Below are 288,358 nucleotides of genomic sequence, written 5' to 3' on the forward strand. Positions count from 1 at the left end.
GCTGTCATTTATAACTCTGCAGGTTTGTGAATTACAGTGCCCCTGAGCTCCTTTCTTCAACTCGCTTTCTTGTGAGCTGGCCGCAACACCGCAGGATTGCTTCAGGCCCTAATCTGGTTCTGGCATGGCACGCTGAGCCTTTGGTTAATTCCTCTTCCTGGTGGGAAATGAGAGTTAAATTTTCCCGTCCAGACACCTCCAGCTAGTCTCTCATTGGTTCTCCCTATTCCTGTTCATCTTCCGCGGAATTTGCAAACTGGGCCAAACAGGAGGTTAAAGGCACTGACTCTCCAAGTCGGGAGAGTGTTAGTAAAGCATCTGGAATGTTGCACCCGAGTACCAGGGGACGAGAACTGAGACATATTTCAACACGTCTCCCGATCACACGGTTGATCATACTCTGGGTTCCACATGCATGTTTTAGCTGAAGGAAGAATCCCTTAAACCTGGAGAGTTGAGACCCGTGGAATGGGTACCATGCAATATGACTTCAAAGGGTCTTCATTTGCTCACCAAAACTCTCCAATCCTATCACTGCTGCGTTTTTGCCCCTGTACTCACGATTGATTCACTTTCAGAGACATAGCAATCCATAGGTTTTAAGATACTTACTAGTCAGGTACATTATTAGGCGTTTAATATGGGGTTTTGAGTCCATTTCGTTGAGCAAGGAGTAGCTCTTGTCTATTACATATTTGGCTTAAGGAACTTTATCTGTGCTCATTTCAATCTCTGGTTTTATGCAGCACCCCAACTCACCTTTCCCCTTAAGCAAGCATAAGTTGGTTTTCTAAATTTGGGACCATGTTCTGTTTTGAAATTCAGCTCCTGTGTAGCCAAGTTTACATTCCGTGTATTAGTGATATCTTATGATGTTTCTTTTTCTGTGTGACTTATTTCAGTTAGAATCATCATACCTGAATCCACTCATTATGCTGGTATGGGCCTGATGACATAGATGTCATTGCTGAGTGATATTGCATTGTACGTAAGTACCACAACTTCTTTATCCATTTTTCGCTTTATGCGATATTGAACTTGTACCGTAAACGAGTTTCTTGTAAACAGAGCCATCCCAAACTTTGGGGTGGCTGTGTCTTTTTGATTTTAATTTCCCTAAGCTGCAGGACCATAAGTGGAAGTGCCCTAGGCTCTGTTGCTTTGTTTTTTAGATGTTTCAGGAAACACCATACACTTCTCCCGAGTGGCTGTTGGCAATTTACATCCCGCCCATCAGCATAACAAGGCTCCCAGTTCTCCATGGCCTGTCCTGCCTTTCTGGATTTTACACTTTTTTCAGATGGCCCTTTTGACGGGGGGGAAGTGAGACTTCATTGTGGTGCAGATTTCCTTTGCAAGCTTGCTTGGTTGGCCAAAAAGGGCGTATGCTTTTTTTCCTGAATATATTCAGGAAAAAACGCATACGCCCTTTTTGGCCAAGTGCATCATTGTCGACCTTCTGCCTCTTTTCCTATGCTTTAAATGCAATTCCAGTCTACCTCCTGAAATCGGTTTCCTGCAATTCTGCCCGGCTTTCAAGTCCTCTTGGCAGCCTTACTTCAGTATATTTTTGGATGATAGCTGTCATTTATAACTCTGCAGGTTTGTGAATTACAGTGCCCCTGAGCTCCTTTCTTCAACTCGCTTTCTTATGAGCTGGCCGCAACACCGCAGGATTGCTTCAGGCCCTAATCTGGTTCCGGCATGGCACGCTGAGCCTTTGGTTAATTCCTCTTCCTGGTGGGAAATGAGAGTTAAATTTTCCCGTCCAGACACCTCCAGCTAGTCTCTCATTGGTTCTCCCTATTCCTGTTCATCTTCCGCGGAATTTGCAAACTGGGCCAAACAGGAGGTTAAAGGCACTGACTCTCCAAGTCGGGAGAGTGTTAGTAAAGCATCTGGAATGTTGCACCCGAGTACCAGGGGACGAGAACTGAGACATATTTCAACACGTCTCCCGATCACACGGTTGATCATACTCTGGGTTCCACATGCATGTTTTAGCTGAAGGAAGAATCCCTTAAACCTGGAGAGTTGAGACCCGTGGAATGGGTACCATGCAATATGACTTCAAAGGGTCTTCATTTGCTCACCAAAACTCTCCAATCCTATCACTGCTGCGTTTTTGCCCCTGTACTCACGATTGATTCACTTTCAGAGACATAGCAATCCATAGGTTTTAAGATACTTACTAGTCAGGTACATTATTAGGCGTTTAATATGGGGTTTTGAGTCCATTTCGTTGAGCAAGGAGTAGCTCTTGTCTATTACATATTTGGCTTAAGGAACTTTATCTGTGCTCATTTCAATCTCTGGTTTTATGCAGCACCCCAACTCACCTTTCCCCTTAAGCAAGCATAAGTTGGTTTTCTAAATTTGGGACCATGTTCTGTTTTGAAATTCAGTTCCTGTGTAGCCAAGTTTACATTCCGTGTATTAGTGATATCTTATGATGTTTCTTTTTCTGTGTGACTTATTTCAGTTAGAATCATCATACCTGAATCCACTCATTATGCTGCTATGGGCCTGATGACATAGATGTCATTGCTGAGTGATATTGCATTGTACGTAAGTACCACAACTTCTTTATCCATTTTTCGCTTTATGCGATATTGAACTTGTACCGTAAACGAGTTTCTTGTAAACAGAGCCATCCCAAACTTTGGGGTGGCTGTGTCTTTTTGATTTTAATTTCCCTAAGCTGCAGGACCATAAGTGGAAGTGCCCTAGGCTCTGTTGCTTTGGTTTTTAGATGTTTCAGGAAACACCATACACTTCTCCCGAGTGGCTGTTGGCAATTTACATCCCGCCCATCAGCATAACAAGGCTCCCAGTTCTCCATGGCCTGTCCTGCCTTTCTGGATTTTACACTTTTTTCAGATGGCCCTTTTGATGGGGGGGAAGTGAGACTTCATTGTAGTGCAGATTTCCTTTGCAAGCTTGCTTGGTTGGCCAAAAAGGGCGTATGCGTTTTTTCCTGAATATATTCAGGAAAAAACGCATACGCCCTTTTTGGCCAAGTGCATCATTGTCGACCTTCTGCCTCTTTTCCTATGCTTTAAATGCAATTCCAGTCTACCTCCTGAAATCGGTTTCCTGCAATTCTGCCCGGCTTTCAAGTCCTCTTGGCAGCCTTACTTCAGTATATTTTTGGATGATAGCTGTCATTTATAACTCTGCAGGTTTGTGAATTACAGTGCCCCTGAGCTCCTTTCTTCAACTCGCTTTCTTGTGAGCTGGCCGCAACACCGCAGGATTGCTTCAGGCCCTAATCTTGTTCCGGCATGGCACGCTGAGCCTTTGGTTAATTCCTCTTCCTGGTGGGAAATGAGAGTTAAATTTTCCCGTCCAGACACCTCCAGCTAGTCTCTCATTGGTTCTCCCTATTCCTGTTCATCTTCCGCGGAATTTGCAAACTGGGCCAAACAGGAGGTTAAAGGCACTGACTCTCCAAGTCGGGAGAGTGTTAGTAAAGCATCTGGAATGTTGCACCCGAGTACCAGGGGACGAGAACTGAGACATATTTCAACACGTCTCCCGATCACACGGTTGATCATACTCTGGGTTCCACATGCATGTTTTAGCTGAAGGAAGAATCCCTTAAACCTGGAGAGTTGAGACCCGTGGAATGGGTACCATGCAATATGACTTCAAAGGGTCTTCATTTGCTCACCAAAACTCTCCAATCCTATCACTGCTGCGTTTTTGCCCCTGTACTCACGATTGATTCACTTTCAGAGACATAGCAATCCATAGGTTTTAAGATACTTACTAGTCAGGTACATTATTAGGCGTTTAATATGGGGTTTTGAGTCCATTTCGTTGAGCAAGGAGTAGCTCTTGTCTATTACATATTTGGCTTAAGGAACTTTATCTGTGCTCATTTCAATCTCTGGTTTTATGCAGCACCCCAACTCACCTTTCCCCTTAAGCAAGCATAAGTTGGTTTTCTAAATTTGGGACCATGTTCTGTTTTGAAATTCAGCTCCTGTGTAGCCAAGTTTACATTCCGTGTATTAGTGATATCTTATGATGTTTCTTTTTCTGTGTGACTTATTTCAGTTAGAATCATCATACCTGAATCCACTCATTATGCTGGTATGGGCCTGATGACATAGATGTCATTGCTGAGTGATATTGCATTGTACGTAAGTACCACAACTTCTTTATCCATTTTTCGCTTTATGCGATATTGAACTTGTACCGTAAACGAGTTTCTTGTAAACAGAGCCATCCCAAACTTTGGGGTGGCTGTGTCTTTTTGATTTTAATTTCCCTAAGCTGCAGGACCATAAGTGGAAGTGCCCTAGGCTCTGTTGCTTTGTTTTTTAGATGTTTCAGGAAACACCATACACTTCTCCCGAGTGGCTGTTGGCAATTTACATCCCGCCCATCAGCATAACAAGGCTCCCAGTTCTCCATGGCCTGTCCTGCCTTTCTGGATTTTACACTTTTTTCAGATGGCCCTTTTGACGGGGGGGAAGTGAGACTTCATTGTGGTGCAGATTACCTTTGCAAGCTTGCTTGGTTGGCCAAAAAGGGCGTATGCGTTTTTTCCTGAATATATTCAGGAAAAAACGCATACGCCCTTTTTGGCCAAGTGCATCATTGTCGACCTTCTGCCTCTTTTCGTATGCTTTAAATGCAATTCCAGTCTACCTCCTGAAATCGGTTTCCTGCAATTCTGCCCGGCTTTCAAGTCCTCTTGGCAGCCTTACTTCAGTATATTTTTGGATGATAGCTGTCATTTATAACTCTGCAGGTTTGTGAATTACAGTGCCCCTGAGCTCCTTTCTTCAACTCGCTTTCTTGTGAGCTGGCCGCAACACCGCAGGATTGCTTCAGGCCCTAAACTGGTTCCGGCATGGCATGCTGAGCCTTTGGTTAATTCCTCTTCCTGGTGGGAAATGAGAGTTAAATTTTCCCGTCCAGACACCTCCAGCTAGTCTCTCATTGGTTCTCCCTATTCCTGTTCATCTTCCGCGGAATTTGCAAACTGGGCCAAACAGGAGGTTAAAGGCACTGACTCTCCAAGTCGGGAGAGTGTTAGTAAAGCATCTGGAATGTTGCACCCGAGTACCAGGGGACGAGAACTGAGACATATTTCAACACGTCTCCCGATCACACGGTTGATCATACTCTGGGTTCCACATGCATGCTTTAGCTGAAGGAAGAATCCCTTAAACCTGGAGAGTTGAGACCCGTGGAATGGGTACCATGCAATATGACTTCAAAGGGTCTTCATTTGCTCACCAAAACTCTCCAATCCTATCACTGCTGCGTTTTTGCCCCTGTACTCACGATTGATTCACTTTCAGAGACATAGCAATCCATAGGTTTTAAGATACTTACTAGTCAGGTACATTATTAGGCGTTTAATATGGGGTTTTGAGTCCATTTCGTTGAGCAAGGAGTAGCTCTTGTCTATTACATATTTGGCTTAAGGAACTTTATCTGTGCTCATTTCAATCTCTGGTTTTATGCAGCACCCCAACTCACCTTTCCCCTTAAGCAAGCATAAGTTGATTTTCTAAATTTGGGACCATGTTCTGTTTTGAAATTCAGTTCCTGTGTAGCCAAGTTTACATTCCATGTATTAGTGATATCTTATGATGTTTCTTTTTCTGTGTGACTTATTTCAGTTAGAATCATCATACCTGAATCCACTCATTATGCTGCTATGGGCCTGATGACATAGATGTCATTGCTGAGTGATATTGCATTTTACGTAAGTACCACAACTTCTTTATCCATTTTTCGCTTTATGCGATATTGAACTTGTACTGTAAACGAGTTTCTTGTAAACAGAGCCATCCCAAACTTTGGGGTGGCTGTGTCTTTTTGATTTTAATTTCCCTAAGCTGCAGGACCATAAGTGGAAGTGCCCTAGGCTCTGTTGCTTTGTTTTTTAGATGTTTCAGGAAACACCATACACTTCTCCCGAGTGGCTGTTGGCAATTTACATCCCGCCCATCAGCATAACAAGGCTCCCAGTTCTCCATGGCCTGTCCTGCCTTTCTGGATTTTACACTTTTTTCAGATGGCCCTTTTGACGGGGGGGAAGTGAGACTTCATTGTGGTGCAGATTTCCTTTGCAAGCTTGCTTGGTTGGCCAAAAAGGGCGTATGCGTTTTTTCCTGAATATATTCAGGAAGAAACGCATACGCCCTTTTTGGCCAAGTGCATCATTGTCGACGTTCTGCCTCTTTTCCTATGCTTTAAATGCAATTCCAGTCTACCTCCTGAAATCGGTTTCCTGCAATTCTGCCCGGCTTTCAAGTCCTCTTGGCAGCCTTACTTCAGTATATTTTTGGATGATAGCTGTCATTTATAACTCTGCAGGTTTGTGAATTACAGTGTCCCTGAGCTCCTTTCTTCAACTCGCTTTCTTGTGAGCTGGGCGCAACACCGCAGGATTGCTTCAGGCCCTAATCTGGTTCCGGCATGGCACGCTGAGCCTTTGGTTAATTCCTCTTCCTGGTGGGAAATGAGAGTTAAATTTTCCCGTCCAGACACCTCCAGCTAGTCTCTCATTGGTTCTCCCTATTCCTGTTCATCTTCCGCGGAATTTGCAAACTGGGCCAAACAGGAGGTTAAAGGCACTGACTCTCCAAGTCGGGAGAGTGTTAGTAAAGCATCTGGAATGTTGCACCCGAGTACCAGGGGACGAGAACTGAGACATATTTCAACACGTCTCCCGATCACACGGTTGATCATACTCTGGGTTCCACATGCATGTTTTAGCTGAAGGAAGAATCCCTTAAACCTGGAGAGTTGAGACCCGTGGAATGGGTACCATGCAATATGACTTCAAAGGGTCTTCATTTGCTCACCAAAACTCTCCAATCCTATCACTGCTGCGTTTTTGCCCCTGTACTCACGATTGATTCACTTTCAGAGACATAGCAATCCATAGGTTTTAAGATACTTACTAGTCAGGTACATTATTAGGCGTTTAATATGGGGTTTTGAGTCCATTTCGTTGAGCAAGGAGTAGCTCTTGTCTATTACATATTTGGCTTAAGGAACTTTATCTGTGCTCATTTCAATCTCTGGTTTTATGCAGCACCCCAACTCACCTTTCCCCTTAAGCAAGCATAAGTTGGTTTTCTAAATTTGGGACCATGTTCTGTTTTGAAATTCAGTTCCTGTGTAGCCAAGTTTACATTCCGTGTATTAGTGATATCTTATGATGTTTCTTTTTCTGTGTGACTTATTTCAGTTAGAATCATCATACCTGAATCCACTCATTATGCTGCTATGGGCCTGATGACATAGATGTCATTGCTGAGTGATATTGCATTGTACGTAAGTACCACAACTTCTTTATCCATTTTTCGCTTTATGCGATATTGAACTTGTACCGTAAACGAGTTTCTTGTAAACAGAGCCATCCCAAACTTTGGGGTGGCTGTGTCTTTTTGATTTTAATTTCCCTAAGCTGCAGGACCATAAGTGGAAGTGCCCTAGGCTCTGTTGCTTTGGTTTTTAGATGTTTCAGGAAACACCATACACTTCTCCCGAGTGGCTGTTGGCAATTTACATCCCGCCCATCAGCATAACAAGGCTCCCAGTTCTCCATGGCCTGTCCTGCCTTTCTGGATTTTACACTTTTTTCAGATGGCCCTTTTGATGGGGGGGAAGTGAGACTTCATTGTAGTGCAGATTTCCTTTGCAAGCTTGCTTGGTTGGCCAAAAAGGGCGTATGCGTTTTTTCCTGAATATATTCAGGAAAAAACGCATACGCCCTTTTTGGCCAAGTGCATCATTGTCGACCTTCTGCCTCTTTTCCTATGCTTTAAATGCAATTCCAGTCTACCTCCTGAAATCGGTTTCCTGCAATTCTGCCCGGCTTTCAAGTCCTCTTGGCAGCCTTACTTCAGTATATTTTTGGATGATAGCTGTCATTTATAACTCTGCAGGTTTGTGAATTACAGTGCCCCTGAGCTCCTTTCTTCAACTCGCTTTCTTGTGAGCTGGCCGCAACACCGCAGGATTGCTTCAGGCCCTAATCTTGTTCCGGCATGGCACGCTGAGCCTTTGGTTAATTCCTCTTCCTGGTGGGAAATGAGAGTTAAATTTTCCCGTCCAGACACCTCCAGCTAGTCTCTCATTGGTTCTCCCTATTCCTGTTCATCTTCCGCGGAATTTGCAAACTGGGCCAAACAGGAGGTTAAAGGCACTGACTCTCCAAGTCGGGAGAGTGTTAGTAAAGCATCTGGAATGTTGCACCCGAGTACCAGGGGACGAGAACTGAGACATATTTCAACACGTCTCCCGATCACACGGTTGATCATACTCTGGGTTCCACATGCATGTTTTAGCTGAAGGAAGAATCCCTTAAACCTGGAGAGTTGAGACCCGTGGAATGGGTACCATGCAATATGACTTCAAAGGGTCTTCATTTGCTCACCAAAACTCTCCAATCCTATCACTGCTGCGTTTTTGCCCCTGTACTCACGATTGATTCACTTTCAGAGACATAGCAATCCATAGGTTTTAAGATACTTACTAGTCAGGTACATTATTAGGCGTTTAATATGGGGTTTTGAGTCCATTTCGTTGAGCAAGGAGTAGCTCTTGTCTATTACATATTTGGCTTAAGGAACTTTATCTGTGCTCATTTCAATCTCTGGTTTTATGCAGCACCCCAACTCACCTTTCCCCTTAAGCAAGCATAAGTTGGTTTTCTAAATTTGGGACCATGTTCTGTTTTGAAATTCAGCTCCTGTGTAGCCAAGTTTACATTCCGTGTATTAGTGATATCTTATGATGTTTCTTTTTCTGTGTGACTTATTTCAGTTAGAATCATCATACCTGAATCCACTCATTATGCTGGTATGGGCCTGATGACATAGATGTCATTGCTGAGTGATATTGCATTGTACGTAAGTACCACAACTTCTTTATCCATTTTTCGCTTTATGCGATATTGAACTTGTACCGTAAACGAGTTTCTTGTAAACAGAGCCATCCCAAACTTTGGGGTGGCTGTGTCTTTTTGATTTTAATTTCCCTAAGCTGCAGGACCATAAGTGGAAGTGCCCTAGGCTCTGTTGCTTTGTTTTTTAGATGTTTCAGGAAACACCATACACTTCTCCCGAGTGGCTGTTGGCAATTTACATCCCGCCCATCAGCATAACAAGGCTCCCAGTTCTCCATGGCCTGTCCTGCCTTTCTGGATTTTACACTTTTTTCAGATGGCCCTTTTGACGGGGGGGAAGTGAGACTTCATTGTGGTGCAGATTACCTTTGCAAGCTTGCTTGGTTGGCCAAAAAGGGCGTATGCGTTTTTTCCTGAATATATTCAGGAAAAAACGCATACGCCCTTTTTGGCCAAGTGCATCATTGTCGACCTTCTGCCTCTTTTCGTATGCTTTAAATGCAATTCCAGTCTACCTCCTGAAATCGGTTTCCTGCAATTCTGCCCGGCTTTCAAGTCCTCTTGGCAGCCTTACTTCAGTATATTTTTGGATGATAGCTGTCATTTATAACTCTGCAGGTTTGTGAATTACAGTGCCCCTGAGCTCCTTTCTTCAACTCGCTTTCTTGTGAGCTGGCCGCAACACCGCAGGATTGCTTCAGGCCCTAATCTGGTTCCGGCATGGCATGCTGAGCCTTTGGTTAATTCCTCTTCCTGGTGGGAAATGAGAGTTAAATTTTCCCGTCCAGACACCTCCAGCTAGTCTCTCATTGGTTCTCCCTATTCCTGTTCATCTTCCGCGGAATTTGCAAACTGGGCCAAACAGGAGGTTAAAGGCACTGACTCTCCAAGTCGGGAGAGTGTTAGTAAAGCATCTGGAATGTTGCACCCGAGTACCAGGGGACGAGAACTGAGACATATTTCAACACGTCTCCCGATCACACGGTTGATCATACTCTGGGTTCCACATGCATGCTTTAGCTGAAGGAAGAATCCCTTAAACCTGGAGAGTTGAGACCCGTGGAATGGGTACCATGCAATATGACTTCAAAGGGTCTTCATTTGCTCACCAAAACTCTCCAATCCTATCACTGCTGCGTTTTTGCCCCTGTACTCACGATTGATTCACTTTCAGAGACATAGCAATCCATAGGTTTTAAGATACTTACTAGTCAGGTACATTATTAGGCGTTTAATATGGGGTTTTGAGTCCATTTCGTTGAGCAAGGAGTAGCTCTTGTCTATTACATATTTGGCTTAAGGAACTTTATCTGTGCTCATTTCAATCTCTGGTTTTATGCAGCACCCCAACTCACCTTTCCCCTTAAGCAAGCATAAGTTGATTTTCTAAATTTGGGACCATGTTCTGTTTTGAAATTCAGTTCCTGTGTAGCCAAGTTTACATTCCGTGTATTAGTGATATCTTATGATGTTTCTTTTTCTGTGTGACTTATTTCAGTTAGAATCATCATACCTGAATCCACTCATTATGCTGCTATGGGCCTGATGACATAGATGTCATTGCTGAGTGATATTGCATTGTACGTAAGTACCACAACTTCTTTATCCATTTTTCGCTTTATGCGATATTGAACTTGTACCGTAAACGAGTTTCTTGTAAACAGAGCCATCCCAAACTTTGGGGTGGCTGTGTCTTTTTGATTTTAATTTCCCTAAGCTGCAGGACCATAAGTGGAAGTGCCCTAGGCTCTGTTGCTTTGTTTTTTAGATGTTTCAGGAAACACCATACACTTCTCCCGAGTGGCTGTTGGCAATTTACATCCCGCCCATCAGCATAACAAGGCTCCCAGTTCTCCATGGCCTGTCCTGCCTTTCTGGATTTTACACTTTTTTCAGATGGCCCTTTTGACGGGGGGGAAGTGAGACTTCATTGTGGTGCAGATTTCCTTTGCAAGCTTGCTTGGTTGGCCAAAAAGGGCGTATGCGTTTTTTCCTGAATATATTCAGGAAGAAACGCATACGCCCTTTTTGGCCAAGTGCATCATTGTCGACGTTCTGCCTCTTTTCCTATGCTTTAAATGCAATTCCAGTCTACCTCCTGAAATCGGTTTCCTGCAATTCTGCCCGGCTTTCAAGTCCTCTTGGCAGCCTTACTTCAGTATATTTTTGGATGATAGCTGTCATTTATAACTCTGCAGGTTTGTGAATTACAGTGTCCCTGAGCTCCTTTCTTCAACTCGCTTTCTTGTGAGCTGGGCGCAACACCGCAGGATTGCTTCAGGCCCTAATCTGGTTCCGGCATGGCACGCTGAGCCTTTGGTTAATTCCTCTTCCTGGTGGGAAATGAGAGTTAAATTTTCCCGTCCAGACACCTCCAGCTAGTCTCTCATTGGTTCTCCCTATTCCTGTTCATCTTCCGCGGAATTTGCAAACTGGGCCAAACAGGAGGTTAAAGGCACTGACTCTCCAAGTCGGGAGAGTGTTAGTAAAGCATCTGGAATGTTGCACCCGAGTACCAGGGGACGAGAACTGAGACATATTTCAACACGTCTCCCGATCACACGGTTGATCATACTCTGGGTTCCACATGCATGCTTTAGCTGAAGGAAGAATCCCTTAAACCTGGAGAGTTGAGACCCGTGGAATGGGTACCATGCAATATGACTTCAAAGGGTCTTCATTTGCTCACCAAAACTCTCCAATCCTATCACTGCTGCGTTTTTGCCCCTGTACTCACGATTGATTCACTTTCAGAGACATAGCAATCCATAGGTTTTAAGATACTTACTAGTCAGGTACATTATTAGGCGTTTAATATGGGGTTTTGAGTCCATTTCGTTGAGCAAGGAGTAGCTCTTGTCTATTACATATTTGGCTTAAGGAACTTTATCTGTGCTCATTTCAATCTCTGGTTTTATGCAGCACCCCAACTCACCTTTCCCCTTAAGCAAGCATAAGTTGATTTTCTAAATTTGGGACCATGTTCTGTTTTGAAATTCAGTTCCTGTGTAGCCAAGTTTACATTCCGTGTATTAGTGATATCTTATGATGTTTCTTTTTCTGTGTGACTTATTTCAGTTAGAATCATCATACCTGAATCCACTCATTATGCTGCTATGGGCCTGATGACATAGATGTCATTGCTGAGTGATATTGCATTGTACGTAAGTACCACAACTTCTTTATCCATTTTTCGCTTTATGCGATATTGAACTTGTACCGTAAACGAGTTTCTTGTAAACAGAGCCATCCCAAATTTTGGGGTGGCTGTGTCTTTTTGATTTTAATTTCCCTAAGCTGCAGGACCATAAGTGGAAGTGCCCTAGGCTCTGTTGCTTTGTTTTTTAGATGTTTCAGGAAACACCATACACTTCTCCCGAGTGGCTGTTGGCAATTTACATCCCGCCCATCAGCATAAAGGCTCCCAGTTCTCCATGGCCTGTCCTGCCTTTCTGGATTTTACACTTTTTTCAGATGGCCCTTTTGACGGGGGGAAGTGAGACTTCATTGTAGTGCAGATTTCCTTTGCAAGCTTGCTTGGTTGGCCAAAAAGGGCGTATGCGTTTTTTCCTGAATATATTCAGGAAAAAACGCATACCGCCCCTTTTTGCCAAGTGCATACATTGTCGACCTTCTGCCTCTTTTCCTATGCTTTAACTGCAATTCCAGTCTACCTCCTGAAATCGGTTTCCTGCAATTCTGCCCGGCTTTCAAGTCCTCTTGGCAGCCTTACTTCAGTATATTTTTGGATGATAGCTGTCATTTATAACTCTGCAGGTTTGTGAATTACAGTGCCCCTGAGCTCCTTTCTTCAACTCGCTTTCTTGTGAGCTGGCCGCAAACACCGCAGGATTGCTTCAGGCCCTAATCTGGTTCCGGCATGGCACGCTGGAGCCTTTGGTTAATTCCTCTTCCTGGTGGAAATGAGAGTTAAATTTTCCCGTCCAGACACCTCCAGCTAGTCTCTCATTGGTTCTCCCTATTCCTGTTCATCTTCCGCGGAATTTGCAAACTGGGCCAAACAGGAGGTTAAAGGCACTGACTCTCCAAGTCGGGAGAGTGTTAGTAAAGCATCTGGAATGTTGCACCCGAGTACCAGGGGACGAGAACTGAGACATATTTCACACGTCTCCCGATCACACGGTTGATCATACTCTGGGTTCCACATGCATTGTTTTAGCTGAAGGAAGAATCCCTTAAACCTGGAGAGTTGAGAACCTGTGGAATGGGTACCATGCAATATGACTTCAAAGGGGTCTTCATTTGCTCACCAAAACTCTCCAATCCTATCACTGCTGCGTTTTTGCCCCTGTACTCACGATTGATTCACTTTCAGAGACATAGCAATCCATAGGTTTTAAGATACTTACTAGTCAGGTACATTATTAGGCGTTTAATATGGGGTTTTGAGTCCATTGTCGTTGAGCAAGGAGTAGCTCTTGTCTATTACATATTTGGCTTAAGGAACTTTATCTGTGCTCATTTCAATCTCTGGTTTTATGCAGCACCCCAACTCACCTTTCCCCTTAAGCAAGCATAAGTTGGTTTTCTAAATTTGGGACCATGTTCTGTTTTGAAATTCAGTTCCTGTGTAGCCAAGTTTACATTCCGTGTATTAGTGATATCTTATGATGTTTCTTTTCTGTGTGACTTATTTCAGTTAGAATCATCATACCTGAATCCACTCATTATGCTGCTATGGGCCTGATGACATAGATGTCATTGCTGAGTGATATTGCATTGTACGTAAGATACCACAACTTCTTTATCCATTTTTCGCTTTATGCGATATTGAACTTGTACCGTAAACGATGGTTCTTGTAAACAGAGCCATCCCAAACTTTGGGGTGGCTGTGTCTTTTTGATTTTAATTTCCCTAAGCTGCAGGACCATAAGTGGAAGTGCCCTAGGCTCTGTTGCTTTGGTTTTTAGATGTTTCAGGAAACACCATACACTTCTCCCGAGTGGCTGTTGGCAATTTACATCCGCCCATCAGCATAACAAGGCTCCCAGTTCTCCATGGCCTGTCCTGCTTTCTGATTTTACACTTTTTTCAGATGGCCCTTTTGATGGGGGGGAAGTGAGACTTCATTGTAGTGCAGATTTCCTTTGCAAGCTTGCTTGGTTGGCCAAAAAGGGCGTATGCGTTTTTTCCTGAATATATTCAGGAAAAAACGCATACGCCCTTTTGGCCAAGTGCATCATTGTCGACCTTCTGCCTCTTTTCCTATGCTTTAAATGCAATTCCAGTCTACCTCCTGAAATCGGTTTCCTGCAATTCTGCCCGGCTTTCAAGTCCTCTTGGCAGCCTTACTTCAGTATATTTTTGGATGATAGCTGTCATTTATAACTCTGCAGGTTTGTGAATTACAGTGCCCCTGAGCTCCTTTCTTCAACTCGCTTTCTTGTGAGCTGGCCGCAACACCGCAGGATTGCTTCAGGCCCTAATCTGGTTCCGGCATGGCACGCTGAGCCTTTGGTTAATTCCTCTTCCTGGTGGGAAATGAGAGTTAAATTTTCCCGTCCAGACACCTCCAGCTAGTCTCTCATTGGTTCTCCCTATTCCTGTTCATCTTCCGCGGAATTTGCAAACTGGGCCAAACAGGAGGTTAAAGGCACTGACTCTCCAAGTCGGGAGAGTGTTAGTAAAGCATCTGGAATGTTGCACCCGAGTACCAGGGGACGAGAACTGAGACATATTTCAACACGTCTCCCGATCACACGGTTGATCATACTCTGGGTTCCACATGCATGTTTTAGCTGAAGGAAGAATCCCTTAAACCTGGAGAGTTGAGACCCGTGGAATGGGTACCATGCAATATGACTTCAAAGGGTCTTTATTTGCTCACCAAAACTCTCCAATCCTATCACTGCTGCGTTTTTGCCCCTGTACTCACGATTGATTCACTTTCAGAGACATAGCAATCCATAGGTTTTAAGATACTTACTAGTCAGGTACATTATTAGGCGTTTAATATGGGGTTTTGAGTCCATTTCGTTGAGCAAGGAGTAGCTCTTGTCTATTACATATTTGGCTTAAGGAACTTTATCTGTGCTCATTTCAATCTCTGGTTTTATGCAGCACCCCAACTCACCTTTCCCCTTAAGCAAGCATAAGTTGGTTTTCTAAATTTGGGACCATGTTCTGTTTTGAAATTCAGTTCCTGTGTAGCCAAGTTTACATTCCGTGTATTAGTGATATCTTATGATGTTTCTTTTTCTGTGTGACTTATTTCAGTTAGAATCATCATACCTGAATCCACTCATTATGCTGCTATGGGCCTGATGACATAGATGTCATTGCTGAGTGATATTGCATTGTACGTAAGTACCACAACTTCTTTATCCATTTTTCGCTTTATGCGATATTGAACTTGTACCGTAAACGAGTTTCTTGTAAACAGAGCCATCCCAAACTTTGGGGTGGCTGTGTCTTTTTGATTTTAATTTCCCTAAGCTGCAGGACCATAAGTGGAAGTGCCCTAGGCTCTGTTGCTTTGGTTTTTAGATGTTTCAGGAAACACCATACACTTCTCCCGAGTGGCTGTTGGCAATTTACATCCCGCCCATCAGCATAACAAGGCTCCCAGTTCTCCATGGCCTGTCCTGCCTTTCTGGATTTTACACTTTTTTCAGATGGCCCTTTTGATGGGGGGGAAGTGAGACTTCATTGTAGTGCAGATTTCCTTTGCAAGCTTGCTTGGTTGGCCAAAAAGGGCGTATGCGTTTTTTCCTGAATATATTCAGGAAAAAACGCATACGCCCTTTTTGGCCAAGTGCATCATTGTCGACGTTCTGCCTCTTTTCCTATGCTTTAAATGCAATTCCAGTCTACCTCCTGAAATCGGTTTCCTGCAATTCTGCCCGGCTTTCAAGTCCTCTTGGCAGCCTTACTTCAGTATATTTTTGGATGATAGCTGTCATTTATAACTCTGCAGGTTTGTGAATTACAGTGCCCCTGAGCTCCTTTCTTCAACTCGCTTTCTTATGAGCTGGCCGCAACACCGCAGGATTGCTTCAGGCCCTAATCTGGTTCCGGCATGGCACGCTGAGCCTTTGGTTAATTCCTCTTCCTGGTGGGAAATGAGAGTTAAATTTTCCCGTCCAGACACCTCCAGCTAGTCTCTCATTGGTTCTCCCTATTCCTGTTCATCTTCCGCGGAATTTGCAAACTGGGCCAAACAGGAGGTTAAAGGCACTGACTCTCCAAGTCGGGAGAGTGTTAGTAAAGCATCTGGAATGTTGCACCCGAGTACCAGGGGACGAGAAGTGAGACATATTTCAACACGTCTCCCGATCACACGGTTGATCATACTCTGGGTTCCACATGCATGTTTTAGCTGAAGGAAGAATCCCTTAAACCTGGAGAGTTGAGACCCGTGGAATGGGTACCATGCAATATGACTTCAAAGGGTCTTCATTTGCTCACCAAAACTCTCCAATCCTATCACTGCTGCGTTTTTGCCCCTGTACTCACGATTGATTCACTTTCAGAGACATAGCAATCCATAGGTTTTAAGATACTTACTAGTCAGGTACATTATTAGGCGTTTAATATGGGGTTTTGAGTCCATTTCGTTGAGCAAGGAGTAGCTCTTGTCTATTACATATTTGGCTTAAGGAACTTTATCTGTGCTCATTTCAATCTCTGGTTTTATGCAGCACCCCAACTCACCTTTCCCCTTAAGCAAGCATAAGTTGGTTTTCTAAATTTGGGACCATGTTCTGTTTTGAAATTCAGTTCCTGTGTAGCCAAGTTTACATTCCGTGTATTAGTGATATCTTATGATGTTTCTTTTTCTGTGTGACTTATTTCAGTTAGAATCATCATACCTGAATCCACTCATTATGCTGCTATGGGCCTGATGACATAGATGTCATTGCTGAGTGATATTGCATTGTACGTAAGTACCACAACTTCTTTATCCATTTTTCGCTTTATGCGATATTGAACTTGTACCGTAAACGAGTTTCTTGTAAACAGAGCCATCCCAAACTTTGGGGTGGCTGTGTCTTTTTGATTTTAATTTCCCTAAGCTGCAGGACCATAAGTGGAAGTGCCCTAGGCTCTGTTGCTTTGGTTTTTAGATGTTTCAGGAAACACCATACACTTCTCCCGAGTGGCTGTTGGCAATTTACATCCCGCCCATCAGCATAACAAGGCTCCCAGTTCTCCATGGCCTGTCCTGCCTTCCTGGATTTTACACTTTTTTCAGATGGCCCTTTTGATGGGGGGGAAGTGAGACTTCATTGTAGTGCAGATTTCCTTTGCAAGCTTGCTTGGTTGGCCAAAAAGGGCGTATGCGTTTTTTCCTGAATATATTCAGGAAAAAACGCATACGCCCTTTTTGGCCAAGTGCATCATTGTCGACCTTCTGCCTCTTTTCCTATGCTTTAAATGCAATTCCAGTCTACCTCCTGAAATCGGTTTCCTGCAATTCTGCCCGGCTTTCAAGTCCTCTTGGCAGCCTTACTTCAGTATATTTTTGGATGATAGCTGTCATTTATAACTCTGCAGGTTTGTGAATTACAGTGCCCCTGAGCTCCTTTCTTCAACTCGCTTTCTTGTGAGCTGGCCGCAACACCGCAGGATTGCTTCAGGCCCTAATCTGGTTCCGGCATGGCACGCTGAGCCTTTGGTTAATTCCTCTTCCTGGTGGGAAATGAGAGTTAAATTTTCCCGTCCAGACACCTCCAGCTAGTCTCTCATTGGTTCTCCCTATTCCTGTTCATCTTCCGCGGAATTTGCAAACTGGGCCAAACAGGAGGTTAAAGGCACTGACTCTCCAAGTCGGGAGAGTGTTAGTAAAGCATCTGGAATGTTGCACCCGAGTACCAGGGGACGAGAACTGAGACATATTTCAACACGTCTCCCGATCACACGGTTGATCATACTCTGGGTTCCACATGCATGTTTTAGCTGAAGGAAGAATCCCTTAAACCTGGAGAGTTGAGACCCGTGGAATGGGTACCATGCAATATGACTTCAAAGGGTCTTCATTTGCTCACCAAAACTCTCCAATCCTATCACTGCTGCGTTTTTGCCCCTGTACTCACGATTGATTCACTTTCAGAGACATAGCAATCCATAGGTTTTAAGATACTTACTAGTCAGGTACATTATTAGGCGTTTAATATGGGGTTTTGAGTCCATTTCATTGAGCAAGGAGTAGCTCTTGTCTATTACATATTTGGCTTAAGGAACTTTATCTGTGCTCATTTCAATCTCTGGTTTTATGCAGCACCCCAACTCACCTTTCCCCTTAAGCAAGCATAAGTTGATTTTCTAAATTTGGGACCATGTTCTGTTTTGAAATTCAGTTCCTGTGTAGCCAAGTTTACATTCCGTGTATTAGTGATATCTTATGATGTTTCTTTTTCTGTGTGACTTATTTCAGTTAGAATCATCATACCTGAATCCACTCATTATGCTGCTATGGGCCTGATGACATAGATGTCATTGCTGAGTGATATTGCATTGTACGTAAGTACCACAACTTCTTTATCCATTTTTCGCTTTATGCGATATTGAACTTGTACCGTAAACGAGTTTCTTGTAAACAGAGCCATCCCAAACTTTGGGGTGGCTGTGTCTTTTTGATTTTAATTTCCCTAAGCTGCAGGACCATAAGTGGAAGTGCCCTAGGCTCTGTTGCTTTGTTTTTTAGATGTTTCAGGAAACACCATACACTTCTCCCGAGTGGCTGTTGGCAATTTACATCCCGCCCATCAGCATAACAAGGCTCCCAGTTCTCCATGGCCTGTCCTGCCTTTCTGGATTTTACACTTTTTTCAGATGGCCCTTTTGACGGGGGGGAAGTGAGACTTCATTGTAGTGCAGATTTCCTTTGCAAGCTTGCTTGGTTGGCCAAAAAGGGCGTATGCGTTTTTTCCTGAATATATTCAGGAAAAAACGCATACGCCCTTTTTGGCCAAGTGCATCATTGTCGACCTTCTGCCTCTTTTCCTATGCTTTAAATGCAATTCCAGTCTACCTCCTGAAATCGGTTTCCTGCAATTCTGCCCGGCTTTCAAGTCCTCTTGGCAGCCTTACTTCAGTATATTTTTGGATGATAGCTGTCATTTATAACTCTGCAGGTTTGTGAATTACAGTGCCCCTGAGCTCCTTTCTTCAACTCGCTTTCTTGTGAGCTGGCCGCAACACCGCAGGATTGCTTCAGGCCCTAATCTGGTTCCGGCATGGCACGCTGAGCCTTTGGTTAATTCCTCTTCCTGGTGGGAAATGAGAGTTAAATTTTCCCGTCCAGACACCTCCAGCTAGTCTCTCATTGGTTCTCCCTATTCCTGTTCATCTTCCGTGGAATTTGCAAACTGGGCCAAAGAGGAGGTTAAAGGCACTGACTCTCCAAGTCGGGAGAGTGTTAGTAAAGCATCTGGAATGTTGCACCCGAGTACCAGGGGACGAGAACTGAGACATATTGGAACACGTCTCCCGATCACACGGTTGATCATACTCTGGGTTCCACATGCATGTTTTAGCTGAAGGAAGAATCCCTTAAACCTGGAGAGTTGAGACCCGTGGAATGGGTACCATGCAATATGACTTCAAAGGGTCTTCATTTGCTCACCAAAACTCTCCAATCCTATCACTGCTGCGTTTTTGCCCCTGTACTCACGATTGATTCACTTTCAGAGACATAGCAATCCATAGGTTTTAAGATACTTACTAGTCAGGTACATTATTAGGCGTTTAATATGGGGTTTTGAGTCCATTTCGTTGAGCAAGGAGTAGCTCTTGTCTATTACATATTTGGCTTAAGGAACTTTATCTGTGCTCATTTCAATCTCTGGTTTTATGCAGCACCCCAACTCACCTTTCCCCTTAAGCAAGCATAAGTTGATTTTCTAAATTTGGGACCATGTTCTGTTTTGAAATTCAGTTCCTGTGTAGCCAAGTTTACATTCCGTGTATTAGTGATATCTTATGATGTTTCTTTTTCTGTGTGACTTATTTCAGTTAGAATCATCATACCTGAATCCACTCATTATGCTGCTATGGGCCTGATGACATAGATGTCATTGCTGAGTGATATTGCATTGTACGTAAGTACCACAACTTCTTTATCCATTTTTCGCTTTATGCGATATTGAACTTGTACCGTAAACGAGTTTCTTGTAAACAGAGCCATCCCAAACTTTGGGGTGGCTGTGTCTTTTTGATTTTAATTTCCCTAAGCTGCAGGACCATAAGTGGAAGTGCCCTAGGCTCTGTTGCTTTGTTTTTTAGATGTTTCAGGAAACACCATACACTTCTCCCGAGTGGCTGTTGGCAATTTACATCCCGCCCATCAGCATAACAAGGCTCCCAGTTCTCCATGGCCTGTCCTGCCTTTCTGGATTTTACACTTTTTTCAGATGGCCCTTTTGATGGGGGGGAAGTGAGACTTCATTGTAGTGCAGATTTCCTTTGCAAGCTTGCTTGGTTGGCCAAAAAGGGCGTATGCGTTTTTTCCTGAATATATTCAGGAAAAAACGCATACGCCCTTTTTGGCCAAGTGCATCATTGTCGACCTTCTGCCTCTTTTCCTATGCTTTAAATGCAATTCCAGTCTACCTCCTGAAATCGGTTTCCTGCAATTCTGCCCGGCTTTCAAGTCCTCTTGGCAGCCTTACTTCAGTATATTTTTGGATGATAGCTGTCATTTATAACTCTGCAGGTTTGTGAATTACAGTGCCCCTGAGCTCCTTTCTTCAACTCGCTTTCTTGTGAGCTGGCCGCAACACCGCAGGATTGCTTCAGGCCCTAACCTGGGTCCGGCACGGCACACTGAGCCTTTGGCTAATCCTCTTCCTCGGGTGAAATATGAGTTAAATTTGCCCGTCCAGACACCTCCAGCTAGTCTCTCATTGGTTCTCCCTATTCCTGTTCATCTTCCGCAGAAATTGCAAACTGGGCCAAACAGGAGGTTAAAGGCACTGACTCTCCAAGTCGGCAGAGCGTTACTAAAGCGTCTGGAATTTTGCACCTGAGTACCAGGGGACGAGAACTGAGACATATTGGAACACGTCTCCCGATCACACGGTTGATCATACTCTGGGTTCCACAAGCATGTTTTAGCTGAAGGAAGAATCCCTTAAACCTGGAGAATTGAGAACCGTGGAATGGGTACCATGCAATATGACTTCAAAGGGTCTTCATTTGCTCACCAAACCTCTCCAATCCTATCACTGCTGCGTTTTTGCCCCTGTACTCACGATTGATTCACTTTCAGAGACATAGCAATCCATAGGTTTTAAGATACTTACTAGTCAGGTACATTATTAGGCGTTTAATATGGGGTTTTGAGTCCATTTCGTTGAGCAAGGAGTAGCTCTTGTCTATTACATATTTGGCTTAAGGAACTTTATCTGTGCTCATTTCAATCTCTGGTTTTATGCAGCACCCCAACTCACCTTTCCCCTTAAGCAAGCATAAGTTGGTTTTCTAAATTTGGGACCATGTTCTGTTTTGAAATTCAGTTCCTGTGTAGCCAAGTTTACATTCCGTGTATTAGTGATATCTTATGATGTTTCTTTTTCTGTGTGACTTATTTCAGTTAGAATCATCATACCTGAATCCACTCATCATGCTGCTATGGGCCTGATGACATAGATGTCATTGCTGAGTGATATTGCATTGTACGTAAGTACCACAACTTCTTTATCCATTTTTCGCTTTATGCGATATTGAACTTGTACCGTAAACGAGTTTCTTGTAAACAGAGCCATCCCAAACTTTGGGGTGGCTGTGTCTTTTTGATTTTAATTTCCCTAAGCTATAGGACCATAAGTGGAAGTGCCCTAGGCTCTGTTGCTTTGTTTTTTAGATGTTTCAGGAAACACCATACACTTCTCCCGAGTGGCTGTTGGCAATTTACATCCCGACCATCAGCATAACAAGGCTCCCAGTTCTCCATAGCCTGTCCTGCCTTTCTGGATTTTACACTTTTTTCAGATGGCCCTTTTGACGGGGGGGAAGTGAGACTTCATTGTAGTGCAGATTTCCTTTGCAAGCTTGCTTGGTTGGCCAAAAAGGGCGTATGCGTTTTTTCCTGAATATATTCAGGAAAAAATGCATACGCCCTTTTTGGCCAAGTGCATCATTGTCGACCTTCTGCCTCTTTTCCTATGCTTTAAATGCAATTCCAGTCTACCTCCTGAAATCGGTTTCCGGCAATTCTGCCCGGCTTTCAAGTCCTCTTGGCAGCCTTACTTCAGTATATTTTTGGATGATAGCTGTCATTTATAACTCTGCAGGTTTGTGAATTACAGTGCCCCTGAGCTCCTTTCTTCAACTCGCTTTCTTGTGAGCTGGCCGCAACACCGCAGGATTGCTTCAGGCCCTAATCTGGTTCCGGCATGGCACGCTGAGCCTTTGGTTAATTCCTCTTCCTGGTGGGAAATGAGAGTTAAATTTTCCCGTCCAGACACCTCCAGCTAGTCTCTCATTGGTTCTCCCTATTCCTGTTCATCTTCCGCGGAATTTGCAAACTGGGCCAAACAGGAGGTTAAAGGCACTGACTCTCCAAGTCGGGAGAGTGTTAGTAAAGCATCTGGAATGTTGCACCCGAGTACCAGGGGACGAGAACTGAGACATATTGGAACACGTCTCCCGATCACACGGTTGATCATACTCTGGGTTCCACATGCATGTTTTAGCTGAAGGAAGAATCCCTTAAACCTGGAGAGTTGAGACCCGTGGAATGGGTACCATGCAATATGACTTCAAAGGGTCTTCATTTGCTCACCAAAACTCTCCAATCCTATCACTGCTGCGTTTTTGCCCCTGTACTCACGATTGATTCACTTTCAGAGACATAGCAATCCATAGGTTTTAAGATACTTACTAGTCAGGTACATTATTAGGCGTTTAATATGGGGTTTTGAGTCCATTTCGTTGAGCAAGGAGTAGCTCTTGTCTATTACATATTTGGCTTAAGGAACTTTATCTGTGCTCATTTCAATCTCTGGTTTTATGCAGCACCCCAACTCACCTTTCCCCTTAAGCAAGCATAAGTTGATTTTCTAAATTTGGGACCATGTTCTGTTTTGAAATTCAGTTCCTGTGTAGCCAAGTTTACATTCCGTGTATTAGTGATATCTTATGATGTTTCTTTTTCTGTGTGACTTATTTCAGTTAGAATCATCATACCTGAATCCACTCATTATGCTGCTATGGGCCTGATGACATAGATGTCATTGCTGAGTGATATTGCATTGTACGTAAGTACCACAACTTCTTTATCCATTTTTCGCTTTATGCGATATTGAACTTGTACCGTAAACGAGTTTCTTGTAAACAGAGCCATCCCAAACTTTGGGGTGGCTGTGTCTTTTTGATTTTAATTTCCCTAAGCTGCAGGACCATAAGTGGAAGTGCCCTAGGCTCTGTTGCTTTGTTTTTTAGATGTTTCAGGAAACACCATACACTTCTCCCGAGTGGCTGTTGGCAATTTACATCCCGCCCATCAGCATAACAAGGCTCCCAGTTCTCCATGGCCTGTCCTGCCTTTCTGGATTTTACACTTTTTTCAGATGGCCCTTTTGATGGGGGGGAAGTGAGACTTCATTGTAGTGCAGATTTCCTTTGCAAGCTTGCTTGGTTGGCCAAAAAGGGTGTATGCGTTTTTTCCTGAATATATTCAGGAAAAAACGCATACGCCCTTTTTGGCCAAGTGCATCATTGTCGACCTTCTGCCTCTTTTCCTATGCTTTAAATGCAATTCCAGTCTACCTCCTGAAATCGGTTTCCTGCAATTCTGCCCGGCTTTCAAGTCCTCTTGGCAGCCTTACTTCAGTATATTTTTGGATGATAGCTGTCATTTATAACTCTGCAGGTTTGTGAATTACAGTGCCCCTGAGCTCCTTTCTTCAACTCGCTTTCTTGTGAGCTGGCCGCAACACCGCAGGATTGCTTCAGGCCCTAATCTGGGTCCGGCACGGCACGCTGAGCCTTTGGCTAATCCTCTTCCTCGTGTGAAATATGAGTTAAATTTGCCCGTCCAGACACCTCCAGCTAGTCTCTCATTGGTTCTCCCTATTCCTGTTCATCTTCCGCAGAAATTGCAAACTGGGCCAAACAGGAGGTTAAAGGCACTGACTCTCCAAGTCGGCAGAGCGTTACTAAAGCGTCTGGAATTTTGCACCTGAGTACCAGGGGACGAGAACTGAGACATATTGGAACACGTCTCCCGATCACACGGTTGATCATACTCTGGGTTCCACAAGCATGTTTTAGCTGAAGGAAGAATCCCTTAAACCTGGAGAATTGAGAACCGTGGAATGGGTACCATGCAATATGACTTCAAAGGGTCTTCATTTGCTCACCAAACCTCTCCAATCCTATCACTGCTGCGTTTTTGCCCCTGTACTCACGATTGATTCACTTTCAGAGACATAGCAATCCATAGGTTTTAAGATACTTACTAGTCAGGTACATTATTAGGCGTTTAATATGGGGTTTTGAGTCCATTTCGTTGAGCAAGGAGTAGCTCTTGTCTATTACATATTTGGCTTAAGGAACTTTATCTGTGCTCATTTCAATCTCTGGTTTTATGCAGCACCCCAACTCACCTTTCCCCTTAAGCAAGCATAAGTTGGTTTTCTAAATTTGGGACCATGTTCTGTTTTGAAATTCAGTTCCTGTGTAGCCAAGTTTACATTCCGTGTATTAGTGATATCCTATGATGTTTCTTTTTCTGTGTGACTTATTTCAGTTAGAATCATCATACCTGAATCCACTCATCATGCTGCTATGGGCCTGATGACATAGATGTCATTGCTGAGTGATATTGCATTGTACGTAAGTACCACAACTTCTTTATCCATTTTTCGCTTTATGCGATATTGAACTTGTACTGTAAACGAGTTTCTTGTAAACAGACCCATCCCAAACATTGGGGTGGCTGTGTCTTTTTGATTTTAATTTCCCTAAGCTATAGGACCATAAGTGGAAGTGCCCTAGGCTCTGTTGCTTTGTTTTTTAGATGTTTCAGGAAACACCATACACTTCTCCCGAGTGGCTGTTGGCAATTTACATCCCGACCATCAGCATAACAAGGCTCCCAGTTCTCCATAGCCTGTCCTGCCTTTCTGGATTTTACACTTTTTTCAGATGGCCCTTTTGACGGGGGGGAAGTGAGACTTCATTGTAGTGCAGATTTCCTTTGCAAGCTTGCTTGGTTGGCCAAAAAGGGCGTATGCGTTTTTTCCTGAATATATTCAGGAAAAAATGCATACGCCCTTTTTGGCCAAGTGCATCATTGTCGACCTTCTGCCTCTTTTCCTATGCTTTAAATGCAATTCCAGTCTACCTCCTGAAATCGGTTTCCGGCAATTCTGCCCGGCTTTCAAGTCCTCTTGGCAGCCTTACTTCAGTATATTTTTGGATGATAGCTGTCATTTATAACTCTGCAGGTTTGTGAATTACAGTGCCCCTGAGCTCCTTTCTTCAACTCGCTTTCTTGTGAGCTGCCCGCAACACCGCAGGATTGCTTCAGGCCCTAATCTGGGTCCGGCACGGCACGCTGAGCCTTTGGCTAATCCTCTTCCTCGTGTGAAATATGAGTTAAATTTGCCCGTCCAGACACCTCCAGCTAGTCTCTCATTGGTTCTCCCTATTCCTGTTCATCTTCCGCAGAAATTGCAAACTGGGCCAAACAGGAGGTTAAAGGCACTGACTCTCCAAGTCGGCAGAGCGTTACTAAAGCGTCTGGAATTTTGCACCTGAGTACCAGGGGACGAGAACTGAGACATATTGGAACACGTCTCCCGATCACACGGTTGATCATACTCTGGGTTCCACAAGCATGTTTTAGCTGAAGGAAGAATCCCTTAAACCTGGAGAATTGAGAACCGTGGAATGGGTACCATGCAATATGACTTCAAAGGGTCTTCATTTGCTCACCAAACCTCTCCAATCCTATCACTGCTGCATTTACGCCCCTGCACACATGCCTGATTCTCTTTCGGAGACATAGCAATCCATAGGTTTTAAGATATTTACTAGTCAGGTACATTCTTAGGCGTTTAATATGGGGTGTTGAGTCCATTTCGTTGAGCAAGGAGTGGCTCTTGTCTATTACATATTTGGCTTAAGGAACTTTATCTGTGATCATTTCAAACTCTGGTTTTATGCAGCACCCCAACTCACCTTTCCCCTTAAGCAAGCATAAGTTGGTTTTCTAAATTTGAGACCCTGTTCTGTTTTGTAATCCAGTTCCTGTGTCGCCAAGTTTACATTCCGTGGATTAGTGATATCTTATGATGTTTCTTTTTCTGTGTGACTTATTTCAGTTAGAATCATCATGCCTGAATCCACTCATTATGCTGCTACGGTGCTGATGACATAGATGTTATTGCTGAGTGATATTGCATTGTACGTAAGTACCACAACTTCTTTATCCATTTTTCGCTTTCTGCGATATTGAACTTGTACCGTAAATGAGGTTCTTGTAAACAGAGCCGTCCCAAACTTTGGGGTGGCTGTGTCTTTTTGATTTTAATTTCCCTAAGCTACAGGACCATAAGTGGAAGTACCCTAGGCTCTGTTGCTTTCTTTCTTAGATGTTTCAGGAAACACCATACACTTCTCTCGAGTGGCTGTTGGCAATTTACATCCCGCCCATCAGCATAACAAGGCTCCCAGTTCTCCATGGCCTGTCCTGCCTTTCTGGATTTTACAATTATTTCAGAAGGCCCTTTTCACCAGGGGGAAGTGAGACTTCATTGTAGTTCAGATTTCCTTTGCAAGCTTGCTTGGTTGGCCAAAAAGTGCATATGCGTTTTTTCCTGATTATATTCAGGAAAATACGCATACGCCCTTTTTGGCCAAGTGCATCATTGTCCACGTTCTGCCTCTTTTCCTATGCTTTAAATGCAATTCCAGTCTACCTTCTGAAATCGGTTTCCTGCAATTCTGCCCCGCTTTCAAGTCCTCTTGGCAGCCTTACTTCAGTATATTTTTGGACGATAGCTGTCATTTATAACTCTGCAGGTTTGCGAATTACCGTGCCCCTGAGCTCCTTTCTTCAACTCGCTTTCTTGTGAGCTGGCCGCAACACCGCAGGATTGCTTCAGGCCCTAATCAGGTTCCAGCAGGCCACGCTGAGCCTTCGGTTAATTCCTCTTCCTGGTGGGAAATGAGAGTTAAATTTGCCCGTCCAGACACCCCCAGCTAGTCTCTCATTGGTTCTCCCTATTCCTGTTCATCTTCCGCAGAAATTGCAAACTGGGCCAAACAGGAGGTTAAAGGCACTGACTCTCCAAGTCGGGAGAGTGTTAGTAAAGCATCTGTAATGTTGCACCCTAGTACCACGGGATGAGAACTGAGATATATTTGAACACGTCTCCCGATCACACGGTTGATCATACTCTGGGTTCCACATGCATGTTTTAGCTGAAGGAAGAATCCCTTAAACCTGGAGAGTTGAGACCCGTGGAATGGGTACCATGCAATATGACTTCAAAGGGTCTTCATTTGCTCACCGAACCTCTGCAATCCTATCACTGCTGTGTTTATGCCCCTGTACACACGCTTGATTCTCTTTCGGAGACATAGCAATACATAGGTTTTAAGATACTTACTAGTCAGGTACATTCTTAGGCGTTTAATATGGGGTGTTGAGTCCATTTCGTTGAGCAAGGAGTAGCTCTTGTCTGTTACATATTTGGCTTAAGGAAATTTATCTGTGCTCATTTCAATCTCTGGTTTTATGCAGCACCCCAACTCCCCTTTCCCCTTAAGCAAGCATAAGTTGGTTTTCTAAATTTGAGACCCTCTTCTGTTTTGTAATCAGGTTCCTGTGTAGCCAAGTTTACATTCCGTGTATTACTGATATCTTATGATGTTTCTTTTTCTGTGTGACTTATTTCAGTTAGAATCATCATACCTGAATCCACTCATTATGCTGCTACGGGCCTGATGACATAGATTTCATTGCTGAGTGATATTGCTTTGTACGTAAGTACCACAACTTCTTTATCCATTTTTCGCTTTCTGCGATATTGAACTTGTACCATAAACGAGGTTCTTGTAAACAGAGCCATCCCAAATTTTGGGGTGGCTGTGTCTTTTTTATTTTAATTTCCCTAAGCTATAGGACCATAATTGGAAGTGCCCTAGGCTCTGTTGCTTTGTTTTTTAGATGTTTCAGGAAACACCATACACATCTCCCGATTGGCTGTTGGCAATTTACATCCCGCCGATCAGCATAACAACGCTCCCAGTTCTCCGTGGCCTGTCCTGCCTTTCTGGATTTTACAATTTTTTCAGATGGCCCTTTTGACCGGGGGGAAGTGAGACTTCATTATAGTGTAGATTTCCTTTTCAAGCTTCCTTGGTTGGCCTAAAAGGGCGTATGTGTTTTTTCCTGAATATATTCAGGAAAAAACACATACGCCCTTTTTTGCCAAGGGTATCATTGTCGACGTTCTGCCTCTTTTCCTATGCTTTAAATGCAATTGCAGTCTACCTCCTGAAATCGGTTTCCTGCAATTCTGCCCCGCTTTGAAATCCTCTTGGCAGCCATTCTTCAGTATATTTTTGGATGATTGCTGTCATTTATAACTCTGCAGGTTTGTGAATTACAGTGCCCCTGAGCTCCTTTCTTCAACTCACTTGCTTGTAAGCTGGCCGCAACACCACAGGATTGCTTCAGGCCCTAATCTTGTTCTGGCACGGCAAGCTGAGCCTTTGGTTAATTCCTCTTCCTGGTGGGAAATGAGAGTTAAATTTGCCCATCCAGACACCTCCAGCTAGTCTCTCATTGGTTCTCCCTATTCCCGTTCATCTTCCGCTGAAATTGCAAACTGCGCAAAACAAGAGGTTAAAGGCACTGACTCTCCAAGTCGGGAGAGTGTTAGTAAAGCGTCTGGAATGTTGCACCCGAGTACCAGGGGACGAGAACTGAGACATATTGGAACACGTCTCCCGATCACACGGTTGATCATACTCTGGGCTCCACATGCATGTTTTAGCTGAAGGAAGAATCCCTTAAACCTTGAGAGTTGAGACTTGTGGAATGGGTACAATGCAATATGACCTCCAAGGGTCTTCATTTGCTCAGCGAACCTCTCCAATCCTATCACTGCTGCGTTTATGTCCCTGTACACACACTTGATTCTCTTTCGGAGACATAGAAATCCATAGGTTTTCAGATACTTACTAGTCAATTACATTCTTAGGCGTTTAATATGGGGTGTTGAGTCCATTTCGTTGAGCAAGGAGTAGCTCTTGTCTATTCCATATTTGGCTTAAGGAATTTTATCTGTGCTCATTTCAATCTCTGGTTTTATGCAGCACCCCAACTCACCTTTCCCCTTAAGCAAGCATAAGTTGGTTTTCTAAATTTGAGACCCTCTTCTGTTTTGTAATCCAGTTCCTCTGTAGCCAAGTTTACATTCCGTGTATTAGTGATATCTTATGTTTCTTTTTCTGTGTGACTTATTTCAGTTAGAATCATCATACCTGAATCCACTCATTATGCTGCTACGGGCCTGATGACATAGATTTCATTGCTGAGTGATATTGCATTGTACGTAAGTACCACAACTTCTTTATCCATTTTTCGCTTTCTGCGATATTGAAGTTGTACCGTAAACGAGGTTCTTGTAAACAGAGCCGTCCCAAACATTGGGGTGGCTGTGTCTTTTTGATTTTAATTTCCCTAAGCTATAGGACCATAAGTGGAAGTGCCCTTGGCTCTGTTGCTTTGTTTTTTACATGTTTCAGGAAACACCATACAATTCTCCAGAGTGGCTGTTGGCAATTTACATCCCGCCCATCAGCATAACAAGGCTCCCAGTTCTCCATGGCCTGTCCTGCCTTTCTGCATGTTACACTTTTTTCAGATGGCCCTTTTGACCAGGGGGAAGTGAGACTTCATTGTAGTGCAGATTTCCTTTGCAAGCTTGCTTGGTTGGCCAAAAAGGTCGTATGCGTCTTTTCCTGAATATATTCAGGAGAAAATGCATACGCCCATTTTGGCCAAGTGCATCATTGTCGACGTTCTGCCTCTTTTCCTATGCTTTAAATGCAATTCCAGTCTACCTCCTGAAATCGGATTCCTGCAATTATGGCCCGCTTTCAACTCCTCTTGGCAGCCTTACTTCAGTATATTTTTGGACGATAGCTGTCATTTATAACTCTGCAGGTTTGTGATTACAGTGCCCCTGAGCTCCTTTCCTCAACTCGCTTTCTTGTTAGCTGGCCGCAACACCGCAGGATTTCTTCAGGCCCTAATCTGGCTCCGGCATGGCACGCTGAGCCTTTGGTTAATTCTTCCTCCTGGGGGGAAATGAGAGTTAAATTTGCCCGTCCAGACACCTCCAGCTAGTCTCTCATTGATTCTCCCTATTCCTGTTCATCTTTCGCAGAAATTGCAAACTGGGCCAAACAGGAGGTTAAAGGCACTGACTCTCCAAGTCGGGAGAGTGTTAGTAAAGCATCTGGAATGTTGCACCCAAGTACCAGGGGACGAGAACTGAGACATATTTCAACACGTCTCCCGATCACACGGTTGATCATACTCTGGGTTCCACATGCATGTTTTAGCTGAAGGAAGAATCCCTTAAACCTGGAGAGTTGAGAACCATGGAATGGGTACCATGCAACATGACTTCAAAGGGTCTTCATTTGCTCACCGAACCTCTGCAATCCTATCACTGCTGAGTTTATGCCCCTGTACACACTCTTGATTCTCTTTCGGAGACATAGCAATACATAGGTTTTAAGATACTTACTAGTCAGGTACATTCTTAGGTGTTTAATATGGGGTGTTGAGTCCATTTCGTTGAGCAAGGAGTAGCTCTTGTCTGTTACATATTTGGCTTAAGGAAATTTATCTGTGCTCATTTCAATCTCTGGTTTTATGCAGTACCCCAACTCACCTTTCCCCTTAAGCAAGCATAAGTTGGTTTTCTAAATTTGAGACATTCTTCTGTTTTGTAATCAGGTTCCTGTGTAGCCAAGTTTACATTCCGTGTATTACTGATATCTTATGATGTTTCTTTTTCTGTGTGACTTATTTCAGTTAGAATCATCATACCTGAATCCACTCATTATGCTGCTACGGGCCTGATGACATAGATTTCATTGCTGAGTGATATTGCTTTGTACATAAGTACCACAACTTCTTTATCCATTTTTCGCTTTCTGCGATATTGAACTTGTACCATAAACGAGGTTCTTGTAAACAGAGCCGTCCCAAACTTTGGGGTGGCTGTGTCTTTTTGATTTTAATTTCCCTAAGCTATAGGACCATAATTGGAAGTGCCCTAGGCTCTGTTGCTTTGTTTTTTAGATGTTTCAGGAAATACCATACACTTCTCCCCAGTGGCTGTTGGCAATTTACATCCCGCCCATCAGCATAACAAGGCTCCCAGTTCTCCATGTCCTGTCCTGCCTTTCTGGATTTTACACTTTTATCAGATGGCCCTTTTGACCAGGGGGAACTGAGACTTCATTGTAGTGCAGATTTCCTTTGCAAGCTTGCTTGGTTGGCCAAAAAGGGCGTATGCGTCTTTTCCTGAATATATTCAGGAGAAAATGCATACGCCCATTTTGGCAAAGTGCATCATTGTCGACGTTCTGCCTTTTTTCCTATGCTTTAAATGCAATTCCAGTCTACCTCCTGAAATCGGATTCCTGCAATTATGCGCCGCGTTCAACTGCTCTTGGCAGCCTTACTTCAGTATATTTTTGGACGATAGCTGTCATTTATAACTCTGCAGGTTTGTGAATTACAGTGCCCCTGAGCTCCTTTCTTCAACTCGCTTTCTTGTGAGCTTGCCGCAACACCGCAGGATTTCTTCAGGCCCTAATCTGGCTCCGGCATGGCACGCTGAGCCTTTGGTTAATTCCTCCTCCTGGGGGGAAATGAGAGTTAAATTTGCCCGTCCAGACACCTCCAGCAAGTCTCTCATTGATTCTCCCTATTCCTGTTCATCTTTCGCAGAAATTGCAAACTGGGCCAAACAGGAGGTTAAAGGCACTGACTCTCCAAGTCGGGAGAGTGTTAGTAAAGCATCTGGAATGTTGCACCTGAGTACCAGCGGTCGAAAACTGAGACATATTTGAACACGTCTCCCACTCACATGGTTGATCATACTCTGGGTTCCACATGCATGTTTCAGCTGAAGGAAGAATCCCTTAAAGCTGGAGAGTTGAGACCCGTGGAATGAATACCATGCAATATGACTTAAAAGGGTCTTCATTTGCTCACCGAACCTCTCCAATCCTATCACTGCTGCGTTTATGCCCCTGTACACACGCTTGATTCTCTTTTGGAGACATAGCAATCCATAGGTTTTAAGATACTTACTAGTCAGGTACATTCTTAGGCGTTTAATATGGGGTGTTGAGTCCATTTCATTGAGCAGGAGTAGCTCTTGTCTATTCCATATTTGGCTTAAGGAAATTTATCTGTGCTCATTTCAATCTCTGGTTTTATGTAGCACCCCAACTCACCTTTCCCCTTAAGCAAGCATAAGTTGGTTTTCTAAATTTGAGACCCTGTTCTGTTTTGTAATCCAGTTCCTGTGTAGCCAAGTTTACATTCCGTGTATTAGTGATATCTTATGATGTTTCTTTTTCTGTGTGACTTATTTCAGTGAGAATCATCATACCTGAATCCAGTCTATGCTGCTACGGGCCTGATGACATACATTTCATTGCTGAGTGATATTGCATTGTACGTAACTACCACAACTTCTTTATCCATTTTTCACTTTCTGCGATATTGAACTTCTACCGTAAATGAGGTTCTTGTAAACAGAGAGGTCCCAAACTTTGGGGTGGCTGTGTCTTTTTGATTTTAATTTCCCTAAGCTATAGGACTATAACTGGAAGTGCCCTAGGCTCTGTTGCTTTGTTTTTTAGATGTTTCATGAAACACCATACACTTCTCCCGAGTGGCTGTTGGCAATTTACATCCCGCCCATCAGCATAACAAGGCTCCCAGTTCTCCATGGCCTGTCCTGCCTTTCTGGATTTTACACTTTTTTCAGATGGCCCTTTTGACCGGGGGGAAGAGAGACTTCATTGTAGTGCAGATTTCCTTTGCAAGCTTGCTTGGTTGGCCAAAAAGGGCGTATGCGTTTTTTCCTGAATATATTCAGGAAAAAACGCATACGCCCTTTTTGGCCAAGTGCATCATTGTCTACGTTCTGCCTCTTTTCCTATGCTTTAAATGCAATTCCAGTCTACCTCCTAAAATCGGTTTCCTGCAATTCTGCCCCGCTTTCAAGTCCTCTTGGCAGCCTTACTTCAGTATATTTTTGGACGATAGCTGTCATTTATAACTCTGCAGGTTTGTGAATTACAGTGCCCCTGAGCTCCTTTCTTCAACTCGCTTTCTTGTGAGCTGGCCGCAACACTGCAGGATTGCTTCAGGCCCTAATCTGGTTCCGGCACGGCACGCTGAGCCTTTGGTTAATTCTTCTTCCTGGTGGGAAATGAGAGTTAAATTTGCCCGTCCAGACACCTCCAGCTAGTCTCTCATTGGTTCTCCCTATTCCTGTTCATCTTCCGCAGAAATTGCAAACTGGGCCAAACAGGAGGTTAAAGGCACTGACTCTCCAAGTCGGGAGAGTGTTAGTAAAGCGTCTGGAATGTTGCACCCGAGTACCAGGGGACGAGAACTGAGACATATTGGAACACGTCTCCCGATCACACGGTTGATCATACTCTGGGTTCCACATGCATGCTTTAGCTGAAGGAAGAATCCCTTAAACGTGGAGAGTTGAGACCCGTGTAATGGGTACCATGCAATATGACTTCAAAGGGTCTTCATTTGCTCACCGAACCTCTCCAATCCTATCACTGCTGCGTTTATGCCCTTGTACACACGCTTGCTTCTCTTTTGGAGACATAGCAATCCATAGGTTTTAAAATACTAACTAGTGAGGTACATTCTTAGGCGTTTCATATGGGGTGTTGAGTCCATTTCGTTGAGCAGGGAGTAGCTCTTGTCTATTATATGTTTGGCTTAAGGAACTTTATCTGTGCTCATTTCAATCTCTGGTTTTATGCAGCACCCCAACTCACCTTTCCCCTTAAGCAAGCATAAGTTGGTTTTCTAAATTTGAGACCCTCTTCTGTTTTGTAATCCAGTTCCTGTGTAGCCAAGTTTACATTCCGTGTATTAGTGATACCTTATGATGTTTGTTTTTCTGTGTGACTTATTTCAGTTAGAATCATCCTACCTGTATCCACTCATTATGCTGTTACGGGCCTGATGACATAGATTTCATTGCTGAGTGATATTGAATTGTACGTAAGTACCACAACTTCTTTATCCATTTTTCACTCTTTGCTATATTGAACTTGTACTGTAAAGGAGGTTCTTGTAAACAGAGCCGTCCCAAACTTTGGGGTGGCTGTGTCTTTTTGATTTTAATTTCCCTAAGCTATAGGACCATAAGTGGAAGTGCCCTAGGCTCTGTTGCTTTGTTTTTTAGATGTTTCAGGAAACACCATACATTTCTCCAGAGTGGCTGTTGGCAATTTACATCCCACCCATCAGCATAACAAGGCTCCCAGTTCTCCATGGCCTGTCCTGCCTTTCTGGATTTTACACTTTTTTCAGATGGCCCTTTTGACCGGGGGGAAGTGAGACTTCATTGTAGTGCAGATTTCCTTTCCAAGCTTGCTTGGTTGGCCAAAAAGGGCGTATGCGTTTTTTCCTGAATATATTCAGGAAAAAACGCATACGCCCTTTTTGGCCAAGTGCATCATTGTGGACGTTCTGCCACTTTTCCTATGCTTTAAATGCAATTCCAGTCTACCTCCTGAAATCGGGTTCCTGCCATTCTGCCCCGCATTCTAGTCCTCTTGGCAGCCTTACTTCAGTATATTTTTGGAGGATAGCTGTCATTTATAACTCTGCAGGTTTGTGAATTACAGTGCCCCTGAGCTCCTTTCTTCAATTCGCTTTCTTGTGAGCTGTCCGCAACACCGCAGGATTGCTTCAGGCCCTAATCTGGTTCCAGCACGGCACGCTGAGCCTTTGGTTAATTCCTCTTCCTGGTGGGAAATGAGAGTTAAATTTGCCCGTCCAGACACCTCCAGCTTGTCTCTCATCGGTTCTCCCTATTCCTGTTCATCTTTTGCAGAAATTTCAAACTGGGCCAAACAGGAGGTTAAAGGCAATGACTCTCCAAGTTGGCAGAGTGTTAGTAAAGCGTCTGGAATGTTGCACCCGAGTACCAGGGGACGAGAACTGAGACATATTTGAACACGTCTCCCCATCACATGGTTGATCATATTCTGGGATCCACATGCATGTTTTAGCTGAAGGAAGAATCCCTTAAACCTGGAGAGTTGAGACCCGTGGAATGGGTACCATGCAATATGCCTTCAAAGGGTCTTCATTTGCTTACCAAACCTCTCCAATCCTATCACTGCTGCGTTTATGCCCCTGTACACACGCTTGTTTCTCTTTTGGAGACATAGCAATCCATAGGTTTTAAGATACTTACTAGTCAGATACATTCTTAGGCGTTTAATATGGGTTGTTGAGTCCATTTCGTTGAGCAAGGAGTAGCTCTTGTCTATTACATATTTGGCTTAAGGAAATTTATATATGCTCATTTCAATCTCTGGTTTTATGCAGCACCCCAACTCACCTTTCCACTTAAGCAAGCATAAGTTGGTTTTCTAAATTTGAGACCATGTTCTGTTTTGTAATTCAGTTCCTCTGTAGCCAAGTTTACATTCTGTGTATTGGTGATATCTTAAGACGTTTCTTTTTCTGTTTTACATATTGTAGTTAGAATCATCATACCTGAATCCACTCATTATGCTGCTATGGGCCTGATGACATAGATTTCATTGCTGAGTGATATTGCATTGTACGTAAGTACCACAACTTCTTTATCCATTTTTCACTTTCTGCGATATTGAACTTCTATCGTAAACGACGTTCTTGTAAACAGAGCCATCAAAAACTTTTGGGTGGTTCTGCTTTTTGATTTTAATTTCCCTAAGCTATAGGACCATAATTGGAAGTGCCCTAGGCTCTGTTCCTCTGTTTTTTAGATGTTTCAGGAAACACCATACACTTCTAACCAGTGGCTGTTGGCAATTTACATCCCGCCCATCAGCATAACAAGGCTCCCAGTTCTCCATGGCCTGTCCTGCCTTTCTGGATTTTACACTTTTTTCACATGGCCCTTTTGACCGGGGGGAAGTGAGACTTCATTGTAGTGCAGATTTCCTTTGCAAGCTTGCTTGGTTGGCCAAAAAGGGCGTATGCGTTTTTTCCTGAATATATTCAGGAAAAAACGCATACGCCCTTTTTGGCCAAGTGCATCATTGTCGACGTTCTGCCTCTTTTCCTATGCTTTAAATGCAATTCCAGTCTACCTCCTGAAATCGGTTTCCTGCAATTCTGCCCAGCTTTCAAGTCCTCTTGGCAGCCTTACTTCAGTATATTTTTGGACGATAGCTGTCATTTATAACTCTGCAGGTATGTGAATTACAGTGCCCCTGAGCTCCTTTCTTCAACTCGCTTTCTTGTGAGCTGGCCGCAACACCGCAGGATTGCTTCAGGCCCTAATCTGGTTCCGGCACGGCACGCTGAGCCTTTGTTTAATTCCTCTTCCTGGTGGGAAATGAGAGTTAAATTTGCCCGTCCAGACACCTCCAGCTAGTGTCTCATTGGTCCTCCCTATCCCTGTTCATCTTCCGTAGAAATTGCAAACTGAGCCAAACAGGAGGTTAAAGGCACTGACTCTCCAAGTCGGGAGAGACTTAGTAAAGCGTGTGGAATGTTGCACCCGAGTACCAGGGGACAAGAACTGAGACATATTTGAACCCATCTCCCGATCACATGGTTGATCATACTCTGGGTTCCACATGCATGTTTTAGCTGAAGGAAGAATCCCTTAAACCTGGAGAGTTGAGACCCGTGGAATGGGTACCATGCAATATGACTTCAAAGGGTCTTCATTTGCTCACCGAACCTCTCCAATCCTATCACTGCTGCGTTTATGCCCCGGTACTCACGCTTGATTCTCTTTCAGAGACATAGCAATCCATAGGTTTTAAGATACTTACTAGTCAGGTACATTATTAGGCGTTTCATATGGGGTTTTGAGTCCATTTCGTTGAGCAAGGAGTAGCTCTTGTCTATTCCATATTTGGCTTAAGGAACTTTATCTGTGCTCATTTCAATCTCTGGTTTTATGCAGCACCCCAACTCACCTTTCCCCTTAAACAAGCATAAGTTTGTTTTTTAAATTTGAGACCCTCTTCTGTTTTGTAATCCAGTTCCTGTGTAGCCAAGTTTACATTCCGTGTATTAGTGATATCTTATGATGTTTCTTTTTCTGTGTGACTTATTTCAGTTAGAATCATCATACCTGAATCCACTCATTATTCTGCTATGGGCCAGATGACATAGATTTCATTGCTGAGTGATATTGCATTGTACGTAAGTACCACAACTTCTTTATCCATTTTTCACTTTCTGTGATATTGAACTTGTACCATAAACAGGGTTCTTGTAAACAGAGCCACCCCAAACTTTGGGGTGGCTGTGCGTTTTTGATTTTAATTTCCCTAAGCTATAGGACCATAAGTGTAAGTGCCCTAGGCTCTGTTGCTTTGTTTTTTAGATATTTCAGGAAACACCATACACTTCTCCCTAGTGGCTGTTGGCAATTTACATCCCGCCAATCAGCATAGCAAGGCTCCCAGTTCTCCATTGCCTTTCCTGCCTTTCTGGATTTTACACTTTTTTCAGATGGTCCTTTTGACCGGGGGGATGTGAGACTTCAATGTAGTGCAGATTTCCTTTGCAAGCTTGCTTGGTTGGCCAAAAAGGGCGTATGCGTTTTTTCCTGAATATATTCAGGAAAAAACGCATACGCCCTTTTTGGCCATGTGCATCATTGTCGACCTTCTGCCTCTTTTCCTATGCCTTAAATGCAATTCCAGTCTACCTCCTGAAATCGGTTTCCTGCAATTCTGCCCGGCTTTCAAGTCCTCTTGGCAGCCTTACTTCAGTATATTTTTGGATGATAGCTGTCATTTATAACTCTGCAGGTTTGTGAATTACAGTGCCACTGAGCTCCTATCTTCAACTCGCTTTCTTGTGAGCTGGCCGCAACACCGCAGGATTGCTTCGGGCCCTAATCTGGTTCTGGCACGGCATGCTGAGCCTTTGGTTAATTCCTCTTCCTGGTGGGAAATGAGAGTTAAATTTGCCCGTCCAGACACCTCCAGCTAGTCTCTCATTGGTTCTCCCTATTCCTGTTAATCTTCCGCAGAAATTGCAAACTGGGCCAAACAGGAGATTAAAGGCACTGACTTTCCAATTCGGGAGAGTGTTAATAAAGCGTTTGGAATGTTGCACCCGAGTAACAGGGTACGAGAACTGAGACATATTTGAACACGTCTCCCGATCACATGGTTGATCATACTCTGGGTTCCACATGCATGTTTTAGTTGAAGGAAGAATCCCTTAAACCTGGAGAGTTGAGACCCGTGGAATGGGTACCATGCAATGTGACTTCAAAGGGTCTTCATTTGCTCACCGAACCTCTGCAATCCTATCACTGCTGCGTTTATGCCCCTGTACACATGCTTGGTTCTCTTTTGGAGACATAGCAATCCATAGGTTTTAAGATACTTACTAGTCAGGTACATTCTTAGGCGTTTAATATGGGGTGTTGAGTCCATTTCGTTGAGCAAGGAGTAGCTCTTGTATATTACATATTTGGCTTAAGGAACTTTATCTGTGCTCATTTCAATCTCTGGTTTTATGCAGCACCCCAACTCACCTTTCCCCTTAAGCAAGCATAAGTTGGTTTTCTAAATTTGAGACCCTGTTCTGTTTTGTAATTCAGTGCCTGTGTAGCCAAGTTTACATTCCGTGTATTAGTGATATCTTATGACGTTTCTTTTTCTGTGTGACTTATTTCAGTTAGAATCATCATACCTGAATCCACTCATTATGCTGCTACGGGAATGATGACATAGATTTCATTGCTGAGTGATATTGTATTGTACGTAAGTACCACAACTTCTTTATCCATTTTTCGCTTTCTGCGATATTGAACTTGTACCGTAAACGAGGTTCTTGTAAACAGAGCCGTCCCAAACTTTGGGGTGGCTGTGTCTTTTTGATTTTAATTTCCCTAAGCTATATGACAATAAGTGGAAGTGCCCTAGGCTCTGTTGCTTTGTTTTTTAGATGTTTCAGGAAACACCACACACTTCTCCCCAGTGACTGTTGGCAATTTACATCCCGCCCATCAGCATAACAAGGCTCCCAGTTCTCCATGGCCTGTCCTGCCTTTCTGTATTTTACACTTTTTTCAGATGGCCCTTTTGACCGGGAGGGAAGTGAGACTTCAATGTAGTGCAGATTTCCTTTGCAAGCTTGCTTGGTTGGCCAAAAAGGGCGTATGCGTTTTTTCCTGAATATATTCAGGAAAAAACGCATACGCCCTTTTTGGCCAAGTGCATCATTGTCGACGTTCTGCCTGTTTTCCTATGCTTTAAATGCAATTCCAGTCTACCTCCTGAAATCGGTTTCCTGCAATTCTGCCCCGCTTTCAAGTCCTCTTGGCAGGCTTACTTCAGTATATTTTTGGACGATAGCTGTCATTTATAACTCTGCAGGTTTGTGAATTACAGTGCCCCTGAGCTCCTTTCTTCAACTCGCTTTCTTGTGAGCTGGCCGCAACACCGCAGGATTGCTTCAGGCCCTAATCTGGTTCCGGCACGGCACGCTGATCCTTTGGTTAATTCCTCTTCTTGGTGGGAAATGAGAGTTAAAATTGCCCATCCAGACACCTCCAGCTAGTCTCTCATTGGTTCTCCCTATTCCTGTTCATCTTCCGCAGAAATTGCAAACTGGGCCAAACAGGAGGTTAAAGGCACTATCTCTCCAAGTCGGGAGAGTGTTAGTAAAGCATCTGCAATGTTGCACCCGAGTACCAGGGGACGAGAACTGAGACATATTGGAACACGTCTCCCGATCACATGATTGATCATACTCTGGGTTCCAATGCATGCTTTAGCTGAAGGAAGAATCCCTTAAACCTGGAGAGTTGAGACCCGTGGAATGGGTACCATGCAATATGACTTCCAAGGGTCTTCATTTGCTCACCGAACCTCTCCAATCCTATCACTGCTGCGTTTATGCCCCTGTACACACGCTTGATTCTCTTTTGGAGACATAGCAATCCATAGGTTTTAAGATACTAGTCAGCTACATTCTTAGGCGTTTAATATGGGGTGTTGAGTCCATTTCGTTGAGCAAGGAGTAGCTCTTGTCTATTACATGTTTGGCTTAAGGAACTTTATCTGTGCTCATTTCAATCTCTGGTTTTATGCAGCACCCCAACTCACCTTTCCCCTTAAGCAAGCATAAGTTGGTTTTCTAAATTTGAGACCCTGTTCTGTTTTGTAATCCAGTTCGTGTGTAGCCAAGTTTACATTCCATGTATTAGTGATATCTTATGATGTTTCTTTTTCTGTGTGACTTATTTCAGTTAGAATCATCATACCTGAATCCACTCATTATGCTGCTACGGGCCTGATGACATAGATTTCATTGCTGAGTGATATTGCATTGTACGTAAGCACCACAACTGCTTTATCCATTTTTCACTTTCTGCGATATTGAACTTGTACCGTAAACGAGGTTCTTGTAAACAGAGCCATACCAAACTTTGGGGTAGCTGTGTCTTTTTGATTTTAATTTCCCTAAGCTATAGGACCATAAGTGGAAGTGCCCTAGGCTCTGTTGCTTTGTTTTTTAGATGTTTCAGGAAACACCATACACTTCTCCCGAGTGGCTGTTGGCAATTTACATCCCGCCCATCAGCATAACAAGGCTCCCAGTTCTCCATGGCCTGTCCTGCCTTTCTGCATTTTACATTTTTTTCAGATGGCCCTTTTGACCGGGGGGAAGTGAGACTTCATTGTAGTGCAGATTTCCATTGCAAGCTTGCTTGGTTGGCCAAAAAGGGCGTATGCGTTTTTTCCTGAATATATTCAGGAAAAAACGCATACGCCCTTTTTGGCCAAGTGCATCATTGTGGACGTTCTGCCTCTTTTCCTATGCTTTAAATGCAATTCCAGTCTACCTCCTGAAATTGGTTTCCTGCAATTCTTCCCCGCTTTCAAGTCCTCTTGGCAGCCTTACTTCAGTATATTTTTGGACGATAGCTGTCATTTATAACTCTGCAGGTTTGTGAATTACAGTGCCCCTGAGCTCCTTTCTTCAACTCGCTTTCTTGTGAGCTGGCCGCAACACCGCACGATTGCTTCAGGCCCTAATCTGGTTCCGGCACGGCACGCTGAGCCTTTGCTTAATTGCTATTCCTGGTGGGAAATGAGAGTTAAATTTGCCCGTCCAGACACCTCCAGCTAGTCTCTCATTGGTCCTCCCTATCCCTGTTCATATTCCGCAGAAATTGCAAACTGGGCCAAGCAGGAGGTTAAATGCACTGACTCTCCAAGTCGGGAGAGTGTTAGTAAAGCGTCTGGAATGTTGCACCTGAGTACCAGCGGACGAAAACTGAGACATATTTGAACACGTCTCCCAATCACACGGTTGATCATACTCTGGGTTCCACATGCATGTTTCAGCTGAAGGAAGAATCCCTTAAAGCTGGAGAGTTGAGACCCGTAGAATGGGTACCATGCAATATGACTTCAAAGGGTGTTCATTTGCTCACCGAACCTCTCCAATCCTATCACTGCTGCGTTTATGCCCCTGTACACACGCTTGATTCTCTTTTGGAGACATAGCAATCCATAGGTTTTAAGATACTTACTAGTCAGGTACATTCTTAGGCGTTTAATATGGGGTGTTGAGTCCATTTCGTTGAGCAAGGAGTAGCTCTTGTCTATTCAATATTTGGCTTAAGGAAATTTATCTGTGCTCATTTCAATCTCTCGTTTTATGTAGCACCCAAACTCACCTTTCCCCTTAAGCAAGCATAAGTTGGTTTTCTAAATTTGAGACCCTGTTCTGTTTTGTAATTCAGTGCCTGTGTAGCCAAGTTTACATTCCGTGTATTAGTGATATCTTATGACGTTTCTTTTTCTGTGTGACTTATTTCAGATAGAATCATCATACCAGAATGCACTCATTATGCTGCTACGGGCCTGATGACATAGATTTCATTGCTCAGTGATATTGCATTGTACGTAAGTACCACAACTGCTTTATCCATTTTTCACTTTCTGCGATATTGAACTTGTACCGTAAACGAGATTCTTGTAAACAGAGCCGTTCCAAACTTAGGGGTGGCTGTGTCTTTTTGATTTTAATTTCCCTAAGCTATAGGACCATATGTGGAAGTGCCCTAGGCTCTGTTGCTTTGTTTTTTAGATGTTTCAGGAAACACCATACACTTCTCCTGAGTGGCTGTTGGCAATTTTCATCCCGCCCATCAGCATAACAAGGCTCCCAGTTCTCCATGGCCTGTCCTGCCTTTCTGCATTTTACACTTTTTTCAGATGGCCCTTTGACCGGGGGAAAGTGAGACTTCATTGTAGTGCAGATTTCCTTTGCAAGCTTGCTTGGTTGGCAAAAAAGTGCGTATGCGTTTTTTCCTGAATATATTCAGGAAACAACGCATACACCCTATTTGGCCAAGTGCATCATTGTGGACGTTCTGCCTCTTTTCCTATGCTTTAAATGCAATTCCAGTCTACCTCCTGAAATCGGTTTCCTGCAATTCTGCCCCGCTTTCAAGTCCTCTTGGCAGCGTTACTTCAGTATATTTTTGGACGATAGCTGTCATTTATAACTCTGCAGGTTTGTGAATTACAGTGCCCCTGAGCTCCTTTCTTCAACTCACTTTCTTGTGAGCTGGCCGCAACACCACACGATTGCTTCAGGCCCTAATCTGGTTCCGGCACGGTATGCTGAGCCTTTGGTTAATTCCTCTTCCTGGTGGGAAATGAGAGTTAAATTTGTCCGTCCAGTAACCTCCAGCTAGTCTCTCATTGGTTCTCCCTATTCCTGTTCATCTTCCGCAGAAATTGCAAACTGGGGCAAACAGGAGTTTAAAGGCATTGACTCTCCAAGTCGGGAGAGTGTTAGTAAAGCGTCTGGAATGTTGCACCCGAGTACCAGGGGATGAAAACTGAGACATATTTGAACGCGTCTCCCGATCACATGGTTGATCATACCCTGGTTTCCACATGTATGTTTTAGCTGAAGGAAGAATCCCTTAAACCTGGAGAGTTGAGACCCGTGGAATGGGTACCATGCAATATGACTTCAAAGGTTCTTTATTTGCTCACCGAAACTCTCCAATCCTATCACAGCTGCATTTATGCCCCTGTACACACGCTTGATTCTCTTTTGGAGACATAGCAATCCATAGGTTTTAAGATACTTACTAGTCGGGTACATTTTTAGGCATTTAATATGGGGTGTTGAGTCCATTTCGTTGAGCAAGGAGTAGCTCTTGTCTATTACATATTTGGCTTAAGGAACTTTATCTGTGCTCATTTCAATCTCTGGTTTTATGCAGCTCCGCAACTCACCTTTCCCCTTAAGCAAGCATAAGTTGGTTTTCTAAATTTGAGACCCTGTTCTGTTTTGTAATCCAGTTCCTGTGTAGCCAAGTTTACATTCCGTGTATTAGTGATATCTTATGATATTTCTTTTTCTGTGTGACTTATTTCAGTTAGAATCATCATACCTGAACCCAGTCATTTCCTGCTACAGGCCTGATGACATAGATTTCATTGCTGAGTGATATTGCATTGTATGTAAGTACCACAACTTCTTTATCCATTTTTCACTTTCTGTGATATTGAACTTGTACCATAAACGAGGTTCTTGTAAACAGAGCCGTCCCAAACTTTGGGGTGGCTGTGTGTTTTTGATTTTAATTTCCCTAAGCTATAGGACCATAAGTGTAAGTGCCCTAGGCTCTGTTGCTTTGTTTTTTAGATGTTTCAGGAAACACCATACACTTCTCCCTAGTGGCTGTTGGCAATTTACATCCCGCCCATCAGCATAGCAAGGCTCCCAGTTCTCCATGGCCGGTCCTGCCTTTCTGGATTTTACACTTTTTTCACATGGTCCTTTTGACCAGGGGGGAAGTGAGACTTCAATGTAGTGCAGATTTCCTTTGCAAGCTTGCTTGGTTGGCCAAAAAGGGCGTATGCGTTTTTTCCTGAATATATTCAGGAAACAACGCATACGCACTTTTTGGCCAAGTGCATCATTGTCGACGTTCTCCCTCTTTTCCTATGCTTTAAATGCAATTCCAGTCTACCTTCTGAAATCGGTTTCCTGCAATTCTGCCCCGCTTTCAAGTCCTCTTGGCAGCGTTACTTCAGTATATTTTTGGACGATTGCTGTCATTTATAACTCTGCAGGTTTGTGAATTACAGTGCCACTGAGCTCCTATCTTCAACTCGCTTTCTTGTGAGCTGGCCGCAACACCGCAGGATTGCTTCGGGCCCTAATCTGGTTCCGGCACGACATGCTGAGCCTTTGGTTAATTCCTCTTCCTGGTGGGAAATGAGAGTTAAATTTTCCCGTCCAGACACCTCCAGCTAGTCTCTCATTGGTTCTCCCTATTCCTGTTCATCTTCCGCAGAAATTGCAAACTGGGCCAAACAGGAGATTAAAGGCACTGACTTTCCAATTCGGGAGAGTGTTAATAAAGCGTTTGGAATGTTGCACCCGAATAACAGGGTACGAGAACTGAGACATATTTGAACACGTCTCCCGATCACACGGTTGATCATACTCTGGGTTCCACATGCGTGTTTCAGCTGAAGGAAGAATCCCTTAAAGCTGGAGAGTTGAGACCCGTGGAATGAGTACCATGCAATATGACTTCAAAGGGTCTTCATTTGCTCACCGAACCTCTCCAATCCTATCACTGCTGCGTTTATGCCCCTGTACACACGCTTGATTCTCTTTTGGAGACATAGCAATCCATAGGTTTTAAGATACTTACTAGTCAGGTACATTCTTAGGCGTTTAATATGGGGTGTTGAGTCCATTTCATTGAGCAAGGAGTAGCTCTTGTCTATTCCATATTTGGCTTAAGGAAATTTATCTGTGCTCTTTTCAATCTCTGGTTTTATGTAGCACCCCAACTCACCTTTCCCCTTAAGCAAGCATAAGTTGGTTTTCTAAATTTGAGACCCTGTTCTGTTTTGTAATCCAGTTCCTGTGTAGCCAAGTTTACATTCCGTGTATTAGTGATATCTTATGATGTTTCTTTTTCTGTGTGACTTATTTCAGTGAGAATCATCATACCTGAATCCAGTCTATGCTGCTACGGGCCTGATGACATAGATTTCATTGCTGAGTGATATTGCATTGTACGTAACTACCACAACTTCTTTATCCATTTTTCACTTTCTGCAATATTGAACTTCTACCGTAAATGAGGTTCTTGTAAACAGAGAGGTCCCAAACTTTGGGGTGGCTGTGTCTTTTTGATTTTAATTTCCCTAAGCTATAGGACTATAAGTGGAAGTGCCCTAGGCTCTGTTGCTTTGTTTTTTAGATGTTTCATGAAACACCATACACTTCTCCTGAGTGGCTGTTTGCAATTTTCATCCCGCCCATCAGCATAACAAGGCTCTCAGTTCTCCATGGCCTGTCCTGCCTTTCTGGATTTTACACTTTTTTCACATGGCCCTTTTGACTGGGGGGAAGTGAGACTTCATTGTAGTGCAGATTTCCTTTGCAAGCTTGCTTGGTTGGCCAAAAAGGGCGTATGCGTTTTTTCCTGAATATATTCAGGAAAAAACGCATACGCCCTTTTTGGTCAAGTGCATCATTGTGGACTTTCTGCCTCTTTTCCTATGCTTTAAATGCAATTCCAGTCTACCTCCTGAAATCGGTTTCCTGCAATTCTGCCCGGCTTTCAAGTCCTCTTGGCAGCCTACTTCAGTATACTTTTGGACGATAGCTGTCATTTATAACTCTGCAGGTTTGTGAATTACAGTGCCCCTGAGCTCCTTTCTTCAACTCGATTTCTTGTGAGCTGGCCACAACACCGCAGGATTGCTTCAGACCCTAATCTGTTTCCGGCACGGCACACTGAGCCTTTGGTTAATTCCTCTTCCTGGTGGGAAATGAGAGTTAAATTTGCCCGTCCAGACACCTCCAGCTAGTCTCTCATTGGTTCTCCCTATTCCTGTTCATCTTCCGCGGAAATTGCAAACTGGGCCAAACAGGAGGTTAAAGGCACTGACTCTCCAAATCGGGAGGGTGTTACTAAAGCGTGTGGAATGTTGCACCCGAGTACCAGGGGAGGAGAACTGAGACATATTTGAACACGTCTTCCGATCACACGGTTCATCATACTCTGGTTTTCACATGCATGTTTTAGCTGAAGGAAGAATCCCTTAAACCTGGAGAGTTGAGACCCGTGGAATGGGTACCATGCAATATGACTTCAAAGGGTCTTCGTTTGCTCACCGAACCTCTCCAATCCTATCACTGCTGCGTTTATGCCCCTGTACACACGCTTGATTCTCTTTCAGAGACATAGCAATCCATAGGTTTTAAGATACTTACTAGTCAGGTACATTCTTAGGCGTTTAATATGGGGTGTTGAGTCCATTTCGTTGAGCAAGGAGTAGGTCTTGTCTATTACATATTTGGCTTAAGGAACTTTATCTGTGCTCATTTCAATCTCTGGATTTATGCAGCACCCCAACTCACCTTTCCCCTTAAGCAAGCATAAGTTGGTTTTCTAAATTTGAGACCCTGTTCTGTTTTGTAATCCAGTTCCTGTGTAGCCAAGTTTACATTCCGTGTATTAGTGATACCTTATGATGTTTCTTTTTCTGTGTGACTTATTTCAGTTAGAATCATCCTACCTGTATCCACTCATTATGCTGTTACGGGCCTGATGACATAGATTTCATTGCTGAGTGATATTGAATTGTACGTAAGTACCACAACTTCTTTATCCATTTTTCACTCTTTGCGATATTGAACTTGTAGTGTAAAGGAGGTTCTTGTAAACAGAGCCGTCCCAAACTTTTGGGTGGTTCTGCTTTTTGATTTTAATTTCCCTAAGCTATAGGACCATAAGTGGAAGTGCCCTAGGCTCTGTTCCTCTGTTTTTTAGATGTTTCAGGAAACACCATACACTTCTAACCAGTGGCTGTTGGCAATTTACATCCCGCCCATCAGCATAACAAGGCTCCCAGTTCTCCATGGCCTGTCCTGCCTTTCTGGATTTTACACTTTTTTCACATGGCCCTTTTGACTGGGGGGAAGTGAGACTTCATTGTAGTGCAGATTTCCTTTGCAAGCTTGCTTGGTTGGCCAAAAAGGGCGTATGCGTTTTTTCCTGAATATATTCAGGAAAAAACGCATACGCCCTTTTTGGCCAAGTGCATCATTGTGGACGTTCTGCCTCTTCTCCTATGCTTTAAATGCAATTCCAGTCTACCTCCTGAAATCGGTTTACTGCATTTCTGGCCCGCTTTCAAGTCCTCTTGGCAGCCTTACTTCAGTATACTTTTGGATGATAGCTGCCATTTATAACTCTGCATGTTTGTGAATTACAGTGCCCCTGAGCTCCTTTCTTCAACTCGCTTTCTTGTGAGCTGGCCACAACACCGCAGGATTGCTTCAGACCCTAATCTGTTTCCGGCGCGGCACACTGAGCCTTTGGTTAATTCCTCTTCCTGGTGGGAAATGAGAGTTAAATTTGCCCGTCCAGACACCTCCAGCTAGTCTCTCATTGGTTCTCCCTATTCCTGTTCATCTTCCGCGGAAATTGCAAACTGGGCCAAACAGGAGGTTAAAGGCACTGACTCTCCAAATCGGGAGGGTGTTACTAAAGCGTGTGGAATGTTGCACCCGAGTACCAGGGGAGGAGAACTGAGACATATTTGAACACGTCTTCCGATCACACGGTTGATCATACTCTGGTTTTCACATGCATGTTTTAGCTGAAGGAAGAATCCCTTAAACCTGGAGAGTTGAGACCCGTGGAATGGGTACCATGCAATATGACTTCAAAGGGTCTTCGTTTGCTCACCGAACCTCTCCAATCCTATCACTGCTGCGTTTATGCCCCTGTACACATGCTTGATTCTCTTTCAGAGACATAGCAATCCATAGGTTTTAAGATACTTACTAGTCAGGTACATTCTTAGGCGTTTAATATGGGGTGTTGAGTCCATTTCGTTGAGCAAGGAGTAGGTCTTGTCTATTACATATTTGGCTTAAGGAACTTTATCTGTGCTCATTTCAATCTCTGGTTTTATGCAGCACCCCAACTCACCTTTCCCCTTAAGCAAGCATAAGTTGGTTTTCTAAATTTGAGACCCTCTTCTGTTTTGTAATCCAGTTCCTGTGTAGCCAAGTTTACATTCCGTGTATTAGTGATACCTTATGATGTTTCTTTTTCTGTGTGACTTATTTCAGTTAGAATCATCCTACCTGTATCCACTCATTATGCTGTTACGGGCCTGATGACATAGATTTCATTGCTGAGTGATATTGAATTGTACGTAAGTACCACAACTTCTTTATCCATTTTTCACTCTTTGCGATATTGAACTTGTACTGTAAAGGAGGTTCTTGTAAACAGAGCCGTCCCAAACTTTGGGGTGGCTGTGTCTTTTTGATTTTAATTTCCCTAAGCTATAGGACCATAAGTGGAAGTGCCCTAGGCTCTGTTGCTTTGTTTTTTAGATGTTTCAGGAAACACCATACATTTCTCCAGAGTGGCTGTTGGCAATTTACATCCCGCCCATCAGCATAACAAGGCTCCCAGTTCTCCATGGCCTGTCCTGCCTTTCTGGATTTTACACTTTTTTCAGATGGCCCTTTTGACCGGGGGGAAGTGAGACTTCATTGTAGTGCAGATTTCCTTTGCAAGCTTGCTTGGTTGGCCAAAAAGGGCGTATGCGTTTTTTCCTGAATATATTCAGGAAAAAACGCATACGCCCTTTTTGACCAAGTGCATCATTGTGGACGTTCTGCCTCTTTTCCTATGCTTTAAATGCAATTCCAGTCTACCTCCTGAAATCGGGTTCCTGCCATTCTGCCCCGCATTCTAGTCCTCTTGGCAGCCTTACTTCAGTATATTTTTGGAGGATAGCTGTCATTTATAACTCTGCAGGTTTGTGAATTACAGTGCCCCTGAGCTCCTTTCTTCAATTCGCTTTTTTGTGAGCTGTCCGCAACACCGCAGGATTGCTTCAGGCCCTAATCTGGTTCCAGCACGGCACGCTGAGCCTTTGGTTAATTCCTCTTCCTGGTGGGAAATGAGAGTTAAATTTGCCCGTCCAGACACCTCCAGCTTGTCTCTCATCGGTTCTCCCTATTCCTGTTCATCTTTTGCAGAAATTTCAAACTGGGCCAAACAGGAGGTTAAAGGCAATGACTCTCCAAGTTGGCAGAGTGTTAGTAAAGCGTCTGGAATGTTGCACCCGAGTACCAGGGGATGAGAACTGAGACATATTTGAACACGTCTCCCCATCACATGGTTGATCATACTCTGGGATCCACATGCATGTTTTAGCTGAAGGAAGAATCCCTTAAACCTGGAGAGTTGAGACCCGTGGAATGGGTACCATGCAATATGCCTTCAAATGGTCTTCATTTGCTTACCAAACTTCTCCAATCCTATCACTGCTGCGTTTATGCCCCTGTACACACGCTTGTTTCTCTTTTGGAGACATAGCAATCCATAGGTTTTAAGATACTTACTAGTCAGATACATTCTTAGGCGTTTAATATGGGTTGTTGAGTCCATTTCGTTGAGCAAGGAGTAGCTCTTGTCTATTACATATTTGGCTTAAGGAACTTTATATATGCTCATTTCAATCTCTGGTTTTATGCAGCACCCCAACTCACCTTTCCACTTAAGCAAGCATAAGTTGGTTTTCTAAATTTGAGACCATGTTCTGTTTTGTAATTCAGTTCCTGTGTAGCCAAGTTTACATTCTGTGTATTGGTGATATCTTAAGACGTTTCTTTTTCTGTTTTACATATTGTAGTTAGAATCATGATACCTGAATCCACTCATTATGCTGCTATGGGCCTGATGACATAGATTTCATTGCTGAGTGATATTGCATTGTACGTAAGTACCACAACTTCTTTATCCATTTTTCACTTTCTGCGATATTGAACTTCTACCGTAAACGAGGTTCTTGTAAACAGAGCCATCAAAAACTTTTGGGTGGTTCTGCTTTTTGATTTTAATTTCCCTAAGCTATAGGACCATAATTGGAAGTGCCCTAGGCTCTGTTCCTCTGTTTTTTAGATGTTTCAGGAAACACCATACACTTCTAACCAGTGGCTGTTGGCAATTTACATCCCGCCCATCAGCATAACAAGGCTCCCAGTTCTCCATGGCCTGTCCTGCCTTTCTGGATTTTACACTTTTTTCACATGGCCCTTTTGACCAGGGGGAAGTGAGACTTCATTGTAGTGCAGATTTCCTTTGCAAGCTTGCTTGGTTGGCCAAAATGGGCGTATGCTTTTTTTCCTGAATATATTCAGGAAAAAACGCATACGCCCTTTTTGGCCAAGTGCATCATTGTCGACGTTCTGCCTCTTTTCCTATGCTTTAAATGCAATTCCAGTCTACCTCCTGAAATCGGTTTCCTCCAATTCTGCCCCGCTTTCAAGTCCTCTTGGCAGCCTTACTTCAGTATATTTTTGGACGATAGCTGTCATTTATAACTCTATAGGTATGTGAATTACAGTGCCCCTGAGCTCCTTTCTTCAACTCGCTTTCTTGTGAGCTGGCCGCAACACCGCAGGATTGCTTCAGGCCCTAATCTGGTTCCGGCACGGCACGCTGAGCCTTTGCTTAATTCCTCTTCCTGGTGGGAAATGAGAGTTAAATTTGCCCGTCCAGACACCTCCAGCTAGTCTCTCATTTGTCCTCCCTATCCCTGTTCATCTTCCGCAGAAATTGCAAACTGAGCCAAACAGGAGGTTAAAGGCACTGACTCTCCAAGTCGGGAGAGACTTAGTAAAGCGTGTGGAATGTTGCACCCGAGTACCAGGGGACAAGAACTCAGACATATTTGAACCCATCTCCCGATCACATGGTTGATCATACTCTGGGTTCCACATGCATGTTTTAGCTGAAGGAAGAATCCCTTAAACCTGGAGAGTTGAGACCCGTGGAATGGGTACCATGAAATATGACTTCAAAGGGTCTTCATTTGCTCACCGAACCTCTCCAATCCTATCACTGCTGCGTTTATGCCCCGGTACTCACGCTTGATTCTCTTTCAGAGACATAGCAATCCATAGGTTTTAAGATACTTACTAGTCAGGTACATTATTAGGCGTTTCATATGGGGTTTTGAGTCCATTTCGTTGAGCAAGGAGTAGCTCTTGTCTATTCCATATTTGGCTTAAGGAACTTTATCTGTGCTCATTTCAATCTCTGGTTTTATGCAGCACCCCAACTCACCTTTCCCCTTAAACAAGCATAAGTTTGTTTTCTAAATTTGAGACCCTCTTCTGTTTTGTAATCCAGTTCCTGTGTAGCCAAGTTTACATTCCGTGTATTAGTGATATCTTATGATGTTTCTTTTTCTGTGTGACTTATTTCAGTTAGAATCATCATACTTGAATCCACTCATTATTCTGCTATGGGCCAGATGACATAGATTTAATTGCTGAGTGATATTGCATTGTACGTAAGTACCACAACTTCTTTATCCATTTTTCACTTTCTGCGATATTGAACATGTACCGTAAACGAGGTTCTTTTAAACAGAGCCATCCAAAACTTTGGGGTGGCTGTGTCTTTTTTATTTTAATTTCCCTAAGCTATAGGACCATAAGTGGAAGTGCCCTAGGCTCTGTTGCTTTGTTTTTTAGATGTTTCAGGAAACACCATACACTTCTACCGAGTGGCTGTTGGCAATTTACATCCCGCCCATCAGCATAACAAGGCTCCCAGTTCTCCATGGCCTGTCCTGCCTTTCTGGATTTTACACTTTTTACAGATGGCCCTTTTGACCCGGGGGAAGTGAGACTTCATTGTAGTGCAGATTTCCTTTGCAAGCTTGCTTGGTTGGCCAAAAAGAGCGTATGCGTTTTTTCCTGTATATACTCAGGAAAAAACGCATACGCCCTTTTTGGCCAAGTGCATCATTTTGGACGTTCTGCCTCTTTTCCTATGCTTTAAATGCAATTCCTGTCTAACTCCTGAAATCGGTTTCCTGCAATTCTGCCCCGCTTTCAAGTCCTCTTGGCAGCCTTACTTCAGTATATTTTTGGACGATAGCTGTCATTTATAACTCTGCAGGTTTGTGAATTACAGTGCCCCTGAGCTCCTTTCTTCAACTCGCTTTCTTGTGAGCTGTCCGCAACACCGCAGGATTGCTTCGGGCCCTAATCTGGTTCCGGCACGGCACGCTGAGCCTTTGCTTAATTGCTCTTCCTGGTGGGAAATGAGAGTTAAATTTGCCCGTCCAGACACCTCCAGCTAGTCTCTCATTGGTTCTCCCTATTCCTGTTCATCATCCGCGGAATTTGCAAACTAGGCCAAACAGGAGGATAAAGGCACTGACTCTCCAAGTCGGGAGATTGTTAGTAAAGTGTCAAGAATGTTGCACCCGAGTACCAGGCGATGAGAACTGAGACATATTTGAACATGACTCACGATCACACGGTTGATCATAGTCTGGGTTCCAAATGCATGTTTAGCTGAAGGAAGAATCCCTTAAACCTGGAGAGTTGAGACCCGTGGAATGGGTACCATGCAATATGACTTCAAAGGGGCTTCATTTGCTCACCGAACCTCTCCAATCCTATCACTGCTGCGTTTATGCCCCTGTTCTCACGCTTGATTCTCTTTCAGAGACATAGCAATCCATAGTTTTTAAGATACTTACTAGTCAGCTACATTATTAGGCGTTTAATATGGGGTTTTGAGTCCATTTCGTTGAGCAACGAGTAGCTCTTCTCTGTTACATATTTGGCTTAAGGAACTTTATCTGTGCTCATTTCAATCTCTGGTTTTTTGCAGCACCCCAACTAACCTTTCCCCTTAAGCAAGCATAAGTTGGTTTTCTACATTTGAGACACTGTTCTGTTTTGTAATCCAGTTCCTGTGTAGCCAAGTTTACATTCCGTGTATTAGTGATATCTTATGATGTTTCTTTTTCTGTGTGACTTATTTCAGTTAGAATCATCATACCTGAATCCACTCATTATGCTGCTACGGGCCTGATGACATAGATTTCATTGCTGAGTGATATTGCATTGTAGGTAAGTACCACAACTTCTTTATCCATTTTTCACTTTCTGCGATATTGAACTTGTACTGTAAACGAGGTTCTTATAAACAGAGCCTTCCCTAACTTTTGGGTGGCTGTGTCTTTTTGATTTTAATTTCCCTACACTGTAGGACCATAAGTGGAAGTGCCCTAGGCTCTGTTGCTTTGTTTTTTAGATGTTTCAGGAAACACCATACAATTATCCCGAGTGGCTGTTGGAAATTTACATCCTGAACATCAGCATAACAAGGCTCCCAGTTCTCCATGGCCTGTCCTGCCTTTCTGGATTTTACACATTTTACAGGTGGCCCTTTTGACCCGGGGGAATTGAGACTTCATTGTAGTGCAGATTTCCTTTGCAAGCTTGCTTGGTTGGCCAAAAAGGGCGTATGCGTTTTTTCCTGAATATATGCAGGAAAAAAAGCATACGCCCTTTTTGGCCAAGTGTATCATTGTCGACGTTCTGCCTCTTTTCCTATGCTTAAATGCAATTCCAGTCTACCTCCTGAAATCGGATTCCTGCAATTCTGCTCCGCTTTCAAGTCCTCTTGACAGCCTTACTTCAGTATATTTTTGGACGATAGCTGTCATTCATAACTCTGCAGGTTTGTGATAACAGTGCCCCTGAGCTCCTTTCTTCAACTCGCTTTCTTGTGAGCTGGCCGCAACACCGCAGGATTACTTCAGGCCCTAATCTGGTTCCGGCACGGCACGCTGAGCCTTTGCTTAATTCCTCTTCCTGGTGGGAAATGAGAGTTAAATTTGCCCGTCCAGACACCTCCAGCTAGTCTCTCATTGGTTCTCCCTATTCCTGTTCATCTTCTGCGGAATTTGCAAACTTGGCCAAACAGGAGGTTAAAGGCACTGACTCTCCAAGTCGGGAGAGTGTTAGTAAAGCATCTGGAATGTTGCACCCGAGTACCAGGGGATGAGAACTGAGACATATTTGAACACGTCTCCCGATCTCATGGTTGATCATACTCTGGGTTCCACATGCATGTTTTAGCTGAAGGAAGAATCCCTTAAACCTGGAGAGTTGAGACCCGTGGAATGGGTACCATGCAATATGACTTCAAAGGGTCTTCATTTGCTCACCGAACCTCTCCAATCCTATCACTGCTGCGTTTATGTCCCTGTACTCACGCTTGATTCTCTTTCAGAGACATAGCAATCCATAGGTTTTAAGATACTTACTAGTCAGGTACATTATTAGGCATTTAATTTGGAGTTTTGAGTCCATTTCGTTGAGCAAGGAGTAGCTCTTGTCTATTCCATATTTGGCTTAAGGAACTTTATCTGTGCTCATTTCAATCTCTGGTTTTATGCAGCACCCCAACTCACCTTTCCCCTTAAGCAAGCATACGTTGCTTTTCTACATTTGAGACCCTGTTCTGTTTTGTAATCCAGTTCCTGGGTAGCCAAGTTTACATTCCGTGTATTAGTGATATCTTATGATGTTTCTTTTTCTGTGTGACTTATTTCAGTTAGAATCATCATACCTGAATCCACTCTATGCTGCTACGGGCCTGATGACATAGATTTCATTGCTGAGTGATATTGCATTGTACGTAAGTACCACAACTTCTTTATCCATTTTTCACTTTCTGCGATATTGAACTTGTACCGTAAATGAGGTTCTTGTAAACAGAGCCATCCCATACTTTGGGGTGGCTGTGTCTTTTTGATTTTAATTTCCCTAAGCTATAGGACTATAAGTGGAAGTGCCCTAGGCTCTGTTGCTTTGTTTTTTAGATGTTTCAGGAAACACCATACACTTCTCCCCAGTCGCTGTAAGCAATTTACATCCCGCCCATCAGCATAACAAGGCTCCCAGTTCTCCATGGCCTGTCCTGCCTTTCTGGATTTTACACTTTTTTCAGATGGCCCTTTTGACCGGGGGGAAGTGAGACTTCATTGTAGTGCAGATTTCCTTTGCAAGCTTGCTTGTTTGGCCAAAAAGGGCGTATGCGTTTTTTCCTGAATATATTCAGGAATAAACGCATACGCCCTTTTTGGCCAAGTGCATCATTTTGGACGTTCTGCCTCTTTTCCTATGCTTTAAATGCAATTCCAGTCTACCTCCTGAAATCGGTTTACTGCATTTCTGGCCCGCTTTCAAGTCCTCTTGGCAGCCTTACTTCAGTATACTTTTGGACGATAGCTGTCATTTATAACTCTGCATGTTTGTGAATTACAGTGCCCCTGAGCTCCTTTCTTCAACTCGCTTTCTTGTGAGCTGGCCACAACACCGCAGGATTGCTTCAGGCCCTAATCTGGTTCCGGCACGGCACGCTGAGCCTTTGGTTAATTCCTCTTCCTGGTGGGAAATGAGAGTTAAATTTGCCCGTCCAGACACCTCCAGCTAGTCTCTCATTGGTTCTCCCTATTCCTGTTCATCTTCCGCGGAAATTGCAAACTGGGCCAAACAGGAGGTTAAAGGCACTGACTCTCCAAATCGGGAGTGTGTTACTAAAGCGTGTGGAATGTTGCACCCGAGTACCAGGGGAGGAGAACTGAGACATATTTGAACACGTCTTCCGATCACATGGTTGATCATACTCTGGGTTTCACATGCATGTTTCAGCTGAAGGAAGAATCCCTTAAACCTGGAGAATTCAGACCCATGGAATGGGTACCATGCAATATGACTTCAAATGGTCTTCGCTTGCTCACCGAACCTCTCCAATCCTATCACTGCTGCGTTTATGCCCCTGTACACACGCTTGATTCTCTTTCGGAGACATAGCAATCCATAGGTTTTAAGATACTTACTAGTCAGGTACATTCTTAGGCGTTTAATATGGGGTGTTGAGTCCATTTCGTTGAGCAAGGAGTAGCTCTTGTCTATTACATATTTGGCTTAAGGAACTTTATCTGTGCTCATTTCAATCTCTGGTTTTATGCAGCACCCCAACTCACCTTTCCCCTTAAGCAAGCATAAGTTGGTTTTCTAAATTTGAGACCCTGTTCTCTTTTGTAATCCAGTTCCTGTGTAGCCAAGTTTACATTCCGTGTATTAGTGATATCTTATGATGTTTCTTTTTCTGTGTGACTTATTTCAGTTAGAATCATCATACCTGAATCCACTCATTATGCTGTTACGGGCCTGATGACATAGATTTCATTGCTGAGTGATATTGAATTTTACGTAAGTACCACAACATCTTTATCCATTTTTCGCTTTCTGCAATATTAAACTTGCACTGTAAAGGAGGTTCTTGTAAACACAGCCGTCCCAAACTTTAGGTTGGCTGTGTCTTTTTGATTTTAATTTCCCTAAGCTATAGGACCATAAGTGGAAGTGCCCTAGGCTCTGTTGCTTTGTTTTTTAGATGTTTCAGGAAACACCATACACTTCTCCAGAGTGGCTGTTGGCAATTTACATCCCGTCCATCAGCATAACAAGGCTCCCAGTTCTCCATGGCCTGTCCTGCCTTTCTGGATTTTACACTTTTTTCAGATGGCCCTTTTGACCGGGGGGTAGTGAGACTTCATTGTAGTGCAGATTTCCTTTGCAAGCTTGCTTGGTTGGCCAAAAAGGGCGTATGCGTTTTTTCCTGAATATATTCAGGAAACAACGCATAGGCCCTTTTTGGCCAAGTGCATGATTGTGGACGTTCTGCCTCTTTTCCTATGCTTTAAATGCAATTCCAGTCTACCTCCTGAAATCGGTTTCCTGCAATTCTGCCCCGCTTTCAAGTCCTCTTGGCAGCCTACTTCAGTATATTTTTGGACGATAGCTGTCATTTATAACTCTGCAGGTTTGTGAATTACAGTGCCCCTGAGCTCCTTTCTTCAACTCGCTTTCTTGTGAGCTGGCCGCAACACCGCAGGATTACTTCAGGCCCTAATCTGGTTCCGGCACGGCACGCTGAGCCTTTGCTTAATTCCTCTTCCTGGTGGGAAATGAGAGTTAAATTTGCCCGTCCAGACACCTCCAGCTAGTCTCTCATTGGTTCTCCCTATTCCTGTTCATCTTCTGCGGAATTTGCAAACTTGGCCAAACAGGAGGTTAAAGGCACTGACTCTCCAAGTCGGGAGAGTGTTAGTAAAGCGTCTGGAATGTTGCACCCGAGTACCAGGGGACGAGAACTGAGACATATTGGAACCCATCTCCCGATCACATGGTTGATCATACTCTGGGTTCCACATGCATGTTTTAGCTGAAGGAAGAATCCCTTAAACCTGGAGAGTTGAGACCCGTGGAATGGGTACCATGAAATATGACTTCAAAGGGTCTTCATTTGCTCACCGAACCTCTCCAATCCTATCACTGCTGCGTTTATGCCCCGGTACTCACGCTTGATTCTCTTTCAGAGACATAGCAATCCATAGGTTTTAAGATACTTACTAGTCAGGTACATTATTAGGCGTTTCATATGGGGTTTTGAGTCCATTTCGTTGAGCAAGGAGTAGCTCTTGTCTATTCCATATTTGGCTTAAGGAACTTTATCTGTGCTCATTTCAATCTCTGGTTTTATGCAGCACCCCAACTCACCTTTCCCCTTAAACAAGCATAAGTTTGTTTTCTAAATTTGAGACCCTCTTCTGTTTTGTAATCCAGTTCCTGTGTAGCCAAGTTTACATTCCGTGTATTAGTGATATCTTATGATGTTTCTTTTTCTGTGTGACTTATTTCAGTTAGAATCATCATACTTGAATCCACTCATTATTCTGCTATGGGCCAGATGACATAGATTTAATTGCTGAGTGATATTGCATTGTACGTAAGTACCACAACTTCTTTATCCATTTTTCACTTTCTGCGATATTGAACATGTACCGTAAACGAGGTTCTTTTAAACAGAGCCATCCAAAACTTTGGGGTGGCTGTGTCTTTTTTATTTTAATTTCCCTAAGCTATAGGACCATAAGTGGAAGTGCCCTAGGCTCTGTTGCTTTGTTTTTTAGATGTTTCAGGAAACACCATACACTTCTACCGAGTGGCTGTTGGCAATTTACATCCCGCCCATCAGCATAACAAGGCTCCCAGTTCTCCATGGCCTGTCCTGCCTTTCTGGATTTTACACTTTTTACAGATGGCCCTTTTGACCCGGGGGAAGTGAGACTTCATTGTAGTGCAGATTTCCTTTGCAAGCTTGCTTCGTTGGCCAAAAAGAGCGTATGCGTTTTTTCCTGTATATACTCAGGAAAAAACGCATACGCCCTTTTTGGCCAAGTGCATCATTTTGGACGTTCTGCCTCTTTTCCTATGCTTTAAATGCAATTCCAGTCTAACTCCTGAAATCGGTTTCCTGCAATTCTGCCCCGCTTTCAAGTCCTCTTGGCAGCCTTACTTCAGTATATTTTTGGACGATAGCTGTCATTTATAACTCTGCAGGTTTGTGAATTACAGTGCCCCTGAGCTCCTTTCTTCAACTCGCTTTCTTGTGAGCTGTCCGCAACACCGCAGGATTGCTTCGGGCCCTAATCTGGTTCCGGCACGGCACGCTGAGCCTTTGCTTAATTGCTCTTCCTGGTGGGAAATGAGAGTTAAATTTGCCCGTCCAGACACCTCCAGCTAGTCTCTCATTGGTTCTCCCTATTCCTGTTCATCATCCGCGGAATTTGCAAACTAGGCCAAACAGGAGGATAAAGGCACTGACTCTCCAAGTCGGGAGATTGTTAGTAAAGTGTCAAGAATGTTGCACCCGAGTACCAGGCGATGAGAACTGAGACATATTTGAACATGACTCACGATCACACGGTTGATCATAGTCTGGGTTCCAAATGCATGTTTAGCTGAAGGAAGAATCCCTTAAACCTGGAGAGTTGAGACCCGTGGAATGGGTACCATGCAATATGACTTCAAAGGGGCTTCATTTGCTCACCGAACCTCTCCAATCCTATCACTGCTGCGTTTATGCCCCTGTTCTCACGCTTGATTCTCTTTCAGAGACATAGCAATCCATAGTTTTTAAGATACTTACTAGTCAGCTACATTATTAGGCGTTTAATATGGGGTTTTGAGTCCATTTCGTTGAGCAACGAGTAGCTCTTCTCTGTTACATATTTGGCTTAAGGAACTTTATCTGTGCTCATTTCAATCTCTGGTTTTTTGCAGCACCCCAACTAACCTTTCCCCTTAAGCAAGCATAAGTTGGTTTTCTACATTTGAGACACTGTTCTGTTTTGTAATCCAGTTCCTGTGTAGCCAAGTTTACATTCCGTGTATTAGTGATATCTTATGATGTTTCTTTTTCTGTGTGACTTATTTCAGTTAGAATCATCATACCTGAATCCACTCATTATGCTGCTACGGGCCTGATGACATAGATTTCATTGCTGAGTGATATTGCATTGTAGGTAAGTACCACAACTTCTTTATCCATTTTTCACTTTCTGCGATATTGAACTTGTACTGTAAACGAGGTTCTTATAAACAGAGCCTTCCCTAACTTTTGGGTGGCTGTGTCTTTTTGATTTTAATTTCCCTACACTGTAGGACCATAAGTGGAAGTGCCCTAGGCTCTGTTGCTTTGTTTTTTAGATGTTTCAGGAAACACCATACAATTATCCCGAGTGGCTGTTGGAAATTTACATCCTGAACATCAGCATAACAAGGCTCCCAGTTCTCCATGGCCTGTCCTGCCTTTCTGGATTTTACACATTTTACAGGTGGCCCTTTTGACCCGGGGGAATTGAGACTTCATTGTAGTGCAGATTTCCTTTGCAAGCTTGCTTGGTTGGCCAAAAAGGGCGTATGCGTTTTTTCCTGAATATATGCAGGAAAAAAAGCATACGCCCTTTTTGGCCAAGTGCATCATTGTCGACGTTCTGCCTCTTTTCCTATGCTTAAATGCAATTCCAGTCTACCTCCTGAAATCGGATTCCTGCAATTCTGCTCCGCTTTCAAGTCCTCTTGACAGCCTTACATCAGTATATTTTTGGACGATAGCTGTCATTCATAACTCTGCAGGTTTGTGATAACAGTGCCCCTGAGCTCCTTTCTTCAACTCGCTTTCTTGTGAGCTGGCCGCAACACCGCAGGATTACTTCAGGCCCTAATCTGGTTCCGGCACGGCACGCTGAGCCTTTGCTTAATTCCTCTTCCTGGTGGGAAATGAGAGTTAAATTTGCCCGTCCAGACACCTCCAGCTAGTCTCTCATTGGTTCTCCCTATTCCTGTTCATCTTCTGCGGAATTTGCAAACTTGGCCAAACAGGAGGTTAAAGGCACTGACTCTCCAAGTCGGGAGAGTGTTAGTAAAGCATCTGGAATGTTGCACCTGAGTACCAGGGGATGAGAACTGAGACATATTTGAACACGTCTCCCGATCTCATGGTTGATCATACTCTGGGTTCCACATGCATGTTTTAGCTGAAGGAAGAATCCCTTAAACCTGGAGAGTTGAGACCCGTGGAATGGGTACCATGCAATATGACTTCAAAGGGTCTTCATTTGCTCACCGAACCTCTCCAATCCTATCACTGCTGCGTTTATGTCCCTGTACTCACGCTTGATTCTCTTTCAGAGACATAGCAATCCATAGGTTTTAAGATACTTACTAGTCAGGTACATTATTAGGCATTTAATTTGGAGTTTTGAGTCCATTTCGTTGAGCAAGGAGTAGCTCTTGTCTATTCCATATTTGGCTTAAGGAACTTTATCTGTGCTCATTTCAATCTCTGGTTTTATGCAGCACCCCAACTCACCTTTCCCCTTAAGCAAGCATACGTTGCTTTTCTACATTTGAGACCCTGTTCTGTTTTGTAATCCAGTTCCTGGGTAGCCAAGTTTACATTCCGTGTATTAGTGATATCTTATGATGTTTCTTTTTCTGTGTGACTTATTTCAGTTAGAATCATCATACCTGAATCCACTCTATGCTGCTACGGGCCTGATGACATAGATTTCATTGCTGAGTGATATTGCATTGTACGTAAGTACCACAACTTCTTTATCCATTTTTCACTTTCTGCGATATTGAACTTGTACCGTAAATGAGGTTCTTGTAAACAGAGCCATCCCATACTTTGGGGTGGCTGTGTCTTTTTGATTTTAATTTCCCTAAGCTATAGGACTATAAGTGGAAGTGCCCTAGGCTCTGTTGCTTTGTTTTTTAGATGTTTCAGGAAACACCATACACTTCTCCCCAGTCGCTGTAAGCAATTTACATCCCGCCCATCAGCATAACAAGGCTCCCAGTTCTCCATGGCCTGTCCTGCCTTTCTGGATTTTACACTTTTTTCAGATGGCCCTTTTGACCGGGGGGAAGTGAGACTTCATTGTAGTGCAGATTTCCTTTGCAAGCTTGCTTGTTTGGCCAAAAAGGGCGTATGCGTTTTTTCCTGAATATATTCAGGAATAAACGCATACGCCCTTTTTGGCCAAGTGCATCATTTTGGACATTCTGCCTCTTTTCCTATGCTTTAAATGCAATTCCAGTCTACCTCCTGAAATCGGTTTACTGCATTTCTGGCCCGCTTTCAAGTCCTCTTGGCAGCCTTACTTCAGTATACTTTTGGACGATAGCTGTCATTTATAACTCTGCATGTTTGTGAATTACAGTGCCCCTGAGCTCCTTTCTTCAACTCGCTTTCTTGTGAGCTGGCCACAACACCGCAGGATTGCTTCAGGCCCTAATCTGGTTCCGGCACGGCACGCTGAGCCTTTGGTTAATTCCTCTTCCTGGTGGGAAATGAGAGTTAAATTTGCCCGTCCAGACACCTCCAGCTAGTCTCTCATTGGTTCTCCCTATTCCTGTTCATCTTCCGCGGAAATTGCAAACTGGGCCAAACAGGAGGTTAAAGGCACTGACTCTCCAAATCGGGAGTGTGTTACTAAAGCGTGTGGAATGTTGCACCCGAGTACCAGGGGAGGAGAACTGAGACATATTTGAACACGTCTTCCGATCACATGGTTGATCATACTCTGGGTTTCACATGCATGTTTCAGCTGAAGGAAGAATCCCTTAAACCTGGAGAGTTCAGACCCATGGAATGGGTACCATGCAATATGACTTCAAATGGTCTTCGCTTGCTCACCGAACCTCTCCAATCCTATCACTGCTGCGTTTATGCCCCTGTACACACGCTTGATTCTCTTTCGGAGACATAGCAATCCATAGGTTTTAAGATACTTACTAGTCAGGTACATTCTTAGGCGTTTAATATGGGGTGTTGAGTCCATTTCGTTGAGCAAGGAGTAGCTCTTGTCTATTACATATTTGGCTTAAGGAACTTTATCTGTGCTCATTTCAATCTCTGGTTTTATGCAGCACCCCAACTCACCTTTCCCCTTAAGCAAGCATAAGTTGGTTTTCTAAATTTGAGACCCTGTTCTCTTTTGTAATCCAGTTCCTGTGTAGCCAAGTTTACATTCCGTGTATTAGTGATATCTTATGATGTTTCTTTTTCTGTGTGACTTATTTCAGTTAGAATCATCATACCTGAATCCACTCATTATGCTGTTACGGGCCTGATGACATAGATTTCATTGCTGAGTGATATTGAATTGTACGTAAGTACCACAACATCTTTATCCATTTTTCGCTTTCTGCAATATTAAACTTGCACTGTAAAGGAGGTTCTTGTAAACACAGCCGTTCCAAACTTTAGGTTGGCTGTGTCTTTTTGATTTTAATTTCCCTAAGCTATAGGACCATAAGTGGAAGTGCCCTAGGCTCTGTTGCTTTGTTTTTTAGATGTTTCAGGAAACACCATACACTTCTCCAGAGTGGCTGTTGGCAATTTACATCCCGTCCATCAGCATAACAAGGCTCCCAGTTCTCCATGGCCTGTCCTGCCTTTCTGGATTTTACACTTTTTTCAGATGGCCCTTTTGACCGGGGGGTAGTGAGACTTCATTGTAGTGCAGATTTCCTTTGCAAGCTTGCTTGGTTGGCCAAAAAGGGCGTATGCGTTTTTTCCTGAATATATTCAGGAAACAACGCATACGCCCTTTTTGGCCAAGTGCATGATTGTGGACGTTCTGCCTCTTTTCCTATGCTTTAAATGCAATTCCAGTCTACCTCCTGAAATCGGTTTCCTGCAATTCTGCCCCGCTTTCAAGTCCTCTTGGCAGCCTCACTTCAGTATATTTTTGGACGATAGCTGTCATTTATAACTCTGCAGGTTTGTGAATTACAGTGCCCCTGAGCTCCTTTCTTCAACTCGCTTTCTTGTGAGCTGGCCGCAACACCGCAGGATTGCTTCGGGCCCTAATCTGGTTCCGGCACGGCACGCTGAGCCTTTGGTTAATTCCTCTTCCTGGTGGGAAATGAGAGTTAAATTTGCCCGTCCAGACACCTCCAGCTAGTCTCTCATTGGTTCTCCCTATTCCTGTTCATCTTCCGCAGAAATTGCAAACTGGGCCAAACAGGAGGTTAAAGGCACTGACTCTCCAAGTCGGGAGAGTGTTAGTAAAGCGTCTGGAATGTTGCACCCGAGTACCAGGGGACGAGAACTGAGACATATTGGAACACGTCTCCCGATCACACGGTTGATCATACTCTGGGTTCCACATGCATGCTTTAGCTGAAGGAAGAATCCCTTAAACGTGGAGAGTTGAGACCCGTGGAATGGGTACCATGCAATATGACTTCCAAGGGTCTTCATTTGCTCACCGAACCTCTCCAATCCTATCACTGCTGCGTTTATGCCCTTGTACACACACTTGCTTCTCTTTTGGAGACATAGCAATCCATAGGTTTTAAGATACTAACTAGTTAGGTACATTCTTAAGCGTTTCATATGGGGTGTTGAGTCCATTTCGTTGAGCAAGGAATAGCTCTTGTCTATTACATGTTTGGCTTAAGGAACTTTATCTGTGCTCATTTTAATCTCTGGTTTTATGCAGCACCCCAACTCACCTTTCCCCTTAAGCAAGCATAAGTTGGTTTTCTAAATTTGAGACCCTGTTCTCTTTTGTAATCCTGTTCCTGTGTAGCCAAGTTTACATTCCGTGTATTAGTGATATCTTATGATGTTTCTTTTTCTGTGTGACTTATTTCAGACAGAATCATCATACCTGAATCCACTCATTATGCTGCTACGGGCCTGATGACATAGATTTCATTGCTGAGTGATATTGCATTGTACGTAAGTACCACAACTGCTTTATCCATTTTTCACTTTCTGCGATATTGAACTTGTCCCGTAAACGAGATTCTTGTAAACAGAGCCGTTCCAAACTTAGGGGTGGCTGTGTCTTTTTGATTTTAATTTCCCTAAGCTATAGGACCATATGTGGAAGTGCCCTAGGCTCTGTTGCTTTGTTTTTTAGATGTTTCAGGAAACACCATACACTTCTCCCCAGTGGCTGTTGGCAATTTACATTCCGCCCATCAGCATAACAATGCTCCCAGTTCTCCATGGCCTGTCCTGCCTTTCTGGATTTTACACTTTTTTCAGATGGCCCTTTTGACCGGGGGGAAGTGAGACTTCATTGTAGTGCAGATTTCCTTTGCAAGCTTGCTTGGTTGGCCAAAAAGGGCGTATGCGTTTTTTCCTGAATATATTCAGGAAACAACGCATACGCCCTTTTTGGCCAAGTGCATCATTGTCGATGTTCTGCCTCTTTTCCTATGCTTTAAATGCAATTCCAGTCTACCTCTTGAAATTGGTTTCCTGCAATTCTGCCCCGCTTTCAAGTCCTCTTGGCAGCCTTACTTCAGTATATTTTTGGACGATAGCTGTCATTTATAACTCTGCATGTCTGTGAATTACAGTGCCCCTGAGATCCTTTCTTCAACTCGCTTTCTTGTGAGCTGGCCGCAACACCGCAGGATTGCTTCAGGCCCTAATCTGTTTCCGGCACGGCACACTGAGCCTTTGGTTAATTCCTCTTCCTGGTGGGAAATGAGAGTTAAATTTGCACGTCCAGACACCTCCAGCTAGTCTCTCATTGGTTCTCCCTATTCCTGTTCATCTTCCGCAGAAATTGCAAACTGGGTCAAACAGGAGGTTAAAGGCATTGACTCTCCAAGTCGGGAGAGTGTTAGTAAAGCGTCTGGAATGTTGCACCCGAGTACCAGGGGATGAAAACTGAGACATATTTGAACACGTCCCCCGATCACATGGTTGATCATACCCTGGTTTCCACATGCATGTTTTAGCTGAAGGAAGAATCCTTTAAACCTGGAGAGTTGAGACCCGTGGAATGGGTACCATGCAATATGACTTCAAAGGGTCTTTATTTGCTCACTGAACCTCTCCAATCCTATCACAGCTGCGTTTATGCCCCTGTACACACGCTTGATTCTATTTCGGAGACATAGCAATCCATAGGTTTTAAGATACTTACTAGTCAGGTACATTTTTAGGCGTTTAATATGGGGTGTTGAGTCCATTTCGTTGAGCAAGGAGTAGCTCTTCTCTGTAACATATTTGGCTTAAGGAACTTTATCTGTGCTCATTTCAATCTCTGGTTTTATGCAGCTCCCCAACTCACCTTTCCCCTTAAGCAAGCATAAGTTGGTTTTCTGAATTTGAGACCCTGTTCTGTTTTGTAATCCAGTTCCTGTGTAGCCAAGTTTACATTCCGTGTATTAGTGATATCTTATGATGTTTCTTTTTCTGTGTGACTTATTTCAGTTAGAATCATCATACCTGAACCCAGTCATTTTCTGCTACAGGCCTGATGACATAGATTTCATTGCTGAGTGATATTACATTGTATGTAAGTACCACAACTTCTTTATCCATTTTTCACTTTCTGTGATATTGAACTTGTACCATAAACGAGGTTCTTGTAAACAGAGCCGTCCCAAACTTTGGGGTGGCTGTGTGTTTTTGATTTTAATTTCCCTAAGCTATAGGACCATAAGTGTAAGTGCCCTAGGCTCTGTTGCTTTGTTTTTTAGATGTTTCAGGAAACACCATACACTTCTCCCAAGTGGCTGTTGGCAATTTACATCCCGCCCATCAGCATAGCAAGGCTCCCAGTTCTCCATTCCTTTCCTGCCTTTCTGGATTTTACACTTTTTTCAGATGGTCCTTTTGACCAGGGGGGAAGTGAGACTTCAGTGTAGTGCAGATTTCCTTTGCAAGCTTGCTTGTTTGGCCAAAACGGGCGTATGCGTTTTTTCCTGAATATATTCAGGAAAAAACGCATACGCCCTTTTTGGCCAAGTGCATCATTTTCGACGTTTTGCCTCTTTTCCTATGCTTTAAATGCAATTCCAGTCTACCTTCTGAAATCGGTTTCCTGCAATTCTGCCCCGCTTTCAAGTCCTCTTGGCAGCGTTACTTCAGTATATTTTTGGATGATAGCTGTCATTTATAACTCTGCAGGTTTGTGAATTACAGTGCCACTGAGCTCCTATCTTCAACTCGCTTTCTTGTGAGCTGGCCGCAACACCGCCGGATTGCTTCGGGCCCTAATCTGGTTCCGGCACGGCATGCTGAGCCTTTGGTTAATTCCTCTTCCTGGTGGGAAATGAGAGTTAAATTTGCCCGTCCAGACACCTCCAGCTAGTCTCTCATTGGTTCTCCCTATTCCTGTTCATCTTCCACAGAAATTGCAAACTGGGCCAAACAGGAGATTAAAGGCACTGACTTTCCAATTCGGGAGAGTGTTAATAAAGCGTTTGGAATGTTGCACCCGAGTAACAGGGTACGAGAACTGAGACATATTTGAACACGTCTCCCGATCACATGGTTGATCATACTCTGGGTTCCACATGCATGTTTTAGCTGAAGGAAGAATCCCTTAAACCTGGAGAGTTGAGACCCGTGGAATGGGTACCATGCAGTGTGACTTCAAAGGGTCTTCATTTGCTCACCGAACCTCTGCAATCCTATCACTGCTGCGTTTATGCCCCTGTACACACACTTGGTTCTCTTTCGGAGACATAGCAATCCATAGGTTTTAAGATACTTACTAGTCAGCTACATTTTTAGGCGTTTAATATGGGGTGTTGAGTCCATTTCGTTGAGCAAGGAGTAGCTCTTGTCTATTACATATTTGGCTTAAGGAACTTTATCTGTGCTCATTTCAATCTCTGGTTTTATGCAGCACCCCAACTCACCTTTCCCCTTAAGCAAGCATAAGTTGGTTTTCTAAATTTGAGACCCTGTTCTGTTTTGTAATTCAGTGCCTGTGTAGCCAAGTTTACATTCCGTGTATTAGTGATATCTTATGACGTTTCTTTTTCTGTGTGACTTATTTCAGTTAGAATCATCATACCTGAATCCACTCATTATGCTGCTACGGGAATGATGACATAGATTTCATTGCTGAGTGATATTGCATTGTACGTAAGTACCACAACTTCTTTATCCATTTTTCACTTTCTGCGATATTGAACTTGTCCCGTAAACGAGGTTCTTGTAAACAGAGCCGTCCCAAACTTTGGGGTGGCTGTGTCTTTTTGATTTTAATTTCCCTAAGCTATATGACAATAAGTGGAAGTGCCCTAGGCTCTGTTGCTTTGTTTTTTAGATGTTTCAGGAAACACCATACACTTCTCCCCAGTGACTGTTGGCAATTTACATCCCGCCCATCAGCATAACAAGACTCCCAGTTCTCCATGGCCTGTCCTGCCTTTCTGGATTTTACACTTTTTTCAGATGGTCCTTTTGACCCAGAGGGAAGTGAGACTTCAATGTAGTGCAGATTTCCTTTGCAAGCTTGCTTGGTTGGCCAAAAAGGGCGTATGCGTTTTTTCCTGAATATATTCAGGAAAAAACGCATACGCCCTTTTTGTCCAAGTGCATCATTGTGGACGTTCTGCCTCTTTTCCTATGCTTTAAATGCAATTCCAGTCTACCTCCTGAAATCGGTTTACTGCATTTCTGGCCCGCTTTCAAGTCCTCTTGGCAGCCTTACTTCAGTATACTTTTGGACGATAGCTGTCATTTATAACTCTGCATGTTTGTGAATTACAGTGCCCCTGAGCTCCTTTCTTCAACTCGCTTTCTTGTGAGCTGGCCACAACACCGCAGGATTGTTTCAGGCCCTAATCTTGTTCCGGCACGGCACGCTGAGCCTTTGGTTAATCCTCTTCCTGGTGGGAAATGAGAGTTAAATTTGCCCGTCCAGACTCCTCCAGCTAGTCTCTCATTGGTTCTCCCTATTCCTGTTCATCTTCCGCGGAAATTGCAAACTGGGCCAAACAGGAGGTTAAAGGCACTGACTCTCCAAATCGGGAGTGTGTTAATAAAGCGTGTGGAATGTTACTCCCGAGTACCAGGGGAGGAGAACTCAGACATATTTGAACACGTCTTCCGATCACACGGTTGATCATACTCTGGGTTTCACATGCATGTTTCAGCTGAAGGAAGAATCCCTTAAACCTGGAGAGTTGAGACCCTTGGAATGGGTACCATGCAATATGACTTCAAAGGGTCTTCATTTGTTCACCGAACCTCTCCAATCCTACCACTGCTGCGTTTATGTCCCTGTACTCACGCTTGATTCTCTTTCAGAGACATAGCAATCCATAGGTTTTAAGATACTTACTAGTCAGGTACATTATTAGGCATTTAATATGGTGTTTTGAGTCCATTTCGTTGAGCAAGGAGTAGCTCTTCTCTATTCCATATTTGGCTTAAGGAACTTTATCTGTGCTCATTTCAATCTCTGGTTTTATGCAGCACCCCAACTCACCTTTCCCCTTAAGCAAGCATAAGTTGGCTTTCTAAATTTGAGACCCTGTTCTGTTTTGTAATCCAGTTCCTGTGTAGCCAAGTTTACATCCCGTGTATTAATGATATCTTATGATGTTTCTTTTTCTTGTGACTTATTTCAGTTAGAATCATCATACTTGAATTCACTCATTATGCTGCTACGGGCCTGATGACATTGATTTCATTGCTGAGTGATATTGCATTGTACGTAAGTACCAAAACTTTTTTATCCATTTTTCACTTTCTGCGATATTGAACTTGTCCCGTAAACGAGGTTCTTGTAAACAGAGCCGTCCCAATCTTTGGGGTGGCTGTGTCTTTTTGATTTTAATTTCCCTAAGCTATAGGACCATAAGTGGAAGTGCCCTAGGCTCTGTTGCTTTGTTTTTTAGATGTTTCAGGAAACACCATACACTTCTCCCCAGTGTCTGTTGGCAATTTACATCCCGCCCATCAGCATAACAAGTCTCCCAGTTCTCCATGGCCTGTCCTGCCTTTCTGGATTTTACACTTTTTTCAGATGGCCCTTTTGACCGGGGGGAAGTGAGACTTCATTGTAGTGCAGATTTCCTTTGCAAGCTTGCTTGGTTGGCCAAAAAGGGCGTATGCGTTTTTTCCTGAATATATTCAGGAAAAAACGCATACGCCCTTTTTGGCCAAGTGCATCATTGTTGACGTTCTGCCTCTTTTCCTATGCTTTAAATGCAATTCCAGTCTACCTCCTGAAATCGGTTTCCTGCAATTCTGCCCCGCTTTCAAGTCCTCTTGGCAGGCTTACTTCAGTATATTTTTGGACGATAGCTGTCATTTATAACTCTGCAGGTTTGTGAATTACAGTGCCCCTGAGCTCCTTTCTTCAACTCGCTTTCTTGTGTGCTGGCTGCAACACCGCAGGATTGCTTCAGGCCCTAATCTGGTTCCGGCACGGACCGCTGAGCCTTTGGTTAATTCCTCTAACTGGTGGGAAATGAGAGTTAAATTTGCCCGTCCAGACACCTCCAGCTAGTCTCTCATTGGTTCTCCCTATTCCTGTTCATCTTCCGCAGAAATTGCAAACTGGGCCAAACAGGAGGTTAAAGGCACTGACTCTCCAAGTCGGGAGAGTGTTAATAAAGCATCTGGAATGTTGCACCCGAGTACCAGGGGACGAGAACTGAGACATATTGGAACACGTCTCCTGATCACATGGTTGATCATACTCTGGGTTCCACATGCATGCTTTAGCTGAAGTAAGAATCCCTTAAACCTGGAGTGTTGAGACCCGTGGAATGGGTACCATGCAACATGATTTCTAAGGGTCTTCATTTGCTCACCGCACCTCTACAATCCTATCACTGCTGCGTTTATGCCCCTGTACACACACTTGATTCTCTTTCGGAGACATAGCAATCCATATCTTTTAAGATACTTACTAGTCAGGTACATACTTCGGCGTTTAATATGGGGTGTTGAGTCCATTTCGTTGAGCAAGGAGTACCTCTTGTCTAATACATAAGTGGCTTAAGGAACTTTATCTGTGCTCATTTCAATCTCTGGTTTTATGCAGCACCCCAACTCACCTTTCCCCTTAAGCAAGCATAAGTTGGTTTTCTAAATTTGAGACCCTGTTTTGTTTTGTAATTCAGTTCCTGTGTAGCAAGTTTACATTCCGTGTATTAGTGATATCTTATGATGTTTCTTTTTCTGTGTGACTTATTACAGTTAGAATCCTCATACCTGAATCCACTCATTATGCTGCTATGGGCCTGATGATGTAGATTTCATTGCTGAGTGATATTGCATTGTACGTAAGTACCAAAACTTCTTTATCCATTTTTTGCTTTCTGCGATATTGAACTTGTACCGTTAACGAGGTTCTTGTAAACAGAGCCGTATCAAACTTTGGGGTGGCTGTGCCTTTTTGATTTTAATTTCCCTAAGCTATAGGACCATAAGTGGAAGTGCCCTAGTCTCTGTTCCTCTGTTTTTTAGATGTTTCAGGAAGCACCATACACTTCTCCCCAGTGGCTGTTGGCAAATTACATCCCGCCCATCAGCATAACACGGCTCCCAGTTCTCCATGGCCTGTCCTGCCTTTCTGGATTTTACACTTTTTTCAGATGGCCCTTTTGACCTGGGGGAAGTGAGACTTCATTGTAGTGCAGATTTCCTTTGCAAGCTTGCTTGGTTGGCCAAAAAGGGCGTATGCGTTTTTTCCTGAATATATTCAGGAAGAAACGCATATGCCCTTTTTGGCCAAGTGCATCGTTGTGGACGTTCTGCCTCTTTTCCTATGCTTTAAATGCAATTCCAGTCTACCTCCTGAAATCGGTTACCTGCAATTCTGCCCCGCTTTCAAGTCCTCTTGGCAGCCTTACTTCAGTATATTTTTGGATGATAGCTGTCATTTATAACTCTGTAGGTTTGTTAATTACAGTGCCCCTGAGCTCCTTTCTTCAACTCGATTTCTTGTGAGCTGGCCACAACACTGCAGGATTGCTTCAGGCCCTAATCTGGTTCTGGCACGGCACGCTGAGCCTGTGGTTAATTCCTCTTCCTGGTGGGAAATGAGAGTTAAATTTGCCCGTCCAGACACCTCCAGCTAGTCTCTCATTGGTTCTCCCTATTCTTGTTCATCTTCCGCAGAAATTGCAAACTGGTCCTAACAGGAGTTTAAAGGCACTGACTCTCCACGTCGGGAGAGTGTTAATAAAGCGTCTGGAATGTTGCACCCGAGTACCAGGGGACGAGAACTGAGACATATTGGAACACGTCTCCCGATCAGAAGGTTGATCATACTCTGGGTTCCACATGCATGCTTTAGCTGAAGGAAGAATCCCTTAAACCTGGAGAGTTGAAACCCATGGAATGGGTACCATGCAATATGATTTCAAAGGGTCTTCATTTGCTCACCAAACCTCTCCAATCCTATCACTGCTGCGTTTATGCCCCTGTACACACGCTTGATTCTCTTTTGGAGACGTAGCAATCCATAGGTTTTAAGATACTTACTAGTCAGCTACATTCTTAGGCGTTTAATATGGGGTGTTGAGTCCATTTCGTTGAGCATGGAGTAGCTCTTGTGTATTACATATTTGGCTTAAGGAACTTTATCTGTGCTCATTTCAATCTCTGGTTTTATGCAGCACCCCAACTCACCTTTCCCCTTAAGCAAGCATAAGTTGGCTTTCTAAATTTGAGACCCTGTTCTGTTTTGTAATCCAGTTCCTGTGTAGCCAAGTTTACATTCCGTGTATTAATGATATCTTATGATGTTTCTTTTTCTTGTGACTTATTTCAGTTAGAATCATCATACTTGAATTCACTAATTATGCTGCTACGGGACTGATGACATAGATTTCATTGCTGAGTGATATTGCATTGTACGTAAGTACCAAAACTTCTTTATCCATTTTTCACTATCTGCGATATTGAACTTGTCCCAAAAACGAGGTTCTTGTAAACAGAGCCGTCCCAATCTTTGGGGTGGCTGTGTCTTTTTGATGTTAATTTCCCTAAGCTATAGGACCATAAGTGGAATTGCCCTAAGCTCTGTTGCTTTGTTTCTCAGATATTTCAGGAAACACCATACACTTCTCCCAAGTGGCTCTTGGCAATTTACATCCTGCCCATCAGCATAACAAGGCTCCCAGTTCTCCATGGCCTGTCCTGCCTTTCTGGATTTTACACTTTTTTCAGATGGCACTTTTGACCGGGGGGGAGTGAGACTTCATTGCAGTGCAGATTTCCTTTGCAAGCTTGCTTGGTTGGCCAAAAAGGGCGTATGCGTTTTTTCCTGAATATATTCAGGAAAAAACGCATACGCCCTTTTTGGCCAAGTGCATCATTGTCGACGTTCTGCCTCTTTTCCTATGCTTTAAATGCAATTCCAGTCTACCTCCTGAAATCGGTTTCCTGCAATTATGCCCCGCTTTCAAGTCTGCTTGGCAGCCTTACTTCAGTATATTTTTGGACGATAGCTGTCATTTATAACTCTGCATGTTTATGAATTACAGTGCCCCTGAGCTCTTTTCTTCAACTCGCTTTCTTGTGAGCTGCCCGCAACACCGCAGGATTGCTTCAGGCCCTAATCTTGTTCTGGCATGGCCCGCTGAGCCTTTGGTTAATTCCTCTAACTGGTGGGAAATGAGAGTTAAATTTGCCCGTCCAGACACCTCCAGCTAGTCTCTCATCGGTTCTCCCTATTCCTGTTCATCTTCCGCAGAAATTGCAAACTGGGCCAAACACTAGGTTAAAGTCACTGACTCTCCAAGTCGGGAGAGTGTTAGTAAAGCGTCTGGAATGTTGCACCCGAGTACTAGGGGACGAGAACTGAGACATATTGGAACACGTCTCCCGATCACACGGTTGATCATACTGTGGGTTCCACATGCATGCTTTAGCTGAAGGAAGTATCCCTTAAACCTGGAGAGTTTAGACCCGTGGAATGGGTACCATGCAATATGACTTCAAAGGGTCTTCATTTGCTCACCGAACCTCTCCAATCCTATCACTGCTGCGTTTATGCCCCTGTACACACGCTTGATTCTCTTTCGGAGACATAGCAATCCATAGGTTTTAAGATACTTACTAGTCAGGCACATTCTTAGGCGTTTAATATGGGGTGTTGTGTCCATTTCGTTGAGCAAGGAGTAGCTCTTGTCTATTACATATTTGGCTTAAGGAACTTTATCTGTGCTTATTTCAATCTCTGGTTTTATGCAGCACCCCAACTCACCTTTCCCCTTAAGCAAGCATAAGTTGGCTTTCTAAATTTGAGATCCTGTTCTGTTTTGTAATCCACTTCCTGTGTAGCCAAGTTTACATTCCGTGTATTAGTGATATCTTATGATGTTTCTTTTTCTGTGTGCCTTATTTCAGTTAGAATCATCATACCTGAATTCACTCATTATGCTGCTACAGGCCTGATGACATAGATTTCATTGCTGAGTGATATTTCATTGTTCGTAAATACCACAAATTCTTTATCAATTTTTCACTTTCTGTGATATTGAACTTGTACCGAAAATGAGGTTCTTGTAAACAGAGCCGTCCCAAATTTTGGGGTGGCTGTGTCTTTTTGATTTTAATTTCCCTAAGCTATAGGACCATAAGTGGAAGTGCCCTAGGCTCTGTTGCTTTGTTTTTTAGATGTTTCAGGAAACAACATACACTTCTCCCGAGTGGCTGTTGGCAATTTACATCCCGCCCATCAGCATAACAAGGCTCCCAGTTCTCCATGGCCTGTCCTGCCTTTCTGGATTTTACACTTTTTTCAGATGGCCCTTTTGATGGGGGGGAAGTGAGACTTCATTGTAGTGCAGATTTCCTTTGCAAGCTTGCTTGGTTGGCCAAAAAGGGCGTATGCGTTTTTTCCTGAATATATTCAGGAAAAAACGCATACGCCCTTTTTGGCCAAGTGCATCATTGTCGACGTTCTGCCTCTTTTCCTATGCTTTAAATGCAATTCCAGTCTACCTCCTGAAATCGGTTTCCTGCAATTCTGCCCCGCTTTCAAGTCCTCTTGGCAGCCTTACTTCAGTAGATTTTTGGACGATAGCTGTCATTTATAACTCTGCATGTTTGTGAATTACAGTGCCCCTGAGCTCCTTTCTTCAACTCGCTTTCTTTTGAGCTGGCCGCAACACCGCAGGATTGCTTCAGGCCCTAAACTGGTTCCGGCATGGCATGCTGAGCCTTGGGTTAATTCCTCTCCCTGGTGGGAAATGAGAGTTAAATTTGCCCGTCCAGACACCTCCAGCTAGTCTCTCATTGGTTCTCCCTATTCCTGTTCATCTTCCGCAGAAATTGCAAACTGGGCCAAACAGGAGGTTAAAGGCACTGACTCTCCAAGTCGGGAGAGTGTTAGTAAAGCTTCTGGAATGTTGCACCCGAGTACCAGGGGAGGAGAACTGAGACATATTTGAACACGTCTCCCGATCACACGGTTGATCATACTCTGGGTTCCACATGCATGATTTAGCTGAAGGAAGAATCTCTTAAACCTGGAGTTTTGAGACCCGTGGAATGGGTACCATGCAATATGACTTCAAAGGGTCTTCATTTGCTCACCGAACCTCTCCAATCCTATCACTGCTGCGTTTATTCCCCTGTACACACGCTTGATTCTCTTTCGGAGACATAGCGATCCATAGGTTTTAAGATACTTACTAGTCAGGTACATTCTTAGGCGTTTAATATGGGGTGTTGAGTCCATTTCGTTGAGCAAGGAGTAGCTCTTGTCTATTACATATTTGGCTTAAGGAACTTTATCTGTGCTCATTTCAATCTCTGGTTTTATGCAGCACCCCAACTCACCTTTCCCCTTAAGCAAGCATAACTTGGTTTTCTACATTTGAGAACCTGTTGTGTTTTGTAATCCAGTTCCTGTGTAGCCAAGTTTACATTCCATGTATTAGTGATATCTTATGATGTTTCTTTTTCTGTGTGACTTATTTCAGTTAGAATCATCATACCTGAATCCACTCATTATGCTGCTACGGGCCTGATGACATAGATTTCATTGCTGAGTGATATTGCATTGTACGTAAGTACCACACCTTCTTTATCCATTTTTCACTTTCTGCGATATTGAACTTGTCCCGTAAACGAGTTTTTTGTAAACAGAGCCGTCCCAAACTTAGGGGTGGCTGTGTCTTTTTGATTTTAATTTCCCTAAGCTATAGAACCATAAGTGGAAGTGCCCTAGGCTCTGTTGGTTTGTTTTTTAGATGTTTCAGGAAACAACATACACTTCTCCCGAGTGCCTGTTGGCAATTTACATCACGCCCATCAGCATAACAAGGCTCCCAGTCCTCCATGGCCTGTCTTGCCTTTCTGGATTTTACACTTTTTTCAGATGGCTCTTTTGACCAGGGGTAAGTGAGACTTCATTGTAGTGCAGATTCCCTTTTCAAGCTTGCTTGGTTGGCCAAAAAGTTCGTATGCGCTTTTTCCTGAATATATTCAGGAAAAAACGCATGCCCCCTTTTTGGCCAAGTGCATCATTGTCAACGTTCTGCCTCTTTTCCTATGTTTTAAATGCAATTCCAGTCTACCTCCTGAATTCGGTTTCCTGCAATTCTGCCCCGCTTTCAAGTCCTCTTGGCAGCCTTACTTCAGTATATTTTTGGACGATAGCTGTCATTTATAACTCTGCAGGTTTGTGAATTACAGTGCCCCTGAGCTCCTTTCTTCAACTCGCTTTCTTGTGAGCTGGCCGCAACACCGCAGGATTGCTTCAGGCCCTAATCTGGTTCCGGCACGGCACGCTGAGCCTTTGGTTAATTCCTCTTCCTGGTGGGAAATGAGAGTTAAATTTGCCCGTCCAGACACCTCCAGCTACTCTCTCATTGGTTCTCCCTATTCCTGTTCATCTTCCGCAGAAATTGCAAACTGGGCCAAACAGGAGGTTAAAGGCACTGACTGTCCAGGTCGGGAGAGTGTTAGTAAAGCATCTGGAATGTTGCACCCGAGTACCAGGGGAGGAAAACTGAGATATATTTGAACAAGTCTCCCGATCACACGGTTGATCATACTCTGGGTTCCACATGCATGTTTTAGCTGAAGGAAGAATCCCTTAAACCTGGAGAGTTGAGACCCGTGGAATGGGTACCATGCAATATGATTTCAAAGGGTCTTCATTTGCTCACCGAACCTCTCCAATCCTATCACTGCTGCGTTTATGCCCCTCTACACACGCTTGATTCTCTTTCGGAGACATAGCAATCCATAGATTTTAAGATATTACTAGTCAGGTACATTCTTAGGCGTTTAATATGGGGTTTTGAGTCCATTTCGTTGAGCAAGGAGTAGCTCTTGTCTATTACGTATTTGGCTTAAGGAACTTTATCTGTGTTCATTTCAATCTCTGGTTTTATGCAGCACCCCAACTCACCTTTCCCCTTAAGCAAGCATAACTTGGTTTTCTACATTTGAGAACCTGTTGTGTTTTGTAATCCAGTTCCTGTGTAGCCAAGTTTACATTCCATGTATTAGTGATATCTTATGATGTTTCTTTTTCTGTGTGACTTATTTCAGTTAGAATCATCATACCTGAATCCACTCATTATGCTGCTACGGGCCTGATGACATAGATGTCATTGCTGAGTGATATTGCATTGTACGTAAGTACCACACCTTGTTTATCCATTTTTCACTTTCTGCGATATTGAACTTGTCCCGTAAACGAGTTTCTTGTAAACAGAGCCGTCCCAAACTTAGGGGTGGCTGTGTCTTTTTGATTTTAATTTCCCTAAGCTATAGAACCATAAGTGGAAGTGCCCTAGGCTCTGTTGGTTTGTTTTTTAGATGTTTCAGGAAACAACATACACTTCTCCCGAGTGCCTGTTGGCAATTTACATCACGCCCATCAGCATAACAAGGCTCCCAGTCCTCCATGGCCTGTCTTGCCTTTCTGGATTTTACACTTTTTTCAGATGGCTCTTTTGACCAGGGGTAAGTGAGACTTCATTGTAGTGCAGATTTCCTTTGCAAGCTTGCTTGGTTGGCCAAAAAGTTCATATGCGCTTTTTCCTGAATATATTCAGGAAAAAACGCATGCCCCCTTTTTGGCCAAGTGCATCATTGTCAACGTTCTGCCTCTTTTCCTATGTTTTAAATGCAATTCCAGTCTACCTCCTGAAATCGGTTTCCTGCAATTCTGCCCCGCTTTCAAGTCCTCTTGGCAGCCTTACTTCAGTATATTTTTGGACGATAGCTGTCATTTATAACTCTGCAGGTTTGTGAATTACAGTGCCCCTGAGCTCCTTTCTTCAACTCGCTTTCTTGTGAGCTGGCCGCAACACCGCAGGATTGCTTCAGGCCCTAATCTGGTTCCGGCACGGCACGCTGAGCCTTTGGTTAATTCCTCTTCCTGGTGGGAAATGAGAGTTAAATTTGCCCGTCCAGACACCTCCAGCTACTCTCTCATTGGTTCTCCCTATTCCTGTTCATCTTCCGCAGAAATTGCAAACTGGGCCAAACAGGAGGTTAAAGGCACTGACTGTCCAGGTCGGGAGAGTGTTAGTAAAGCATCTGGAATGTTGCACCCGAGTACCAGGGGAGGAAAACTGAGATATATTTGAACAAGTCTCCCGATCACACGGTTGATCATACTCTGGGTTCCACATGCATGTTTTAGCTGAAGGAAGAATCCCTTAAACCTGGAGAGTTGAGACCCGTGGAATGGGTACCATGCAATATGATTTCAAAGGGTCTTCATTTGCTCACCGAACCTCTCCAATCCTATCACTGCTGCGTTTATGCCCCTCTACACACGCTTGATTCTCTTTCGGAGACATAGCAATCCATAGATTTTAAGATATTACTAGTCAGGTACATTCTTAGGCGTTTAATATGGGGTTTTGAGTCCATTTCGTTGAGCAAGGAGTAGCTCTTGTCTATTACGTATTTGGCTTAAGGAACTTTATCTGTGTTCATTTCAATCTCTGGTTTTATGCAGCACCCCAACTCACCTTTCCCCTTAAGCAAGCATAACTTGGTTTTCTACATTTGAGAACCTGTTGTGTTTTGTAATCCAGTTCCTGTGTAGCCAAGTTTACATTCCATGTATTAGTGATATCTTATGATGTTTCTTTTTCTGTGTGACTTATTTCAGTTAGAATCATCATACCTGAATCCACTCATTATGCTGCTACGGGCCTGATGACATAGATGTCATTGCTGAGTGATATTGCATTGTACGTAAGTACCACACCTTGTTTATCCATTTTTCACTTTCTGCGATATTGAACTTGTCCCGTAAACGAGTTTCTTGTAAACAGAGCCGTCCCAAACTTAGGGGTGGCTGTGTCTTTTTGATTTTAATTTCCCTAAGCTATAGAACCATAAGTGGAAGTGCCCTAGGCTCTGTTGGTTTGTTTTTTAGATGTTTCAGGAAACAACATACACTTCTCCCGAGTGCCTGTTGGCAATTTACATCACGCCCATCAGCATAACAAGGCTCCCAGTCCTCCATGGCCTGTCTTGCCTTTCTGGATTTTACACTTTTTTCAGATGGCTCTTTTGACCAGGGGTAAGTGAGACTTCATTGTAGTGCAGATTTCCTTTGCAAGCTTGCTTGGTTGGCCAAAAAGTTCGTATGCGCTTTTTCCTGAATATATTCAGGAAAAAACGCATGCCCCCTTTTTGGCCAAGTGCATCATTGTCAACGTTCTGCCTCTTTTCCTATGTTTTAAATGCAATTCCAGTCTACCTCCTGAAATCGGTTTCCTGCAATTCTGCCCCGCTTTCAAGTCCTCTTGGCAGCCTTACTTCAGTATATTTTTGGACGATAGCTGTCATTTATAACTCTGCAGGTTTGTGAATTACAGTGCCCCTGAGCTCCTTTCTTCAACTCGCTTTCTTGTGAGCTGGCCGCAACACCGCAGGATTGCTTCAGGCCCTAATCTGGTTCCGGCACGGCACGCTGAGCCTTTGGTTAATTCCTCTTCCTGGTGGGAAATGAGAGTTAAATTTGCCCGTCCAGACACCTCCAGCTACTCTCTCATTGGTTCTCCCTATTCCTGTTCATCTTCCGCAGAAATTGCAAACTGGGCCAAACAGGAGGTTAAAGGCACTGACTGTCCAGGTCGGGAGAGTGTTAGTAAAGCATCTGGAATGTTGCACCCGAGTACCAGGGGAGGAAAACTGAGATATATTTGAACAAGTCTCCCGATCACACGGTTGATCATACTCTGGGTTCCACATGCATGTTTTAGCTGAAGGAAGAATCCCTTAAACCTGGAGAGTTGAGACCCGTGGAATGGGTACCATGCAATATGATTTCAAAGGGTCTTCATTTGCTCACCGAACCTCTCCAATCCTATCACTGCTGCGTTTATGCCCCTCTACACACGCTTGATTCTCTTTCGGAGACATAGCAATCCATAGATTTTAAGATATTACTAGTCAGGTACATTCTTAGGCGTTTAATATGGGGTTTTGAGTCCATTTCGTTGAGCAAGGAGTAGCTCTTGTCTATTACGTATTTGGCTTAAGGAACTTTATCTGTGTTCATTTCAATCTCTGGTTTTATGCAGCACCCCAACTCACCTTTCCCCTTAAGCAAGCATAACTTGGTTTTCTACATTTGAGAACCTGTTGTGTTTTGTAATCCAGTTCCTGTGTAGCCAAGTTTACATTCCATGTATTAGTGATATCTTATGATGTTTCTTTTTCTGTGTGACTTATTTCAGTTAGAATCATCATACCTGAATCCACTCATTATGCTGCTACGGGCCTGATGACATAGATGTCATTGCTGAGTGATATTGCATTGTACGTAAGTACCACACCTTGTTTATCCATTTTTCACTTTCTGCGATATTGAACTTGTCCCGTAAACGAGTTTCTTGTAAACAGAGCCGTCCCAAACTTAGGGGTGGCTGTGTCTTTTTGATTTTAATTTCCCTAAGCTATAGAACCATAAGTGGAAGTGCCCTAGGCTCTGTTGGTTTGTTTTTTAGATGTTTCAGGAAACAACATACACTTCTCCCGAGTGCCTGTTGGCAATTTACATCACGCCCATCAGCATAACAAGGCTCCCAGTCCTCCATGGCCTGTCTTGCCTTTCTGGATTTTACACTTTTTTCAGATGGCTCTTTTGACCAGGGGTAAGTGAGACTTCATTGTAGTGCAGATTTCCTTTGCAAGCTTGCTTGGTTGGCCAAAAAGTTCGTATGCGCTTTTTCCTGAATATATTCAGGAAAAAACGCATGCCCCCTTTTTGGCCAAGTGCATCATTGTCAACGTTCTGCCTCTTTTCCTATGTTTTAAATGCAATTCCAGTCTACCTCCTGAAATCGGTTTCCTGCAATTCTGCCCCGCTTTCAAGTCCTCTTGGCAGCCTTACTTCAGTATATTTTTGGACGATAGCTGTCATTTATAACTCTGCAGGTTTGTGAATTACAGTGCCCCTGAGCTCCTTTCTTCAACTCGCTTTCTTGTGAGCTGGCCGCAACACCGCAGGATTGCTTCAGGCCCTAATCTGGTTCCGGCACGGCACGCTGAGCCTTTGGTTAATTCCTCTTCCTGGTGGGAAATGAGAGTTAAATTTGCCCGTCCAGACACCTCCAGCTACTCTCTCATTGGTTCTCCCTATTCCTGTTCATCTTCCGCAGAAATTGCAAACTGGGCCAAACAGGAGGTTAAAGGCACTGACTGTCCAGGTCGGGAGAGTGTTAGTAAAGCATCTGGAATGTTGCACCCGAGTACCAGGGGAGGAAAACTGAGATATATTTGAACAAGTCTCCCGATCACACGGTTGATCATACTCTGGGTTCCACATGCATGTTTTAGCTGAAGGAAGAATCCCTTAAACCTGGAGAGTTGAGACCCGTGGAATGGGTACCATGCAATATGATTTCAAAGGGTCTTCATTTGCTCACCGAACCTCTCCAATCCTATCACTGCTGCGTTTATGCCCCTCTACACACGCTTGATTCTCTTTCGGAGACATACCAATCCATAGATTTTAAGATATTACTAGTCAGGTACATTCTTAGGCGTTTAATATGGGGTTTTGAGTCCATTTCGTTGAGCAAGGAGTAGCTCTTGTCTATTACGTATTTGGCTTAAGGAACTTTATCTGTGTTCATTTCAATCTCTGGTTTTATGCAGCACCCCAACTCACCTTTCCCCTTAAGCAAGCCTAACTTGGTTTTCTACATTTGAGAACCTGTTGTGTTTTGTAATCCAGTTCCTGTGTAGCCAAGTTTACATTCCATGTATTAGTGATATCTTATGATGTTTCTTTTTCTGTGTGACTTATTTCAGTTAGAATCATCATACCTGAATCCACTCATTATGCTGCTACGGGCCTGATGACATAGATGTCATTGCTGAGTGATATTGCATTGTACGTAAGTACCACACCTTGTTTATCCATTTTTCACTTTCTGCGATATTGAACTTGTCCCGTAAACGAGTTTCTTGTAAACAGAGCCGTCCCAAACTTAGGGGTGGCTGTGTCTTTTTGATTTTAATTTCCCTAAGCTATAGAACCATAAGTGGAAGTGCCCTAGGCTCTGTTGGTTTGTTTTTTAGATGTTTCAGGAAACAACATACACTTCTCCCGAGTGCCTGTTGGCAATTTACATCACGCCCATCAGCATAACAAGGCTCCCAGTCCTCCATGGCCTGTCTTGCCTTTCTGGATTTTACACTTTTTTCAGATGGCTCTTTTGACCAGGGGTAAGTGAGACTTCATTGTAGTGCAGATTTCCTTTGCAAGCTTGCTTGGTTGGCCAAAAAGTTCGTATGCGCTTTTTCCTGAATATATTCAGGAAAAAACGCATGCCCCCTTTTTGGCCAAGTGCATCATTGTCAACGTTCTGCCTCTTTTCCTATGTTTTAAATGCAATTCCAGTCTACCTCCTGAAATCGGTTTCCTGCAATTCTGCCCCGCTTTCAAGTCCTCTTGGCAGCCTTACTTCAGTATATTTTTGGACGATAGCTGTCATTTATAACTCTGCAGGTTTGTGAATTACAGTGCCCCTGAGCTCCTTTCTTCAACTCGCTTTCTTGTGAGCTGGCCGCAACACCGCAGGATTGCTTCAGGCCCTAATCTGGTTCCGGCATGGCACGCTGAGCCTTTGGTTAATTCCTCTTCCTGGTGGGAAATGAGAGTTAAATTTGCCCGTCCAGACACCTCCAGCTACTCTCTCATTGGTTCTCCCTATTCCTGTTCATCTTCCGCAGAAATTGCAAACTGGGCCAAACAGGAGGTTAAAGGCACTGACTGTCCAGGTCGGGAGAGTGTTAGTAAAGCATCTGGAATGTTGCACCCGAGTACCAGGGGAGGAAAACTGAGATATATTTGAACAAGTCTCCCGATCACACGGTTGATCATACTCTGGGTTCCACATGCATGTTTTAGCTGAAGGAAGAATCCCTTAAACCTGGAGAGTTGAGACCCGTGGAATGGGTACCATGCAATATGATTTCAAAGGGTCTTCATTTGCTCACCGAACCTCTCCAATCCTATCACTGCTGCGTTTATGCCCCTCTACACACGCTTGATTCTCTTTCGGAGACATAGCAATCCATAGATTTTAAGATATTACTAGTCAGGTACATTCTTAGGCGTTTAATATGGGGTTTTGAGTCCATTTCGTTGAGCAAGGAGTAGCTCTTGTCTATTACGTATTTGGCTTAAGGAACTTTATCTGTGTTCATTTCAATCTCTGGTTTTATGCAGCACCCCAACTCACCTTTCCCCTTAAGCAAGCATAACTTGGTTTTCTACATTTGAGAACCTGTTGTGTTTTGTAATCCAGTTCCTGTGTAGCCAAGTTTACATTCCATGTATTAGTGATATCTTATGATGTTTCTTTTTCTGTGTGACTTATTTCAGTTAGAATCATCATACCTGAATCCACTCATTATGCTGCTACGGGCCTGATGACATAGATGTCATTGCTGAGTGATATTGCATTGTACGTAAGTACCACACCTTGTTTATCCATTTTTCACTTTCTGCGATATTGAACTTGTCCCGTAAACGAGTTTCTTGTAAACAGAGCCGTCCCAAACTTAGGGGTGGCTGTGTCTTTTTGATTTTAATTTCCCTAAGCTATAGAACCATAAGTGGAAGTGCCCTAGGCTCTGTTGGTTTCTTTTTTAGATGTTTCAGGAAACAACATACACTTCTCCCGAGTGGCTGTTGGCAATTTACATCCCGCCCATCAGCATAACAAGGCTCCCAGTTCTCCATGGCCTGTCCTGCCTTTCTGGATTTTACACTTTTTTCAGATGGCCCTTTTGATGGGGGGGAAGTGAGACTTCATTGTAGTGCAGATTTCCTTTGCAAGCTTGCTTGGTTGGCCAAAAAGTGCGTATGCGTTTTTTCCTTAATATATTCAGGAGGAAACGCATACGCCCTTTTTGGCCAAGTGCATCATTGTCGACGTTCTGCCTCTTTTCCTATGCTTTAAATGCAATTCCAGTCTACCTCCTGAAATCGGTTTCCTGCAATTCTGCCCCGCTTTCAAGTCCTCTTGGCAGCCTTACTTCAGTATATTTTTTGACGATAGTTGTCATTTATAACTCTGCAGGTTTGTGAATTACAGTGCCCCTGAGCTCCTTTCTTCAACTCGCTTTCTTTTGAGCTGGCCGCAACACCGCAGGATTGCTTCAGGCCCTAAACTGGTTCCGGCATGGCACGCTGAGCCTTGGGTTAATTCCTCTCCCTGGTGGGAAATGAGAGTTAAATTTGCCCGTCCAGACACCTCCAGCTAGTCTCTCATTGGTTCTCCCTATTCCTGTTCATCTTCCGCAGAAATTGCAAACTGGGCCAAACAGGAGGTTAAAGGCACTGACTCTCCAAGTCGGGAGAGTGTTAGTAAAGCTTCTGGAATGTTGCACCCGAGTACCAGGGGAGGAGAACTGAGACATATTTGAACACGTCTCCCGATCACACGGTTGATCATACTCTGGGTTCCACATGCATGATTTAGCTGAAGGAAGAATCTCTTAAACCTGGAGTGTTGAGACCCGTGGAATGGGTACCATGCAATATGACTTCAAAGGGTCTTCATTTGCTCACCGAACCTCTCCAATCCTATCACTGCTGCGTTTATTCCCCTGTACACACGCTTGATTCTCTTTCGGAGACATAGCGATCCATAGGTTTTAAGATACTTACTAGTCAGGTACATTCTTAGGCGTTTAATATGGGGTGTTGAGTCCATTTCGTTGAGCAAGGAGTAGCTCTTGTCTATTACATATTTGGCTTAAGGAACTTTATCTGTGCTCATTTCAATCTCTGGTTTTATGCAGCACCCCAACTCACCTTTCCCCTTAAGCAAGCATAACTTGGTTTTCTACATTTGAGAACCTGTTGTGTTTTGTAATCCAGTTCCTGTGTAGCCAAGTTTACATTCCATGTATTAGTGATATCTTATGATGTTTCTTTTTCTGTGTGACTTATTTCAGTTAGAATCATCATACCTGAATCCACTCATTATGCTGCTACGGGCCTGATGACATAGATTTCATTGCTGAGTGATATTGCATTGTACGTAAGTACCACACCTTCTTTATCCATTTTTCACTTTCTGCGATATTGAACTTGTCCCGTAAACGAGTTTTTTGTAAACAGAGCCGTCCCAAACTTAGGGGTGGCTGTGTCTTTTTGATTTTAATTTCCCTAAGCTATAGAACCATAAGTGGAAGTGGCCTAGGCTCTGTTGGTTTGTTTTTTAGATGTTTCAGGAAACAACATACACTTCTCCCGAGTGCCTGTTGGCAATTTACATCACGCCCATCAGCATAACAAGGCTCCCAGTCCTCCATGGCCTGTCTTGCCTTTCTGGATTTTACACTTTTTTCAGATGGCTCTTTTGACCAGGGGTAAGTGAGACTTCATTGTAGTGCAGATTTCCTTTGCAAGCTTGCTTGGTTGGCCAAAAAGGGCGTATGCGCTTTTTCCTGAATATATTCAGGAAAAAACGCATGCCCCCTTTTTGGCCAAGTGCATCATTGTCAACGTTCTGCCTCTTTTCCTATGTTTTAAATGCAATTCCAGTCTACCTCCTGAAATCGGTTTCCTGCAATTCTGCCCCGCTTTCAAGTCCTCTTGGCAGCCTTACTTCAGTATATTTTTGGACGATAGCTGTCATTTATAACTCTGCAGGTTTGTGAATTACAGTGCCCCTGAGCTCCTTTCTTCAACTCGCTTTCTTGTGAGCTGGCCGCAACACCGCAGGATTGCTTCAGGCCCTAATCTGGTTCCGGCACGGCACGCTGAGCCTTTGGTTAATTCCTCTTCCTGGTGGGAAATGAGAGTTAAATTTGCCCGTCCAGACACCTCCAGCTAGTCTCTCATTGGTTCTCCATATTCCTGTTCATCTTCCGCAGAAATTGCAAACTGGGCCAAACAGGAGGTTAAAGGCACTGACTGTCCAGGTCGGGAGAGTGTTAGTAAAGCATCTGGAATGTTGCACCCGAGTACCAGGGGAGGAAAACTGAGATATATTTGAACAAGTCTCCCGATCACACGGTTGATCATACTCTGGGTTCCACATGCATGTTTTAGCTGAAGGAAGAATCCCTTAAACCTGGAGAGTTGAGACCCGTGGAATGGGTACCATGCAATATGATTTCAAAGGGTCTTCATTTGCTCACCGAACCTCTCCAATCCTATCACTGCTGCGTTTATGCCCCTCTACACACGCTTGATTCTCTTTCGGAGACATACCAATCCATAGATTTTAAGATATTACTAGTCAGGTACATTCTTAGGCGTTTAATATGGGGTTTTGAGTCCATTTCGTTGAGCAAGGAGTAGCTCTTGTCTATTACGTATTTGGCTTAAGGAACTTTATCTGTGTTCATTTCAATCTCTGGTTTTATGCAGCACCCCAACTCACCTTTCCCCTTAAGCAAGCCTAACTTGGTTTTCTACATTTGAGACCCTGTTCTGTTTTGTAATTCAGTGCCTGTGTAGCCAAGTTTACATTCCGTGTATTAGTGATATCTTATGACGTTTCTTTTTCTGTGTGACTTATTTCAGTTAGAATCATCATACCTGAATCCACTCATTATGCTGCTACGGGAATGATGACATAGATTTCATTGCTGAGTGATATTGTATTGTACGTAAGTACCACAACTTCTTTATCCATTTTTCGCTTTCTGCGATATTGAACTTGTACCGTAAACGAGGTTCTTGTAAACAGAGCCGTCCCAAACTTTGGGGTGGCTGTGTCTTTTTGATTTTAATTTCCCTAAGCTATATGACAATAAGTGGAAGTGCCCTAGGCTCTGTTGCTTTGTTTTTTAGATGTTTCAGGAAACACCATACACTTCTCCCCAGTGACTGTTGGCAATTTACAAACCGCCCATCAGCATAACAAGGCTCCCAGTTCTCCATGGCCTGTCCTGCCTTTCTGGATTTTACACTTTTTTCAGATGGCCCTTTTGACCGGGAGGGAAGTGAGACTTCAATGTAGTGCAGATTTCCTTTGCAAGCTTGCTTGGTTGGCCAAAAAGTGCGTATGCGTTTTTTCCTGAATATATTCAGGAAAAAACGCATACGCCCTTTTTGGCCAAGTGCATCATTGTCGACGTTCTGCCTGTTTTCCTATGCTTTAAATGCAATTCCAGTCTACCTCCTGAAATCGGTTTCCTGCAATTCTGCCCCGCTTTCAAGTCCTCTTGGCAGGCTTACTTCAGTATATTTTTGGACGATAGCTGTCATTTATAACTCTGCAGGTTTGTGAATTACAGTGCCCCTGAGCTCCTTTCTTCAACTCGCTTTCTTGTGAGCTGGCCGCAACACCGCAGGATTGCTTCAGGCCCTAATCTGGTTCCGGCACGGCACGCTGATCCTTTGGTTAATTCCTCTTCTTGGTGGGAAATGAGAGTTAAATTTGCCCATCCAGACACCTCCAGCTAGTCTCTCATTGGTTCTCCCTATTCCTGTTCATCTTCCGCAGAAATTGCAAACTGGGCCAAACAGGAGGTTAAAGGCACTATCTCTCCAAGTCGGGAGAGTGTTAGTAAAGCATCTGCAATGTTGCACCCGAGTACCAGGGGACGAGAACTGAGACATATTGGAACACGTCTCCCGATCACATGATTGATCATACTCTGGGTTCCAATGCATGCTTTAGCTGAAGGAAGAATCCCTTAAACCTGGAGAGTTGAGACCCGTGGAATGGGTACCATGCAATATGACTTCCAAGAGTCTTCATTTGCTCACCGAACCTCTCCAATCCTATCACTGCTGCGTTTATGCCCCTGTACACACGCTTGATTCTCTTTTGGAGACATAGCAATCCATAGGTTTTAAGATACTAGTCAGCTACATTCTTAGGCGTTTAATATGGGGTGTTGAGTCCATTTCGTTGAGCAAGGAGTAGCTCTTGTCTATTACATGTTTGGCTTAAGGAACTTTATCTGTGCTCATTTCAATCTCTGGTTTTATGCAGCACCCCAACTCACCTTTCCCCTTAAGCAAGCATAAGTTGGTTTTCTAAATTTGAGACCCTGTTCTGTTTTGTAATCCAGTTCGTGTGTAGCCAAGTTTACATTCCATGTATTAGTGATATCTTATGATGTTTCTTTTTCTGTGTGACTTATTTCAGTTAGAATCATCATACCTGAATCCACTCATTATGCTGCTACGGGCCTGATGACATAGATTTCATTGCTGAGTGATATTGCATTGTACGTAAGCACCACAACTGCTTTATCCATTTTTCACTTTCTGCGATATTGAACTTGTACCGTAAACGAGGTTCTTGTAAACAGAGCCATACCAAACTTTGGGGTAGCTGTGTCTTTTTGATTTTAATTTCCCTAAGCTATAGGACCATAAGTGGAAGTGCCCTAGGCTCTGTTGCTTTGTTTTTTAGATGTTTCAGGAAACACCATACACTTCTCCCGAGTGGCTGTTGGCAATTTACATCCCGCCCATCAGCATAACAAGGCTCCCAGTTCTCCATGGCCTGTCCTGCCTTTCTGCATTTTACATTTTTTTCAGATGGCCCTTTTGACCGGGGGGAAGTGAGACTTCATTGTAGTGCAGATTTCCATTGCAAGCTTGCTTGGTTGGCCAAAAAGGGCGTATGCGTTTTTTCCTGAATATATTCAGGAAAAAACGCATACGCCCTTTTTGGCCAAGTGCATCATTGTGGACGTTCTGCCTCTTTTCCTATGCTTTAAATGCAATTCCAGTCTACCTCCTGAAATTGGTTTCCTGCAATTCTGCCCCGCTTTCAAGTCCTCTTGGCAGCCTTACTTCAGTATATTTTTGGACGATAGCTGTCATTTATAACTCTGCAGGTTTGTGAATTACAGTGCCCCTGAGCTCCTTTCTTCAACTCGCTTTCTTGTGAGCTGGCCGCAACACCGCACGATTGCTTCAGGCCCTAATCTGGTTCCGGCACGGCACGCTGAGCCTTTGCTTAATTGCTATTCCTGGTGGGAAATGAGAGTTAAATTTGCCCGTCCAGACACCTCCAGCTAGTCTCTCATTGGTCCTCCCTATCCCTGTTCATATTCCGCAGAAATTGCAAACTGGGCCAAGCAGGAGGTTAAATGCACTGACTCTCCAAGTCGGGAGAGTGTTAGTAAAGCGTCTGGAATGTTGCACCTGAGTACCAGCGGACGAAAACTGAGACATATTTGAACACGTCTCCCAATCACACGGTTGATCATACTCTGGGTTCCACATGCATGTTTCAGCTGAAGGAAGAATCCCTTAAAGCTGGAGAGTTGAGACCCGTAGAATGGGTACCATGCAATATGACTTCAAAGGGTGTTCATTTGCTCACCGAACCTCTCCAATCCTATCACTGCTGCGTTTATGCCCCTGTACACACGCTTGATTCTCTTTTGGAGACATAGCAATCCATAGGTTTTAAGATACTTACTAGTCAGGTACATTCTTAGGCGTTTAATATGGGGTGTTGAGTCCATTTCGTTGAGCAAGGAGTAGCTCTTGTCTATTCAATATTTGGCTTAAGGAAATTTATCTGTGCTCATTTCAATCTCTCGTTTTATGTAGCACCCAAACTCACCTTTCCCCTTAAGCAAGCATAAGTTGGTTTTCTAAATTTGAGACCCTGTTCTGTTTTGTAATTCAGTGCCTGTGTAGCCAAGTTTACATTCCGTGTATTAGTGATATCTTATGACGTTTCTTTTTCTGTGTGACTTATTTCAGTTAGAATCATCATACCTGAATCCACTCATTATGCTGCTACGGGAATGATGACATAGATTTCATTGCTGAGTGATATTGTATTGTACGTAAGTACCACAACTTCTTTATCCATTTTTCGCTTTCTGCGATATTGAACTTGTACCGTAAACGAGGTTCTTGTAAACAGAGCCATCCCAAACTTTGGGGTGGCTGTGTCTTTTTGATTTTAATTTCCCTAAGCTATATGACAATAAGTGGAAGTGCCCTAGGCTCTGTTGCTTTGTTTTTTAGATGTTTCAGGAAACACCATACACTTCTCCCCAGTGACTGTTGGCAATTTACATCCCGCCCATCAGCATAACAAGGCTCCCAGTTCTCCATGGCCTGTCCTGCCTTTCTGGATTTTACACTTTTTTCAGATGGCCCTTTTGACCGGGAGGGAAGTGAGACTTCAATGTAGTGCAGATTTCCTTTGCAAGCTTGCTTGGTTGGCCAAAAAGTGCGTATGCGTTTTTTCCTGAATATATTCAGGAAAAAACGCATACGCCCTTTTTGGCCAAGTGCATCATTGTGGACGTTCTGCCTGTTTTCCTATGCTTTAAATGCAATTCCAGTCTACCTCCTGAAATCGGTTTCCTGCAATTCTGCCCCGCTTTCAAGTCCTCTTGGCAGGCTTACTTCAGTATATTTTTGGACGATAGCTGTCATTTATAACTCTGCAGGTTTGTGAATTACAGTGCCCCTGAGCTCCTTTCTTCAACTCGCTTTCTTGTGAGCTGGCCGCAACACCGCAGGATTGCTTCAGGCCCTAATCTGGTTCCGGCACGGCACGCTGATCCTTTGGTTAATTCCTCTTCTTGGTGGGAAATGAGAGTTAAATTTGCCCATCCAGACACCTCCAGCTAGTCTCTCATTGGTTCTCCCTATTCCTGTTCATCTTCCGCAGAAATTGCAAACTGGGCCAAACAGGAGGTTAAAGGCACTATCTCTCCAAGTCGGGAGAGTGTTAGTAAAGCATCTGCAATGTTACACCCGAGTACCAGGGGACGAGAACTGAGACATATTGGAACACGTCTCCCGATCACATGATTGATCATACTCTGGGTTCCAATGCATGCTTTAGCTGAAGGAAGAATCCCTTAAACCTGGAGAGTTGAGACCCGTGGAATGGGTACCATGCAATATGACTTCCAAGGGTCTTCATTTGCTCACCGAACCTCTCCAATCCTATCACTGCTGCGTTTATGCCCCTGTACACACGCTTGATTCTCTTTTGGAGACATAGCAATCCATAGGTTTTAAGTTACTAGTCAGCTACATTCTTAGGCGTTTAATATGGGGTGTTGAGTCCATTTCGTTGAGCAAGGAGTAGCTCTTGTCTATTACATGTTTGGCTTAAGGAACTTTATCTGTGCTCATTTCAATCTCTCGTTTTATGCAGCACCCCAACTCACCTTTCCCCTTAAGCAAGCATAAGTTGGTTTTCTAAATTTGAGACCCTGTTCTGTTTTGTAATCCAGTTCGTGTGTAGCCAAGTTTACATTCCATGTATTAGTGATATCTTATGATGTTTCTTTTTCTGTGTGACTTATTTCAGTTAGAATCATCATACCTGAATCCACTCATTATGCTGCTACGGGCCTGATGACATAGATTTCATTGCTGAGTGATATTGCATTGTACGTAAGCACCACAACTGCTTTATCCATTTTTCACTTTCTGCGATATTGAACTTGTACCGTAAACGAGGTTCTTGTAAACAGAGCCATACCAAACTTTGGGGTAGCTGTGTCTTTTTGATTTTAATTTCCCTAAGCTATAGGACCATAAGTGGAAGTGCCCTAGGCTCTGTTGCTTTGTTTTTTAGATGTTTCAGGAAACACCATACACTTCTCCCGAGTGGCTGTTGGCAATTTACATCCCGCCCATCAGCATAACAAGGCTCCCAGTTCTCCATGGCCTGTCCTGCCTTTCTGCATTTTACATTTTTTTCAGATGGCCCTTTTGACCGGGGGGAAGTGAGACTTCATTGTAGTGCAGATTTCCATTGCAAGCTTGCTTGGTTGGCCAAAAAGGGCGTATGCGTTTTTTCCTGAATATATTCAGGAAAAAACGCATACGCCCTTTTTGGCCAAGTGCATCATTGTGGACGTTCTGCCTCTTTTCCTATGCTTTAAATGCAATTCCAGTCTACCTCCTGAAATTGGTTTCCTGCAATTCTGCCCCGCTTTCAAGTCCTCTTGGCAGCCTTACTTCAGTATATTTTTGGACGATAGCTGTCATTTATAACTCTGCAGGTTTGTGAATTACAGTGCCCCTGAGCTCCTTTCTTCAACTCGCTTTCTTGTGAGCTGGCCGCAACACCGCACGATTGCTTCAGGCCCTAATCTGGTTCCGGCACGGCACGCTGAGCCTTTGCTTAATTGCTATTCCTGGTGGGAAATGAGAGTTAAATTTGCCCGTCCAGACACCTCCAGCTAGTCTCTCATTGGTCCTCCCTATCCCTGTTCATATTCCGCAGAAATTGCAAACTGGGCCAAGCAGGAGGTTAAATGCACTGACTCTCCAAGTCGGGAGAGTGTTAGTAAAGCGTCTGGAATGTTGCACCTGAGTACCAGCGGACGAAAACTGAGACATATTTGAACACGTCTCCCAATCACACGGTTGATCATACTCTGGGTTCCACATGCATGTTTCAGCTGAAGGAAGAATCCCTTAAAGCTGGAGAGTTGAGACCCGTAGAATGGGTACCATGCAATATGACTTCAAAGGGTGTTCATTTGCTCACCGAACCTCTCCAATCCTATCACTGCTGCGTTTATGCCCCTGTACACACGCTTGATTCTCTTTTGGAGACATAGCAATCCATAGGTTTTAAGATACTTACTAGTCAGGTACATTCTTAGGCGTTTAATATGGGGTGTTGAGTCCATTTCGTTGAGCAAGGAGTAGCTCTTGTCTATTCCATATTTGGCTTAAGGAAATTTATCTGTGCTCATTTCAATCTCTCGTTTTATGTAGCACCCAAACTCACCTTTCCCCTTAAGCAAGCATAAGTTGGTTTTCTAAATTTGAGACCCTGTTCTCTTTTGTAATCCAGTTCCTCTGTAGCCAAGTTTACATTCCGTGTATTAGTGATATCTTATGATGTTTGTTTTTCTGTGTGACTTATTTCAGTGAGAATCATCATACCTGAATCCACTCATTATGCTGCTATGGGCCAGATGACATAGATTTCATTGCTGAGTGATATTGCATTGTACGTGAGTACCACAACTTCTTTATCCATTTTTCACTTTCTGCGATATTGAACATGTACCGTAAAAGAGATTCTTGTAAACAGAGCCGTCCCAAACTTTGGGGTGGCTGTGTCTTTTTGATTTTAATTTCCCTAAGCTATAGGACCATAAGTGGAAGTGCCCTAGGCTCTGTTGCTTTGTTTTTTAGATGTTTCAGGAAACACCATACACTTCTCCTGAGTGGCTGTTGGCAATTTACATCCCGCCCATCAGCATAACAAGGCTCCCAGTTCTCCATGGCCGGTCCTGCCTTTCTGGATTTTACACTTTTTTCAGATGGCCCTTTTGACCGGGGGGAAGTGAGACTTGATTGTAGTGCAGATTTCCTTTGCAAGCTTGCTTGGTTGGCCAAAAAGGGCGTATGCGTTTTTTCCTGAATATATTCAGGAAAAAACGCATACGCCCTTTTTGGCCAAGTGCATCATTGTCGACGTTCTGCCTCTTTTCCTATGCTTTAAATGCAATTCCAGTGTACCTCCTGAAATCGGTTTCCTGCAATTCTGCCCCGCTTTCAAGTCCTCTTGGCAGCCTTACTTCAGTATATTTTTGGACGAGAACTGTCATTTATAACTCTGCAGGTTTGTGAATTACAGTGCCCCTGAGCTCCTTTCTTCAACTCGCTTTCTTGTGAGCTGGCCGCAACACCGCACGATTGCTTCAGGCCCTAATCTGGTTCCGGCACGGCACGCTGAGCCTTTGCTTAATTCCTCTTCCTGGTGGGAAATGAGAGTTAAATTTGCCCGTCCAGACACCTCCAGCTAGTCTCTCATTGGTTCTGCCTATTCCTGTTCATCTTCCGCAGAAATTGCAAACTGGGCCAAACAGGAGGTTAAAGGCACTGACTCTCCAAGTCGGGAGAGTGTTAGTAAAGCGTCTGGAATGTTGCACCCGAGTACCAGGGGACGAGAACTGAGACATATTGTAACACGTCTCCCGATCACATGGTTGATCATACTCTGGGTTCCACATGCATGCTTTAGCTGAAGTAAGAATCCCTTAAACCTGGAGTGTTGAGACCCGTGGAATGGGTACCATGCAACATGATTTCTAAGGGTCTTCATTTGCTCACCGCACCTCTCCAATCCTATCACTGCTGCGTTTATGCCCCTGTACACACACTTGATTCTCTTTCGGAGACATAGCAATCCATATCTTTTAAGATACTTACTAGTCAGGTACATACTTCGGCGTTTAATATGGGGTGTTGAGTCCATTTCGTTGAGCAAGGAGTACCTCTTGTCTAATACATAAGTGGCTTAAGGAACTTTATCTGTGCTCATTTCAATCTCTGGTTTTATGCAGCACCCCAACTCACCTTTCCCCTTAAGCAAGCATAAGTTGGTTTTCTAAATTTGAGACCCTGTTTTGTTTTGTAATTCAGTTCCTGTGTAGCAAGTTTACATTCCGTGTATTAGTGATATCTTATGATGTTTCTTTTTCTGTGTGACTTATTACAGTTAGAATCCTCATACCTGAATCCACTCATTATGCTGCTATGGGCCTGATGATGTAGATTTCATTGCTGAGTGATATTGCATTGTACGTAAGTACCAAAACTTCTTTATCCATTTTTTGCTTTCTGCGATATTGAACTTGTACCGTTAACGAGGTTCTTGTAAACAGAGCCGTATCAAACTTTGGGGTGGCTGTGCCTTTTTGATTTTAATTTCCCTAAGCTATAGGACCATAAGTGGAAGTGCCCTAGTCTCTGTTCCTCTGTTTTTTAGATGTTTCAGGAAGCACCATACACTTCTCCCCAGTGGCTGTTGGCAAATTACATCCCGCCCATCAGCATAACACGGCTCCCAGTTCTCCATGGCCTGTCCTGCCTTTCTGGATTTTACACTTTTTTCAGATGGCCCTTTTGACCTGGTGGAAGTGAGACTTCATTGTAGTGCAGATTTCCTTTGCAAGCTTGCTTGGTTGGCCAAAAAGTGCGTATGCGTTTTTTCCTGAATATATTCAGGAAGAAACGCATATGCCCTTTTTGGCCAAGTGCATCGTTGTGGACGTTCTGCCTCTTTTCCTATGCTTTAAATGCAATTCCAGTCTACCTCCTGAAATCGGTTACCTGCAATTCTGCCCCGCTTTCAAGTCCTCTTGGCAGCCTTACTTCAGTATATTTTTGGATGATAGCTGTCATTTATAACTCTGTAGGTTTGTTAATTACAGTGCCCCTGAGCTCCTTTCTTCAACTCGATTTCTTGTGAGCTGGCCACAACACTGCAGGATTGCTTCAGGCCCTAATCTGGTTCTGGCACGGCACGCTGAGCCTGTGGTTAATTCCTCTTCCTGGTGGGAAATGAGAGTTAAATTTGCCCGTCCAGACACCTCCAGCTAGTCTCTCATTGGTTCTCCCTATTCTTGTTCATCTTCCGCAGAAATTGCAAACTGGTCCTAACAGGAGTTTAAAGGCACTGACTCTCCACGTCGGGAGAGTGTTAGTAAAGCGTCTGGAATGTTGCACCCGAGTACCAGGGGACGAGAACTGAGACATATTGTAACACGTCTCCCGATCACATGGTTGATCATACTCTGGGTTCCACATGCATGCTTTAGCTGAAGTAAGAATCCCTTAAACCTGGAGTGTTGAGACCCGTGGAATGGGTACCATGCAACATGATTTCTAAGGGTCTTCATTTGCTCACCGCACCTCTCCAATCCTATCACTGCTGCGTTTATGCCCCTGTACACACACTTGATTCTCTTTCGGAGACATAGCAATCCATATCTTTTAAGATACTTACTAGTCAGGTACATACTTCGGCGTTTAATATGGGGTGTTGAGTCCATTTCGTTGAGCAAGGAGTACCTCTTGTCTAATACATAAGTGGCTTAAGGAACTTTATCTGTGCTCATTTCAATCTCTGGTTTTATGCAGCACCCCAACTCACCTTTCCCCTTAAGCAAGCATAAGTTGGTTTTCTAAATTTGAGACCCTGTTTTGTTTTGTAATTCAGTTCCTGTGTAGCAAGTTTACATTCCGTGTATTAGTGATATCTTATGATGTTTCTTTTTCTGTGTGACTTATTACAGTTAGAATCCTCATACCTGAATCCACTCATTATGCTGCTATGGGCCTGATGATGTAGATTTCATTGCTGAGTGATATTGCATTGTACGTAAGTACCAAAACTTCTTTATCCATTTTTTGCTTTCTGCGATATTGAACTTGTACCGTTAACGAGGTTCTTGTAAACAGAGCCGTATCAAACTTTGGGGTGGCTGTGCCTTTTTGATTTTAATTTCCCTAAGCTATAGGACCATAAGTGGAAGTGCCCTAGTCTCTGTTCCTCTGTTTTTTAGATGTTTCAGGAAGCACCATACACTTCTCCCCAGTGGCTGTTGGCAAATTACATCCCGCCCATCAGCATAACACGGCTCCCAGTTCTCCATGGCCTGTCCTGCCTTTCTGGATTTTACACTTTTTTCAGATGGCCCTTTTGACCTGGTGGAAGTGAGACTTCATTGTAGTGCAGATTTCCTTTGCAAGCTTGCTTGGTTGGCCAAAAAGTGCGTATGCGTTTTTTCCTGAATATATTCAGGAAGAAACGCATATGCCCTTTTTGGCCAAGTGCATCGTTGTGGACGTTCTGCCTCTTTTCCTATGCTTTAAATGCAATTCCAGTCTACCTCCTGAAATCGGTTACCTGCAATTCTGCCCCGCTTTCAAGTCCTCTTGGCAGCCTTACTTCAGTATATTTTTGGATGATAGCTGTCATTTATAACTCTGTAGGTTTGTTAATTACAGTGCCCCTGAGCTCCTTTCTTCAACTCGATTTCTTGTGAGCTGGCCACAACACTGCAGGATTGCTTCAGGCCCTAATCTGGTTCTGGCACGGCACGCTGAGCCTGTGGTTAATTCCTCTTCCTGGTGGGAAATGAGAGTTAAATTTGCCCGTCCAGACACCTCCAGCTAGTCTCTCATTGGTTCTCCCTATTCTTGTTCATCTTCCGCAGAAATTGCAAACTGGTCCTAACAGGAGTTTAAAGGCACTGACTCTCCACGTCGGGAGAGTGTTAATAAAGCGTCTGGAATGTTGCACCCGAGTACCAGGGGACGAGAACTGAGACATATTGGAACACGTCTCCCGATCAGAAGGTTGATCATACTCTGGGTTCCACATGCATGCTTTAGCTGAAGGAAGAATCCCTTAAACCTGGAGAGTTGAAACCCATGGAATGGGTACCATGCAATATGATTTCAAAGGGTCTTCATTTGCTCACCAAACCTCTCCAATCCTATCACTGCTGCGTTTATGCCCCTGTACACACGCTTGATTCTCTTTTGGAGACGTAGCAATCCATAGGTTTTAAGATACTTACTAGTCAGCTACATTCTTAGGCGTTTAATATGGGGTGTTGAGTCCATTTCGTTGAGCATGGAGTAGCTCTTGTGTATTACATATTTGGCTTAAGGAACTTTATCTGTGCTCATTTCAATCTCTGGTTTTATGCAGCACCCCAACTCACCTTTCCCTTTAAGCAAGCATAAGTTGGCTTTCTAAATTTGAGACCCTGTTCTGTTTTGTAATCCAGTTCCTGTGTAGCCAAGTTTACATTCCGTGTATTAATGATATCTTATGATGTTTCTTTTTCTTGTGACTTATTTCAGTTAGAATCATCATACTTGAATTCTCTAATTATGCTGCTACGGGCCTGATGACATAGATTTCATTGCTGAGTGATATTGCATTGTACGTAAGTACCAAAACTTCTTTATCCATTTTTCACTATCTGCGATATTGAACTTGTCCCAAAAACGAGGTTCTTGTAAACAGAGCCGTCCCAATCTTTGGGGTGGCTGTGTCTTTTTGATGTTAATTTCCCTAAGCTATAGGACCATAAGTGGAATTGCCCTAAGCTCTGTTGCTTTGTTTCTCAGATATTTCAGGAAACACCATACACTTCTCCCAAGTGGCTCTTGGCAATTTACATCCTGCCCATCAGCATAACAAGGCTCCCAGTTCTCCATGGCCTGTCCTGCCTTTCTGGATTTTACACTTTTTTCAGATGGCACTTTTGACCGGGGGGGAGTGAGACTTCATTGCAGTGCAGATTTCCTTTGCAAGCTTGCTTGGTTGGCCAAAAAGGGCGTATGCGTTTTTTCCTGAATATATTCAGGAAAAAACGCATACGCCCTTTTTGGCCAAGTGCATCATTGTCGACGTTCTGCCTCTTTTCCTATGCTTTAAATGCAATTCCAGTCTACCTCCTGAAATCGGTTTCCTGCAATTATGCCCCGCTTTCAAGTCCGCTTGGCAGCCTTACTTCAGTATATTTTTGGATGATAGCTGTCATTTATAACTCTGCATGTTTATGAATTACAGTGCCCCTGAGCTCTTTTCTTCAACTCGCTTTCTTGTGAGCTGCCCGCAACACCGCAGGATTGCTTCAGGCCCTAATCTTGTTCTGGCATGGCCCGCTGAGCCTTTGGTTAATTCCTCTAACTGGTGGGAAATGAGAGTTAAATTTGCCCGTCCAGACACCTCCAGCTAGTCTCTCATCGGTTCTCCCTATTCCTGTTCATCTTCCGCAGAAATTGCAAACTGGGCCAAACAGGAGGTTAAAGTCACTGACTCTCCAAGTCGGGAGAGTGTTAGTAAAGCGTCTGGAATGTTGCACCCGAGTACTAGGGGACGAGAACTGAGACATATTGGAACACGTCTCCCGATCACACGGTTGATCATACTGTGGGTTCCACATGCATGCTTTAGCTGAAGGAAGTATCCCTTAAACCTGGAGAGTTTAGACCCGTGGAATGGGTACCATGCAATATGACTTCAAAGGGTCTTCATTTGCTCACCGAACCTCTCCAATCCTATCACTGCTGCGTTTATGCCCCTGTACACACGCTTGATTCTCTTTCGGAGACATAGCAATCCATAGGTTTTAAGATACTTACTAGTCAGGCACATTCTTAGGCGTTTAATATGGGGTGTTGTGTCCATTTCGTTGAGCAAGGAGTAGCTCTTGTCTATTACATATTTGGCTTAAGGAACTTTATCTGTGCTTATTTCAATCTCTGGTTTTATGCAGCACCCCAACTCACCTTTCCCCTTAAGCAAGCATAAGTTGGCTTTCTAAATTTGAGATCCTGTTCTGTTTTGTAATCCACTTCCTGTGTAGCCAAGTTTACATTCCGTGTATTAGTGATATCTTATGATGTTTCTTTTTCTGTGTGCCTTATTTCAGTTAGAATCATCATACCTGAATTCACTCATTATGCTGCTACAGGCCTGATGACATAGATTTCATTGCTGAGTGATATTTCATTGTTCGTAAATACCACAAATTCTTTATCAATTTTTCACTTTCTGTGATATTGAACTTGTACCGAAAATGAGGTTCTTGTAAACAGAGCCGTCCCAAATTTTGGGGTGGCTGTGTCTTTTTGATTTTAATTTCCCTAAGCTATAGGACCATAAGTGGAAGTGCCCTAGGCTCTGTTGCTTTGTTTTTTAGATGTTTCAGGAAACAACATACACTTCTCCCGAGTGGCTGTTGGCAATTTACATCCCGCCCATCAGCATAACAAGGCTCCCAGTTCTCCATGGCCTGTCCTGCCTTTCTGGATTTTACACTTTTTTCAGATGGCCCTTTTGATGGGGGGGAAGTGAGACTTCATTGTAGTGCAGATTTCCTTTGCAAGCTTGCTTGGTTGGCCAAAAAGGGCGTATGCGTTTTTTCCTGAATATATTCAGGAAAAAACGCATACGCCCTTTTTGGCCAAGTGCATCATTGTGGACGTTCTGCCTCTTTTCCTATGCTTTAAATGCAATTCCAGTCTACCTCCTGAAATCGGTTTCCTGCAATTCTGCCCCGCTTTCAAGTCCTCTTGGCAGCCTTACTTCAGTAGATTTTTGGACGATAGCTGTCATTTATAACTCTGCATGTTTGTGAATTACAGTGCCCCTGAGCTCCTTTCTTCAACTCGCTTTCTTGTGAGCTGGCCGCAACACCGCAGGATTGCTTCAGGCCCTAAACTGGTTCCGGCATGGCACGCTGAGCCTTGGGTTAATTCCTCTCCCTGGTGGGAAATGAGAGTTAAATTTGCCCGTCCAGACACCTCCAGCTAGTCTCTCATTGGTTCTCCCTATTCCTGTTCATCTTCCGCAGAAATTGCAAACTGGGCCAAACAGGAGGTTAAAGGCACTGACTCTCCAAGTCGGGAGAGTGTTAGTAAAGCTTCTGGAATGTTGCACCCGAGTACCAGGGGAGGAGAACTGAGACATATTTGAACACGTCTCCCGATCACACGGTTGATCATACTCTGGGTTCCACATGCATGATTTAGCTGAAGGAAGAATCTCTTAAACCTGGAGTGTTGAGACCCGTGGAATGGGTACCATGCAATATGACTTCAAAGGGTCTTCATTTGCTCACCGAACCTCTCCAATCCTATCACTGCTGCGTTTATTCCCCTGTACACACGCTTGATTCTCTTTCGGAGACATAGCGATCCATAGGTTTTAAGATACTTACTAGTCAGGTACATTCTTAGGCGTTTAATATGGGGTGTTGAGTCCATTTCGTTGAGCAAGGAGTAGCTCTTGTCTATTACATATTTGGCTTAAGGAACTTTATCTGTGCTCATTTCAATCTCTGGTTTTATGCAGCACCCCAACTCACCTTTCCCCTTAAGCAAGCATAACTTGGTTTTCTACATTTGAGAACCTGTTGTGTTTTGTAATCCAGTTCCTGTGTAGCCAAGTTTACATTCCATGTATTAGTGATATCTTATGATGTTTCTTTTTCTGTGTGACTTATTTCAGTTAGAATCATCATACCTGAATCCACTCATTATGCTGCTACGGGCCTGATGACATAGATTTCATTGCTGAGTGATATTGCATTGTACGTAAGTACCAAAACTTCTTTATCCATTTTTCACTATCTGCGATATTGAACTTGTCCCAAAAACGAGGTTCTTGTAAACAGAGCCGTCCCAATCTTTGGGGTGGCTGTGTCTTTTTGATGTTAATTTCCCTAAGCTATAGGACCATAAGTGGAATTGCCCTAAGCTCTGTTGCTTTGTTTCTCAGATATTTCAGGAAACACCATACACTTCTCCCAAGTGGCTCTTGGCAATTTACATCCTGCCCATCAGCATAACAAGGCTCCCAGTTCTCCATGGCCTGTCCTGCCTTTCTGGATTTTACACTTTTTTCAGTTGGCACTTTTGACCGGGGGGGAGTGAGACTTCATTGCAGTGCAGATTTCCTTTGCAAGCTTGCTTGGTTGGCCAAAAAGGGCGTATGCGTTTTTTCCTGAATATATTCAGGAAAAAACGCATACGCCCTTTTTGGCCAAGTGCATCATTGTCGACGTTCTGCCTCTTTTCCTATGCTTTAAATGCAATTCCAGTCTACCTCCTGAAATCGGTTTCCTGCAATTATGCCCCGCTTTCAAGTCCGCTTGGCAGCCTTACTTCAGTATATTTTTGGACGATAGCTGTCATTTATAACTCTGCATGTTTATGAATTACAGTGCCCCTGAGCTCTTTTCTTCAACTCGCTTTCTTGTGAGCTGCCCGCAACACCGCAGGATTGCTTCAGGCCCTAATCTTGTTCTGGCATGGCCCGCTGAGCCTTTGGTTAATTCCTCTAACTGGTGGGAAATGAGAGTTAAATTTGCCCGTCCAGACACCTCCAGCTAGTCTCTCATCGGTTCTCCCTATTCCTGTTCATCTTCCGCAGAAATTGCAAACTGGGCCAAACAGGAGGTTAAAGTCACTGACTCTCCAAGTCGGGAGAGTGTTAGTAAAGCGTCTGGAATGTTGCACCCGAGTACTAGGGGACGAGAACTGAGACATATTTGAACACGTCTCCCGATCACACGGTTGATCATACTGTGGGTTCCACATGCATGCTTTAGCTGAAGGAAGTATCCCTTAAACCTGGAGAGTTTAGACCCGTGGAATGGGTACCATGCAATATGACTTCAAAGGGTCTTCATTTGCTCACCGAACCTCTCCAATCCTATCACTGCTGCGTTTATGCCCCTGTACACACGCTTGATTCTCTTTCGGAGACATAGCAATCCATAGGTTTTAAGATACTTACTAGTCAGGCACATTCTTAGGCGTTTAATATGGGGTGTTGTGTCCATTTCGTTGAGCAAGGAGTAGCTCTTGTCTATTACATATTTGGCTTAAGGAACTTTATCTGTGCTTATTTCAATCTCTGGTTTTATGCAGCACCCCAACTCACCTTTCCCCTTAAGCAAGCATAAGTTGGCTTTCTAAATTTGAGATCCTGTTCTGTTTTGTAATCCACTTCCTGTGTAGCCAAGTTTACATTCCGTGTATTAGTGATATCTTATGATGTTTCTTTTTCTGTGTGCCTTATTTCAGTTAGAATCATCATACCTGAATTCACTCATTATGCTGCTACAGGCCTGATGACATAGATTTCATTGCTGAGTGATATTTCATTGTTCGTAAATACCACAAATTCTTTATCAATTTTTCACTTTCTGTGATATTGAACTTGTACCGAAAATGAGGTTCTTGTAAACAGTGCCGTCCCAAATTTTGGGGTGGCTGTGTCTTTTTGATTTTAATTTCCCTAAGCTATAGGACCATAAGTGGAAGTGCCCTAGGCTCTGTTGCTTTGTTTTTTAGATGTTTCAGGAAACAACATACACTTCTCCCGAGTGGCTGTTGGCAATTTACATCCCGCCCATCAGCATAACAAGGCTCCCAGTTCTCCATGGCCTGTCCTGCCTTTCTGGATTTTACACTTTTTTCAGATGGCCCTTTTGATGGGGGGGAAGTGAGACTTCATTGTAGTGCAGATTTCCTTTGCAAGCTTGCTTGGTTGGCCAAAAAGGGCGTATGCGTTTTTTCCTGAATATATTCAGGAAAAAACGCATACGCCCTTTTTGGCCAAGTGCATCATTGTCGACGTTCTGCCTCTTTTCCTATGCTTTAAATGCAATTCCAGTCTACCTCCTGAAATCGGTTTCCTGCAATTCTGCCCCGCTTTCAAGTCCTCTTGGCAGCCTTACTTCAGTAGATTTTTGGACGATAGCTGTCATTTATAACTCTGCAGGTTTGTGAATTACAGTGCCCCTGAGCTCCTTTCTTCAACTCGCTTTCTTGTGAGCTGGCCGCAACACCGCAGGATTGCTTCAGGCCCTAATCTGGTTCCGGCACGGCACGCTGAGCCTTTGGTTAATTCCTCTTCCTGGTGGGAAATGAGAGTTAAATTTGCCCGTCCAGACACCTCCAGCTACTCTCTCATTGGTTCTCCCTATTCCTGTTCATCTTCCGCAGAAATTGCAAACTGGGCCAAACAGGAGGTTAAAGGCACTGACTGTCCAGGTCGGGAGAGTGTTAGTAAAGCATCTGGAATGTTGCACCCGAGTACCAGGGGAGGAAAACTGAGATATATTTGAACAAGTCTCCCGATCACACGGTTGATCATACTCTGGGTTCCACATGCATGTTTTAGCTGAAGGAAGAATCCCTTAAACCTGGAGAGTTGAGACCCGTGGAATGGGTACCATGCAATATGATTTCAAAGGGTCTTCATTTGCTCACCGAACCTCTCCAATCCTATCACTGCTGCGTTTATGCCCCTCTACACACGCTTGATTCTCTTTCGGAGACATAGCAATCCATAGATTTTAAGATATTACTAGTCAGGTACATTCTTAGGCGTTTAATATGGGGTTTTGAGTCCATTTCGTTGAGCAAGGAGTAGCTCTTGTCTATTACGTATTTGGCTTAAGGAACTTTATCTGTGTTCATTTCAATCTCTGGTTTTATGCAGCACCCCAACTCACCTTTCCCCTTAAGCAAGCATAACTTGGTTTTCTACATTTGAGAACCTGTTGTGTTTTGTAATCCAGTTCCTGTGTAGCCAAGTTTACATTCCATGTATTAGTGATATCTTATGATGTTTCTTTTTCTGTGTGACTTATTTCAGTTAGAATCATCATACCTGAATCCACTCATTATGCTGCTACGGGCCTGATGACATAGATGTCATTGCTGAGTGATATTGCATTGTACGTAAGTACCACACCTTGTTTATCCATTTTTCACTTTCTGCGATATTGAACTTGTCCCGTAAACGAGTTTCTTGTAAACAGAGCCGTCCCAAACTTAGGGGTGGCTGTGTCTTTTTGATTTTAATTTCCCTAAGCTATAGAACCATAAGTGGAAGTGCCCTAGGCTCTGTTGGTTTGTTTTTTAGATGTTTCAGGAAACAACATACACTTCTCCCGAGTGCCTGTTGGCAATTTACATCACGCCCATCAGCATAACAAGGCTCCCAGTCCTCCATGGCCTGTCTTGCCTTTCTGGATTTTACACTTTTTTCAGATGGCTCTTTTGACCAGGGGTAAGTGAGACTTCATTGTAGTGCAGATTTCCTTTGCAAGCTTGCTTGGTTGGCCAAAAAGTTCGTATGCGCTTTTTCCTGAATATATTCAGGAAAAAACGCATGCCCCCTTTTTGGCCAAGTGCATCATTGTCAACGTTCTGCCTCTTTTCCTATGTTTTAAATGCAATTCCAGTCTACCTCCTGAAATCGGTTTCCTGCAATTCTGCCCCGCTTTCAAGTCCTCTTGGCAGCCTTACTTCAGTATATTTTTGGACGATAGCTGTCATTTATAACTCTGCAGGTTTGTGAATTACAGTGCCCCTGAGCTCCTTTCTTCAACTCGCTTTCTTGTGAGCTGGCCGCAACACCGCAGGATTGCTTCAGGCCCTAATCTGGTTCCGGCACGGCACGCTGAGCCTTTGGTTAATTCCTCTTCCTGGTGGGAAATGAGAGTTAAATTTGCCCGTCCAGACACCTCCAGCTACTCTCTCATTGGTTCTCCCTATTCCTGTTCATCTTCCGCAGAAATTGCAAACTGGGCCAAACAGGAGGTTAAAGGCACTGACTGTCCAGGTCGGGAGAGTGTTAGTAAAGCATCTGGAATGTTGCACCCGAGTACCAGGGGAGGAAAACTGAGATATATTTGAACAAGTCTCCCGATCACACGGTTGATCATACTCTGGGTTCCACATGCATGTTTTAGCTGAAGGAAGAATCCCTTAAACCTGGAGAGTTGAGACCCGTGGAATGGGTACCATGCAATATGATTTCAAAGGGTCTTCATTTGCTCACCGAACCTCTCCAATCCTATCACTGCTGCGTTTATGCCCCTCTACACACGCTTGATTCTCTTTCGGAGACATAGCAATCCATAGATTTTAAGATATTACTAGTCAGGTACATTCTTAGGCGTTTAATATGGGGTTTTGAGTCCATTTCGTTGAGCAAGGAGTAGCTCTTGTCTATTACGTATTTGGCTTAAGGAACTTTATCTGTGTTCATTTCAATCTCTGGTTTTATGCAGCACCCCAACTCACCTTTCCCCTTAAGCAAGCATAACTTGGTTTTCTACATTTGAGAACCTGTTGTGTTTTGTAATCCAGTTCCTGTGTAGCCAAGTTTACATTCCATGTATTAGTGATATCTTATGATGTTTCTTTTTCTGTGTGACTTATTTCAGTTAGAATCATCATACCTGAATCCACTCATTATGCTGCTACGGGCCTGATGACATAGATGTCATTGCTGAGTGATATTGCATTGTACGTAAGTACCACACCTTGTTTATCCATTTTTCACTTTCTGCGATATTGAACTTGTCCCGTAAACGAGTTTCTTGTAAACAGAGCCGTCCCAAACTTAGGGGTGGCTGTGTCTTTTTGATTTTAATTTCCCTAAGCTATAGAACCATAAGTGGAAGTGCCCTAGGCTCTGTTGGTTTGTTTTTTAGATGTTTCAGGAAACAACATACACTTCTCCCGAGTGCCTGTTGGCAATTTACATCACGCCCATCAGCATAACAAGGCTCCCAGTCCTCCATGGCCTGTCTTGCCTTTCTGGATTTTACACTTTTTTCAGATGGCTCTTTTGACCAGGGGTAAGTGAGACTTCATTGTAGTGCAGATTTCCTTTGCAAGCTTGCTTGGTTGGCCAAAAAGTTCGTATGCGCTTTTTCCTGAATATATTCAGGAAAAAACGCATGCCCCCTTTTTGGCCAAGTGCATCATTGTCAACGTTCTGCCTCTTTTCCTATGTTTTAAATGCAATTCCAGTCTACCTCCTGAAATCGGTTTCCTGCAATTCTGCCCCGCTTTCAAGTCCTCTTGGCAGCCTTACTTCAGTATATTTTTGGACGATAGCTGTCATTTATAACTCTGCAGGTTTGTGAATTACAGTGCCCCTGAGCTCCTTTCTTCAACTCGCTTTCTTGTGAGCTGGCCGCAACACCGCAGGATTGCTTCAGGCCCTAATCTGGTTCCGGCACGGCACGCTGAGCCTTTGGTTAATTCCTCTTCCTGGTGGGAAATGAGAGTTAAATTTGCCCGTCCAGACACCTCCAGCTACTCTCTCATTGGTTCTCCCTATTCCTGTTCATCTTCCGCAGAAATTGCAAACTGGGCCAAACAGGAGGTTAAAGGCACTGACTGTCCAGGTCGGGAGAGTGTTAGTAAAGCATCTGGAATGTTGCACCCGAGTACCAGGGGAGGAAAACTGAGATATATTTGAACAAGTCTCCCGATCACACGGTTGATCATACTCTGGGTTCCACATGCATGTTTTAGCTGAAGGAAGAATCCCTTAAACCTGGAGAGTTGAGACCCGTGGAATGGGTACCATGCAATATGATTTCAAAGGGTCTTCATTTGCTCACCGAACCTCTCCAATCCTATCACTGCTGCGTTTATGCCCCTCTACACACGCTTGATTCTCTTTCGGAGACATAGCAATCCATAGATTTTAAGATATTACTAGTCAGGTACATTCTTAGGCGTTTAATATGGGGTTTTGAGTCCATTTCGTTGAGCAAGGAGTAGCTCTTGTCTATTACGTATTTGGCTTAAGGAACTTTATCTGTGTTCATTTCAATCTCTGGTTTTATGCAGCACCCCAACTCACCTTTCCCCTTAAGCAAGCATAACTTGGTTTTCTACATTTGAGAACCTGTTGTGTTTTGTAATCCAGTTCCTGTGTAGCCAAGTTTACATTCCATGTATTAGTGATATCTTATGATGTTTCTTTTTCTGTGTGACTTATTTCAGTTAGAATCATCATACCTGAATCCACTCATTATGCTGCTACGGGCCTGATGACATAGATGTCATTGCTGAGTGATATTGCATTGTACGTAAGTACCACACCTTGTTTATCCATTTTTCACTTTCTGCGATATTGAACTTGTCCCGTAAACGAGTTTCTTGTAAACAGAGCCGTCCCAAACTTAGGGGTGGCTGTGTCTTTTTGATTTTAATTTCCCTAAGCTATAGAACCATAAGTGGAAGTGCCCTAGGCTCTGTTGGTTTGTTTTTTAGATGTTTCAGGAAACAACATACACTTCTCCCGAGTGGCTGTTGGCAATTTACATCCCGCCCATCAGCATAACAAGGCTCCCAGTTCTCCATGGCCTGTCCTGCCTTTCTGGATTTTACACTTTTTTCAGATGGCCCTTTTGATGGGGGGGAAGTGAGACTTCATTGTAGTGCAGATTTCCTTTGCAAGCTTGCTTGGTTGGCCAAAAAGTGCGTATGCGTTTTTTCCTTAATATATTCAGGAAGAAACGCATACGCCCTTTTTGGCCAAGTGCATCATTGTCGACGTTCTGCCTCTTTTCCTATGCTTTAAATGCAATTCCAGTCTACCTCCTGAAATCGGTTTCCTGCAATTCTGCCCCGCTTTCAAGTCCTCTTGGCAGCCTTACTTCAGTATATTTTTTGACGATAGTTGTCATTTATAACTCTGCAGGTTTGTGAATTACAGTGCCCCTGAGCTCCTTTCTTCAACTCGCTTTCTTTTGAGCTGGCCGCAACACCGCAGGATTGCTTCAGGCCCTAAACTGGTTCCGGCATGGCACGCTGAGCCTTGGGTTAATTCCTCTCCCTGGTGGGAAATGAGAGTTAAATTTGCCCGTCCAGACACCTCCAGCTAGTCTCTCATTGGTTCTCCCTATTCCTGTTCATCTTCCGCAGAAATTGCAAACTGGGCCAAACAGGAGGTTAAAGGCACTGACTCTCCAAGTCGGGAGAGTGTTAGTAAAGCTTCTGGAATGTTGCACCCGAGTACCAGGGGAGGAGAACTGAGACATATTTGAACACGTCTCCCGATCACACGGTTGATCATACTCTGGGTTCCACATGCATGATTTAGCTGAAGGAAGAATCTCTTAAACCTGCAGTGTTGAGACCCGTGGAATGGGTACCATGCAATATGACTTCAAAGGGTCTTCATTTGCTCACCGAACCTCTCCAATCCTATCACTGCTGCGTTTATTCCCCTGTACACACGCTTGATTCTCTTTCGGAGACATAGCGATCCATAGGTTTTAAGATACTTACTAGTCAGGTACATTCTTAGGCGTTTAATATGGGGTGTTGAGTCCATTTCGTTGAGCAAGGAGTAGCTCTTGTCTATTACATATTTGGCTTAAGGAACTTTATCTGTGCTCATTTCAATCTCTGGTTTTATGCAGCACCCCAACTCACCTTTCCCCTTAAGCAAGCATAACTTGGTTTTCTACATTTGAGAACCTGTTGTGTTTTGTAATCCAGTTCCTGTGTAGCCAAGTTTACATTCCATGTATTAGTGATATCTTATGATGTTTCTTTTTCTGTGTGACTTATTTCAGTTAGAATCATCATACCTGAATCCACTCATTATGCTGCTACGGGCCTGATGACATAGATTTCATTGCTGAGTGATATTGCATTGTACGTAAGTACCACACCTTCTTTATCCATTTTTCACTTTCTGCGATATTGAACTTGTCCCGTAAACGAGTTTTTTGTAAACAGAGCCGTCCCAAACTTAGGGGTGGCTGTGTCTTTTTGATTTTAATTTCCCTAAGCTATAGAACCATAAGTGGAAGTGGCCTAGGCTCTGTTGGTTTGTTTTTTAGATGTTTCAGGAAACAACATACACTTCTCCCGAGTGCCTGTTGGCAATTTACATCACGCCCATCAGCATAACAAGGCTCCCAGTCCTCCATGGCCTGTCTTGCCTTTCTGGATTTTACACTTTTTTCAGATGGCTCTTTTGACCAGGGGTAAGTGAGACTTCATTGTAGTGCAGATTTCCTTTGCAAGCTTGCTTGGTTGGCCAAAAAGGGCGTATGCGCTTTTTCCTGAATATATTCAGGAAAAAACGCATGCCCCCTTTTTGGCCAAGTGCATCATTGTCAACGTTCTGCCTCTTTTCCTATGTTTTAAATGCAATTCCAGTCTACCTCCTGAAATCGGTTTCCTGCAATTCTGCCCCGCTTTCAAGTCCTCTTGGCAGCCTTACTTCAGTATATTTTTGGACGATAGCTGTCATTTATAACTCTGCAGGTTTGTGAATTACAGTGCCCCTGAGCTCCTTTCTTCAACTCGCTTTCTTGTGAGCTGGCCGCAACACCACAGGATTGCTTCAGGCCCTAATCTGGTTCCGGCACGGCACGCTGAGCCTTTGGTTAATTCCTCTTCCTGGTGGGAAATGAGAGTTAAATTTGCCCGTCCAGACACCTCCAGCTAGTCTCTCATTGGTTCTCCATATTCCTGTTCATCTTCCGCAGAAATTGCAAACTGGGCCAAACAGGAGGTTAAAGGCACTGACTGTCCAGGTCGGGAGAGTGTTAGTAAAGCATCTGGAATGTTGCACCCGAGTACCAGGGGAGGAAAACTGAGATATATTTGAACAAGTCTCCCGATCACACGGTTGATCATACTCTGGGTTCCACATGCATGTTTTAGCTGAAGGAAGAATCCCTTAAACCTGGAGAGTTGAGACCCGTGGAATGGGTACCATGCAATATGATTTCAAAGGGTCTTCATTTGCTCACCGAACCTCTCCAATCCTATCACTGCTGCGTTTATGCCCCTCTACACACGCTTGATTCTCTTTTGGAGACATAGCAATCCATAGGTTTTAAGATACTTACTAGTCAGGTACATTCTTAGGCGTTTAATATGGGGTGTTGAGTCCATTTCGTTGAGCAAGGAGTAGCTCTTGTCTATTCAATATTTGGCTTAAGGAAATTTATCTGTGCTCATTTCAATCTCTCGTTTTATGTAGCACCCAAACTCACCTTTCCCCTTAAGCAAGCATAAGTTGGTTTTCTAAATTTGAGACTCTGTTCTGTTTTGTAATTCAGTGCCTGTGTAGCCAAGTTTACATTCCGTGTATTAGTGATATCTTATGACGTTTCTTTTTCTGTGTGACTTATTTCAGTTAGAATCATCATACCTGAATCCACTCATTATGCTGCTACGGGAATGATGACATAGATTTCATTGCTGAGTGATATTGTATTGTACGTAAGTACCACAACTTCTTTATCCATTTTTCGCTTTCTGCGATATTGAACTTGTACCGTAAACGAGGTTCTTGTAAACAGAGCCGTCCCAAACTTTGGGGTGGCTGTGTCTTTTTGATTTTAATTTCCCTAAGCTATATGACAATAAGTGGAAGTGCCCTAGGCTCTGTTGCTTTGTTTTTTAGATGTTTCAGGAAACACCATACACTTCTCCCCAGTGACTGTTGGCAATTTACAAACCGCCCATCAGCATAACAAGGCTCCCAGTTCTCCATGGCCTGTCCTGCCTTTCTGGATTTTACACTTTTTTCAGATGGCCCTTTTGACCGGGAGGGAAGTGAGACTTCAATGTAGTGCAGATTTCCTTTGCAAGCTTGCTTGGTTGGCCAAAAAGTGCGTATGCGTTTTTTCCTGAATATATTCAGGAAAAAACGCATACGCCCTTTTTGGCCAAGTGCATCATTGTCGACGTTCTGCCTGTTTTCCTATGCTTTAAATGCAATTCCAGTCTACCTCCTGAAATCGGTTTCCTGCAATTCTGCCCCGCTTTCAAGTCCTCTTGGCAGGCTTACTTCAGTATATTTTTGGACGATAGCTGTCATTTATAACTCTGCAGGTTTGTGAATTACAGTGCCCCTGAGCTCCTTTCTTCAACTCGCTTTCTTGTGAGCTGGCCGCAACACCGCAGGATTGCTTCAGGCCCTAATCTGGTTCCGGCACGGCACGCTGATCCTTTGGTTAATTCCTCTTCTTGGTGGGAAATGAGAGTTAAATTTGCCCATCCAGACACCTCCAGCTAGTCTCTCATTGGTTCTCCCTATTCCTGTTCATCTTCCGCAGAAATTGCAAACTGGGCCAAACAGGAGGTTAAAGGCACTATCTCTCCAAGTCGGGAGAGTGTTAGTAAAGCATCTGCAATGTTGCACCCGAGTACCAGGGGACGAGAACTGAGACATATTGGAACACGTCTCCCGATCACATGATTGATCATACTCTGGGTTCCAATGCATGCTTTAGCTGAAGGAAGAATCCCTTAAACCTGGAGAGTTGAGACCCGTGGAATGGGTACCATGCAATATGACTTCCAAGGGTCTTCATTTGCTCACCGAACCTCTCCAATCCTATCACTGCTGCGTTTATGCCCCTGTACACACGCTTGATTCTCTTTTGGAGACATAGCAATCCATAGGTTTTAAGATACTAGTCAGCTACATTCTTAGGCGTTTAATATGGGGTGTTGAGTCCATTTCGTTGAGCAAGGAGTAGCTCTTGTCTATTACATGTTTGGCTTAAGGAACTTTATCTGTGCTCATTTCAATCTCTGGTTTTATGCAGCACCCCAACTCACCTTTCCCCTTAAGCAAGCATAAGTTGGTTTTCTAAATTTGAGACCCTGTTCTGTTTTGTAATCCAGTTCGTGTGTAGCCAAGTTTACATTCCATGTATTAGTGATATCTTATGATGTTTCTTTTTCTGTGTGACTTATTTCAGTTAGAATCATCATACCTGAATCCACTCATTATGCTGCTACGGGCCTGATGACATAGATTTCATTGCTGAGTGATATTGCATTGTACGTAAGCACCACAACTGCTTTATCCATTTTTCACTTTCTGCGATATTGAACTTGTACCGTAAACGAGGTTCTTGTAAACAGAGCCATACCAAACTTTGGGGTAGCTGTGTCTTTTTGATTTTAATTTCCCTAAGCTATAGGACCATAAGTGGAAGTGCCCTAGGCTCTGTTGCTTTGTTTTTTAGATGTTTCAGGAAACACCATACACTTCTCCCGAGTGGCTGTTGGCAATTTACATCCCGCCCATCAGCATAACAAGGCTCCCAGTTCTCCATGGCCTGTCCTGCCTTTCTGCATTTTACATTTTTTTCAGATGGCCCTTTTGACCGGGGGGAAGTGAGACTTCATTGTAGTGCAGATTTCCATTGCAAGCTTGCTTGGTTGGCCAAAAAGGGCGTATGCGTTTTTTCCTGAATATATTCAGGAAAAAACGCATACGCCCTTTTTGGCCAAGTGCATCATTGTGGACGTTCTGCCTCTTTTCCTATGCTTTAAATGCAATTCCAGTCTACCTCCTGAAATTGGTTTCCTGCAATTCTGCCCCGCTTTCAAGTCCTCTTGGCAGCCTTACTTCAGTATATTTTTGGACGATAGCTGTCATTTATAACTCTGCAGGTTTGTGAATTACAGTGCCCCTGAGCTCCTTTCTTCAACTCGCTTTCTTGTGAGCTGGCCGCAACACCGCACGATTGCTTCAGGCCCTAATCTGGTTCCGGCACGGCACGCTGAGCCTTTGCTTAATTGCTATTCCTGGTGGGAAATGAGAGTTAAATTTGCCCGTCCAGACACCTCCAGCTAGTCTCTCATTGGTCCTCCCTATCCCTGTTCATATTCCGCAGAAATTGCAAACTGGGCCAAGCAGGAGGTTAAATGCACTGACTCTCCAAGTCGGGAGAGTGTTAGTAAAGCGTCTGGAATGTTGCACCTGAGTACCAGCGGACGAAAACTGAGACATATTTGAACACGTCTCCCAATCACACGGTTGATCATACTCTGGGTTCCACATGCATGTTTCAGCTGAAGGAAGAATCCCTTAAAGCTGGAGAGTTGAGACCCGTAGAATGGGTACCATGCAATATGACTTCAAAGGGTGTTCATTTGCTCACCGAACCTCTCCAATCCTATCACTGCTGCGTTTATGCCCCTGTACACACGCTTGATTCTCTTTTGGAGACATAGCAATCCATAGGTTTTAAGATACTTACTAGTCAGGTACATTCTTAGGCGTTTAATATGGGGTGTTGAGTCCATTTCGTTGAGCAAGGAGTAGCTCTTGTCTATTCAATATTTGGCTTAAGGAAATTTATCTGTGCTCATTTCAATCTCTCGTTTTATGTAGCACCCAAACTCACCTTTCCCCTTAAGCAAGCATAAGTTGGTTTTCTAAATTTGAGACCCTGTTCTGTTTTGTAATTCAGTGCCTGTGTAGCCAAGTTTACATTCCGTGTATTAGTGATATCTTATGACGTTTCTTTTTCTGTGTGACTTATTTCAGTTAGAATCATCATACCTGAATCCACTCATTATGCTGCTACGGGAATGATGACATAGATTTCATTGCTGAGTGATATTGTATTGTACGTAAGTACCACAACTTCTTTATCCATTTTTCGCTTTCTGCGATATTGAACTTGTACCGTAAACGAGGTTCTTGTAAACAGAGCCGTCCCAAACTTTGGGGTGGCTGTGTCTTTTTGATTTTAATTTCCCTAAGCTATATGACAATAAGTGGAAGTGCCCTAGGCTCTGTTGCTTTGTTTTTTAGATGTTTCAGGAAACACCATACACTTCTCCCCAGTGACTGTTGGCAATTTACATCCCGCCCATCAGCATAACAAGGCTCCCAGTTCTCCATGGCCTGTCCTGCCTTTCTGGATTTTACACTTTTTTCAGATGGCCCTTTTGACCGGGAGGGAAGTGAGACTTCAATGTAGTGCAGATTTCCTTTGCAAGCTTGCTTGGTTGGCCAAAAAGTGCGTATGCGTTTTTTCCTGAATATATTCAGGAAAAAACGCATACGCCCTTTTTGGCCAAGTGCATCATTGTGGACGTTCTGCCTCTTTTCCTATGCTTTAAATGCAATTCCAGTCTACCTCCTGAAATCGGTTTCCTGCAATTCTGCCCCGCTTTCAAGTCCTCTTGGCAGGCTTACTTCAGTATATTTTTGGACGATAGCTGTCATTTATAACTCTGCAGGTTTGTGAATTACAGTGCCCCTGAGCTCCTTTCTTCAAGTCGCTTTCTTGTGAGCTGGCCGCAACACCGCAGGATTGCTTCAGGCCCTAATCTGGTTCCGGCACGGCACGCTGATCCTTTGGTTAATTCCTCTTCTTGGTGGGAAATGAGAGTTAAATTTGCCCATCCAGACACCTCCAGCTAGTCTCTCATTGGTTCTCCCTATTCCTGTTCATCTTCCGCAGAAATTGCAAACTGGGCCAAACAGGAGGTTAAAGGCACTATCTCTCCAAGTCGGGAGAGTGTTAGTAAAGCATCTGCAATGTTGCACCCGAGTACCAGGGGACGAGAACTGAGACATATTGGAACACGTCTCCCGATCACATGATTGATCATACTCTGGGTTCCAATGCATGCTTTAGCTGAAGGAAGAATCCCTTAAACCTGGAGAGTTGAGACCCGTGGAATGGGTACCATGCAATATGACTTCCAAGGGTCTTCATTTGCTCACCGAACCTCTCCAATCCTATCACTGCTGCGTTTATGCCCCTGTACACACGCTTGATTCTCTTTTGGAGACATAGCAATCCATAGGTTTTAAGATACTAGTCAGCTACATTCTTAGGCGTTTAATATGGGGTGTTGAGTCCATTTCGTTGAGCAAGGAGTAGCTCTTGTCTATTACATGTTTGGCTTAAGGAACTTTATCTGTGCTCATTTCAATCTCTCGTTTTATGCAGCACCCCAACTCACCTTTCCCCTTAAGCAAGCATAAGTTGGTTTTCTAAATTTGAGACCCTGTTCTGTTTTGTAATCCAGTTCGTGTGTAGCCAAGTTTACATTCCATGTATTAGTGATATCTTATGATGTTTCTTTTTCTGTGTGACTTATTTCAGTTAGAATCATCATACCTGAATCCACTCATTATGCTGCTACGGGCCTGATGACATAGATTTCATTGCTGAGTGATATTGCATTGTACGTAAGCACCACAACTGCTTTATCCATTTTTCACTTTCTGCGATATTGAACTTGTACCGTAAACGAGGTTCTTGTAAACAGAGCCATACCAAACTTTGGGGTAGCTGTGTCTTTTTGATTTTAATTTCCCTAAGCTATAGGACCATAAGTGGAAGTGCCCTAGGCTCTGTTGCTTTGTTTTTTAGATGTTTCAGGAAACACCATACACTTCTCCCGAGTGGCTGTTGGCAATTTACATCCCGCCCATCAGCATAACAAGGCTCCCAGTTCTCCATGGCCTGTCCTGCCTTTCTGCATTTTACATTTTTTTCAGATGGCCCTTTTGACCGGGGGGAAGTGAGACTTCATTGTAGTGCAGATTTCCATTGCAAGCTTGCTTGGTTGGCCAAAAAGGGCGTATGCGTTTTTTCCTGAATATATTCAGGAAAAAACGCATACGCCCTTTTTGGCCAAGTGCATCATTGTGGACGTTCTGCCTCTTTTCCTATGCTTTAAATGCAATTCCAGTCTACCTCCTGAAATTGGTTTCCTGCAATTCTGCCCCGCTTTCAAGTCCTCTTGGCAGCCTTACTTCAGTATATTTTTGGACGATAGCTGTCATTTATAACTCTGCAGGTTTGTGAATTACAGTGCCCCTGAGCTCCTTTCTTCAACTCGCTTTCTTGTGAGCTGGCCGCAACACCGCACGATTGCTTCAGGCCCTAATCTGGTTCCGGCACGGCACGCTGAGCCTTTGCTTAATTGCTATTCCTGGTGGGAAATGAGAGTTAAATTTGCCCGTCCAGACACCTCCAGCTAGTCTCTCATTGGTCCTCCCTATCCCTGTTCATATTCCGCAGAAATTGCAAACTGGGCCAAGCAGGAGGTTAAATGCACTGACTCTCCAAGTCGGGAGAGTGTTAGTAAAGCGTCTGGAATGTTGCACCTGAGTACCAGCGGACGAAAACTGAGACATATTTGAACACGTCTCCCAATCACACGGTTGATCATACTCTGGGTTCCACATGCATGTTTCAGCTGAAGGAAGAATCCCTTAAAGCTGGAGAGTTGAGACCCGTAGAATGGGTACCATGCAATATGACTTCAAAGGGTGTTCATTTGCTCACCGAACCTCTCCAATCCTATCACTGCTGCGTTTATGCCCCTGTACACACGCTTGATTCTCTTTTGGAGACATAGCAATCCATAGGTTTTAAGATACTTACTAGTCAGGTACATTCTTAGGCGTTTAATATGGGGTGTTGAGTCCATTTCGTTGAGCAAGGAGTAGCTCTTGTCTATTCCATATTTGGCTTAAGGAAATTTATCTGTGCTCATTTCAATCTCTCGTTTTATGTAGCACCCAAACTCACCTTTCCCCTTAAGCAAGCATAAGTTGGTTTTCTAAATTTGAGACCCTGTTCTCTTTTGTAATCCAGTTCCTCTGTAGCCAAGTTTACATTCCGTGTATTAGTGATATCTTATGATGTTTGTTTTTCTGTGTGACTTATTTCAGTGAGAATCATCATACCTGAATCCACTCATTATGCTGCTATGGGCCAGATGACATAGATTTCATTGCTGAGTGATATTGCATTGTACGTGAGTACCACAACTTCTTTATCCATTTTTCACTTTCTGCGATATTGAACATGTACCGTAAAAGAGATTCTTGTAAACAGAGCCGTCCCAAACTTTGGGGTGGCTGTGTCTTTTTGATTTTAATTTCCCTAAGCTATAGGACCATAAGTGGAAGTGCCCTAGGCTCTGTTGCTTTGTTTTTTAGATGTTTCAGGAAACACCATACACTTCTCCTGAGTGGCTGTTGGCAATTTACATCCCGCCCATCAGCATAACAAGGCTCCCAGTTCTCCATGGCCGGTCCTGCCTTTCTGGATTTTACACTTTTTTCAGATGGCCCTTTTGACCGGGGGGAAGTGAGACTTGATTGTAGTGCAGATTTCCTTTGCAAGCTTGCTTGGTTGGCCAAAAAGGGCGTATGCGTTTTTTCCTGAATATATTCAGGAAAAAACGCATACGCCCTTTTTGGCCAAGTGCATCATTGTCGACGTTCTGCCTCTTTTCCTATGCTTTAAATGCAATTCCAGTGTACCTCCAGAAATCGGTTTCCTGCAATTCTGCCCCGCTTTCAAGTCCTCTTGGCAGCCTTACTTCAGTATATTTTTGGACGAGAACTGTCATTTATAACTCTGCAGGTTTGTGAATTACAGTGCCCCTGAGCTCCTTTCTTCAACTCGCTTTCTTGTGAGCTGGCCGCAACACCGCACGATTGCTTCAGGCCCTAATCTGGTTCCGGCACGGCACGCTGAGCCTTTGCTTAATTCCTCTTCCTGGTGGGAAATGAGAGTTAAATTTGCCCGTCCAGACACCTCCAGCTAGTCTCTCATTGGTTCTGCCTATTCCTGTTCATCTTCCGCAGAAATTGCAAACTGGGCCAAACAGGAGGTTAAAGGCACTGACTCTCCAAGTCGGGAGAGTGTTAGTAAAGCGTCTGGAATGTTGCACCCGAGTACCAGGGGATGAGAACTGAGACATATTGGAACACGTCTCCCGATCACACGGTTGATCATACTCTGGGTTCCACATGCATGCTTTAGCTGAAGGAAGAATCCCTTAAACGTGGAGAGTTGAGACCCGTGGAATGGGTACCATGCAATATGACTTCAAAGGGTCTTCATTTGCTCACCGAACCTCTCCAATCCTATCACTGCTGCGTTTATGCCCTTGTACACACGCTTGCTTCTCTTTTGGAGACATAGCAATCCATAGGTTTTAAGATACTAACTAGTGAGGTACATTCTTAGGCGTTTCATATGGGGTGTTGAGTCCATTTCGTTGAGCAGGGAGTAGCTCTTGTCTATTACATGTTTGGCTTAAGGAACTTTATCTGTGCTCATTTCAATCTCTGGTTTTATGCAGCACCCCAACTCACCTTTCCCCTTAAGAAAGCATAAGTTGGTTTTCTAAATTTGAGACCCTGTTCTCTTTTGTAATCCTGTTCCTGTGTAGCCAAGTTTACATTCCGTGTATTAGTGATATCTTATGATGTTTCTTTTTCTGTGTGACTTATTTCAGATAGAATCATCATACCAGAATGCACTCATTGTGCTGCTACGGGCCTGATGACATAGATTTCATTGCTCAGTGATATTGCATTGTACGTAAGTACCACAACTGCTTTATCCATTTTTCACTTTCTGCGATATTGAACTTGTACCGTAAACGAGATTCTTGTAAACAGAGCCGTTCCAAACTTAGGGGTGGCTGTGTCTTTTTGATTTTAATTTCCCTAAGCTATAGGACCATATGTGGAAGTGCCCTAGGCTCTGTTGCTTTGTTTTTTAGATGTTTCAGGAAACACCATACACTTCTCCTGAGTGGCTGTTGGCAATTTTCATCCCGCCCATCAGCATAACAAGGCTCCCAGTTCTCCATGGCCTGTCCTGCCTTTCTGCATTTTACACTTTTTTCAGATGGCCCTTTGACCGGGGGAAAGTGAGACTTCATTGTAGTGCAGATTTCCTTTGCAAGCTTGCTTGGTTGGCAAAAAAGTGCGTATGCGTTTTTTCCTGAATATATTCAGGAAACAACGCATACACCCTATTTGGCCAAGTGCATCATTGTGGACGTTCTGCCTCTTTTCCTATGCTTTAAATGCAATTCCAGTCTACCTCCTGAAATCGGTTTCCTGCAATTCTGCCCCGCTTTCAAGTCCTCTTGGCAGCGTTACTTCAGTATATTTTTGGACGATTGCTGTCATTTATAACTCTGCAGGTTTGTGAATTACAGTGCCCCTGAGCTCCTTTCTTCAACTCACTTTCTTGTGAGCTGGCCGCAACACCACACGATTGCTTCAGGCCCTAATCTGGTTCCGGCACGGTATGCTGAGCCTTTGGTTAATTCCTCTTCCTGGTGGGAAATGAGAGTTAAATTTGTCCGTCCAGAAACCTCCAGCTAGTCTCTCATTGGTTCTCCCTATTCCTGTTCATCTTCCGCAGAAATTGCAAACTGGGGCAAACAGGAGTTTAAAGGCATTGACTCTCCAAGTCGGGAGAGTGTTAGTAAAGCGTCTGGAATGTTGCACCCGAGTACCAGGGGATGAAAACTGAGACATATTTGAACGCGTCTCCCGATCACATGGTTGATCATACCCTGGTTTCCACATGTATGTTTTAGCTGAAGGAAGAATCCCTTAAACCTGGAGAGTTGAGACCCGTGGAATGGGTACCATGCAATATGACTTCAAAGGGTCTTTATTTGCTCACCGAAACTCTCCAATCCTATCACAGCTGCATTTATGCCCCTGTACACACGCTTGATTCTCTTTTGGAGACATAGCAATCCATAGGTTTTAAGATACTTACTAGTCGGGTACATTTTTAGGCATTTAATATGGGGTGTTGAGTCCATTTCGTTGAGCAAGGAGTAGCTCTTCTCTGTTACATATTTGGCTTAAGGAACTTTATCTGTGCTCATTTCAATCTCTGGTTTTATGCAGCTCCGCAACTCACCTTTCCCCTTAAGCAAGCATAAGTTGGTTTTCTAAATTTGAGACCCTGTTCTGTTTTGTAATCCAGTTCCTGTGTAGCCAAGTTTACATTCCGTGTATTAGTGATATCTTATGATATTTCTTTTTCTGTGTGACTTATTTCAGTTAGAATCATCATACCTGAACCCAGTCATTTCCTGCTACAGGCCTGATGACATAGATTTCATTGCTGAGTGATATTGCATTGTATGTAAGTACCACAACTTCTTTATCCATTTTTCACTTTCTGTGATATTGAACTTGTACCATAAACGAGGTTCTTGTAAACAGAGCCGTCCCAAACTTTGGGGTGGCTGTGTGTTTTTGATTTTAATTTCCCTAAGCTATAGGACCATAAGTGTAAGTGCCCTAGGCTCTGTTGCTTTGTTTTTTAGATGTTTCAGGAAACACCATACACTTCTCCCTAGTGGCTGTTGGCAATTTACATCCCGCCCATCAGCATAGCAAGGCTCCCAGTTCTCCATGGCCGGTCCTGCCTTTCTGGATTTTACACTTTTTTCACATGGTCCTTTTGACCAGGGGGGAAGTGAGACTTCAATGTAGTGCAGATTTCCTTTGCAAGCTTGCTTGGTTGGCCAAAAAGGGCGTATGCGTTTTTTCCTGAATATATTCAGGAAACAACGCATACGCACTTTTTGGCCAAGTGCATCATTGTCGACGTTCTCCCTCTTTTCCTATGCTTTAAATGCAATTCCAGTCTACCTTCTGAAATCGGTTTCCTGCAATTCTGCCCCGCTTTCAAGTCCTCTTGGCAGCGTTACTTCAGTATATTTTTGGACGATTGCTGTCATTTATAACTCTGCAGGTTTGTGAATTACAGTGCCACTGAGCTCCTATCTTCAACTCGCTTTCTTGTGAGCTGGCCGCAACACCGCAGGATTGCTTCGGGCCCTAATCTGGTTCCGGCACGACATGCTGAGCCTTTGGTTAATTCCTCTTCCTGGTGGGAAATGAGAGTTAAATTTTCCCGTCCAGACACCTCCAGCTAGTCTCTCATTGGTTCTCCCTATTCCTGTTCATCTTCCGCAGAAATTGCAAACTGGGCCAAACAGGAGATTAAAGGCACTGACTTTCCAATTCGGGAGAGTGTTAATAAAGCGTTTGGAATGTTGCACCCGAATAACAGGGTACGAGAACTGAGACATATTTGAACACGTCTCCCGATCACACGGTTGATCATACTCTGGGTTCCACATGCGTGTTTCAGCTGAAGGAAGAATCCCTTAAAGCTGGAGAGTTGAGACCCGTGGAATGAGTACCATGCAATATGACTTCAAAGGGTCTTCATTTGCTCACCGAACCTCTCCAATCCTATCACTGCTGCGTTTATGCCCCTGTACACACGCTTGATTCTCTTTTGGAGACATAGCAATCCATAGGTTTTAAGATACTTACTAGTCAGGTACATTCTTAGGCGTTTAATATGGGGTGTTGAGTCCATTTCATTGAGCAAGGAGTAGCTCTTGTCTATTCCATATTTGGCTTAAGGAAATTTATCTGTGCTCTTTTCAATCTCTGGTTTTATGTAGCACCCCAACTCACCTTTCCCCTTAAGCAAGCATAAGTTGGTTTTCTAAATTTGAGACCCTGTTCTGTTTTGTAATCCAGTTCCTGTGTAGCCAAGTTTACATTCCGTGTATTAGTGATATCTTATGATGTTTCTTTTTCTGTGTGACTTATTTCAGTGAGAATCATCATACCTGAATCCAGTCTATGCTGCTACGGGCCTGATGACATAGATTTCATTGCTGAGTGATATTGCATTGTACGTAACTACCACAACTTCTTTATCCATTTTTCACTTTCTGCGATATTGAACTTCTACCGTAAATGAGGTTCTTGTAAACAGAGAGGTCCCAAACTTTGGGGTGGCTGTGTCTTTTTGATTTTAATTTCCCTAAGCTATAGGACTATAAGTGGAAGTGCCCTAGGCTCTGTTGCTTTGTTTTTTAGATGTTTCATGAAACACCATACACTTCTCCTGAGTGGCTGTTGGCAATTTTCATCCCGCCCATCAGCATAAGAAGGCTCTCAGTTCTCCATGGCCTGTCCTGCCTTTCTGGATTTTACACTTTTTTCACATGGTCCTTTTGACTGGGGGGAAGTGAGACTTCATTGTAGTGCAGATTTCCTTTGCAAGCTTGCTTGGTTGGCCAAAAAGGGCGTATGCGTTTTTTCCTGAATATATTCAGGAAAAAACGCATACGCCCTTTTTGGTCAAGTGCATCATTGTGGACTTTCTGCCTCTTTTCCTATGCTTTAAATGCAATTCCAGTCTACCTCCTGAAATCGGTTTCCTGCAATTCTGCCCGGCTTTCAAGTCCTCTTGGCAGCCTACTTCAGTATACTTTTGGACGATAGCTGTCATTTATAACTCTGCAGGTTTGTGAATTACAGTGCCCCTGAGCTCCTTTCTTCAACTCGCTTTCTTGTGAGCTGGCCACAACACCGCAGGATTTCTTCAGACCCTAATCTGTTTCCGGCACGGCACACTGAGCCTTTGGTTAATTCCTCTTCCTGGTGGGAAATGAGAGTTAAATTTGCCCGTCCAGACACCTCCAGCTAGTCTCTCATTGGTTCTCCCTATTCCTGTTCATCTTCCGCGGAAATTGCAAACTGGGCCAAACAGGAGGTTAAAGGCAATGACTCTCCAAGTTGGCAGAGTGTTAGTAAAGCGTCTGGAATGTTGCACCCGAGTACCAGGGGACGAGAACTGAGACATATTTGAACACGTCTCCCCATCACATGGTTGATCATACTCTGGGATCCACATGCATGTTTTAGCTGAAGGAAGAATCCCTTAAACCTGGAGAGTTGAGACCCGTGGAATGGGTACCATGCAATATGCCTTCAAAGGGTCTTCATTTGCTTACCAAACTTCTCCAATCCTATCACTGCTGCGTTTATGCCCCTGTACAGACGCTTGTTTCTCTTTTGTAGACATAGCAATCCATAGGTTTTAAGATACTTACTAGTCAGATACATTCTTAGGCGTTTAATATGGGTTGTTGAGTCCATTTCGTTGAGCAAGGAGTAGCTCTTGTCTATTACATATTTGGCTTAAGGAACTTTATCTATGCTCATTTCAATCTCTGGTTTTATGCAGCACCCCAACTCACCTTTCCACTTAAGCAAGCATAAGTTGGTTTTCTAAATTTGAGACCATGTTCTGTTTTGTAATTCAGTTCCTGTGTAGCCAAGTTTACATTCCGTGTATTGGTGATATCTTAAGACGTTTCTTTTTCTGTTTTACATATTGTAGTTAGAATCATCATACCTGAATCCACTCATTATGCTGCTATGGGCCTGATGACATAGATTTCATTGCTGAGTGATATTGCATTGTACGTAAGTACCACAACTTCTTTATCCATTTTTCACTTTCTGCGATATTGAACATATACCGTAAACGAGATTCTTGTAAACAGAGCCGTCCCAAACTTTTGGGTGGTTCTGCTTTTTGATTTTAATTTCCCTAAGCTATAGGACCATAAGTGGAAGTGCCCTAGGCTCTGTTCCTCTGTTTTTTAGATGTTTCAGGAAACACCATACACTTCTAACCAGTGGTTGTTGGCAATTTACATCCCGCCCATCAGCATAACAAGGCTCCCAGTTCTCCATGGCCTGTCCTGCCTTTCTGGATTTTACACTTTTTTCACATGGCCCTTTTGACTGGGGGGAAGTGAGACTTCATTGTAGTGCAGATTTCCTTTGCAAGCTTGCTTGGTTGGCCAAAAAGGGCGTATGCGTTTTTTCCTGAATATATTCAGGAAAAAACGCATACGCCCTTTTTGGCCAAGTGCATCATTGTGGACGTTCTGCCTCTTCTCCTATGCTTTAAATGCAATTCCAGTCTACCTCCTGAAATCGGTTTACTGCATTTCTGGCCCGCTTTCAAGTCCTCTTGGCAGCCTTACTTCAGTATACTTTTGGATGATAGCTGCCATTTATAACTCTGCATGTTTGTGAATTACAGTGCCCCTGAGCTCCTTTCTTCAACTCGCTTTCTTGTGAGCTGGCCACAACACCGCAGGATTGCTTCAGACCCTAATCTGTTTCCGGCACGGCACACTGAGCCTTTGGTTAATTCCTCTTCCTGGTGGGAAATGAGAGTTAAATTTGCCCGTCCAGACACCTCCAGCTAGTCTCTCATTGGTTCTCCCTATTCCTGTTCATCTTCCGCGGAAATTGCAAACTGGGCCAAACAGGAGGTTAAAGGCACTGACTCTCCAAATCGGGAGGGTGTTACTGAAGCGTGTGGAATGTTGCACCCGAGTACCAGGGGAGGAGAACTGAGACATATTTGAACACGTCTTCCGATCACACGGTTGATCATACTCTGGTTTTCACATGCATGTTTTAGCTGAAGGAAGAATCCCTTAAACCTGGAGAGTTGAGACCCGTGGAATGGGTACCATGCAATATGACTTCAAAGGGTCTTCGTTTGCTCACCGAACCTCTCCAATCCTATCACTGCTGCGTTTATGCCCCTGTACACATGCTTGATTCTCTTTCAGAGACATAGCAATCCATAGGTTTTAAGATACTTACTAGTCAGGTACATTCTTAGGCGTTTAATATGGGGTGTTGAGTCCATTTCGTTGAGCAAGGAGTAGGTCTTGTCTATTACATATTTGGCTTAAGGAACTTTATCTGTGCTCATTTCAATCTCTGGTTTTATGCAGCACCCCAACTCACCTTTCCCCTTAAGCAAGCATAAGTTGGTTTTCTAAATTTGAGACCCTCTTCTGTTTTGTAATCCAGTTCCTGTGTAGCCAAGTTTACATTCCGTGTATTAGTGATACCTTATGATGTTTCTTTTTCTGTGTGACTTATTTCAGTTAGAATCATCCTACCTGTACCCACTCATTATGCTGTTACGGGCCTGATGACATAGATTTCATTGCTGAGTGATATTGAATTGTACGTAAGTACCACAACTTCTTTATCCATTTTTCACTCTTTGCGATATTGAACTTGTACTGTAAAGGAGGTTCTTGTAAACAGAGCCGTCCCAAAATTTGGGGTGGCTGTGTCTTTTTGATTTTAATTTCCCTAAGCTATAGGACCATAAGTGGAAGTGCCCTAGGCTCTGTTGCTTTGTTTTTTAGATGTTTCAGGAAACACCATACACTTCTCCTGAGTGGCTGTTGGCAATTTACATCCCGCCCATCAGCATAACAAGGCTCCCAGTTCTCCATGGCCTGTCCTGCCTTTCTGGATTTTACACTTTTTTCAGATGGCCCTTTTGACCGGGGGGAAGTGAGACTTCATTGTAGTGCAGATTTCCTTTCCAAGCTTGCTTGGTTGGCCAAAAAGGGCGTATGCGTTTTTTCCTGAATATATTCAGGAAAAAACACATACGCCCTTTTTGACCAAGTGCATCATTGTGGACGTTCTGCCTCTTTTCCTATGCTTTAAATGCAATTCCAGTCTACCTCCTGAAATCGGGTTCCTGCCATTCTGCCCCGCATTCTAGTCCTCTTGGCAGCCTTACTTCAGTATATTTTTGGAGGATAGCTGTCATTTATAACTCTGCAGGTTTGTGAATTACAGTGCCCCTGAGCTCCTTTCTTCAATTCGCTTTCTTGTGAGCTGTCCGCAACACCGCAGGATTGCTTCAGGCCCTAATCTGGTTCCAGCACGGCACGCTGAGCCTTTGGTTAATTCCTCTTCCTGGTGGGAAATGAGAGTTAAATTTGCCCGTCCAGACACCTCCAGCTTGTCTCTCATCGGTTCTCCCTATTCCTGTTCATCTTTTGCAGAAATTTCAAACTGGGCCAAACAGGAGGTTAAAGGCAATGACTCTCCAAGTTGGCAGAGTGTTAGTAAAGCGTCTGGAATGTTGCACCTGAGTACCAGGGGACGAGAACTGAGACATATTTGAACACGTCTCCCCATCACATGGTTGATCATACTCTGGGATCCACATGCATGTTTTAGCTGAAGGAAGAATCCCTTAAACCTGGAGAGTTGAGACCCGTGGAATGGGTACCATGCAATATGCCTTCAAATGGTCTTCATTTGCTTACCAAACTTCTCCAATCCTATCACTGCTGCGTTTATGCCCCTGTACACACGCTTGATTCTCTTTCAGAGACATAGCAATCCATAGGTTTTAATATACTTACTAGTCAGATAAATTCTTAGGCGTTTAATATGGGTTGTTGAGTCCATTTCGTTGAGCAAGGAGTAGCTCTTGTCTATTACATATTTGGCTTAAGGAACTTTATATATGCTCATTTCAATCTCTGGTTTTATGCAGCACCCCAACTCACCTTTCCAGTTAAGCAAGCATAAGTTGATTTTCTAAATTTGAGACCATGTTCTGTTTTGTAATTCAGTTCCTGTGTAGCCAAGTTTACATTCTGTGTATTGGTGATATCTTAAGACGTTTCTTTTTCTGTTTTACATATTGTAGTTAGAATCATGATACCTGAATCCACTCATTATGCTGCTATGGGCCTGATGACATAGATTTCATTGCTGAGTGATATTGCATTGTACGTAAGTACCACAACTTCTTTATCCATTTTTCACTTTCTGCGATATTGAACTTCTACCGTAAACGAGGTTCTTGTAAACAGAGCCATCAAAAACTTTTGGGTGGTTCTGCTTTTTGATTTTAATTTCCCTAAGCTATAGGACCATAATTGGAAGTGCCCTAGGCTCTGTTCCTCTGTTTTTTAGATGTTTCAGGAAACACCATACACTTCTAAACAGTGGCTGTTGGCAATTTACATCCCGCCCATCAGCATAACAAGGCTCCCAGTTCTCCATGGCCTGGCCTGCCTTTCTGGATTTTACACTTTTTTCACATGGCCCTTTTGACCGGGGGGAAGTGAGACTTCATTGTAGTGCAGATTTCCTTTGCAAGCTTGCTTGGTTGGCCAAAATGGGCGTATGCGTTTTTTCCTGAATATATTCAGGAAAAAACGCATACGCCCTTTTTGGCCAAGTGCATCATTGTCGACGTTCTGCCTCTTTTCCTATGCTTTAAATGCAATTCCAGTCTACCTCCTGAAATCGGTTTCCTCCAATTCTGCCCCGCTTTCAAGTCCTCTTGGCAGCCTTACTTCAGTATATTTTTGGACGATAGCTGTCATTTATAACTCTATAGGTATGTGAATTACAGTGCCCCTGAGCTCCTTTCTTCAACTCGCTTTCTTGTGAGCTGGCCGCAACACCGCAGGATTGCTTCAGGCCCTAATCTGGTTCCGGCACGGCACGCTGAGCCTTTGCTTAATTCCTCTTCCTTGTGGGAAATGAGAGTTAAATTTGCCCGTCCAGACACCTCCAGCTAGTGTCTCATTGGTCCTCCCTATCCCTGTTCATCTTCCACAGAAATTGCAAACTGAGCCAAACAGGAGGTTAAAGGCACTGACTCTCCAAGTCGGGAGAGACTTAGTAAAGCGTGTGGAATGTTGCACCCGAGTACCAGGGGACAAGAACTGAGACATATTTGAACCCATCTCCCGATCACATGGTTGATCATACTCTGGGTTCCACATGCATGTTTTAGCTGAAGGAAGAATCCCTTAAACCTGGAGAGTTGAGACCCGTGGAATGGGTACCATGCAATATGACTTCAAAGGGTCTTCATTTGCTCACCGAACCTCTCCAATCCTATCACTGCTGCGTTTATGCCCCGGTACTCACGCTTGATTCTCTTTCAGAGACATAGCAATCCATAGGTTTTAAGATACTTACTAGTCAGGTACATTATTAGGCGTTTCATATGGGGTTTTGAGTCCATTTCGTTGAGCAAGGAGTAGCTCTTGTCTATTCCATATTTGGCTTAAGGAACTTTATCTGTGCTCATTTCAATCTCTGGTTTTATGCAGCACCCCAACTCACCTTTCCCCTTAAACAAGCATAAGTTTGTTTTCTAAATTTGAGACCCTCTTCTGTTTTGTAATCCAGTTCCTGTGTAGCCAAGTTTACATTCCGTGTATTAGTGATATCTTATGATGTTTCTTTTTCTGTGTGACTTATTTCAGTTAGAATCATCATACCTGAATCCACTCATTATTCTGCTATGGGCCAGATGACATAGATTTAATTGCTGAGTGATATTGCATTGTACGTAAGTACCACAACTTCTTTATCCATTTTTCACTTTCTGCGATATTGAACATGTACCGTAAACGAGGTTCTTGTAAACAGAGCCATCCAAAACTTTGGGGTGGCTGTGTCTTTTTTATTTTAATTTCCCTAAGCTATAGGACCATAAGTGGAAGTGCCCTAGGCTCTGTTGCTTTGTTTTTTAGATGTTTCAGGAAACACCATACACTTCTCCTGAGTGGCTGTTGGCAATTTACATCCCATCCATCAGCATAACAAGGCTCCCAGTTCTCCATGGCCTGTCCTGCCTTTCTGGATTTTACACTTTTTTCAGATGGCCCTTTTGACCGGGGGGAAGTGAGACTTCATTGTAGTGCAGATTTCCTTTGCAAGCTTGCTTGGTTGGCCAAAAAGGGCGTATGCGTTTTTTCCTGAATATATTCAGGAAACAACGCATACGCCCTTTTTGGCCAAGTGCATGATTGTGGACGTTCTGCCTCTTTTCCTATGCTTTAAATGCAATTCCAGTCTACCTCCTGAAATCGGTTTCCTGCAATTCTGCCCAGCTTTCAAGTCCTCTTGGCAGCCTCACTTCAGTATATTTTTGGACGATAGCTGTCATTTATAACTCTGCAGGTTTGTGAATTACAGTGCCCCTGAGCTCCTTTCTTCAACTCGCTTTCTTGTGAGCTGGCCGCAACACCGCAGGATTGCTTCGGGCCCTAATCTGGTTCCGGCACGGCACGCTGAGCCTTTGGTTAATTCCTCTTCCTGGTGGGAAATGAGAGTTAAATTTGCCCGTCCAGACACCTCCAGCTAGTCTCTCATTGGTTCTCCCTATTCCTGTTCATCTTCCGCAGAAATTGCAAACTGGGCCAAACAGGAGGTTAAAGGCACTGACTCTCCAAGTCGGGAGAGTGTTAGTAAAGCGTCTGGAATGTTGCACCCGAGTACCAGGGGACGAGAACTGAGACATATTGGAACACGTCTCCCGATCACATGGTTGATCATACTCTGGGTTCCACATGCATGCTTTAGCTGAAGGAAGAATCCCTTAAACGTGGACAGTTGAGACCCGTGGAATGGGTACCATGCAATATGACTTCCAAGGGTCTTCATTTGCTCACCGAACCTCTCCAATCCTATCACTGCTGCGTTTATGCCCTTGTACACACACTTGCTTCTCTTTTGGAGACATAGCAATCCATAGGTTTTAAGATACTAACTAGTTAGGTACATTCTTAAGCGTTTCATATGGGGTGTTGAGTCCATTTCGTTGAGCAAGGAATAGCTCTTGTCTATTACATGTTTGGCTTAAGGAACTTTATCTGTGCTCATTTTAATCTCTGGTTTTATGCAGCACCCCAACTCACCTTTCCCTTTAAGCAAGCATAAGTTGGTTTTCTAAATTTGAGACCCTGTTCTCTTTTGTAATCCTGTTCCTGTGTAGCCAAGTTTACATTCCGTGTATTAGTGATATCTTATGATGTTTCTTTTTCTGTGTGACTTATTTCAGACAGAATCATCATACCTGAATCCACTCATTATGCTGCTACGGGCCTGATGACATAGATTTCATTGCTGAGTGATATTGCATTGTACGTAAGTACCACAACTGCTTTATCCATTTTTCACTTTCTGCGATATTGAACTTGTCCCGTAAACGAGATTCTTGTAAACAGAGCCGTTCCAAACTTAGGGGTGGCTGTGTCTTTTTGATTTTAATTTCCCTAAGCTATAGGACCATATGTGGAAGTTCCCTAGGCTCTGTTGCTTTGTTTTTTAGATGTTTCAGGAAACACCATACACTTCTCCCCAGTGGCTGTTGGCAATTTACATTCCGCCCATCAGCATAACAATGCTCCCAGTTCTCCATGGCCTGTCCTGCCTTTCTGGATTTTACACTTTTTTCAGATGGCCCTTTTGACCGGGGGGAAGTGAGACTTCATTGTAGTGCAGATTTCCTTTGCAAGCTTGCTTGGTTGGCCAAAAAGGGCGTATGCGTTTTTTCCTGAATATATTCAGGAAACAACGCATACGCCCTTTTTGGCCAAGTGCATCATTGTCGATGTTCTGCCTCTTTTCCTATGCTTTAAATGCAATTCCAGTCTACCTCTTGAAATCGGTTTCCTGCAATTCTGCCCCGCTTTCAAGTCCTCTTGGCAGCCTTACTTCAGTATATTTTTGGAGGATAGCTGTCATTTATAACTCTGCATGTCTGTGAATTACAGTGCCCCTGAGATCCTTTCTTCAACTCGCTTTCTTGTGAGCTGGCCGCAACACCGCAGGATTTCTTCAGGCCCTAATCTGTTTCCGGCACGGCACACTGAGCCTTTGGTTAATTCCTCTTCCTGGTGGGAAATGAGAGTTAAATTTGCACGTCCAGACACCTCCAGCTAGTCTCTCATTGGTTCTCCCTATTCCTGTTCATCTTCCGCAGAAATTGCAAACTGGGCCAAACAGGAGGTTAAAGGCACTGACTGTCCAGGTCGGGAGAGTGTTAGTAAAGCGTCTGGAATGTTGCACCCGAGTACCAGGGGATGAAAACTGAGACATATTTGAACACGTCCCCCGATCACATGGTTGATCATACCCTGGTTTCCACATGCATGTTTTAGCTGAAGGAAGAATCCCTTAAACCTGGAGAGTTGAGACCCGTGGAATGGGTACCATGCAATATGACTTCAAAGGGTCTTTATTTGCTCACCGAACCTCTCCAATCCTATCACAGCTGCGTTTATGCCCCTGTACACACGCTTGATTCTATTTCTGAGACATAGCAATCCATAGGTTTTAAGATACTTACTAGTCAGGTACATTTTTAGGCGTTTAATATGGGGTGTTGAGTCCATTTCTTTGAGCAAGGAGTAGCTCTTCTCTGTAACATATTTGGCTTAAGGAACTTTATCTGTGCTCATTTCAATCTCTGGTTTTATGCAGCTCCCCAACTCACCTTTCCCCTTAAGCAAGCATAAGTTGGTTTTCTGAATTTGAGACCCTGTTCTGTTTTGTAATCCAGTTCCTGTGTAGCCAAGTTTACATTCCGTGTATTAGTGATATCTTATGATGTTTCTTTTTCTGTGTGACTTATTTCAGTTAGAATCATCATACCTGAACCCAGTCATTTTCTGCTACAGGCCTGATGACATAGATTTCATTGCTGAGTGATATTACATTGTATGTAAGTACCACAACTTCTTTATCCATTTTTCACTTTCTGTGATATTGAACTTGTACCATAAACGAGGTTCTTGTAAACAGAGCCGTCCCAAACTTTGGGGTGGCTGTGTGTTTTTGATTTTAATTTCCCTAAGCTATAGGACCATAAGTGTAAGTGCCCTAGGCTCTGTTGCTTTGTTTTTTAGATGTTTCAGGAAACACCATACACTTCTCCCAAGTGGCTGTTGGCAATTTACATCCCGCCCATCAGCATAGCAAGGCTCCCAGTTCTCCATTGCCTTTCCTGCCTTTCTGGATTTTACACTTTTTTCAGATGGTCCTTTTGACCAGGGGGGAAGTGAGACTTCAGTGTAGTGCAGATTTCCTTTGCAAGCTTGCTTGTTTGGCCAAAAAGGGCGTATGCGTTTTTTCCTGAATATATTCAGGAAAAAACGCATACGCCCTTTTTGGCCAAGTGCATCATTTTCGACGTTTTGCCTCTTTTCCTATGCTTTAAATGCAATTCCAGTCTACCTTCTGAAATCGGTTTCCTGCAATTCTGCCCCGCTTTCAAGTCCTCTTGGCAGCGTTACTTCAGTATATTTTTGGATGATAGCTGTCATTTATAACTCTGCAGGTTTGTGAATTACAGTGCCACTGAGCTCCTATCTTCAACTCGCTTTCTTGTGAGCTGGCCGCAACACCGCCGGATTGCTTCGGGCCCTAATCTGGTTCCGGCACGGCATGCTGAGCCTTTGGTTAATTCCTCTTCCTGGTGGGAAATGAGAGTTAAATTTGCCCGTCCAGACACCTCCAGCTAGTCTCTCATTGGTTCTCCCTATTCCTGTTCATCTTCCACAGAAATTGCAAACTGGGCCAAACAGGAGATTAAAGGCACTGACTTTCCAATTCGGGAGAGTGTTAATAAAGCGTTTGGAATGTTGCACCCGAGTAACAGGGTACGAGAACTGAGACATATTTGAACACGTCTCCCGATCACACGGTTGATCATACTCTGGGTTCCACATGCATGTTTTAGCTGAAGGAAGAATCCCTTAAACCTGGAGAGTTGAGACCCGTGGAATGGGTACCATGCAGTGTGACTTCAAAGGGTCTTCATTTGCTCACCGAACCTCTGCAATCCTATCACTGCTGCGTTTATGCCCCTGTACACACGCTTGGTTCTCTTTCGGAGACATAGCAATCCATAGGTTTTAAGATACTTACTAGTCAGGTACATTCTTAGGCGTTTAATATGGGGTGTTGAGTCCATTTCGTTGAGCAAGGAGTAGCTCTTGTCTATTCCATATTTGGCTTAAGTCACTTTATCTGTGCTCATTTCAATCTCTGGTTTTATGCAGCACCCCAACTCACCTTTCCCCTTAAGCAAGCATAAGTTGGTTTTCTAAATTTGAGACCCTGTTCTGTTTTGTAATTCAGTTCCTGTGTAGCCAAGTTTACATTCCGTGTATTAGTGATATCTTATGACGTTTCTTTTTCTGTGTGACTTATTTCAGTTAGAATCATCATACCTGAATCCACTCATTATGCTGCTACGGGAATGATGACATAGATTTCATTGCTGAGTGATATTGCATTGTACGTAAGTACCACAACTTCTTTATCCATTTTTCACTTTCTGCGATATTGAACTTGTCCCGTAAACGAGGTTCTTGTAAACAGAGCCGTCCCAAACTTTGGGGTGGCTGTGTCTTTTTGATTTTAATTTCCCTAAGCTATATGACAATAAGTGGAAGTGCCCTAGGCTCTGTTGCTTTGTTTTTTAGATGTTTCAGGAAACACCATACAGTTCTCCCCAGTGACTGTTGGCAATTTACATCCCGCCCATCAGCATAACAAGACTCCCAGTTCTCCATGGCCTGTCCTGCCTTTCTGGATTTTACACTTTTTTCAGATGGTCCTTTTGACCGGGAGGGAAGTGAGACTTCAATGTAGTGCAGATTTCCTTTGCAAGCTTGCTTGGTTGGCCAAAAAGGGCGTATGCGTTTTTTCCTGAATATATTCAGGAAAAAACGCATACGCCCTTTTTGTCCAAGTGCATCATTGTGGACGTTCTGCCTCTTTTCCTATGCTTTAAATGCAATTCCAGTCTACCTCCTGAAATCGGTTTACTGCATTTCTGGCCCGCTTTCAAGTCCTCTTGGCAGCCTTACTTCAGTATACTTTTGGACGATAGCTGTCATTTATAACTCTGCATGTTTGTGAATTACAGTGCCCCTGAGCTCCTTTCTTCAACTCGCTTTCTTGTGAGCTGGCCACAACACCGCAGGATTGTTTCAGGCCCTAATCTTGTTCCGGCACGGCACGCTGAGCCTTTGGTTAATCCTCTTCCTGGTGGGAAATGAGAGTTAAATTTGCCCGTCCAGACACCTCCAGCTAGTCTCTCATTGGTTCTCCCTATTCCTGTTCATCTTCCGCGGAAATTGCAAACTGGGCCAAACAGGAGGTTAAAGGCACTGACTCTCCAAATCGGGAGTGTGTTACTAAAGCGTGTGGAATGTTACTCCCGAGTACCAGGGGAGGAGAACTCAGACATATTTGAACACGTCTTCCGATCACACGGTTGATCATACTCTGGGTTTCACATGCATGTTTCAGCTGAAGGAAGAATCCCTTAAACCTGGAGAGTTGAGACCCTTGGAATGGGTACCATGCAATATGACTTCAAAGGGTCTTCATTTGCTCACCGAACCTCTCCAATCCTACCACTGCTGCGTTTATGTCCCTGTACTCACGCTTGATTCTCTTTCAGAGACATAGCAATCCATAGGTTTTAAGATACTTACTAGTCAGGTACATTATTAGGCATTTAATATGGTGTTTTGAGTCCATTTCGTTGAGCAAGGAGTAGCTCTTCTCTATTCCATATTTGGCTTAAGGAACTTTATCTGTGCTCATTTCAATCTCTGGTTTTATGCAGCACCCCAACTCACCTTTCCCCTTAAGCAAGCATACGTTGCTTTTCTACATTTGAGACCCTGTTCTGTTTTGTAATCCAGTTCCTGGGTAGCCAAGTTTACATTCCGTGTATTAGTGATATCTTATGATGTTTCTTTTTCTGTGTGACTTATTTCAGTTAGAATCATCATACCTGAACCCAGTCATTTTCTGCTACAGGCCTGATGACATAGATTTCATTGCTGAGTGATATTGCATTGTATGTAAGTACCACAACTTCTTTATCCATTTTTCACTTTCTGTGATATTGAACTTGTACCATAAACGAGGTTCTTGTAAACAGAGCCGTCCCAAACTTTGGGGTGGCTGTGTGTTTTTGATTTTAATTTCCCTGAGCTATAGGACCATAAGTGTAAGTGCCCTAGGCTCTGTTGCATTGTTTTTTAGATGTTTCAGGAAACACCATACACTTCTCCTGAGTGGCTGTTGGCAATTTACATCCCGCCCATCAGCATAACAAGGCTCCCAGTTCTCCATGGCCTGTCCTGCCTTTCTGGATTTTACACTTTCTTCAGATGGCCCTTTTGACCTAGGGGAAGTGAGACTTCATTGTGGTGCAGATTTCCATTGCAAGCTTGCTTGGTTGGTCAAAAAGTGCGTATGCGTTTTTTCCTGAATATATTCAGGAAAAAACGCATACGCCCTTTTTGGCCAAGTGCATCATTGTCGACGTTCTGCCTCTTTTCCTATGCTTTAAATGCAATTCCAGTCTACCTCCTGAAATCGGTTTCCTGCAATTCTGCCCCGCTTTCAAGTCCGCTTGGCAGCCTTACTTCAGTATATTTTTAGACGATAGCTGTCATTTATAACTCTGCAGGTTTGTGAATTACAGTGCCCCTGAGCTCCTTTCTTCAACTTGCTTTCTTGTGAGCTGGCCGCAACACCGCATGATTGCTTCAGGCCCTAATCTTGTTCTGGTGCGGCCCGCTGAACCTTTGGTTAATTCCTCTTCCTGGTGGGAGATGAGAGTTAAATTTGCCCGTCCAGACACCTCCAGCTAGTCTCTCATCGGTTCTCCCTCTTCCTGTTCATCTTCCGCAGAAATTGCAAACTGGGCCAAACAGGAGGTTAAAGGCACTGACTCTCCAAGTCGGGAGAGTGTTAGTAAAGCGTCTGGAATGTTGCACCTGAGTACCAGGGGACGAGAACTGAGACATATTGGAACACGTCTCCCGATCACACGGTTGATCATACTCTGGGTTCCACGTGCATGCTTTAGCTGAAGGAAGAATCCTTTAAACCTTGAGAATTGAGACCCGTGGAATGGGTACCATGCAATATGACTTCAAAGGGTCTTCATTTGCTCACCGAACCTCTCCAATCCTATCACAACTGCATTTACGCCCCTGTACACATGCTTGATTCTCTTTTGGAGACATAGCAATCCATAGGTTTTAAGATACTTACTAGTCAGGTACATACTTAGGCGTTTAATATGGGGTGTTGAGTCCATTTCGTTGAGCAAGGAGTAGCTCTTGTCTATTATATATTTGGCTTAAGGAACTTTATCTGTGCTCATTTCAATCTCTGGTTTTATGCAGCACCCCAACTCACCTTTCCCCTTAAGCAAGCATAAGTTGGTTTTCTAAATTTGAGACCCTCTTTTTTTTGTAATCCAGTTCCTGTGTAGCCAAGTTTACATTCCGTGTATTAGTGATATCTTATGATGTTTCTTTTTCTGTGTGACTTATTTCAGTTAGAATCATCATACCTGAATCCACTCATTATGCTGCTACGGGCCTGATGACATAGATTTCATTGCGGAGTGATATTGTATTGTACGTAAGTACCAAAACTTTTTTATCCATTTTTCACTTTCTGCGGTATTGAACTTGTCCCGTAAACGAGGTTCTTGTAAACAGAACCGTCCCAAAGTTTGGGGTGGCTGTGTGTTTTTGACTTTAATTTCCCTAAGCTATAGGACCATAAGTGGAAGTGCCCTAGGCTCTGTTGCTTTGTTTTTTAGATGTTTCAGGAAGCACTGTACACTTCTCCCCAGTGGCTGTTGGCAATTTACATCCTGCCCATCAGCATAACAAGTCTCCCAGTTCTCCATGGCCTGTCCTGCCTTTCTGGATTTTACACTTTTTTCAGATGGCCCTTTTGACCGGGGGGAAGTGAGACTTGATTGTAGTGCAGATTTCCTTTGCAAGCTTGCTTGGTTGGCCAAAAAGGGCGTATGTGTTTTTTCCTGAATATATTCAGGAAAAAACGCATACGCCCTTTTTGGCCAAGTGCATCATTGTGGACGTTCTGCCTCTTTTCCTATGCTTTAAATGCAATTCCAGTCTACCTCCTGAAATCGGTTTCCTGCAATTCTGCCCCGCTTTCAAGTCCTCTTGGCAGGCTTACTTCAGTATATTTTTGGACGATAGCTGTCATTTATAACTCTGCAGGTTTGTGAATTACAGTGCCCCTGAGCTCCATTCTTCAACTCGTTTTCTTGTAAGCTGGCCGCAACACCGCAGGATTGCTTCAGGCCCTAATCTGGTTCCGGCATGGCATGCTGAGCCTTTGGTTAATTCCTCTTCCTGGTGGGAAATGAGAGTTAAATTTGCCCGTCCAGACACCTCCAGCTAGTCTCTCATTGATTCTCCCTATTCCTGTTCATCTTCCACAGAAATTGCAAACTGGGCCAAACAGGAGGTTAAAGGCACTGACTCTCCAAGTTGGGAGAGAGTTAGTAAAGCGTCTGGAATGTTGCACCCGAGTACCAGGGGAGGAGAACTGAGACATATTGAAACACGTCTCCCGATCACACGGTTGATCATACTCTGGGTTCCACATGCATGTTTTAGCTGAAGGAAGAATCCCTTAAACCTGGAGAGTTGAGACCCGTGGAATGGGTACCATGCAATATGACTTCAAAGGGTCTTCATTTGCTCACCGAACCTCTCCAATCCTATGACTGCTGCATTTACGCCCCTGTACACATGCCTGATTCTCTTTCGGAGACATAGCAATCCATAGGTTTTAAGATACTTACTAGTCAGGTACATACTTCGGCATTTAATATGGGGTGTTGAGTCCATTTCGTTGAGCAAGGAGTAGCTCTTGTGTATTACATATTTGGCTTAAGGAACTTTATCTGTGCTCATTTCAATCTCTGGTTTTATGCTGCACCCTAAGTCACCTTTCCCCTTAAGCAAGCATAAGTTGGTTTTCTAAATTTGAGACCCTGTTTTGTTTTGTAATTCAGTTCCTGTGTAGCAAGTTTACATTCCGTGTATTAGTGATATCTTATGATGTTTCTTTTTCTGTGTGACTTATTTCAGTTAGAATCATCATACCTGAATCCACTCATTATGCTGCTACGTGCCAGATGACATAGATTTCATTGCTGAGTGATATTGCATTGTACGTAAGTACCACAACTTCTTTATCCATTTTTCACTTTCTGCGATATTGAACTTGTACCGTAAACGAGTTTGTTGTAAACACAGCCGTCCCAAACTTTGGGGTGGCTGTGCCTTTTTGATTTTAATTTCCCTAAGCTATAGGACCATAACTGGAAGTGCCCTAGGCTGTGTTGCTTTGTTTTTTAGATGTTTCAGGAAACTCCATACACTTCTCCGGAGTGGCTGTTGGCAATTTACATCCCGCCCATCAGCATAACAAGGCTCCCATTTCTCCATGGCCTGTCCTGCCTTTCTGGATTTTACACTTTTTTCAGATGGCACTTTTGACCGGGGGGAAGTGAGACTTCATTGTAGTGCAGATTTCCTTTGCAAGCTTGCTTGGTTGGCCAAAAAGTGCGTATGCGTTTTTTCCTGAATATATTCAGGAAAAAACGCATACGCCCTTTTTGGCCAAGTGCATCATTGTTGACGTTCTGCCTCTTTTCCTATGCTTTAAATGCAATTCCAGTCTACCTCCTGAAATCGGTTACCTCCAATTCTGCCCCGCTTTCAAGTCCTCTTGGCAGGCTTACTTCAGTATATTTTTGGACGATAGCTGTCATTTATAACTCTGCAGGTTTGTGAATTACAGTGCCCCTGAGCTCCTTTCTTCAACTCGCTTTCTTGTGTGCTGGCTGCAACACCGCAGGATTGCTTCAGGCCCTAATCTGGTTCCGGCACGGCCCGCTGAGCCTTTGGTTAATTCCTCTAACTGGTGGGAAATGAGAGTTAAATTTGCCGGTCCAGACACCTCCAGCTAGTCTCTCATTGGTTCTCCCTATTCCTGTTCATCTTCCGCAGAAATTGCAAACTGGGCCAAACAGGAGGTTAAAGACACTGACTCTCCAAGTCGGCAGAGCGTTAGTAAAGCGTCTGGAATGTTGCACCCGAGTACCAGGGGACGAGAACTGAGACATATTGGAACACGTCTCCCGATCACACAGTTGATCATACTCTGGGTTCCACAAGCATGTTTTAGCTGAAGGAAGAATCCCTTAAACCTGGAGAATTGAGACCCGTGGAATGGGTACCATGCAATATGACTTCAAAGGGTCTTCATTTGCTCACCGAAACTCTCCAATCCTATCACTGCTGCATTTACGCCCCTGTACACATGCCTGATTCTCTTTCGGAGACATAGCAATCCATAGGTTTTAAGATACTTACTAGTCAGGTACATACTTCGGCATTTAATATGGGGTGTTGAGTCCATTTCGTTGAGCAAGGAGTACCTCTTGTCTAATACATAAGTGGCTTAAGGAACTTTATCTGTGCTCATTTCAATCTCTGGTTTTATGCAGCACCCCAACTCACCTTTCCCCTTAAGCAAGCATAAGTTGGTTTTCTAAATTTGAGACCCTGTTTTGTTTTGTAATTCAGTTCCTGTGTAGCAAGTTTACATTCCGTGTATTAGTGATATCTTATGATGTTTCTTTTTCTGTGTGACTTATTTCAGTTAGAATCATCATACCTGAATCCACTCATTATGCTGCTATGGGCCTGATGACGTAGATTTCATTGCTGAGGGATATTGCATTGTACGTAAGTACCAAAACTTCTTTATCCATTTTTTGCTTTCTGCGATATTGAACTTGTACCGTTAACGAGGTTCTTGTAAACAGAGCCGTCTCAAACTTTGGGGTGGCTGTGCCTTTTTGATTTTAATTTCCCTAAGCTATAGGACCATAAGTGGAAGTGCCCTAGTCTCTGTTCCTCTGTTTTTTAGATGTTTCAGGAAGCACCATACACTTCTCCCCAGTGGCTGTTGGCAATTTACATCCCGCCCATCAGCATAACAAGGCTCCCAGTTCTCCATGGCCTGTCCTGCCTTTCTGGATTTTACACTTTTTTCAGATGGCCCTTTTGACCGGGAGGAAGTGAGACTTCATTGCAGTGCAGATTTCGTTTGCAAGCTTGCTTGGTTGGCCAAAAAGCGCGTATGCGTTTTTTCCTGAATATATTCAGGAAGAAACGCATATGCCCTTTTTGGCCAAGTGCATCGTTGTGGACGTTCTGCCTCTTTTCCTATGCTTTAAATGCAATTCCAGTCTACCTCCTGAAATCGGTTACCTGCAATTCTGCCCCGCTTTCAAGTCCTCTTGGCAGCCTTACTTCAGTATATTTTTGGATGATAGCTGTCATTTATAACTCTGTAGGTTTGTGAATTACAGTGCCCCTGAGCTCCTTTCTTCAACTCGATTTCTTGTGAGCTGGCCGCAACACTGCAGGATTGTTTCATTCCCTAATCTGGTTCTGGCACGGCACGCTGAGCCTTTGGTTAATTCCTCTTCCTGGTGGGAAATGAGAGTTAAATTTGCCCGTCCAGACACCTCCAGCTAGTCTCTCATTGGTTCTCCCTATTCTTGTTCATCTTCCGGAGAAATTGCAAACTGGTCCTAACAGGAGTTTAAAGGCACTGACTCTCCACGTCGGGAGAGTGTTAATAAAGCGTCTGGAATGTTGCACCCGAGTACCAGGGGACGAGAACTGAGACATATTGGAACACGTCTCCCGATCAGACGGTTGATCATACTCTGGGTTCCACATGCATGCTTTAGCTGAAGGAAGAATCCCTTAAACCTGGAGAGTTGAAACCCATGGAATGGGTACCATGCAATATGATTTCAAAGGGTCTTCATTTGCTCACCAAACCTCTCCAATCCTATCACTGCTGCGTTTATGCCCCTGTACACACGCTTGATTCTCTTTTGGAGACGTAGCAATCCATAGGTTTTAAGATACTTACTAGTCAGCTACATTCTTAGGCGTTTAATATGGGGTGTTGAGTCCATTTCATTGAGCAAGGAGTAGTTCTTGTGTATTACATATTTGGCTTAAGGAACTTTATCTGTGCTCATTTCAATCTCTGGTTTTATGCAGCACCCCAACTCACCTTTCCCCTTAAGCAAGCATAAGTTGGCTTTCTAAATTTGAGACCCTGTTCTGTTTTGTAATCCAGTTCCTGTGTAGCCAAGTTTACATCCCGTGTATTAATGATATCTTATGATGTTTCTTTTTCTTGTGACTTATTTCAGTTAGAATCATCATACTTGAATTCACTCATTATGCTGCTACGGGCCTGATGACATTGATTTCATTGCTGAGTGATATTGCATTGTACGTAAGTACCAAAACTTTTTTATCCATTTTTCACTTTCTGCGATATTGAACTTGTCCCGTAAACGAGGTTCTTGTAAAAAGAGCCGTCCCAATCTTTGGGGTGGCTGTGTCTTTTTGATTTTAATTTCCCTAAGCTATAGGACCATAAGTGGAAGTGCCCTAGGCTCTGTTGCTTTGTTTTTTAGATGTTTCAGGAAGCACCATACACTTCTCCCCAGTGTCTGTTGGCAATTTACATCCCGCCCATCAGCATAACAAGTCTCCCAGTTCTCCATGGCCTGTCCTGCCTTTCTGGATTTTACACTTTTTTCAGATGGCCCTTTTGACCGGGGGGAAGTGAGACTTCATTGTAGTGCAGATTTCCTTTGCAAGCTTGCTTGGTTGGCCAAAAAGGGCGTATGCGTTTTTTCCTGAATATATTCAGGAAAAAACGCATACGCCCTTTTTGGCCAAGTGCATCATTGTTGACGTTCTGCCTCTTTTCCTATGCTTTAAATGCAATTCCAGTCTACCTCCTGAAATCGGTTTCCTGCAATTCTGCCCCGCTTTCAAGTCCTCTTGGCAGGCTTACTTCAGTATATTTTTGGACGATAGCTGTCATTTATAACTCTGCAGGTTTGTGAATTACAGTGCCCCTGAGCTCCTTTCTTCAACTCGCTTTCTTGTGTGCTGGCTGCAACACCGCAGGATTGCTTCAGGCCCTAATCTGGTTCCGGCATGGACCGCTGAGCCTTTGGTTAATTCCTCTAACTGGTGGGAAATGAGAGTTAAATTTGCCCGTCCAGACACCTCCAGCTAGTCTCTCATTGGTTCTCCCTATTCCTGTTCATCTTCCGCAGAAATTGCAAACTGGGCCAAACAGGAGGTTAAAGGCACTGACTCTCCAAGTCGGGAGAGTGTTAGTAAAGCATCTGGAATGTTGCACCCGAGTACCAGGGGACGAGAACTGAGACATATTGGAACACGTCTCCCGATCACATGGTTGATCATACTCTGGGTTCCACATGCATGCTTTAGCTGAAGTAAGAATCCCTTAAACCTGGAGAGTTGAGACCCGTGGAATGGGTACCATGCAACATGATTTCTAAGGGTCTTCATTTGCTCACCGCACCTCTCCAATCCTATCACTGCTGCGTTTATGCCCCTGTACACACACTTGATTCTCTTTCGGAGACATAGCAATCCATATCTTTTAAGATACTTACTAGTCAGGTACATACTTCGGCGTTTAATATGGGGTGTTGAGTCCATTTCGTTGAGCAAGGAGGACCTCTTGTCTAATACATAAGTGGCTTAAGGAACTTTATCTGTGCTCATTTCAATCTCTGGTTTTATGCAGCACCCCAACTCACCTTTCCCCTTAAGCAAGCATAAGTTGGTTTTCTAAATTTGAGACCCTGTTTTGTTTTGTAATTCAGTTCCTGTGTAGCAAGTTTACATTCCGTGTATTAGTGATATCTTATGATGTTTCTTTTTCTGTGTGACTTATTTCAGTTAGAATCATCATACCTGAATCCACTCATTATGCTGCTATGGGCCTTATGATGTAGATTTCATTGCTGAGTGATATTGCATTGTACGTAAGTACCAAAACTTCTTTATCCATTTTTTGCTTTCTGCGATATTGAACTTGTACCGTTAACGAGGTTCTTGTAAACAGAGCCGTATCAAACTTTGGGGTGCCTGTGCCTTTTTGATTTTAATTTCCCTAAGCTATAGGACCATAAGTGGAAGTGCCCTAGTCTCTGTTCCTCTGTTTTTTAGATGTTTCAGGAAGCACCATACACTTCTCCCCAGTGGCTGTTGGCAATTTACATCCCGCCCATCAGCATAACACGGCTCCCAGTTCTCCATGGCCTGTCCTGCCTTTCTGGATTTTACACTTTTTTCAGATGGCCCTTTTGACCTGGGGGAAGTGAGACTTCATTGTAGTGCAGATTTCCTTTGCAAGCTTGCTTGGTTGGCCAAAAAGGGCGTATGCGTTTTTTCCTGAATATATTCAGGAAGAAACGCATATGCCCTTTTTGGCCAAGTGCATCGTTGTGGACGTTCTGCCTCTTTTCCTATGCTTTAAATGCAATTCCAGTCTACCTCCTGAAATCGGTTACCTGCAATTCTGCCCCGCTTTCAAGTCCTCTTGGCAGCCTTACTTCAGTATATTTTTGGATGATAGCTGTCATTTATAACTCTGTAGGTTTGTTAATTACAGTGCCCCTGAGCTCCTTTCTTCAACTCGATTTCTTGTGAGCTGGCCACAACACTGCAGGATTGCTTCAGGCCCTAATCTGGTTCTGGCACGGCACGCTGAGCCTGTGGTTAATTCCTCTTCCTGGTGGGAAATGAGAGTTAAATTTGCCCGTCCAGACACCTCCAGCTAGTCTCTCATTGGTTCTCCCTATTCTTGTTCATCTTCCGCAGAAATTGCAAACTGGTCCTAACAGGAGTTTAAAGGCACTGACTCTCCACGTCGGGAGAGTGTTAATAAAGCGTCTGGAATGTTGCACCCGAGTACCAGGGGACGAGAACTGAGACATATTGGAACACGTCTCCCGATCAGAAGTTTGATCATACTCTGGGTTCCACATGCATGCTTTAGCTGAAGGAAGAATCCCTTAAACCTGGAGAGTTGAAACCCATGGAATGGGTACCATGCAATATGATTTCAAAGGGTCTTCATTTGCTCACCAAACCTCTCCAATCCTATCACTGCTGCGTTTATGCCCCTGTACACACGCTTGATTCTCTTTTGGAGACGTAGCAATCCATAGGTTTTAAAATACGTACTAGTCAGCTACATTCTTAGGCGTTTAATATGGGGTGTTGAGTCCATTTCGTTGAGCATGGAGTAGCTCTTGTGTATTACATATTTGGCTTAAGGAACTTTATCTGTGCTCATTTCAATCTCTGGTTTTATGCAGCACCCCAACTCACCTTTCCCCTTAAGCAAGCATAAGTTGGCTTTCTAAATTTGAGACCCTGTTCTGTTTTGTAATCCAGTTCCTGTGTAGCCAAGTTTACATTCCGTGTATTAATGATATCTTATGATGTTTCTTTTTCTTGTGACTTATTTCAGTTAGAATCATCATACTTGAATTCACTAATTATGCTGCTACGGGCCTGATGACATAGATTTCATTGCTGAGTGATATTGCATTGTACGTAAGTACCAAAACTTCTTTATCCATTTTTCACTATCTGCGATATTGAACTTGTCCCATAAACGAGGTTCTTGTAAACAGAGCCGTCCCAATCTTTGGGGTGGCTGTGTCTTTTTGATGTTAATTTCCCTAAGCTATAGGACCATAAGTGGAATTGCCCTAAGCTCTGTTGCTTTGTTTCTCAGATATTTCAGGAAACACCATACACTTCTCCCAAGTGGCTCTTGGCAATTTACATCCTGCCCATCAGCATAACAAGGCTCCCAGTTCTCCATGGCCTGTCCTGCCTTTCTGGATTTTACACTTTTTTCAGATGGCACTTTTGACCGGGGGGGAGTGAGACTTCATTGCAGTGCAGATTTCCTTTGCAAGCTTGCTTGGTTGGCCAAAAAGGGCGTATGCGTTTTTTCCTGAATATATTCAGGAAAAAACGCATACGCCCTTTTTGGCCAAGTGCATCATTGTCGACGTTCTGCCTCTTTTCCTATGCTTTAAATGCAATTCCAGTCTACCTCCTGAAATCGGTTTCCTGCAATTCTGCCCCGCTTTCAAGTCCGCTTGGCAGCCTTACTTCAGTATATTTTTGGACGATAGCTGTCATTTATAACTCTGCATGTTTATGAATTACAGTGCCCCTGAGCTCTTTTCTTCAACTCGCTTTCTTGTGAGCTGCCCGCAACACCGCAGGATTGCTTCAGGCCCTAATCTTGTTCTGGCATGGCCCGCTGAGCCTTTGGTTAATTCCTCTAACTGGTGGGAAATGAGAGTTAAATTTGCCCGTCCAGACACCTCCAGCTAGTCTCTCATCGGTTCTCCCTATTCCTGTTCATCTTCCGCAGAAATTGCAAACTGGGCCAAACAGGAGGTTAAAGTCACTGACTCTCCAAGTCGGGAGAGTGTTAGTAAAGCGTCTGGAATGTTGCACCCGCGTACTAGGGGACGAGAACTGAGACATATTGGAACACGTCTCCCGATCACACGGTTGATCATACTCTGGGTTCCACATGCATGCTTTAGCTGAAGGAAGTATCCCTTAAACCTGGAGAGTTTAGACCCGTGGAATGGGTACCATGCAATATGATTTCAAAGGGTCTTCATTTGCTCACCGAACCTCTCCAATCCTATCACTGCTGCGTTTATGCCCCTCTACACACGCTTGATTCTCTTTCGGAGACATAGCAATCCATAGGTTTTAAGATACTTACTAGTCAGGCACATTCTTAGGCGTTTAATATGGGGTGTTGAGTCCATTTCGTTGAGCAAGGAGTAGCTCTTGTCTATTACATATTTGGCTTAAGGAACTTTATCTGTGCTTATTTCAATCTCTGGTTTTATGCAGCACCCCAACTCACCTTTCCCCTTAAGCAAGCATAAGTTGGCTTTCTAAATTTGAGATCCTGTTCTGTTTTGTAATCCACTTCCTGTGTAGCCAAGTTTACATTCCGTGTATTAGTGATATCTTATGATGTTTCTTTTTCTGTGTGCCTTATTTCAGTTAGAATCATCATACCTGAATTCACTCATTATGCTGCTACAGGCCTGATGACATAGATTTCATTGCTGAGTGATATTTCATTGTTCGTAAATACCACAAATTCTTTATCAATTTTTCACTTTCTGTGATATTGAACTTGTACCGAAAATGAGGTTCTTGTAAACAGAGCCGTCCCAAATTTTGGGGTGGCTGTGTCTTTTTGATTTTAATTTCCCTAAGCTATAGGACCATAAGTGGAAGTGCCCTAGGCTCTGTTGCTTTGTTTTTTAGATGTTTCAGGAAGCACCATACACTTCTCCCCAGTGGCTGTTGGAAACTTACATCCCGCCCATCAGCATAACAAGTCTCCCAGTTCTCCATGGCCTGTCCTGCCTTTCTGGATTTTACACTTTTTTCAGATGGCCCTTTTGACCGGGGGGAAGTGAGACTTCATTGTAGTGCAGATTTCCTTTGCAAGCTTGCTTGGTTGGCCAAAAAGGGCGTATGCGTTTTTCCCTGAATATATTCAGGAAAAAATGCATACGCCCTTTTTGACAAGTGCATCATTGTCGACGTTCTGCCTCTTTTCCTATGCTTTAAATGCAATTCCAGTCTACCTCCTGAAATCGGTTTCCTGCAATTCTGCCCCGCTTTCAAGTCCGCTTGGCAGCCTTACTTCAGTATATTTCTGGACGATAGCTGTCATTTATAACTCTGCATGTTTGTGAATTACAGTGCCCCTGAGCTCTTTTCTTCAACTCGCTTTCTTGTGAGCTGGCCGCAACACCGCAGGATTGCTTCAGGCCCTAATCTTGTTCTGGCATGGCCCGCTGAGCCTTTGGTTAATTCCTCTTCCTGGTGGGAAATGAGAGTTAAATTTGCCCGTCCAGACACCTCCAGCACATGGTTGATCATACTCTGGGTTCCACATGCATGCTTTAGCTGAAGGAAGAATCCCTTAAACCTGGAGAGTTGAGACCCGTGGAATGGGTACCATGCAATATGACTTCAAAGGGTCTTCATTTGCTCACCGATCCTCTCCAATCCTATCACTGCTGCGTTTATGCCCCTGTACACATGCTTGATTCTCTTTTGGAGACATAACAATCCATAGGTTTTAAGATACTTACTAGTCAGGTACATTCTTAGGCGTTTAATATGGGGTGTTGAGTCCATTTCGTTGAGCAAGGAGTAGGTCTTGTCTATTACATATTTGGCTTAAGGAACTTTATCTGTGCTCATTTCAATCTCTGGTTTTATGCAGCACCCCAACTCACCTTTCCCCTTAAGCAAGCATAACTTGGTTTTCTACATTTGAGAACCTGTTGTGTTTTGTAATCCAGTTCCTGTGTAGCCAAGTTTACATTCCATGTATTAGTGATATCTTATGATGTTTCTTTTTCTGTGTGACTTATTTCAGTTAGAATCATCATACCTGAATCCACTCATTATGCTGCTACGGGCCTGATGACATAGATGTCATTGCTGAGTGATATTGCATTGTACGTAAGTACCACACCTTGTTTATCCATTTTTCACTTTCTGCGATATTGAACTTGTCCCGTAAACGAGTTTCTTGTAAACAGAGCCGTCCCAAACTTAGGGGTGGCTGTGTCTTTTTGATTTTAATTTCCCTAAGCTATAGAACCATAAGTGGAAGTGCCCTAGGCTCTGTTGCTTTGTTTTTTAGATGTTTCAGGAAACAACATACACTTCTCCCGAGTGGCTGTTGGCAATTTACATCCCGCCCATCAGCATAACAAGGCTCCCAGTTCTCCATGGCCTGTCCTGCCTTTCTGGATTTTACACTTTTTTCAGATGGCCCTTTTGATGGGGGGGAAGTGAGACTTCATTGTAGTGCAGATTTCCTTTGCAAGCTTGCTTGGTTGGCCAAAAAGGGCGTATGCGTTTTTTCCTGAATATATTCAGGAAGAAACGCATACGCCCTTTTTGGCCAAGTGCATCATTGTCGACGTTCTGCCTCTTTTCCTATGCTTTAAATGCAATTCCAGTCTACCTCCTGAAATCGGTTTCCTGCAATTCTGCCCCGCTTTCAAGTCCTCTTGGCAGCCTTACTTCAGTATATTTTTTGACGATAGCTGTCATTTATAACTCTGCAGGTTTGTGAATTACAGTGCCCCTGAGCTCCTTTCTTCAACTCGCTTTCTTTTGAGCTGGCCGCAACACCGCAGGATTGCTTCAGGCCCTAAACTGGTTCCGGCATGGCACGCTGAGCCTTGGGTTAATTCCTCTCCCTGGTGGGAAATGAGAGTTAAATTTGCCCGTCCAGACACCTCCAGCTAGTCTCTCATTGGTTCTCCCTATTCCTGTTCATCTTCCGCAGAAATTGCAAACTGGGCCAAACAGGAGGTTAAAGGCACTGACTCTCCAAGTCGGGAGAGTGTTAGTAAAGCTTCTGGAATGTTGCACCCGAGTACCAGGGGAGGAGAACTGAGACATATTTGAACACGTCTCCCGATCACACGGTTGATCATACTCTGGGTTCCACATGCATGATTTAGCTGAAGGAAGAATCTCTTAAACCTGGAGTGTTGAGACCCGTGGAATGGGTACCATGCAATATGACTTCAAAGGGTCTTCATTTGCTCACCGAACCTCTCCAATCCTATCACTGCTGCGTTTATTCCCCTGTACACACGCTTGATTCTCTTTCGGAGACATAGCGATCCATAGGTTTTAAGATACTTACTAGTCAGGTACATTCTTAGGCGTTTAATATGGGGTGTTGAGTCCATTTCGTTGAGCAAGGAGTAGCTCTTGTCTATTACATATTTGGCTTAAGGAACTTTATCTGTGCTCATTTCAATCTCTGGTTTTATGCAGCACCCCAACTCACCTTTCCCCTTAAGCAAGCATAACTTGGTTTTCTACATTTGAGAACCTGTTGTGTTTTGTAATCCAGTTCCTGTGTAGCCAAGTTTACATTCCATGTATTAGTGATATCTTATGATGTTTCTTTTTCTGTGTGCCTTATTTCAGTTAGAATCATCATACCTGAATCCACTCATTATGCTGCTACGGGCCTGATGACATAGATTTCATTGCTGAGTGATATTGCATTGTACGTAAGTACCACACCTTCTTTATCCATTTTTCACTTTCTGCGATATTGAACTTGTCCCGTAAACGAGTTTTTTGTAAACAGAGCCGTCCCAAACTTAGGGGTGGCTGTGTCTTTTTGATTTTAATTTCCCTAAGCTATAGAACCATAAGTGGAAGTGCCCTAGGCTCTGTTGGTTTGTTTTTTAGATGTTTCAGGAAACAACATACACTTCTCCCGAGTGCCTGTTGGCAATTTACATCACGCCCATCAGCATAACAAGGCTCCCAGTCCTCCATGGCCTGTCTTGCCTTTCTGGATTTTACACTTTTTTCAGATGGCTCTTTTGACCAGGGGTAAGTGAGACTTCATTGTAGTGCAGATTTCCTTTGCAAGCTTGCTTGGTTGGCCAAAAAGTTCGTATGCGCTTTTTCCTGAATATATTCAGGAAAAAACGCATGCCCCCTTTTTGGCCAAGTGCATCATTGTCAACGTTCTGCCTCTTTTCCTATGTTTTAAATGCAATTCCAGTCTACCTCCTGAAATCGGTTTCCTGCAATTCTGCCCCGCTTTCAAGTCCTCTTGGCAGCCTTACTTCAGTATATTTTTGGACGATAGCTGTCATTTATAACTCTGCAGGTTTGTGAATTACAGTGCCCCTGAGCTCCTTTCTTCAACTCGCTTTCTTGTGAGCTGGCCGCAACACCGCAGGATTGCTTCAGGCCCTAATCTGGTTCCAGCACGGCACGCTGAGCCTTTGGTTAATTCCTCTTCCTGGTGGGAAATGAGAGTTAAATTTGCCCGTCCAGACACCTCCAGCTACTCTCTCATTGGTTCTCCCTATTCCTGTTCATCTTCCGCAGAAATTGCAAACTGGGCCAAACAGGAGGTTAAAGGCACTGACTGTCCAGGTCGGGAGAGTGTTAGTAAAGCATCTGGAATGTTGCACCCGAGTACCAGGGGAGGAAAACTGAGATATATTTGAACAAGTCTCCCGATCACACGGTTGATCATACTCTGGGTTCCACATGCATGTTTTAGCTGAAGGAAGAATCCCTTAAACCTGGAGAGTTGAGACCCGTGGAATGGGTACCATGCAATATGATTTCAAAGGGTCTTCATTTGCTCACCGAACCTCTCCAATCCTATCACTGCTGCGTTTATGCCCCTCTACACACGCTTGATTCTCTTTCGGAGACATAGCAATCCATAGATTTTAAGATATTACTAGTCAGGTACATTCTTAGGCGTTTAATATGGGGTTTTGAGTCCATTTCGTTGAGCAAGGAGTAGCTCTTGTCTATTACGTATTTGGCTTAAGGAACTTTATCTGTGTTCATTTCAATCTCTGGTTTTATGCAGCACCCCAACTCACCTTTCCCCTTAAGCAAGCATAACTTGGTTTTCTACATTTGAGAACCTGTTGTGTTTTGTAATCCAGTTCCTGTGTAGCCAAGTTTACATTCCATGTATTAGTGATATCTTATGATGTTTCTTTTTCTGTGTGACTTATTTCAGTTAGAATCATCATACCTGAATCCACTCATTATGCTGCTACGGGCCTGATGACATAGATGTCATTGCTGAGTGATATTGCATTGTACGTAAGTACCACACCTTGTTTATCCATTTTTCACTTTCTGCGATATTGAACTTGTCCCGTAAACGAGTTTCTTGTAAACAGAGCCGTCCCAAACTTAGGGGTGGCTGTGTCTTTTTGATTTTAATTTCCCTAAGCTATAGAACCATAAGTGGAAGTGCCCTAGGCTCTGTTGCTTTGTTTTTTAGATGTTTCAGGAAACAACATACACTTCTCCCGAGTGGCTGTTGGCAATTTACATCCCGCCCATCAGCATAACAAGGCTCCCAGTTCTCCATGGCCTGTCCTGCCTTTCTGGATTTTACACTTTTTTCAGATGGCCCTTTTGATGGGGGGGAAGTGAGACTTCATTGTAGTGCAGATTTCCTTTGCAAGCTTGCTTGGTTGGCCAAAAAGGGCGTATGCGTTTTTTCCTGAATATATTCAGGAAGAAACGCATACGCCCTTTTTGGCCAAGTGCATCATTGTCGACGTTCTGCCTCTTTTCCTATGCTTTAAATGCAATTCCAGTCTACCTCCTGAAATCGGTTTCCTGCAATTCTGCCCCGCTTTCAAGTCCTCTTGGCAGCCTTACTTCAGTATATTTTTTGACGATAGCTGTCATTTATAACTCTGCAGGTTTGTGAATTACAGTGCCCCTGAGCTCCTTTCTTCAACTCGCTTTCTTTTGAGCTGGCCGCAACACCGCAGGATTGCTTCAGGCCCTAAACTGGTTCCGGCATGGCACGCTGAGCCTTGGGTTAATTCCTCTCCCTGGTGGGAAATGAGAGTTAAATTTGCCCGTCCAGACACCTCCAGCTAGTCTCTCATTGGTTCTCCCTATTCCTGTTCATCTTCCGCAGAAATTGCAAACTGGGCCAAACAGGAGGTTAAAGGCACTGACTCTCCAAGTCGGGAGAGTGTTAGTAAAGCTTCTGGAATGTTGCACCCGAGTACCAGGGGAGGAGAACTGAGACATATTTGAACACGTCTCCCGATCACACGGTTGATCATACTCTGGGTTCCACATGCATGATTTAGCTGAAGGAAGAATCTCTTAAACCTGGAGTGTTGAGACCCGTGGAATGGGTACCATGCAATATGACTTCAAAGGGTCTTCAATTGCTCACCGAACCTCTCCAATCCTATCACTGCTGCGTTTATTCCCCTGTACACACGCTTGATTCTCTTTCGGAGACATAGCGATCCATAGGTTTTAAGATACTTACTAGTCAGGTACATTCTTAGGCGTTTAATATGGGGTGTTGAGTCCATTTCGTTGAGCAAGGAGTAGCTCTTGTCTATTACATATTTGGCTTAAGGAACTTTATCTGTGCTCATTTCAATCTCTGGTTTTATGCAGCACCCCAACTCACCTTTCCCCTTAAGCAAGCATAACTTGGTTTTCTACATTTGAGAACCTGTTGTGTTTTGTAATCCAGTTCCTGTGTAGCCAAGTTTACATTCCATGTATTAGTGATATCTTATGATGTTTCTTTTTCTGTGTGACTTATTTCAGTTAGAATCATCATACCTGAATCCACTCATTATGCTGCTACGGGCCTGATGACATAGATTTCATTGCTGAGTGATATTGCATTGTACGTAAGTACCACACCTTCTTTATCCATTTTTCACTTTCTGCGATATTGAACTTGTCCCGTAAACGAGTTTTTTGTAAACAGAGCCGTCCCAAACTTAGGGGTGGCTGTGTCTTTTTGATTTTAATTTCCCTAAGCTATAGAACCATAAGTGGAAGTGCCCTAGGCTCTGTTGGTTTGTTTTTTAGATGTTTCAGGAAACAACATACACTTCTCCCGAGTGCCTGTTGGCAATTTACATCACGCCCATCAGCATAACAAGGCTCCCAGTCCTCCATGGCCTGTCTTGCCTTTCTGGATTTTACACTTTTTTCAGATGGCTCTTTTGACCAGGGGTAAGTGAGACTTCATTGTAGTGCAGATTTCCTTTGCAAGCTTGCTTGGTTGGCCAAAAAGTTCGTATGCGCTTTTTCCTGAATATATTCAGGAAAAAACGCATGCCCCCTTTTTGGCCAAGTGCATCATTGTCAACGTTCTGCCTCTTTTCCTATGTTTTAAATGCAATTCCAGTCTACCTCCTGAAATCGGTTTCCTGCAATTCTGCCCCGCTTTCAAGTCCTCTTGGCAGCCTTACTTCAGTATATTTTTGGACGATAGCTGTCATTTATAACTCTGCAGGTTTGTGAATTACAGTGCCCCTGAGCTCCTTTCTTCAACTCGCTTTCTTGTGAGCTGGCCGCAACACCGCAGGATTGCTTCAGGCCCTAATCTGGTTCCGGCACGGCACGCTGAGCCTTTGGTTAATTCCTCTTCCTGGTGGGAAATGAGAGTTAAATTTGCCCGTCCAGACACCTCCAGCTACTCTCTCATTGGTTCTCCCTATTCCTGTTCATCTTCCGCAGAAATTGCAAACTGGTCCTAACAGGAGGTTAAAGGCACTGACTGTCCAGGTCGGGAGAGTGTTAGTAAAGCATCTGGAATGTTGCACCCGAGTACCAGGGGAGGAAAACTGAGATATATTTGAACAAGTCTCCCGATCACACGGTTGATCATACTCTGGGTTCCACATGCATGTTTTAGCTGAAGGAAGAATCCCTTAAACCTGGAGAGTTGAGACCCGTGGAATGGGTACCATGCAATATGATTTCAAAGGGTCTTCATTTGCTCACCGAACCTCTCCAATCCTATCACTGCTGCGTTTATGCCCCTCTACACACGCTTGATTCTCTTTCGGAGACATAGCAATCCATAGATTTTAAGATATTACTAGTCAGGTACATTCTTAGGCGTTTAATATGGGGTTTTGAGTCCATTTCGTTGAGCAAGGAGTAGCTCTTGTCTATTACGTATTTGGCTTAAGGAACTTTATCTGTGTTCATTTCAATCTCTGGTTTTATGCAGCACCCCAACTCACCTTTCCCCTTAAGCAAGCATAACTTGGTTTTCTACATTTGAGAACCTGTTGTGTTTTGTAATCCAGTTCCTGTGTAGCCAAGTTTACATTCCATGTATTAGTGATATCTTATGATGTTTCTTTTTCTGTGTGACTTATTTCAGTTAGAATCATCATACCTGAATCCACTCATTATGCTGCTACGGGCCTGATGACATAGATGTCATTGCTGAGTGATATTGCATTGTACGTAAGTACCACACCTTGTTTATCCATTTTTCACTTTCTGCGATATTGAACTTGTCCCGTAAACGAGTTTCTTGTAAACAGAGCCGTCCCAAACTTAGGGGTGGCTGTGTCTTTTTGATTTTAATTTCCCTAAGCTATAGAACCATAAGTGGAAGTGCCCTAGGCTCTGTTGCTTTGTTTTTTAGATGTTTCAGGAAACAACATACACTTCTCCCGAGTGGCTGTTGGCAATTTACATCCCGCCCATCAGCATAACAGGGCTCCCAGTTCTCCATGGCCTGTCCTGCCTTTCTGGATTTTACACTTTTTTCAGATGGCCCTTTTGATGGGGGGGAAGTGAGACTTCATTGTAGTGCAGATTTCCTTTGCAAGCTTGCTTGGTTGGCCAAAAAGGGCGTATGCGTTTTTTCCTTAATATATTCAGGAAGAAACGCATACGCCCTTTTTGGCCAAGTGCATCATTGTCGACGTTCTGCCTCTTTTCCTATGCTTTAAATGCAATTCCAGTCTACCTCCTGAAATCGTTTTCCTGCAATTCTGCCCCGCTTTCAAGTCCTCTTGGCAGCCTTACTTCAGTATATTTTTTGACGATAGCTGTCATTTATAACTCTGCAGGTTTGTGAATTACAGTGCCCCTGAGCTCCTTTCTTCAACTCGCTTTCTTTTGAGCTGGCCGCAACACCGCAGGATTGCTTCAGGCCCTAAACTGGTTCCGGCATGGCACGCTGAGCCTTGGGTTAATTCCTCTCCCTGGTGGGAAATGAGAGTTAAATTTGCCCGTCCAGACACCTCCAGCTAGTCTCTCATTGGTTCTCCCTATTCCTGTTCATCTTCCGCAGAAATTGCAAACTGGGCCAAACAGGAGGTTAAAGGCACTGACTCTCCAAGTCGGGAGAGTGTTAGTAAAGCTTCTGGAATGTTGCACCCGAGTACCAGGGGAGGAGAACTGAGACATATTTGAACACGTCTCCCGATCACACGGTTGATCATACTCTGGGTTCCACATGCATGATTTAGCTGAAGGAAGAATCTCTTAAACCTGGAGTGTTGAGACCCGTGGAATGGGTACCATGCAATATGACTTCAAAGGGTCTTCAATTGCTCACCGAACCTCTCCAATCCTATCACTGCTGCGTTTATTCCCCTGTACACACGCTTGATTCTCTTTCGGAGACATAGCGATCCATAGGTTTTAAGATACTTACTAGTCAGGTACATTCTTAGGCGTTTAATATGGGGTGTTGAGTCCATTTCGTTGAGCAAGGAGTAGCTCTTGTCTATTACATATTTGGCTTAAGGAACTTTATCTGTGCTCATTTCAATCTCTGGTTTTATGCAGCACCCCAACTCACCTTTCCCCTTAAGCAAGCATAACTTGGTTTTCTACATTTGAGAACCTGTTGTGTTTTGTAATCCAGTTCCTGTGTAGCCAAGTTTACATTCCATGTATTAGTGATATCTTATGATGTTTCTTTTTCTGTGTGACTTATTTCAGTTAGAATCATCATACCTGAATCCACTCATTATGCTGCTACGGGCCTGATGACATAGATTTCATTGCTGAGTGATATTGCATTGTACGTAAGTACCACACCTTCTTTATCCATTTTTCACTTTCTGCGATATTGAACTTGTCCCGTAAACGAGTTTTTTGTAAACAGAGCCGTCCCAAACTTAGGGGTGGCTGTGTCTTTTTGATTTTAATTTCCCTAAGCTATAGAACCATAAGTGGAAGTGCCCTAGGCTCTGTTGGTTTGTTTTTTAGATGTTTCAGGAAACAACATACACTTCTCCCGAGTGCCTGTTGGCAATTTACATCACGCCCATCAGCATAACAAGGCTCCCAGTCCTCCATGGCCTGTCTTGCCTTTCTGGATTTTACACTTTTTTCAGATGGCTCTTTTGACCAGGGGTAAGTGAGACTTCATTGTAGTGCAGATTTCCTTTGCAAGCTTGCTTGGTTGGCCAAAAAGTTCGTATGCGCTTTTTCCTGAATATATTCAGGAAAAAACGCATGCCCCCTTTTTGGCCAAGTGCATCATTGTCAACGTTCTGCCTCTTTTCCTATGTTTTAAATGCAATTCCAGTCTACCTCCTGAAATCGGTTTCCTGCAATTCTGCCCCGCTTTCAAGTCCTCTTGGCAGCCTTACTTCAGTATATTTTTGGACGATAGCTGTCATTTATAACTCTGCAGGTTTGTGAATTACAGTGCCCCTGAGCTCCTTTCTTCAACTCGCTTTCTTGTGAGCTGGCCGCAACACCGCAGGATTGCTTCAGGCCCTAATCTGGTTCCGGCACGGCACGCTGAGCCTTTGGTTAATTCCTCTTCCTGGTGGGAAATGAGAGTTAAATTTGCCCGTCCAGACACCTCCAGCTACTCTCTCATTGGTTCTCCCTATTCCTGTTCATCTTCCGCAGAAATTGCAAACTGGTCCTAACAGGAGGTTAAAGGCACTGACTGTCCAGGTCGGGAGAGTGTTAGTAAAGCATCTGGAATGTTGCACCCGAGTACCAGGGGAGGAAAACTGAGATATATTTGAACAAGTCTCCCGATCACACGGTTGATCATACTCTGGGTTCCACATGCATGTTTTAGCTGAAGGAAGAATCCCTTAAACCTGGAGAGTTGAGACCCGTGGAATGGGTACCATGCAATATGATTTCAAAGGGTCTTCATTTGCTCACCGAACCTCTCCAATCCTATCACTGCTGCGTTTATGCCCCTCTACACACGCTTGATTCTCTTTCGGAGACATAGCAATCCATAGATTTTAAGATATTACTAGTCAGGTACATTCTTAGGCGTTTAATATGGGGTTTTGAGTCCATTTCGTTGAGCAAGGAGTAGCTCTTGTCTATTACGTATTTGGCTTAAGGAACTTTATCTGTGTTCATTTCAATCTCTGGTTTTATGCAGCACCCCAACTCACCTTTCCCCTTAAGCAAGCATAACTTGGTTTTCTACATTTGAGAACCTGTTGTGTTTTGTAATCCAGTTCCTGTGTAGCCAAGTTTACATTCCATGTATTAGTGATATCTTATGATGTTTCTTTTTCTGTGTGACTTATTTCAGTTAGAATCATCATACCTGAATCCACTCATTATGCTGCTACGGGCCTGATGACATAGATGTCATTGCTGAGTGATATTGCATTGTACGTAAGTACCACACCTTGTTTATCCATTTTTCACTTTCTGCGATATTGAACTTGTCCCGTAAACGAGTTTCTTGTAAACAGAGCCGTCCCAAACTTAGGGGTGGCTGTGTCTTTTTGATTTTAATTTCCCTAAGCTATAGAACCATAAGTGGAAGTGCCCTAGGCTCTGTTGCTTTGTTTTTTAGATGTTTCAGGAAACAACATACACTTCTCCCGAGTGCCTGTTGGCAATTTACATCCCGCCCATCAGCATAACAAGGCTCCCAGTTCTCCATGGCCTGTCCTGCCTTTCTGGATTTTACACTTTTTTCAGATGGCCCTTTTGATGGGGGGGAAGTGAGACTTCATTGTAGTGCAGATTTCCTTTGCAAGCTTGCTTGGTTGGCCAAAAAGGGCGTATGCGTTTTTTCCTGAATATATTCAGGAAGAAACGCATACGCCCTTTTTGGCCAAGTGCATCATTGTCGACGTTCTGCCTCTTTTCCTATGCTTTAAATGCAATTCCAGTCTACCTCCTGAAATCGGTTTCCTGCAATTCTGCCCCGCTTTCAAGTCCTCTTGGCAGCCTTACTTCAGTATATTTTTTGACGATAGCTGTCATTTATAACTCTGCAGGTTTGTGAATTACAGTGCCCCTGAGCTCCTTTCTTCAACTCGCTTTCTTTTGAGCTGGCCGCAACACCGCAGGATTGCTTCAGGCCCTAAACTGGTTCCGGCATGGCACGCTGAGCCTTGGGTTAATTCCTCTCCCTGGTGGGAAATGAGAGTTAAATTTGCCCGTCCAGACACCTCCAGCTAGTCTCTCATTGGTTCTCCCTATTCCTGTTCATCTTCCGCAGAAATTGCAAACTGGGCCAAACAGGAGGTTAAAGGCACTGACTCTCCAAGTCGGGAGAGTGTTAGTAAAGCTTCTGGAATGTTGCACCCGAGTACCAGGGGAGGAGAACTGAGACATATTTGAACACGTCTCCCGATCACACGGTTGATCATACTCTGGGTTCCACATGCATGATTTAGCTGAAGGAAGAATCTCTTAAACCTGGAGTGTTGAGACCCGTGGAATGGGTACCATGCAATATGACTTCAAAGGGTCTTCATTTGCTCACCGAACCTCTCCAATCCTATCACTGCTGCGTTTATTCCCCTGTACACACGCTTGATTCTCTTTCGGAGACATAGCGATCCATAGGTTTTAAGATACTTACTAGTCAGGTACATTCTTAGGCGTTTAATATGGGGTGTTGAGTCCATTTCGTTGAGCAAGGAGTAGCTCTTGTCTATTACATATTTGGCTTAAGGAACTTTATCTGTGCTCATTTCAATCTCTGGTTTTATGCAGCACCCCAACTCACCTTTCCCCTTAAGCAAGCATAACTTGGTTTTCTACATTTGAGAACCTGTTGTGTTTTGTAATCCAGTTCCTGTGTAGCCAAGTTTACATTCCATGTATTAGTGATATCTTATGATGTTTCTTTTTCTGTGTGACTTATTTCAGTTAGAATCATCATACCTGAATCCACTCATTATGCTGCTACGGGCCTGATGACATAGATTTCATTGCTGAGTGATATTGCATTGTACGTAAGTACCACACCTTCTTTATCCATTTTTCACTTTCTGCGATATTGAACTTGTCCCGTAAACGAGTTTTTTGTAAACAGAGCCGTCCCAAACTTAGGGGTGGCTGTGTCTTTTTGATTTTAATTTCCCTAAGCTATAGAACCATAAGTGGAAGTGCCCTAGGCTCTGTTGGTTTGTTTTTTAGATGTTTCAGGAAACAACATACACTTCTCCCGAGTGCCTGTTGGCAATTTACATCACGCCCATCAGCATAACAAGGCTCCCAGTCCTCCATGGCCTGTCTTGCCTTTCTGGATTTTACACTTTTTTCAGATGGCTCTTTTGACCAGGGGTAAGTGAGACTTCATTGTAGTGCAGATTTCCTTTGCAAGCTTGCTTGGTTGGCCAAAAAGTTCGTATGCGCTTTTTCCTGAATATATTCAGGAAAAAACGCATGCCCCCTTTTTGGCCAAGTGCATCATTGTCAACGTTCTGCCTCTTTTCCTATGTTTTAAATGCAATTCCAGTCTACCTCCTGAAATCGGTTTCCTGCAATTCTGCCCCGCTTTCAAGTCCTCTTGGCAGCCTTACTTCAGTATATTTTTGGACGATAGCTGTCATTTATAACTCTGCAGGTTTGTGAATTACAGTGCCCCTGAGCTCCTTTCTTCAACTCGCTTTCTTGTGAGCTGGCCGCAACACCGCAGGATTGCTTCAGGCCCTAATCTGGTTCCGGCACGGCACGCTGAGCCTTTGGTTAATTCCTCTTCCTGGTGGGAAATGAGAGTTAAATTTGCCCGTCCAGACACCTCCAGCTTCTCTCTCATTGGTTCTCCCTATTCCTGTTCATCTTCCGCAGAAATTGCAAACTGGGCCAAACAGGAGGTTAAAGGCACTGACTGTCCAGGTCGGGAGAGTGTTAGTAAAGCATCTGGAATGTTGCACCCGAGTACCAGGGGAGGAAAACTGAGATATATTTGAACAAGTCTCCCGATCACACGGTTGATCATACTCTGGGTTCCACATGCATGTTTTAGCTGAAGGAAGAATCCCTTAAACCTGGAGAGTTGAGACCCGTGGAATGGGTACCATGCAATATGATTTCAAAGGGTCTTCATTTGCTCACCGAACCTCTCCAATCCTATCACTGCTGCGTTTATGCCCCTCTACACACGCTTGATTCTCTTTCGGAGACATAGCAATCCATAGATTTTAAGATATTACTAGTCAGGTACATTCTTAGGCGTTTAATATGGGGTTTTGAGTCCATTTCGTTGAGCAAGGAGTAGCTCTTGTCTATTACGTATTTGGCTTAAGGAACTTTATCTGTGTTCATTTCAATCTCTGGTTTTATGCAGCACCCCAACTCACCTTTCCCCTTAAGCAAGCATAACTTGGTTTTCTACATTTGAGAACCTGTTGTGTTTTGTAATCCAGTTCCTGTGTAGCCAAGTTTACATTCCATGTATTAGTGATATCTTATGATGTTTCTTTTTCTGTGTGACTTATTTCAGTTAGAATCATCATACCTGAATCCACTCATTATGCTGCTACGGGCCTGATGACATAGATGTCATTGCTGAGTGATATTGCATTGTACGTAAGTACCACACCTTGTTTATCCATTTTTCACTTTCTGCGATATTGAACTTGTCCCGTAAACGAGTTTCTTGTAAACAGAGCCGTCCCAAACTTAGGGGTGGCTGTGTCTTTTTGATTTTAATTTCCCTAAGCTATAGAACCATAAGTGGAAGTGCCCTAGGCTCTGTTGCTTTGTTTTTTAGATGTTTCAGGAAACAACATACACTTCTCCCGAGTGGCTGTTGGCAATTTACATCCCGCCCATCAGCATAACAAGGCTCCCAGTTCTCCATGGCCTGTCCTGCCTTTCTGGATTTTACACTTTTTTCAGATGGCCCTTTTGATGGGGGGGAAGTGAGACTTCATTGTAGTGCAGATTTCCTTTGCAAGCTTGCTTGGTTGGCCAAAAAGGGCGTATGCGTTTTTTCCTGAATATATTCAGGAAGAAACGCATACGCCCTTTTTGGCCAAGTGCATCATTGTCGACGTTCTGCCTCTTTTCCTATGCTTTAAATGCAATTCCAGTCTACCTCCTGAAATCGGTTTCCTGCAATTCTGCCCCGCTTTCAAGTCCTCTTGGCAGCCTTACTTCAGTATATTTTTTGACGATAGCTGTCATTTATAACTCTGCAGGTTTGTGAATTACAGTGCCCCTGAGCTCCTTTCTTCAACTCGCTTTCTTTTGAGCTGGCCGCAACACCGCAGGATTGCTTCAGGCCCTAAACTGGTTCCAGCATGGCACGCTGAGCCTTGGGTTAATTCCTCTCCCTGGTGGGAAATGAGAGTTAAATTGGCCCGTCCAGACACCTCCAGCTAGTCTCTCATTGGTTCTCCCTATTCCTGTTCATCTTCCGCAGAAATTGCAAACTGGGCCAAACAGGAGGTTAAAGGCACTGACTCTCCAAGTCGGGAGAGTGTTAGTAAAGCTTCTGGAATGTTGCACCCGAGTACCAGGGGAGGAGAACTGAGACATATTTGAACACGTCTCCCGATCACACGGTTGATCATACTCTGGGTTCCACATGCATGATTTAGCTGAAGGAAGAATCTCTTAAACCTGGAGTGTTGAGACCCGTGGAATGGGTACCATGCAATATGACTTCAAAGGGTCTTCATTTGCTCACCGAACCTCTCCAATCCTATCACTGCTGCGTTTATTCCCCTGTACACACGCTTGATTCTCTTTCGGAGACATAGCGATCCATAGGTTTTAAGATACTTACTAGTCAGGTACATTCTTAGGCGTTTAATATGGGGTGTTGAGTCCATTTCGTTGAGCAAGGAGTAGCTCTTGTCTATTACATATTTGGCTTAAGGAACTTTATCTGTGCTCATTTCAATCTCTGGTTTTATGCAGCACCCCAACTCACCTTTCCCCTTAAGCAAGCATAACTTGGTTTTCTACATTTGAGAACCTGTTGTGTTTTGTAATCCAGTTCCTGTGTAGCCAAGTTTACATTCCATGTATTAGTGATATCTTATGATGTTTCTTTTTCTGTGTGACTTATTTCAGTTAGAATCATCATACCTGAATCCACTCATTATGCTGCTACGGGCCTGATGACATAGATTTCATTGCTGAGTGATATTGCATTGTACGTAAGTACCACACCTTCTTTATCCATTTTTCACTTTCTGCGATATTGAACTTGTCCCGTAAACGAGTTTTTTGTAAACAGAGCCGTCCCAAACTTAGGGGTGGCTGTGTCTTTTTGATTTTAATTTCCCTAAGCTATAGAACCATAAGTGGAAGTGCCCTAGGCTCTGTTGGTTTGTTTTTTAGATGTTTCAGGAAACAACATACACTTCTCCCGAGTGCCTGTTGGCAATTTACATCACGCCCATCAGCATAACAAGGCTCCCAGTCCTCCATGGCCTGTCTTGCCTTTCTGGATTTTACACTTTTTTCAGATGGCTCTTTTGACCAGGGGTAAGTGAGACTTCATTGTAGTGCAGATTTCCTTTGCAAGCTTGCTTGGTTGGCCAAAAAGTTCGTATGCGCTTTTTCCTAAATATATTCAGGAAAAAACACATGCCCCCTTTTTGGCCAAGTGCATCATTGTCAACGTTCTGCCTCTTTTCCTATGTTTTAAATGCAATTCCAGTCTACCTCCTGAAATCGGTTTCCTGCAATTCTGCCCCGCTTTCAAGTCCTCTTGGCAGCCTTACTTCAGTATATTTTTGGACGATAGCTGTCATTTATAACTCTGCAGGTTTGTGAATTACAGTGCCCCTGAGCTCCTTTCTTCAACTCGCTTTCTTGTGAGCTGGCCGCAACACCGCAGGATTGCTTCAGGCCCTAATCTGGTTCCGGCACGGCACGCTGAGCCTTTGGTTAATTCCTCTTCCTGGTGGGGAATGAGAGTTAAATTTGCCCGTCCAGACACCTCTAGCTAGTCTCTCATTGGTTCTCCCTATTCCTGTTCATCTTCCGCAGAAATTGCAAACTGGGCCAAACAGGAGGTTAAAGGCACTGACTGTCCAGGTCGGGAGAGTGTTAGTAAAGCATCTGGAATGTTGCACCCGAGTACCAGGGGAGGAAAACTGAGATATATTTGAACAAGTCTCCCGATCACATGGTTGATCATACTCTGGGTTCCACATGCATGTTTTAGCTGAAGGAAGAATCCCTTAAACCTGGAGAGTTGAGACCCGTGGAATGGGTACCATGCAATATGATTTCAAAGGGTCTTCATTTGCTCACCGAACCTCTCCTATCCTATCACTGCTGCGTTTATGCCCCTCTACACACGCTTGATTCTCTTTCGGAGACATAGCAATCCATAGATTTTAAGATATTACTAGTCAGGTACATTCTTAGGCGTTTAATATGGGGTTTTGAGTCCATTTCGTTGAGCAAGGAGTAGCTCTTGTCTATTACGTATTTGGCTTAAGGAACTTTATCTGTGTTCATTTAAATCTCTGGTTTTATGCAGCACCCCAACTCACCTTTCCCCTTAAGCAAGCATAAGTTGATTTTCTAAATTTCAGACCCTGTTCTGTTTTGTAATCCAGTTCCCGTGTAGCCAGGTTTACATTCCGTGTATTAGTGATATCTTATGATGTTTCTTTTTCTGTGTGACTTATTTCAGTTAGAATCATCATACCTGAATCCACTCAATATGCTGCTATGGGCCTGATGACATAGATTTCATTGCTGAGTGATATTGCATTGTACGTAAGTACCACAACTTCTTTATCAAGTTTTCACTTTCTGCAATATTGAACTTGCACCGTAAACGAGGTTCTTGTAAACAGAGCCGTCCCAAACTTTGGGGTCGCTGTGTCTTTTTGATTTTAATTTCCCTAAGCTATAGGACCATAAGTGGAAGTGCCCTAGGCTCTGTTGCTTTGTTTTTTAGATATTTCAGGAAACACCATACACTTCTCCCGAGTGCCTGTTGGCAATTTACATCACGCCCATCAGCATAACAAGGCTCCCAGTTCTCCATGGCCTGTCTTGCCTTTCTGGATTTTACACTTTTTTCAGATGGCCCTTTTGACCACGGGTAAGTGAGACTTCATTGTAGTGCAGATTTCCTTTGCAAGCTTGCTTGGTTGGCCAAAAAGGTTGTATGCGTTTTTTCCTGAATATATTCAGGAAAAAACGCATATGCCCTTTTTGGCCAAGTGCATCATTGTCAACGTTCTGCCTCTTTTCCTATGTTTTAAATGCAATTCCAGTCTACCTCCTGAAATCGGTTTCCTGCAATTCTGCCCCGCTTTCAAGTCCTCTTGGCAGCCTTACTTCAGTATATTTTTGGACGATAGCTGTCATTTATAACTCTGAAGGTTTGTGAATTACAGTGCCCCTGAGCTCCTTTCTTCAACTCGCTTTCTTGTGAGCTGGCCGCAACACCGCAGGATTGCTTCAGGCCCTAATCTGGGTCCGGCACGGCACGCTGAGCCTTTGGCTAATCCTCTTCGTCGTGTGAAATATGAGTTAAATTTGCCCGTCCAGACACCTCTAGCTAGTCTCTCATTGGTTCTCCCTATTCCTGTTCATCTTCCGTGGAATTTGCAAACTGGGCCAAACAGGAGGTTAAAGGCACTGACTCTCCAAGTCGGGAGAGTGTTAGTAAAGCATCTGGAATGTTGCACCCGAGTACCAGGGGACGAGAACTGAGACATATTTCAACACGTCTCCCGATCACACGGTTGATCATACTCTGGGTTCCACATGCATGTTTTAGCTGAAGGAAGAATCCCTTAAACCTGGAGAGTTGAGACCCGTGGAATGGGTACCATGCAATATGACTTCAAAGGGTCTTCATTTGCTCACCAAAACTCTCCAATCCTATCACTGCTGTGTTTTTGCCCCTGTACTCACGATTGATTCACTTTCAAAAACATAGCAATCCATAGGTTTTAAGATACTTACTAGTCAGGTACATTATTAGGCGTTTAATATGGGGTTTTGAGTCCATTTCGTTGAGCAAGGAGTAGGTCTTGTCTATTACATATTTGGCTTAAGGAACTTTATCTGTGCTCATTTCAATCTGTGGTTTTATGCAGCACCCCAACTCACCTTTCCCCTTAAGCAAGCATAAGTTGGTTTTCTAAATTTGAGACCCTGTTCTGTTTTGTAATCCAGTTCCTGTGTAGCCAAGTTTACATTCCGTGTATTAGTGATATCTTATGATGTTTCTTTTTCTGTGTGACTTATTTCAGTTAGAATCATCATACCTGAATCCACTCATTATGCTGCTATGGGCCTGATGACATAGATGTCATTGCTGAGTGATATTGCATTGTACGTAAGTACCACAACTTCTTTATCCATTTTTCGCTTTATGCGATATTGAACTTGTACCGTAAACGAGGTTCTTGTAAACAGAGCCATCCCAAACTTTGGGGTGGCTGTGTCTTTTTGATTTTAATTTCCCTAAGCTATAGGACCATAAGTGGAAGTGCCCTAGGCTCTGTTGCTTTGTTTTTTAGATGTTTCAGGAAACACCATACACTTCTCCCGAGTGGCTGTTGGCAATTTACATCCCGCCCATCATCATAACAAGGCTCCCAGTTCTCCATGGCCTGTCCTGCCTTTCTGGATTTTACACTTTTTTCAGATGGCCCTTTTGACGGGGGGGGGGCAGTGAGACTTCATTGTAGTGCAGATTTCCTTTGCAAGCTTGCTTGGTTGGCCAAAAAGGGCGTATGCGTTTTTTCCTGAATATATTCAGGAAAAAACGCATACGCCCTTTTTGGCCAAGTGCATCATTGTCGACCTTCTGCCTCTTTTCCTATGCTTTAAATGCAATTCCAGTCTACCTCCTGAAATCGGTTTCCTGCAATTCTGCCCGGCTTTCAAGTCCTCTTGGCAGCCTTACTGCAGTATATTTTTGGATGATAGCTGTCATTTATAACTCTGCAGGTTTGTGAATTACAGTGCCCCTGAGCTCCTTTCTTCAACTCGCTTTCTTGAGAGCTGGCCGCAACACCGCAGGATTGCTTCAGGCCCTAATCTGGTTCCGGCATGGCACGCTGAGCCTTTGGTTAATTCCTCTTCCTGGTGGGAAATGAGAGTTAAATTTTCCCGTCCAGACACCTCCAGCTAGTCTCTCATTGGTTCTCCCTATTCCTGTTCATCTTCCGCAGAAATTGCAAACTGGGTCAAACAGAAGGTTAAAGGCACTGACTCTCTAAGTCGGCAGAGTGTTAGTAAAGCGTCTGGAATGTTGCACCTGAGTACCAGGGGACAAGAACTGAGACATATTTGAACCTGTCTCCCGATCACATGGTTGATCATACTCTGGGTTCCACATGCATGCTTTAGCTGAAGGAAGAATCCCTTAAACCTGGAGAATTGAGACCCGTGGAATGGGTACCATGCAATATTATTTCAAAGGGTCTTCATTTGCTCACCGAACCTCTCCAATCCTATCACTGCTGCGTTTATGCCCCTCTACACACGCTTGATTCTCTTTCGGAGACATAGCAATCCATAGGTTTTAAGATACTTACTAGTCAGGTACATTATTAGGCGTTTAATATGGGGTGTTGAGTCCATTTCGTTGAGCAAGGAGTAGCTCTTTTCTATTACATATTTGGCTTAAGGAACTTTATCTGTGCTCATTTCAATCTCTGGTTTTATGCAGCACGCTAACTCACCTTTCCCCTTAAGCAAGCATAAGTTGGTTTTCTAAATTTGAGACCCTCTTCTGTTTTGTAATCCAGTTCCTGTGTAGCCAAGTTTACATTCCGTGTATTAGTGATATCTTATGATGTTTCTTTTTCTGTGTGACTTATTTCAGTTAGAATCATCATACCTGAATCCACTCATTATGCTGCTACGGGCCTGATGACATAGATTTCATTGCTGAGTGATATTGCATTGTACGTAAGTACCACAACTTCTTTATCCATTTTTCGCTTTCTGCGATATTGAACTTGTACCGTAAACGAGGTTCTTGTAAACAGAGCCGTCCCAAACTTTGGGGTGGCTGTGTCTTTTTGATTTTAATTTCCCTAAGCTATAAGACCATAAGTGGAAGTGCCCTAGGCTCTGTTGCTTTATTTTTTAGATGTTTCAGGAAACACCATACATTTCTCCGTAGTGGCTGTTGGCAATTTACATCCGGCCCATCAGCATAACAAGGCTTCCAGTTCTCCATGGCCTGTCCTGCCTTTCTGGATTTTACACTTTTTTCAGATGGCCCTTTTGACCGGGGGGAAGTGAGACTTCATTGTAGTGCAGATTTCCTTTGCAAGCTTGCTTGGTTGGCCAAAAAGGGCGTATGCGTTTTTTTCTGAATATATTCAGGAAAAAACGCATACGCCCTTTTTGGCCAAGTGCATCATTGTTGACCTTCTGCCTCTTTTCCTATGCTTTAAATGCAATTCCAGTCTACCTCCTGAAATCGGTTTCCTGCAATTGTGCCTTGCTTTCAATGCCTCTTCATAGCCTTATCTCAATATGTTTTTTGAAAATAGTTGGCCTTTATAACTCTGCAGGTTTTTGAATTGCAGTGGCCCTTAGCTCCATTTTTCAGCTCTTATTTTTGTTATCTTGCCTCATAACCACAGGATTCCTTCAGGCCCTATTCTTCTTCTGGGGCACCTTGCTGTGCCTTTGGTTTATTCTTCTTACTGATGTGAAATTAGAGTGACATGTGCCCATTGACACTGTTACAGCTAGTTTCTCACTGGTTCCCCCTATTCCCATTCATCCTCCGCACTAACTGCAGACTGTGCGATACCAGAACTTAAAGGCATTGACTCTCCATGTGGGGATATTTTTAGTAAAGCGGCTGGAATGTCGATCTGGAGCCCCAGGAGAGGAAAAATGATGTGTGTTTTAGAAACCTTTCCCGATCATATGGTATACCAGTCGCTGGGTTTCCCAAGCATGGTTTAGCTGTAGGAAGATTCCCTTCAACCTGGAGTTTTGGGACCCTTAGAATGAGTAGCATGAAGTATTGCATTAAACTTTTGGCAGTTGCTCACCAAAGCTCACCAATCCTCTCAGCCCCAAGTGTCCAGCCTTATGTCTTATCCAGCTGTGGGTTTATATGTGGTCAATCCAGGTTGCATCACAGCCCCTGAGCAAATTTTGTAAGAATTTTTCTCTTTCATTGTTTCTGCGTTTTGTTTTTAAAATTTATTTCTATAATGGGGTTTAGCTCATTTTCACTGCTGTGTTTGTGCCGCTCTGCACACACTTGATTCCCTTATGGAGATATATCAATACATGGGTTTTAAGATTCTTATTACTCAGATATATTTCTCTGCGGTGTATAGGGTGTGTTGAGGCCAGTTCATTGAGCAAGGTGTAGATCTTGTCTAATATCTATTTGGTTTATTGAACGGTATCTGTGCTAATTTCAAACTCTGGTTTAATGCATCACCCCACCTCTCCTTTCCCCTTAAGCTGACATAAGTGTGTTTTCTAAATGTGAGACACTGTTCTGTTCTGTAATTCATTTCTTGTGCAGCCATATTTACCCTCCCTCTATAAGTGATATCTTATGATATGTTTCTTTTTCTGTTTGACTTATTTCAAGTAGTATTATCGGACCTAAATCCACTCTTTATCCTTCTACTAGCCTTATTACCTTGATTTCATGGTGAAGAGATATTCCATTGTACATAAGTACCACATCTTCTTTATCCATTGTTCTCTTTCCTGGGATATTTAAGGTGTACTGAAGTTGAGGTTCTTGTAAACAGAGTAGCCCTAAACTGTGGTGTGCTTGTGTCTTGTTGATTTTTAGACTTCCCTAGATATACTCCCATGATTGGAAGTGTCCTATGCTCTGTAGCTCTGTTTTTTAGATGATTTAGGAACCACCATACACTTCTCCAGAGTGGCTCTTGGCAGTTCACACACTGCCCATCAGCGTATAAAGGCTCCCTGTTCTCCATGGCCTGTCCTGCATTTCTGGTTTTTACAATTTTTTAGGATGGCCCTTTTGACCGGTGGGAAATGAGACTTCTTTGTTGTGCACATTTGCATTGCTTGCTTGCTTCATTGCCCATAAAGTGCGTATGCGTTTTTTCCTGGATAGAATCAGGAAAAAACGCATACGCCCTTTTGGGCCAACTGCATCATTGTCGAAATTCTGCCGCTTTTCATGTGCTTTAAAGACGAGTCCAATCTATCTCTTGAAATCTGTTTCTTGCAATTCTGTCTTGCATTCAGATCCTCTTCTTTGCCTTACCTCAACATATTTTTGGACGTTAGTTTTCATTTATAACTCTGCAGGTTTGTGAATTGCAGTGACCCTGAGCTCCATTTTTTAAGTTGCTCTTTTGTGAGCTGGCCTCAAACCCACAGGATTGCTTCAGGCCCTATTTTGGCTCCGGCGAGGCGGGCTGAGCCTTTTTTCAATTCTTATTCTTAATGGGAAATTAGAGTGATATGTGCCCGTCCAAACCCCTACAACTATTCTCTCATTGGTTCCCCCTCTTCCCATTCATCCTCCTCACAATTTGCAAAATGTGTGAAACAGAAGTTGAAATGTGCTGATTCTCCAAGTGGGGAGATTCTAAGTAACGTGGCTGGAATGGTGAACAGGTGCACCAGGAGAGGATAAATGAGCTGCATTTTAGACACATCTCCCGATCACATGGTGTACAGTCCTCTGGGTTTTCCATGCATGTTTTAACTGTAGGAAGATCCCTTGAACCTGCAGATTTGGGACCCATTGAATGGGTACCAGGTAGTATTACTTTAAAGGGTGTGCATTTCCTCACCCAACCTCACATTTCTCTTAGTGCAAACAGTTTCCAGCCTTATGTCTCATCCTGCTGTGGGTCTAGATGTGTTCAATCCATGTTGCATCACCGTCCCTGAGGAAAAGTTGTAAGAGGTTTTCTCTGTCTCTCTGTCATTTATTTTTTTCAATTTATTACTATATTGGTTACAGCTGATTTTCAAAGCTCTGTTTCTTGCTGCTGTACATCCACTTGATTCACGTACAGAGAGACATCAGTAAATTCTTTTTCAGATTCTTACCAGTCGTATATATTCTTTTCCGGTGACTTGAGTGTGCTGAGTGCAGTTCTTTTAGCTACCGTGTAGGCCCTGTTGATTATCAGTTTGGTATTTGGAATGGTATCTTTGCTAATTTCAACCTCCTGGATGATGCCTCACCCCTCCCCACCTTTCCCGTTTAGCAGCCTTATGCGTGTTTTCTACATATTTGACTATGTTTTTGTTTTGTAATTTATTTCATGTGTAGCCATTTTGGATTCCACCTTTAAGTGATATCTTATGATATGTGTCTTTTTCTTTTTGAATTATGTCACTTAGAAAGATCATACGTAACTCCTCCGGAGTTGTTACAACTGGCCATATTTCATTGATTTCCAGGCTGAATAATATTCCACTCTACCTAAGTACCACATCTCTATCCATTTTTTCCCTCCAGAGACATTTAAGTTATATCCTAGTCGAGGATCTTTTAAACAGAGAGGGGGTAAACATTGGGGTGCCTGTGTCCTCTCAATTTTTGTTTTTCCCAAGATATACGCCCATGAGTGCAAGTGCCCTATGCTCTGTAGCTCATTTTTTAGATGCTTTAGTAAACACAATACACTTCTCCAGAATGGCCGTTGGCAATATACATTTCCACTATAAGTCTCACAGGGCTCCCTCTTCTCCTTGTCCTGTCCTGCATTTCTGTTGTTTACGCTTTATGAGGATGGCTCTTCTGACTGATGCGAAGTGATATCTTTTGTAGTATTGACTTCCAGTGCCCACCTGTTTGCTTGGCTAAAAAAGTGTATGCCCTTTTCTTGAATATATACAGAAAAAAACGCATACACCCTTTTTGGCCAACTGCAATGTTGGCAATGTTCAGCTCCTTTTCTTGTGCTTAATGGCGAGTCCTTTCTACCTCCTCAAATCCCTTTCCTGCCATTCTCCCTTGCTTACAAGTCCTTTTCTCTGACTTTCCTCAAGACATTTTTCAGTGATGGATATTTTCAACTCTGCAGTTTCATGAATTTTACTGCCCCTGAGTTCCATTGTTCAACTTGTGTTTATGGGAACTGGCCACAAAGCAGCGGGATTTCCTCAAGCCCTATACTGTTTCCATGGGCAATCCTAGCCTTTGGTCAGTTCATCTTCCTGATTGGAAATTAGAGTGACATGTGCCTGTCTGAACACCTAGGACTTGTCTCTCATTGTTCCTCATCCTTCTGCTTCATCCTCTGGACAAATTCCAAACTGTACACAACAGGATGTTGACAGTGCTGACATCTCCAAGTGGGGAGACTGTTAGTAAAGACGCTGGAGGGGTGAACCCGAGCACCAGGAGATGAGGAGATGAGATGCCTTTTCCAAACTCTTCCCGATCAGACGGTATATCATCCTCTGGGTGTGACAGACATGTTTTAGCAGTAGGAAGAGTCCCATTCATGTAAGGAGAACACCAGGGCTTTTTCAAAATCAGTGTCTCCCCGAAACCCAAACTGGGGAATTTTTTAAGCTACGGCTACACATATGTTCATTAAGGGCCTTGGGAAGTAGGCAGAGTCCAAACTTTAGATGATTGAAGTCTTCAGGGTCAGAAGCACTCACCACCAGCTTCCCTTAGGTTACACTTTAACTGTCATTGATAGATGATGTCAATAAAAATATCTATTCTTTTTCAGATTATTTCCCCTTATAGCTTATTGCAAAATGTTGAGTGTAGTTCCCTGTGCTATACAGTAGTTCCTTGTTGATGATCTATTTTATACATAGCAGTGTGTATGTGTTAATCCCAAACTGTTAATTTATCCCTCCTCCCACCTTTCTCCTTTGGTAATAATAAATTATAAGATTTTATACTTCTCAGAAATGGGGGAGCTGAAAGAGAGGTATCATTTTCAATGGAAAAGCATTTAAAACAAGATTGAAGCTTTAACCAAGATTATTAGATGTACATCCTTGGAAAGAAATCACTTCGTTTCTCTAATATTGACCTGACAAATAAGACAAACCTTTTCACTGAACTTGCTTATAATAAAGTGATGGAAATATCAAATGGAAGTGTTAGAAACATCTTATTTTACCCGAGCCTTATACACTGTTCTATGTTAACTACAGTTTGGCTCACACATCTGTTCATTGAGGTTACAATAGTCTCAATTTCTGTTACTGATCCTCCAGAGTGGACCCCAACAATTGACCCCTGCCCAGTGTCATTGGGGCCAACAGATCGAGACTGAGTTTGGTTCACAAGCAAAGGAAACTTTATATTTTGATCAGAGAATGGAGAGGTGAGAGCATGCACTACCCCGTGGGCTGTGGGCTGGGCTGCTGTGTAGAGATCCTGTCAGAGTCAGTGGGAGGGAGGGGGCGGAGCTCTCGAGGGCCGGGTTGGCTGCAGCTCAGGCTCTGTATCGTGAAGTCTGCACTGGGCCCCAGGAGCTGAGGTGTCGTCCCAGCCATTCTGCACTAGGAAATCTGGTCTGAAGTGCCGGGTGTGGAACCTCTGCATGCGGGACCCTAGGAGCACATGAAATTAGACAAAGCACAAAGGATAAAAACGGTTAGACTTGACTTTATTGCCCAGATTCTATTTTTATCTCCCAGGGATTTTTAATGGGCTTTGCTGGGGACAAACCCCTCCTCTGCCTTTTGTCCCGTTCCTCATTCTTGGAGTGCTGAGGGTGCAGACCCTTCTTCTGTAACTGCTGAGTGCTGAGTTGGGAGCCCTCATACCCGGGGGCGAGGGTCAGAGCTTCTTCCCAGCAGCCTCCAGATGACGTTGATTGTCCCCAGGGCCCCTGCCTCCCTGCTCGTCCACCTGAGCACCAGCATTGGAAGTGTTATAGATTCTAATGACCTTTAAGGGTCCAGGAAAGAGATGTGCAGAGACGCTGTGGGGACCGGTGTCACCCCGCCCCACATTTGTTCGGCCACCTTAGGCTGACCGTTTCTGCCAGCCTAGATGCTCTGACCAGTAGTCTGCGCTTTCTTCAATTAGGCCCCTGAATTAACGTACAAACAGCACCAGGTGTCAGAGCCCTGCCCGCTCAACTCCCAGACAGTCCAGGGTCAGTGCTGATCAAGGACCATGATGGCCACTGAGTCAACAGCCTTTTTTTTTTGAACAGTAAATTAAAGGACCATTTTGGGGGTTTTTTTGTATTTATTTATTTGTTGGCTATGCTAGGTCATTTCTGTGTGAGGGCTTTCCCTATTTGCGGCAAGCGGGGGCCACTCCTCATCGTGGTGCGCAGGCCTCTCACTATCGCGGCCTCTCTTGTTGTGGAGCACAGGCTCCAGACGCGCAGGCTCAGCAGTTGTGGCTCACGGGCCTAGTTGCTCCGCGGCATGGAGGATCCTCCCAGACCAAGGCTAAAACCCGCGTCCCCTGCATTGGCAGGCAGACTCTCAACCACTGCGCCACCAGGGAAGCCCACCTCAACAGCCTTTTGAAGTAAACAGGAGTCCAGCCAGTCTCATTGGCCACCATCATCACGGTGTCTGTAGGCTTTTCTATGGTGACAGTGTGATATACGCTTCCCCCGCCAAGATTATTAGCTTCCCTCTGGGTGCAGTAAGTCCTGCAAGCAGTAGTCTACTCTTTTGGGACACACTCTTGTTGTTTTATGAGAGAAACTCCAGGTCAAGTGATGTTCACATGAGTCGTCATGGTGCCCTGTTGCCCCCGGTTATCTCTCTGGATGTTGGAGTTGGAAGGCCTCCTCACTCGAGGTTGGTGTGCCCACAGAGCGAACCCTGCAACTTCAGAGCATGGTTGGTGGTTAGGATCACCATGTGGGGTCCTTTTCCCTTAGGAGGGAGGTGGCCTTTGGGGCTGCTGATTTCCAGGTTTTTAGATACCGCCAGTATCTTGGCCAGATGTGGCAGTGGGCCAAGCCCCTTGGTGACCGTAGTTTATCCTACCTGGATGGCATTCTTGCATTGTTCCATTTCAAGTGGTCCCAGTTTTTGCACTAATTCTCCAATGGCGATTCACCTTTCACCGGGAATGTAAAGGTCAAAGGGTTTAGCTAAATTAGGGAGTTCCAGGGCAAGGGTCTGAATTGACTGCTCTTTCCATTCTTGAAAGGTCACTTCTGGATTCTATTCAAAAGGATCATCAACTTTTCCTTTCAGTGTTTCATATAGAGGCCCAGCTAGTGGACTGTAGTTAGGGATCCAGAAGCAGCAAACCCTGGCCTCCCCAGGAACCCCTAAGCTGTCTTCTAGTTTTAGAAAGGGGTAAGGCTGAAAATGGTTTCTTTCCTTTCCTGGGATGGGCTTCTCCGACCTTCTGTGAGAATGAAGCCCAGGCAGGTCACCGCAGTCTGTGATATTTGAGCTTTTTCTTGGACAACTTCTATCCTTTATTGGCTTGGTAGTTCAGAGGCCTCCTTAGTAGGGCTGGCGATCAGAATGTCATCTGCGTACTGAAGGAGAGTTTCCTTTTCCAGAGGTAGAACTTTTAGGTCTTTAGCTAAGCTTTCCCCAAAGATGGTGTGGGAATTTTTGCACCCTTGGGGAAAGACGGCCCAGAAGTATTGTTTTAGTTGTATGTTGAGTCCTGCCACTCACAAGCCAAAATTTCTTGTGACTCTGGGACTAATGGAATACAGAAGAAGGCATCATTGAAGACTAATACAGAATACCATGTCCTGGTGGTTGGTAGAATGACCAGCAGGGTGTAGGAATTAGGAGCAGTTGGAGGTATATCCTCGGTGGCTTCACTGACTGTCCTGACATCCTTTACCAGGTCCCCAGCGCCCATGGGGCTCTCGTGGTCAGACCAATCCCAGAATATGGAGCTCACCTGGGCAGGTACCCCACCCCCACCCCAGCCCACGGGGCTCTCGTGGTCAGGCCCCTCCCAGGATACAGAGCTACCCTTGCAGGTACCGTGGCAGGGCTGGGCACACAGGAACCGTGCACATAGCCCTCATTGCAGAGCACCCCCAGCTCACCTGTCACTCAGAGCTGACACAGAGCACCTCAGAGCAGGACTGGAACTAACAAACAGCAGCTGCGACAGGTCTGTGACCCTGGGCATCACTCTGTGCGGCCTCCCTCCACCTGGTCTTCCAGAGACTTCCACTGCACCCGGGGCACCAGGCCTCTGTCTCCAACCACCACCCACCCCTCCTCTCCCTGACTCCTGGGTTCCTCTCATTAGGAGAGGGTTTTCTTGAAGTTGTCTCCCACTCATGGGCCAGATAAAATGATTAGAAAACAAGCCAAAGCTGCAGCCCCTTGTCTATCCTGACTCTCAGGAGCCCACACCTGTTCCTTGGACCTGGCCGGTTCAGCAAGTTCCATTTTCTGCAACTGTGAGCCCCTGAGGGGTGATGATTGGCTGACCTGGGCAGCCTTACCGTGCCGGCCAGCCCTCCCCAGGTGTGCCTGGGTTGAGATCAATATAAATACCACTCCAAGCAGCAAGAGCCCCTGCAGCCATGCCTGACGCCATTTTCTCTGCCCTGTCAGCAGTCTCGGGGCTGGGCTGGTGGGAGGGAGTGAGAGGCCACGGCTTTGTGGGTGGCCCAGTGTGAGTGGGGCTCTGCTGGACTTTCTGCAGCTGTTGCCAGGCTGCCACCTGCTAAAGAAGAGGATGTGTCACCTATACCTGCTGCTGGAATTTCTCCCTGGGCAGAGGTGAGAAAGGAAAAAAGCAGTGGGGGCAGGGACAGGACGGGTATCTCAGGCAGGGAAATGGAAATCTTCCAGAAGAGCACCCAGGGCCAGGACCATCCTGGCTGGCCTGCAGGCACCAAGTCGGCCAGCATGCTGTCACTCGTGTGGCTCTATGGCCCTTCCTCTAGGCTTTCAAGTCCTTGTATATATTCAGGTGTTTTACCTGGGACGGGTGGGAATAGTTCAGCAGCAACTGGCCTGGGGCTCAGCTCACGTTTTCTCACAGATGCCTCGGCACGGTGCCCCAGCTTTGCAATGAGGACGCTTGTTGCGTGGGGGCTGCTGGCTGAATGGGAGACGATTCCCCACCACTGACCAACTTCAGAATTGTTTACAACTGGAGCAAGTGCCCTGATACGGTTTTCCTCTGTGGAACTGGTGGGTTCTGTGATTTTTTTCTCTTTTTCGTTTTTGGTTCAAGGTAGATTTTATTCCTCTTTTTTGTATTTACAGATATAAGCATGGAAATAATTTATTCATATAAATACATGTATGTGAAGGGAATAATTGTTTTTTCTGTTTTATTTTTTAAATTTTATTTCTTTTTAATTTTGAATTTTATTTTATATTTTTATACAGCAGGTTCTTATTGGTTATCTGTTTTATACATATAAATGTATACATGCCAATCCCAGTCTCTCAACTCCTCCCACCACCACCACCCCAACAGCTTTCCCCCCTTGTTGTCCATACGTTTGTTGTCTACATCTGTTGCTCTATTTATGCCTTGCAAAATGGTTAACCTGTACAGTATTTCTAGGTTCCACATATATGCATGAATATACAAGATTTGTTTTTCTCTTTCTGACTTACTTCACTCTGTATGACACTCTCTAGATCCATCGACGTCTCTACAAATGACCCAATTTCATTCCTTTTCATGGCTTAGTAATATTCCATTTTATATATGTACTACAGCTTTATGCATTCGTCTGTCTGTGGGCATTTAGGTTGCTTCCATTACCTCGATATTGTAAAGAGTGAGGCAATGAACATTGCGGTGAATGTCTCTTTTTGATTTATGGTTTTGTCTGGGTATATGTCCAGAACTGGGATTGCCGTATCATATGGTAATTCTACTGTTAGTTTCTTAAGAAACTCCATATTGTTCTCCATAGTGACTGTATCAATTTATATTCCCAACAATAGTGGAAGAGGGTTCCTTTTCTCCACACCCTTTCCAGCATTTTTTGTTTGTAGATTTTCTGATGATGCCCATTCTACCAGGTGTGAGGTGATATCTCATTGTTGAGTCCATTTCCTTGAGCAAGGGGTCGGTCTTGTCTATTACATATTTAGCTTATGGAATGGTATCTGTGCTAATTTCAAACTCAGGTTTTATGCAGCACCCCAACTCACGTTCCCCCTTAAGCAAGGATAAGTTGTTTTTCTAAACATGAGACCCTGTTCTGTTTTGTAATTCAGTTCATGAGTAGCCAAGTTCTCATTCCATGTATTAGTGGTACCTTATGATGTTTTTTTTCTGTGTGACATTTTTCACTTAGAATCACCGTGCCTCAATCTACTCATTATGCTGGTACGGGCCTGGTGACATAGTTTTCATTGCTGAGAGGTATTCTGTTGTACGTAAGTACCGCAACTTCTTTATCCATTATTTGCTCTCTGACACATTTAACTTGTGCTGCAGAAGAGGTTCCTGTAAACAGAGCCGTCCCAAATTTTAGGGTGGATGTGTCTTTTTGATTTTAATTTCCCTAAGCTATAGGACCATAAGTGGAAGTGCCCTAGGCTCTGTTGCTTTGTTTTTTAGATGTTTCAGGAAACACCATACACTTCACCCGAGTGGCTGTTGGCAATTTACATCCCGCCCATCAGCATAACAAGGCTCCCAGTTCTCCATGGCCTGTCCTGCCTTTCTGGATTTTACACTTTTTTCAGATGGCCCTTTTGACCGGGGGGAAGTGAGACTTCATTGTAGTGCAGATTTCCTTTGCAAGCTTGCTTGGTTGGCCAAAAAGGGCGTATGCGTTTTTTTCTGAATATATTCAGGAAAAAACGCATACGCCCTTTTTGGCCAAGTGCATCATTGTCGACCTTCTGCCTCTTTTCCTATGTTTTAAATGCAATTCCAGTCTACCTCCTGAAATCGGCTTCCTGCAATTCTGCCCCGCTTTCAAGTCCTCTTGGCAGCCTAACTTCAGTATATTTTTGGACGATAGCTATCATTTATAACTCTGCAGGTGTGTGAATTACAGTGCCCCTGAGCTCCTTTCTTCAACTCGCTTTCTTGTGAGCTGGCCGCTACACCGCAGGATTGCTTCAGCCTCTAATCTGGTTCCGACACGGCATGCTGAGCCTTTGGTTAATTCCTCTTCCTGGTGGGAAATGAGAGTTAAATTTGCACGTCCAGACACCTCCAGCTAGGCTCTCATTGGTTCTCCCTATTCCTGTTCATCTTCCGCAGAAATTGCAAACTGGGCCAAACAGGAGGTTAAAGGCACTGACTCTCCAAGTCGGGAGAGTGTTAGTAAAGCCTCTGGAATGTTGCACCCGAGTACCAGGGGACGAGAACTGAGACATATTGGAACACGTCTCCCGATCACACGGTTGATCATACTCTGGGTTCCACATGCATGTTTTAGCTGAAGGAAGAATCCCTTAAACCTGGAGAGTTGAGACCCGTAGAATGGGTACCATGCAATATGACTTCAAAGGGTCTTCATTTGCTCACCGAACCTCTCCAATCCTATCACTGCTGCATTTATGCCCCTGTATACATGCTTGATTCTCTTTCAGAGACATAGCAATCCATAGGTTTTAAGATACTTACTAGTCAGGTACATTCTTTAGCGTTTAATATGGGGTGTTGATTCCAATTCGTTGAGCAAGGAGTAGCCCTTGTGAATTACATATTTGGCTTAAGGAAATATATCTGGGCTCATTTCAATCTCTGTTTTTATGCAGCACCCCAACTCACCTTTCCCCTTAAGCAAGCATAAGTTGCTTTTCTAAATTTGAGACCCTCTTCTGTTTTGTAATCCAGTTCCTGTGTAGCCAAGTTTACATTCCGTGTATTAGTGATATCTTATGATGTTTCTTTTTCTGTGTGACTTATTTCAGTTAGAATCATCATAGTTGAATCCCCTCATTATGCTGCTATAGGCCTGATGACATAGATTTCATTGCTGAGTGATATTGAATTGTACGTAAGTACCACAAATTCTTTATCCATTTTTCACTTTCTGCGATATTGAACTTGTACCGTAAAGGAGGTTCTTGTAAACAGAGCCGTCCCAAACTTTGGGGTGGCTGTGTCTTTTTGATTTTAATTACCCTAAGCTATAGAACCATAAGTGGAAGTGCCCTAGGCTCTGTTGCTTTGTTTTTTAGATGTTTCAGGAAACACCATACACTTCTCCCAAGTGGCTGTTGGCAATTTACATCCCGCCCATCAGCATAACAAGGCTCCCAGTTCTCCATGGCCTGTCCTGCCTTTCTGGATTTTACACTTTTTTCAGATGGCCCTTTTGACCGGGGGGAAGAGAGACTTCATTGTAGTGCAGATTTACTTTGCAAGCTTGCTTGGTTGGCCAAAAAGGGCGTATACGTCTTCTCCTGAATATATTCAGGAAAAAACTCATACGCCCGTTTTGGCTAAGTGCATCATTGTCGACGTTCTGCCTCTTTTCCTATGCTTTAAATCCAATCCAGTCTACCTCCTGAAATCAGATTCCTGCAATTATGCCCCGCTTTCAAGTCCTCTTGGCAGCCTTACTTCAGTATATTTTTGGATGATAGCTATCATTTATAACTTTGCAGGTTTGTGATTACAGTGCCCCTGAGCTCCTTTCTTCAACTCGCTTTCTTTTGAGCTGGCCGCAACACCGCAGGATTGCTTCAGGCCCTAATCTGGTTCCAGCACGGCAAGCTGAGCCTTTGGTTAATTCCTCTTCCTGGTGTGAAATGAGAGTTAAATTTGCCCTTCCAGACACCTCCAGATAGTGTCTCGTTGGTTCTCCCTATTCCTGTTCATCTTCCGTGGAATTTACAACCAGGGCCAAACAGGAGGTTAAAGACACTGACTCTCCTAGTTGGGAGAGTATTAGTAAAGCAACTGGAATGTTGCACCCGAGTACCAGGGGATGAGAACTGAGACATATTGGAACACGTCTCCCGATCACACAGTTGATCATAATATGGGTTCCACATGCATGTTTTAGCTGAAGGCAGAATCCTTTAAACCAGGAGAGTTGAGACCCGTGGAATGGGTACCATGAAATATGACTTCAAAGCGTCTTCATTTGCTCACCGAACCTCTCCAATCCTGTCACTGCTGTGTTTATGCCCCTGTACACACGCTTGATTCTCTTTCGGAAACATAGCAATTCATAGGTTTTAAGATACTTACTAGTCAGGTACATTCTTTGGCGTTTAATATGGGGTGTTGAGTCCATTTCGTTGAGCAAGGAGTAGCTCTTGTCTATTCCATATTTGGCTTAAGGAACTTTATCTGTGCTCATTTCAATCTCTGGTTTTATGCAGCACCCCAACTCACCTTTCCCCTTAAGCAAGCATAAGTTGGTTTTCTAAATTTGAGACCCTGTTCTGTTATGTAATCCAGTTCCTGTGTAGCCAAGTTTACATTCCGTGTATTAGTGATATCTTATGATGTTTCTTTTTCTGTGTGACTTATTTCAGTTAGAATCATCATACCTGAATCCACTCATTATGCTGCTACGGGCCTGATGACATAGATTTCATTGCTGAGTGATATTGCATTGTACGTAAGTACCACAACTTCTTTATCCATTTTTCACTTTCTGTGATATTGAACTTGTCCCGTAAACGAGGTTCTTGTAAACAGAGCCGTCCCAAACTTTGGGGTGGCTGTGTCTTTTTGATTTTAATTTCCCTAACCTATAGGACCATAAGTGGAAGTGCCCTAGGCTCTGTTGCTTTGTTTTTTAGATGTTTCAGGAAACACCATACACTTCTCCCGAGTGGCTGTTGGCAATTTACATCCCGCCCATCAGCATAACAAGGCTCCCAGATCTCCATGGCCTGTCCTGCCTTTCTGGATTTTACACTTTTTTCAGATGGCCCTTTTGACCAGGGGAAGAGAGACTTCATTGTAGTGCAGATTTCCTTTGCAAGCTTGCTTGGTTGGCCAAAAAGGGCGTATGCGTTTTTTCCTGAATATATTCAGGAACAAACGCATATGCCCTTTTTGGCCAAGTGCATCATTGTTGACGTTCTGGCTCTTTTCCTATGCTTAAATGCAATTCCAGTCTACCTACTGAAATCGGTTTCCTGCAATTCTGCGCCGCTTTCAAGTCCTCTTGGCAGCCTAACTTCAGTATATTTTTGGACGATAGCTATCATTTATAACTCTGCAGGTGTGTGAATTACAGTGCCCCTGAGCTCCTTTCTTCAACTCGCTTTCTTGTGAGCTGGCCGCAACACCGCAGGATTGCTTCAGCCCCTAATCTGGTTCTGGCACGGCATGCTGAGACTTTGGTTAATTCCTCTTCCTGGTGGGAAATGAGAGTTAAATTTGCACGTCCAGACACCTCCAGCTAGGCTCTCATTGGTTCTCCCTATTCCTGTTCATCTTCCACAGAAATTGCAAACTGGGCCAAACAGGAGGTGAAAGGCACTGACTCTCCAAGTCGGGAGAGTGTTAGTAAAGCGTCTGGAAAGTTGCACCCGAGTACCAGGGGACGAGAACTGAGACATATTGGAACACGTCTCCCGATCACACGGTTGATCATACTCTGGGTTCCACATGCATGTTTTAGCTGAAGGAAGAATCCCTTAAACCTGGAGCGTTGAGACACGTGGAATGGGTACCATGCAATATGACTTCAAAGGGTCTTCATTTGCTCACCGAACCTCTCCAATACTATCACTGCTGCATTTATGCCCCTGTATATATGCTTGATTCTCTTTCAGAGACATAGCAATCCACAGGTTTTAAGATACTTACTAGTCAGGTACATTCTTAGGCGTTTAATATGGGGTGTTGATTCCATTTCGTTGAGCAAGGAGTAGCCCTTGTGTATTACATATTTGGCTTAAGGAAATATATCTGGGCTCATTTCAATCTCTGGTTTTATGCAGCACCCCAACTCACCTTTCCCCTTAAGCAAGCATAAGTTGGCTTTCTAAATTTGAGACCCCGTTCTGTTTTGTAATCCAGTTCCTGTGTAGCCAAGTTTACATTCCGTGTATTAGTGATATCTTATGATGTTTCTTTTTCTGTGTGACTTATTTCAGTTAGAATCATCATAGCTGAATCCCCTCATTATGCTGCTATGGGCCTGATGACATAGATTTCATTGCTGAGTGATATTGCATTGTACGTAAGTATCACATCTTCTTTATCCATTTTTCACTTTCTGCGATATTGAAATTGTACCGTAAACGAGGTTCTTGTAAAGAGAGCCGTCCCAAATTTTGGGGTGGCTGTGTCTTTTTGATTTTAATTTCCCTAAGATATAGGACCATACGTGGAAGTGCCCTAGGCTCTGTTGCTTTGTTTTTTAGATGTTTCAGGAAACACCATACACTTGCCCCTAGTGGCTGTTGGCAAGTTACATCCCGCCCATCAGCATAACAAGGCTCCCAGTACTCCATGGCCTGTCCTGCCTTTCTGGATTTTACACTTTTTTCAGATGGCCCTTTTGACGGGGGGGAAGTGAGACTTCATTGTAGTGCAGATATCCTTTGCAAGCTTGCTTGGTTGGCCAAAAAGTGCGTATGCGTTTTTTCCTGAATATATTCAGGAAAAAACGCATACGCCCTTTTTGGCCAAGTGCATCATTGTCGACGTTCTGCCTCTGTTCCTATGCTTTAAATGCAATTCCAGTCTACCTCCTGAAATTGGTTTCCTGCAATTCTGCCCCGCTTTCAAGTCCTCTTGGCAGCCTTACTTCAGTATATTTTTGGACGACAGCTGTCATTTATAACTCTGCAGGTTTGTGAAGTAGAGTGCCCCTGAGCTCCTTTCTTCAACTCGCTTTCTTGTGAGCTGGCCGCAACACCGCAGGATTGTTTCAGGCCCTAATCTTGTTCCGGCACGGCACGCTGAGCCTTTGGTTAATTCCTCTTCCTGGTGGGAAATGAGAGTTAAATTTTCCCGTCCAGACACCTCCAGCTAGTCTCTCATTGGTTTTCCCTCTTCCTGTTCATCTTCCGCAGAAATTGCAAACTGGGCCAAACAGGAGGTTAAAGGCACTGACTCTCCAAGTCGGGAGAGTGTTAGTAAAGCGTCTGGAATGTTGCACCCGAGTACCAGGGGACGAGAACTGAGACATATTGGAACACGTCTCCCGATCACACGGTTGATCATACTCTGGGTTCCACATGCATGATTTAGCTGAAGGAAGAATCCCTTAAACCTGGAGCGTTGAGACCCGTGGAATGGGTACTATGCAATATGACTTCAAAGGGTGTTCATTTGCTCACCGAACCTCTCCAATCCTATCACTGCTGCGTTTATGCCCCTGTACACACGCTTGATTCTCTTTTGGAGACATAGCGATCCATAGGTTTTAAGATACTTACTAGTCAGGTACATTCTTAGGCGTTTAATATGGGGTGTTGAGTCCATTTCGTTGAGCAAGGAGTAGCTCTTGTCTATTCCATATTTGGCTTAAGTCACTTTATCTGTGCTCATTTCAATCTCTGGTTTTATGCAGCACCCCAACTCACCTTTCCCCTTAAGCAAGCATAAGTTGGTTTTCTAAATTTGAGACCCTGTTCTCGTTTGTAATCCAGTTCTTGTGTAGCCAAGTTTACATTCCGTGTATTAGTGATATCTTATGATGTTTCTTTTTCTGTGTGACTTATATCAGTTAGAATCATCATACCTGAATCCACTCATTATGCTGCTGCGGTCCTGATGACATAGATTTCATTCCTGAGTGATATGGCATTGTACGTAAGTACCACAACTTCTTTATCCGTTTTTCGCTTTCTGCGATATTGAACTTGTACCGTTAACAAGGTTCTTGTAAACAGAGCCATCCCAAATTTTGGGGTGGCTGTGTCTTTTTTATTTTAATTTCCCTAAGCTATAGGACCATAAGTGGAAGTGCCCTAGGCTCTGTTGCTTTGTTTTTTAGATGTTTCAGGAAACACCATACACTTCTCCCGAGTGGCTGTTGGCAATGTACATCCCGCCCATCAGCATAACAAGGCTCCCAGTTCTCCATGGCCTGTCCTGCCTTTCTGGATTTTACACTTTTTTCAGATGTCCCTTTTGACCTGTGGGAAGTGAGACTTCATTATAGTGGAGATTTCCTTTGCAAGCTTGCTTGGTTGGCCAAAGAGGGCGTATGCGTTTTTTCCTGAATATATTCAGGAAAAAACGCATACGACCTTTTTGGCCAAGTGCATCATTGTCGACATTCTGCCTCTTTTCCTATGCTTTAAATGCAATTCCAGTCTACCTCCTGAAATCGGTTTCCTGCAATTCTGCGCCGCTTTCACGTCCTCTTGGCAGCCTTACTTCAGTATATTTTTGGACGACAGCTGTCATTTATAACTCTGCAGGTTTGTGAATTACAGTGCCCCTGAGCTCCTTTCTTCAACTCGCTTTCTTGTGAGCTGGCCGCAACACCGCAGGATTCCTTCAGGCCCTAATCTGGTTCCGGCACGGCATGCTGAGCCTTTGGTTAATTCCTCTTCCTGGTGGGAAATGAGAGTTAACTTTGCCCGTCCAGAAACCTCCAGCTAGTCTCTCATTGGTTCTCCCTATTCCTGTTTATCTTCCGCAGAAATTGCAAACTGGGCCAAACAGGAGGTTAAATGCACTGACTCTCCAAGTTGGTGAAAGTTAGTAAAGCGTCTGGAATGTTGCACCCAAATACCAGGGCACGAAAACTGAGACACATTTGAACCTGTCTCCCGTTCACATGGTTGATCATACTCTGGGTTCCACATGCATGTTTTAGCTAAAGGAAGAATCCCTTAAACCTGGAGAGTTCAGACCCATGGAATTGGTACCATGCAATATGACTTCAAAGGGTCTTCATTTGCTCACCGAACCTCTCCAATCCTGTCACTGCTGCGTTTATGCCCCTGTACACACGGTTGATTCTCTTTTGGAGACATAGCAATCCATAGGTTTTAAGATACTTACTAGTCAGGTACATTCTTAGGCGTTTAATATGGGGTGTTGAGTCCATTTCGTTGAGCAAGGAGTAGCTCTTGTCTATTCCATATTTGGCTTAAGGAACTTTATCTGTGCTCATTTCAATCTCTGGTTTTATGCAGCACCCCAACTCACCTTTCCCCTTAAGCAAGCATAAGTTGGTTTTCTAAATTTGAGACCCTGTTCTGTTTTGTAATGCAGTTCCTGTGTAGCCAAGTTTGCATTCCGTGTATTAGTGATATCTTATGAGGTTTCTTTTTCTGTGTGACTTATTTCAGTTAGAATCATCATACCTGAATCCACTCATTATGCTGCTACGGGCCTGATGACATAGATTTCATTGCTGAGTGATATTGCATTGTACGTAAGTACCACAACTTCTTTATCCATTCTTCACTTTCTGCGACATTGAACTTGTACTGTAAGTGAGGTTCTTGTAAACAGAGCCATCCTAAACTTTGGGGTGGCTGTGTCTTTTTTATTATAATTTCCCTAAGTTATAGGACCATAAGTGGAAGTGCCCTAGGCTCTGTTGCTTTCTTTTTTAGATGTTGCAGGAAGCACCATACACTTCCCCCGAGTGGCTGTTGGCAATTTACATCCTGCCCATCAGCACAACAAGGCTCCCAGTTCTCCATGGCCTGTCCTGCCTTTCTGGATTTTACACTTTTTTCAGATGGCCCTTTTGACCGGGGGGAAGTGAGACTTCATTGTAGTGCAGATTTCCTTTGCAAGCTTGCTTCGTTGGCCAAAAAGGGCGTATGTGTTTTTTCCTGAATATATTCAGGAAAAAATGCATATGGCCTTTTTGGCCAAGTGCATCATTGTGGACGTTCTGCCTCTTTTCCTATGCTTTAAATGCAATTCCAGTCTACCTCCTGAAATCAGTTTCCTGCAGTTCTGCCCGCTTTGAAGTCCTCTTGGCAGCCTTACTTCAGTATATTTTTGGACGATAGCTGTCATTTATAACTCTGCAGGTTTGTGAATTACAGTGCCCCTGAGCTCCTTTCTTCAACTCGCTTTCTTGTGAGCTGGCCGCAAGACCGCAGGATTGCTTCAGGCCCTAATCTGGTTCCGGCACGGCACGCTGAGCCTTTGGTTAATTCCTCTTCCTGGTGCGAAATGAGCATTAAATTTGCCCGTCCAGACACCTCCAGCTAGTCTCTCATTGCTTCTCCCTATTCCTGTTCATCTTCCGCAGAAATTGCAAACTGGGCCAAACAGGAGGTTAAAGGCACTGACTCTCCATGTCGGGAGAGTGTTAGTAAAGCGTCTGGAATGTTGCACCCGAGTACCAGGAGACGAAAACTGAGACATATTTGAACACGTCTCCTGATCACACAGTTGATCATACTCTGGGCTCCACATGCATGTTTTAGCTGAAGGAAGAATCCCTTAAACCCTGAGAGTCGAGACCCGTGGAATGGGTACCATTCAATATGATTTTAAAGGGTCTTCATTTGCTCACCGAACCTCTCCAATCCTATCACTGCTGCATTTATGCCCCTGTACACACACTTGATTCTGTTTTGGAGACATAGCAATCCATAGGTTTTAAGATACTTACTAGTCAGGTACATTCTTAGGCGTTTAATATGGGGTGTTGAGTCTATTTCGTTGAGCAAGGAGTAGCTCTTGTCTATTCCATATTTGGCTTAAGGAACTTTATCTGTGCTCATTTCAATCTCTGGTTTTATGCAGCACCCCAACTCACCTTTCCCCTTAAGCAAGCATAAGTTGGTTTTCTGAATTTGAGACCCTGTTCTGTTTTTTAATTCAGTTCCTGTGTAGCCAAGTTTACATTCCGTGTATTAGTGATATCTTATGATGTTTCTTTTTCTGTGTGACTTATTTCAGTTAGAATCATCATACCTTAATCCACTCATTATGCTGCTATGGGCCTGATGACATAGATTTCATTGCTGAGTGATATTGCATTCTACATAAGTACCACAACTTCTTTATCCATTTTTTGCTTTCTGCGATATTGAACTTGTACTGTAAATGAGGTTCTTGTATACAGAGCCATCCCAAACTTTGGGGTGGCAGTGTCTTTTTGATTTTAATTTTCCTAAACGATAGGACCATAAGTGGAAGTGCCCTAGGCTCTGTTGCTTTGTTTTTTAGATGTTTCAGGAAACACCGTACACTTCTCCCGAGTGGCTGTTGGCAATTTACATCCCGCCCATCAGCATAACAAGGCTCCCAGTTCTCCATGGCCTGTTCTGCCTTTCTGGATTTTACACTTTTTTCAGATGGCCCTTTTGACTGGCGGGAAGTGAGACTTCATTGTAGTGCAGATTTCCTTTGCAAGCTTGCTTGGTTGGCCAAAAAGGGCATATGCGTTTTTTCCTGAATATATTCAGGAAAAAACGCATACACACTTTTTGGCCAAGTGCATCATTGTGCACGTTCTGCCTCTTTTCCTATGCTTTAAATGCAATTCCAGTCTACCTCCTGAAATCGGTTTCCTGCAATTCTGCCCCACTTTCAAGTCCTCTTGGCAGCCTTACTTCAGTATATTTTTGGACGATAGCTGTCATTTATAACTCTGCAGGTTTGTGAATTTCGGTGCCCCTGAGCTCCTTTCTTCAACTCGCTTTCTTGTGAGCTGGCCGCAACACCGCAGGATTGCTTCAGGCCCTAATCTGGTTCCGGCATGGCACGCTGAGCCTTTGGTTAATTCCTCTTCCTGGTGGGAAATGAGAGTTAAATTTGCCCGTCCAGACACCTCCAGCTAGTCTCTCATTGGTTCTCCCTATTCCTATTTATCTTCCGCAGAAATTGCAAACTGGGCCAAACAGGAGGTTAAAGGCACTGACTCTCCAAGTCGGGAGAGTGTTAGTAAAGCGTCTGGAAAGTTGCACCCGAGTACCAGGGGACGAAAACTGAGACATATTTGAACACGTCTCCCGATCACACGGTTGATCATACTCTGGGTTCCACATGCATGTTTTAGCTGAAGGAAGAATCCCTTAAACCTGGAGAGTTGAGACCCGTGGAATGGGTACCATGCAATATGACTTCAAAGGGTCTTCATTTGCTCACCGAACCTCTCCAATCCTATCACTGCTGCGTTTATGCCCCTGTACACACACTTGATTCTCTTTTGGAGACATAGCAATCCATAGGTTTTAAGATACTTACTAGTCAGTTACATTATTAGACGTTTAATATTGGGTGTTGAGTCTATTTCGTTGAGCAAGGAGTAGCTCTTGTATATTACATATTTGGCTTAAGGAACTTTATCTGTGCTCATTTCAATCTCTGGTTGTATGTAGCACCCCAACTCACCTTTCCCCTTAAGCAAGCATAAGTTGGTGTTCTAAATTTGAGATCCTGTTCTGTTTTGTAATTCAGTTCCTGTATAGCCAAGTTTACATTCCGTGTATTAGTGATATCTTATGATGTTTCTTTTTCTGTGTGACATTTCATTTAGAATCATCATACCTGAATCCACTCATTATGCTGCTATGGGCCTGATGACATAGATTTCATTGCTGAGTGATCTTGCATTGAACGTAAGTACCGCAACTTCTTTATCCATTTTCTGCTTTCTGCGATATTGAACTTGTACTGTAAACGAGGTTCTTGTAAACTGAGCCGTCCCAAATTTTGGGGTGGCTCTGTCTTTTTGATTTTAATTTCCCTAAGCTATAGGACCATAAGTGGAAGTGCCCTAGGCTCTGTTGCTTTGTTTTTTATATGTTTCAGGAAACACCATACACTTCTCCCTGGTGGCTGCTGGCAATTTACATCCCACCCATCAGCATAACAAGGCTCCCAGTTCTCCATGGCCTGTCCTGCCTTTCTGGATTTTACACTTTTTTCAGATGGCCCTTTTGACCGGGGGGAAGTGAGACTTCATTGTAGTGCAGATTTCCTTTGCAAGCTTGCTTGGTTGGCCAAAAAGGGCGTATGCGTTTTTTCCTGAATATATTCAGGAAAAAACGCATACGCCCTTTTTGGCCAAGTGCATCATTGTGGACGTTCTGCCTCTTTTCCTATGCTTTAAATGCAATTCCAGTCTACCTCCTGAAATCGGTTTCCAGCAATTCTGCCCCGCTTTCAAGTCCTCTTGGCAGCCTTACTTCAGTATATTTTTGGATGATAGCTGTCATTTATAACTCTGCAGGTTTGTGAATTACAGTGCCCCTGAGCTCCTTTCTTCAACTCGATTTCTTGTGAGCTGGCCGCAACACCGCAGGATTGCTTCAGGCCCTAATCTTGTTCTGGCACGGCACGCTGAGCCTTTGGTTAATTCCTCTTCCTGGTGGGAAATGAGAGTTAAATTTGCCCATCCAGACACCTCCAGCTAGTCTCTCATTGGTTCTCCCTATTCCTGTTCATCTTCCGCAGAAATTGCAAACTGGGCCAAACAGGAGGTTAAAGGCACAGACTCTCCAAGTCGGGAGAGTGTTAGTAAAGCATCTGGAATGTTGCACCCGAGTACCAGGGGACGAGAACTGAGACATATTGGAACACGTCTCCCGATCACACGGTTGATCATACTCTGGGTTCCACATGCATGATTTAGCTGAAGAAAGAATCGCTTAAACCTGGAGCGTTGAGACCCGTGGAATGGGTACCGTGCAATATGACTTCAAAGGGTCTTCATTTGCTCACCGAACCCCTCCAATCCTATCACTGCTGCGTTTATACCCCTGTACACACGCTTGATTCTCTTTCTGAGACAGAGCGATCCATAGGTTTTAAGATACTTACTAGTCAGGTACATTCTTAGGCGTTTAATACGGGGTGTTGAGTCCATTTCGTTGAGCAAGGAGTAGCTCTTGTCTATTCCATATTTGGCTTAAGGAACTTTATCTGTGCTCATTTCAATCTCTGGTTTTATGCAGCACCCCAACTCACCTTTCCCCTTAAGCAAGCATAAGTTGGTTTTCTAAATTTGAGACTCTGTTCTGTTTTGTAATCCAGTTCCTGTGTAGCCAAGTTTACATTCTGTGTATTAGTGATATCTTATGATGTTTCTTTTTCTGTGTGACTTATTTCAGTTAGAATCATCATACCTGAATCCACTCATTATGGTGCTACGGGCCTGATGACATAGATTTCATTGCTGAGTGATATTGCATTGTACGTAAGTACCACAACTTCTTTATCCATTTTTTGCTTTCTGCTCTATTGAACTTGTACCATAAACGAGGTTCTTGTAAACAGAGCTGTCCCAAACTTTGGGGTGGCTGTGTCTTTTTGATTTTAATTTCCCTAAGTTATAGGACCATAAGTGGAAGTGCCCTAGGCTCTGTTGCTTTCTTTTTTAGATGTTGCAGGAAGCACCATACACTTCTCCCGAGTGGCTGTTGGCAATTTACATCCCGCCCATCAGCACAACAAGGCTCCCAGTTCTCCACGGCCTGTCCTGCCTTTCTGGATTTTACACTTTTTTCACATGGCCCTTTTGACCGGGGGGAAGTGAGACTTCATTGTAGTGCAGATTTCCTTTGCAAGCTTGCTTGGTTGGCCAAAAAGAGCGTATGCGTTTTTTCCTGTATATATTCAGGAAAAAACGCATACGCCCTTTTTGGCCAAGTGCATCATTGTCCACGTTCTGCCTCTTGTCCTATGCTTTAAATGCAATTCCAGTCTACCTACTGAAATCAGTTTCCTGCAATTCTGCCCCGCTTTCAACTCCTCTTGGCAGCCTTTCTTCAGTATATTTTTGGACGGTAGCTGTCATTTATAACTCTGCAGGTTTGTGAATTACAGTGCCCCTGAGCTCCTTTCTTCAACTCGCTTTTTTGTGAGCTGGCCGCAAGACCGCAGGATTGCTTCAGGCCCTAATCTGGTTCCGGCACGGCACGCTGAGCCTTTGGTTAATTCCTCTTCCTGGTGCGAAATGAGCATTAAATTTGCCCGTCCAGACACCTCCAGCTAGTCTCTCATTGCTTCTCCCTATTCCTGTTCATCTTCCGCAGAAATTGCAAAGTGGGCCAAACAGGAGGTTAAAGGCACTGACTCTCCATGTCGGGAGAGTGTTAATAAAGCGTCTGGAATGTTGCACCTGAGTACCAGGAGACGAAAACTGAGACATATTTGAACACGTCTCCTGATCACACAGTTGATCATACTCTGGGCTCCACATGCATGTTTTAGCTGAAGGAAGAATCCCTTAAACCTGGAGAGTTGAGACCCGTGGAATGGGTACCATGCAATATGACTTCAAAGGGTCTTCATTTGCTCACCGAACCTCTCCAATCCTATCACTGCTGCGTTTATGCCCCTGTACACACACTTGATTCTCTTTTGGAGACATAGCAATCCATAGGTTTTAAGATACTTACTAGTCAGTTACATTATTAGACGTTTAATATTGGGTGTTGAGTCTATTTCGTTGAGCAAGGAGTAGCTCTTGTATATTACATATTTGGTTAAGGAACTTTATCTGTGCTCATTTCAATCTCTGGTTGTATGCAGCACCCCAACTCACCTTTCCCCTTAAGCAAGCATAAGTTGGTGTTCTAAATTTGAGATCCTGTTCTGTTTTGTAATTCAGTTCCTGTATAGCCAAGTTTACATTCTGTGTATTAGTGATATCTTATGATGTTTCTTTTTCTGTGTGACATTTCATTTAGAATCATCATACCTGAATCCACTCATTATGCTGCTATGGGCCTGATGACATAGATTTCATTGCTGAGTGATATTGCATTGAACGTAAGTACCGCAACTTCTTTATCCATTTTCTGCTTTCTGCGATATTGAACTTGTACTGTAAACGAGGTTCTTGTAAACTGAGCCGTCCCAAATTTTGGGGTGGCTGTGTCTTTTTTATTTTAATTTCCCTAAGCTATAGGACCATAAGTGGAAGTGCCCTAGGCTCTGTTGCTTTGTTTTTTAGATGTTTCAGGAAACACCATACACTTTTCCCAAGTGGCTGTTGGCAATTTGCATCCCACCCATCAGCATAACAAGGCATCCAGTTCTCCATGGCCTGTCCTGCCTTTCTGGTTTTACACTTCTTTCAGATGGCCCTTTTGAGCAGGGGGAAGTGAGACTTCATTGTAGTGCAGATTTCGATTGCAAGCTTGCTTGGTTGGCCAAAAATGGCGTATGCGTTTTTTCCTGAATATATTCAGGAAAAAATGCATATGCCCTTTTTGGCCAAGTGCATCATTGTGGACGTTCTGCCTCTTTTCCTATGCTTTAAATGCAATTCCAGTCTACCTGCTGAAATCAGTTTCCTGCAGTTCTGCCCCGCTTTGAAGTCCTCTTGGCAGCCTTACTTCAGTATATTTTCGGACGATAGCTGTCCTTTATAACTCTACAGGTTTGTGAATTACAGTGCCCCTGAGCTCCTTTCTTCAACTCGCTTTCTTGTGAGCTGGCCGCAACACCGCAGGATTGCTTCAGGCCCTAATCTGGTTCTGGTACGTCACGCTGAGCCTTTGGTTAATTCCTCTTCCTGGTGGGAAATGAGAGTTAAATTTGCCCGTCCAGACACCTCCAGCTAGTCTCTCATTGGTTCTCCCTATTCCTGTTCATCCTCCACAGAAATTGCAAACTGGGCCTAACAGGAGGTTAAAGGCACTGACTCTCCAAGTCGGCAGAGTGTTAGTAAAGCGTCTGGAATGTTGCACCCGAGTACCAGGGGACGAGAACTGAGACATATTGGAACACATCTCCCGATCACACGGTTGATCATACTCTGGGTTCCACATGCATGTTTTAGCTGAAGGAAGAATCCCTTAAACCTGGAGAGTTGAGACCCGTGGAATGGGTACCATGCAATATGACTTCAAAGGGTCTTCGTTTGCTCACCGAACCTCTCCAATCCTATCACTGCTACGTTTATGCCCCTCTACACATGCTTGATTCTCTTTCGGAGACATAGCAATCCATAGATTTTAAGATATTACTAGTCAGGTACATTCTTAGGCGTTTAATATGGGGTTTTGAGTCCATTTCGTTGAGCAAGGAGTAGCTCTTGTCTATTCCATATTTGGCTTAAGGAACATTATCTGTGCTCATTTCAATCTCTGGTTTTATGCAGCACCCCAACTCACCTTTCCCCTTAAGCAAGCCTAAGTTTGTTTTCTAAATTTGAGACCCTGTTCTGTTTTGTAATTCAGTTCCTGAGTAGCCAAGTTTACATTCCGTGTATTAGTGATATCTTATGATGTTTCTTTTTCTGTGTGACTTATTTCAGTTAGAATCATCATACCTCAATCCACTCATTATGCTGCTATGGGCCTGATGACATAGATTTCATTGCTGAGTGATATTGCATTGTACATAAGTACCACAACTTCTTTATCCATTTCTCACTTTCTGAGATATTGAACTTGTACCATAAACGAGGTTCTTGTTAGAGAGCCGTCCCAAACTTTGGGGTGGCTGTGTCTTTTTGATTTTAATTTCCCTAAGCTATAGGACCATAAGTGGAAGTGCCCTAGGCTCTGTTGCTTTGTTTTAGAAGTTCCAGGAAACAACATACACTTCTCCTGAGTGGCTGGTGGCAATTTACATCCTGCCCATCAGCATACAAGGCTCCCAGTTCTCCATGGCCTGTCCTGCCTTTCTGGATTTTACACTTTTTTCAGATGGCCCTTTTGACCGGGGGGAAGTGAGACTTCATTGTAGTGCAGATTTCCTTTGCAAGCTTGCTTGGTTGGCCAAAAAGTGCGTATGCGTTTTTTCCTGAATATATTCAGGAAAAAACGCATACGCACTTTTTGGCCAAGTGCATCATTGTGGACGTTCTGCCTCTTTCCCTATGCTTTAAATGCAATTCTAGTCTACCTCCTGAAATCGGTTTCCTGCAATTCTGCCCCGCTTTCAAGTCCTCTTGGCAGCCTTACTTCAGTATATTTTTGGACGATAGCTGTCATTTGTAACTCTGCAGGTTTGTGAATTACAGTGCCCCTTAGCTCCTTTCTTCAACTCGCTTTCTTGTGAGCTGGCCGCAACACCGCAGGATTGCTTCAGGCCCTAATCTGGTTCCGGCACGGAACGCTGAGCCTTTGGTTAATTCCTCTTCCTTGTGGGAAATGAGAGTTAAATTTGCCCGTCCAGACACCTCCGGCTAGTCACTCATTGGTCCTCCCTATTCGTGTTCATCTTCCGCAGAAATTGCAAACTGGGCCAAAAAGGAGGTTAAAGGCACTGACTCTCCAAGTCGGGAGAGTGTTAGTAAAGCATCTTGAATGTTGCACCCGATTACCAGCGGACGAGAACTGAGACATATTGGAACACGTCTCCCTATCACACGGTTGATCATACTCTGGGTTTAACATGCATGTTTAGCTGAAGGAAGAATCCCTGAAACCTGGTGAGTTGAGACCCGTGGAATGGGTACCATGCAATATGACTTCAAAGGGTCTTCGTTTGCTCACCGAACCTCTCCAATCCTATCACTGCTGCGTTTATGCCCCGGTTCTCACGCTTGATTCTCTTTCAGAGACATAGCAATCCATAGGTTTTAAGATACTTACTAGTCAGGTACATTCTTAGGCGTTTAATATGGAGTGTTGAGTCCATTTCGCTGAACAAGGAGTAGCTCTTGTCTATTACATATTTGGCTTAAGGAACTTTATCTGTGCTCATTTCAATCTCTGGTTTTATGCAGCACCTCAACTCACCTTTCCCCTTAAGCAAGCATAAGTTGGTTTTCTAAATTTGAGACCCTGTTCTGTTTTGTAATTCAGTTCCTGTGTAGCCAAGTTTACATTCCGTGTATTAGTGATATCTTATGATGTTTCTTTTTCTGTGTGACTTATTTCAGTTAGAATCATCATACCTGAATCCACTCATTATGCTGCTACGGCCCTGATGACATAGATTTCATTGCTGAGTGATATTGCATTGTACGTAAGTACCACAACTTCTTTATCCATTTTTTGCTTTCTGCGATATTGAACTTGTACCGTAAACGAGGTTCTTGTAAACAGAGCCATCCCAAACTTTGGGGTGGCTGTGTCTTTTTTATTTTAATTTCCCTAACCTATAGGACCATAAGTAGAAGTGCTCTAGGCTCTGTTGCTTTGTTTTTTAGATGTTTCAGGAAACACCATACACTTCTCCCGAGTGGCTGTTGGCAATTTACATCCCGCCCATCAGCACAACAAGGCTCCCAGTTCTCCATGGCCTGTCCTGCCTTTCTGGATTTTACACTTTTTTCAGATGGCCCTTTTGACCGGGGGGAAGTGAGACTTCATTGTAGTGCAGATTTCCTTTGCAAGCTTGCTTGGTTGGCCAAAAAGAGCGTATGCGTTTTTTCCTGTATATATTCAGGAAAATACGCATACGCCCTTTTTGGCCAAGTGCATCATTGTCCACGTTCTGCCTCTTGTCCTATGCTTTAAATGCAATTCCAGTCTACCTACTGAAATCAGTTTCCTGCAATTCTGCTCCGCTTTCAACTCCTCTTGGCAGCCTTTCTTCAGTATATTTTTGGACGATAGCTGTCATTTATAACTCTGCAGGTTTGTGAATTACAGTGCCCCTGAGCTCCTTTCTTCAACTCGCTTTCTTGTGAGCTGGCGCAACACCGCAGGATTGCTTCAGGCCCTAATCTGGTTCCGGCACGGCACGCTGAGCCTTTGGTTAATTCCTCTTTCTGGTGGGAAATGAGAGTTAAATTTGCCCGTCCAGACACCTCCAGCTAGTCTCTCATTGGTTCTCCCTATTCCTGTTCATCTTCCGCAGAAACTGCAAACTGGGCCAAACAGGAGGTTAAAGTCACTGACTCTCCAAGTCGAGAGAGTGTTAGTGAAGCGTCTGGAATGTTGTACCCGAGTGCCAGGGGACGAGAATTGAGACATATTTGAACACGTCTCCCGATCACACGGTTGATCATACTCTGGGTTCCACATGCATGTTTCAGCTGAAGGCAGAATCCCTTAAATCTGGAGAGTTGAGACCCGTGGAATGGGTACCATGCAATATGACTTCAAAGGGTCTTCATTTGCTCACCGAACCTCTCCAATCCTATCACTGCTGCGTTTATGCCCCTGTACACACACTTGATTCTCTTTTGGAGACATAGCAATCCATAGGTTTTAAGATACTTACTAGTCAGTTACATTATTAGACGTTTAATATTGGGTGTTGAGTCTATTACGTTGAGCAAGGAGTAGCTCTTGTATATTACATATTTGGCTTAAGGAACTTTATCTGTGCTCATTTCAATCTCTGGTTGTATGCAGCACCCCAACTCACCTTTCCACTTAAGCAAGCATAAGTTGGTGCTCTAAGTTTGAGACCCTGTTCTGTTTTGTAATTCAGTTCCTGTGTAGCCAAGTTTACATTCCGTGTATTAGTGATATCTTATGATGTTTCTTTTTCTGTGTGACATTTCATTTAGAATCATCATACCTGAATCCACTCATTATGCTGTTACGGGCCTGATGACATAGATTTCATTGCTGAGTGACATTGCATTGAACGTAAGTACCGCAACTTCTTTATCCATTTTCTGCTTTCTGCGATATTGAACTTGTACTGTAAACGATGTTTTTGTAAACTGAGCCGTCCCAAACTTTGGGGTGGCTCTGTCTTTTTGATTTTAATTTCCCTAAGCTATAGGACCATAAGTGGAAGTGCCCTAGGCTCTGTTGCTTTGTTTTTTAGATGTTTCAGGAAACACCATACACTTCTCCCAAGTGGCTGTTGGCAATTTGCATCCCGCCCATCAGCATAACAAGGCTTCCAGTTCTCCATGGCCTGTCCTGCCTTTCTGGTTTTACACTTCTTTCAGATGGCCCTTTTGACCAGGGGGAAGTGAGACTTCATTGTAGTGCAGATTTCCTTTGCAAGCTTGCTTGGTTGGCCAAAAAGGGCGTATGCGTTTTTTCCTGAATATATTCAGGAAAAAACGCATACGCCCTTTTTGGCCAAGTGCATCATTGTCGACGTTCTGCCTCTTTTCCTATGCTTTAAATGCAATTCCAGTCTACCTCCTGAAATCGGTTTCCTGCAATTCTGCCCCGCTTTCAAGTCCTCTTGGAAGCCTTACTTCAGTATATTTTTGGACAATAGCTGTCATTTATAACTCTGCAGGTTTGTGAATTACAGTGCCCCTGAGCTCCTTTCTTCAACTCGCTTTCTTGTGAGCTGGCCGCAACACCGCAGGATTGCTTTAGGCCCTAATCTTGTTCCGGCTCGGCACGCTGAGCCTTTGGTTAATTCCTCTTCCTGGTGGGAAATGAGAGTTAAATTTGCCCGTCCAGACACCTCCAGCTAGTCTCTCATTGGTCCCCCCTATCCCTGTTCATCTTCCGCAGAAATTGCAAACTGGGCCAAACAGGAGGTTAAAGGCACAGACTCTCCAAGTCGGGAGAGTGTTAGTAAAGCATCTGGAATGTTGCACCCGAGTACCAGGGGACGAGAACTGAGACATATTGGAACACGTCTCCCGATCACACGGTTGATCATACTCTGGGTTCCACATGCATGATTTAGCTGAAGAAAGAATCGCTTAAACCTGGAGCGTTGAGACCCGTGGAATGGGTATCATGAAATATGACTTCAAAGGGTCTTCATTTGCTCACCGAACCTCTCCAATCCTATCACTGCTGCGTTTAGGCCCCTGTACACACGCTTGATTCTCTTTCGGAGACATAGCAATCCATAGGTTTTAAGATACTTACTAGTCAGGTACAGTCTTAGGCGTTTAAAATGGGGTGTTGAGTCCATTTCATTGAGCAAGGATTAGCTCTTGTCTATTCCATATTTGGCTTAAGGAACTTTATCTGTGCTCATTTCAATCTCTGGTTTTATGCAGCACCCCAACTCACCTTTCCCCTTAAGCAAGCATAAGTTGGTTTTCTAAATTTGAGACCCTGTTCTGTTTTGTAATCCAGTTCCTGTGTAGCCAAGTTTACATTCCGTGTATTAGTGATATCTTATGATGTTTCTTTTTCTGTGTGACTTATTTCAGTTAGAATCATCATACCTGAATACACTCATTATGCTGCTACGGGCCTGATGACATAGATTTCATTGCTCAGTGATATTGCATTGTACCTAAGTACCACAAATTCTTTATCCATTTTTCACTTTCTGCAATATTGAACTTGTACCGTAAACGAGGTTCTTGTAAACAGAGCCGTCCCAAACATTGGGGTGGCTGTGTCTTTTTGATTTTAATTTCCCTAAGTTATAGGACCATAAGTGGAAGTGCCCTAGGCTCTGTTGCTTTGTTTTTTAGATGTTTCAGAAAACACCATACACTTCTCCCTAGTGGCTGCTGGCAATTTACATCCCACCTATCAGCATAACAAGGCTCCCAGTTCTCCATGGCCTGTCCTGCCTTTCTGGATTTTACACTTTTTTCAGATGGCCCTTTTGACCGGGGGGAAGTGAGACTTCATTGTAGTGCAGATTTCCTTTGCAAGCTTGCTTGGTTGGCCAAAAAGGGCTTATGCGTTTTTTCCTGAATATATTCAGGAAAAAACGCATAAGCCCTTTTTGGCCAAGTGCATCATTGTGGACGTTCTGCCTCTTTTCCTATGTTTTAAATGCAATTCCAGTATACCTCCTGAAATCGGTTTCCTGCAATTCTGCCCCGCTTTCAAGTCCTCTTGGCAGCCTTACTTCAGTATATTTTCGGACGATAGCTGTCCTTTATAACTCTGCAGGTTTGTGAATTACAGTGCCCCTGAGCTCCTTTCTTCAACTCGCTTTCTTGTGAGATGGCCGCAACACCGCAGGATTGATTCAGGCCCTAATCTGGTTCTGGTACGTCACGCTGAGCCTTTGGTTAATTCCTCTTCCTGGTGGGAAATGAGAGTTAAATTTGCCCGTCCAGACACCTCCAGCTAGTCTCTCATTGGTTCTCCCTATTCCTGTTCATCCTCCACAGAAATTGCAAACTGCGCCTAACAGGAGGTTAAAGGCACTGACTCTCCAAGTCGGCAGAGTGTTAGTAAAGCGTCTGGAATGTTGCACCCGAGTACCAGGGGACGAGAACTGAGACATATTGGAACACATCTCCCGATCACACGGTTGATCATACTCTGGGTTCCACATGCATGTTTTAGCTGAAGGAAGAATCCCTTAAATCTGGAGAGTTGAGACCCGTGGAATGGGTACCATGCAATATGACTTCAAAGGGTCTTCGTTTGCTCACCGAACCTCTCCAATCCTATCACTGCTGCGTTTATGCCCCTCTACACATGCTTGATTCTCTTTCGGAGACATAGCAATCCATAGATTTTAAGATATTACTAGTCAGGTACATTCTTAGGCGTTTAATATGGGGTTTTGAGTGCATTTCGTTGAGCAAGGAGTAGCTCTTGTCTATTCCATATTTGGCTTAAGGAACATTATCTGTGCTCATTTCAATCTCTGGTTTTATGCAGCACCCCAACTCACCTTTCCCCTTAAGCAAGCATAAGTTGGTTTTCTAAATTTGAGACCCTGTTCTGTTTTGTAATTCAGTTCCTGAGTAGCCAAGTTTACATTCCATGTATTAGTGATATCTTATGATGTTTCTTTTTCTGTGTGACTTATTTCAGTTAGAATCATCATACCTCAATCCACTCATTATGCTGCTATGGGCCTGATGACATAGATTTCATTGCTGAGTGATATTGCGTTGTACATAAGTACCACAACTTCTTTATCCATTTCTCACTTTCTGAGATATTGAACTTGTACCGTAAACGAGGTTCTTCTTAGAGAGCCGTCTCAAACTTTGGGGTGGCTATGTCTTTTTGATTTTAATTTCCCTAAGCTATAGGACCATAAGTGGAAGTGCCCTAGACTCTGTTGCTTTGTTTTTTAGATGTTTCAGGAAACACCATACACTTCTCCCCAGTGGCTGTTGGCAATTTACATCCAGCCCATCAGCATAACAAGGCTCCCAGTTCTCCATGGCCTGTCCTGCCTTTCTGGATTTTACACTTTTTTCAGATGGCCCTTTTGACCGGGGGGAAGTGAGACTTCATTGTAGTGCAGATTTCCTTTGCAAGCTTGCTTGGTTGGCCAAAAAGGGCGTATGCGTTTTTTCCTAAATATATTCAGGAAACAACGCATACGCCCTTTTTGGCCAAGTGCATCATTGTCCACGTTCTGCCTCTTCTCCTATGCTTTAAATGCAATTCCAGTCGACCTCCTGAAATCAGTTTCCTGCAATTCTGCCCCACTTTGCAGTCCTCTTGGCAGCCTTACTTCAGTATATTTTTGGACGATAGCTGTCATTTATAACTCTGCAGGTTTGTGAATTACAGTGCCCCTGAGCTCCTTTCTTCAACTCGCTTTCTTGTGAGCTGGCTGTAACACCGCAGGATTGCTTCAGGCCCTAATCTGGTTCCGGCACGGCACGCTGAGCCTTTGGTTAATTCCTCTTCCTGGTGGGAAATGAGAGTTAAATTTGCCCGTCCAGACACCTCCAGCTAGTCTCTCATTGGTTCTCCCTATTCCTGTTCATCTTCTGCAGAAATTGCAAACTGGGCCAAACAGGAGGTTAAAGGCACTGACTCTCCAAGTCGGGAGAGTGTTAGTAAAGCATCTGGAATGTTGCACCCGAGTACCAGGGTCGAAAACTGAGACATAGTTGAACACGTCTCCTGATCACACGGTTGATCATACTCTGGGTTCCACATGCATGTTTAAGCTGAAGGAAGAATCCCTTAAACCTGGAGAGTTGAGACCCGTGGAATGGGTTCCATGCAGTATGACTTCAAAGGGTCTTCATTTGCTCACCGAACCTCTCCAATCCTATCACTGCTGCGTTTATGCCGCTGTACACACGCTTGATTCTCTTTTGGAGACATAGCAATCCATAGGTTTTAAGATACTTACTAGTCAGTTACTTTATTAGGCGTTTAATATTGGGTGTTGAGTCTATTTCGTTGAGCAAGGAGTAGCTCTTGTATATTACATATTTGGCTTAAGGAACTTTATCTGTGCTCATTTCAATCTCTGGTTTTATGCAGCACCCCAACTCACCTTTCCCCTTAAGCAAGCATAAGTTGGTTTTCTGAATTTCAGACACTGTTCTGTTTTGTAATTCAGTTCCTTTGTAGCCAAGTTTACATTCCATGTATTAGTGATATCTTTCGATGTGTCTTTTTCTGTGTGACTTATTTCAGTTAGAATCATCATACCTGAATCCACTCATTATGCTGCTACGGGCCTGATGACATAGATGTCATTGCTGAGTGATATTGCATTGTACGTAAGTACCACAACTTCTTTATCCATTTTTCGCTTTCTGCGATATTGAACTTGTACCGTAAACGAGGTTCTTGTAAACAGAGCCGTCCCAAACTTTGGGGTGGCTGTGTCTTTTTGATTTTAATTTCCCTAAGCTATAGGACCATAAGTGGAAGTGCCCTAGGCTCTGTTGCTTTGTTTTAGAAGTTCCAGGAAACAACATACACTTCTCCTGAGTGGCTGGTGGCAATTTACATCCTGCCCATCAGCATACAAGGCTCCCAGATCTCCATGGCCTGTCCTGCCTTTCTGGATTTTACACTTTTTTCAGATGGCCCTTTTGACCGGGGGGAAGTGAGACTTCATTGTAGTGCAGATTTCCTTTGCAAGCTTGCTTGGTTGGCCAAAAAGTGCGTATGCGTTTTTTCCTGAATATATTCAGGAAAAAACGCATACGCCCTTTTTGGCCAAGTGCATCATTGTGGACGTTCTGCCTCTTTTCCTATGCTTTAAATGCAATTCCAGTCTACCTCCTGAAATCGGTTTCCTGCAATTCTGCCCCGCTTTCAAGTCCTCTTGGCAGCCTTACTTCAGTATATTTTTGGACGATAGCTGTCATTTGTAACTCTGCAGGTTTGTGAATTACAGTGCCCCTTAGCTCCTTTCTTCAACTCGCTTTCTTGTGAGCTGGCCGAAACACTGCAGGATTGCTTCAGGCCCTAATCTGGTTCCGGCACGGAACGCTGAGCCTTTGGTTAATTCCTCTTCCTTGTGGGAAATGAGAGTTAAATTTGCCCGTCCAGACACCTCCGGATAGTCACTCATTGGTCCTCCCTATTCGTGTTCATCTTCCGCAGAAATTGCAAACTGGGCCAAACAGGAGGCTAAAGGCACTGACTCTCCAAGTCGGGAGAGTGTTAAAAAGCATCTGGAATGTTGCACCCGATTACCAGCGGACGAGAACTGAGACATATTGGAACACGTCTCCCGATCACACGGTTGATCATACTCTGGGTTTCACATGCATGTTTAGCTGAAGGAAGAATCCCTTAAACCTGGAGAGTTGAGACCCGTGGAATGGGTACCATGCAATATGACTTCAAAGGGTCTTCATTTGCTCACCGAACCTCTCCAATCCTATCACTGCTGCGTTTATGCCCCTGTACACATGCTTGATCCTCTTTCAGAGACATAGCAATCCATAGGTTTTAAGATACTTACTAGTCAGGTACATTCTTAGGCGTTTAATATGGGGTGTTGAGTCCATTTCGCTGAACAAGGAGTAGCTCTTGTCTATTACATATTTGGCTTAAGGAACTTTATCTGTGCTCATTTCAATCTCTGGTTTTATGCAGCACCACAACTCACCTTTCCCCTTAAGCAAGCATAAGTTGGTTTTCTAAATTTGAGACCCTGTTCTGTTTTGTAATTCAGTTCCTGTGTAGCCAAGTTTACATTCCGTGTATTAGTGATATCTTATGATGTTTCTTTTTCTGTGTGACTTATTTCAGTTAGAATCATCATACCTAAATCCACTCATTATGCTGCTACGGCCCTGATGACATAGATTTCATTGCTGAGTGATATTGCATTGTACGTAAGTACCACAACTTCTTTATCCATTTTTTGCTTTCTGCGATATTGAACTTGTACCGTAAACGAGGTTCTTGTAAACAGAGCCATCCCAAACTTTGGGGTGGCTGTGTCTTTTGTATTTTAATTTCCCTAAGCTATAGGACCATAAGTGGAAGTGCTCTAGGCTCTGTTGCTTTGTTTTTTAGATGTTTCTGGAAACACCATACACTTCTCCCGAGTGGCTGTTGGCAATTTACATCCCGCCCATCAGCACAACAAGGCTCCCAGTTCTCCACGGCCTGTCCTGCCTTTCTGGATTTTACACTTTTTTCAGATGGCCCTTTTGACCGGGGGGAAGTGAGACTTCATTGTAGTGCAGATTTCCTTTGCAAGCTTGCTTGGTTGGCCAAAAAGGGCGTATGCGTTTTTTCCTGTATATATTCAGGAAAAAACGCATACGCCCTTTTTGGCCAAGTGCATCATTGTCCACGTTCTGCCTCTTCTCCTATGCTTTAAATGCAATTCCAGTCGACCTCCTGAAATCAGTTTCCTGCAATTCTGCCCCACTTTGCAGTCCTCTTGGCAGCCTTACTTCAGTATATTTTTGGACGATAGCTGTCATTTATAACTCTGCAGGTTTGTGAATTACAGTGCCCCTGAGCTCCTTTCTTCAACTCGCTTTCTTGTGAGCTGGCTGTAACACCGCAGGATTGCTTCAGGCCCTAATCTGGTTCCGGCACGGCACGCTGAGCCTTTGGTTAATTCCTCTTCCTGGTGGGAAATGAGAGTTAAATTTGCCCGTCCAGACACCTCCAGCTAGTCTCTCATTGGTTCTCCCTATTCCTGTTCATCTTCTGCAGAAATTGCAAACTGGGCCAAACAGGAGGTTAAAGGCACTGACTCTCCAAGTCGGGAGAGTGTTAGTAAAGCGTCTGGAATGTTGCACCCGAGGACCAGGGAACGAAAACTGAGACATAGTTGAACACGTCTCCCGATCACACGGTTCATCATACTCCGGGCTCCACATGCATGTTTTAGCTGAAGGAAGAATCCCTTAAACCTGGAGAGTCGAGACCCGTGAAATGGGTACCATTCAATATGACTTCAAAGGGTCTTCATTTGCTCACCGAACCTCTCCAATCCTATCACTGCTGTGTTTATGCCCCTGTACACAAGCTTGATTCTCTTTTGGAGACATGGCAATCCATAGGTTTTAAGATACTTAGTAGTCAGGTACATTATTAGGCGTTTAATATGGTGTGTTGAGTCCATTTCGTTGAGCAAGGAGTAGCACTTGTCTATTACATATTTGGCTTAAGGAACTTTATCTGTGCTCATTTCAATCTCTGGTTTTATGCAGCACCCCAACTCACCTTTCCCCTTAAGCAAGCATAAGTTGGTTTTCTGAATTTGAGACCCTGTTCTGTTTTGTAATTCAGTTCCTGTGTAGCCAAGTTTACATTCCGTGTATTAGTGATATCTTATGATGTTTCTTTTTCTGTGTGACTTATTTCAGTTAGAATCATCATACCTGAATCCACTCATTATGCTGCTATGGGCCTGATGACATAGATTTCATTGCTGAGTGATATTGCATTGTACGTAAGTACCACAACTTCTTTATCCATTTTTCGCTTTCTGCGATATTGAACTTGTACCGTAAACGAGGTTCTTGTAAACAGAGCCATCCCAAACTTTGGGGTGGCTGTGTCTTTTTGAATTTAATTTCCCTAAGCTATAGGACCTTAAGTGGAAGTACCCTAGGCTCTGTTGCTTTGTTTTTTAGATGTTTCAGGAAACACCATACACTTCTCCCGAGTGGCTGTTGGCAATTTACATCCCGCCCATCAGCATAACAAGGCTCCCAGTTCTCCATGGCCTGTCCTGCCTTTCTGGATTTTACAGTTTTTTCAGATGGCCCTTTTGACTGGGAGGAAGTGAGAGTTCATTGTAGTGCAGATTTCCTTTGCAAGCTTGCTTGGTTGGCCAAAAAGGGCCTATGCGTTTTTTTCCTGAATATATTCAGGAAAAAACGCATAGGCCCTTTTTGGCCAAGTGCATCATTGTCGACGTTCTGCCTCTTTTTCTATGTTTGAAATGCAATTCCAGTCTACCTCCTGAAATCGGTTTCCTGCAATTCTGCCCCACTTTCAAGTCCTGTTGGCAGCCTTACTTCAGTATATTTTTGTACGATAGCTGTCATTTATAACTCTGCAGGTTTGTGAATTACAGTGCCCCTGAGCTCCTTTCTTCAACTCGCTTTCTTGTGAGCTGGCTGCAACACCACAGGATTGCTTCAGGCCCTAATCTGTTTCCGGCACGGCACGCTGAGCCTTTGGTTAATTCCTCTTCCTGGTAGGAAATGAGAGTTAAATTTGCCCATCCAGACACCTCCAGCTATTCTCTCATTGGTTCTCCCTATTCCTGTTCATCTTCCGCAGAAATTGCAAACTGGGCCAAACAGGAGGTTAAAGGCACTGACTCTCCAAGTCGGGAGAGTGTTAGTAAAGCGTGTGGAATGTTGCACCCGAGTACCAGGGGACGAAAACTGAGACATATTTGAACACGTCTTCCGATCACGTGGTTGATCATTCTCTGGGTTCCACATGCATGTTTTAGCTGAAGGAAGAATCCCATAAACCTGGAGACTTGAGACCCGTGGAATGGGTACCATGCAATATGACTTCAAAGGGTCTTCATTTGCTCACGAAACCTCTACAATCCTATCACTGCTGCGTTTATGCCCCTCTACACATGCTTGATTCTCTTTCAGAGACATAGCAATCCATAGGTTTTAAGATACTTACTAGTCAGGTACATTCTTAGGCGTTTAATATGGGGTGTTGAGTCCATTTCGCTGAACAAGGAGTAGCTCTTGTCTATTACATATTTGGCTTAAGGAACTTTATCTGTGCTCATTTCAATCTCTGGTTTTATGCAGCACCCCAACTCACCTTTCCCCTTAAGCAAGCATAAGTTGGTTTTCTAAATTTGAGACCCTGTTCTGTTTTGTAATCCAGTTCCTGTGTAGCCAAGTTTACATTCCGTGTATTAGTGATATCTTATGATGTTTCTTTTTCTGTGTGACTTATTTCAGTTAGAATCATCATACCTGAATCCACTCATTATGCTGCTATGGCCCTGATGACATAGATTTCATTGCTGAGTGATATTGCATTGTACGTAAGTACCACAACTTCTTTATCCATTTTTTGCTTTCTGCGATATTGAACTTGTACCGTAAACGAGGTTCTTATAAACAGAGCCATCCCAAACTTTGGGGTGGCTGTGTCTTTTTTATTTTAATTTCCCTAACCTATAGGACCATAAGTAGAAGTGCTCTAGGCTCTGTTGCTTTGTTTTTTAGATGTTTCAGGAAACACCATACACTTCTCCCGAGTGGCTGTTGGCAATTTACATCCTGCCCATCAGCACAACAAGGCTCCCAGTTCTCCATGGCCTGTCCTGGCTTTCTGGATTTTACAATTTTTTCAGATGGCCCTTTTGACCGGGGGGAAGTGAGACTTCATTGTAGTGCAGATTTCCTTTGCAAGCTTGCTTGGTTGGCCAAAAAGGGCGTATGCGTTTTTTCCTGTATATATTCAGGAAAAAACGCATACGCCCTTTTTGGCCAAGTGCATCATTGTCCACGTTCTGCCTCTTGTCCTATGCTTTAAATGCAATTCCAGTCTACCTACTGAAATCAGTTTCCTGCAATTCTGCCCCGCATTCAAGACCTCTTGGCAGCCTTTCTTCAGTATATTTTTGGATGATAGCTGTCATTTATAACTCTGCAGGTTTGTGAATTACAGTGCCCCTGAGCTCCTTTCTTCAACTCGCTTTCTTGTGAGCTGGCGCAACACCGCAGGATTGCTTCAGGCCCTAATCTGGTTCCGGCACGGCACGCTGAGCCTTTGGTTAATTCCTCTTCCTGGTGGGAAATGAGAGTTAAATTTGCCCGTCCAGACACCTCCAGCTAGTCTCTCATTGGTTCTCCCTATTCCTGTTCATCTTCCGCAGAAACTGCAAACTGGGCCAAACAGGAGGTTAAAGGCACTGACTCTCCAAGTCGGGAGAGTGTTAGTGAAGCGTCTGGAATGTTGCACCCGAGTGCCAGGGGACGAGAATTGAGACATATTTGAACACGTCTCCCGATCACACGGTTGATCATACTCTGGGTTCCACATGCATGTTTCAGCTGAAGGCAGAATCCCTTAAATCTGGAGAGTTGAGACCCGTGGAATGGGTACCATGCAATATGACTTCAAAGGGTCTTCATTTGCTCACCGAACCTCTCCAATCCTATCACTGCTGCGTTTATGCCCCTGTACACACACTTGATTCTCTTTTGGAGACATAGCAATCCATAGGTTTTAAGATACTTACTAGTCAGTTACATTATTAGACGTTTAATATTGGGTGTTGAGTCTATTTCGTTGAGCAAGGAGTAGCTCTTGTATATTACATATTTGGCTTAAGGAACTTTATCTGTGCTCATTTCAATCTCTGGTTGTATGCAGCACCCCAACTCACCTTTCCACTTAAGCAAGCATAATTTGGTGTTCTAAATTTGAGATCCTGTTCTGTTTTGTAATTCAGTTCCTGTATAGCCAAGTTTACATTCCGTGTATTAGTGATATCTTATGATGTTTCTTTTTCTGTGTGACATTTCATTTAGAATCATCATACCTGAATCCACTCATTATGCTGCTACGGGCCTGATGACATAGATTTCATTGCTGAGTGATATTGCATTGAACGTAAGTACCGCAACTTCTTTATCCATTTTCTGCTTTCTGCGATATTGAACTTGTACTGTAAACGATGTTCTTGTAAACTGAGCCGTCCCAAACTTTGGGGTGGCTCTGTCTTTTTGATTTTAATTTCCCTAAGCTATAGGACCATAAGTGGAAGTGCCCTAGGCTCTGTTGCTTTGTTTTTTAGATGTTTCAGGAAACACCATACACTTCTCCCTAGTGGCTGCTGTCAATTTACATCCCACCCATCAGCATAACAAGGCTCCCAGTTCTCCATGGCCTGTCCTGCCTTTCTGGATTTTACACTTTTTTCAGATGGCCCTTTTGACCGGGGGGAAGTGAGACTTCATTGTAGTGCAGATTTCCTTTGCAAGCTTGCTTGGTTGGCCAAAAAGGACATATGCGTTTTTTCCTGAATATATTCAGGAAAAAACGCATAGGCCCTTTTTGGCCAAGTGCATTATTGTGGACGTTCTGCCTCTTTCCCTATGCTTTAAATGCAATTCCAGTCTACCTCCTGAAATCGGTTTCCTGCAATTCTGCCCCGCTTTCAAGTCCTCTTGGCAGCCTTACTTCAGTATATTTTTGTATGATAGCTGTCATTTATAACTCTGCAGGTTTGTGAATTACAGTGCCCCTGAGCTCCTTTCTTCAACTCGCTTTCTTGTGAGCTGGCCGCAACACCGCAGGATTGCTTCAGGCCCTAATCTTGTTCTGGCACGGCACGCTGAGCCTTTGGTTAATTCCTCTTCCTGGTGGGAAATGAGAGTTAAATTTTCCTGTCCAGACACCTCCAGCTAGTCTCTCATTGGTTCTCCCTATTCCTGTTCATCTTCCGCAGAAATTGCAAACTGGGCCAAACAGGAGGTTAAAGGCACAGTCTCTCCATGTCGGGAGAGTGTTAGTAAAGCATCTGGAATGTTGCACCCGAGTACCAGGGGACGAGAACTGAGACATATTGGAACACGTCTCCCGATCACACAGTTGATCATACTCTGGGTTCCACATGCATGATTTAGCTGAAGAAAGAATCGCTTAAACCTGGAGCGTTGAGACCTGTGGAATGGGTACCGTGCAATATGACTTCAAAGGGTCTTCATTTGCTCACCGAACCCCACCAATCCTATCACTGCTGCGTTTATACCCCTGTACACACGCTTGATTCTCTTTCAGAGACACAGCGATCCATAGGTTTTAGGATACTTACTAGTCAGGTACATTCTTAGGCGTTTAATATGGGGTGTTGAGTCCATTTCGTTGAGCAAGGAGTAGCTCTTGTCTATTACATATTTGGCTTAAGGAACTTTATCTGTGCTGATTGCAATCTCTGGTTTTATGCAGCACCACAACTCACCTTTCCCCTTAAGCAAGCATAAGTTGGTTTTCCAAATTTGAGACCCTGTTCTGTTTTGTAATCCAGTTCCTTTGTTGCCAAGTTTACATTCCGTGTATTAGTGATATCTTATGATGTTTCTTTTTCTGTGTGACTTATTTCAGTTAGAATCATCATACCTGAATCCACTCATTATGCTTTTACGGGCCTGATGACATAGATTTCATTGCTGAGTGATATTGCATTGTACGTAAGTACCACAACTTCTGTATCCATTTTTCACTTTCTGCGAAATTGAACTTGTACCGTAAATGAGGTTCTTGTAAACAGAGCCATCCTAAACTTTGGGGTGGCTGTGTCTTTTTGATTTTAATTTCCCTTAGCTATAGGACCATAAGTGGAATTGCCCTAGGCTCTGTTGCTTTGTTTTTTATATGTTTCAGAAAACACCATACACTTCTCCCGAGTGGCTTTTGGCAATTTACATCCTGCCCATCAGCATAACAAGGCTCCCAGTTCTCCATGGCCTGTCCTGCCTTTCTGGATTTTACACTTTTTTCAGATGGCCCTTTTGACCGGGGGGAAGTGAGACTTCATTGTAGTGCAGATTTCCTTAGCAAGCTTGCTTGGTTGGCCAAAAGGGCGTATGCGTTTTTTCCTGAATATATTCAGGAAAAAACGCATACGCCCTTTTTGGCCAAGTGCATCATTGTCCACGTTCTGCCTCTTTTCCTATGCTTTAAATGCAATTCCAGTCTACCTCCGGAAATTGGTTTCCTGCAATTCTGCCCCGCATTCAAGACCTCTTGGCAGCCTTACTTCAGTATATTTTTGGACGATAGCTGTCATTTATAACTCTGCATGTTTGTGAATTACAGTGCCCCTGAGCTCCTTTCTTCAACTCGCTTTCTTGTGAGCTGGCCGCAACACTGCAGGATTGCTTCAGGCCCTAATATGTTTCTGGCACGGCACGTTGAGCCTTTGGTTAATTCCTCTTCCTTGTGGGAAATGAGAGTTAAATTTGCCCGTCCAGACACCTCCGGCTAGTCACTCATTGGTCCTCCCTATTAGTGTTCATCTTCCGCAGAAATTGCAAACTGGGCCAAACAGGAGGTTAAAGGCACTGACTCTCCAAGTCAGGAGAGTGTTAGTAAAGCATCTGGAATGTTCCACCCGATTACCAGCGGACGAGAACTGAGACATATTGGAACACGTCTCCCGATCACACGGCTGATCATACTCTGGGTTTCACATGCATGTTTAGTTGAAGGAAGAATCCCTTAAACCTGGAGAGTTGAGACCCGTGGAATGGGTACCATGCAATATGACTTCAAAGGGTCTTCGTTTGCTCACCGAACCTCTCCAATCCTATCACTGCTGCGTTTATGCACCTGTACACATGCTTGATTCTCTTTCGGAGACATAGCAATCCATAGATTTTAAGATACTTACTAGTCAGGTACATTATTAGGCGTTTAATATGGGGTTTTGAGTCCATTTCGTTGAGCAAGGAGTAGCTCTTGTCTATTACATATTTGGCTTAAGGAACTTTATCTGTGCTCATTTCAATCTCTGGTTTTATGCAGCACCCCAACTCACCTTTCCCATTAAGCAAGCATAAGTTGGTTTTCTAAATTTGAGACCCTGTTCTGTTTTGTAATTCAGTTCCTGTGTAGCCAAGTTTACATTCCGTGTATTAGTGATATCTTATGATGTTTCTTTTTCTGTGTGACTTATTTCAGTTAGAATCATCATACCTGAATCCACTCATTATGCTGCTATGGCCCTGATGACATAGATTTCATTGCTGAGTGATATTGCATTGTACGTAAGTACTACAACTTCTTTATCCATTTTTTGCTTTCTGCGATATTGAACTTGTACCGTAAACGAGGTTCTTGTAAACAGAGCCGTCCCAAACTTTGGGGTGGCTGTGTCTTTTTTATTTTAATTTCCCTAACCTATAGGACCATAAGAGGAAGTGCTCTAGGCTCTGTTGCTTTGTTTTTTAGATGTTTCAGGAAACACCATACACTTCTCCCGAGTGGCTGTTGGCAATTTACATCCCGCCCATCAGCACAACAAGGCTCCCAGTTCTCCATGGCCTGTCCTGCCTTTCTGGATTTTACACTCTTTTCAGATGGCCCTTTTGACCGGGGGGAAGTGAGACTTCATTGTAGTGCAGATTTCCTTTGCAAGCTTGCTTGGTTGGCCAAAAAGAGCTTATGCGTTTTTTCCTGTATATATTCAGGAAAAAACGCATACGCCCTTTTTGGCCAAGTGCATCATTGTCGACATTCTGCCTCTTTTCCTATGCTTTAAATGCAATTCCAGTCTACCTACTGAAATCAGTTTCCTGCAATTCTGCCCCGCTTTCAACTCCTCTTGGCAGCCTTACTTCAGTATATTTTTGGACGATAGCTGTCATTTATAACTCTGCAGGTTTGTGAATTACAGTGCCCCTGAGCTCCTTTCTTCAACTCGCTTTCTTGTGAGCTGGCGCAACACCGCAGGATTGCTTCAGGCCCTAATCTGGTTCCGGCACGGCACGCTGAGCCTTTGGTTAATTCCTCTTCCTGGTGGGAAATGAGAGTTAAATTTGCCCGTCCAGACACCTCCAGCTAGTCTCTCATTGGTTCTCCCTATTCCTGTTCATCTTCCGCAGAAACTGCAAACTGGGCCAAACAGGAGGTTAAAGGCACTGACTGTCCAGGTCGGGAGAGTGTTAGTAAAGCATCTGGAATGTTGCACCCGAGTACCAGGGGACGAGAATTGAGACATATTTGAACACGTCTCCCGATCACACGGTTGATCATACTATGGGTTCCACATGCATGTTTCAGCTGAAGGCAGAATCCCTTAAATCTGGAGAGTTGAGACCCGTGGAATGGGTACCATGCAATATGACTTTAAAGGGTCTTCATTTGCTCACCGAACCTCTCCAATCCTATCACTGCTACGTTTATGCCCATGTACACATGCTTGATTCTCTTCCGGAGACATAGCAATCCATAGGTTTTAAGATACGTACTAGTCAGGTACATTCTTAGGCGTTTAATATGGGGTGTTGTGTCCATTTCGTTGAGCAAAGAGTAGCTCTTGTCTATTACGTATTTGGCTTAAGGAACTTTATCTGTGCTCATTTCAATCTCTGGTTTTATGCAGCACCCCAACTCACCTTTCCCCTTAAGCAAGCATAAGTTGATTTTCTACATTTCAGACCCTGTTCTGTTTAGTAATCCAGTTCCTGTGTAGCCAAGTTTACATTCCGTGTATTAGTGATATCTTATGATGTTTCTTTTTCTGTGTGACTTATTTCAGTTAGAATCATCATACCTGAATCCACTCATTATGGTGCTACGGGCCTGATGACATAGATTTCATTGCTGAGTGATATTACATTCTACGTAAGTACCACAACTTCTTTATACAGTTTTCACTTTCTGTGATATTGAACTTGCACCGTAAACGAGGTTCTTGTAAACAGAGCCGTCCCAAACTTTGGGGTGGCTGTGTCTTTTTTATTTTAATTTCCCTAAGCTATAGGACCATAAGTGGAAGTACCCTAGACTCTGTTGCTTTGTTTTTTAGATGTTTCAGGAAACACCATACACTTCTCCCGAGTGGCTGTAGGCAATTTACATCCCACCAATCAGCATAACAAGGCTCCCAGTTCTCCATGGCCTGTCCTGCCTTTCTGGATTTTACACTTTTTTCAGATGGCCCTTTTGACGGGAGGGAAGTGAGACTTCATTGTAGTGCAGATTTCCTTTGCAAGCTTGCTTGGTTGGCCTAAAAGTGCGTATGCGTTTTTTGCTGAATATATTCAGGAAAAAACGCATATGCCCTTTTTGGCCAAGTGCATCATTGTCGACGTTCTGCCTCTTTTCCTATGCTTTAAATGCAATTCCAGTGTACCTCCTGAAATCGGTTTCCTGCAATTCTGCCCCGCTTTCAAGTCCTCTTGGCAGCCTTACTTCAGTATATTTTCGGACGATAGCTGTCCTTTATAACTCTGCAGGTTTGTGAATTACAGTGCCCCTGAGCTCCTTTCTTCAACTCGCTTTCTTGTGAGCTGGTCGCAACACCGCAGGATTGCTTCAGGCCCTAATCTGGTTCTGGTATGTCATGCTGAGCCTTTGGTTAATTCCTCTTCCTGGTGGGAAATGAGAGTTAAATTTGCCCGTCCAGACACCTCCAGCTAGTCTCTCATTGGTTCTCCCTATTCCTGTTCATCCTCCACAGAAATTGCAAACTGGGCCTAACAGGAGGTTAAAGGCACTGACTCTCCAAGTCGGCAGAATGTTAGTAAAGCGTCTGGAATGTTGCACCCGAGTACCAGGGGACGAGAACTGAGATATATTTGAACACATCTCCCGATCACACGGTTGATCATACTCTGGGTTCCACATGCATCTTTTAGCTGAAGGAAGAATCCCTTAAACCTGGAGAGTTGAGACCCGTGGAATGGGTACCATGCAATATGACTTCAAAGGGTCTTCATTTGCAGACCAAACCTCTCCAATCCTATCACTGCTGCGTTTATGCCCCTCTACACATGCTTGATTCTCTTTCGGAGACATAGCAATCCATAGATTTTAAGATATTACTAGTCAGGTACATTCTTAGGCGTTTAATATGGGGTTTTGAGTCCATTTCGTTGAGCAAGGAGTAGCTCTTGTCTATTACATATTTGGCTTAAGGAACATTATCTGTGCTCATTTCAATCTCTGGTTTTATGCAGCACCCCAACTCACCTTTCCCCTTAAGTAAGCCTAAGTTTGTTTTCTAAATTTGAGACCCTGTTCTGTTTTGTAATTCAGTTCCTGAGTAGCCAAGTTTACATTCCGTGTATTAGTGATATCTTAGGATGCTTCTTTTTCTGTGTGACTTATTTCAGTTAGAATCATCATACCTGAATCCACTCATTATGCTGCTACGGGCCTGATGACATAGATGTCATTGCTGAGTGATATTGCATTGTACGTAAGTACCACAACTTCTTTATCCATTTTTCGCTTTCTGCGATATTGAACTTGTACCGTAAACGAGGTTCTTGTAAACAGAGCCGTCCCAAACTTTGGGGTGGCTGTGTCTTTTTTATTTTAATTTCCCTAAGCTATAGGACCATAAGTGGAAGTGCCCTAGGCTCTGTTGCTTTGTTTTAGAAGTTCCAGGAAACAACATACACTTCTCCTGAGTGGCTGGTGGCAATTTACATCCTGCCCATCAGCATACAAGGCTCCCAGTTCTCCATGGCCTGTCCTGCCTTTCTGGATTTTACACTTTTTTCAGATGGCCCTCTTTACCGGGGGGAAGTGAGACTTCATTGTAGTGCAGATTTCCTTTGCAAGCTTGCTTGGTTGGCCAAAAAGAGCGTATACGTTGTTTCCTGTATATATTCAGGAAAAAGCGCATACGCCCTTTTTGGCCAAGTGCATCATTGTCCACGTTCTGCCTCTTGTCCTATGCTTTAAATGCAATTCCAGTCGACCTACTGAAATCAGTTTCCTGCAATTCTGCCCCGCTTTCAACTCCTCTTGGCAGCCTTACTTCAGTATATTTTTGGATGATAGCTGTCATTTATAACTCTGCAGGTTTGTGAATTACAGTGCCCCTGAGCTCCTTTCTTCAACTCGCTTTCTTGTGAGCTGGCTGCAACACCACAGGATTGCTTCAGGCCCTAATCTGTTACCGGCACGGCACACTGAGCCTTTGGTTAATTCCTCTTCCTGGTGGGAAATGAGAGTTAAATTTGCCCAATCAGACACCTCCAGCTAGTCTCTCATTGGTTCTCCCTATTCCTGTTCATCTTCCGCAGAAACTGCAAACTGGGCCAAACAGGAGGTTAAAGTCACTGACTCTCCAAGTCGGGAGAGTGTTAGTGAAGCGTCTGGAATGTTGCACCCGAGTGCCAGGGGACGAGAATTGAGACATATTTGAACACGTCTCCCGATCACACGGTTGATCATACTCTGGGTTCCACATGCATGTTTCAGCTGAAGGCAGAATCCCTTAAATCTGGAGAGTTGAGACCCGTGGAATGGGTACCATGCAATATGACTTCAAAGGGTCTTCATTTACTCACTGAACCTCTCCAATCCTATCACTGCTGCGTTTATGCCGCTCTACACACGCTTGATTCTCTTTCAGAGACATAGCGATCAACAGGTTTTAAGATAATTACTAGTCAGGTACATTCTTAGGCGTTTAATTTGGGGTGTTGAGTCCATTTCGTTGAGCAAGGAGTAGCTCTTTTCTATTACATATTTGGATTAAGGAACTTTATCTGTGCTCATTTCAATCTCTGGTTTTATGCAGCACCCCAACTCACCTTTCCCCTTAAGCAAGCATAAGTTGGTTTCCTAAATTTGAGACCCTGTTCTATTTTGCAATTCAGTTCCTGTGTAGCCAAGTTTACATTCTGTGTATTAGTAATATCTTATGATGTTTCTTTTTCTGTGTGACTTATTTCAGTTAGAATCATCATACCTGAATCCACTCATTATGCTGCTACGGGCCTGATGACATAGATTTCATTGCTGAGTGATATTGCATTGTACGTAAGTACCAGAACTTCTTTATCCATTTTTCGCTTTCTGCGATACTGAACTTGTACTGTAAACGAGGTTCTTGTAAACAGAGCCATCCCAAACTTTGGGGTGGCTGTGTCTTTTTCATTTTAATATCCCTAATCTATAGGACCATATGTGGAAGTGCCCTAGGCTCTGTTGCTTTGTTTTTTAGATGTTTCAGGAAACACCATACACTTCTCCCAAGTGGCTGTTGGCAATTTACATCCCGCCCATCAGCATAACAAGGCTCCCAGTTCTCCATGGCCTGTCCTGCCTTTCTGGATTTTACACTTTTTTCAGATGGCCCTTTTGACCGGGGGGAAGTGAGACTTCATTGTAGTGCAGATTTCCGTTGCAAGCTTGCTTGGTTGGCCAAAAAGGGCGTATGCGATTTTTCCTGAATATATTCAGGAAAAATCGCATACGCCCTTTTTGGCCAAGTGCATCATTGTCGACGTTCTGTCTCTTTTCCTATGCTTAAATGCAATTCCAGTCTACCTCCTGAAATCGGTTTCCTGCAATTCTGCCCCGCTTTCAAGTCCTCTTGGCAGCCTTACTGCAGTATATTTTTGGACGATAGCTGTCATTTATAACTCTGCAGGTTTGTGAATTACAGTGCCCCTGAGCTCCTTTCTTCAACTCGCTTTCTTGTGAGCTGGCCGCAACTCCGCAGGATTGCTTCAGGCCCTAATCTGGTTCCGGCACGGCACGCTGAGCCTTTGGTTAATTCCTCTTCCTGGTGGGAAATGAGAGTTAAATTTGCCCGTCCAGACACCTCCAGCTAGTCTCTCATTGGTTCTCCCTATTCTTGTTCATCTTCCGCAGAAATTGCAAACTGGGCCAAACAGGAGGTTAAAGGCACTGACTCTCCAAGTCGGGAGAGTGTTAGTAAAGCGTCTGGAATGTTGCACCCGAGTACCAGGGGACGAAAACTGAGACATATTGGAACACGTCTCCCGATCACACGGTTGATCATACTCTGGGTTCCATATGCATGTTTTAGCTGAAGGAAGAATCCCTTAAACATGGAGAGTTGAGCCCCGTGGAATGGGTACCATGCAATATGACTTCAAAGGGTCTTCATTTGCTCACCAAACCTCTCCAATCCTATCACTGCTGCGTTTATGCCCCTGTACACACGCTTGATTCTCTTTCAGAGACATAGCAATCCATAGGTTTTAAGATACTTACTAGTCAGGTACATTCTTAGGCGTTTAATATGGGGTGTTGAGTCCATTTCGTTGAGCAAGGAGTAGCTCTTGTCTATTCCATATTTGGCTTAAGTCACTTTATCTGTGCTCATTTCAATCTCTGGTTTTATGCAGCACCCCAACTCACCTTTCCCCTTAAGGTAGCATAAGTAGGTTTTCTAAATTTGAGACCCTGTTCTGTTTTGTAATCCAGTTCCTGTGTAGCCAAGTTTACATTCCGTGTATTAGTGATATCTTATTATGTTTCTTTTTCTGTGTGACTTATTTCAGTTAGAATCATCATACCTGAATCCACTCATTATACTGCTACGGGCCTGATGACATAGATGTCATTGCTGAGTGATATTGCATTGTACGTAAGTACCACAAATTCTTTATCCATTTTTCGCTTTCTGCGATATTGAACTTGTCCCGTAAATGAGTTTCTTGTAAACAGAGCCATCCCAAACTTTGGGGTGGCTGTGTCTTTTTGATTTTAATTTCCCTAAGCTATAGGACCATAAGTGGAAGTGCCCTAGGCTCTGTTGCTTTGTTTCTTAGATGTTTCAGGAAACACCATACACTTCTCCCGAGTGGCTGTTGGCAATTTACATCCCACCCATCAGCATAACAAGGGTCCCAGTTCTCCATGGCATGTCCTGCCTTTCTGGATTTTACACTTTTTTCAGATGGCCCTGTTGATGGTGGGGAAGTGAGACTTCATTGTAGTGCAGATTTCCTTTGCAAGCTTGCTTGGTTGGCCAAAAAGGGCGTATGAATTTTTTCCTGAACATATTCAGGAAAAAACGCATACACCCTTTTTGGCCAAGTGCATCATTGTCGACGTTCTGCCTGTTTTCCTATGCTTTAAATGCAATTCCAGTCTACCTCCTGAAATCGGTTTCCTGCAATTCTGCCCCGCTTTCAACTCCTCTTGGCAGCCTTACTTCAGTATATTTTTGGACGATAGCTGTCATTTATAACTCTGCAGGTTTGTGAATTACAGTGCCCCTGGGCTCCTTTCTTCAACTCGCTTTCTTGTGAGATGGCCGCAACACCGCAGGATTGCTTCAGACCCTAATCTGGTTCCGGCATGGCACGCTGAGCCTTTGGTTAATTCCTCTTCCTGGTGGGAAATGAGAGTTAAATTTGCCCGTCCAGACACCTCCAGCTAGTCTCTCATTGGTTCTCCCTATTCCTGTTCATCTTCCGCGGAATTTGCAAACTGGGCCAAACAGAAGGTTAAAGGAACTGACTCTCCAAGTCAGGAGAGTGTTAGTAAAGCGTCTGGAGTGTTGCACCCGAGTACCAGGGGACGAGAACTGAGACATATTTCAACACGTCTCCCGATCACACGTTTGATCATACTCTGGGTTCCACTGAATGTGGAACTCAAGGAAGGAATGTTTTAGCTGAAGGAAGAATCCCTTAAACCTGGAGAGTTGAGACCCGTGGAATGGGTACCATGCAATATGATTTCAAAGGGTCTTCATTTGCTCACCGAAACTCTCCAATCCTATCACTGCTGCGTTTATGCCCCTGTACTCACGCTTGATTCTCTTTCAGAGACATAGCGATCCATAGGTTTTAAGATACTTACTAGTCAGGTACATTATTAGGCGTTTAATATGGGGTTTTGAGTCAATTTCGTTGAGCAAGGAGTAGCTCTTGTCTATTACATATTTGGCTTAAGGAACTTTATCTGTGTTCATTTCAATCTCTGGTTTTATGCAGCAGCCCAACTCACCTTTCCCCTTAAGCAAGCATAAGTTGGTTTTCTAAATTTGAGACTCTGTTCTGTTTTGTAATCCAGTTCCTGTGTAGCCAAGTTTCCATTCCGTGTATTAGTGATAACTTATGATGTTTCTTTTTCTGTGTGACTTATTTCAGTTAGAATCATCATACCTGAATCAACTCATTATGCTGCTACGGGCCTGATGACGTAGATTTCATTGCTGAGTGATATTGCATTGTACGTAAGTACCACAACTTCTTTTTCCATTTTTTGCTTTCTGCGATATTGAACTTGTACCGTAAACGAGGTTCTTGTAAAGAGAGCCGACAGAAATTTTGGGGTGGCTGTGTCTTTTTGATTTTAATTTCCCTAAGCTATAGGACCATAAGTGGATGTGCCCTAGGCTCTGTTGCTTTGTTTTTTAATTGTTTCAGAAAACACCATACACTTCTCCCGAGTGTCTGTTGGCAATTTCCATCCCGCCCATCAGCATAACAAGGCTCCCAGTTCTCCATGGCCTGTCCTGCCTTTCTGGATTTTACACGTTTTCAGATGGCCCTTTTGACCAGGGGGAAGTGAGACTTCATTGTAGTGCAGATTTCATTTGCAAGCTTGCTTGGTTGGCCAAAAAGGGCGTATGCGTTTTTTCCTGAATATATTCAGGAAAAAACACATACACACTTTTAGGCCAAGTGCATCACTGTTGACGTTCTGCCTCTTTTCCTATGCTTTAAAGGCAATTCCAGTCTACCTCCTGAATTCCGTTTCCTGCAATTCTGCCCCGCTTTCAAGTCCTCTTGGCAGCCTTACTTCAGTATATTTTTGGACAATAGCTGTCATTTATAACTCTACAGGTTTGTGAATTACAGTGCCCCTGAGCTCCTTTCCTGAACTCGCTTTCTTGTGAGCTGGCCGCAACACCGCAGGGTTGCTTCAGGCACTAATCTGGTTCCGGCACGGCATGCTGAGCCTTGTTTAATTCCTCTCCCTGGCCTGAAATCAGAGTTAAATTTGCCCCGTCCAGACACCTTCAGCTAGTCTCTCATTGGTTCTCCCTATTCCTGTTCATCTTCCGCAGAAATTGCAAACTGGGCCAAACAGGGGGTTAAAGGCACTGACTCTCCAAGTCGGGAGAGTGTTAGTAAAGCGTCTGGAATGTTGCACCCGAGTACCAGGGGACGAGAACTGAGACATATTGGAACACGTCTCCCGATCACACGGTTGATCATACTCTGGGATCCACATGCATGTTTTAGCTGAAGGAAGAATCCCTTAAACCTGGAGAGTTGAGACCCGTGCAATGGGTACCATGCAATATGACTTCAAAGGGTCTTCATTTGCTCACCGAACCTCTCCAATCCTATCACTGCTGCGTTTATGCCCCTGTACACACGCTTGATTCTCTTTCGGAGACATAGCAATCCATAGCTTTTAAGATACTTACTAGTCAGTTATATTCATAGTCGTTTAATATGGGGTTTTGAGTCCATTTCGTTGAGCAAGGTGTAGCTCTTGTCTATTACATATTTGGCTTAAGGAACTTTATCTGTGCTCATTTCAATCTCTGATTTTATGCAGCACCCCATCTCACCTTTCCCCTTAAGCAAGCATAAGTTGGTTTTCTAAATTTGAGACCCTGTTCTGTTTTGTAATTCAGTTCCTGTGTAGCCAAGTTTACATTCCGTGTATTAGTGATATCTTATGATGTTTCTTTTTCTGTGTGACTTATTTCAGTTAGAATCATCATACCTGAATCCACTCATTATGCTCCTATGGACCTGATGACATAGATTTGATTGCTGAGTGATATTGCATTGTACGTAAGTACCACAACTTCTTTATCCATTTTTTGCTTTCTGCGATATTGAACTTGTACCGTAAACGAGGTTCTTGTAAAGAGAGCCGTCACAAACTTTGGGGTGGCTGTTTCTTTTTTATTTTCATTTCCCTAAGCTATAGGACCATAAGTGGAAGTGCCCTAGGCTCTGTTCCTCTGTTTTTTAGTTGTTTCAGGAAGCACCATACACTTATCCGGAGTGGCTGTTGGCAATTTACATCCCGCCCATCAGCATAACAAGGCTCCCAGTTCTCCACGGCCTGTCCTGCCTTTCTGGATTTTACACTTTTTTCAGATGGCCCTTTTTACCGGGGGGAATTGAGACTTCATTGTAGTGCAGATTTCCTTTGCATGCTTGCTTGGTTGGCCAAAAAGGGCGTATGCGTTTTTTCCTGAATATATTCAGGAAAAAACACATACGCCCTTTTTGGCCAAGTGCATCATTGTCGACATTCTGCCTATTTTCCTATGCTTTTAAATGCAATTCCAGTCTACCTCCTGAAATCGGTTTCCTGCAATTCTGCCCCGCTTTCAAGTCCTCTTGGCAGCCTTACTTCAGTATATTTTTGGACGATAGCTGTCATTTATAACTCTGCAGGTTTGTGAATTACAGTGCCCCTGAGCTCCTTTATTCAACTCGCTTTCTTTTGAGCTGGCCGCAACACTGCAGGATTGCTTCAGCCCCTAATCTGGTTCCGGCACGGCACGCTGAGCCTTTGGTTAATTCCTCTTCCTGGTGGGAAATGAGAGTTAAATTTGCCCGTCCAGACACCTCCAGCTAGTCTCTCATTGGTTCTCCCTATTCCTGTTCATCTTCCGCATAAATTGCAAACTGGGCCAAACAGGAGGTTAAAGGCACTGACTCTCCAAGTCGGGAGAGTGTTAGTAAAGCCTCTGGAATGTGGCACCCGAGTACCAGGGGACGAGAACTGAGACATATTGGAACATGTCTCCTGATCACACGGTTGATCATACTCTGAGTTCCACATGCATGTTTTAGCTGAAGGAAGAATCCCTTAAACCTGGAGAGTTGAGACCCGTGGAATGGGTACTATGCAATATGACTTCAAAGGGTCTCTGTTTGCTCACCGAACCTCTCCAATCCTATCACTGCTGCGTTTATGCCCCTGTACCCATGCTTGGTTCTCTTTCGGAGACATAGCAATCCATAGGTTTTAAGATACTTACTAGTCAGGTACATTCTTAGACGTTTAATATGGGGTGTTGAGTCCATTTCGTTCAACAAGGAGTAGCTCTTGTCTATTACATATTTGGCTTAAGGAACTTTATCTGTGCTCATTTCAATCTCTGGTTTTATGCAGCACCCCAACTCACCTTTCCCCTTAAGCAAGCATAAGTTGGTTTTCTGAATTTGAGACCCTGTTCTGTTTTGTAATTCAGTTCCTTTGTAGCCAAGTTTACATTCCGTGTATTAGTGATATCTTATGATGTTTCTTTTTCTGTGTGACTTATTTCAGTTAGAATCATCATACCTGAATCCACTCATTATGCTGCTACGGGCCTGATGACATAGATTTCATTGCTGAGTGATATTGCATTGTACGTAAGTACCACAACTTCTTTATCCATTTTTCGGTTTCTGCGATATTGAACTTGTACCGTAAACGAGGTTGTTGTAAACAGAGCCATCCCAAACTTTGGGGTGGCTGTGTCTTTTTGATTTTAATTTCCCTGAGCTATAGGACCATAAGTGGAAGTGCCCTAGGCTCTGTTGCTTTGTTTTTTAGATGTTTCAAGAAACACCATACACTTCTCCTGAGTGGCTGTTGGCAATTTACATCCCGCCCATCAGCATAACAAGGCTTCCAGTTCTCCATGGCCTGTCCTGCCTTTCTGGATTTTACACTTTTTTCAGATGGCCCTTTTGACCAGGGGGAAGTGAGACTTCATTGTAGTGCAGATTTCCATTGCAAGCTTGCTTGGTTGGCCAAAAAGGGCGTATGCGTTTTTTTCCTGAATATATTCAGGAAAAAACGCATACGCCCTTTTTGGCCAAGTGCATCATTGTGGACGTTCTGCCTCTTTTCCTATGCTTTAAATGCAATTCCAGTCTACCTCGGGAAATTGGTTTCCTGCAATTCTGCCCCGCATTCAAGACCTCTTGGCAGCCTTACTTCAGTATATTTTTGGACGATAGCTGTCATTTATAACTCTGCAGGTTTGTGAATTACAGTGCCCCTGAGCTCCTTTCTTCAACTCGCTTTCTTGTGAGCTGGCCGCAACACCGCAGGATTGCTTCAGGCCCTAATCTGGTTCCGGCACAGCACGCTGAGCCTTTGGTTAATTCCTCTTCCTGGTGGGAAATGAGAGTTAAATTTGCCCGTCCAGACAACTCCAGCTTGTCTCTCATTGGTTCTCCCTATTCCTGTTCATCTTCCGCAGAAATTGCAAACTGGGCCAAACAGGAGGTTAAAGGCACTGACTCTCCAAGTCGGGAGAGTGTTAGTAAAGCATCTGGAATGATGCACCCGAGTACCAGGGGACGAGAACTGAGACATATTGGAACACGTCTCCCGATCACACGGTTGATCATACTCTGGGTTCCACATGCATGATTTAGCTGAAGGAAGAATCCCTTAAACTTGGAGAGCTGAGACCCGTGGAATGGGTACCATGCAATATGAATTCAAAGGGTCTTCATTTGCTCACCGAACCTCTCCAGTCCTATCATTTCTTCATTTATGCCCCTGTACACACGCTTGATTCTCTTTCGGAGACATAGCAATCCATAGCTTTTAAGATACTTCCTAGTCAGTTACATTCTTAGGCGTTTAATATGGGGTTTTGGGTCCATTTCGTTGAGCAAGGTGTAGCTCTTGTCTATTACATATTTGGCTTAAGGAACTTTATCTGTGCTCATTTCAATCTCTGGTTTTATGCAGCACCCCAACTCACCTTTCCCCTTAAGCAAGCATAAGTTGGTTTTCTAAATTTGAGACCCTGTTCTATTTTGTAATTCAGTTCCTGTGTAGCCAAGTTTACATTCCGTGTATTAATGATATCTTATGATGTTTCTTTTTCTGTGTGACTTATTTCAGTTAGAATCATCATACCTGAATCCACTCATTATGCTGCTACGGGTCTGATGACATAGATTTCATTGCTGAGTGATAGTGCATTGTACATAAGTACCACAACTTCTTTATCCATTTTTCACTTTCTGCGATATTGAAGTAGTACCGTAAAGGAGGTTCTTGTAAACAGAGCTATCCCAAACTTTGGGGTGGCTGTGTCTTTTTGATTTTAGTTTCGCTAAGCTATAGGACCATAAGCGGAAGTGCCCTAGGCTCTGTTGCTTTGTTTTTTAGATGTTTCAGGAAACATCATACACTTCTCCCGAGTGGCTGTTGGCAATTTACATGCCGCCCATCAGCATAACAAGGCTCCCTGTTCTCCATGACCTGTCCTGCCTTTCTGGATTTTACACTTTTTTCAGATGGCCCTTTTGACCTGGGGAAAGTGAGACTTCATTGTAGTGCAGATTTCCTTTGCAAGCTTGCTTGGTTGGCCAAAAAGTGCGTATGCGTTTTTTCCTGAATACATTCAGGAAAAAACGCATACGCCCTTTCTGGCAAAGTGCATCATTGTCGACGTTCTGCCTCTTTTCCTATGCTTTAAATGCAATTCCAGTCTACCTCCTGAAATTGGTTTCCTGCAATTCTGCCCCGCTTTCAAGTCCTCTTGGCAGCCTTACCTCAGTATATTTTTTGACGATAGCTGTCATTTATAACTCTGCAGGTTTGTGAATTACAGTGCCCCTGAGCTCCTTTCTTCAACTCGCTTTCTTGTGAGCTGGCCGCAACACCGCAGGATTGCTTCAGGCCCTAATCTGGTTCCAGCATGGCACGCTGAGCCTTTGGTTAATTCCTCTTCCTGGTGGGAAATGAGAGTTAAATTTGCAAGTCCAGACACCTCCAGCTAGTCTCTCATTGGTTCTCCCTATTCCTGTTCATCTTCCACAGAAATTGCAAACTGGGCTAAACAGGAGGTTAAAGGCACTGACTCTCCAAGTCGGGAGAGTGTTAGTAAAGCGTCTGGAATGTTGCACCCGAGTACCAGGGGACGAGAACTGAGACATATTGGAACACGTCTACTGATCACATGGTTGATCATACTTTCGGTTCCACATGCATGTTTTAGCTGAGGGAAGAATCCCTTAAACCTGGAGAGTTGAGACCCGTGGAATGGGTACCATGCAGTATCACTTCAAAGGGTCTTCATTTGCTCACCGAACCTCTCCAATCCTATCACTGCTGCGTTTATGCCCCTGTACACACGCTTGATTCTCTTTCAGAGACATAGTAATCCATAGCTTTTAAGATACTTACTAGTCAGTTACATTCATAGGCGTTTAATATGGGGTTTTGAGTCCATTTCGTTGAGCAAGGTGTAGCTCTTGTCTATTACATATTTGGCTTAAGGAACTTTATCTGTGCTCATTTCAATCTCTGATTTTATGCAGCACCCCATCTCACCTTTCCCCTTAAGCAAGCATAAGTTGGTTTTCTAAATTTGAGACCCTGTTCTGTTTTGTAATTCAGTTCCTGTGTAGCCAAGTTTACATTCCGTGTATTAGTGATATCTTATGATGTTTCTTTTTCTGTGTGACTTATTTCAGTTAGAATCATCATACCTGAATCCACTCATTATGCTCCTATGGACCTGATGACATAGATTTGATTGCTGAGTGATATTGCATTGTACGTAAGTACCACAACTTCTTTATCCATTTTTTGCTTTCTGCGATATTGAATTTGTACCGTAAACGAGGTTCTTGTAAAGAGAGCCGTAACAAACTTTGTGGTGGCTGTTTCTTTTTGATTTTCATTTCCCTAAGCTATAGGACCATAAGTGGAAGTGCCCTAGGCTCTGTTCCTCTGTTTTTTAGTTGTTTCAGGAAGCACCATACACTTATCCGGAGTGGCTGTTGGCAATTTACATCCCGCCCATCAGCATAACAAGGCTCCCAGTTCTCCACGGCCTGTCCTGCCTTTCTGGATTTTACACTTTTTTCAGATGGCCCTTTTTACCGGGGGGAAGTGAGACTTCATTGTAGTGCAGATTTCCTTTGCATGCTTGCTTCGTTGGCCAAAAAGGGCGTATGCGTTTTTTCCTGAATATATTCAGGAAAAAACACATACGCCCTTTTTGGCCAAGTGCATCATTGTCGACATTCTGCCTCTTTTCCTATGCTTTTAAATGCAATTCCAGTCTACCTACTGAAATCGGTTTCCTGCAATTCTGCCCCGCTTTCAAGTCCTCTTGGCAGCCTTACTTCAGTATATTTTTGGACGATAGCTGTCATTTATAACTCTGCAGGTTTGTGAATTACAGTGCCCCTGAGCTCCTTTCTTCAACTCGCTTTCTTGTGAGCTGGCCGCAACACTGCAGGATTGCTTCAGCCCCTAATCTGGTTCCGGCACGGCACGCTGAGCCTTTGGTTAATTCCTCTTCCTGGTGGGAAATGAGAGTTAAATTTGCCCGTCCAGACACCTCCAGCTAGTCTCTCATTGGTTCTCCCTATTCCTGTTCATCTTCCGCAGAAATTGCAAACTGGGCCAAACAGGAGGTTAAAGGCACTGACTCTCCAAGTCGGGAGAGTGTTAGTAAAGCCTCTGGAATGTGGCACCCGAGTACCAGGGGACGAGAACTGAGACATATTGGAACATGTCTCCCGATCACACGGTTGATCATACTCTGAGTTCCACATGCATGTTTTAGCTGAAGGAAGAATCCCTTAAACCTGGAGAGTTGAGACCCGTGGAATGGGTACTATGCAATATGACTTCAAAGGGTCTTTGTTTGCTCACCGAACCTCTCCAATCCTATCACTGCTGCGTTTATGCCCCTGTACCCATGCTTGGTTCTCTTACGGAGACATAGCAATCCATAGGTTTTAAGATACTTACTAGTCAGGTACATTCTTAGACGTTTAATATGGGGTGTTGAGTCCATTTCGTTCAACAAGGAGTAGCTCTTGTCTATTACATATTTGGCTTAAGGAACTTTATCTGTGCTCATTTCAATCTCTGGTTTTATGCAGCACCCCAACTCACCTTTCCCCTTAAGCAAGCATAAGTTGGTTTTCTGAATTTGAGACCCTGTTCTGTTTTGTAATTCAGTTCCTTTGTAGCCAAGTTTACATTCCGTGTATTAGTGATATCTTATGATGTTTCTTTTTCTGTGTGACTTATTTCAGTTAGAATCATCATACCTGAATCCACTCATTATGCTGCTACGGGCCTGATGACATAGATTTCATTGCTGAGTGATATTGCATTGTACGTAAGTACCACAACTTCTTTATCCATTTTTCGGTTTCTGCGATATTGAACTTGTACCGTAAACGAGGTTGTTGTAAACAGAGCCATCCCAAACTTTGGGGTGGCTGTGTCTTTTTGATTTTAATTTCCCTAAGCTATAGGACCATAAGTGGAAGTGCCCTAGCCTCTGTTGCTTTGTTTTTTAGATGTTTCAAGAAACACCATACACTTCTCCTGAGTGGCTGTTGGCAATTTACATCCCGCCCATCAGCATAACAAGGCTTCCAGTTCTCCATGGCCTGTCCTGCCTTTCTGGATTTTACACTTTTTTCAGATGGCCCTTTTGACGGGGGGGGGAAGTGAGACTTCATTGTAGTGCAGATTTCCTTTGCAAGCTTGCTTGGTTGGCCAAAAAGGGCGTATGCGTTTTTTTCCTAAATATATTCAGGAAAAAACGCATACGCCCTTTTTGGCCCAGTGCATCATTGTGGACGTTCTGCCTCTTTTCCTATGCTTTAAATGCAATTCCAGTCTACCTCGGGAAATTGGTTTCCTGCAATTCTGCCCCGCATTCAAGACCTCTTGGCAGCCTTACTTCAGTATATTTTTGGACGATAGCTGTCATTTATAACTCTGCAGGTTTGTGAATTACAGTGCCCCTGAGCTCCTTTCTTCAACTCGCTTTCTTGTGAGATGGCCGCAACACCGCAGGATTGCTTCAGGCCCTAATCTGGTTCCGGCACAGCACGCTGAGCCTTTGGTTAATTCCTCTTCCTGGTGGGAAATGAGAGTTAAATTTGCCCGTCCAGACAACTCCAGCTAGTCTCTCATTGGTTCTCCCTATTCCTGTTCATCTTCCGCAGAAATTGCAAACTGGGCCAAACAGGAGGTTAAAGGCACTGACTCTCCAAGTCGGGAGAGTGTTAGTAAAGCATCTGGAATGATGCACCAGAGTACCAGGGGACGAGAACTGAGACATATTGGAACACGTCTCCCGATCACCTGGTTGATCATACTCTGGGTTCCACATGCATGATTTAACTGAACGAAGAATCCCTTAAACTTGGAGAGTTGAGACCCGTGGAATGGGTACCATGCAATATGAATTCAAAGGGTCTTCATTTGCTCACCGAACCTCTCCAGTCCTATCATTTCTTCATTTATGCCCCTGTACACACGCTTGATTCTCTTTCAGAGACATAGCAATCCATAGCTTTTAAGATACTTCCTAGTCTGGTACATTCTTAGGCGTTTAATATGGGGTTTTGGGTCCATTTCGTTGAGCAAGGTGTAGCTCTTGTCTATTACATATTTGGCTTAAGGAACTTTATCTGTGCTCATTTCAATCTCTGGTTTTATGCAGCACCCCAACTCACCTTTCCCCTTAAGCAAGCATAAGTTGGTTTTCTAAATTTGAGACCCTGTTCTATTTTGTAATTCAGTTCCTGTGTAGCCAAGTTTACATTCCGTGTATTAATGATATCTTATGATGTTTCTTTTTCTGTGTGACTTATTTCAGTTAGAATCATCATACCTGAATCCACTCATTATGCTGCTACGGGTCTGATGACATAGATTTCATTGCTGAGTGATAGTGCATTGTACATAAGTACCACAACTTCTTTATCCATTTTTCACTTTCTGCGATATTGAGGTAGTACCGTAAAGGAGGTTCTTGTAAACAGAGCTATCCCAAACTTTGGGGTGGCTGTGTCTTTTTGATTTTAGTTTCCCTAAGCTATAGGACCATAAGCGGAAGTGCCCTAGGCTCTGTTGCTTTGTTTTTTAGATGTTTCAGGAAACATCATACACTTCTCCCGAGTGGCTGTTGGCAATTTACATCCCGCCCATCAGCATAACAAGGCTCCCTGTTCTCCATGACCTGTCCTGCCTTTCTGGATTTTACACTTTTTTCAGATGGCCCTTTTAACCTGGGGAAAGTGAGACTTCATTGTAGTGCAGATTTCCTTTGCAAGCTTGCTTGGTTGGCCAAAAAGTGGGTATGTGTTTTTTCCTGAATACATTCAGGAAAAAACGCATACGCCCTTTTTGGCGAAGTGCATCATTGTCCACGTTCTGCCTCTTTTCCTATGCTTTAAATGCAATTCCAGTCTACCTCCTGAAATTGGTTTCCTGCAATTCTGCCCCGCTTTCAAGTCCTCTTGGCAGCCTTACCTCAGTATATTTTTGGACGATAGCTGTCATTTATAACTCTGCAGGTTTGTGAATTACAGTGCCCCTGAGCTCCTTTCTTCAACTCGCTTTCTTGTGAGCTGGCCGCAAGACCGCAGGATTGCTTCAGGCCCTAATCTGGTTCCAGCATGGCACGCTGAGCCTTTGGTTAATTCCTCTTCCTGGTGGGAAATGAGAGTTAAATTTGCAAGTCCAGACACCTCCAGCTAGTCTCTCATTGGTTCTCCCTATTCCTGTTCATCTTCCACAGAAATTGCAAACTGGGCTAAACAGGAGGTTAAAGGCACTGACTCTCCAAGTCGGGAGAGTGTTAGTAAAGCGTCTGGAATGTTGCACCCGAGTACCAGGGGACAAGAACTGAGACATATTGGAACACGTCTACTGATCACATGGTTGATCATACTTTCGGTTCCACATGCATGTTTTAGCTGAGGGAAGAATCCCTTAAACCTGGAGAGTTGAGACCCGTGGAATGGGTACCATGCAGTATCACTTCAAAGGGTCTTCATTTGCTCACCGAACCTCTCCAATCCTATCACTGCTGCGTTTATGCCCCTGTACACACGCTTGATTCTCTTTCAGAGACATAGTAATCCATAGCTTTTAAGATACTTACTAGTCAGTTACATTCATAGGCGTTTAATATGGAGTTTTGAGTCCATTTTGTTGAGCAAGGTGTAGCTCTTGTCTATTACATATTTGGCTTAAGGAACTTTATCTGTGCTCATTTCAATCTCTGATTTTATGCAGCACCCCATCTCACCTTTCCCCTTAAGCAAGCATAAGTTGCTTTTCTAAATTTGAGACCCTGTTCTGTTTTGTAATTCAGTTCCTGTGTAGCCAAGTTTACATTCCGTGTATTAGTGATATCTTATGATGTTTCTTTTTCTGTGTGACTTATTTCAGTTAGAATCATCATACCTGAATCCACTCATTATGCTCCTATGGACCTGATGACATAGATTTGATTGCTGAGTGATATTGCATTGTACGTAAGTACCACAACTTCTTTATCCATTTTTTGCTTTCTGCGATATTGAACTTGTACCGTAAACGAGGTTCTTGTAAAGAGAGCCGTCACAAACTTTGGGGTGGCTGTTTCTTTTTGATTTTCATTTCCCTAAGCTATAGGACCATAAGTGGAAGTGCCCTAGGCTCTGTTCCTCTGTTTTTTAGTTGTTTCAGGAAGCACCATACACTTATCCGGAGTGGCTGTTGGCAATTTACATCCCGCCCATCAGCATAACAAGGCTCCCAGTTCTCCACGGCCTGTCCTGCCTTTCTGGATTTTACACTTTTTTCAGATGGCCCTTTTTACCGGGGGGAAGTGAGACTTCATTGTAGTGCAGATTTCCTTTGCATGCTTGCTTGGTTGGCCAAAAAGGGCGTATGCGTTTTTTCCTGAATATATTCAGGAAAAAACACATACGCCCTTTTTGGCCAAGTGCATCATTGTCGACATTCTGCCTCTTTTCCTATGCTTTTAAATGCAATTCCAGTCTACCTCCTGAAATCGGTTTCCTGCAATTCTGCCCCGCTTTCAAGTCCTCTTGGCAGCCTTACTTCAGTATATTTTTGGACGATAGCTGTCATTTATAACTCTGCAGGTTTGTGAATTACAGTGCCCCTGAGCTCCTTTCTTCAACTCGCTTTCTTTTGAGCTGGCCGCAACACTGCAGGATTGCTTCAGCCCCTAATCTGGTTCCGGCACGGCACGCTGAACCTTTGGTTAATTCCTCTTCCTGGTGGGAAATGAGAGTTAAATTTGCCCGTCCAGACACCTCCAGCTAGTCTCTCATTGGTTCTCCCTATTCCTGTTCATCTTCCGCAGAAATTGCAAACTGGGCCAAACAGGAGGTTAAAGGCACTGACTCTCCAAGTCGGGAGAGTGTTAGTAAAGCCTCTGGAATGTGGCACCCGAGTACCAGGGGAGGAGAACTGAGACATATTGGAACATGTCTCCCGATCACACGGTTGATCATACTCTGGGTTCCACATGCATGATTTAGCTGAAGGAAGAATCCCTTAAACTTGGAGAGTTGAGACCCGTGGAATGGGTACCATGCAATATGAATTCAAAGGGTCTTCATTTGCTCACCGAACCTCTCCAGTCCTATCATTTCTTCATTTATGCCCCTGTACACACGCTTGATTCTCTTTCGGAGACATAGCAATCCATAGCTTTTAAGATACTTCCTAGTCAGGTACATTCTTAGGTGTTTAATATGGGGTTTTGGGTCCATTTCGTTGAGCAAGGTGTAGCTCTTGTCTATTACATATTTGGCTTAAGGAACTTTATCTGTGCTCATTTCAATCTCTGGTTTTATGCAGCACCCCAACTCACCTTTCCCCTTAAGCAAGCATAAGTTGGTTTTCTAAATTTGAGACCCTGTTCTATTTTGTAATTCAGTTCCTGTGTAGCCAAGTTTACATTCCGTGTATTAGTGATATCTTATGATGTTTCTTTTTCTGTGTAACTTATTTCAGTTAGAATCATCATACCTGAATCCACTCATTATGCTGCTACGGGCCTGATGACATAGATTTCATTGCTGAGTGATATTGCATTGTACGTAAGTACCACAACTTCTTTATCCATTTTTTGCTTTCTGCGATATTGAACTTGTACAGTAAACGAGGTTCTTGTAAACAGAGCCGTTCCAAAATTTGGGGTGGCTGTGTCTTTTTGATTTTAATTTCCCTAAGCTATAGGACCATAAGCGGAAGTGCCCTAGGCTCTGTTGCTTTGTTTTTTAGATGTTTCAGGAAACACCATACACTTCTCCCAAGTGGCTGTTGGGAATTTACATCCCGCCCATCAGCATAACAAGGCTCCCTGTTCTCCATGGCCTGTCCTGCCTTTCTGGATTTTACACTTTTTTCAGATGGCCCTTTTGACCGAGGGGAAGTGAGACTTCATTGTAGTGCAGATTTCCTTTGCAAGCTTGCTTGGTTGGCCAAAAAGGGCGTATGCGTTTTTTCCTGAATATATTCAGGGAAAAACGCATATGCCCTTTTTGGCCAAGTGCATCATTGTGGACATTCTGCCTCTTTTCCTATGCTTTAAATGCAATTCCAGTCTACCTCCTGAAATCGGTTTCCTGCAATTCTGCCCGGCTTTCAAGTCCTCTTGGCAGCCTTACTTCAGTATATTTTTGGATGATAGCTGTCATTTATAACTCTGCAGCTTTGTGAATTACAGTGCGCCTGGGCTCCTTTCTTCAACTCGCTTTCTTGTGAGCTGGCCGCAACACCGCAGGATTGCTTCAGGCCCTAATCTGGTTCCGGCACGGCACACTGAGCCTTTGGTTAATTCCTCTTCCTGGTGGGAAATGAGAGTTAAATTTGCCCGTCCAGACACCTCCAGCTAGTCTCTCATTGGTTCTCCCTATTCCTGTTCACCTTCCGCGGAATTTGCAAACTGGGCCAAACAGGAGGTTAAAGGCACTGACTCTCCAAGTCAGGAGAGTGTTAGTAAAGCGTGTGGAATGTTGCACCCGAGTACCAGGGGACTAGAACTGAGACATATTTCAACACGTCTCCCGATCACACGGATGATCATACTCTGGATTCCACATGCATGTTTTAGCTGAAGGAAGAATCCCTTAAACCTGGAGAGTTGAGACCCGTGGAATGGGTACCATGCAATATGACTTCAAAGGGTCTTTGTTTGCTCACCGAACCTCTCCAATCCTATTACTGCTGCGTTTATGCCCCTGTACACATGCTTGATTCTCTTTCGGAGACATAGGAATCCATAGGTTTTAAGATACTTACTAGTCAGGTACATTCTTAGACGTTTAATATGGGGTGTTGAGTCCATTTCGTTGAACAAGGAGTTGCTCTTGTCTATTACATATTTGGCTTAAGGAACTTTATCTGTGCTCATTTCAATCAATGGTTTTATGCAGCACCCCAACTCACCTTTCCCCTTAAGCAAGCATAAGTTGGTTTTCTGAATTTGAGACCCTCTTCTGTTTTGTAATTCAGTTCCTTTGTAGCCAAGTTTACATTCCGTGTATTAGTGATATCTTATGATGTTCCTTTTTCTGTGTGACTTATTTCAGTTAGAATCATCATACCTGAATCCACTCATTATGCTGCTACGGGCCTGATGACATAGATTTCATTGCTGAGTGATATTGCATTGTACGTAAGTACCACAACGTCTTTATGCATTTTTCGGTTTCTGCGATATTGAACTTGTACCGTAAATGAGGTTGTTGTAAACAGAGCCATCCCAAACATTGGGGTGGCTGTGTCTTTTTGATTTTAATTTCCCTAAGCTATAGGACCATAAGTGGAAGTGCCCTAGGCTCTGTTGCTTTGTTTTTTAGATGTTTCAATAAACACCATACACTTCTCCTGAGTGGCTGTTGGCAATTTACATCCCGCCCATCAGCATAACAAGGCTTCCAGTTCTCCATGGACTGTCCTGCCTTTCTGGATTTTACACTTTTTTCAGATGGCCCTTTTGACCGGGGGGAAGTGAGACTTCATTGTAGTGCAGATTTCCTTTGCAAGCTTGCTTGGTTGGCCAAAAAGGGCGTATGCGTTTTTTTCCTGAATATATTCAGGAAAAAACGCATACGCCCTTTTTGGCCAAGTGCATCATTGTGGACGTTCTGCCTCTTTTCCTATGCTTTAAATGCAATTCCAGTCTACCTCAGGAAATTGGTTTCCTGCAATTCTGCCCCGCATTCAAGACCTCTTGGCAGCCTTACTTCAGTATATTTTTGGACGATAGCTGTCATTTATAACTCTGCAGGTTTGTGAATTACAGTGCCCCTGAGCTCCTTTCTTCAACTCGCTTTCTTGTGAGCTGGCCGCAACACCGCAGGATTGCTTCAGGCCCTAATCTGGTTCCGGCACGGCACGCTGAGCCTTTGGTTAATTCCTCTTCCTGGTGGGAAATGAGAGTTAAATTTGCCCGTCCAGACACCTCCAGCTAGTCTCTCATTGGTTCTCCCTATTCCTGTTCATCTTCCGCAGAAATTGCAAACTGGGCCAAACAGGAGGTTAAAGGCACTGACTCTCCAAGTCGGGAGAGTGTTAGTAAAGCCTCTGGAATGTGGCACCAGAGTACCAGGGGACGAGAACTGAGACATATTGGAACACGTCTCCCAATCACACGGTTGTTCATACTCTGGGTTCCACATGCATGTTTTAGCTGAAGGAAGAATCCCTTAAACCTGGAGAGTTGAGACCCGTGGAATGGGTACCATGCAATATGACTTCAAAGGGTCTTCATTTGCTCACCGAACCTCTGCAATCCTATCACTGCTGCGTTTATGCCCCTGTACACACGCTTGATTCTCTTTCGGAGACATAGCAATCCATAGGTTTTAAGATACTTACTAGTCAGGTACATTCGTAGGCGTTTAATATGGGGTTTTGAGTCCATTTCGTTGAGCAAGGAGTAGCTCTTGTCTATTACATATTTGGCTTAAGGAACTTTATCTGTGCTCATTTCAATCTCTGGTTTTAATCAGTACCCCAACTCACCTTTCCCCTTAAGCAAGCATAAGTTGGTTTTCTATATTTGAGACCCTGTTCTATTTTGTAATTCAGTTCCTGTGTAGCCAAGTTTACATTCCGTGTATTAGTGATATCTTATGATGTTTCTTTTTCTGTGTGACTTATTTCAGTTAGAATCATCATACCTGAATCCACTCATTATGCTGCTACGGGCCTGATGACATTGATTTCATTGCTGAGTGATAGTGCATTGTACATAAGTACCACAACTTCTTTATCCATTTTTCACTTTCTGCGATATTGAAGTAGTACCGTAAAGGAGGTTCTTGTAAACAGAGCTATCCCAAACTTTGGGGTGGCTGTGTCTTTTTGATTTTAGTTTCCCTAAGCTATAGGACCATAAGTGGAAGTGCCCTAGGCTCTGTTGCTTTGTTTTTTAGGGGTTTCAGGAAACACCATACACTTCTCCCGAGTGGCTGTTGGCAATTTACATCCCGCCCATCAGCATAACAAGGCTCCCTGTTCTCCATGACCTGTCCTGCCTTTCTGGATTTTACACTTTTTTCAGATGGCCCTTTTGACCTGGGGAATGTGAGACTTCATTGTAGTGCAGATTTCCTTTGCAAGCTTGTTTGGTTGGCCAAAAAGTGGGTATGTGTTTTTTCCTGAATACATTCAGGAAAAAACGCATACGCCCTTTTTGGCGAAGTGCATCATTGTCCACGTTCTGCCTCTTTTCCTATGCTTTAAATGCAATTCCAGTCTACCTCCTGAAATTGGTTTCCTGCAATTCTGCCCCGCTTTCAAGTCCTCTTGGCAGCCTTACCTCAGTATATTTTTGGACGATAGCTGTCATTTATAACTCTGCAGGTTTGTGAATTACAGTGCCCCTGAGCTCCTTTCTTCAACTCGCTTTCTTGTGAGCTGGCCACAACACCGCAGGATTGCTTCAGGCCCTAATCTGGTTCCGGCACAGCACGCTGAGCCTTTGGTTAATTCCTCTTCCTGGTGGGAAATGAGAGTTAAATTTGCAAGTCCAGACACCTCCAGCTAGTCTCTCATTGGTTCTCCCTATTCCTGTTCATCTTCCGCAGAAATTGCAAACTGGGCCAAACAGGAGGTTAAAGGCACTGACTCTCCAAGTCGGGAGAGTGTTAGTAAAGCATCTGGAATGATGCACCCGAGTACCAGGGGACGAGAACTGAGACATATTGGAACACGTCTCCCGATCACACGGTTGATCATACTCTGGGTTCCACATGCATGATTTAGCTGAAGGAAGAATCCCTTAAACTTGGAGAGTTGAGACCCGTGGAATGGGTACCATGCAATATGAATTCAAAGGGTCTTCATTTGCTCACCGAACCTCTCCAGTTCTATCATTTCTTCATTTATGCCCCTGTACACACGCTTGATTCTCTTTCGGAGACATAGCAATCCATAGCTTTTAAGATACTTCCTAGTCAGGTACATTCTTAGGCGTTTAATATGGGGTTTTGGGTCCATTTCGTTGAGCAAGGTGTAGCTCTTGTCTATTACATATTTGGCTTAAGGAACTTTATCTGTGCTCATTTCAATCTCTGGTTTTATGCAGCACCCCAACTCACCTTTCCCCTTAAGCAAGCATAAGTTGGTTTTCTAAATTTGAGACCCTGTTCTATTTTGTAATTCAGTTCCTGTGTAGCCAAGTTTACATTCCGTGTATTAATGATGTCTTATGATGTTTCTTTTTCTGTGTGACTTATTTCAGTTAGAATCATCATACCTGAATCCACTCATTATACTGCTACGGGTCTGATGACATAGATTTCATTGCTGAGTGATAGTGCATTGTACATAAGTACCACAACTTCTTTATCCATTTTTCACTTTCTGCGATATTGAAGTAGTACCGTAAAGGAGGTTCTTGTAAACAGAGCTATCCCAAATTTTGGGGTGGCTGTGTCTTTTTGATTTTAGTTTCCCTAAGCTATAGGACCATAAGCGGAAGTGCCCTAGGCTCTGTTGCTTTGTTTTTTAGATGTTTCAGGAAACATCATACACTTCTCCCGAGTGGCTGTTGGCAATTTACATCCCGCCCATCAGCATAACAAGGCTCCCTGTTCTCCATGACCTGTCCTGCCTTTCTGGATTTTACACTTTTTTCAGATGGCCCTTTTGACCTGGGGAAAGTGAGACTTCATTGTAGTGCAGATTTCCTTTGCAAGCTTGCTTGGTTGGCCAAAAAGGGCGTATGTGTTTTTTCCTGAATACATTCAGGAAAAAACGCATACGCCCTTTTTGGCGAAGTGCATCATTGTCCACGTTCTGCCTCTTTTCCTATGCTTTAAATGCAATTCCAGTCTACCTCCTGAAATTGGTTTCCTGCAATTCTGCCCCGCTTTCAAGTCCTCTTGGCAGCCTTACCTCAGTATATTTTTGGACGATAGCTGTCATTTATAACTCTGCAGGTTTGTGAATTACAGTGCCCCTGAGCTCCTTTCTTCAACTCGCTTTCTTGTGAGCTGGCCGCAACACCGCAGGATTGCTTCAGGCCCTAATCTGGTTCCAGCATGGCATGCTGAGCCTTTGGTTAATTCGTCTTCCTGGTGGGAAATGAGAGTTAAATTTGCCCGTCCAGAAACCTCCAGCTAGTCTCTCCTTGGTTCTCCCTATTCCTGTTCATCTTCCACAGAAATTGCAAACTGAGTCAAACAGCAGGTTAAAGGCACTGACTCTCCAAGTCGGGAGAGTGTTAGTAAAGCGTCTGGAATGTTGCACCCGAGTACCAGGCAACGAGAACTGAGACATATTTGAACACCTCTCCCGATCACACGGTTGATCATACTCTGTGTTCCACATGCATGTTTTAGCTGAAGGAAGAATCCCTTAAACCTTGAGAGTTGAGACCCGTGGAATGGGTACCATGCAATATGATTTCAAAGCGTCTTCATTTGCTCACAGAACCTCTCCAATACTATCACTGCTGCATTTATGCCCCTGTACACATGCTTGATTCTCTTTCGGAGACATAGCAATCCATAGGTTTTAAGATACTTACTAGTCAGGTACATTCTTAGGCGTTTAATATGGGGTGTTGAGTCCATTTCGTTGAGCAACGAGTAGCTCTTCTCTATTACATATTTGGCTTAAGGAACTTTATCTGTGCTCATTTCAATCTCTGGTTTTATGCAGCACCCCAACTCACCTTTCCCCTTAAGCAAGCATAAGTTGGTTTTCTAAATTTGAGACCCTGTTCTGTTTTGTAATTCAGTTCCTGTGTAGCCAAGTTTACATTCCGTGTATTAGTGATATCTTACGATGTTTCTTTTTCTGTGTGACTTATTTCAGTTAGAATCATCATACCTGAATCCACTCATTATGCTGCTACGGGCCTGATGACATAGATTTCATTGCTGAGTTATATTGCATTGTACGTAAGTACCACAACTTCTTTATCCATTTTTCGCTTTCTGCGATATTGATTATGTACCGTAAACGAGGTTCTTGTAAACAGAGCCATCCCAAACTTTGGGGTGGCTGTGTCTTTTTGATTTTAATTTCCCTAAGCTATAGGACCATAAGTGGAAGTGCCCTAGGCTCTGTTGCTTTGTTTTTTAGATGTTTCAGGAAACACCATACACTTCTCCCGAGTGGCTGTTGGCAATTTACATCCCGCCCATCAGCATAACAAGGCTCCCAGTTCTCCATGGCCTGTCCTGCCTTTCTGGATTTTACACTTTTTTCAGATGGCCCTTTTGACCCGGGGGAAGTGAGACTTCATTGTAGTGCAGATTTCCCTTGCAAACTTGCTTGGTTGGCCAAAAAGGGCGTATGCGCTTTTTTCCTGAATATATTCAGGAAAAAACGCATACGCCCTTTTTGGCCAAGTGCATCTTTGTCGACTTTCTGCCTCTTTTCCTATGTTTTAAATGCAATTCCAGTCTACCTCCTGAAATCGGTTTCCTGCAATTCTGCCCCGCTTTCAAGTCCTCTTGGCAGCCTTACTTCAGTATATTTTTGGACGATAGCTGTCATTTATAACTCTGCAGGTTTGTGAATTACAGTGCCCCTGAGCTCCTTTCTTCAACTCGCTTTCTTGTGAGCTGGCCGCAACACCGCAGGATAGCTTCAGGCCCTAAACTGGTTCCGGCAAGGCACGCTGAGCATTTGGTTAATTCCTCTTCCTGGTGGGAAATGAGAGTTAAATTTGCCCGTCCAGACACCTCCAGCTAGTCTCTCATTGGTTCTCCCTATTCCTGTTCATCTTCCGCGGAATTTGCAAACTGGGCCAAACAGGAGGTTAAAGGCACTGACTCTCCAAGTCGGCAGAGTGTTAGTAAAGCATCTGGAATGTTGCACCCGAGTACCAGGGGACGAGAACTGAGACATATTTCAACACGTCTCCCGATCACACGGTTGACCATACTCTGGGTTCCACATGCATGTTTTAGCTGAAGGAAGAATCCCTTAAACCTGGAGAGTTGAGACCCGTGTAATGGGTAACATAAAATACGACTTGAAAGGGTCTTCATTTGCTCACCGAACCTCTCCAATCCTATCACTGCTGCGTTTATGCCCCTGTACTCACGATTGATTCACTTTCAGAAACATAGCAATCCGTAGGTTTTAAGATACTTACTACTCAGGTACATTATTAGGCGTTTAATATGGGGTTTTGAGTCCATTTCGTTGAGCAAGGAGTAGCTCTTGTCTATTACATATTTGGCTTAAGGAACTTTATCTGTGCTCATTTCAATCTCTGGTTTTATGCAGCACCCCAACTCACCTTTCCCCTTAAACAAGCATAAGTTGGTTTTCTAAATTTGAGACTCTGTTCTGTTTTGTAAACCAGTTCCTGTGTAGCCAAGGTTACATTCCGTGTATTAGTGATATCTTATGATGTTTCTTATTCTGTGTGACTTATTTCAGTTAGAATCATCATACCTGAATCCACTCTATGCTGCTACGGGCCTGATGACCTAGATTTCATTGTTGAGTGATATTGCATTGTACGTAAGTACCACAACTTCTTTATCCATTTTTCGCTTTATGTGATATTGAACTTGTACCGTAAACGAGGTTCTTGTAAACAGAGCCATCCCAAACTTTGGGGTGGCTGTGTCTTTCTCATTTTAATTTCCCTAAGCTATAGGACCATAAGTGGAAGTGCCCTAGGCTCTGTTGCTTTGTTTTTTAGATGTTTCAAGAAACACCATACACTTCTCCCGAGTGGCTGTTGGCAATTTACATCCCGCCCATCAGCATAACAAGGCTCCCAGTTCTCCATGGCCTGTAATGCCTTTCTGGATTTTACACTTTTTTCAGATGGCCCTTTTGACCGGGGGGAAGTGAGACTTGATTGTAGTGCAGATTTCCTTTGCAAGCTTGCTTGGTTGGCCAAAAAGGGCGTATGCGTTTTTTCCTGCATATATTCAGGAAAAAAAGCATACGTCCTTTTTGGCCAAGGGCATCATTGTGGACGTTCTGCCTCTTTTCCTATGCTTTAAATGCAATTCCAGTCTACCTCCTGAAATCGGTTTCCTGCAATTCTGCCCCGCTTTCAAGTCCTCTTGGCAGCCTTACTTCAGTATATTTTTGGACGATAGCTGTCATTTATAACTCTGCAGGTTTGTGAATTACAGTGCCCCTGAGCTCCTTTCTTCAACTCGCTTTCTTGTGAGCTGGCCGCAACACCGCAGGATTGCTTCAGGCCCTAATCTGGTTCCGGCACTGCACGCTGAGCCTTTGGTTAATTCCTCTCCCTGGTGGGAAATGAGAGATAAATTTGCCCGTCCAGACACCTCCAGATAGTCTCTCATTGGTTCTCCCTATTCCTGTTCATCTTCCGCGGAATTTGCAAACTGGGCCAAACAGGAGGTTAAAGGCACTGACTCTCCAAGTCGGGAGAGTGTTAGTAAAGCGTCTGGAATGTTGCACCCGAGTACCAGGGGACGAGAACTGAGACATATTGGAACACATCTCCCGATCACATGGTTGATCATACTCTGGGTTCCACATGCATGTTTTAGCTGAAGGAAGAATCCCTTAAACCTGGAGAATTGAGACCCGTGGAATGGGTACCATGCAATATGACTTCAAAGGGTCTTCGTTTGCTCACCGAACCTCTCCAATCCTATCACTGCTGCGTTTATGCCCCTGTACACATGCTTGATCCTCTTTCGCAGACATAGCAATCCATAGGTTTTAAGATACTTACTAGTCAGGTACATTCTTAGGCGTTTAATATGGGGTGTTGAGTCCATTTTGTTGAACAAGGAGTAGGTCTTGTCTATTACATATTTGGCTTAAGGAACTTTATCTGTGCTCATTTCAATGTCTCGTGTTATGCAGCACCCCAACTCACCTTTCCAATTAAGCAAGCATAAGTTGGTTTTCTAAATTTGAGACCCTGTTCTGTTTTGTAATTCAGTTCCTGTGTAGCCAAGTTTACATTCCGTGTATTAGTGATATCTTATGATGTTTCTTTTTCTGTGTGACTTATTTCAGTTAGAATCATCATAGCTGAATCCCCTCATTATGCTGCTACGGGCCTGATGACATAGATTTCATTGCTGAGTGATATTGCATTGTACGTAAGTACCACAACTTCTTTATCCATTTTTTGCTTTCTGCGATATTGAACTTGTACAGTAAACGAGGTTCTTGGTAAACAGAGCCATCCCAAACTTTGGGGTGGCTGTGTCTTTTTGATTTTAATTTCCCTAAGCTATAGGACCATAAGTGGAAGTGCCCTAGGCTCTGTTCCTCTGTTTTTTAGATGTTTCAGGAAGCACCATACACTTCTCTCGAGTGGCTGTTGGCAATTTACATCCCACCCATCAGCATAACAAGGCTCCCAGTTCTCCATGGCCTGTCCTGCCTTTCTGGATTTTACACATTTTTCAGATGGCCCTTTTGACCGGGGGGAAGTGAGACTTCATTGTAGTGCAGAATTTCCTTTGCAAGCTTGCTTCGTTGGCCAAAAAGGGCGTATGCGTTTTTTCCTGAATATATTCAGGAAAAAACGCATACGCCCTTTTTGGCCAAGTGCATCATTGTCGACATTCTGCCTCTTTTCCTATGCTTTAAATGCAATTCCAGTCTACCTCCTGAAATCGGTTTCCTGCAATTCTGCCCTGCTTTCAAGTCCTCTTGGCAGCCTTACTTCAGTATATTTTTGGACGATAGCTGTCATTTATAACTCTGCAGGTTTGTGAATTACAGTGCCCCTGAGCTCCTTTCTTCAACTCGCTTTCTTGTGAGCTGGCCGCAACACCGCAGGATTGCTTCAGGCCCTAATCTGGTTCCGGCACGGCACGCTGAGCCTTTGGTTAATTCCTCTTCCTGGTGGGAAATGAGAGATAAATTTGCTCGTCCAGACACCTCCAGCTAGTCTCTCATTGGTTCTCCCTATTCCTGTTCATCTTCCGCGGAATTTGCAAACTGGGCCAAACAGGAGGTTAAAGGCACTGACTCTCCATGTCGGGAGAGTGTTAGTAAAGCATCTGGAATGTTGCACCCGAGTACCAGGGGACGAGAACTGAGACATATTGGAACACGTCTCCCGATCACACGGTTGATCATACTCTGGGTTCCACATGCATGTTTTAGCTGAAGGAAGAATCCCTTAAACTTGGAGAGTTGAGACCCGTGGAATGGGTACCATGCAATATGAATTCAAAGGGTCTTCATTTGCTCACCGAACCTCTCCAGTCCTATCATTTCTTCATTTATGCCCCTGTACACACGCTTGATTCTCTTTCGGAGACATAGCAATCCATAGCTTTTAAGATACTTCCTAGTCAGGTACATTCTTAGGTGTTTAATATGGGGTTTTGGGTCCATTTCGTTGAGCAAGGTGTAGCTCTTGTCTATTACATATTTGGCTTAAGGAACTTTATCTGTGCTCATTTCAATCTCTGGTTTTATGCAGCACCCCAACTCACCTTTCCCCTTAAGCAAGCATAAGTTGGTTTTCTAAATTTGAGACCCTGTTCTATTTTGTAATTCAGTTCCTGTGTAGCCAAGTTTACATTCCGTGTATTAGTGATATCTTATGATGTTTCTTTTTCTGTGTAACTTATTTCAGTTAGAATCATCATACCTGAATCCACTCATTATGCTGCTACGGGCCTGATGACATAGATTTCATTGCTGAGTGATATTGCATTGTACGTAAGTACCACAACTTCTTTATCCATTTTTTGCTTTCTGCGATATTGAACTTGTACAGTAAACGAGGTTCTTGTAAACAGAGCCGTTCCAAAATTTGGGGTGGCTGTGTCTTTTTGATTTTAATTTCCCTAAGCTATAGGACCATAAGCGGAAGTGCCCTAGGCTCTGTTGCTTTGTTTTTTAGATGTTTCAGGAAACACCATACACTTCTCCCAAGTGGCTGTTGGGAATTTACATCCCGCCCATCAGCATAACAAGGCTCCCTGTTCTCCATGGCCTGTCCTGCCTTTCTGGATTTTACACTTTTTTCAGATGGCCCTTTTGACCGAGGGGAAGTGAGACTTCATTGTAGTGCAGATTTCCTTTGCAAGCTTGCTTGGTTGGCCAAAAAGGGCGTATGCGTTTTTTCCTGAATATATTCAGGGAAAAACGCATATGCCCTTTTTGGCCAAGTGCATCATTGTGGACATTCTGCCTCTTTTCCTATGCTTTAAATGCAATTCCAGTCTACCTCCTGAAATCGGTTTCCTGCAATTCTGCCCGGCTTTCAAGTCCTCTTGGCAGCCTTACTTCAGTATATTTTTGGATGATAGCTGTCATTTATAACTCTGCAGCTTTGTGAATTACAGTGCGCCTGGGCTCCTTTCTTCAACTCGCTTTCTTGTGAGCTGGCCGCAACACCGCAGGATTGCTTCAGGCCCTAATCTGGTTCCGGCACGGCACACTGAGCCTTTGGTTAATTCCTCTTCCTGGTGGGAAATGAGAGTTAAATTTGCCCGTCCAGACACCTCCAGCTAGTCTCTCATTGGTTCTCCCTATTCCTGTTCACCTTCCGCGGAATTTGCAAACTGGGCCAAACAGGAGGTTAAAGGCACTGACTCTCCAAGTCAGGAGAGTGTTAGTAAAGCGTGTGGAATGTTGCACCCGAGTACCAGGGGACTAGAACTGAGACATATTTCAACACGTCTCCCGATCACACGGATGATCATACTCTGGATTCCACATGCATGTTTTAGCTGAAGGAAGAATCCCTTAAACCTGGAGAGTTGAGACCCGTGGAATGGGTACCATGCAATATGACTTCAAAGGGTCTTTGTTTGCTCACCGAACCTCTCCAATCCTATTACTGCTGCGTTTATGCCCCTGTACACATGCTTGATTCTCTTTCGGAGACATAGGAATCCATAGGTTTTAAGATACTTACTAGTCAGGTACATTCTTAGACGTTTAATATGGGGTGTTGAGTCCATTTCGTTGAACAAGGAGTTGCTCTTGTCTATTACATATTTGGCTTAAGGAACTTTATCTGTGCTCATTTCAATCAATGGTTTTATGCAGCACCCCAACTCACCTTTCCCCTTAAGCAAGCATAAGTTGGTTTTCTGAATTTGAGACCCTCTTCTGTTTTGTAATTCAGTTCCTTTGTAGCCAAGTTTACATTCCGTGTATTAGTGATATCTTATGATGTTCCTTTTTCTGTGTGACTTATTTCAGTTAGAATCATCATACCTGAATCCACTCATTATGCTGCTACGGGCCTGATGACATAGATTTCATTGCTGAGTGATATTGCATTGTACGTAAGTACCACAACGTCTTTATGCATTTTTCGGTTTCTGCGATATTGAACTTGTACCGTAAATGAGGTTGTTGTAAACAGAGCCATCCCAAACATTGGGGTGGCTGTGTCTTTTTGATTTTAATTTCCCTAAGCTATAGGACCATAAGTGGAAGTGCCCTAGGCTCTGTTGCTTTGTTTTTTAGATGTTTCAATAAACACCATACACTTCTCCTGAGTGGCTGTTGGCAATTTACATCCCGCCCATCAGCATAACAAGGCTTCCAGTTCTCCATGGACTGTCCTGCCTTTCTGGATTTTACACTTTTTTCAGATGGCCCTTTTGACCGGGGGGAAGTGAGACTTCATTGTAGTGCAGATTTCCTTTGCAAGCTTGCTTGGTTGGCCAAAAAGGGCGTATGCGTTTTTTTCCTGAATATATTCAGGAAAAAACGCATACGCCCTTTTTGGCCAAGTGCATCATTGTGGACGTTCTGCCTCTTTTCCTATGCTTTAAATGCAATTCCAGTCTACCTCAGGAAATTGGTTTCCTGCAATTCTGCCCCGCATTCAAGACCTCTTGGCAGCCTTACTTCAGTATATTTTTGGACGATAGCTGTCATTTATAACTCTGCAGGTTTGTGAATTACAGTGCCCCTGAGCTCCTTTCTTCAACTCGCTTTCTTGTGAGCTGGCCGCAACACCGCAGGATTGCTTCAGGCCCTAATCTGGTTCCGGCACGGCACGCTGAGCCTTTGGTTAATTCCTCTTCCTGGTGGGAAATGAGAGTTAAATTTGCCCGTCCAGACACCTCCAGCTAGTCTCTCATTGGTTCTCCCTATTCCTGTTCATCTTCCGCAGAAATTGCAAACTGGGCCAAACAGGAGGTTAAAGGCACTGACTCTCCAAGTCGGGAGAGTGTTAGTAAAGCCTCTGGAATGTGGCACCAGAGTACCAGGGGACGAGAACTGAGACATATTGGAACACGTCTCCCAATCACACGGTTGTTCATACTCTGGGTTCCACATGCATGTTTTAGCTGAAGGAAGAATCCCTTAAACCTGGAGAGTTGAGACCCGTGGAATGGGTACCATGCAATATGACTTCAAAGGGTCTTCATTTGCTCACCGAACCTCTGCAATCCTATCACTGCTGCGTTTATGCCCCTGTACACACGCTTGATTCTCTTTCGGAGACATAGCAATCCATAGGTTTTAAGATACTTACTAGTCAGGTACATTCGTAGGCGTTTAATATGGGGTTTTGAGTCCATTTCGTTGAGCAAGGAGTAGCTCTTGTCTATTACATATTTGGCTTAAGGAACTTTATCTGTGCTCATTTCAATCTCTGGTTTTAATCAGTACCCCAACTCACCTTTCCCCTTAAGCAAGCATAAGTTGGTTTTCTATATTTGAGACCCTGTTCTATTTTGTAATTCAGTTCCTGTGTAGCCAAGTTTACATTCCGTGTATTAGTGATATCTTATGATGTTTCTTTTTCTGTGTGACTTATTTCAGTTAGAATCATCATACCTGAATCCACTCATTATGCTGCTACGGGCCTGATGACATTGATTTCATTGCTGAGTGATAGTGCATTGTACATAAGTACCACAACTTCTTTATCCATTTTTCACTTTCTGCGATATTGAAGTAGTACCGTAAAGGAGGTTCTTGTAAACAGAGCTATCCCAAACTTTGGGGTGGCTGTGTCTTTTTGATTTTAGTTTCCCTAAGCTATAGGACCATAAGTGGAAGTGCCCTAGGCTCTGTTGCTTTGTTTTTTAGGGGTTTCAGGAAACACCATACACTTCTCCCGAGTGGCTGTTGGCAATTTACATCCCGCCCATCAGCATAACAAGGCTCCCTGTTCTCCATGACCTGTCCTGCCTTTCTGGATTTTACACTTTTTTCAGATGGCCCTTTTGACCTGGGGAATGTGAGACTTCATTGTAGTGCAGATTTCATTTGCAAGCTTGTTTGGTTGGCCAAAAAGTGGGTATGTGTTTTTTCCTGAATACATTCAGGAAAAAACGCATACGCCCTTTTTGGCGAAGTGCATCATTGTCCACGTTCTGCCTCTTTTCCTATGCTTTAAATGCAATTCCAGTCTACCTCCTGAAATTGGTTTCCTGCAATTCTGCCCCGCTTTCAAGTCCTCTTGGCAGCCTTACCTCAGTATATTTTTGGACGATAGCTGTCATTTATAACTCTGCAGGTTTGTGAATTACAGTGCCCCTGAGCTCCTTTCTTCAACTCGCTTTCTTGTGAGCTGGCCACAACACCGCAGGATTGCTTCAGGCCCTAATCTGGTTCCGGCACAGCACGCTGAGCCTTTGGTTAATTCCTCTTCCTGGTGGGAAATGAGAGTTAAATTTGCAAGTCCAGACACCTCCAGCTAGTCTCTCATTGGTTCTCCCTATTCCTGTTCATCTTCCGCAGAAATTGCAAACTGGGCCAAACAGGAGGTTAAAGGCACTGACTCTCCAAGTCGGGAGAGTGTTAGTAAAGCATCTGGAATGATGCACCCGAGTACCAGGGGACGAGAACTGAGACATATTGGAACACGTCTCCCGATCACACGGTTGATCATACTCTGGGTTCCACATGCATGATTTAGCTGAAGGAAGAATCCCTTAAACTTGGAGAGTTGAGACCCGTGGAATGGGTACCATGCAATATGAATTCAAAGGGTCTTCATTTGCTCACCGAACCTCTCCAGTTCTATCATTTCTTCATTTATGCCCCTGTACACACGCTTGATTCTCTTTCGGAGACATAGCAATCCATAGCTTTTAAGATACTTCCTAGTCAGGTACATTCTTAGGCGTTTAATATGGGGTTTTGGGTCCATTTCGTTGAGCAAGGTGTAGCTCTTGTCTATTACATATTTGGCTTAAGGAACTTTATCTGTGCTCATTTCAATCTCTGGTTTTATGCAGCACCCCAACTCACCTTTCCCCTTAAGCAAGCATAAGTTGGTTTTCTAAATTTGAGACCCTGTTCTATTTTGTAATTCAGTTCCTGTGTAGCCAAGTTTACATTCCGTGTATTAATGATGTCTTATGATGTTTCTTTTTCTGTGTGACTTATTTCAGTTAGAATCATCATACCTGAATCCACTCATTATACTGCTACGGGTCTGATGACATAGATTTCATTGCTGAGTGATAGTGCATTGTACATAAGTACCACAACTTCTTTATCCATTTTTCACTTTCTGCGATATTGAAGTAGTACCGTAAAGGAGGTTCTTGTAAACAGAGCTATCCCAAATTTTGGGGTGGCTGTGTCTTTTTGATTTTAGTTTCCCTAAGCTATAGGACCATAAGCGGAAGTGCCCTAGGCTCTGTTGCTTTGTTTTTTAGATGTTTCAGGAAACATCATACACTTCTCCCGAGTGGCTGTTGGCAATTTACATCCCGCCCATCAGCATAACAAGGCTCCCTGTTCTCCATGACCTGTCCTGCCTTTCTGGATTTTACACTTTTTTCAGATGGCCCTTTTGACCTGGGGAAAGTGAGACTTCATTGTAGTGCAGATTTCCTTTGCAAGCTTGCTTGGTTGGCCAAAAAGGGCGTATGTGTTTTTTCCTGAATACATTCAGGAAAAAACGCATACGCCCTTTTTGGCGAAGTGCATCATTGTCCACGTTCTGCCTCTTTTCCTATGCTTTAAATGCAATTCCAGTCTACCTCCTGAAATTGGTTTCCTGCAATTCTGCCCCGCTTTCAAGTCCTCTTGGCAGCCTTACCTCAGTATATTTTTGGACGATAGCTGTCATTTATAACTCTGCAGGTTTGTGAATTACAGTGCCCCTGAGCTCCTTTCTTCAACTCGCTTTCTTGTGAGCTGGCCGCAACACCGCAGGATTGCTTCAGGCCCTAATCTGGTTCCAGCATGGCATGCTGAGCCTTTGGTTAATTCGTCTTCCTGGTGGGAAATGAGAGTTAAATTTGCCCGTCCAGAAACCTCCAGCTAGTCTCTCCTTGGTTCTCCCTATTCCTGTTCATCTTCCACAGAAATTGCAAACTGAGTCAAACAGCAGGTTAAAGGCACTGACTCTCCAAGTCGGGAGAGTGTTAGTAAAGCGTCTGGAATGTTGCACCCGAGTACCAGGCAACGAGAACTGAGACATATTTGAACACCTCTCCCGATCACACGGTTGATCATACTCTGTGTTCCACATGCATGTTTTAGCTGAAGGAAGAATCCCTTAAACCTTGAGAGTTGAGACCCGTGGAATGGGTACCATGCAATATGATTTCAAAGCGTCTTCATTTGCTCACAGAACCTCTCCAATACTATCACTGCTGCATTTATGCCCCTGTACACATGCTTGATTCTCTTTCGGAGACATAGCAATCCATAGGTTTTAAGATACTTACTAGTCAGGTACATTCTTAGGCGTTTAATATGGGGTGTTGAGTCCATTTCGTTGAGCAACGAGTAGCTCTTCTCTATTACATATTTGGCTTAAGGAACTTTATCTGTGCTCATTTCAATCTCTGGTTTTATGCAGCACCCCAACTCACCTTTCCCCTTAAGCAAGCATAAGTTGGTTTTCTAAATTTGAGACCCTGTTCTGTTTTGTAATTCAGTTCCTGTGTAGCCAAGTTTACATTCCGTGTATTAGTGATATCTTACGATGTTTCTTTTTCTGTGTGACTTATTTCAGTTAGAATCATCATACCTGAATCCACTCATTATGCTGCTACGGGCCTGATGACATAGATTTCATTGCTGAGTTATATTGCATTGTACGTAAGTACCACAACTTCTTTATCCATTTTTCGCTTTCTGCGATATTGATTATGTACCGTAAACGAGGTTCTTGTAAACAGAGCCATCCCAAACTTTGGGGTGGCTGTGTCTTTTTGATTTTAATTTCCCTAAGCTATAGGACCATAAGTGGAAGTGCCCTAGGCTCTGTTGCTTTGTTTTTTAGATGTTTCAGGAAACACCATACACTTCTCCCGAGTGGCTGTTGGCAATTTACATCCCGCCCATCAGCATAACAAGGCTCCCAGTTCTCCATGGCCTGTCCTGCCTTTCTGGATTTTACACTTTTTTCAGATGGCCCTTTTGACCCGGGGGAAGTGAGACTTCATTGTAGTGCAGATTTCCCTTGCAAACTTGCTTGGTTGGCCAAAAAGGGCGTATGCGCTTTTTTCCTGAATATATTCAGGAAAAAACGCATACGCCCTTTTTGGCCAAGTGCATCTTTGTCGACTTTCTGCCTCTTTTCCTATGTTTTAAATGCAATTCCAGTCTACCTCCTGAAATCGGTTTCCTGCAATTCTGCCCCGCTTTCAAGTCCTCTTGGCAGCCTTACTTCAGTATATTTTTGGACGATAGCTGTCATTTATAACTCTGCAGGTTTGTGAATTACAGTGCCCCTGAGCTCCTTTCTTCAACTCGCTTTCTTGTGAGCTGGCCGCAACACCGCAGGATAGCTTCAGGCCCTAAACTGGTTCCGGCAAGGCACGCTGAGCATTTGGTTAATTCCTCTTCCTGGTGGGAAATGAGAGTTAAATTTGCCCGTCCAGACACCTCCAGCTAGTCTCTCATTGGTTCTCCCTATTCCTGTTCATCTTCCGCGGAATTTGCAAACTGGGCCAAACAGGAGGTTAAAGGCACTGACTCTCCAAGTCGGCAGAGTGTTAGTAAAGCATCTGGAATGTTGCACCCGAGTACCAGGGGACGAGAACTGAGACATATTTCAACACGTCTCCCGATCACACGGTTGACCATACTCTGGGTTCCACATGCATGTTTTAGCTGAAGGAAGAATCCCTTAAACCTGGAGAGTTGAGACCCGTGTAATGGGTAACATAAAATACGACTTGAAAGGGTCTTCATTTGCTCACCGAACCTCTCCAATCCTATCACTGCTGCGTTTATGCCCCTGTACTCACGATTGATTCACTTTCAGAAACATAGCAATCCGTAGGTTTTAAGATACTTACTACTCAGGTACATTATTAGGCGTTTAATATGGGGTTTTGAGTCCATTTCGTTGAGCAAGGAGTAGCTCTTGTCTATTACATATTTGGCTTAAGGAACTTTATCTGTGCTCATTTCAATCTCTGGTTTTATGCAGCACCCCAACTCACCTTTCCCCTTAAACAAGCATAAGTTGGTTTTCTAAATTTGAGACTCTGTTCTGTTTTGTAAACCAGTTCCTGTGTAGCCAAGGTTACATTCCGTGTATTAGTGATATCTTATGATGTTTCTTATTCTGTGTGACTTATTTCAGTTAGAATCATCATACCAGAATCCACTCTATGCTGCTACGGGCCTGATGACCTAGATTTCATTGTTGAGTGATATTGCATTGTACGTAAGTACCACAACTTCTTTATCCATTTTTCGCTTTATGTGATATTGAACTTGTACCGTAAACGAGGTTCTTGTAAACAGAGCCATCCCAAACTTTGGGGTGGCTGTGTCTTTCTCATTTTAATTTCCCTAAGCTATAGGACCATAAGTGGAAGTGCCCTAGGCTCTGTTGCTTTGTTTTTTAGATGTTTCAAGAAACACCATACACTTCTCCCGAGTGGCTGTTGGCAATTTACATCCCGCCCATCAGCATAACAAGGCTCCCAGTTCTCCATGGCCTGTAATGCCTTTCTGGATTTTACACTTTTTTCAGATGGCCCTTTTGACCGGGGGGAAGTGAGACTTGATTGTAGTGCAGATTTCCTTTGCAAGCTTGCTTGGTTGGCCAAAAAGGGCGTATGCGTTTTTTCCTGCATATATTCAGGAAAAAAAGCATACGTCCTTTTTGGCCAAGGGCATCATTGTGGACGTTCTGCCTCTTTTCCTATGCTTTAAATGCAATTCCAGTCTACCTCCTGAAATCGGTTTCCTGCAATTCTGCCCCGCTTTCAAGTCCTCTTGGCAGCCTTACTTCAGTATATTTTTGGACGATAGCTGTCATTTATAACTCTGCAGGTTTGTGAATTACAGTGCCCCTGAGCTCCTTTCTTCAACTCGCTTTCTTGTGAGCTGGCCGCAACACCGCAGGATTGCTTCAGGCCCTAATCTGGTTCCGGCACTGCACGCTGAGCCTTTGGTTAATTCCTCTCCCTGGTGGGAAATGAGAGATAAATTTGCCCGTCCAGACACCTCCAGATAGTCTCTCATTGGTTCTCCCTATTCCTGTTCATCTTCCGCGGAATTTGCAAACTGGGCCAAACAGGAGGTTAAAGGCACTGACTCTCCAAGTCGGGAGAGTGTTAGTAAAGCGTCTGGAATGTTGCACCCGAGTACCAGGGGACGAGAACTGAGACATATTGGAACACATCTCCCGATCACATGGTTGATCATACTCTGGGTTCCACATGCATGTTTTAGCTGAAGGAAGAATCCCTTAAACCTGGAGAATTGAGACCCGTGGAATGGGTACCATGCAATATGACTTCAAAGGGTCTTCGTTTGCTCACCGAACCTCTCCAATCCTATCACTGCTGCGTTTATGCCCCTGTACACATGCTTGATCCTCTTTCGCAGACATAGCAATCCATAGGTTTTAAGATACTTACTAGTCAGGTACATTCTTAGGCGTTTAATATGGGGTGTTGAGTCCATTTTGTTGAACAAGGAGTAGGTCTTGTCTATTACATATTTGGCTTAAGGAACTTTATCTGTGCTCATTTCAATGTCTCGTGTTATGCAGCACCCCAACTCACCTTTCCAATTAAGCAAGCATAAGTTGGTTTTCTAAATTTGAGACCCTGTTCTGTTTTGTAATTCAGTTCCTGTGTAGCCAAGTTTACATTCCGTGTATTAGTGATATCTTATGATGTTTCTTTTTCTGTGTGACTTATTTCAGTTAGAATCATCATAGCTGAATCCCCTCATTATGCTGCTACGGGCCTGATGACATAGATTTCATTGCTGAGTGATATTGCATTGTACGTAAGTACCACAACTTCTTTATCCATTTTTTGCTTTCTGCGATATTGAACTTGTACAGTAAACGAGGTTCTTGTAAACAGAGCCATCCCAAACTTTGGGGTGGCTGTGTCTTTTTGATTTTAATTTCCCTAAGCTATAGGACCATAAGTGGAAGTGCCCTAGGCTCTGTTCCTCTGTTTTTTAGATGTTTCAGGAAGCACCATACACTTCTCTCGAGTGGCTGTTGGCAATTTACATCCCACCCATCAGCATAACAAGGCTCCCAGTTCTCCATGGCCTGTCCTGCCTTTCTGGATTTTACACATTTTTCAGATGGCCCTTTTGACCGGGGGGAAGTGAGACTTCATTGTAGTGCAGATTTCCTTTGCAAGCTTGCTTCGTTGGCCAAAAAGGGCGTATGCGTTTTTTCCTGAATATATTCAGGAAAAAACGCATACGCCCTTTTTGGCCAAGTGCATCATTGTCGACATTCTGCCTCTTTTCCTATGCTTTAAATGCAATTCCAGTCTACCTCCTGAAATCGGTTTCCTGCAATTCTGCCCTGCTTTCAAGTCCTCTTGGCAGCCTTACTTCAGTATATTTTTGGACGATAGCTGTCATTTATAACTCTGCAGGTTTGTGAATTACAGTGCCCCTGAGCTCCTTTCTTCAACTCGCTTTCTTGTGAGCTGGCCGCAACACCGCAGGATTGCTTCAGGCCCTAATCTGGTTCCGGCACGGCACGCTGAGCCTTTGGTTAATTCCTCTTCCTGGTGGGAAATGAGAGATAAATTTGCTCGTCCAGACACCTCCAGCTAGTCTCTCATTGGTTCTCCCTATTCCTGTTCATCTTCCGCGGAATTTGCAAACTGGGCCAAACAGGAGGTTAAAGGCACTGACTCTCCATGTCGGGAGAGTGTTAGTAAAGCATCTGGAATGTTGCACCCGAGTACCAGGGGACGAGAACTGAGACATATTGGAACACGTCTCCCGATCACACGGTTGATCATACTCTGGGTTCCACATGCATGTTTTAGCTGAAGGAAGAATCCCTTAAACCTGGAGAGTTGAGACCCGTGGAATGGGTACCATGCAATATGACTTCAAAGGGTCTTCATTTGCTCACCGAACCTCTCCAATCCTATCACTGCTGCGTTTATGCCCCTGTACACACACTTGATTCTCTTTCGGAGACATAGCAATCCATAGCTTTTAAGATATTTACTAGTCAGGTACATACTTAGGCGTCTAATATGGGGTGTTGAGTCCATTTCGTTGAGCAAGGAGTAGCTCTTGTCTATTACATATTTGGCTTAAGGAACTTTATCTGTGCTCATTTCAATCTCTGGTTTTATGCAGCACCCCAACTCACCTTTCCCCTTAAGCAAGCATAAGTTGGTTTTCTAAATTTGACACTCTGTTCTGTTTTGTAATCCAGTTCCTGTGTAGCCAAGTTTACATTCCGTGTATTAGTGATATCTTATGATGTTTCTTATTCTGTGTGACTTATTTCAGTTAGAATCATCATACCTGAATCCACTCTATGCTGCTACGGGCCTGATGACATAGATTTCATTGTTGAGTGATATTGCATTGTACGTAAGTACCACAACTTCTTTATCCATTTTTCACTTTCTGTGATATTGAACTTGTACCGTAAACGAGGTTCTTGTAAACAGAGCCGTCCCAAACATTGGGGTGGCTGTGTCTTTTTGATTTTAATTTCCCTAAGCTACAGGACAATAACTGGAAGTGCCCTAGGCTCTGTTGCTTTGTTTTAGATGTTCCAGGAAACACCATACACTTCTCCCGAGTGGCTGTTGGCAATTTACATCCCGCCCATCAGCATAACAAGGCTCCCAGTTCTCCAAGGCCTGTCCTGCCTTTCTGGATTTTACACTTTTTCCAGATGGCCCTTTTGACCGGGGGGAAGTGAGACTTCATTGTAGTGCAGATTTCCTTTGTAAGCTTGCTTGGTTGGCCAAAAAGGGCGTTTGCTTTTTTTCCTGAATATATTCAGGAAAAAAACCATACGCCCTTTTCGGCCAAGTGCATCATTGTCGACGTTCTGCCTCTTTTCCTGTGCTTTAAATGCAAATCCAGTCTACCTCCTGAAATCGGTTTCCTACAATTCTGCCCTGCTTTCAAGTCCTCTTGGCAGCGTTACTTCAGTATATTTTTGGACGATAGCTGTCATTTATAACTTGCAGTTTTGTGAATTACAGTGCATCTGAGCTCCTTTCTTCAACTCGCTTTCTTGTGAGCTGGCCGCAACACCGCAGGATTGCTTCAGGCCCTAATCTGGTTCCGGCACGGCACACTGAGCCTTTGGTTAATTCCTCTTCCTGGTCGGAAATGACAGTTAAATTTGCCCGTTCAGACACCTCCAGCTAGTCTCTCATTGGTTCTCCCTATTCCTGTTCATCTTCCGCAGAAATTGCAAATAGGGCTAAACAGGCGGTTAAAGGCACTGACTCTCCAAGTCAGGAGAGTGTTAGTAAAGCATCTGGAATATTGCACCCGAGTACCAGGTGATGAAAACTGTGACATATTAGAACACATCTCCCGATCACACGGTTGATCATACTCTGGGTATCCACATGCATGATTTAGCTGAAGGAAGAATCCCTTAAACCTGGAGAGTTGAGACCCTTGGAATGGTACCATGCAATATGACATCAAAGGGTCTTCATTTGCTCACCGAACCTCTACAATCCTATCACTGCTGGGTTTGTGCCCCTGTACACACGCTTGATTCTCTTTCGGAGACATAGCAATCCATAGCTTTTAAGATACTTACTAGTCAGGTACATTCTTAGACGTTTAATATGAGGTGTTGAGTCCATTTCGTTGAGCAAGGAGTAGCTCTTCTCTGTTACATATTTGGCTTAAGGAACTTTATCTGTGCTCATTTCAATCTCTGGTTTTATGCAGCACCTCAACTCAACATTCCCCTTAAGCAACCATAAGTTGGTTTTCTAAATTTGAGACCCTGTTCTGTTTTGTAATCCAGTTCCTGTATAGCCAAGTTTACATTCCGTGTATTAGTGATATCTTATGATGTTTCTTTTTCTGTGTGACTTATTTCAGTTAGAATCATCATACCTGAATCCACTCATTATGCTGCTACGGGCCTGATGACATAGATTTCATTGCTGAGTGATATTGCATTCTACGTAAGTACCACAACTTCTTTATCCATTTTTCAATTTCTGTGATACTGAACTTGTACCGTAAACGAGGTTCTTGTAAACAGAGCCGTCCCAAACATTGGGGTGGCTGTGTCTTTTTGATTTTAATTTCCCTAAGCTATAGGACCATAAGTGGAAGTGCCCTAGGCTCTGTTGCTTTGTTTATTAGATGTTTCAGGAAACACCATACACTTCTCCCGAGTGGCTGTTGGCAATTTACATCCCGCCCAACAGCATAACAAGGCTCCCAGTTCTCCATGGCCTTTCCTGCCTTTCTGGATTTTACACATTTTTCAGATGGCCCTTTTGTCCCGGGGGAAGTGAGACTTCATTGTAGTGCAGATTTCCTTTGCAAGCTTGCTTGGTTGGCCAAAAAGGGCGTATGCGTTTTTTTCTGAATATATTCAGGAAAAAACGCATACGCCCTTTTTGGCCAAGTGCATCATTGTGCACGTTCTGCCTCTTTTCCTATGCTTTAAATGCAATTCCAGGCTACCTCCTGAAATCGGTTTCCTGCAATTCTGCCCCACTTTCAAGTCCTCTTGGCAGCCTTACTTCAGTAGATTTTTGGACGATAGCTGTCATTTATAACTCTGCAGGTTTGTGAATTACAGTGCCCCTGAGCTCCTTTCTTCAACTCGCTTTCTTGTGAGCTGGCCGCAACACTGCAGGATTGCTTCAGGCCCTAATCTGGTCCGGGATTGCATGCTGAGCCTTTGGTTAATTCTTCTTCCTGGTGGGAAATGAGAGTTAAATTTGCCCGTCCAGACACCTCCAGCTAGTCTCTCATTGGTTCTCCCTATTCCTGTTCATCTTCCGCAGAAATTGCAAACTGGGCCAAACAGGAGGTTAAAGGCACTGACTCTCCAAGTCGGGAGAGTGTTAGTAAAGCATCTGGAATGTTGCCCCCGAGTACCAGGGGAGGAAAACTGAGACATATTTGAACATGTCTCTTGATCACACGGTTGATCATACTCTGGGTTCCACATGCATGTTTTAGCTGAAGGAAGAATCCCTTAAACCTGGAGAGTTGAGACCCGTGGAATGGGTACCATGCAATATGACTTCAAAGGGTCTTCATTTGCTCACCGAACCTCTACAATCCTATCACTGCTGCGTTTATGCCCCTGTACACATGCTTGATTCTCTTTCAGAGGCATAGCAATCCATTGGTTTTAAGATACTTTCTAGTCAGGTACATTCTTAGGCGTTTAATATGGGGTGTTGAGTCCATTTCGTTGAGCAAGGAGTAGCTCTTGTCTATTACATATTTGGCTTAAGGAACTTTATCTGTGCTCATTTCAATCTCTGGTTTTATGCAGCACCCCAACTCACCTTTCCCCTTAAACAAGCATAAGTTGGTTTTCTACATTTGAGACCCTGTTCTGTTTTGTAATCCAGTTCCTGTGTAGCCAAGTTTACATTCCGTGTATTAGTGATATCTTATGATGTTTCTTTTTCTGTGTGACTTATTTCAGTTAGAATCATCATACCTGAAACCACTCATTATGCTGCGATGTGCCTGATGACATAGATTTCATTGCTGAGTGATATTGCATTGTACGTAAGTACCACAACTTCTTTATCCATTTTTCGCTTCATGCGATATTGAACTTGTACCGTAAACGAGGTTCTTGTAAACAGAGCCGTCCCAAACATTGGGGTGGTTGTGTCTTTTTGATTTTAATTTCCCTAAGCTGTAGGACCACAAGTGGAAGTGCCCTAGGCTCTGTTGCTTTGTTTCTTAGATGTTTCAGGAAACACCATACACTTCTCCCAAGCGGCTGTTGGCAATTTACATCCCGCCCATCAGCATAACAAGGCTCCCAGTTCTCCATGGCCTGTCCTGCCTTTCTGGATTTTACACTTTTTTCAGATGGCCCTTTTTACCGGGGGGAAGTGAGACTTCATTGTAGTGCAGATTTCCTTTGCAAGCTTGCTTGGTTGGCCAAAAAGGGCGTATGCGTTTTTTCCTGAATATATTCAGGAAAAAACGCATACGCCCTTTTTGGCCAAGTGCATCATTGTCGACATTCTGCCTCTTATCCTATGCTTTAAATGCAATTCCAGTCTACCTCTTGAAATCGGTTTCCTGCAATTCTGCCCCGCTTTCAAGTCCTCTTGGCAGCCTTACTTCAGTATATTTTTGGACGATAGCTGTCATTTATAACTCTGCAGGTTTGTGAATTACAGTGCCCCTGAGCTCCTTTCTTCAACTCGCTTTCTTGTGAGCTGGCCGCAACACTGCAGGATTGCTTCAGGCCCTAATGTGGTTCCGGCACGGCACGCTGAGCCTTTGGTTAATTCCTCTTCCTGGTGGGAAATGAGAGTTAACTTTGCCCGTCCAGACACCTCCAGCTAGTCTCTCATTGGTCCTCCCTATTCCTGTTCATCTTCCGCAGAAATTGCAAACTGGGCCAAACAGGAGGTTAAAGGCACTGACTCTCCAAGTCGGGAGAGTGTTAGTAAAGCATCTGGAAGGTTGCACCCGAGTACCAGGGGACGAGAACTGAGACATATTTGAACACGTCTCCCGATCACATTGTTGATCATACTCTGGGTTCCACATGCATGATTTAGCTGAAGGAAGAATCCCTTAAAACTGGAGAGTTGAGACCCGTGGAATGGGTACCATGCAATATGACTTCAAAGGGTCTTCATTTGCTCACCGAACCTGTCCAATCCTATCACTGCTGGGTTTATGCCCCTGTACACATGCTTGATTCTCTTTCGGAGACATAGCAATCCCTAGCTTTTAATATACTTACTAGTCAGGTACATTCTTAGGCGTTTAATATGGAGTGTTGAGTCCATTTCGTTGAGCAAGGAGTAGCTCTTGTCTATTCCATATTTGGCTTAAGGAACTTTATCTGTGCTCATTTCAATCTCTGGTTTTATGCAGCACCCCAACTCACCTTTCCCCTTAAGCAAGCATAAGATGGTTTTCTAAATTTGAGACCCTGTTCTGTTTTGTAATTCAGTTTCTGTGTAGCCAACTTTACATTCCATGTATTAGTGATATCTTATGATGTTTCTTTTTCTTGTGACTTATTTCAGTTAGAATCATCATACCTGAATCCACTCATTATGCTGCTACAGGCCTGATGACATAGATTTCATTGCTGAGTGATATTGCATTGTACGTAAGTACCAAAACTTCTTTATCCATTTTTCACTTTCTGCGATATTGAACTTGTCCCGTAAACGAGGTTCTTGTAAACAGAGCCGTCCCAAACATTGGGGTGGCTGTGTCTTTGATTTTAATTTCCCTAAGCTGTAGGACCATAAGTGGAAGTGCCCTAGGCTCTGTTGCTTTTTTTCTTAGATGTTTCAGGAAACACCATACGCTTCTCCCAAGCGGCTGTTGGCAATTTACATCCCGCCCATCAGCATAACAAGGCTCCCAGTTCTCCATGGCCTGTCCTGCCTTTCTGGGTTTTACACTTTTTTCAGATGGCCCTTTTTACCGGGGGGAAGTGAGACTTCATTGTAGTGCAGATTTCCTTTGCAAGCTTGATTGGTTGGCCAAAAAGGGCGTATGCGTTTTTTCCTGAATATATTCAGGAAAAAACGCATACGCCCTTTTTGGCCAAGTGCATCATTGTCGATGTTCTGCCTCTTTTCCTATGCTTTAAATGAAATTCCACTCTACCTCCTGAAATCGGTTTCCTGCAATTCTGCCCCGCTTTCAAGTCCTCTTGGCAGCCTTACTTCAGTATATTTTTGGACGATAGCTGTCATTTATAACTCTGCAGGTTTGTGAATTACAGTGCCCTTGAGCTCCTTTCTTCAACTCGCTTTCTTGTGAGCTGGCCGCAACACCGCAGGATTGCTTCATGCCCTAATCTGGTTCCGGCACGGCACGCTGAGCCTTTGGTTAATTCCTCTTCCTGGTGGGAAATGAGAGTTAAATTTGCCCGTCCAGACACCTCCAGCTAGTCTCTCATTGGTTCTCCCTATTCCTGTTCATCTTCCACAGAAATTGCAAACTGGGCCAAACAGGAGGTTAAAGGCACTGACTCTCCAAGTCGGGAGAGTGTTAGTAAAGCGTCTGGAATGTTGCACCCGAGTACCAGGGGACGAGAACTGAGACATATTGGAACAAGTCTCCCGATCACACGGTTGATCTTACTCTGGGTTCCACATGCCTGATTTAGCTGAAGGAAGAATCCCTTAAACCTGGAGAGTTGAGACCCGTGGAATGGGTACCATGCAATATGACTTCAAAGGGTCTTCATTTGCTCACCGAACCTCTCCAATCCTATCACTGCTGCGTTTATGCAACTGTACACACGCTTGATTCTCTTTCGGAGACATAGCGATCCATAGGTTTTAAGATACTTACTAGTCAGGTACATTCTTAGGCGTTTAATATGGGGTGTTGAGTCCATTTCGTTGAGCAAGGAGTAGCTCTTCTCTGTTACATATTTGGCTTAAGGAACTTTATCTGTGCTCATTTCAATCTCTGGTTTTATGCAGCACCCCAACTCACCTTTCCCCTTAAGCAAGCATAAGTTGGTTTTCTTCATTTGAGACCCTGTTCTGTTTTGTAATTCAGTTTCTGTGTAGCCAAATTTACATTCCATGTATTAGTGATATCTTATGATGTTTCTTTTTCTGTGTGACTTATTTCAGTTAGAATCGTCATACCTGAATCCACTCACTATGCTCCTACGGGCCTGATGACATAGATTTCATTGCTGAGTGATATTGCATTGTACGTAAGTACCACAACTTCTTTATCCATTTTTCACTTTCTGCGATATTGAACTTGTACCATAAACAAGGTTCTTGTAAACAGAGCCGTCCCAAACTTTGGGGTGGCTGTGTCTTTTTGATTTTAATTTCCCTAAGCTATAGGACCATAAGTGGAAGTGCCCTAGGCTCTGTTGCTTTGTTTTTTAGATGTTTCAGGAAACACCATACACTTCTCCCCAGTGGCTGTTGGCAATTTACATCCTGCCCATCAGCATAACAAGGCTCCCAGTTCTCCATGGACTGTCCTGCCTTTCTGGATTTTACACTTTTTTCAGATGGCCCTTCTGACCGGGGGAAGTGAGACTTCATTGTAGTGCAGATTTCTTTTGCAAGCTTGCTTGGTTGGCCAAGAATGCTGTATGCGTTTTTTCCTGAATATATTCAGGAAAAAACGCATACGACATTTTTGGCCAAGTGCATCATTTTGGACGTTCTTCCTCTTTTCCTGTGCTTTAAATGCAATTCCAGTCTACCTCGGGAAATTGGTTTCCTGCAATTCTGCCCCGCTTTCAAGTCCTCTTGGCAGCCTTACTTCAGTATATTTTTGGACGATAGCTGTCATTTATAACTCTGCAGGTTTGTGAATTACAGTGCCCCTGAGCTCCTTTCTTCAACTCTCTTTCTTGTGAGCTGCCCGCAACACCGCAGGATTGCTTCAGGCCCTAATGTGGTTCTGGCACGGCACGCTGAGCCTTTGGTTAATTCCTCTTCCTGGTGGGAAATGAGAGTTAAATTTGCCCGTCCAGACACCTCCAGCTAGTCTCTCATTGGTCCTCCCTATTCCTGTTCATCTTCCGCAGAAATTGCAAACTGGGCCAAACAGGAGGTTAAAGGCACTGACTCTCCAAGTCGGGAGATTGTTAGTAAAGCGTCTGGAATGTTGCACCCGAGTACCAGGGGACGAAAACTGAGACATATTTGAACACGTCTCCCGATCACACGGTGGATCATACTCTGGGTTCCACATGCATGTTTCAGCTGAAGGAAGAATCCCTTAAACCTTGAGAGTTGAGACTCATGGAATGGGTACCATGCAATATGACTTCAAAGGGTCTTCATTTGCTCACCGAACTTCTCCAATCCTATCACTGCTGCGTTTATGCCCCTGTACACACGCTTGATTCTCTTTCGGAGGCATAGCAATCCATAGGTTTTAAGATACTTACTAATCAGGTACATTCTTAGGCGTTTAATATGGGGTGTTGAGTCCATTTCGTTGAGCAAGGAGTTGCTCTTGTCTATTACATATTTGGCTTAAGGAATTTTATCTGTGCTCATTTCAATCTCTGGTTTTACGCAGCACCCCAACTCACATTTCCCCTTAAGCAAGCATAAGTTGGTTTTCTAAATTTGAGACCCTGTTCTCTTTTGTAATCTAGTTCCTGTGTAGTCAAGTTTACATTCCGTGTATTAGTGATATCTTATGATATTTCTTTTTCTGTGTGAATTATTTCAGTTAGAATCATCATACCTGAATCCACTCATTATGCTGCCATGGGCCTGATGACATAGATTTCATTGCTGAGTGATATTGCATTGTACGTAAGTACCAAAACTTCTTTATCCATTTTTCACTTTCTGCAAAATTGAACTTGTACCGTAAATGAGGTTCTTGTAAACAGAGCCGTCCCAAATTTTGGGGTGGCTGTGTCTTTTTGATTTTAATTTCCCTAAGCTATAGGACCATAAGTGGAAGTGCTCTAGGCTCTGTTGCTTTGTTTTTTAGATGTTTCAGGAAACACCATACACTTCTCCCGAGTGGCTGTTGGCAATTTACATCCCGCCCATCAGCATAACAAGGCTCCCAGTACTCCATGGCCTGTCCTGCCTTTCTGGATTTTACACTTTTTTCAGATGGCCCTTTTGACCAGGGGGAAGTGAGACTTCATTTCAGTGCAGATTTCCTTTGCAAGCTTGCTTGGTTGGCCAAAAAGGGCGTATGTGTTTTTTCCTGAATATAATCAGGAAAAAATGCATACGCCCTTTTTGGCCAAGTGCATCATTGTCGACGTTCTGCCTCTTTTCCTATGCTTTAAGTGCAATTCCAGTCTACCTCCTGAAATCGGTTTCCTGCAATTCTACCCCACTTTCAAGTCCTCTTGGCAGCCTTACTTCAGTATATTTTTGGACGATAGCTGTCATTTATAACTCTGCAGGTTTGTGAATTACAGTGCCCCTGAGCTCCTTTCTTCAACTCGCTTTCTTGTGAGCTGGCCGCAACACCGCAGGATTGCTTCAGGCCCTAATCTGGTTCCGGCACGGCACGCTGAGCCTTTGGTTAATTCCTCTTCCTGGTGGGAAATGAGAGATAAATTTGCTCGTCCAGACACCTCCAGCTAGTCTCTCATTGGTTCTCCGTATTCCTGTTCATCTTCCGCGGAATTTGCAAACTGGGCCAAACAGGAGGTTAAAGGCACTGACTCTCCATGTCGGGAGAGTGTTAGTAAAGCATCTGGAATGTTGCACCCGAGTACCAGGGGACGAGAACTGAGACATATTGGAACACGTCTCCCGATCACACGGTTGATCATACTCTGGGTTCCACATGCATGTTTTAGCTGAAGGAAGAATCCCTTAAACCTGGAGAGTTGAGACCCGTGGAATGGGTACCATGCAATATGACTTCAAAGGGTCTTCATTTGCTCACCGAACCTCTCCAATCCTATCACTGCTGCGTTTATGCCCCTGTACACACACTTGATTCTCTTTCGGAGACATAGCAATCCATAGCTTTTAAGATACTTACTAGTCAGGTACATACTTAGGCGTCTAATATGGGGTGTTGAGTCCATTTCGTTGAGCAAGGAGTAGCTCTTGTCTATTACATATTTGGCTTAAGGAACTTTATCTGTGCTCATTTCAATCTCTGGTTTTATGCAGCACCCCAACTCACCTTTCCCCTTAAGCAAGCATAAGTTGGTTTTCTAAATTTGAGACTCTGTTCTGTTTTGTAATCCAGTTCCTGTGTAGCCAAGTTTACATTCCGTGTATTAGTGATATCTTATGATGTTTCTTATTCTGTGTGACTTATTTCAGTTAGAATCATCATACCTGAATCCACTCTATGCTGCTACGGGCCTGATGACATAGATTTCATTGTTGAGTGATATTGCATTGTACGTAAGTACCACAACTTCTTTATCCATTTTTCACTTTCTGTGATATTGAACTTGTACCGTAAACGAGGTTCTTGTAAACAGAGCCGTCCCAAACATTGGGGTGGCTGTGTCTTTTTGATTTTAATATCCCTAAGCTACAGGACCATAACTGGAAGTGCCCTAGGCTCTGTTGCTTTGTTTTATATGTTCCAGGAAACACCATACACTTCTCCCGAGTGGCTGTTGGCAATTTACATCCCGCCCATCAGCATAACAAGGCTCCCAGTTCTCCAAGGCCTGTCCTGCCTTTCTGGATTTTACACTTTTTCCAGATGGCCCTTTTGACCGGGGGGAAGTGAGACTTCATTGTAGTGCAGATTTCCTTTGTAAGCTTGCTTGGTTGGCCAATAAGGGCGTTTGCTTTTTTTCCTGAATATATTCAGGAAAAAAACCATACGCCCTTTTCGGCCAACTGCATCATTGTCGACGTTCTGCCTCTTTTCCTGTGCTTTAAATGCAAATCCAGTCTACCTCCTGAAATCGGTTTCCTACAATTCTGCCCCGCTTTCAAGTCCTCTTGGCAGCGTTACTTCAGTATATTTTTGGACGATAGCTGTCATTTATAACTTGCAGGTTTGTGAATTACAGTGCATCTGAGCTCCTTTCTTCAACTCGCTTTCTTGTGAGCTGGCCGCAACACCGCAGGATTGCTTCAGGCCCTAATCTGGTTCCGGCACGGCACACTGAGCCTTTGGTTAATTCCTCTTCCTGGTCGGAAATGACAGTTAAATTTGCCCGTTCAGACACCTCCAGCTAGTCTCTCATTGGTTCTCCCTATTCCTGTTCATCTTCCGCAGAAATTGCAAATAGGGCTAAACAGGCGGTTAAAGGCACTGACTCTCCAAGTCAGGAGAGTGTTAGTAAAGCATCTGGAATATTGCACCCGAGTACCAGGTGATGAAAACTGCGACATATTAGAACACATCTCCCGATCACACGGTTGATCATACTCTGGGTATCCACATGCATGATTTAGCTGAAGGAAGAATCCCTTAAACCTGGAGAGTTGAGACCCTTGGAATGGTACCATGCAATATGACATCAAAGGGTCTTCATTTGCTCACCGAACCTCTACAATCCTATCACTGCTGGGTTTGTGCCCCTGTACACACGCTTGATTCTCTTTCGGAGACATAGCAATCCATAGCTTTTAAGATACTTACTAGTCAGGTACATTCTTAGACGTTTAATATGAGGTGTTGAGTCCATTTCGTTGAGCAAGGAGTAGCTCTTGTCTATTACATATTTGGCTTAAGGAACTTTATCTGTGCTCATTTCAATCTCTGGTTTTATGCAGCCCCTCAACTCAACATTCCCCTTAAGCAACCATAAGTTGGTTTTCTACATTTGAGACCCTGTTCTGTTTTGTAATCCAGTTCCTGTGTAGCCAAGTTTACATTCCGTGTATTAGTGATATCTTATGATGTTTCTTTTTCTGTGTGACTTATTTCAGTTAGAATCATCATACCTGAATCCACTCATTATGCTGCTACGGGCCTGATGACATAGATTTCATTGCTGAGTGATATTGCATTCTACGTAAGTACCACAACTTCTTTATCCATTTTTCAATTTCTGTGATACTGAACTTGTACCGTAAACGAGGTTCTTGTAAACAGAGCCGTCCCAAACATTGGGGTGGCTGTGTCTTTTTGATTTTAATTTCCCTAAGCTATAGGACCATAAGTGGAAGTGCCCTAGGCTCTGTTGCTTTGTTTATTAGATGTTTCAGGAAACACCATACACTTCTCCCGAGTGGCTGTTGGCAATTTACATCCCGCCCAACAGCATAACAAGGCTCCCAGTTCTCCATGGCCTGTCCTGCCTTTCTGGATTTTACACATTTTTCAGATGGCCCTTTTGTCCCGGGGGAAGTGAGACTTCATTGTAGTGCAGATTTCCTTTGCAAGCTTGCTTGGTTGGCCAAAAAGGGCGTATGCGTTTTTTTCTGAATATATTCAGGAAAAAACGCATACGCCCTTTTTGGCCAAGTGCATCATTGTGCACGTTCTGCCTCTTTTCCTATGCTTTAAATGCAATTCCAGGCTACCTCCTGAAATCGGTTTCCTGCAATTCTGCCCTGCTTTCAAGTCCTCTTGGCAGCCTTACTTTAGTAGATTTTTGGACGATAGCTGTCATTTATAACTCTGCAGGTTTGTGAATTACAGTGCCCCTGAGCTCCTTTCTTCAACTCGCTTTCTTGTGAGCTGGCCGCAACACTGCAGGATTGCTTCAGGCCCTAATCTGGTCCGGGATTGCATGCTGAGCCTTTGGTTAATTCTTCTTCCTGGTGGGAAATGAGAGTTAAATTTGCCCGTCCAGACACCTCCAGCTAGTCTCTCATTGGTTCTCCCTATTCCTGTTCATCTTCCGCAGAAATTGCAAACTGAGCCAAACAGGAGGTTAAAGGCACTGACTCTCCAAGTCGGGAGAGTGTTAGTAAAGCATCTGGAATGTTGCCCCCGAGTACCAGGGGAGGAAAACTGAGACATATTTGAACATGTCTCTTGATCACACGGTTGATCATACTCTGGGTTCCACATGCATGTTTTAGCTGAAGGAAGAATCCCTTAAACCTGGAGAGTTGAGACCCGTGGAATGGGTACCATGCAATATGACTTCAAAGGGTCTTCATTTGCTCACCGAACCTCTACAATCCTATCACTGCTGCGTTTATGCCCCTGTACACATGCTTGATTCTCTTTCGGAGACATAGCAATCCCTAGCTTTTAATATACTTACTAGTCAGGTACATTCTTAGGCGTTTAATATGGGGTGTTGAGTCCATTTCGTTGAGCAAGGAGTAGCTCTTGTCTATTCCATATTTGGCTTAAGGAACTTTATCTGTGCTCATTTCAATCTCTGGTTTTATGCAGCACCCCAACTCACCTTTCCCCTTAAGCAAGCATAAGATGGTTTTCTAAATTTGAGACCCTGTTCTGTTTTGTAATTCAGTTTCTGTGTAGCCAACTTTACATTCCATGTATTAGTGATATCTTATGATGTTTCTTTTTCTTGTGACTTATTTCAGTTAGAATCATCATACCTGAATCCACTCATTATGCTGCTACAGGCCTGATGACATAGATTTCATTGCTGAGTGATATTGCATTGTACGTAAGTACCAAAACTTCTTTATCCATTTTTCACTTTCTGCGATATTGAACTTGTCCCGTAAACGAGGTTCTTGTAAACAGAGCCGTCCCAAACATTGGGGTGGCTGTGTCTTTGATTTTAATTTCCCTAAGCTGTAGGACCATAAGTGGAAGTGCCCTAGGCTCTGTTGCTTTTTTTCTTAGATGTTTCAGGAAACACCATACGCTTCTCCCAAGCGGCTGTTGGCAATTTACATCCCGCCCATCAGCATAACAAGGCTCCCAGTTCTCCATGGCCTGTCCTGCCTTTCTGGATTTTACACTTTTTTCAGATGGCCCTTTTGACCAGGGGGAAGTGAGACTTCGTTGTAGTGCAGATTTCCTTTGCAAGCTTGCTTGGTTGGCCAAAAAGTGCGTATGCGTTTTTTCTGGAAAAAACTCATACACACTTTTTGGCCAAGTGCATCATTGTCAACGTTCTGCCTCTTTTCCTATGCTTTAAATGCAATTCCATTCTACCTCCTGAAATCGGTTTCCTGTAATTCTGCCCCGCTTTCAAGTCCTCTTGGCAGCCTTCCTTCAGTATATTTTTGGACGATAGCTGTCATTTATAACTGTGCAAGTTTATGAATTACAGTGCCCCTGAGCTCCTTTCTTCAACTCACTTTCTTGTGAGCTGGCCGCAACACCGCAGGATTGCTTCAGGCCCTAATCTTGTTCTGGAACAGCATGCTGAGCCTTTGGTTAATTCCTCTTCCTGGTGGGAAATGAGAGTTAAATTTGCCCTTCCAGACACCTCCAGCTAGTCTCTCATTGGTTCTCCCTATTCCTGTTCATCTTCCGCAGAAATTGCAAACTGAGCCAAACAGGAGGTTAAAGGCACTGACTCTCCAAGTCGGGAGAGTGTTAGTAAAGCATCTGGAATGTTGCACCCGAGTACCAGGGGACGAGAACTGAGAGATATTTGAACATGTCTCCCGATCACACGGTTGATCATACTCTGGGTTCCACATGCATGTTTTAGCTGAAGGAAGAATCCCTTAAACCTGGAGAGTTGAGACCCGTGGAATGGGTACCATGCAATATGACTTCAAAGGGTCTTCATTTGCAGACCAAACCTCTCCAATCCTGTCACTGCTGCATTTATTCCCCTGTACTCACGCTTGATTCTCTTTCGGAGACATAGCAATCAATAGGTTTTAAGATACTTACTAGTCAGGTACATTATTAGGCGTTTAATATGGGGTGTTGAGTCCATTTCGCTGAACAAGGAGTAGCTCTTGTCTATAACATATTTGGCTTAAGGAACTTTATCTGTGCTCATTTCAATCTCTGGTTTTATGCAGCACCCCAACTCACCTTTCCCCTTAAGCAAGCATAAGTTGGTTTTCTAAATTTGAGAACCTGTTCTCTTTTGTAATCCAGTTCCTGTGTAGCCAAGTTTACATTCCGTGTATTAGTGATATCTTATGATGTTTCTTTTTCTGTGTGACTTATTTCAGTTAGAATCATCATACCTGAATCCACTCATTATGCTGCTACGGGCCTGATGACATAGATTTCATTGCTGAGTGATATTGCATTGTACGTAAGTACCACAACTTCTTTATCCATTTTTCGCTTTCTGCGATATTGAACTTGTACCATAAACGAGGTTCTTCTAAAAAGAGCTGTCCCAAACTTTGGGGTGGCTGTGTCTTTTTGATTTTAATTTCCCTAAGCTATAGGACCATAAGTGGAAGTGCCCTAGGCTCTGTTGCTTTGTTTTTTAGATGTTTCAGGAAACACCATACACTTCTCCCGAGTGGCTGTTGGCAAGTTACATCCCGCCCATCAGCATAACAAGGCTCCCAGATCTCCATGGCCTGTCCTGCCTTTCTGGATTTTACACTTTTTTCAGATGGCCCTTTTGACCGGGGGGATGTGAGTCTTCATTGTAGTGCAGATTTCCTTTGCAAGCTTGCTTGGTTGCACAAAAAGAGCATATGCGTTTTTTCCTGAATATATTCAGGAAAAAATGCATACGCCGTTTTTGGCCAAGTGCATCATTGTCGACGTTCTGCCTCTTTTCCGATGCTTTAAATGCAATTCCAGTCTACCTCCTGAAATCGGTTTCCTGCAATTCTGCCCCGCTTTCAAGTCCTCTTGGCAGCCTTACTTCAGTATATTTTTGGACGATAGCTGTCATTTATAACTCTGCAGGTTTGTGAATTACAGTGCCCCTGAGCTCCTTTCTTCAACTCGCTTTCTTGTGAGCTGGCCACAACACCGCAGGATTGCTTCAGGCCCTAATCTTGTTCTGGCACGGCACGCTGAGCCTTTGGATAATTCCTCTCCCTGGTGGGAAATGAGAGTTAAATTTGCCCGTCCAGACACCTCCAGCTAGTCTCTCATTGGTTCTCCCTATTCCTGTTCATCTTCCGCAGAAATTGCAAACTGGGCCAAACAGGAGTTTAAAGGCACTGACTCTCCAAGTCGGGAGAGTGTTAGTAAAGCGTCTGGAATGTTGCACCCGAGTACCAGGGGACGAGAACTGAGACATATTGTAACACGTCTCCCGATCACATGGTTGATCATACTCTGGGTTCCACATGCATGATGTAGCTGAAGGAAGAATCCCTTAAACCTGGAGAGTTGAGACACGTGGAATGGGTACCATGCAATATGACTTCAAAGGGTCTTCATTTGCTCACCGAACCTCTCCAATCCTATCACTGCTGCGTTTATGCAACTGTACACACGCTTGATTCTCTTTCGGAGACATAGCAATCCATAGGGATTAAGATACTTACTAGTCAGGTACATTCTTAGGCGTTTAATATGGGGTGTTGAGTCCATTTCGTTGAGCAAGGAGTAGCTCTTCTCTGTTACATATTTGGCTTAAGGAACTTTATCTGTGCTCATTTCAATCTCTGGTTTTATGCAGCACCCCAACTCACCTTTCCCCTTAAGCAAGCATAAGTTGGTTTTCTTCATTTGAGACCCTGTTCTGTTTTGTAATTCAGTTTCTGTGTAGCCAAGTTTACATTCCATGTATTAGTGATATCTTATGATGTTTCTTTTTCTGTGTGACTTATTTCAGTTAGAATCGTCATACCTGAATCCACTCACTATGCTCCTACGGGCCTGATGACATAGATTTCATTGCTGAGTGATATTGCATTGTACGTAAGTACCACAACTTCTTTATCCATTTTTCACTTTCTGCGATATTGAACTTGTACCATAAACAAGGTTCTTGTAAACAGAGCCGTCCCAAACTTTGGGGTGGCTGTGTCTTTTTGATTTTAATTTCCCTAAGCTATAGGACCATAAGTGGAAGTGCTCTAGGCTCTGTTGCTTTGTTTTTTAGATGTTTCAGGAAACACCATACACTTCTCCCGAGTGGCTGTTGGCAATTTACATCCCGCCCATCAGCATAACAAGGCTCCCAGTACTCCATGGCCTGTCCTGCCTTTCTGGATTTTACACTTTTTTCAGATGGCCCTTTTGACCAGGGGGAAGTGAGACTTCATTTCAGTGCAGATTTCCTTTGCAAGCTTGCTTGGTTGGCCAAAAAGGGCGTATGTGTTTTTTCCTGAATATAATCAGGAAAAAATGCATACGCCCTTTTTGGCCAAGTGCATCATTGTCGACGTTCTGCCTCTTTTCCTATGCTTTAAGTGCAATTCCAGTCTACCTCCTGAAATCGGTTTCCTGCAATTCTGCCCCACTTTCAAGTCCTCTTGGCAGCCTTACTTCAGTATATTTTTGGACGATAGCTGTCATTTATAACTCTGCAGGTTTGTGAATTACAGTGCCCCTGAGCTCCTTTCTTCAACTCGCTTTCTTGTGAGCTGGCCGCAACACCGCAGGATTGCTTCAGGCCCTAATCTGGTTCCGGCACGGCACGCTGAGCCTTTGCTTAATTCCTCTTCCTGGTGGGAAATGAGAGTTAAATTTGCCCGTCCAGACACCTCCAGCTAGTCCCTCATTGTTTCTCCCTATTCCTGTTCATCTTCCGCAGAAATTTCAAACTGGGCCAAACAGGAGGTTAAAGGCACTGACTCTCCAAGTCGGGACAGTGTTAGTAAAGCATCTGGAATGTTGCACCCGAGTACCAGGGGACGAGAACTGAGACATATTGGAACACGTCTCCCAATCACACAGTTGATCATACTCTGGGTTCCACATGCCTGATTTAGCTGAACGAAGAATCCCTTAAACCTGGAGAGTTGAGACCCGTGGAATGGGTACTATGCAATATGACTTCAAAGGGTCTTCATTTGCTCACCGAACCTCTCCAATCCTATCACTGCTGCGTTTATGCCCCTGTACACACGCTTGATTCTCTTTCAGAGACATAGCAATCCATAGGTTTTAAGATACTTACTAGTCAGGTACATTCTTAGGCGTTTAATATGGGGTGTTGAGTCCATTTCGTTGAGCAAGGAGTAGCTCTTGTCTATTACATATTTGGCTTAGGGAACTTTATCTGTGCTCATTTCAATCTCTGGTTTTATGCAGCACCCCAACTCACCTTTCCCCTTAAGCAAGCATAAGTTGGTTTTCTAAATTTGAGACCCTGTTCTGTTTTGTAATCCACTTCCTGTGTAACCAAGTTTACATTCCGTGTATTAGTGATATCTTATGATGTTTCTGTTTCTGTGTGACTTATTTCAGTTAGAATCATCATACCTGAATCCACTCATTATGCTGCTACAGGCCTCATGACATAGATTTCATTGCTGAGTGATATTGCATTGTACGTAAGTACCTCAACTTCTTTATCCATTTTTCACTTTCTGCGAAATTGAACTTGTACCGTAAACGAGGTTCTTGTAAACAGAGCCGTCCCAAACTTTGGGGTGGCTGTGTCTTTTTGATTTTAATTTCCCTAAGCTATAGGACCATAAGTGGAAGTGCGCTAGGCTCTGTTGCTTTGTTTTTTAGATGTTTCAGGAAACACCATACACTTCTTCTGAGTGGCTGTTGGCAATTTACATCCCGCCCATCAGCATAACAAGGCTCCCAGTTCTCCATGGCCTGTCCTGCCTTTATGGATTTTACACTTTATTCAGATGGCCCTTTTGACCGGGGGGAAGTGAGACTTCGTTGTAGTGCAGATTTCCTTTGCAAGCTTGCTTGGTTGGCCAAAAAGTGCGTATGCGTTTTTTCTGGAAAAAACTCATACACACTTTTTGGCCAAGTGCATCATTGTCAACGTTCTGCCTCTTTTCCTATGCTTTAAATGCAATTCCATTCTACCTCCTGAAATCGGTTTCCTGTAATTCTGCCCCGCTTTCAAGTCCTCTTGGCAGCCTTCCTTCAGTATATTTTTGGACGATAGCTGTCATTTATAACTGTGCAAGTTTATGAATTACAGTGCCCCTGAGCTCCTTTCTTCAACTCACTTTCTTGTGAGCTGGCCGCAACACCGCAGGATTGCTTCAGGCCCTAATCTTGTTCTGGAACAGCATGCTGAGCCTTTGGTTAATTCCTCTTCCTGGTGGGAAATGAGAGTTAAATTTGCCCTTCCAGACACCTCCAGCTAGTCTCTCATTGGTTCTCCCTATTCCTGTTCATCTTCCGCAGAAATTGCAAACTGAGCCAAACAGGAGGTTAAAGGCACTGACTCTCCAAGTCGGGAGAGTGTTAGTAAAGCATCTGGAATGTTGCACCCGAGTACCAGGGGACGAGAACTGAGAGATATTTGAACATGTCTCCCGATCACACGGTTGATCATACTCTGGGTTCCACATGCATGTTTTAGCTGAAGGAAGAATCCCTTAAACCTGGAGAGTTGAGACCCGTGGAATGGGTACCATGCAATATGACTTCAAAGGGTCTTCATTTGCTCACCGAACCTCTACAATCCTATCACTGCTGCGTTTATGCCCCTGTACACATGCTTGATTCTCTTTCAGAGGCATAGCAATCCATTGGTTTTAAGATACTTTCTAGTCAGGTACATTCTTAGGCGTTTAATATGGGGTGTTGAGTCCATTTCGTTGAGCAAGGAGTAGCTCTTGTCTATTACATATTTGGCTTAAGGAACTTTATCTGTGCTCATTTCAATCTCTGGTTTTATGCAGCACCCCAACTCACCTTTCCCCTTAAACAAGCATAAGTTGGTTTTCTACATTTGAGACCCTGTTCTGTTTTGTAATCCAGTTCCTGTGTAGCCAAGTTTACATTCCGTGTATTAGTGATATCTTATGATGTTTCTTTTTCTGTGTGACTTATTTCAGTTAGAATCATCATACCTGAAACCACTCATTATGCTGCGATGTGCCTGATGACATAGATTTCATTGCTGAGTGATATTGCATTGTACGTAAGTACCACAACTTCTTTATCCATTTTTCGCTTCATGCGATATTGAACTTGTACCGTAAACGAGGTTCTTGTAAACAGAGCCGTCCCAAACATTGGGGTGGTTGTGTCTTTTTGATTTTAATTTCCCTAAGCTGTAGGACCACAAGTGGAAGTGCCCTAGGCTCTGTTGCTTTGTTTCTTAGATGTTTCAGGAAACACCATACACTTCTCCCAAGCGGCTGTTGGCAATTTACATCCCGCCCATCAGCATAACAAGGCTCCCAGTTCTCCATGGCCTGTCCTGCCTTTCTGGATTTTACACTTTTTTCAGATGGCCCTTTTTACCGGGGGGAAGTGAGACTTCATTGTAGTGCAGATTTCCTTTGCAAGCTTGCTTGGTTGGCCAAAAAGGTCGTATGCGTTTTTTCCTGAATATATTCAGGAAAAAACGCATACGCCCTTTTTGGCCAAGTGCATCATTGTCGACATTCTGCCTCTTATCCTATGCTTTAAATGCAATTCCAGTCTACCTCTTGAAATCGGTTTCCTGCAATTCTGCCCCGCTTTCAAGTCCTCTTGGCAGCCTTACTTCAGTATATTTTTGGACGATAGCTGTCATTTATAACTCTGCAGGTTTGTGAATTACAGTGCCCCTGAGCTCCTTTCTTCAACTCGCTTTCTTGTGAGCTGGCCGCAACACTGCAGGATTGCTTCAGGCCCTAATGTGGTTCCGGCACGGCACGCTGAGCCTTTGGTTAATTCCTCTTCCTGGTGGGAAATGAGAGTTAACTTTGCCCGTCCAGACACCTCCAGCTAGTCTCTCATTGGTCCTCCCTATTCCTGTTCATCTTCCGCAGAAATTGCAAACTGGGCCAAACAGGAGGTTAAAGGCACTGACTCTCCAAGTCGGGAGAGTGTTAGTAAAGCATCTGGAAGGTTGCACCCGAGTACCAGGGGACGAGAACTGAGACATATTTGAACACGTCTCCCGATCACATTGTTGATCATACTCTGGGTTCCACATGCATGATTTAGCTGAAGGAAGAATCCCTTAAAACTGGAGAGTTGAGACCCGTGGAATGGGTACCATGCAATATGACTTCAAAGGGTCTTCATTTGCTCACCGAACCTGTCCAATCCTATCACTGCTGGGTTTATGCCCCTGTACACATGCTTGATTCTCTTTCGGAGACATAGCAATCCCTAGCTTTTAATATACTTACTAGTCAGGTACATTCTTAGGCGTTTAATATGGGGTGTTGAGTCCATTTCGTTGAGCAAGGAGTAGCTCTTGTCTATTCCATATTTGGCTTAAGGAACTTTATCTGTGCTCATTTCAATCTCTGGTTTTATGCAGCACCCCAACTCACCTTTCCCCTTAAGCAAGCATAAGATGGTTTTCTAAATTTGAGACCCTGTTCTGTTTTGTAATTCAGTTTCTGTGTAGCCAACTTTACATTCCATGTATTAGTGATATCTTATGATGTTTCTTTTTCTTGTGACTTATTTCAGTTAGAATCATCATACCTGAATCCACTCATTATGCTGCTACAGGCCTGATGACATAGATTTCATTGCTGAGTGATATTGCATTGTACGTAAGTACCAAAACTTCTTTATCCATTTTTCACTTTCTGCGATATTGAACTTGTCCCGTAAACGAGGTTCTTGTAAACAGAGCCGTCCCAAACATTGGGGTGGCTGTGTCTTTGATTTTAATTTCCCTAAGCTGTAGGACCATAAGTGGAAGTGCCCTAGGCTCTGTTGCTTTTTTTCTTAGATGTTTCAGGAAACACCATACGCTTCTCCCAAGCGGCTGTTGGCAATTTACATCCCGCCCATCAGCATAACAAGGCTCCCAGTTCTCCATGGCCTGTCCTGCCTTTCTGGGTTTTACACTTTTTTCAGATGGCCCTTTTTACCGGGGGGAAGTGAGACTACATTGTAGTGCAGATTTCCTTTGCAAGCTTGATTGGTTGGCCAAAAAGGGCGTATGCGTTTTTTCCTGAATATATTCAGGAAAAAACGCATACGCCCTTTTTGGCCAAGTGCATCATTGTCGATGTTCTGCCTCTTTTCCTATGCTTTAAATGAAATTCCACTCTACCTCCTGAAATCGGTTTCCTGCAATTCTGCCCCGCTTTCAAGTCCTCTTGGCAGCCTTACTTCAGTATATTTTTGGACGATAGCTGTCATTTATAACTCTGCAGGTTTGTGAATTACAGTGCCCTTGAGCTCCTTTCTTCAACTCGCTTTCTTGTGAGCTGGCCGCAACACCGCAGGATTGCTTCATGCCCTAATCTGGTTCCGGCACGGCACGCTGAGCCTTTGGTTAATTCCTCTTCCTGGTGGGAAATGAGAGTTAAATTTGCCCGTCCAGACACCTCCAGCTAGTCTCTCATTGGTTCTCCCTATTCCTGTTCATCTTCCACAGAAATTGCAAACTGGGCCAAACAGGAGGTTAAAGGCACTGACTCTCCAAGTCGGGAGAGTGTTAGTAAAGCGTCTGGAATGTTGCACCCGAGTACCAGGGGACGAGAACTGAGACATATTGGAACAAGTCTCCCGATCACACGGTTGATCATACTCTGGGTTCCACATGCCTGATTTAGCTGAAGGAAGAATCCCTTAAACCTGGAGATTTGAGACCCGTGGAATGGGTACCATGCAATATGACTTCAAAGGGTCTTCATTTGCTCACCGAACCTCTCCAATCCTATCACTGCTGCGTTTATGCAACTGTACACACGCTTGATTCTCTTTCGGAGACATAGCAATCCATAGGGATTAAGATACTTACTAGTCAGGTACATTCTTAGGCGTTTAATATGGGGTGTTGAGTCCATTTCGTTGAGCAAGGAGTAGCTCTTCTCTGTTACATATTTGGCTTAAGGAACTTTATCTGTGCTCATTTCAATCTCTGGTTTTATGCAGCACCCCAACTCACCTTTCCCCTTAAGCAAGCATAAGTTGGTTTTCTTCATTTGAGACCCTGTTCTGTTTTGTAATTCAGTTTCTGTGTAGCCAAGTTTACATTCCATGTATTAGTGATATCTTATGATGTTTCTTTTTCTGTGTGACTTATTTCAGTTAGAATCGTCATACCTGAATCCACTCACTATGCTCCTACGGGCCTGATGACATAGATTTCATTGCTGAGTGATATTGCATTGTACGTAAGTACCACAACTTCTTTATCCATTTTTCACTTTCTGCAAAATTGAACTTGTACCATAAACAAGGTTCTTGTAAACAGAGCCGTCCCAAACTTTGGGGTGGCTGTGTCTTTTTGATTTTAATTTCCCTAAGCTATAGGACCATAAGTGGAAGTGCCCTAGGCTCTGTTGCTTTGTTTTTTAGATGTTTCAGGAAACACCATACACTTCTCCCCAGTGGCTGTTGGCAATTTACATCCTGCCCATCAGCATAACAAGGCTCCCAGTTCTCCATGGACTGTCCTGCCTTTCTGGATTTTACACTTTTTTCAGATGGCCCTTCTGACCGGGGGAAGTGAGACTTCATTGTAGTGCAGATTTCTTTTGCAAGCTTGCTTGGTTGGCCAAAAATGGTGTATGCGTTTTTTCCTGAATATATTCAGGAAAAAACGCATACGACATTTTTGGCCAAGTGCATCATTTTGGACGTTCTTCCTCTTTTCCTATGCTTTAAATGCAATTCCAGTCTACCTCGGGAAATTGGTTTCCTGCAATTCTGCCCCGCTTTCAAGTCCTCTTGGCAGCCTTACTTCACTATATTTTTGGACGATAGCTGTCATTTATAACTCTGCAGGTTTGTGAATTACAGTGCCCCTGAGCTCCTTTCTTCAACTCTCTTTCTTGTGAGCTGCCCGCAACACCGCAGGATTGCTTCAGGCCCTAATGTGGTTCTGGCACGGCACGCTGAGCCTTTGGTTAATTCCTCTTCCTGGTGGGAAATGAGAGTTAAATTTGCCCGTCCAGACACCTCCAGCTAGTCTCTCATTGGTCCTCCCTATTCCTGTTCATCTTCCGCAGAAATTGCAAACTGGGCCAAACAGGAGGTTAAAGGCACTGACTCTCCAAGTCGGGAGATTGTTAGTAAAGCGTCTGGAATGTTGCACCCGAGTACCAGGGGACGAAAACTGAGACATATTTGAACACGTCTCCCGATCACACGGTTGATCATACTCTGGGTTCCACATGCATGTTTCAGCTGAAGGAAGAATCCCTTAAACCTTGAGAGTTGAGACTCGTGGAATGGGTACCATGCAATATGACTTCAAAGGGTCTTCATTTGCTCACCGAACTTCTCCAATCCTATCACTGCTGCGTTTATGCCCCTGTACACACGCTTGATTCTCTTTCGGAGGCATAGCAATCCATAGGTTTTAAGATACTTACTAATCAGGTACATTCTTAGGCGTTTAATATGGGGTGTTGAGTCCATTTCGTTGAGCAAGGAGTTGCTCTTGTCTATTACATATTTGGCTTAAGGAATTTTATCTGTGCTCATTTCAATCTCTGGTTTTACGCAGCACCCCAACTCACATTTCCCCTTAAGCAAGCATAAGTTGGTTTTCTAAATTTGAGACCCTGTTCTCTTTTGTAATCTAGTTCCTGTGTAGTCAAGTTTACATTCCGTGTATTAGTGATATCTTATGATATTTCTTTTTCTGTGTGAATTATTTCAGTTAGAATCATCATACCTGAATCCACTCATTATGCTGCCATGGGCCTGATGACATAGATTTCATTGCTGAGTGATATTGCATTGTACGTAAGTACCAAAACTTCTTTATCCATTTTTCACTTTCTGCAAAATTGAACTTGTACCGTAAATGAGGTTCTTGTAAACAGAGCCGTCCCAAATTTTGGGGTGGCTGTGTCTTTTTGATTTTAATTTCCCTAAGCTATAGGACCATAAGTGGAAGTGCTCTAGGCTCTGTTGCTTTGTTTTTTAGATGTTTCAGGAAACACCATACACTTCTCCCGAGTGGCTATTGGCAATTTACATCCCGCCCATCAGCATAACAAGGCTCCCAGTACTCCATGGCCTGTCCTGCCTTTCTGGATTTTACACTTTTTTCAGATGGCCCTTTTGACCAGGGGGAAGTGAGACTTCGTTGTAGTGCAGATTTCCTTTGCAAGCTTGCTTGGTTGGCCAAAAAGTGCGTATGCGTTTTTTCTGGAAAAAACTCATACACACTTTTTGGCCAAGTGCATCATTGTCAACGTTCTGCCTCTTTTCCTATGCTTTAAATGCAATTCCATTCTACCTCCTGAAATCGGTTTCCTGTAATTCTGCCCCGCTTTCAAGTCCTCTTGGCAGCCTTCCTTCAGTATATTTTTGGACGATAGCTGTCATTTATAACTGTGCAAGTTTATGAATTACAGTGCCCCTGAGCTCCTTTCTTCAACTCACTTTCTTGTGAGCTGGCCGCAACACCGCAGGATTGCTTCAGGCCCTAATCTTGTTCTGGAACAGCATGCTGAGCCTTTGGTTAATTCCTCTTCCTGGTGGGAAATGAGAGTTAAATTTGCCCTTCCAGACACCTCCAGCTAGTCTCTCATTGGTTCTCCCTATTCCTGTTCATCTTCCGCAGAAATTGCAAACTGAGCCAAACAGGAGGTTAAAGGCACTGACTCTCCAAGTCGGGAGAGTGTTAGTAAAGCATCTGGAATGTTGCACCCGAGTACCAGGGGACGAGAACTGAGAGATATTTGAACATGTCTCCCGATCACACGGTTGATCATACTCTGGGTTCCACATGCATGATTTAGCTGAAGGAAGAATCCCTTAAACCTGGAGAGTTGAGACCCGTGGAATGGGTACCATGCAATATGACTTCAAAGGGTCTTCATTTGCAGACCAAACCTCTCCAATCCTGTCACTGCTGCATTTATTCCCCTGTACTCACGCTTGATTCTCTTTCGGAGACATAGCAATCAATAGGTTTTAAGATACTTACTAGTCAGGTACATTATTAGGCGTTTAATATGGGGTGTTGAGTCCATTTCGCTGAACAAGGAGTAGCTCTTGTCTATAACATATTTGGCTTAAGGAACTTTATCTGTGCTCATTTCAATCTCTGGTTTTATGCAGCACCCCAACTCACCTTTCCCCTTAAGCAAGCATAAGTTGGTTTTCTAAATTTGAGAACCTGTTCTCTTTTGTAATCCAGTTCCTGTGTAGCCAAGTTTACATTCCGTGTATTAGTGATATCTTATGATGTTTCTTTTTCTGTGTGACTTATTTCAGTTAGAATCATCATACCTGAATCCACTCATTATGCTGCTACGGGCCTGATGACATAGATTTCATTGCTGAGTGATATTGCATTGTACGTAAGTACCACAACTTCTTTATCCATTTTTCGCTTTCTGCGATATTGAACTTGTACCATAAACGAGGTTCTTCTAAAAAGAGCTGTCCCAAACTTTGGGGTGGCTGTGTCTTTTTGATTTTAATTTCCCTAAGCTATAGGACCATAAGTGGAAGTGCCCTAGGCTCTGTTGCTTTGTTTTTTAGATGTTTCAGGAAACACCATACACTTCTCCCGAGTGGCTGTTGGCAAGTTACATCCCGCCCATCAGCATAACAAGGCTCCCAGATCTCCATGGCCTGTCCTGCCTTTCTGGATTTTACACTTTTTTCAGATGGCCCTTTTGACCGGGGGGATGTGAGTCTTCATTGTAGTGCAGATTTCCTTTGCAAGCTTGCTTGGTTGCACAAAAAGAGCATATGCGTTTTTTCCTGAATATATTCAGGAAAAAATGCATACGCCGTTTTTGGCCAAGTGCATCATTGTCGACGTTCTGCCTCTTTTCCGATGCTTTAAATGCAATTCCAGTCTACCTCCTGAAATCGGTTTCCTGCAATTCTGCCCCGCTTTCAAGTCCTCTTGGCAGCCTTACTTCAGTATATTTTTGGACGATAGCTGTCATTTATAACTCTGCAGGTTTGTGAATTACAGTGCCCCTGAGCTCCTTTCTTCAACTCGCTTTCTTGTGAGCTGGCCACAACACCGCAGGATTGCTTCAGGCCCTAATCTTGTTCTGGCACGGCACGCTGAGCCTTTGGATAATTCCTCTCCCTGGTGGGAAATGAGAGTTAAATTTGCCCGTCCAGACACCTCCAGCTAGTCTCTCATTGGTTCTCCCTATTCCTGTTCATCTTCCGCAGAAATTGCAAACTGGGCCAAACAGGAGTTTAAAGGCACTGACTCTCCAAGTCGGGAGAGTGTTAGTAAAGCGTCTGGAATGTTGCACCCGAGTACCAGGGGACGAGAACTGAGACATATTGTAACACGTCTCCCGATCACATGGTTGATCATACTCTGGGTTCCACATGCATGATGTAGCTGAAGGAAGAATCCCTTAAACCTGGAGAGTTGAGACACGTGGAATGGGTACCATGCAATATGACTTCAAAGGGTCTTCATTTGCTCACCGAACCTCTCCAATCCTATCACTGCTGCGTTTATGCAACTGTACACACGCTTGATTCTCTTTCGGAGACATAGCAATCCATAGGGATTAAGATACTTACTAGTCAGGTACATTCTTAGGCGTTTAATATGGGGTGTTGAGTCCATTTCGTTGAGCAAGGAGTAGCTCTTCTCTGTTACATATTTGGCTTAAGGAACTTTATCTGTGCTCATTTCAATCTCTGGTTTTATGCAGCACCCCAACTCACCTTTCCCCTTAAGCAAGCATAAGTTGGTTTTCTTCATTTGAGACCCTGTTCTGTTTTGTAATTCAGTTTCTGTGTAGCCAAGTTTACATTCCATGTATTAGTGATATCTTATGATGTTTCTTTTTCTGTGTGACTTATTTCAGTTAGAATCGTCATACCTGAATCCACTCACTATGCTCCTACGGGCCTGATGACATAGATTTCATTGCTGAGTGATATTGCATTGTACGTAAGTACCACAACTTCTTTATCCATTTTTCACTTTCTGCGATATTGAACTTGTACCATAAACAAGGTTCTTGTAAACAGAGCCGTCCCAAACTTTGGGGTGGCTGTGTCTTTTTGATTTTAATTTCCCTAAGCTATAGGACCATAAGTGGAAGTGCTCTAGGCTCTGTTGCTTTGTTTTTTAGATGTTTCAGGAAACACCATACACTTCTCCCGAGTGGCTGTTGGCAATTTACATCCCGCCCATCAGCATAACAAGGCTCCCAGTACTCCATGGCCTGTCCTGCCTTTCTGGATTTTACACTTTTTTCAGATGGCCCTTTTGACCAGGGGGAAGTGAGACTTCATTTCAGTGCAGATTTCCTTTGCAAGCTTGCTTGGTTGGCCAAAAAGGGCGTATGTGTTTTTTCCTGAATATAATCAGGAAAAAATGCATACGCCCTTTTTGGCCAAGTGCATCATTGTCGACGTTCTGCCTCTTTTCCTATGCTTTAAGTGCAATTCCAGTCTACCTCCTGAAATCGGTTTCCTGCAATTCTGCCCCACTTTCAAGTCCTCTTGGCAGCCTTACTTCAGTATATTTTTGGACGATAGCTGTCATTTATAACTCTGCAGGTTTGTGAATTACAGTGCCCCTGAGCTCCTTTCTTCAACTCGCTTTCTTGTGAGCTGGCCGCAACACCGCAGGATTGCTTCAGGCCCTAATCTGGTTCCGGCACGGCACGCTGAGCCTTTGCTTAATTCCTCTTCCTGGTGGGAAATGAGAGTTAAATTTGCCCGTCCAGACACCTCCAGCTAGTCCCTCATTGTTTCTCCCTATTCCTGTTCATCTTCCGCAGAAATTGCAAACTGGGCCAAACAGGAGGTTAAAGGCACTGACTCTCCAAGTCGGGACAGTGTTAGTAAAGCATCTGGAATGTTGCACCCGAGTACCAGGGGACGAGAACTGAGACATATTGGAACACGTCTCCCAATCACACAGTTGATCATACTCTGGGTTCCACATGCCTGATTTAGCTGAACGAAGAATCCCTTAAACCTGGAGAGTTGAGACCCGTGGAATGGGTACTATGCAATATGACTTCAAAGGGTCTTCATTTGCTCACCGAACCTCTCCAATCCTATCACTGCTGCGTTTATGCCCCTGTACACACGCTTGATTCTCTTTCAGAGACATAGCAATCCATAGGTTTTAAGATACTTACTAGTCAGGTACATTCTTAGGCGTTTAATATGGGGTGTTGAGTCCATTTCGTTGAGCAAGGAGTAGCTCTTGTCTATTACATATTTGGCTTAGGGAACTTTATCTGTGCTCATTTCAATCTCTGGTTTTATGCAGCACCCCAACTCACCTTTCCCCTTAAGCAAGCATAAGTTGGTTTTCTAAATTTGAGACCCTGTTCTGTTTTGTAATCCACTTCCTGTGTAACCAAGTTTACATTCCGTGTATTAGTGATATCTTATGATGTTTCTTTTTCTGTGTGACTTATTTCAGTTAGAATCATCATACCTGAATCCACTCATTATGCTGCTACAGGCCTCATGACATAGATTTCATTGCTGAGTGATATTGCATTGTACGTAAGTACCACAACTTCTTTATCCATTTTTCACTTTCTGCGAAATTGAACTTGTACCGTAAACGAGGTTCTTGTAAACAGAGCCGTCCCAAACTTTGGGGTGGCTGTGTCTTTTTGATTTTAATTTCCCTAAGCTATAGGACCATAAGTGGAAGTGCGCTAGGCTCTGTTGCTTTGTTTTTTAGATGTTTCAGGAAACACCATACACTTCTTCTGAGTGGCTGTTGGCAATTTACATCCCGCCCATCAGCATAACAAGGCTCCCAGTTCTCCATGGCCTGTCCTGCCTTTATGGATTTTACACTTTATTCAGATGGCCCTTTTGACCGGGGGGAAGTGAGACTTCGTTGTAGTGCAGATTTCCTTTGCAAGCTTGCTTGGTTGGCCAAAAAGTGCGTATGCGTTTTTTCTGGAAAAAACTCATACACACTTTTTGGCCAAGTGCATCATTGTCAACGTTCTGCCTCTTTTCCTATGCTTTAAATGCAATTCCATTCTACCTCCTGAAATCGGTTTCCTGTAATTCTGCCCCGCTTTCAAGTCCTCTTGGCAGCCTTCCTTCAGTATATTTTTGGACGATAGCTGTCATTTATAACTGTGCAAGTTTATGAATTACAGTGCCCCTGAGCTCCTTTCTTCAACTCACTTTCTTGTGAGCTGGCCGCAACACCGCAGGATTGCTTCAGGCCCTAATCTTGTTCTGGAACAGCATGCTGAGCCTTTGGTTAATTCCTCTTCCTGGTGGGAAATGAGAGTTAAATTTGCCCTTCCAGACACCTCCAGCTAGTCTCTCATTGGTTCTCCCTATTCCTGTTCATCTTCCGCAGAAATTGCAAACTGAGCCAAACAGGAGGTTAAAGGCACTGACTCTCCAAGTCGGGAGAGTGTTAGTAAAGCATCTGGAATGTTGCACCCGAGTACCAGGGGACGAGAACTGAGAGATATTTGAACATGTCTCCCGATCACACGGTTGATCATACTCTGGGTTCCACATGCATGTTTTAGCTGAAGGAAGAATCCCTTAAACCTGGAGAGTTGAGACCCGTGGAATGGGTACCATGCAATATGACTTCAAAGGGTCTTCATTTGCAGACCAAACCTCTCCAATCCTGTCACTGCTGCATTTATTCCCCTGTACTCACGCTTGATTCTCTTTCGGAGACATAGCAATCAATAGGTTTTAAGATACTTACTAGTCAGGTACATTATTAGGCGTTTAATATGGGGTGTTGAGTCCATTTCGCTGAACAAGGAGTAGCTCTTGTCTATAACATATTTGGCTTAAGGAACTTTATCTGTGCTCATTTCAATCTCTGGTTTTATGCAGCACCCCAACTCACCTTTCCCCTTAAGCAAGCATAAGTTGGTTTTCTAAATTTGAGAACCTGTTCTCTTTTGTAATCCAGTTCCTGTGTAGCCAAGTTTACATTCCGTGTATTAGTGATATCTTATGATGTTTCTTTTTCTGTGTGACTTATTTCAGTTAGAATCATCATACCTGAATCCACTCATTATGCTGCTACGGGCCTGATGACATAGATTTCATTGCTGAGTGATATTGCATTGTACGTAAGTACCACAACTTCTTTATCCATTTTTCGCTTTCTGCGATATTGAACTTGTACCATAAACGAGGTTCTTCTAAAAAGAGCTGTCCCAAACTTTGGGGTGGCTGTGTCTTTTTGATTTTAATTTCCCTAAGCTATAGGACCATAAGTGGAAGTGCCCTAGGCTCTGTTGCTTTGTTTTTTAGATGTTTCAGGAAACACCATACACTTCTCCCGAGTGGCTGTTGGCAAGTTACATCCCGCCCATCAGCATAACAAGGCTCCCAGATCTCCATGGCCTGTCCTGCCTTTCTGGATTTTACACTTTTTTCAGATGGCCCTTTTGACCGGGGGGATGTGAGTCTTCATTGTAGTGCAGATTTCCTTTGCAAGCTTGCTTGGTTGCACAAAAAGAGCATATGCGTTTTTTCCTGAATATATTCAGGAAAAAATGCATACGCCGTTTTTGGCCAAGTGCATCATTGTCGACGTTCTGCCTCTTTTCCGATGCTTTAAATGCAATTCCAGTCTACCTCCTGAAATCGGTTTCCTGCAATTCTGCCCCGCTTTCAAGTCCTCTTGGCAGCCTTACTTCAGTATATTTTTGGACGATAGCTGTCATTTATAACTCTGCAGGTTTGTGAATTACAGTGCCCCTGAGCTCCTTTCTTCAACTCGCTTTCTTGTGAGCTGGCCACAACACCGCAGGATTGCTTCAGGCCCTAATCTTGTTCTGGCACGGCACGCTGAGCCTTTGGATAATTCCTCTCCCTGGTGGGAAATGAGAGTTAAATTTGCCCGTCCAGACACCTCCAGCTAGTCTCTCATTGGTTCTCCCTATTCCTGTTCATCTTCCGCAGAAATTGCAAACTGGGCCAAACAGGAGTTTAAAGGCACTGACTCTCCAAGTCGGGAGAGTGTTAGTAAAGCGTCTGGAATGTTGCACCCGAGTACCAGGGGACGAGAACTGAGACATATTGTAACACGTCTCCCGATCACATGGTTGATCATACTCTGGGTTCCACATGCATGATGTAGCTGAAGGAAGAATCCCTTAAACCTGGAGAGTTGAGACACGTGGAATGGGTACCATGCAATATGACTTCAAAGGGTCTTCATTTGCTCACCGAACCTCTCCAATCCTATCACTGCTGCGTTTATGCAACTGTACACACGCTTGATTCTCTTTCGGAGACATAGCAATCCATAGGGATTAAGATACTTACTAGTCAGGTACATTCTTAGGCGTTTAATATGGGGTGTTGAGTCCATTTCGTTGAGCAAGGAGTAGCTCTTCTCTGTTACATATTTGGCTTAAGGAACTTTATCTGTGCTCATTTCAATCTCTGGTTTTATGCAGCACCCCAACTCACCTTTCCCCTTAAGCAAGCATAAGTTGGTTTTCTTCATTTGAGACCCTGTTCTGTTTTGTAATTCAGTTTCTGTGTAGCCAAGTTTACATTCCATGTATTAGTGATATCTTATGATGTTTCTTTTTCTGTGTGACTTATTTCAGTTAGAATCGTCATACCTGAATCCACTCACTATGCTCCTACGGGCCTGATGACATAGATTTCATTGCTGAGTGATATTGCATTGTACGTAAGTACCACAACTTCTTTATCCATTTTTCACTTTCTGCGATATTGAACTTGTACCATAAACAAGGTTCTTGTAAACAGAGCCGTCCCAAACTTTGGGGTGGCTGTGTCTTTTTGATTTTAATTTCCCTAAGCTATAGGACCATAAGTGGAAGTGCCCTAGGCTCCGTTGCTTTGTTTTTCAGATGTTTCAGGAAACACCATACACTTCTCCCCAGTGGCTGTTGGCAATTTACATCCCGCCGATCAGCACAACAAGGCTCCCAGTTCTCCACGGCCTGTCCTGCCTTTCTGGATTTTACACTTTTTTCAGATGGCCCTTCTGACCGGGGGAAGTGAGACTTCATTGTAGTGCAGATTTCTTTTGCAAGCTTGCTTGGTTGGCCAAAAATGGTGTATGCGTTTTTTCCTGAATATATTCAGGAAAAAACGCATACGACATTTTTGGCCAAGTGCATCATTTTGGACGTTCTTCCTCTTTTCCTATGCTTTAAATGCAATTCCAGTCTACCTCGGGAAATTGGTTTCCTGCAATTCTGCCCCGCTTTCAAGTCCTCTTGGCAGCCTTACTTCACTATATTTTTGGACGATAGCTGTCATTTATAACTCTGCAGGTTTGTGAATTACAGTGCCCCTGAGCTCCTTTCTTCAACTCTCTTTCTTGTGAGCTGCCCGCAACACCGCAGGATTGCTTCAGGCCCTAATGTGGTTCTGGCACGGCACGCTGAGCCTTTGGTTAATTCCTCTTCCTGGTGGGAAATGAGAGTTAAATTTGCCCGTCCAGACACCTCCAGCTAGTCTCTCATTGGTCCTCCCTATTCCTGTTCATCTTCCGCAGAAATTGCAAACTGGGACAAACAGGAGGTTAAAGGCACTGACTCTCCAAGTCGGGAGATTGTTAGTAAAGCGTCTGGAATGTTGCACCCGAGTACCAGGGGACGAAAACTGAGACATATTTGAACACGTCTCCCGATCACATGGTTGATCATACTCTGGGTTCCACATGCATGTTTCAGCTGAAGGAAGAATCCCTTAAACCTTGAGAGTTGAGACTCGTGGAATGGGTACCATGCAATATGACTTCAAAGGGTCTTCATTTGCTCACCGAACTTCTCCAATCCTATCACTGCTGCGTTTATGCCCCTGTACACACGCTTGATTCTCTTTCGGAGGCATAGCAATCCATAGGTTTTAAGATACTTACTAATCAGGTACATTCTTAGGCGTTTAATATGGGGTGTTGAGTCCATTTCGTTGAGCAAGGAGTTGCTCTTGTCTATTACATATTTGGCTTAAGGAATTTTATCTGTGCTCATTTCAATCTCTGGTTTTACGCAGCACCCCAACTCACATTTCCCCTTAAGCAAGCATAAGTTGGTTTTCTAAATTTGAGACCCTGTTCTCTTTTGTAATCTAGTTCCTGTGTAGTCAAGTTTACATTCCGTGTATTAGTGATATCTTATGATATTTCTTTTTCTGTGTGAATTATTTCAGTTAGAATCATCATACCTGAATCCACTCATTATGCTGCAATGGGCCTGATGACATAGATTTCATTGCTGAGTGATATTGCATTGTACGTAAGTACCAAAACTTCTTTATCCATTTTTCACTTTCTGCAAAATTGAACTTGTACCGTAAATGAGGTTCTTGTAAACAGAGCCGTCCCAAATTTTGGGGTGGCTGTGTCTTTTTGATTTTAATTTCCCTAAGCTATAGGACCATAAGTGGAAGTGCTCTAGGCTCTGTTGCTTTGTTTTTTAGATGTTTCAGGAAACACCATACACTTCTCCCGAGTGGCTGTTGGCAATTTACATCCCGCCCATCAGCATAACAAGGCTCCCAGTACTCCATGGCCTGTCCTGCCTTTCTGGATTTTACACTTTTTTCAGATGGCCCTTTTGACCAGGGGGAAGTGAGACTTCATTTCAGTGCAGATTTCCTTTGCAAGCTTGCTTGGTTGGCCAAAAAGGGCGTATGTGTTTTTTCCTGAATATAATCAGGAAAAAATGCATACGCCCTTTTTGGCCAAGTGCATCATTGTCGACGTTCTGCCTCTTTTCCTATGCTTTAAGTGCAATTCCAGTCTACCTCCTGAAATCGGTTTCCTGCAATTCTGCCCCACTTTCAAGTCCTCTTGGCAGCCTTACTTCAGTATATTTTTGGACGATAGCTGTCATTTATAACTCTGCAGGTTTGTGAATTACAGTGCCCCTGAGCTCCTTTCTTCAACTCGCTTTCTTGTGAGCTGGCCGCAACACCGCAGGATTGCTTCAGGCCCTAATCTGGTTCCGGCACGGCACGCTGAGCCTTTGCTTAATTCCTCTTCCTGGTGGGAAATGAGAGTTAAATTTGCCCGTCCAGACACCTCCAGCTAGTCCCTCATTGTTTCTCCCTATTCCTGTTCATCTTCCGCAGAAATTGCAAACTGGGCCAAACAGGAGGTTAAAGGCACTGACTCTCCAAGTCGGGACAGTGTTAGTAAAGCATCTGGAATGTTGCACCCGAGTACCAGGGGACGAGAACTGAGACATATTGGAACACGTCTCCCAATCACACAGTTGATCATACTCTGGGTTCCACATGCCTGATTTAGCTGAACGAAGAATCCCTTAAACCTGGAGAGTTGAGACCCGTGGAATGGGTACTATGCAATATGACTTCAAAGGGTCTTCATTTGCTCACCGAACCTCTCCAATCCTATCACTGCTGCGTTTATGCCCCTGTACACACGCTTGATTCTCTTTCAGAGACATAGCAATCCATAGGTTTTAAGATACTTACTAGTCAGGTACATTCTTAGGCGTTTAATATGGGGTGTTGAGTCCATTTCGTTGAGCAAGGAGTAGCTCTTGTCTATTACATATTTGGCTTAGGGAACTTTATCTGTGCTCATTTCAATCTCTGGTTTTATGCAGCACCCCAACTCACCTTTCCCCTTAAGCAAGCATAAGTTGGTTTTCTAAATTTGAGACCCTGTTCTGTTTTGTAATCCACTTCCTGTGTAACCAAGTTTACATTCCGTGTATTAGTGATATCTTATGATGTTTCTTTTTCTGTGTGACTTATTTCAGTTAGAATCATCATACCTGAATCCACTCATTATGCTGCTACAGGCCTCATGACATAGATTTCATTGCTGAGTGATATTGCATTGTACGTAAGTACCACAACTTCTTTATCCATTTTTCACTTTCTGCGAAATTGAACTTGTACCGTAAACGAGGTTCTTGTAAACAGAGCCGTCCCAAACTTTGGGGTGGCTGTGTCTTTTTGATTTTAATTTCCCTAAGCTATAGGACCATAAGTGGAAGTGCGCTAGGCTCTGTTGCTTTGTTTTTTAGATGTTTCAGGAAACACCATACACTTCTTCTGAGTGGCTGTTGGCAATTTACATCCCGCCCATCAGCATAACAAGGCTCCCAGTTCTCCATGGCCTGTCCTGCCTTTATGGATTTTACACTTTATTCAGATGGCCCTTTTGACCGGGGGGAAGTGAGACTTCGTTGTAGTGCAGATTTCCTTTGCAAGCTTGCTTGGTTGGCCAAAAAGTGCGTATGCGTTTTTTCTGGAAAAACTCATACACACTTTTTGGCCAAGTGCATCATTGTCAACGTTCTGCCTCTTTTCCTATGCTTTAAATGCAATTCCATTCTACCTCCTGAAATCGGTTTCCTGTAATTCTGCCCCGCTTTCAAGTCCTCTTGGCAGCCTTCCTTCAGTATATTTTTGGACGATAGCTGTCATTTATAACTGTGCAAGTTTATGAATTACAGTGCCCCTGAGCTCCTTTCTTCAACTCACTTTCTTGTGAGCTGGCCGCAACACCGCAGGATTGCTTCAGGCCCTAATCTTGTTCTGGAACAGCATGCTGAGCCTTTGGTTAATTCCTCTTCCTGGTGGGAAATGAGAGTTAAATTTGCCCTTCCAGACACCTCCAGCTAGTCTCTCATTGGTTCTCCCTATTCCTGTTCATCTTCCGCAGAAATTGCAAACTGAGCCAAACAGGAGGTTAAAGGCACTGACTCTCCAAGTCGGGAGAGTGTTAGTAAAGCATCTGGAATGTTGCACCCGAGTACCAGGGGACGAGAACTGAGAGATATTTGAACATGTCTCCCGATCACATGGTTGATCATACTCTGGGTTCCACATGCATGTTTTAGCTGAAGGAAGAATCCCTTAAACCTGGAGAGTTGAGACCCGTGGAATGGGTACCATGCAATATGACTTCAAAGGGTCTTCATTTGCAGACCAAACCTCTCCAATCCTGTCACTGCTGCATTTATTCCCCTGTACTCACGCTTGATTCTCTTTCGGAGACATAGCAATCCATAGGTTTTAAGATACTTACTAGTCAGGTACATTATTAGGCGTTTAATATGGGGTGTTGAGTCCATTTCGCTAAACAAGGAGTAGCTCTTGTCTATAACATATTTGGCTTAAGGAACTTTATCTGTGCTCATTTCAATCTCTGGTTTTATGCAGCACCCCAACTCACCTTTCCCCTTAAGCAAGCATAAGTTGGTTTTCTAAATTTGAGAACCTGTTCTCTTTTGTAATCCAGTTCCTGTGTAGCCAAGTTTACATTCCGTGTATTAGTGATATCTTATGATGTTTCTTTTTCTGTGTGACTTATTTCAGTTAGAATCATCATACCTGAATCCACTCATTATGCTGCTACGGGCCTGATGACATAGATTTCATTGCTGAGTGATATTGCATTGTACGTAAGTACCACAACTTCTTTATCCATTTTTCGCTTTCTGCGATATTGAACTTGTACCATAAACGAGGTTCTTCTAAAAAGAGCTGTCCCAAACTTTGGGGTGGCTGTGTCTTTTTGATTTTAATTTCCCTAAGCTATAGGACCATAAGTGGAAGTGCCCTAGGCTCTGTTGCTTTGTTTTTTAGATGTTTCAGGAAACACCATACACTTCTCCCGAGTGGCTGTTGGCAAGTTACATCCCGCCCATCAGCATAACAAGGCTCCCAGATCTCCATGGCCTGTCCTGCCTTTCTGGATTTTACACTTTTTTCAGATGGCCCTTTTGACCGGGGGGATGTGAGTCTTCATTGTAGTGCAGATTTCCTTTGCAAGCTTGCTTGGTTGCACAAAAAGAGCATATGCGTTTTTTCCTGAATATATTCAGGAAAAAATGCATACGCCGTTTTTGGCCAAGTGCATCATTGTCGACGTTCTGCCTCTTTTCCGATGCTTTAAATGCAATTCCAGTCTACCTCCTGAAATCGGTTTCCTGCAATTCTGCCCCGCTTTCAAGTCCTCTTGGCAGCCTTACTTCAGTATATTTTTGGACGATAGCTGTCATTTATAACTCTGCAGGTTTGTGAATTACAGTGCCCCTGAGCTCCTTTCTTCAACTCGCTTTCTTGTGAGCTGGCCACAACACCGCAGGATTGCTTCAGGCCCTAATCTTGTTCTGGCACGGCACGCTGAGCCTTTGGATAATTCCTCTCCCTGGTGGGAAATGAGAGTTAAATTTGCCCGTCCAGACACCTCCAGCTAGTCTCTCATTGGTTCTCCCTATTCCTGTTCATCTTCCGCAGAAATTGCAAACTGGGCCAAACAGGAGTTTAAAGGC

At 43.7% G+C, this 288,358-nt stretch overlaps 1 long non-coding RNA gene across 3 annotated transcripts; it reads left to right on the forward strand.

Moving 5' to 3' along the window:
- Positions 1 to 5,694: 5,694 nt before the first annotated feature.
- Positions 5,695 to 227,480, forward strand: LOC125963188 (uncharacterized). Of its 3 annotated transcripts, none has more exons than XR_007475000.1 (3): positions 5,695 to 5,728; positions 205,310 to 205,391; positions 227,446 to 227,480. It is a non-coding gene; the product is annotated as an uncharacterized LOC125963188 (long non-coding RNA). The 3 variants fall into 3 exon arrangements; XR_007474999.1 differs by lacking the exon at positions 227,446 to 227,480 and adding an exon at positions 222,702 to 222,736; XR_007474998.1 differs by lacking the exon at positions 227,446 to 227,480 and adding an exon at positions 217,960 to 217,994.
- The last annotated feature ends 60,878 nt before the right edge of the window (positions 227,481 to 288,358 follow it).

This window comes from Orcinus orca, unplaced genomic scaffold (genome assembly GCF_937001465.1).
Source record: "Orcinus orca unplaced genomic scaffold, mOrcOrc1.1 scaffold_41, whole genome shotgun sequence".
Lineage (NCBI taxonomy): Eukaryota > Metazoa > Chordata > Mammalia > Artiodactyla > Delphinidae > Orcinus > Orcinus orca.